Source organism: Lacerta agilis, chromosome 16, assembly GCF_009819535.1.
Source record: "Lacerta agilis isolate rLacAgi1 chromosome 16, rLacAgi1.pri, whole genome shotgun sequence".
Classification (NCBI taxonomy): Eukaryota; Metazoa; Chordata; class Lepidosauria; order Squamata; family Lacertidae; genus Lacerta; species Lacerta agilis.
The window spans coordinates 34,374,590-34,659,869 of NC_046327.1; the positions used below are offsets into that span (position 1 = coordinate 34,374,590).

The 285,280-nt window shown below is 44.9% G+C and overlaps 16 protein-coding genes across 22 annotated transcripts; 9 read left to right on the forward strand and 7 right to left on the reverse strand.

The window, feature by feature from the left end:
* The first annotated feature begins 1,329 nt into the window (after positions 1-1,329).
* On the forward strand, positions 1,330-15,247 carry CDC37 (cell division cycle 37, HSP90 cochaperone). The gene is made up of 8 exons (XM_033173026.1): positions 1,330-1,490; positions 6,003-6,284; positions 7,970-8,075; positions 10,157-10,272; positions 11,266-11,388; positions 11,889-12,071; positions 13,612-13,683; positions 14,695-15,247. The coding sequence occupies exons 1-8, from the start codon at positions 1,389-1,391 to the stop codon at positions 14,845-14,847; spliced, it is 1,137 nt and encodes a 378-aa protein (XP_033028917.1). The 5' UTR covers positions 1,330-1,388; the 3' UTR covers positions 14,848-15,247.
* Positions 15,248-20,377: 5,130 nt separating this feature from the next.
* TYK2 (tyrosine kinase 2) lies at positions 20,378-68,572 on the forward strand. Of its 4 annotated transcripts, none has more exons than XM_033172819.1 (24): positions 20,378-20,424; positions 28,756-28,963; positions 33,195-33,318; positions 38,422-38,581; positions 39,533-39,696; positions 39,876-40,260; positions 43,008-43,196; positions 49,741-49,898; positions 49,999-50,116; positions 51,775-51,967; positions 53,670-53,776; positions 54,085-54,261; positions 55,587-55,674; positions 56,092-56,219; positions 56,951-57,086; positions 59,014-59,165; positions 60,408-60,558; positions 61,584-61,681; positions 63,187-63,379; positions 64,435-64,553; positions 65,584-65,756; positions 66,425-66,542; positions 67,680-67,790; positions 67,880-68,571. In XM_033172819.1, the coding sequence occupies exons 2-24, from the start codon at positions 28,780-28,782 to the stop codon at positions 68,012-68,014; spliced, it is 3,561 nt and encodes a 1,186-aa protein (XP_033028710.1). In that variant the 5' UTR covers positions 20,378-20,424; positions 28,756-28,779; the 3' UTR covers positions 68,015-68,571. The 4 variants fall into 4 exon arrangements, with proteins under 4 accessions (XP_033028710.1, XP_033028712.1, XP_033028709.1 ...); XM_033172821.1 differs by lacking the exon at positions 20,378-20,424 and adding an exon at positions 20,631-20,728; XM_033172818.1 differs by lacking the exon at positions 20,378-20,424 and adding an exon at positions 21,243-21,266.
* Positions 68,573-75,587: 7,015 nt separating this feature from the next.
* RAVER1 (ribonucleoprotein, PTB binding 1) lies at positions 75,588-98,262 on the forward strand. Its single transcript, XM_033173867.1, has 15 exons — positions 75,588-75,803; positions 80,788-80,854; positions 82,291-82,760; positions 84,228-84,419; positions 85,098-85,227; positions 85,972-86,072; positions 86,673-86,759; positions 89,646-89,757; positions 91,506-91,741; positions 92,756-92,849; positions 93,261-93,403; positions 94,008-94,085; positions 94,826-94,951; positions 96,395-96,478; positions 96,578-98,262. Exons 1-15 carry the CDS (start codon positions 75,588-75,590, stop codon positions 96,722-96,724), a joined length of 2,283 nt encoding a protein of 760 aa, XP_033029758.1. The 3' UTR covers positions 96,725-98,262.
* Positions 98,263-101,005: 2,743 nt separating this feature from the next.
* On the forward strand, positions 101,006-105,596 carry FDX2 (ferredoxin 2). The gene is made up of 5 exons (XM_033173682.1): positions 101,006-101,135; positions 101,692-101,731; positions 102,718-102,824; positions 103,608-103,695; positions 104,827-105,596. Exons 1-5 carry the CDS (start codon positions 101,021-101,023, stop codon positions 104,981-104,983), a joined length of 507 nt encoding a protein of 168 aa, XP_033029573.1. The 5' UTR covers positions 101,006-101,020; the 3' UTR covers positions 104,984-105,596.
* Positions 105,597-108,906: 3,310 nt separating this feature from the next.
* Positions 108,907-122,593, forward strand: ZGLP1 (zinc finger GATA like protein 1). 4 transcript variants are annotated; one of them, XM_033173763.1, is made up of 6 exons: positions 108,907-109,070; positions 112,106-112,657; positions 118,684-118,778; positions 120,185-120,278; positions 121,876-122,007; positions 122,149-122,593. In XM_033173763.1, the coding sequence occupies exons 1-6, from the start codon at positions 108,910-108,912 to the stop codon at positions 122,177-122,179; spliced, it is 1,065 nt and encodes a 354-aa protein (XP_033029654.1). In that variant the 5' UTR covers positions 108,907-108,909; the 3' UTR covers positions 122,180-122,593. The 4 variants fall into 4 exon arrangements, with proteins under 4 accessions (XP_033029654.1, XP_033029655.1, XP_033029657.1 ...); XM_033173765.1 differs by lacking the exon at positions 108,907-109,070 and adding an exon at positions 109,987-110,017; XM_033173764.1 differs by lacking the exon at positions 122,149-122,593 and having other exon boundaries at positions 120,185-120,333; positions 121,876-121,932.
* A 4,027-nt stretch (positions 122,594-126,620) lies between these two features.
* LOC117060793 (olfactory receptor 1B1-like) lies at positions 126,621-127,657 on the reverse strand. The gene has a single exon (XM_033173336.1). It carries the CDS (start codon positions 127,627-127,629, stop codon positions 126,637-126,639), a length of 993 nt encoding a protein of 330 aa, XP_033029227.1. The 5' UTR covers positions 127,630-127,657; the 3' UTR covers positions 126,621-126,636.
* A 10,108-nt stretch (positions 127,658-137,765) lies between these two features.
* LOC117061184 (olfactory receptor 1361-like) lies at positions 137,766-138,755 on the reverse strand. Its single transcript, XM_033173868.1, has one exon. The coding sequence runs from the start codon at positions 138,744-138,746 to the stop codon at positions 137,766-137,768; it is 981 nt and encodes a 326-aa protein (XP_033029759.1). The 5' UTR covers positions 138,747-138,755.
* Positions 138,756-146,601: 7,846 nt separating this feature from the next.
* On the reverse strand, positions 146,602-146,934 carry LOC117061185 (protein mago nashi homolog). Its single transcript, XM_033173871.1, has one exon. The coding sequence runs from the start codon at positions 146,932-146,934 to the stop codon at positions 146,602-146,604; it is 333 nt and encodes a 110-aa protein (XP_033029762.1).
* A 1,292-nt stretch (positions 146,935-148,226) lies between these two features.
* On the reverse strand, positions 148,227-149,195 carry LOC117060934 (olfactory receptor 1361-like). The gene has a single exon (XM_033173544.1). The coding sequence runs from the start codon at positions 149,193-149,195 to the stop codon at positions 148,227-148,229; it is 969 nt and encodes a 322-aa protein (XP_033029435.1).
* Positions 149,196-152,064: 2,869 nt separating this feature from the next.
* On the forward strand, positions 152,065-152,453 carry LOC117060935 (60S ribosomal protein L36a-like). Its single transcript, XM_033173545.1, is given in 2 exon segments — positions 152,065-152,340; positions 152,342-152,453. Coding segments are annotated over 2 exon segments (321 nt in total). The 5' UTR covers positions 152,065-152,091; the 3' UTR covers positions 152,414-152,453.
* A 2,394-nt stretch (positions 152,454-154,847) lies between these two features.
* LOC117060936 (olfactory receptor 1L4-like) lies at positions 154,848-155,699 on the reverse strand. The gene has a single exon (XM_033173546.1). The coding sequence runs from the start codon at positions 155,682-155,684 to the stop codon at positions 154,848-154,850; it is 837 nt and encodes a 278-aa protein (XP_033029437.1). The 5' UTR covers positions 155,685-155,699.
* Positions 155,700-164,587: 8,888 nt separating this feature from the next.
* Positions 164,588-165,523, reverse strand: LOC117061221 (olfactory receptor 1E5-like). Its single transcript, XM_033173921.1, has one exon. It carries the CDS (start codon positions 165,521-165,523, stop codon positions 164,588-164,590), a length of 936 nt encoding a protein of 311 aa, XP_033029812.1.
* Positions 165,524-212,214: 46,691 nt separating this feature from the next.
* Positions 212,215-214,440, forward strand: LOC117061219 (olfactory receptor 1361-like). The gene is made up of 2 exons (XM_033173919.1): positions 212,215-212,391; positions 213,457-214,440. Exon 2 carries the CDS (start codon positions 213,466-213,468, stop codon positions 214,429-214,431), a length of 966 nt encoding a protein of 321 aa, XP_033029810.1. The 5' UTR covers positions 212,215-212,391; positions 213,457-213,465; the 3' UTR covers positions 214,432-214,440.
* A 24,035-nt stretch (positions 214,441-238,475) lies between these two features.
* Positions 238,476-239,000, forward strand: LOC117060788 (60S ribosomal protein L21-like). The gene has a single exon (XM_033173324.1). It carries the CDS (start codon positions 238,504-238,506, stop codon positions 238,990-238,992), a length of 489 nt encoding a protein of 162 aa, XP_033029215.1. The 5' UTR covers positions 238,476-238,503; the 3' UTR covers positions 238,993-239,000.
* A 6,375-nt stretch (positions 239,001-245,375) lies between these two features.
* On the reverse strand, positions 245,376-254,711 carry LOC117060868 (sperm acrosome membrane-associated protein 3-like). Its single transcript, XM_033173444.1, has 5 exons — positions 254,630-254,711; positions 251,533-251,742; positions 249,535-249,693; positions 248,698-248,776; positions 245,376-245,456 (listed from the first exon to the last, which is right to left on the reverse strand). The coding sequence occupies exons 2-5, from the start codon at positions 251,696-251,698 to the stop codon at positions 245,390-245,392; spliced, it is 471 nt and encodes a 156-aa protein (XP_033029335.1). The 5' UTR covers positions 251,699-251,742; positions 254,630-254,711; the 3' UTR covers positions 245,376-245,389.
* A 7,497-nt stretch (positions 254,712-262,208) lies between these two features.
* LOC117061253 (lysozyme C, milk isozyme-like) lies at positions 262,209-266,839 on the forward strand. Its single transcript, XM_033173969.1, has 4 exons — positions 262,209-262,368; positions 264,676-264,834; positions 265,701-265,782; positions 266,771-266,839. Exons 1-4 carry the CDS (start codon positions 262,227-262,229, stop codon positions 266,835-266,837), a joined length of 450 nt encoding a protein of 149 aa, XP_033029860.1. The 5' UTR covers positions 262,209-262,226; the 3' UTR covers positions 266,838-266,839.
* The last annotated feature ends 18,441 nt before the right edge of the window (positions 266,840-285,280 follow it).

Below are 285,280 nucleotides of genomic sequence, written 5' to 3' on the forward strand. Positions count from 1 at the left end.
ATGTAGTTAGAAAGACACTATATAGACTATGGGAGAAATATAAAAACCTGCTTGAAGCTCTCACCCAAGGAAGAGATTTCTTTGTAACGAATGAACATGGACCAGCTTTGGGGAACATGCAGAAATCATCTGGATTTTTCAGAGCTAGAAGTAAAACTGAAGAAATTAGAAGATGTAAGTAATATGGTGACTGACTGGCTACAATAACACCAAATAAATGAAATGTTTAGACTACATAAGCAGTATGGTTTTATGGATCAAAGTTCCCAATTTGAAAGCGAACTAATAGAAAATAGAGACACTGATCTCTAGAATGTACAAGTTATTATAAAGTGGGAAACAAAAGATGAATTGATAATATTTGCTATGATACATTGGGCGAGGGATATGGGACATAATATTGAATTTAGTTTGTGGGAGAAACTGTGGAAAATGGATTTTAAGTTTATAGCTTGTTATGCATTGAAAGAGAATTATATGAAAATGACATAGGTGGTACCTGACACTGAGTAAGTTAGCAAAGACGTATAAATTAGAATCAGGTAATGGCTGGAAATGTAAAAAATAAAATAAAAAAACACCAGAAGTTACGTTTTACCTTGGGCCGAGTTTGCCTGTGCCCAATGTATACATATATTGTATGACTTCCCTTCCACACTTTCCCTGGTTCCTTTTGCTTTTCTACTACTCCACGTAATCCATATCTTTTTAATCATCCAAATTGTTATCTATTAAATTATTTCAACTCGGCTGGATTTGCTAAGCTATGTACCGGTATTTGTCTATACTGGTTCTTGAAATAGTCAATAAACATTATCCATTCCTCCTTGTATTCCTTATGTTCGTTTTGTCTTATCCTGTTCCTCAGACCAGCCAGTTCAGCATATTTGAACATTTTGCACTGCCATTCTTCCTCAGGGGGTACTAGACTTGTTCTCCACCTATTGAAATACGGCAACCCTACAACCGGGCTACGGACATACGCAGCCGCCAGGCCGCCCGAGGAGCCCTCCGCTCACGCGGCAGCCATAAACCGCTAGCTAGGGCATAGCCCAGGCTGCCGAAGAGGCACTTCCCGGGGAAAGAGGTGTCACCTCACGGTAAACCGGTTTAAACTGAGTGCAAATGCGTCGCGCCTCCTCCGTGTACGCAGGACGGCGCCTAGGGACGCGCGAGTGCCGGTTGAGTGGAGCAGCTCTTGACTTTGCTTCGTGTCTCTCTATCTTTCCGGCGGCGCCGCCGCAAGGGTAGAGAAGCACGGCGGCGCGTGAGTTTTGCGCGCGTGCGCGGAAAACTCCGGAAGTGACGTCGAAGCGGAAGCGGATGTGCCGAAAGTTGGAGGAGGTAGCGGAGGCAGCAACGCCGGCAGTAGGGCGGTGAGGGCAGCCATGGTGGACTACAGCGTCTGGGACCACATCGAGGTGTCCGACGACGAGGACGAGACTCACCCCAACATCGACACGCCCAGCCTCTTCCGATGGCGGCACCAGGTGAGGGGGAGAGGGAGCCCGCCCCGCCCCGCCTGCAGAAGCTCCACAGGTGCAGCAGCTTCCCTTCCCGGCAGGCTCCCCTCCTGCGCCGGCGGAGTGTCTTCCCTCCGCTTTCGGAAAGGCCGGCCTGCTGCTGCTGCTGCTCCTCCGTCTCCTTCTATCTCTCCCACAGCCTTTGCAGGCGAGGCTGTCTTCCTGGGCGGCTCTCGAAACGCGCCCGCCGCCACCCCGACCCCTTTCTCCGGCGTGTCTTCTCTACGCGACCCCTCTAAGGCCTGGACCTTAATGAGCGCGCGCGGCTGAACTGGATGCACCACCTTCCCGTTATGCTCCTCCCTTCGCTTCTACCCCTGAGCAGTGCCGGATTTACGTATAAGCTAATAAACAAGCTATAGCTGAGGGCCCCACTCTTTTGGGGACCCACAAAAATATAAGATAAAAAAGAAATTAAATAAAACCTACATACAGCAACAGTGTTTTGTGTTGTGTAGGCTCCTATGATGTAAGTAATGGGCCCCACCTGCTAGTCTGCTCCCTAAAATATCACTGGTTTGCTCATTTCTATATATAGGTGCCTACATTCTGCATGTGCAAATGGCTTTAGATACCTATTACGTCCATCAGTTACCATATAGCATATATTCGACACAAAAACCAGCCACAATTTGTTGTTCACAAAAGACAGGTGGACATATAAAGGGCCACATTACCTTCAGTAGCTTAGGGCCTCATCAAACCCAAATCCAGCCCTGCCCCTGAGGTAGAATTTCGGATTGCAAGCTCCTTGCGGGCAGAGGCTGGTTGCCTCAGTAAAATACCACATGCACGTATATATTAAATATAAACATTGTATAAATATTGACGGTGGCTTTAATCGACTGACACACCACACCCACACACACCCAAGCTTTTAGTTGGTTTTGGCTTTCGACTAAGAGCACACTCCCCCCCCCCCCGATCCTGCCTTGCTTCTGCTTTTGTACTGTGACAGGAGGGAGAAAAGCAACGTGTGATACAGGTTTAAATGAGGAGCGACGTAAAATTTTAAAAGATAAAAGCTATCTCAGGAAGGCATCTTGAATGAACTTAAGTGTTAAGCGCCGTTTTTTTCAACCATTTAGTTAGCTAAAAGTTCTTTAGGTGTTCCACACCCCTCATATTTATGCCAATATAAACCAATATGTCAGAAGAAATGGGTAATCTATGGTATGTATTTTTGTGTTTTTATATTGTAAACTGCCCTGTAAAACCTTAGTTTGAAACTGCCCAAATGTTTAATAAAGATTAGTGTTTTCCATGTGGGAATGAATGCATATGATGCCCAGGAAAGCACCCATAATTGCAAAAAATTATGCTTGGTTTTCTCAGCAGCTCAAACTTTGTTCCAGTTTCTAGCCTCACCTTATGTAGGTTCAGAAGACACACAGGCCTGCCTGTAATACATTTAATATGTGTCTTGTCAGTTCCCAAGAAGTAAGCACAGCAAATTAAAATGGCAAGAGTGTAAAGGCAGCATCATGCCAAAAATGTCTAGATCCCAGCTTACACTTCACAGCGTGCAAGATCAGAGGAGATGATCATCTCTTCTGATCTCCTTCCATATAGGCTGGGGGATTAATCCTACTAGGTATATATTTTGCTGCACACAGGAGCCTCTGTCTAAAGCTTGCAAGCATAAGCTTGATGGAAGGACAAATCAAGGAGGGGTTGCCATAAAGAGTAATGGTTTTGAAATAGCGTATATGTGATGGCTTTCCCTTTTGAAGGAAGAATTAGCTTGTGCTGCTCCTATGTTTACATTTTATTTTCCCACTTTACAGTGGTACCTCTGGTTACGTACTTAATTTGTTCCGGAGGTCCGTTCTTAACCTGAAACTGTTTTCTTAACGTGTAGTTGTAATGCTTCTTACATTTGTAATGGCTTTGTCCTGCCTGAGCTCCCTGTTAGGACTATTGGTCCCAATTCCCTTGCAGAGGTTAGAGGAATTTGTCAAATAACACAGTTGCCTTTAAAACTCTGCTTGATTCTTGCTGTTTTAACTTACTGTGTTTAGAAACTAGAAAGTGTGTATAAAATGTTGGCAGAGCTTTTTGCCTTTGAAGCTTAAAGACTAGCAGATTTATTTGTGGCATATATTTCCATTAAGCCCTTTATATGTTGTGTGAAGTGTCCTTGGTTGACAGATATGGAGATAAACACACATGAGTACACTGCAAAAGGTAGCAGCAGTAAGTGTGTAATTCTGTTATACGGAGTCCAAATTTATACAAGATAAGAATGAGTGACCCATTCACAATATGAAGGAGTAGGGACATTGTAATATTTATTGTTCTGCTAGTATTAACTCCTGGAGCGAGACTGCTATTTTCTATGGTGCGAAAGAGAATGCTAGTTAAATGCTAGTTCAGCAATCTTATTTTGGATATACTCCCTTTTGAAATCTTGTAGTTGCTATTGAAGTATGATGACTTAAAGGTCAGAGTAGCTGGGTGTACTTGGAATTTGAAGTATTCTCCTACTAGTTGCTGAATATTGTGATTTGCGATACCAGATTTGTGCCAGGAAAGCTTTGCCTGGAAAGCGTTGCCAGCCTTTTTTCCTGGGCTCCACAACTCGCAGCGACCACCACAGCAGCCACTCCACCCACACGCTCTGCTGTGTATGCAGGAGCAGAAAGATGTTTGTAGGTAGGAGGTATTCGTGTGCGGAGCAGCTGCTTCCTCTTTGCCTGGCTGCTGTCTTTGTGCGGTATACATGCACTCCCTTTCTGCACATGTAAAGGTTTGTGTCAGAGAGTTGTTTATTAGTACAATAAAATCCCAACAAATCAGCAAGCAAAAAATATAAATATATAAAATAGTAGAATTCCAACATAGGAGGGCCAAAAGAAAGCCTTGTCACAAGGATGAAAATATGCTCTCATCAACCTTTTTTATATCCCTCATTCTTTGAGGCTCCTGAACTGACATTGATAAATATTAAGGGTGGGAACCTAACGGCACCCTTCAGTGGAAGCCTTGCGCAAGGTCTTCTGCTTGTGCAACACAACTTTCACACACCCCTCTCCTAAGAACTTAAATTTGCTGGGTGTATGTATCAGGCAGACTCCTTGAACAATGAGAGGGGGTTTGTTCTGTCTGGTAGGCTGAAAAGCTTGCTCTGACAGAACAATCAATTTAATGCAATGTTGAATTCTCCTCTTTAAAAAGCTTATTGCAGCCAGAAGAGTTAAGGGTACTCTCACCACCACTCTGTTCGAACTATCCAAGATTAGCAAGTTATCTGTGTAAATAACTGCTAGATAACTTTGTTTAAAACTAAAATAAATTAAAATAAAATTACAAATACTTACGATGTTAATAGTTGCCATAAAAAGAAGCGGTCCAGTACCCTACACCAGGTTTTCTAGCCAAGTGCAGTCCCCTAGAAGCTTAGAATAAGAAAGATTATATCTTTGCTTTATGCTGACTTCAGTATAACCCATGGGGGCCTTCAGTACCAATCTTCCCTGATGCCTTCTGGTGCCCTCTCACATGCTTGCTAGTTAGTCTCCATGTGGTGGAAGTGGAAAGTTGCCCCTTGGGCTGCAGGCTAGAGGCTATGAGTTAAAGGTTAAGAGCCCTTTAGCTCTTGTTCTTCAACTTGAGCCTCTGCCAGGATCTTATTGTTGCCTGGTAGGAAGGAGAAAACAGCTGGGATTTTTTATTTTTTTAAAAGATTAATACATCAGATGTCCACAGGCCCGTCTTAGAGGGATCAGCCGCCCTGGCGCAGCGATCCCTCGGCGCCCCCAGCCTGCCGCCTCTCCGCCCGCCTCCCTCCCGCGCTGGCCGCCCCTCGGGAGGGGGGGTGGGCGAGCGGGGGGTGAGGGGCGTGGCGTTGGAGCAGGCGCTCGCGCGCCGGCGGGCGGAGGATGAGGGTCGGGCGGACGCTCGCGCACCGGCGGGCAGGCGGGCGGGCTGCAAGCTGGCCGTCCTCGCCTCCCAGAGCCCCAGCTGGAGTGCTGGAAGGTCGCGCAAAGCCCCGCGCCGCTCCAGCGCTCCAGCTGGGGCTCTGGGAGGCGAGGGCGGGCGGCTTACAGCCCGCTCGCCGGCGCGCGAGTGCCCGCCTGCCCGTGGGGGCGGGGGCGGGTTGGGGAGCGGGAGCCCGGTATGCCGGCGGGCTCGCGGGGGCGCCCCTGGGGTGCCCAGCGCCCTGGCGCGCCGCGCCACCGGCCTCTATGGATGAGACGGCTCTGGATGTCCACCAGCTGGGGGCAGGGGACTTTGTCCCACATTTCTCTGTCAACTGGAGGAGTGTTTGTGTGTGAAATCCTGGTCTCAGCTGACAGCTCCACTCTAAACTAGAAGTGAACTAACCTTTTTTGCAATCGAAGGTGGCAGGTGGCTATATTTCATACAGGTAACTTGGTGTACCTCATTCTGGGTTGTAAGTGTCCCAGTATTAGCTTAAAGTAATAAAGAGGCTGTAGTCACTTGGACTATATTGACTGAATACAACCCGTTTTTCAGGCCCGAGTCGAGAGAATGGAACAGTTCCACAAGGAGAAAGAAGAGGTGGACAAAGGGTGTCGGGATTGCAAGCGGAAACTAGCTGAGTGTCAGAGGAAGATAAAAGAGCTTGAATTGGCCAATGTAGATAGCACCAAAGGTGAGCTGCAAAGGCTGCAGGCTGAGGCACAGCAACTCAAGAAAGAAGAGAAGAGCTGGGAAGAGAAGGCGGACGATCTCAGGAAGAAGGAGAAAAACATGCCTTGGAATGTGGACACACTCAGCAGAGATGGCTTCAGTAAGGTGGGTCTAGTTGCTATGCAGGTTTGATTGATATGTACTCATTTGTTACTGGGAAGACTCAGTGTCTCGCCTTAAACTAGATTACCAGTATGTGAATTGCACATAACTATGAAAGAAAATTAAAAATCTTGTTCAATACCCTGGCCTGTATAAATTGGGACTCCAGGCAGCAACTCAGTGGAGGGTCTTCTCAGTGTTAGCATTCCAGTTATGAAACTCCTGAGTTGCACCTGGCACCGACTAGTAAGAGCTTTAAGCACTAGCTCAATAATTGCTTTTTCACTTGGGTGTTTGCTATGCATTAGTGTCTGATTTCTAATTACTGAGAGTGATATGCTACATTTATTTATGGCTTTTTGTGTATGTTGTCTCCTGCTATTTACTCATGCTCATTTACTCTTATCAGTGATAAATAAACAAGTAAGTAAGTAAAACATTTTGCAGGCAAATAACTTGATAATAAGGCTTTTGGAAGGATCAGAATTTTTAGCAAAGATTGTTGTTTGTCTCTCGTCGATAAAAAGTGAACTCTACAAATTTTGAAAAATACTTGTATGCCACAATTGAATTTAAAAAATCAAAGCAGTTTACAGCAATTATATCTGTAAAATAAAAAAGCAGTTGCTAACAATTGGGTTCTAGGGTAGCATACCAAACGCTGGTTTTATTTCCTGAGTACTAAACTGAGGGAAGCAAGAATGGGAATCAGGTCTTGGAAATATTCTGGGATGAAGAAATGAAAGCATCTGAAAGGCTCCCTTAAACCCATTTGTTAAGGCTCAGAGTATTATAAGTTGAGTGACTCATCTTCAAGGGCATTCGAATCAGTTTTAGTCAAGTTTGCCAAGACCAAAATACTCTGACATTCCATTCCCACTTCAGCACAGCTTTGTTTACTAAATCTGTGGGATGATCATTTGAATAGTTTCAGCTCTCAGGAACTCTTGACATAGAGTCAGAGTTGCCCAGAACCTCAGTTGCCCAGAAATGGGAAAACCTTGCTGAACTTGTGATGTTTGTTTTGGTATAAAAATATGTGGAGTTTCGCATTAGCTGAAAAAATAATTCATAAATTACATGTTGCCAAAGACTTGGAGGACCCTGAAAAAATTATCTTATACTGTATACAAAAAATAGTCACATAGGACTCCTTCTCCACAATAAAATGTGAAATTAATCTTTCTTAATGGTCTTAAGTACTTTACCAACTTAATATTAAGTCTCACTTGAATATACTGTGCTGCTTTTTACTGTTTATTTTATTTTTATTGTATTGATGATTTGCTTCAATAAAATGTTTAAAAAAGAAAAAAAATGACTAAATTAATTCCAAGGCTGCTAAATATTTTACAGCAATGATGGGAAACCTGTCAGCTTCCAGATCATGTTAAGACTCCAACGCCCCCCTCCCCACCGACCACATGGTCAGGGATGATCTGAGTTGTAGTGCAACAACCTCTGTGGAGCTGCAGGTTGTTCATCCTGGGTTTTCTGGATTGTTTTATCTGTTCAGTTGCACTTGATCCTTTTGAAGCTGCTTCATCTCTTCATTCTTTGACTGGTATTTTCCTTTTCTTACTGCATTTAGCCTAGGACTATCCTGGCCACCCTTTGTTGGTCTGGCCAACCTTGACTGCATTGTGGTAGCAATAGTGATTCTAACCATGCTTCCTTTGCTGTTGTAGAGTGTCTTCAATGTCAAGGAGGAGCAGGAAGAGGAGTCTGAAGAACAGAAAGAGAAAAAGCACAAAACATATGTGGAGAAGTATGAGAAGCAAATTAAACACTTTGGTAAGGGAAAACTGCACTGATCTGAGAGTGCTTTGGGTTAAACAGGTTATTTTTCTGTGGCTAAGAGCACTTGAGATCAGTGTGGCAAATTGCAGATACGGCCTTTGTGGACTGATACTCATTTGCTGACTGCCTTGGTTCTACCTTCTGTCTGTCTGGTCATTTTAACTGTATCTAGTTTTGAAATTGTTTTATGGTTTATGTTTTGTGGGTCTTTGGACCGCAATAAAGTATCGATTGATATTCATTTGCAGTTAGGTAGACTTGGTGTGGCTGGCTTGTAACTCTAGCCTAAAGTTATTTCAAAGAAGATCAGAAGAGAGGGACTCTGCAGTCTTGAGTACCAGAAACCAATGAGTAGTTGTACTCAGTATGGTCTCTCTGTCTTCCCTACGTTCAGGGAAGCAGAGTGCTCTTGACCCCCTTCAACAAAGTCAGATAGCTCTCGCTGTAGTTAGGAGACTGTAGAAATCTGTCTGGCCACTCAGAGCTGAATAACAGGTTGATATTTTCTGTGCCCTACCTTGACGCATGTTTCACTGTAATCCCTTTTGGTTTACTTATATCAGGAGAACATGGGTATCTGTTTTTCCCCTTTACAAAATTGGGTTAGGTCCTATTCTGGGAGAGGGAATGGTATGGTAATCAACGTAACCATGTGCCTGATCCTGTCAGGCTGCAACTAAAGGTAACTGGAGCTTGCCTGGTCCAGCTGGCAGCATTGGTTGGATTGGGGACTGACAATTTCCAGCTCCTACTCTGTAAATAATACATTGGAGAAATGCATCTAGAAAAATGAGGATGTGCAGATGTAATACTCCATGAGCTGCTTACTTAAGGAGCTCTTCTGTATCCAACTATATCAAAGCAGCCTGTCAGCTATATACTCATCTTGGTGGTTGCCTTCCCACCTGGGTTACAGAGTTCAAAATAGAAGTGTCCTGACAGGTCTCAGTCTGCTGCTTACTTCCTTTGACTGACTATTCTGGAGTAAGTGAATTCTGGCATTGCTTTGAGTGGCGGAAGTAAGTTACTCTGTTTTGAGATTCTGTTCAGCTCTTATGGTGCTTTTTCCTGAGTGTGATCTCCTTATAACATTTCTTTCATTAGCAAAGGTAATGACGATTTAGAACAATGCCATTTTTATACTAGCTGCACTAAAGTTGCCTTGCTGAAAGAAATATATTGGTCTGGTTTGCATGTAAATCCAAACAGTTGTTTAGCATATTAACAATGCTCATGCACTCCCCTTATCTCCACCAGCCCAGCCTTAGGCGACTGGAAGATATGCTTTGTTTTTCAATGACCAAATTGCTTGTTCTGTGCAAAACAAGACAGAGTCTCTTAGGTCTTAACCATGCTTTAGGAACACACCAAAGTGAGCAGTTCCTGATCCCCATACAGTATGAAACTGTAGTTAGAAAAAACAAACCCAGAAGCAGAAGCTTCCAGTCTTCTTATGGCTATAGTTGATAAAGTGAGAGGAGAGGAGCGTTTGAGCCCAATACTTGGCAGACTTGCTACTGTAGTTCTAGACTGGCTTATTGCTGCTTCTTAACCCTGCCATTGCAACAAGGACCAGCAATCACATTTTGCATTGAGGACTGTGTTCACACAAAGGCAAGCCTTTTTAGGACTAGTGTGGAATAAGTTCCTTATACTGTGTTTAAGAAAATAAAAACAGCTCTGCTTGATCATGTAAAACTAAATAACATTAACTTACATGAACATCAATGCATCTTACGTGAACATCAGTTCAGGTTATATAAAGTGGCTTTTAGAAACCAGTATCCTTCGCCCTTGTACTAATTGACCATTTGCTATTTTTTCTTTTCTTTTTTTAATGATCTTGTTACCATAAGGACTTCTTTAATATTATGTATGTTCCCAAGTCAAACATAATCACTATTCTGGCTTCCCCAGTTGCTGCTTATGTGTTCCCTGTTATATGACTGTAAAGTGCTAGCATTTTTTTTCACAGTGCTGTCATCTGTGTGATAAAAGTCCAAAAGCCTGATTAGGAAATTACCCGCCCCCCCAAAAAATCTGATTTTTATGCTCCTATTTTCTTGTTTCAAAAGGAATGCTGCGGCGCTGGGACGACAGCCAGAAATATCTGTCTGATAACCCGTATCTTGTGTGTGAAGAGACAGCCAATTATTTAGTCATTTGGTGTATCGATCTGGAAGTAGAAGAGGTGAGTAAAGCTGATGTAGCTTCTCCAGAAGCTGAAGTGGAAAAGACTGAGGACTCAAAACAAATGAGGACAGTGTGTTTGAGAAACTTTGGTGACTGCAAGGCAAGCCCTTAAGGAGCTCCTGCCTACTGTATATTTATTTGCAATCCCCATTTACATTGGGGTTATGTTCCAAGGCACCACACGTTTAAGTGAAATCACATGTATTTGAGACACCATTGAAAAAGCCTGTAAACACTCTTGTTATGCCCCTTTTTGTGATGTTTTTGGGTCACTTCCAGGTTCGGCACGATGTGCGTTTGCGGAGTCGCGCATATTGAACGTGCACAAATGGGGGTTGCCTGCATTTCAGGTCTTATTATTAAGGTTCCAAATAAGTATTTAGATCTAGCAGTTGCTTCAGTACTAGGAGTTAATAGCAGAGTTTTCCGTGAACCTGCTCCAGTCACTTTGTGCAGTTTGATGGCTGGCTACCTCATAAGCAGCCAGTGTGGTTCTTCTGTCACATTTAACAGATTGCTTGAACCTGCTCTGCAGGATCTATTTCCTCTGACAGTGGAATTATTCCAAGTGTTGTTTTGTGTCTGGTACTGTAGCCGCCAGGTCTTGCTGAGTCAGCCACTGCTGTCTCACTGCCAGCTATATGCCCAGAAGAAAATACCAATTTTAGAGATGGCCTCATGAATTTGCAAAAAAAAAAAAACCAACCCAAAACCGCAACGTTGGATTCCAGATACCATCCTGGGAAAACGAAGGGACCAGAAGGCAGAATGCTATATGCTTGATGGACATAGTTCTGGGCCATCTGGTATCCTATGGTTGTAACCTTGGGAGCCTGAAGCTGAGATGGAGAGAGGGAGGATTGGGAGTGAGTTTTGAATGACATTCTGAATGTAATCATTTGCATGCTGGGCCGGGCTCAAATGGCATATTGACAAGGGGTGTGCGAGTGTGTCTTTAAAAGTGCAACTGTTCTTTTGTCGCCTGTCTCAGAAACATGCCCTGATGGAACAAGTGGCTCATCAGACCATAGTGATGCAGTTCATCCTAGAGCTGGCCAAGAGCCTGAAGGTTGACCCTAGAGCTTGTTTCAGGCAGTTCTTTACTAAGATCAAGGTGAGACTATTGCCCAGGTAATAGAGGAAAACCATATCTTGGCTCACCCCCACCCCCAGACCAACTTTGACAGGTGAGTGGAACCATCCACCCATCAGTCACATGATGTCATAATAACATCAGATGGTTAATATATGAAAATTGAAAGCTGATTGGTGTCAGTTAGCTGATCAGTACCTGCACACCTTGAAAGAGGTTCTCTGTGACTACCAATCAGCTTTCATTGATTATACTGGGCCCCTTTAAAGTCTCTGTAGAGGGGGTAATGCTTCTAAAAACTCAGTTCTTCTGGAAGTTCAGCGGAGTTGTAGCTTGAGTGTATTTAACAAATAGCATGATGTATTTAGGCTTTGGTTGGCATTTTATGGACAAGATAAGCATAACATCTTGTAAAGTTTGATTTGCGCCTCTGTTAAAAGGGCAAGATATCTGCTCAGTACTGTGTTCTCATGGCTCTCCCCCCCCCCTTCTTACCTGCCACCTTTTCTAATTTCATACAGACTGCAGACCAGCAGTACATGGAGGGTTTTAATGATGAACTGGAAGCCTTCAAAGAGCGGGTGCGGGGCCGGGCTAAGGCACGCATTGAGAGAGCCATGAAAGAGTATGAAGAAGAAGAGCGCCAGAAACGACTGGGGCCTGGTGGCCTGGATCCTGTAGATGTGTATGAATCGCTCCCAGCCGTGAGTAATTCAGGAAGCTTCTAACTGAACAAATTGATTGTATGAAGTTAACCCTTTTGCTTAGTGTGGTGTAGTGGTTAAGAGCGGTAGACTCGTTATCTGGGGAACTGGGTTCGCGTCTCCACTCCTCCACATGCAGCTGCTGGGTGACCTTGGGCTAGTCACACTTCTCTGAAGTCTCTCAGCCCCACTCACCTCACAGAGTGTTTGTTGTGGGGGAGGAAGGGAAAGGAGAATGTGAGCCGCTTTGAGACTCCTTCGGGTAGTGAAAAGCGGGATATCAAATCCAAACTCTTCTTCTTCTCTTCTCTCTGTGTGTGTGTGTGTGTGTGTGCGCACACACATGGTGACCAACTTGCTTTTGTTCAAAGGGTCCCATTCTCTCTTGGCCTATTCTTAGGAGTGGGGGTGAGTGTGAAAGCAGACAGTGTGGCCGCAGAACATTTCTCACACAAGCACACAGCATCTCCTCAGCCAGTCCATGCAGATCAGCTGAGGCTTCCCTCATTACCTTTTTTTTAGCTTATGAGATGTGTGATGACGGGGGGGGTGGTTATATGCCTAACAAGGTTCTTGGCTGAACAGAGGTGCTGTGACTACCTGTATATTTTTCTCTGCTGCTGCCACCTAAATCAATAGTGTCTTGTGAGCTCAGAAAAAATGTTTGCGGTGATGGGTCTGGCTCCCAGGCTGGAGGGTTAGCCACCTCTAGCTTATATTCAGTTTTTAATCTTATCTTAGCCCAGGCGTTCTAGCCATTTCTGTTCTTATCTATCTGCAACTTGGGGTGTTAGTGGAGGAGTAGTACTCCTGGCAGGGGACACATCGTGCTCCCTTTAAGGTAGTTTGTTCAACTTTGATCCCCACCCTGCACTTCGGCTCCTAGAAGCTTGTCAGCATTCCTGCACTGCAGTGGGTTGAACTATATGACCCTCAGGGTTCCTTCCAATGCTACACTGCTATATTCTAGAGAGTTTACTTTATTAATAGCCAATTTATTTGTAATTGAATACAGGCCTTTCTGCTTGCACAGCATGTGCTCTGCCTCTGAGCTTTAGATAGTGTGTACTGTTTATACACTGGGACGCGGGTGGCTTTGGTCTAAACTACTGAGCCTTGGGCTTGCTGATCAAAAGGTCGGCGGTTCGAATCCCCGCGATGGGGTGAGCTCCCGTTGCTCGGTCCCAGCTCCTGCCAACCTAGCAGTTTGAAAGCACCCCAAAAAGTGTGAGTAGATAAATATGTACCGCTCCGGCGGAAAGGTAAACGGCGTTTCTGTGCACTGCTCGGGTGTCGGGTTTTGTTGCGCCAGAAACATGCTTAGTCATGCTGGCTACATGACATGGAAAAACTGTCTGTGGAGTGGACAAACACTGGCTCCCTCATCCTGTAAAGTGAGATGAGCACTGCAACTCCAGAGTCATCCACGACTGGACTTAACTGCCAGGGGTCCCTTTACCTTTACTGTTTATATAATGCAAGATTTCTGCAGTGCTTTCATCCCTTCCCCTTTATATACATGCATATTTCTTCTTCCCAGGAGCTCCAGAAATGCTTTGATGTGAAAGATGTACAGATGCTTCAGGATGCTATCAGCAAAATGGAACCTGCTGTGAGTATTCTCCAAGTTAAGGATTAGACTCCTTCCTTTCAAGTTATGGGACTATGTGTCCAGATAGACATAGGAGATGTTAATTTATACATGTAAACATGTATGAGCACACTCTGCCACTACTCTCCCCTCTGATGCAAGGCTTGAAGACGTGCTCACATCTGCCACAGTCAATAATTAAACTTCCTCTGTGCCCTCCAGATCTGTAAATTGTGTTATTTCCCCCCGGCAGCCCATTTTGCATGCTGAAGCACCCTAATCTACACAGGTACAATAAGCATTATTGACCTTCCACTACACAGCTTATTGGACCCATTAGCTGTGTTTGGTACCCTGCTTAAAATTCTGCATTGCATACTGGCTCCAAGCCTGATTAGCTACTGAAATAAGCACTTGTATATTTTACATTAGGAATCAGACTTGCAGGGGGAAATCTCCCCTTCTAATTAAATTTCTTTCTTCTAACAAAAATTTTCCTTGAGCATAGAGCCACTTGATGGGAATTTTGTCATCATTTCTATAGAAATAGATACATCCCAACAGACGCTTCCCTTTTGTGAGTAAAGACCTATGGTTTAGTGTAAGAGACTTTATGCTTCTTGCATCCTTTGCTATAGCAGCATCTGCTGCAGATTTGTTTTAAACTACTTCTCTTAAAGACTACTCTTGAAGTTCACAGTCTTTCTTTATTTTCTAACCTTTCATTTTAGGATAAAAGTCATTCAAACTTAGTAACAGATGAGCTGCCCTTAGCTCGATTTGGAATTGGTATTTACTCACTTTCAGTGCAAAAGTTTTTAAAGAGCTCATCTATTTTCCAAGAGATCTCTCCTAGTTTGTAATGTTAGCACATCTGCTGATGGAGTTGTGCAGACAGCAAGCTTTAGGTTTTATCAGTAGTTTGCATTGCTTAGAAGCCTAATGAATAAGAATTCCTTAGAGTTGTTAGGTCGTGTAAAGTGTAACATACATATGGCCCTTAAGCAGGATGTATTTTGTGTCCCATTGTAGGAAGCGAAATACCACATGCAGCGTTGCATCAGTTCTGGCCTGTGGGTGCCAAATGCCCGAACAGCAGAGGGTGCAGAGAAGGATGACAAGCCAGATGTTGTCTATGAGGAATTTAAGAAGGAGACTTGTGAAGAAGACAAAGGAAGCCCTTGAACCTTTGGCTCAGATATCTTTAAAGCAGACTCCTCCTGTCACCCTCTCTCCTTCCTTTCTTTTACACCAAACTATTCAGCGATGATGTGCTTTTACACACTTCATGAATTATATGAGCTGCTTCCTGACTAGCTCTTGCTCTTTCACCACATCAGAAGCCCCTCCCCATAAGCCCTGCAGAATTGTAAGGAAACTGCTGGAAGGCCCTGTGTTCCATTTTAGGGGAGGGTCTGCCACACCGTGCAGGCTCACAGGGGCCCGGCAGGTCCACCTTCTCTGTCTTGTGGTAATGCCAGTTGGTGTCATAGCTACAAATGTGCTGTTATATCTTTTTTGTTCAGCAACCAGTTAAAGGCTATTGAGCAAATAAAAAGACGGAACTAGCTGAGAGTGGAACGGAGTCAGTGAGCACGGTGTGTCTTTTGTCTTAGAAATCGAACCATTGATTTCGTTGTTGTGTAGTTCCAGAACAGGATTGACTGCAGGAACAGCTGGGACTGCATAGTTCAGTGACGGAATACATGAAGGTGCACAAGGTGCAAGATTTGATCCCTGGCATTTGCAGCTAATGCATCTTGGGTAGGAGGGCTGGAACATGGAGAGAACTGCTGGGCTGTCAGATGAAGCAATACAGGGCTAGATAGAACAGTGATGTGACTCACTAATGGACACCTTGTGGTACACCTCCTGAGTTCCAGTGTGGCTGAGTAAAAGCTTTGTAGCAAATTTAGGGCTCATCCACTGACACATAATTTTTGATGCTTGGGCAAGATACCAGAACTATTGTGTCTACTTTCAGGTCTGTTAGAATTACCTGCCAGACCCTCAGAGCCTGTTTCACTTTGCACTGTGTGGTGCCTTGTTGGTGTCCCACCACAGCCTGTGTAGATAGCCTGTCTTTTTAAAGGCCAAAGCTGTAGAAGGAATGCTTCAAGCTCTGCTGGAGTGTTCAGGGGGCAGTTCCCATATTGCATATTCTTGCAGGGTAAGGGGGCTGGGTTAGATGACCATAACTATACCTCCCAGCTCTGCAGTTCTACGTGTAAGAGCAAGAAAGACTCTGAGTATTACACCATAGGGAAGGACTTTACAATACATAGAGATTGCAGTGCATTATAATGCACAGACCTTTCTCTTCAGTCTCCCACAGTAAACGGTAGCGTTAGACCAAGAGCCTCTCTCCAAAAGAGAATCTGACTGTAAGTTTCCAAAGGTGGCTGGTGATGGATCCGTAGCCTCCGCAACCTCCCAGAACAATTCAACTGTTTCCTCAGAATCAGGGCCCCAGGTGCGGTGGCCCGCTGCTGTGGGGGACATTGTTTCCTATGGCTTCCCCATCTGAGGAATCGGCAGAATAAAGAGGGCTGTTTGCCCTCTAAGAAAGCCTTGGCATCTATGCAGCTGGGTGTCAAACTTCCACTTCCAAGCCAAGTAATTAGCCTTATGCCAGCCTTTCCTCAAGTCTATAGGGTGACAGAAAACTCTTTTCACCTGACCTGCACTGGGAGCTAAGCGGGAAAGAACTGAAGCGTTCACCCTCCGATGTGAGGACAAAAAGGCTTAATTAATGTATGTCCTGCCTCGTGGGAGGGACAACTCATTCAAGGATCCCCTCCATTCTCTGCAGAAAAAGAACCTTTATGGCATGCCCAATGCCACCTTCTCTCAGATGTTGGTTTTATGTATTTTTGCATCATAATGATAGCCAAGAGGAGATCACATCAGTATTTTACCTGAGCCTTTATTCAGAACTGACGATTAGTGTTTTTGCTTTTAGTTCTCTTTCAGATATTGGTTCCAAGAGCTTGGGCTAAAAAATAAAATATTCTGTCTGGTTCTTGGTAAAGGTTGAATTCTGCTTGCCTGCCTACACCTAAGTCAACATCATTCATTGGAATAAATTATATTCTTGCTTTAAAATGTTGCAAATAACTGTTTAGCATTTCACAAAATTTGCAGGGCAAAATAATTGGTTTGCAACATTCCTATCTCACTCCCATGGAGAGTAGGACAAGTGCTGTAGCCACTATAGATGCTGCAGTTTTAGCTACGGGGCATTAAGTAGCCGTTTTGAAACAGGCATATTTTAAGTTGTCTTGGACATTTTGTGGGGAGGTGGAGTATAAATCATGGGTATGACCATACTCTTAATTGCTCCTCCCCTACCTTTGCAGGCACTTTCTTAAAGAACCAATGTGCTGTGAGTACAGTCCAAGCATGGGCAGGGAGCGAATAGCCTCATTAACACGAGGGCAGAAAACCAAGGCCAGTCATGATTCAGAATATTTAGCAAACATGTTCTCCAGATCTTGGGAGATGACCTGGAGCCAACCAGAAGCAATGTTAGGAGAGAGCAAGCAGCTTCCCTAGGCCTGGGAAAGAGAGATGGTTTGTGCAGGGAATTCCAGGGCCTATGCATCATATGTGCTCAACATCTACAAGCAGCAGACTTTTAATGCCTGTTCATGCATCCTGTGCACAGGCATGAAGCTGCTGACTGGAAGCAGAAGGAAGATAAAACAGGGAACATAGAGATCTTGTTGATGGTGGGAGCCGGTGCTGATAAGATTCAGATCCCAAAACATGGGAGCAAATGTGACGGGGAGATAATATTGGTTTCTGCATTAAATAGAACTTGACACTCTTGGTGAATGGGAGTGTAGTGTCTATAAGGTACATCATTTGTACTGTACTGTATAGTCAGAATACATGCCGTGTTATCTTGTGAACTGCCCTGAGATCTTCAGATGAAGGGTGGTATACAATTTTTTTATAATAATAATAATAATGCTGCCATGTCTAGCTGTAAATGTTTGGCAGCCAGAAATTTAGGTTGAACAAAGGGAACGGAAGTTGAAAGACTGCAGGCAAAAACTAATCCTTCCCATCTGCTGCTGCACAAAAGCCATTGTGCATGGGCTGGGCTAACTAGGACTGAATGTTCTACTCTGTGCTAAATAAATAAAAGGCAGCCCTATGCCCAGGAAGACTGAATTATGTGGCTTTGCATAACTTCATTATGCAGGTGCTAGGAGCCCAGGAAGTGACATTTTTGTTTCTGACAAAAATGTGATATTGATGCAGTATTGTGAGCTGGGAGTAAAATGATCAAGTACCCCCCCCCTAAATTACAAGGTCTATACATAGATTGCGCTACGGTATTTGTGCCTGACCATAATTTAAAAAACACAAATAATGCACTGAATATTAATGATTCAATATCTCCATTTAATAAAGTAAATTTGTAATGTCTTCTAGAGGGGACATGCAAAACACTGCCATTTTCCTTGCCCAACAAGCTAGCAGAGAGCCAGCTCCCTCGCAGACTCTTAGAATCAAAGAATTGTAGGGTTAGAATGTACCTTGCAGGTCATCTAGTTCCTGCATTGCAGGAATCTCGACTAAAACATCCAGGACAGATGGCCATCCAGCCTCTGCTTAAAAGCCTCCAATGAAGGAGAGTCCACCACCTTCCGAGGGATTCCGTTCTTGTTTCAGACTTGCTATCCTCACTAAGAGTTTTTCCTATGCTGTCCTAATGAAGGCAAAGTTAATGCTCCACTGAGAAACCCTGAATTATTGTGTATTTATGTATGAGAATGCAGGAAGTTTCATACATCATATCCTCATCTGCCCCTGTTCTTTCTTTAAGCCATTGCCCATTGCCTCTCTCCAAGTGTAATCACCAGTGAAGTTTCTGGTCATTTTTTTTTGCCACGGGTGGCAGTGGCAGGGAGAGAAGGTATTTGTTTTTTGAGAGAAACTCACTATATTAGTTTCAGAATCCCTGTTTTAGCCCAATCGCACATTTGACTTGCTATGTGTGTTCTTTTCCAAGGCAGGATAGAACAGTAGTGAGAGCCAGCCCACCTTTCTCTGTACAATGATTCTGGTTGTTTGCTTGGTCTTCAGAACACCTTGCAATTTATATGGTTGGTGGCTTCTCCATGTCCATCTTTCAGCGTGACTGTGCCTCACGGCTCAGCAAGGTAATTTAGCTGTGTAGACCGATAACCCTTTTTTGAGCTTTGTTATATTTTGCATCTTTTTGACTTGCAGTCATCTCCACCAAATGCTTGATTATGCTCCCAGTGGTTGAACAAAGATAGCCATGCAAATGCTCTCCATTGTCATTTCTGTGCTCCTTCCCCACCCACATACATTGTGTAGCACAGAAGCTGCAAGGCCATCAGACAAATGGGAGAAGAATGCAGAGAACTTATGTAATTATTACAAAAGCTCCCTGGAATTATTTGCAAACTGTTTGTGAGATGAGGGAAGAATATCAGGGCAGAGATCAGAACATTCCTCACAAGGCTTTGGGTAGGCTAGAAACTTCAGAGAAGTGGGAGCAGGAGCAGCTAACTAAACACACATTTGACAGTAAATGACCCCTGGACGGTTAAGTCCAGTCAAAGGCAACTATGGGGTGCGGTGCTCATCTCGCTTCAGGCCAAGGGAGCCAGTGTTTGCAGACAGCTTTCTGGGTCATGTGGCCAGCATGACTAAACTGCTTCTGGCGCAACAGGACACCGTGACGAGTGCCAGAGGGCACGGAAACGCCGTTTATCTTCCCGCCACAGTGGTACTTATTTATATACTTGCACTGGTGTGCTTTTAAACTGCTAGGTTGGCAGAAGCTGGGACAGAGCAACAAGAGCCTACCCTGGATTTGAACCGCCGACCTTCCGATCAGCGAGCCCAAGAGGCTCAGCAGTTTAGACCACAGCGCAGTATTTGAGCTTATGTGGCTAAGGAGTATGACCTTTAAGCCAAGAAATTCCCAAGTCTGTTCTTGCCCCTGCCATATTTCACTGCTCTCAGATCTTAACTGCAGTATAGGAAGAACACACTCATTTACACGTTTATTTCTTCATAACGACTATGGAGAAAACATACTCTGAACACTTAACTGCTAATATAAATGGTGTTGCAGATCAGTACAATGATTTTTCAGGCTGTCACAGCACAATGTTTTGTATGTACTGGGGGGAATTGTTTTGCTATTTGTTTTTATGCTGTGAACCGCCCTGAGTTCTTCAGATGAAGGGCAGATTACAAATTTAATTACAACTTTTTTAAAAAAGCTCAACAAGTTCAAGGTCTTCCTCAAAAAAGCTGCTCAACAACTTTCGGGGTGTCCTGGTTTTTACTTTCTGAAATATGGCAACCCTACGCCCTTGCTGCGTGAAAGCAGCCTGTCTCCCTCCGCTTCCGCGGCAACGACTAAGCAAGTGCGGTCAGAGCCGCTCGGGTGACAAGAAGTGCGCATGCGCCCCCGAGGCTTCCAGCCCAAGCAAATCCCTTCACTTGGAGCCGCCAATAGAGAGGCGCGCGGGAAGGTGGGTGGGGTTTCGGCGAAGCCGGGGAAGGAGGGCGGGGCGCGCCTGGAGGCGGAGGGCGAGCCAATGGAAGGCTGCGTCTCATGGAGCCTATTGCGAGCTGCGTCTCTGTCCGGCGGGCGCGAGCGGCGGGCGGGCCTTTGGCTGCGCTTGGCTCCCTGAAGCGGCGGCGGCTGCTGCTGCGGCGGGAGGAGGGGCGTCGGTGTCGAGGGGCTCCCCTCCCCCAGGTCGCCAGGTAGGCGTGAGGTGGAGGAAAGTGCTCCCGGAGTGGGGGCAGGGGGGGAGTAGAGGACTCGGTTAAGGAAGGCAAACTCGGAAGCTCAGGCGACTCTTCAGGAACGTCTTCTGAGCCCAAGCCCGCGTCGGCGAAGGCTGCTCTGTCGGTGTTTGTTCGAAGCCCGGCGGCCGGTGGAACCTCCACGCACAGGGGCAGTCTACCTTTGGGAGAGCTGGGGCAGGGGGCAGGCGGAGGCCAACCGCCAGAGGCGCTGGCGCTGACAGCCGCTTTCCGCCTAGACAGCTTGAAAAGAAAAGAAAAAGTAAGATATGCGGTGTTTGGAAGGTGGGTAGACCAGTCCCCTCAAGTCGTATGGCTGCTTCTGCGGCCCCTGACTTCCGCTGGCGCTTTTCTCTAGTGGCGTGATCTCTTCCCAGAGAGCTGACCAGTCACCAGTGCAGTGTGCGGACTAGATGTTTTTACAAAATGCAGAGCATTGGAAATGAACACGAGGATGGCACCTGCAGCGAGAGGAAGTTAGTTCCTCTAGCTTTTTGTGTTGTTGAGTGGAGCTGATTTTACTAAGCGTTGAAATTGTATTTCTTCTTCTTCTATTCATTTACACAGTTTATTTTTTGTTTGCTTAACACAGCTGTGATGTATGCACTGGGGAAGATTGCGTGTGTGGAAGATTAATGCCAAATCAATGAGTACAGAGAGATCTTTCAGTGTTCCTGTTGACCATGCTTATCTGCATGCTTACCAGAAACTAGATGTAGACTCCTGATTTGAAACAAGACCTGCTGGTGACGTTTTCATGCTTCTAGCGGGCTGCTTTGGGGAACCAAGAAATGGAGCAGGTTTGATCCAGCAAAGTTATTATGGGGGGGGGTGTTGTGGAGGTACTTGTGATGGAGGTAGCAAAAGGGTTAGATTCAGGGTGAGGGGCATCTGGAGGCTAGAGAGAGGCTATGAGAAAAAGGAAGCTTTGAAAAGGTGGTGGTGGATTCACTATTTATGAAGGCTTGTAAGAATCACTGGTGCCTCTGCATAGTACATATTACATAGTACATAGGGTGCACTGCACAGAATATCATGTGTGCCTCAGAGCACTTATACATAATCTTAGTAATACCAATAATAAAGGTAAAGGGACCCCTGACCATCAGGTCCAGTCGTGTCCGACTCTGGGGTTACGGCGCTCATCTCGCTTTATGGCCAAGGGAGCCGGCGTTTGTCCGCAGACAGCTTCCGGGTCATGTGGCCACCATGACAAAGCCGCTTCTGGCGAACCAGAGCAGCGCACGGAAACGCCGTTTACTTTCCCGCTGGAGCGGTCCCTATTTATCTACTTGCACTTTGATGTGCTTTCGAACTGCTAGGTGGGCAGGAGCTGGGACCGAGCAACGGGAGCTCACACCGTGGCAGGGATTCGAACCGCCGACCTTCTGATCAGCAGCCCTAGACTCTGTGGTTTAACCCACAGCGCCACCTGGGTCCCTAATACCAATAATACCAGTGCAAGATAGCCTTAGACAATGCAGAATATTTTTTTCCATTCTGCATACACATTTGCAGTATGAAGATAATACTGCACACTGTCTGGTGTGCTCATGGTGGAGACGAGATCTGTCCTGAGGACACCTGACACCTTCTTAGCCAGTATGCAATACCAGATCACTAAGTGTCATGGACTGGCTGGAAGCAGAGGAGTCGGGGAAGGCACCAGCTGGGGAACCACCCCTCCCCCCCCCCACTCCGGAAGAAGGCTCAGAGCCAGGGGACTAGAGGTGGGATGACAGTGAGTGGTCAGAGGGAGAAGAGGGAGCAGACTGAGAAGAGAAGCTTTCAGAAGCTGAATAGGCAACAAGGTTTATTGAGTGGGGAGAGCCTGTGGCAGAGAGCGGTCCAGAATCAGATGCCAAAGCAGAGGCTGGAAGGGAGGGGGGGCAAGAAGCAGAAATAATGCAGGCTACTGAAGAAGCCAGGGTTTTTTTCCTCTCTTGATGCAACCAGCTCCCCTCCCTGGTGGTCTCAGATTGCTTAGGAAGGACCCAGGGAAGGAGGAGGCTTAGGCAGCTGTGGGAAGGCGGGGACCTTCAGTCCTTGCAGCTGCCTCATAGGGGCAAGATCTACCAGGGCAACTTGCTGTGCTCACTAGCTTGGCCTCCCAAGCTAATTGTGTTTCCTTGAATTGACTTCACTGATGCCATGTGATTTATTGCTGACATCTGCTCCTGCTCCTGACATCTGCCCCTGACAGTGCTGCAGGCAGAGGGCGATAGATGAAATGAAGAAAGTTTTGTTTTGTTTTATAAATTGTTGATGTTCTTTACCTAAACAAGTTCACAAAGAAACTTATAACATGGCCTTAGCTAGTTTGTGCACTGTGGGATGATGCAGGATAGAGAAGCTGACATTGGCAGTTGGAGGCAAGATAAAAGTCTGCGATAGAGTGGGGTTGGGAGCTTCTGGATCCAGTGGACCATCTAATGTAATATATTGTCTGCAAACAAGAGTATCTGTAGATGGGTTGGTTGAGAGGGAAATTTAAAATCAGAGGAAGCCTGCCTTTGACTATTTAGAGTCATTTATATCCCACCCTTTGCCATGCAGTCCCTGGGTGGGTTACATGCATGTAACATCTTCCACCCCAAAGCCTTTACAGAAGTGAGGCACACCTTGGAGGTGAAGCAATTACACAATCTGAGGACCACCACAGAAAAAGCCCTCCTATGCATTGCCACTTCACAATCTTCACATGGTGGTGGAAATTCCAGCGTATATTTCAACACCTATCTGGGATGAGACATTCCTTCAGATATTTGGGGCCCAGTATGAGAGCACTGGTTACTTATAGGTGTTGTTAAACCAATGAATCAGGAAGCTTTTGATTCAAATCTATCTTCTAGCATGAACGTAGTGATCTATAGCAAGCAAATCTCTCAGACAACCTCATTTTCCCATCTGCAATACAGAGATAGTAGTGCTGACCTGCCTTACAGGGTTATTGAGATTGCAACAAGATAATGGGAAGACTTGAATGTTATAAAAGCACTAACTCAATGCTAGTTAGCATTATGGAAAGAAGGCAATTACTGGGCTGCATAAAGATTTGTGCAGGGAGTTAGTGGACTGTTTCTGGGAGGGGGGAGTTCTAGGAAGATCATAGGATTTATAAACGTGTTCAAACCAGTATAGGTTGAGTGATGCTGTGAAAGGGGTAATACAGGATGTTTCTACAAGCCATCATATTGTGGAGGGTTTCTTGTGGGTCTTACTGCATGTATATGAGAAGAAACTGAAGGGATGTGTAATGAATTGAGAAACATTACTGTGGGACAGGTATTAGCCAAGGAAAGGAGGTGGTATGGTGGGCTGGATACACTTGTCTTCTATCTCAGGCCTTTAAGATTGGGATTTTTATTGCTTACGAAGGAGCTTGGGCAGCATAGTGTGATCTGATCTATAACTTTTGGAGGTGTTTATAGCTTTTGGTATCCTGTCAAGTGTTTGTTTTTCCACCTGGCCTTCTCCCTTGCCAAATGACTTGCTCGTGGGATTATAATATTTGCTGTGGTGTAATTTTGTATTCTTTGGTTAGCATGGAAGAACACATCAGGTAAAATCTTAGCTTTGATTCTTAACTTGAATGAAGTTGTTTTCATTGCCAAAGTATGAGCTAGCCAACTGCCTGACTGCTTGGGTTTATATAATGGGTTTATCATATTACAAGTGTTGTAATATTACAAGTGTTGTAATAGGAAAACACAGAAGGTAGTTTCTTAGTGTATTGCAGGTTTGACAGTTTAGGTAAATGTAAAGGGACCCCGACCATTAGGTCCAGTCGCGGACTCTGGGGTTGCGGCGCTCATCTTGCTTTGTTGGCCAAGGGCGCCGTCGTACAGCTTCCAGGTCATGTGGCCAGCATGACTAAGCCGCTTTCTGGTGAACCAGAGCAGTGCACGGAAATGCCGTTTACCTTCCCACCAGAGCGGTACCTATTTATCTACTTACACTTTGACGTGCTTTCAAACTGCTAGGTTGGCGGGAGCAGGGACCGAGCAACAGGAGCTCACCCTGTTGCGGGGATTCGAACCGCCGACCTTCTGATCAGCAAGCCCTAGGCTCAGTGGTTTAACCCACAGCGCCACCCGCGTTTAATGGGAGCCTAATAAAAAGAATGGTCTAGAATGTAAAGTCTCTTGCTTATTATTCAAATGCCTTTCATAGATGCACAGTTCAACTAATCAGGGTTGTGAGAGAACACTGTTGCACATAGTGTTGTGTTTGTTTCTCTAAGACTAAGCAATAAGGTAGCTGTGGGTGGATTCCTGTTTGTTTTGTCGTGCTTGTTCTGTCCATTCTTTTTCAGACTGAAATAACTTCTTGTTTTATACATCTTCCCTTCCCCCAAAAGTAAACAGAACTTGATTTGCCCATGGGCCACAGATCTGAGTCAGCAAGGATGGCAGCCTGGATCTCAATCTCCTTTTTTGTTGAACTATTCTCCCAAGTGATAAGTCCTGTATTATTTAGTACAGCAGATGTGCAGATACTGAATGTGGTCTGTTAACTTTAGTGCTTTGTAGCAAAGTCTTTCCCATTCCTTCTACCGTAATTGTGGTGAAGAAGTTCAGAACTTCAGGCCTTACTTCAATTGCAGGTGTGATACTTGGTTAAATGGAAGATGCATATATTTCTCTTGGAGTAGAAATGAGCACATGGTGTATCTCTCAGTACAGTGGTACCTCTGGTTAAGTATGCTTCAGGTTAAGAACTCCGCTTAAGAACAGAAATCGTGCTCTGACAGCGCAGTGGCAGCAGGAGGTCCCATTAGCTAAAGCTTTGCTTCAGGTTAAGAACGGACCTCCGGAACAAATTAAGTACTTAACCCAAGGTACCTCTGTACTGTACTGGATAGAGTGTGTTGGTTTTAATATTGGAGGCTTAGCTACAAGTTGCTGCACAATTATAAGACTGTGCAAATGGCAGACAACATATATTAATGATTATTATTCATTAGTTTTATATCCATATCCAATAGACACAAGGCAATGTACACTAGCTCCCAAAAAAATCTGAGGGGTGGGATAGACTGAGAGACTGACCAGCCTATGCCACCCAGTGGACTTCATGACAGATCTTTGGTCCATTCCTAACACCCTATAACCACATACTTCCACACATAAGGATAAATAAGGTAAAATATGCTGAATAAGAAGTGCTGTCAAAATACATGCCGATTGCTTGCTTTTCATTCCCTTGAGGAAATGGTAGAGGAAGCACTTTTCCTCAAGCTTTGCTCAGAAATTGACACTGGGGTGCAATATTAGTACCTGAGACAACCCAGAGAGTTGGTAGATTATGTCAGATTTGAACTGAGGTTTTTCAAAGTCCAGGTTCAGGCACTTTTATCTGCTAGACAATGCTGACTCTTACTGCCCATAATACTTGGTTTGGAGCATAGGATGCTGCATGGAAAGAAACTTGTTGGCTTTAAAGGAAAACCATTTGCTTATTTTTTGCCATTAATAGAATGTTTGTACATGTGTGCCTCTGAAACCTGGCTTGCAGCTCCCTTTAAAGTGAAATTCTTGGAAGTGAAAGATAGGTTCCAAGAGATAGAAGTTAAAAAATTCAATTCTGCATTGTTCTGCACTCTCGGCTTGGCATTCCTTTCCATTTACCTCAGAAAATCTGGCCACACATGCAGTGTTAGAAACTCAGATGTATAAGGTAATTGCCAAATGGCGCCTTAAACCTAGTTTATGGTTACCATAACAGAATGCCTAGGTGCCATTTTCCCCTGGGTGAGATTTATTATTGTTGTTGTTGTTGTTCTTATTATACATTTTTTCTATACTACTTTATATTTTAAAGAAAAAAGTTTCAAAGTGGTTTACAACACATTAAAACATCAAATAAAGCAATCCAGAATAAAACAAATTCAAGCTTCAAGGAAAATATTTCACATCCTTCTCTAAGTGGCATTTTGCTTCCCCCATATTTATTTAGCTATTTGGTTTAGCTCATAGCATAGCAGAAGTACTCTAGGAAGCCAGTGTGGTGTAGTGGTTAAGAGTATCGGGCTAGGACCTGGAAGATCAGGTTTCAAATCCCCACTCAGTCATGAAACTCACTGGGTGACCTTGGGTCAGTCACAGCCTCATAACCTACCTCACAGGGTTGTTGTAGGGAGACCCATCCAGATGGGCGGGGTATAAATAATAAATAATAAATTATCATTATTATTATTATTTATTAACTGAGTAGTGGGGTGAACCATGTACTCATTGGAGAAAAAGGTGGGATATAAATGCCATAAATAAGCTCTTCTGCTTACCTACTTAAGAAAGCTGGGGAGGGGGGCAGCCAGATTGAGATGTCAGTCATCAGCCTGGCATCCACAGATCTCCATGTGGTCACAATTGGACCTGCACCAGTTGCAAAGTGCACCTGGCTAATTTCAAACACTGCACACATGTACTTCTCAAGTTAACTTTGAGTTGGGGTCATCCTCCCCAGCCCCTGTGTGTGTGCGTGTTAAAAAATGTTAGGACAAAACATTCCAAATTCAGATAAAGAAACCTAGATTGCAGAACCAGTATAATTTGTAGGAATATATTTATTTTTAATTACTATAATAGGAAAAAGCAGCATGTCCTTTGATCAAGTATGTGACATACATGAACTTGAGGTGAACTCCTTAAACAACATACACATAGATTTCAGTAACAGGGATATAAATATATATTCCATATAATTTGTGGTGCTGAAGTGAATCAAGCTCCTCTTTTTCAGAAGCCAAATAGTAGCTCTGGTTTTATTTTATTTTATTTTAAATACCAGGAGTAGAGAGGAATAGTTGGGTGGCTGGACAGAATTCTGCTCTTCCTACTTGTTCAGCATAAACAGCCAGCAAGAAACTACATTCGTAGACTGGAATTTTACTGCTGTGTAGTATAACTGCCAAGAAGACCTGGCTGGTATTGTGATCCATTGGTCTCTATTGAAAGAAACGAGACCTCTGGTTTGACCAGATGCTTGAGTTAATGCTTGCTGCACCTACTTTGGTATGAAAGAACACTTCATTGTACATGAAGCAGGAAAGTGTGTTTTCATTTGGGATTACTAGTGCATTGGAATCAACACAGTCTTAGATTTAGAAGGTTTGGAGCTGGGAAAATATTTCCTAATGTTGACCATGTCAGTTGTTTGTGAAGAAAAGAATAGTTCTTTCAGGAATGGCTTCAACCCAGTGGGTTGAACTGAATGATGCATGAGGTCTATTGTAGTTCTTGGATGAGACTCCTATATAATGCATCCCTCCCAACAAGCTAGAACATTGAGAATATGAACTGAATAACACTTGGCTCCTGTGCCCATTTCTGCCTTATGTGATGATTTATAACGTGCCTGCTTTCTCATGGGCTGGTGGGTAACTTCACTATCACCCATGAAGTGCAGTAAGGCAGTTGCCTCAGGTTGGCAGGCTCTGGGCATATGGGACAGGTGGGACCACCACTTACACCATTATGAGACATGGGTGGCACTGTGGTCTAAACCACTGAGCCTCTTGGGCTTGTCAATCAGAAGGTTGGAGGTTTGAATCCATGTGGCGATGGTGAGCTGTTGCTCTGTCCCAGCTTTTGCCACCCTAGCAGTTCAAAAGCACACCGGTGCAAGTAGATAAATAGGTACCGCTGTGGCGGGAAGGTAAAAAGTGTTTCCATGCACTCTAGCTTCTGTCACGGTGTCCCGTTGTGCCAGAAGCGATTTAGTCACGCTGGCCACATGACCCAGGAAGCTGTCTGTGGACAAACGCCAGCTCCCTTGGCTTGAAGCAAGATGAGTGCCGCACCCCATAGTCACCTTTGACTGGACTAAACCATCCAGGGGTCTTTTACTGCTGCTACAGCAATGCTGGCCCTCCCAGCTGCAGGGGCATCATTTTCAGTTTTGGCTGGAGTGGCAAAACACCCTGGGCCAGCCCTGCTGTCACCTGTGCTTTAGAGCTGCTAGGAAGGATTGTTGTTCAGGTACTAGTGTATGTGGATTCTTGAAAAATCAAACAATCTGTGGATACTCCACGTTATCCTTTTGCTTGAGCTATCTTTCCTATACAAGCTGACTGTAACCCCCTGTTCCTCTGGTTTAGACTTCATGTATTTGGAAGCTCTTCCTGTTATCAAAAGGGAAGTGGTGTAGGGGTGTGAATCATTCACTATATATATTACATTGCATTACATACGCACTCTATGTTCTGAGAGTATGCATTGCTGAAGACTACGTTTCCTGAAAGCGTTTTAGGTTTCCTTAATGAGGTCTCTGTTTCCTCCCACCTAGGGACTTGGAAGAAGAATTGGCAGAATGCCACTGTGCCATTGTGCAGTGAAGCACAGTGAATCAGACATGGAGGGGTGTCGTTTTTCACCTTCTGGAGGGCTGAGGGTATATCTTCACTGGAAGGGGGAGCAGGAGGAACAGTACCAGACTTACATGCAAGGGACTCCTTGTGCTGAAGAGATCTGCATCGATATTGCACAGAAGATTGGTAAGTGACTTGTCTAGAGATTGGGCTTGTCTAGAGATATGTGGGAAACATGTAGCCCTTCCTGGAGAAGTGCCTTATACCCCATGTTGTTTGATATCAATACAAAACCTTTGGAATATGACATCCAGAGGCTTGGACTGCGGTGGAGCCTTGCAATTGGATTTGTATGGAGTTGTACTCCCCCTGAAGGAGCAAGTTCACTGTTTGAGAGCCCTTCTGGACATAACATTTTACGTGGAGGTATATATGGTGGCAGTGGTGGCTTCTGCCAGCTTAGGGTTGTAGCTGGTGTACCAGTCCTAACTAGAGAAGGCAGACCTTGCCTTGGTGTCATCATGTGACATCCAGACAAGACTACTGTAATGATATATAGGCACTGCACTCTATGGGGGGGCTGCCTTTAAAGATGGTTTGATACGAAATGCAGCCACTCGGATGCCAGTGGGGGCAAGGCTGTGGGAACATGTGACATCATTCTTGTACTGGATGCACTGGTTGCTGGTGAACGGACCTCCAGAACGAATTACTGGTAAGTTGTGAACCTGAGGTACCACTGTACTTTCCCATCTCCATTCCACAGTAGTTGCACATCTCTCCCTCCCTCTCCCTCTCTCAAATTTCTTTGAAGTTCAGCATCATAGTAAAGCAAGTCATACTGCTGGAATCTCCCCATTTAATTCTGCCTCCACATCCAGCACTTCCTTTCTCAGTAACTCTGCTAGTAGGTTAATAACTTTGGCTCTGATGTCTTCTCCCTCCTCTGGAATTACTCACTTAAGCAGAAATCATTTTCTCTCAGCTCCATTAACACCAAATTATCCAAACATTTTTCCATCTCTCTATTTATCACTTCATTTTTTTGTTTCTAAGGTCTCAACTTTATCATTTAATTGGCCTACTATCCTAAAATAGGATGCCTCTATTTTATTGAGTGTTCCTTCTAATCTTCTCAGTTTTCTAATTCTTCTTCTAAAGCCTCTATTGATCTCTTAAGAGACTTTGCATAAGAATATCCTCAGTGAGCAGGGACCCTGAAGATCTCTTTCTTCCTCCCCCTCCCTTGCCCCCACCCCACTTCTCTTCCTTCTTTTCCTTTTCTTGTAAACAGCATTCTGAATGTTGAAGTTTTTCTTGCTTCACTTTATTAGAATTTCTGTCTCTAAACAGCTTCTATCCCTTCAGCAATTTAACCTTGTTTTGGCATCAACATGAGATATGGCAGATTCCATTCTCAGGAATACAGTGTTAGCTGGCAAAGTAGCTTTCAATTACTTAAAACACTTTAGTCAAATAGTAAGAAAAAAATAAAAAGCTTCACATATATTACCCTTGTCCATTTAAAACTTTCTCATTTCACACCATAAATCCAGCTTTCTGGCACTTTTATGATGATGTGAACAGTAGCTTGCTTGCCTTCTCCTCCTTTATTATGGACAGCAGTTCACTCTCCAGGTATTGGGTTTTGCTTTTCGCTAGCAGACTCAGAAACTCTTTTAGGTTGTAAATGATCTCATTCCAAAGGTAATTAAGAAAGGGAAATAGTCTTGGTGCCCATAATAGGACTGCAGTGTAGTTGGAGCAAGATGACAATTCTCAGCTTCCAGTCACTCAACTCACAGGCAGGAGATGAGCCCCTCAGCAGTCCCCCTGTCTGATGAGGAGCAATCCCTTCTTTCCAACATCTTTTCAGAAGTGAATAGGTGGTAATGTCCTAAAATCCAACTCTTCTGGACATCAATCATACAAGAAATATGCAAAATAACTAGGCAAGTATTAGAAGTCACCCCAGAACTTGCCCTACTAAACATCTTCCAAGACAGTAATGCCCACTCACAACTGGAGAGACCTGTCAGTAGTAAGCATAGACCAATGGTATCAAATAGTATGGGAAACAGCCTTATTAGAAAAATTAACCAACAAACTGAAACTGACATGGGGACAAATAGAAGAAGACGCCTTCACCCCGTTATGGTTACCGTTCATCACATACACAGCCCAACAAGACAATAACAAGAACCCGCCAACAGCATTTGAATCAATCTGGCTAAACTGATCCAAACACACATACACACCCCACTCACACGCGAAAACAAGTTCACCACAGCCAATCACAAACAAACAACCACACCCTAGGCCAACCCCAACATCTATCACCAGCAAAGGAATACAAGCGAATAGTAAAGAGAACCCACACACGTGACACTGACACAAAACCCCACACATACAATAAATAGAATAGCATTGCCACCCAACCCCAACCCCTCACCATTCCCCCTCCCCCCTTTCCCCCTCTTCTTCCTAATGTAACACTAATGTCTCAACAAATGAAACTGATCTGTAGAAAATGTAACTTGAAAAAAGAGACATTGCACATAAAACAAATCTTCAATAAAAAATATGTTAGAAAAGAAAAGAAGTGAAGCTGACAGCCAGACTTGTGTCTGGCTATCATCAAACATCACACTGTGATGTTTGGTAAAGAACTGACAAAATACCTTACGCCTGCCGTGATCCCTTCCCTGGAAGTCCACAGGATAAAAGGATCTCTAATAAAAGGGCTAGGAAAAAGTATTTTGCAGGGGGTGAGTGGTTTGTTTGATTTCCTGCAGCTCCTTATCACATACAGTTGTATAAATCGGCAGTTACATAAAAGAAGTGTGATAGATGACGGTGGACTGCAAATTGCTTTAGAGTCTGAAGCTGTTCAGCTAGGCTTAAAGCCTTGAGCGTTCTGCCTGGGTTTTTTTAGCTTGGCAGGGCATTATCGCTTGGATCCAAACCTAAGAGTACCTTCACATTCAATACATTTTGGGGTAGACTTGTGGCATGCTTTGACAGTGGGATTTTATGAGCTTTGTTGCCCTTTTTTATATTTGTGAATGTATTTGAGCTGAAGCCTAGTCCACACATTCAATGGAACTTCTCCTGGAAGGAAGATCCTGAGATCCTAAAACCTGGTGCATTGGTCACCAGCTGTCAGGGACTAGAAGAGACCACCCCGCGACCATGCCAGCATATACCTAATTACATTATACCATTGTGTAGATAGTAGACCACTTTGGGAGCCAACCTTAGCTGGAAAACAGGTTATAGATAAATGTTTTGAGGTAGAATAGACTGTACCACTTCAGACTGCAGGCAAAGGACCACATTTCTAATGCTGTCTGTAGAGATAGCCTGCTCCCCATAGTGCTAGTTTTCTAAACTGAAATATTTATTGCTGGTGTGCTAGTTCTTAATGCTGGGAGCTTTTTAAATCACCATCAGGATTTTTTTTTAAAAGGCACCTCTCACCTGCACATGTAGATCATGGGCCCCAGGAGCAGAGGAGTAAAATTTTATGTGCGGCTGACTTCTGTTCTGCCCAGCACAGCAACTGATGCAGCTCCATATACTTTATTTTATTTTATTTTTAAAAATATTTTTATTCATTTTATCAACAAACAATAAAACATAACATAACAAACACAAATATACATACACATTCATATACCAAAACGAACTTAATAAATTTCTTATACATTCTTTTCAAATTTCCTCTCACATCTTGGGGGTGACTTCCCTCGATCTCCTCCTTCTGAAATTCATTATTAATCTACTTTGGCAATTTCATATTTTCAGTTATACTTATTATTTCTTTCCAATCTTCTCTAATATAAAATTCATTCCCAACATCATCATAACCTATAAAAACTTTCCTTAGGTATACAGAAAACTAATTAAAACAATATTTTTTCAAATAACATTTAAATTTATTCCAATCTTTCTGCACCGATTCCTCTTCTTGGTCGCGTAGTCTCGCTGTCAGCTTGGCAAGTTCCATAAAGTCCATCATCTTCATTTGCCGTTCTTCAACCGCAGCTCCATATACTTTAAGTAAGGTTGGAGTGATGTTTGTGTGTGCCTAAAACCTCTTCAGTGGAAGTTCAGAGCAGGAGGTCCTTTCTCTAAAAAGAAAAAAAAAGCATTTGTGTATGAGTGAATGCAACCTAATCCTGGGAATAGGAACCTCAGTTCTGCCTTTAGATGACATTGGGATGCAGTAAAGATAATGTTACAACTGACAAGGGTGCTTTCTTGGTTTCATTTAATATGCTATCTTATTTGTATTGACTGTTTCCCCAACCCCAGGCTCAGGGTTATCTCAGGGAAAGGGTCAGTTAGAAATTAGTGCCTTTTAAGGAGTGACTATCGAGCTGTGCCCAATACTAGATCATTTTGTCTTCCACAGGAATCACGCCAATCTGCTTGAGCTTCTTTGCACTGTATGATCCACTGGCCAAATTATGGTTCCCTCCTAACCATGTGTTTGACATAGATAGTGGCATTAAGTTGATTCTGCATTTTCGGTTGAGGTAAGAACATCCTTTCTCCATGTATTTCACCTTCACTTCTGTAGCTTTGGGATTAAATATTTATTGGCTTTACAACTGGGTGCTTGTACAGCCCCCTGCCTAGCACCCATGAGGCCATGAAGATGCTTGAGCTTTCATTTAGATAGAAAGTTATGGATCAAAATGTGCAGATACCCTTCTAAGTGATTTCTGTGAAATGAGCCAGCCTAGCTTCTCCTGCCTGTCAGTGATTTTAGCTGGTGAAGGAAGTCAGAACTGTGATTGGTAAGCATTTAACTTGTGCGTTTAACTGCTGTATCTGCACAGTCTGGAATAGCAGGACATAGCTTCCCATGGTAAACCTGAGATGGTGCAGGGGATGGGGTGAGAAACAGGAATGACTGCACTCCCTCTAATTCTGTGTTATGCCATGACCTCATGGCAGCCATTTGTGACTGGTACCCATGGCGTCTCTGAAAATGTGCCCATTGGTCTGGTAAGGTTGGCAGCCCCTGTTGTAGCAGGTACAGTACTGGGGAACATGCTGACCCCTGAATTATTAGGTCAATTGATCATAATTGGGTAGTGCTCAAAACTAATCCAGCAGAAGCAGATTGACTTCCTTCTCCGTGATTTATGTCCAGAGCTCAGACAATATACTGTAAGCATATGCTTTATGAAAAGTTCACACATTGTATATGGTAATTAGATGTAAAAATACTTACAGTGTACATTGTAAAAAAGATCATGTATCAGAATGTTCTCCACTCATAATGGTAATAGGCACATACCATTTTGCATAAAAGATACCTAGTTTAGTCAAGCCTGTGGCCCTGACAAGCTCAAGTAGTACTTTGTGTATTTTGGTTCTGAACAACCTTTATGAAGTAAGGACTTTTAACACGTCAGACAGTGAGCATATTCTCAGTTTAGAGTTAGCAGCTTCTGCAGACGCTTGTGAAATAACTGGATAAATTTGGTCTTAACATCTGGATATTACATCACTATTCTAGCCCTGGTTGTGAGGGGTTCCATAGCACCAGTACTGTCACCCATGTTGTTCAGTATACATGTGTCAAACTGCTAGGTAGGAGAGGAGTGTTACCACTATGTTTCCAAAGTCTTCAAATCCCTTTTGCCTGGATCTGCATACCTTTGGGGTCATCTCTTTCCCCCTGCATTCTGTCATTGTGTAAAGTCAAGTCAGCCTTGGCAAGGATAATGGCTTTTTCATGGTGGTCCTGGGTCTGTGGAATGGCATCTTGGAAGAGGTTTACCGAATCACAGTCTTTGGTGCATTCAGAAGGGGCTACACATCATTCTTCAGAAAGATGTTTAGAAGACAATGGATTTGGGTACTTAACAACTGCTTTTTATGTTTTAAAAACATTGGCACAAGCAGCATATAAATAATAAAATATAATTATAATAATTATTATTATTAGTGGGCATTTTATCTATAGTTGCAAGACCTGCTTTTTAGGAAGTGGGATACACGGCATATAATAATGTTTTCTGACATATAATAAAGTAATTTGCCCAGAGAAACCTACTTGTGCATAGCCATTTGGGTTTTCTGAAAGCAGTGTAAGATTATTATATTATATTCAAGAAATGTTCAATAAGTCTCATTTATATGTTCCATTAGACCGAGCAGGTGTTTGCTTTATTACCCATAGTATATCCAAATGACTGAGTTATTGTTGTGTATTAAAATGTTTTTTCATGTAGTGTTTGGTATATTGAGATGCTGCTTTGGGCATGTTGAATGGCAAGGCATGAATGCAGTACATCCTGCATTCATAATCATCAGTTTGCCCTTGTTTTGGAAGCATTAAGTATGTCCACGTTTGCCAGTAGTAGTGTCTTCCACTTTGAATTCAGAGTAGAAGAATGGCACAGGACATAATACATTGATTTAATAATAGGAAAACACTTTACGCCATTGCTGTTGGTGTCAGAATTAAATTGTTTTCTCTTTCCTCCTCAGCATACTTCCTCCCTCAAGTTATGTGAATCTGTGTCATGGTCAGTGTGGTTTGGCTACATAATTTAAAAGAGCTGGTTGTTTCTGCCAGGGAGCACGTGCAAGTAGAAAAAGAGCATCCTGTCTGCTGCACCACAGCAAGACGGGTGTTTGAAAGCAGAGGGAAAGGTCTCAGCCTGGCCTCATTTCAGCACTTCCCCAAATCTAATTTTCATAAGTATCTGGAATGTTGATGCTCCTTGGGGCATCATATACACTTTTAGAAAAGTAACCTTTGTAGGCAATGGTGCCTGGTGCCTGTTGGAACTGGTAGGGTGACACCAGAGCAAATGACAGCAGGGGCCAATTCTAGTTTTGTCCCCATCCTCCCTGCTGAGTTCTACAAGGGTAATAACTGAGACTAAAGAGGGAGCTGGCAGTAAGAAAGGCAGATGGGGGCTGACTAAGGGAAGACTGGGCTTGGTTTAGCAGGAGGACCCTGCTTGCCCCCCAATGAACCAGCTTCCACCACTAGTGGAAGTCCTAAGCATCTTTACTCAGAAGCAGTCCTAAGCATCTTTACTCAGAAGCAGGTCTCTCTAAGTTTAGTGAGACTTGCTTTCTAGTAAGTGCATCTAGGATTGTGATCTAGGTCTATTTGCTGTGTGTATTTTGGTACAAACTGTTGTAGATTCTTCAGGCAGATTTGCGTGTGTGCAACTGTGATCTGAGAAGGAAGTGGGTGGGAAGGAAGTGGGCAGGGTGCCTAGTACATCAATGAAGACAACATCCTTCAGTTTGTGCCCTACTGCGAATGCTGAGCTGAGCTTGGGCTTTAGGTTCACTTTTGTGTGGTGTCAAATGAATAGAACCAGAGCACACTGCTTTAACATTGGAGCAGTATTACCTTTTGACAGAACCTTTTCAGGAGATACAGCCATGCTTATAAGTGTTACAAGCTTGTTTCAATATAATTTACCCTAGCAAGTTCATTTATCTTGAAACTCATCGGTTTTCCTGCCTGGTGAATAAATTCTACTACTTTACTACCTTGGAATCAATTTAATTAAGTTACAGACACACACTCATATTCAGCCTTTCTTGGCATAATATATATACATATTAGTGTGTTTACTGTATTTCCTGAACAAAATTTGTTTGCACATACATCTACAGGCAGCGTCTTTGTTTTAACTCTTAAGTTAGCCCAGTTAGGTGGCCTTAGTTAATCTCTAGGAAGAGTGTCTAAATGTCTTCATAGTTCATGTACAATTTTACTTGCATCTACTGCTAGGATTTTAACTGTTTTTAATTGGCTTTAACTGTATTTATTAATAATTTTAATTCTTACAAACCACTTGAGGTTTTACTGCAATCACAAGGTATACAAATTTTGTTAAATAAAATAAGTAAGGATAGCTTTTGTCATACTTGTTTAGAAAACAGATTTTCACTGCCAGTATCCCAGAAGAACCTTGATACTGTTTGTCTCTAAAACATAAACAATAAAGAATTGCTCTAGCAATTGTAGCTAGCATTTATCCAGCACTGTTATTAAGTGCTGAAAACACTTTACAAGCATGCTATCAGCAATCCTTGCATCAGCTATGTCAGGTGAGCCAGTATTATCTGTATACTGCTAATTAAGTCAGAGTGGTTTGCCAAAAGTTGCCCAGTGAGTTCATGGCTAGGTTGAGTCCTGCTTCTTATCACTCTGGTAAATCAGCTGCCACAAAATTATATTAAGTTCAGTAAGTTAGAATTTCTGGAGGGGCAGGGTTCGAAATTAGCAGGGTGCCAGGAGCATTTTGTGCCTAAAGTTTCTCCATTTGCGAGCGCCTTGAAAAGTCTGGGTGCCTTTTTTTTTGCACCTGACTGACACTCAAGTTTTACTGAAATTTATGTGCTTTGAAGCCTTGAAGTATATGTTAAGGATAGACAATATGTTAAGGAGTTTAACAATAAAGAGTAGAGTGTTTTGAAAACAGAAGTATGGTACCAGTATTTTTATTGTAAACACCAAATTAAACATGTATTAATTAATAATTTCTGCTAAAAATGTGATATTAACAATGTGTCACTTATGTGAATTGTGTATTAATTAATGCTTATCAAAATAATAAAAAGTGTTTCCAACCCCCCCAACCCGCAGTGGCCACTAGGTGTTCTGTTTTGGGACCCACAACCCAGGCCCCAGGAGCCATTTGGCTCCTAGCTTTTCAGCCTAGTTTCTAACACTGTGGAGGGGGTATCTGTGTTAGTCTTGTTGTTTCTTTAAGACTAGCAAATTTATTGTGGCATAAGTTTTCATTGGTTGCAGTCTACTCCCTCAGATTAATTCATACATCTGAAGTGGACTGTAACTCAAAAAAGCTTATGCCGTAATAAATGTATACTTAATCTTCCACAAACATATTTTTTGTTAAGCTTAAAATATTAACAGTTGAACTGTGTTATGTGCTGTGGCCTGTACAGATGGTTTTCTGGTTTGCACTAACTACTATTTTCTCACTGAACTACAGGACAGTTGTTACAGGTTTCTGTCTAGAACAATTGTTCTAATGGCTTTCTTGCCATGAAACGTGTAAGAAAAATGCAAAAGTGGGCTTACCACTGGTGAACAGGTTGAGTGACTCATTTCCTCCAGGTGATCAGACAGAGAAGCGCTTGGAAAGAGTTTGACTCCCTTCCACACATCTCAGGCTACTTATATGTCTCAAATAGCCTGGATGAAAAAGTGGTCTAACAAATTGTGAGCTGGTAAGCTTCTGTGAACTCATTAGCAAGGCATGGATGCCATAAATTAGAGTTGGAAGAAGTAGAAGAGCACCTGTCTGACCTAGGTCTTGTGTTCCTTGAGGAATATGCACCTTGCCTGGGCGAAGTTAATCATTCCTGCCTCTCAGTTAAGAGCGGTAGACTCGTTATCTGGGGAACCGGGTTCGCTCTCCGCTCCTCCACATGCAGCTGCTGGGTGACCTTGGGCTAGTCACACTTCTCTGAAGTCTCTCAGCCCCACTCACCTCACAGAGTGTTTGTTGTGGGGGAGGAAGGGAAAGGAGAATGTGAGCCGCTTTGAGACTCCTTCGGGTAGTGAAAAGCGGGATATCAAATCCAATCTCTCTCTCTCTCTCTCTCTCTCTCTCTCTCTCTCTCAGGTATTATTTCCGAAACTGGCATGGGACAAATGAGAAGGAGCCAGCTGTCTGTCGCAGCTTCCATCGCATAAGTGACTCTGAGGACAAGTCACAGCAAGCAAGGGGCGAGCAAGGCAGTGCCCTGCTGGATAAACCATCATTTGAGTATCTCTTTGAGCAAGTATGGAGCTTTGTTGATGTTGTTCTGTTCAGATTAAGCCTGTTATGTATCTGCCATCCCGCCCTCTTTGGACTGTCCAAAGAGGTTTCCATGCTTCTTCCTTAAAATTTAATTTCCTTGGGATTCCATGGCTTCATCTGGCAAACTTAGATACCTCTTCAGTTGCACTTTCAAAGCCATAAAGGCCAACTCCATGCTATACAGCTGTTTCATCCATCTCCCCTGACCAGCCTGTGCAATCCAGACTGCAGCATGCCTCAGGCAGAGAAGAGGTACACCACAGTGAAGCGCCCAGAGAAGAAATAACTCTATATTCAGGCACTTGGAGCCTAAGTGTCTGTCAAATAGCTTAGGGTGTAAATAGCAATTCAGGAGGATGAAATTACTTACACAGAAAATGTAAGTAAGGAAGCAGGAGTAGATAAAAGCTGTTGAGGTTACTGGTGACATCAACAGACTCTAAGCCAGCACGAGGGAAGTGATTAAATGGGGCATGCGGGGGTGGGGAGATTAGTAGACTTCTCAGCTTTCCCCCTCCCTTTGAGGAAATGTGATGCAGATAGTCAATTCTTATATTCTAGATCTGTCTTCAGAGAGGTGCAAGCCAGCCAAATGAGCCACATTCCACCAAGGAAGGAGAAACCCTTTCTCATAGTTATTAGGCAGTCTGATTCCACCTCATATATGGTGTCCAGTCAAGCCCTAAATTTTGAAAAGAACTGGGTGAGATAAGATGGAAAAGTTTATTTCCCACCTTTGATTGTATTTTTACACAACTGCTAGTAGTTGTGTGAAATAAAGGTTGGATCCCTGACATCATTTGAGTTCAGATCTCCAGTAGCTGAACAGAAGAGCCAAAAGAGAGACTGATTTGGGAGAGACCTGCAGTCTCATGTAGGACCTGTTAGCTTGGGAATGTACCTCCATAATTTTTGTTCTTTTTCTTCCCAGGGGAAATATGACTTCATTAACGACATTGCCTCTCTAAAAGACCTACACACTGAACAGGAGATTCACCAGTTTAAAAATGAGAGCCTAGGGATGGCTGTCCTCCACCTGTGTCACATTGCACTTAAGAGAGGCATCTCCCTCGAAGAAGTGACAGAGAGAACCAGGTGAATTATTGTGGGGATGGGACAGGTAGTTGTGTTTATGGTGTGCTTCCCAATCCAGTCATCCCAAAGTGCTTTGCAGAGGGTTGTTGGTATGTTCTCCCCCCCCCCATCTTCACTTGAAGTGTGGCATTGATACACATGGGGGGTGGTCCCGCTTACTGTCTTTGTTTCTCTTGCAGCTTCAAGGAGTGCATCCCCCGTTCTTTTTGTCGGCAGATTCAGCAAAACAATTATCTGACCAAATTCCGCATGAGGAATGTTTTTAAGAAGTTCTTGCAACGTTTCCAGCGACATACAATGAGCTCTGGCAAGCTGACGGAACAGGACATCATGTATAAGTACCTGGCGACCTTGGAGAACCTGGCTCCACGTTTTGGGAGTGAGTTCTTCACGGTCCTCTCACTGGAAACTGTTTCAGAGGGTGAGAAGGTGCCGCTTTACATCAATGGTGGGCACTCACATCTGGAGAACTCCCATTCCCCTCCTCCCAGTGACAGGCTTGCCACGCATGAGGTTCTGGTCACAGGCACAGATGGCATTCAGTGGCGTCCCATCTCTGCTGAGGTATGTTCACTTGTGAGTTCATCACCACCTATTGTCATCCCTGGGCCACTGGGACTCCACTTCCTGGATTGGAAAGCCATGTTGAGTACTTAACTTTATTTGGCACAATACATTAATTTTGCTCTGGCTTTTAGCTCACTTCTCAGGGGATCAGGGCAAGTAATAATCAGTTAATGAAAAGCCCAAGTTACCAATCGTTAAGCCAGGAAGTTGGGTCAACTCAAGCTGAATTGCAGTTATATCTTTCCTGTACTAGAGCAGGATTCACAAAAAGATGGGGGGTGGGAATCAGGTTACCGGTTCAAAATATAGGACTGAATAAACAGAACCTGACATGGTTAGTAAACCCTAACCATGATGAAGCAGATGTGAAACTTAAGTTTAGAAGGGCTTTGCACATTTTGAGTTTGTCTTGACTAATTTGTCCCTTTTGAGAAGCAATTTGCAGGGTACAAAGCTGCACATTGTGGCTGTTGCTATCCAACCAAAAGTTATTCCTGCCATCACTCTAGCCTTTGCTTTGACTTTGGAGGCAGGGATCGTCTCATCCTGACATGTGTTTCACTTCAGAGGCACTTCAAAAGAAACCTGAGGACCTTGGGCTGAACTTTTGATCACTGACTTAAAATAAGTGCTCACCAGTGGTGAACAAGTGCACTGTGGTTGACCAAATAGTTGAAAATAAGTAGGCTAGTTGACTGGTTGCCTCTGATTGGATAGCAGCCAGAAGCTTCAGTCTTCAAGCTGACTCAGCCTTTGAAGACACACTTTGAAGAGCAAGTTTTTCAGAACAGTGAAGGGAGTGTCTTAGTAGCAATAAAAAATTCCATTGAATGCCACCACAGTGCATGCCATTCTGTGGGCCTTTACCCTGTTGATACCAAAGTCATGCCAGGTAAATCTTAGATGTGGTAATTGAACATAAGCATAGAGGCAAGTTCCTTAAGTATGCTGGACCCGAGTCGTTTAGGGCTCTGACACCATTAATTGAGATTTAAAGTCACTACAGAATTGGTGGAGATTGTGGAGCACTGGCAAATGTGCTCCCAATGACCCAAGGTAAGCCACAGCAGTTTGTAGCCACAGAAACTGCTTCTTGGGAACTTGAACCTCCTGCCAGAAACATCTCTAAATCAGAAACTCAGGGTGGTATCCAACAAAGTATTTCCGCTAGTGCAAGGATTTCAGCTTGCGCAACTGTGTTTTCCCCTTGCACAGTTCAGTTGTGTAGCCAGAACTCCTTGTGCTAGTGGAAGTACTCTGTTAGATACCACCTCAACTATATTACAGCAAAAACAGCAGCATAAAATGGTGGGACAAATGAATTCCTTCATGGGTATTATGCCACTGTATGCTATTCTGGACATCCTCACTCTCCAAACTACCCACCTAGCTACGTGCATGCTGCTCCTCAGCAGTAGAACTTTAACAGCGGCCAAACAGATTCAGAAGCTGGGAAATATTCATCTTCTGGAAAATGCTGGTCAACGGTCACAGGAGCCAGCAGCAAGTACATTTGGCAAATAGCAGAGAGAAACAAGTTACACGGCTCACTTCAGCTAGCAGTTCTTTCATTAGCGTCAACACAGAAACACCCAAAGATTCATAAAGTATCATGAGCTGTTGCCCAAAGTGGCTAGCTCCTCCCATCCTGTCTATTTTCTATGTCTCCGACCTCTCCCTCTGCCTACGGTGAGTCCCAAGGGACCCTCTTTGTTTCTGCCAGGTTTTCTGTTCTGTTACATGGAGTAATTGTCTTGTTTTAGTGGTGAACAGTGGGTCTGGCAGGCTATCAAGGGACAAGCTGTCAGCAGGTGTTGATATTGCCTCTATTAGGCCTGATTCCTGTCCTTGCTCAGGGCTGGGGCTTCTGTGTGTTTCCTTCTGTTCCTCACCTTCCTGACTCCCAGTTTCCAGTGTTTCCCAGTCCTCTGGGGGTGTCCTGTTTCCCACCACCATAAACCTGAGTCCAAACTGTCCTCTCCTGCACTTTCCCTGGAAGCCTCTTGGGCAGGCAGTCTCCACCACTCCTCTTCTAGCCAGTCCCTGACATCAGCCCAACCTTGCATGTTCACTGGGTGTATAGCATGACCTAGTGCCCTAAAATCCTCAAAGCTCAGTAGTGGGATAATTGGTTGTCAGGGAACCACCAGGGGTCAGCAGAGAGCACAATGAGGGGGCGCGAGGGCTCTCGGATGCTTAGGTTACCAAGCACCGCCTGGAGGGTCCGAGCACGTCATGCAGCAGCAGCGAGCAGGAACAGGGCGGAGTGGTGGAGGGGCAATTCTAGAGAGCCCAAATGCCGCCTAAGCAGCCAGCTGAGCAGCTCGGGAACAGAGGGGGAGGTGGCAGCCCCGTCGCCTCAACAATGTAGGGGGCTCAAGCAGAAGGAAGAGAGGAGGAAATTTGGGGTGCAAAGCGCCACTTCCGGGATCTGAAAGTGACTGAATGGGTGTTAGAATCTTAGCTCTGACTAGTACATATCTGTATAATAAAGCAATGTAAATATACAGATCGGGAGTCGAGAGTTGTTACTCGTGGGAAGCACCACAACCCCCCTGACATTTGTTTTTCTCCCTCTTTCAACCCTGAAACTGCCTTTGGAGTGTAGACACTGCTACCTGTGTGTTGGTTGGTGGGGCAAAGGATCCAGACTTGCTCTTGCCGCAGTCAGGCTGCAGTGCTGGTTTGTATATTGATGTGACGGTCCTAGAGCTTGGGCTCTTAGCTCTGTCTTTCTTTTGCAGAGATTGGAAAGCCATCCCCATAGAGGTTATTTGGGAAAGAAGGCCAGGAATAAAGACCACAAGCAGCCTTACCAGCCAATGGAACGACGTGAATCCAAATGGGTACACTTCTGTGACTTCCAGGAGATCACACACATTGTTATCAAAGACTGCAGAGTCAGCATCCACCGTCAAGACAATAAGTGCCTGGTAGGTGGGAATGTGTCCCTCTGCTACTCACTTCGATTCCTTTACAATTACTTCTATGAACTGTTGGTGACTGACCAAGAACGAGGCCTTCGGGTCTTAGCAGATAGTTGAATTACGCCAATTCAGTGTTTAGCAGCTGTGGGAAAGGCAAATTCCATTACAGTGGACCCTCCGGATACGAACTTAATTCGTTCTGGGGGTCCGTACGTACCCCGAAAAGTCCGCAACATGAAGCGCTGCTTCTGCGCATGCACGTGACGCGAAAGAGCACTTCTGCACATGAGCACAGGGCGAAACCTGGAAGTATATATTTCCGGGTTTGCCGCATTTGCAACCCGAAAGCTACGTTACCCGAAGGTAAGGTAAGCTGAGGGTCCACTGTACTAGGGTTTGTTAGGAAAGGGGTTGAAAAATAAAACTTGCAATATCATGGTGCTTTTATACAAATCTGTGGTGCAACTTCACTTGTAATATTGTGTAAAGTTCTGGTTGCCTCACCTCGAAAGGGATTTGTCCGAGTTGGAAAAGGTTCAGAAAAGGGAATATCATTTTATTTCAAAAACAAAAGATACAGAATTGGAAATGCTCAAGAATTAGAGAAATTTACCAGACGTTACCCAAAAGAACTGGGACTGGAAGGAAAGAAGAAAAAGGGAGAAACAGAAGAAGCATCAGGAGGAGAGATAGATAGAAGAGAAGAAGGAGAAGAAGAGGACGTAGAGGAGGGAGAAGAAGAAGAAGGAGAAGAAGAGGAAGAGGCAACACAGAAAGAAATTACAGAACGATAGGGAGAAAAGGAGAAGAAAAGGATACAGTAATTTGATCGAACCTGTTTTAAAATTGACCAGAATATGACCTTGAGAATACAATCATGGAACATAAATGGCTTAAACAATAAAAGGAAGAGAAATAAAGTACAACATGTTTTGATGAAACAAAAGTTAGATGTCATTTGTTTACAAGAGACACATGTCGCAAAAAAACACAAAAATTTTTTGATAAATAAGAAATTGGGAGAAGAATTTATAGCTGCAGATGTTACAAAAAAAGAGGTGTGATAATTTATATCAAGAGTAAATTCGAACCAAAACTGATTTTTAAAGATGAAGAGGGAAGAGTAATAATCACACAGATGACATTTCAAGGCGAAAAATTGCTAATAGTGGGGATTTATGCCCCAAATGGTAAAAAGACAGAGTTTTTCAGAACATTAGAAGAAATACTATTCGAATATATGGATCAGAGGATAATCATAATGGGAGATCTGAATGGAGTGGTAAACCCAACGATAGACAGGTCGGCAAGGAAAGGGAACTCGGCACAAGGGAAATTACCTAAAACATTCTTCGCATTAAGAGATAACTTAGAACTTGTAGATACTTGGAGACATAAACACCCTATCATAAAACAATTTACACACTACTCAGAGCCAAATAGAAGCTCAGGGAGAATAGATTATATATGGACATCTCAAGAGATAGCTGATAGGGTGAACAAAGTTGAAATTCTTCCAAGAACACTATCTGACCACAACCCGATATATCTGGAAATTAAAGGAGAGAGAGTGCAAACAAGATGGAGGATGAATGAAAGTCTATTCAATGATCAGGAAATAGTGGAAAAAACAAGAAAATCATTAAAAGAATATTTTGAACTGAATTTGGATAAAGGAACAGATATAAACATAGTGTGGGATGCAAGTAAAGCAGTCCTTAGGGGCTTCTTGATCTTGCAAAATAACATAAAAAAGAAGGAAAGAGAAAAGAAAAAAGAGGAAATAGAGAAAATGTTATTAGAAAAAGAAAAACAGTTAAACAATAACCCCGAAGATAGAGAGCTAAAACAAAGCATCAAAATATTACAAACACAATATTCAATGTTAGTGACCCAAGAAATCGAATGGAAGATGAAATGGAATAAACAAAAAAACTTTGAATACGCTAACAAAACAGGCAAACTGCTAGCGTGGCAGTTAAAAAAGAGACAGAGACAAAATACAATAAATAAAATCAGGAAAGATGATAAAATAACAGAAAAAAGAAAAGATATAGAAGAAGCATTTTTAAATTACTATTCTGGCTTATATCAGAAAGGGCAAGAGGAGGAGGAAAAGATGAGTATATACATAAATAACCAGAATGTGAAGAAGATTACAAAGGAAGATCAAGAATTTCTGAATACACCAATTTCATCCTCAGAGTTACAGCAGGCAATCCAAGATTTAAAAATAGGGAAAGCCCCGGGTCCAGATGGACTGACGGCAAGGTATTATAAAGATTTGACAGCCCAGCTAAGCCCAACATTACTGGAAGTTATGAATAACATATTAAGGAAAGGACAAATTCCAAATTCTTGGAAAGAAGCGTATATTACATTGATTGCAAAACAAGATACGGACTTACTTGATGTTAAAAACTACCGCCCAATTTCTCTGTTAAATCTAGATTATAAGCTCTTTACAAACATCTTGGCCAATAGGTTAAAAACAGTGGTAAACAAAGTAATACATAAAGACCAAACAGGTTTCCTACCGGGGCGACAAATGAAAGAAAATATCAGAACCATAGTAGACATAATTGAGTATCTAGAAATGAAAATAAATAAAAAAGCTGCTTTAATCTTCATAGACGCCGAAAAGGCATTTGATAACGTGTCGTGGATATTCATGGAGAAGACCTTGGAGAAGATGGAAATCAGAGGGAACTTTCTGAGAGGAATTAGTGCAATATATAGTGAGCAAAAAGCAAAACTAATTATTAACAATGCACTATCAAAGACATTCAATATCACAAAGGGCACCAGGCAGGGGTGCCCACTCTCACCACTTCTGTTTATTATGGTTCTAGAAGTATTAGCAAACAAAATAAGAGATACCGACACAATTAAAGGTATCAAGGTGGGAAAGAAAGAGTTTAAAATCAAAGCGTTTGCTGATGACCTGGTAATCACATTGGAGGAACCTCAAGAGAGCATTATAGAAATGTTGGAAAAAATAGAGGAATTTGGAGAATTGGCAGGATTTAAATTGAACAAAAGAAAAACAAAAATGCTGGTTAAAAATATGAATAGAACTGAAAGTGAGGAGCTAGAAAAAAAATTTGGGCTGTCAGTGGTTAAACAGATAAAATATCTTGGTATTAATCTAACAGCGAAAAACATAAATTTATTTAATGATAATTACTTACCAATCTGGAAAGAAATTAAAAAAGATATAGAGGTGTGGGGAAGATTGAACTTGTCACTTTGGGGAAGAATCTCAGCTATCAAAATGAGTGTGTTACCCAGACTATTGTTTTTCTTTCAAATGATACCAGTAATTAAAGGCACAAAAATCTTCAAAGAATGGCAAAAAACACTATCCACATTTATATGGCAAGGAAAACGGCCTAGGATAAAACAAAAAATATTAGTAGACAGGAGAGAAAGAGGAGGCTTTGGATTACCAGACCTGAAAATATATTACGAAGCCTCATGCCTAATATGGGTGAGAGAATGGATCTTGCTGGAAAATACAGACATATTGGACCTGGAAGGGTTTAACAACAGGTTTGGGTGGCATGCGTATCTGTGGAGGGAAAAAGTTAAAGTTCATAAAGATTTCCTAACACATGTATTTAAAAAATCCTTGTACGAAGTCTGGGAAAGATATAAAAACTTATTAGAAAGGAAGACGCCAAAATGGTTATCCCCAACAGAGATCCTGACAGTAAAAAAAGTAAATATGGCAGGGATCTGGATTACATATGAAGATCTATTGGTAGATTCAGATAAAGGATGGAAGTTAAAACCTTATGAGGCCGTAATGGATAAAATGACTGGATGGATACAATATCATCAAGTGAATGAAATATTTAAGGAGGACAAAAGAAAAGGCGGCTTTGAAAAAAGCAAATCTAAATTTCAAATGGAGATTGTGGAAGGGAAAGGGAAATTGCTGACCAAAATGTATGACTACTTATTAGAGTGGTACACAAAGGATGAACTTGTGAAAGAGGCCATGATAAAATGGGCGGTGGATTTGGGGTATAACATTCAGTATGATAGATGGCAGAAATTATGGAATCATACCATTAAATTTACGGCATGTACAGTATTAAAAGAGAATTTGATGAAAATGTTATACCGCTGGTACATAACCCCAACCAAATTAGCCAAAATGTATAGAACAGGAAATAAGAAATGTTGGAAGTGTAAGATGAAAGATGGGGACTTCTTCCATATGTGGTGGGGGTGTGAGAAAGTAAAGCAATACTGGGAAGCAATATATAATGAGCTAAAAAAGATGTTGCAATATACCTTTCACAAAATACCCGAAGCCTTTTTATTAGGATTAATGGGAAGTGACATCATAAAGAATGACCAAAAGATATTCCTTTATGCTACTACGGCGGCGAGAATTTTGCTGGCCCAAAAATGGAAAACGCCGGACTTACCTACAATTGAAGAGTGGCGAAACAAATTATTAGAATACTTGGAATTAGCTAGACTAACAGGAAGGATAAGAAACCAGAGAGACCAAAAGGTCACAACAGATTGGAGTAAATTTATTGAGTATTTAAAAAAGTCTGGTAACAAAACGATAACACCAACAGGATTTAACAAAATACTTGCAATGTGAAAATATTCGATAACAGATGTAGATAAGAACAAATTAAGAATGTACATATGGGGAATGAACAATAATTAAAGCGAGAGAATGAGGAGAAGACTGAAAACCAGGGATGGAAGGGAGGGAAGTCACAATACTCGGCAGAGTATAGGGATACATAAAGAAAATATTTGAATACATAATTGTTTGCAATAAGTCATGGAATTATGTTTAATTTTATGTGAATTCGTTGATGTAATTAATAAAAGCAATAAAAACTTTGGAAAAAAAAATGATCAAGGTATGAAAAAAGCAGATAAGGAGAAATTTTTCTCCTTCTTTCATAGCACTAGAACTCAGGGACATCGAATGAAGCTAACTGTTGGAAGATTGAGGACAGATGAAAGTAGTTCTTCTTACAGTGCATAAAGAGGATCAGACAAATTCTTGGAGGATAAGGTTGTCAGGGACTACAAGCCACAGTGGTTATGTTATACCCCCCAGCATGTTTCTAAATACCAGTGGCTTGGAATCACGTGCTTTTGTGCTCATGTCCTGTTTGTGGGCTTCCCATAGACATCTGGTTGGCCACTATGAGATCAGACTACAAATGCTATGCATATGGAATCTCAAAGGTGAATATTCTGGGCTGCTAGGCTAGAACTAGACATTAGGGATATACACACATTTGGTTCGCTTCCCCCATGTCCTGGTGTCACAACAGTATATTTATTCATAAAATTTATACACTACTTGATTGTAAAAAAAAAAAATCAAAGTAATTTACAGTGGTACCTTGGTTGTCGAACTTAATCCATTCCAGGAGTCTGATTGGCTGCAGGAGCTTCCTGCAGTCAACGGAAGCTGTGGAAGCTGCATTGGATGTTCAACTTCCAAAAAACATTCGCAAACTGGAACACTCACTTCCAGGTTTGCGGCTTTCGGGAGCCGATTTGTTCAGGAGCCAAGCCGTTCGAGAACCAAGGTACCACTGTACAAAAAAGACAATAAAATTACCACAAATAAAAATTAGCAATAATTTAATACTTTTTGAAAAGTTAAAACAATAATAGCCTAAAACCAGATTAAAACACACAGCAACTTTCTAAACTTGCAAATGCCAAAAAAGTACAGTGAAGGCACCTGCAAATGTGAAGCGGGTATGATGTGGTACCTGAAACAGTGCCAATGCCACAGATCAGAGTAGCTGAGTAGGCACATATGGCATAAGGCCGTTCGAGAACCAAGGTACCACTGTACAAAAAAGACAATAAAATTACCACAAATAAAAATTAGCAACAATTTAATACTTTTGAAAAGTTAAAACAATAATAGCCTAAAACCGGATCATAGGATTGCCATCTTTCTCCAATGGAAAATTCCCCCAGAGCATTCAGGAACATAATAGGTTCCATCAGTTTCTGAGGGCGGGTTATCCAAATGGGCCCACCACGCTTACATGTGATGGATGGGTCTGTTCAGTGTTGCCTTGTGTGGCTGATCTGCAGCTTTTAGAGACCCTTTTAGAAACAACAAGTTCAGCTGGGTAGGTTGATTACCTCTGTTCAGTTGTAGAGCACCTTCTTTGCATGCAGAAGGTCCCAGGTTCAGTGTCCAGCAACTCCAGGAAGGATTGGTGGAGACTCTTGTCTGACAACCTAGAGAGCTGCTTGCCAGTCAGTGCATTCTACGGAATGCAATTTAGAAGAAGAAGAAAATAGAAATAAAATTTAAAAACCATACAGCATTTAGCACAGCACATTGCTATTGCTACAACAGGCAGTAAAATCATTAAGTGGTCTTTCAAGACCATCAGCAATTTTCAGGTGGTACATGGAAAAAACAGTCTGGAAAACACTGGCTTAAAGCACTGTAGCTTCCCAAGGGCCTTCAGCCCAGCATTGTGGCCCAGGACTAATGCTTAATGACTGTGCTTTCAAAAAAATTTCTATCTAGGATCTGACTCTTTCATCCTACGAAGCTGCCCTCTCCTTGATTTCACTGGTGGATGGTTATTTCAGATTGACGGCTGACTCTAACCATTACCTGTGTCATGAAGTAGCCCCGCCACGGTTGGTAATGAGCATTCAGAATGGTATCCACGGACCCATGCAGTAAGTGATCTCTGCTTAAGCCATTCAACGTTTTCTTCTCAGAACTTGGTTTGGGACAGGGGTCTCCACAGGCCATGTCTAAAATGTTTTCTTTTCCTAGTGAGGAATTTATTATGGCTAAACTGAAGCGAGAAGAACAGGAGGATGGCCTGTACGTCCTTCGCTGGAGCGTCCTTGATTATAATAGATTGATCTTGTCGGTATTGAGGAGAAGCCAGGTGAGATTTGTAGGAGTGGTTGTGGCCTGTTCTAATTCTATTGTTGTTTAATCATTTAGTCATGTCCGACTCTTCGTGACCCCATGGACCAGAGCACGCCAGGCACTCCTGTCTTCCACTGCCTCCCACATTTGGGTCAAACTCATGTTAGTAGCTTCGAGAACACTGTCCAACCATCTCGTCCTCTGTCGTCCCCTTCTCCTTGTGTCCTCAATGTTTCCCAGCATCAGGGTCTTTTCTAGGGAGTCTTCTCATGAGGTGGCCAAAGTATTGGAGCCTCAGCTTCAGGATCTGTCCTTCCAGTGAGCACTCGGGGCTGATTTCCTTAAGAATGGATAGGTTTGATCTTCTTGCAGTCCATGGGACTCTCAAGAGTCTCCTCCAGGGTTGTGTAAAGCAACTTCTTCCCCCCCCCCTTCCCCTGTGCACCCCTTAAATAGTTTCTGAGTTTCCTCTGAACCCTCCAGAGCAGATCTGGATACAGAGCAGGGAGAGGAGAGGCAGGGAAGTTGTTTCACTTGCACATTTATTTTGTTGACTACAGCCCTTGTCCTTGATGCTTTGTGAATGAGCCTTTTCCAAGTATGAGTATGTAGCTCTTGATTCTGAGCAGGGTGATCAAAGGCTTGGTGCGCCTTTATGTTCAATCTGTGCTAGGCTACTGGCAGTATATTGTCCAACCAATTTCATACAAAGAAATAAAGATAACGGAAAGCCACTGGGGAAGTAGGACTGAGGTTCTTGTGTCTGGTGTACGTCCATAAAATGGAATTGAGAAGATGAAAAATGAAAGCCGATAAGCAGCTGTAAGCCATAGTTGCTCAGATTGGTTTTGTGTGATATCTGCATTGATTCACAGAGTACGCTTTATGGTTGCATTAATAAGTCAACTAAGAATGCTGACTCTAGTTTCCCACAATATAAATATGTTAGTCACTTTGTTTCCAAAAGGGTTTGGAGGCAGTTGTTGGGAAACTCTGTAACATACCCATGGCTCACCCCTTTGGGACCATTCTTATTTACTGCGGGCAAACACCAGAGTTGTTATTTGCAAACATCAGTTAGCACTTTTAATGAACTCTTAAGATCATTAATGCAATAGAATTAGCAGTTCTTTTAACAAATTATAGTACTTTGTTATAATACAGTCTGTACATTATTATATTTGATATAAGGCAAACTGAAAAGCATTAAAAATATATTGGGTTTGATCCGGAGTTAAGCACGTGTAACAGGTGTAGCTGACTTTTGTGACTGCCTCCTCCCCAGTGCATCCTACCAAAAATGCTCCTTAGAAGGTCAAGGGACCCTGCTGAATGGGGTGGGTTCATAGCAAGGGGTTTAAGAAGGAGGTGAGAGATCCCCGGAAATCGGGTAGATGCAGCTTTTGCATCTGGAGGCTGTGCTTATAGAAAGTGATTTGGTCTGAAACAGCTGTGCTCATGCTTTTCACGAAGATTGAAGGAGTAAGAAGCATGTTCCTGTGGTCTGCTGACTTCCGATAATTGAGACAAATAGAGGAGTGTAAAGTTTGAAATGCCTGTGAGTGGGACAGGCATTTGTGTTTCATGGTCTGCATATTTCAAGCAATACTGCTGGCTGGGCATGTAGGCTAGTGTCCAGCTCTTACTCTTTCTCATGCTTCTTGTTTGCCACAGTCCTTCCAGAGCCAGGATACCACAAGCTGCAGACAGTTCCGAATCCAGAAGAAGGGGAATTCCTTTGTGCTAGAAGGCTGGGAGCAAGTGTTTCCAAGCATCCAAGAATTGATGAATGCTCTCAAAGGCTGTACTCTGAGATCTGGAAATGAGATCTTCATTTTACGGAGGGGGTCTCTCCCAAAGCCAGGAGGTATAAGCCAAGAATTGTAAATACTGTTCCTTTTACAGTGACCTAGTGATATTCTCCCAAAGATAATCTGGCTACATGAATATACTGCAGTATAGAAAGAGAAGAAGTGAATCTGCTACACAGCATAGGGCCTTTTTCTTACCACAAGACCTGTAATTGTTTAGCATTTTGCTGCATATCCAGCAGTTCAGAGGATTCAGATGTTGGTCCAAGGCATAATTACTGCTGAAGTTGCAGCTTTTTAAAACCACAGTCATGGATAATGTAGACCAGACTTTAAACAGGAGTATGTGGCCACATTAACATGGGGGCTTCTGGGTACTTAACCAGAATTAAGCACTATCTACACTGAGAGTGGGACGCAGATGGCACTGTGGTCTAAACCACAGAGCCTAGGACTTGCTGATCAGAAGGTCAGCGGTTCGAATCCCCGTGACGGGTTGAGCTCCCGTTGCTCGCTCCCTGCTCCTGCCAACCTAGCAGTTCAAAAGCGCGTCAAAGTGCAAGTAATTAAATAGGTACTGCTCGGGCGGGAAGGTAAACGGCATTTCCATGCACTGCTCTGGTTCACCAGAAGCGGCTTAGTCATGCTGTACGCCAGCTCCCTCGGCCAGTAAAGCGAGATGAGTGCTGCAACCCCAGAGTTGTTCACGACTGGACCTAACAGTCAGGGGTCCCTTTACCTTTACATTGAGAGTACTATTGGATATCAGGGGAAGCAGCAACCCTAATCTGCATTTTTTACCGTAGGTTAAGAATAAACTTGGACTTCCAATATACTTCACTTGCCTGATCTAGGTATAAAATCAACATTTGTAATTGAAAGAACTAGCAACCACAAACCTTGGACTTGTGTTCTTCTCCAACTCTTAACAGAAGAATAGCTAAAGCTTATAGTCAGGGTTTCATGTTGATATGTTTTAGTTGCATTTTCTCATTTCACACAAATACAGGAAACTCTGGTTTGTACAAACTATAGCTAGTGAAGAAACTGGGATATGAAACTAGGATTAACCTGTGGTTTAATACCATGGTTTCTTAACTATGGTTTTAATAGACCACAGTTTTCTGTATAGAGAGGAAACCGAGGCTTGTTTTTATGTCTGAATCAGGCCACTGTGTGAGAACATATCCAGGATAGCCCCTATTCTTTCTTGCCATGTTGTTTTCTAGAAGTAAAACCTCTCTGTTAGTTGTGTGAATACTTACCTCTTATTTCATGAGCAAGAATCACCTGAGCTTTTCAGGTTCTTCACTTTAGCACCATCTCTTCCAGGGCACTCTGTTTGGGCTAGCTTTAAGAAACCCTAAGAAATTCCATCAGCAGGGTTAAAGAGGGCTTCTGCTTGTGCAATCTGGCTTCCTCTCCCCCTTCCCAACTCCTGAAATTGACTCTGGGTGGTGGCAGGAGAACCCTCAGAACAGCACGCAGTGAAAGAGAGGGCATCTGGCAGGCTGCAGTGCTTCTGCAGTGGAACATTAAACTCAGGGAATTCCTTAAATTAAAACCTCTTAACTCTCATTGGGTTGCAGCACGCAGTTAGTGATTATTATACCCTCCCATATACAAGTTTCTGTTTGTGAACAAAGTTGTGAAATACTTTCTTAGAAATGGTCTGCTTTTCTGTTCTGTTCTTTTTTGTTGTTGTTTTTTAGTGTGCTTTTGTAGATCTGATCTTTGGGAATAATCTCTCTTCTACAGAGATCTCAGACCTGCTGATCACACGAAAAGTGAAGGACAACACCCGACAGATTCTAAACTTAACACAGCTGAGCTTCCATCAGATCCGAAAGAATGAGATCACCCAGGTCAGCACTGTTGTCTTGTGACTTTTGGGGGGGATGAAGGATTAGGATTATAAAGGTGTATCAACCTGGAAAGGACCTAACATTCTCTTTTCGTGCAAGGAATTTTAATCCCAAGTCTTCTGACCATGCAGTATGCTAATTTTGATGTAATGCCAAACTAAGGCTTAGGAACCTATTGGACAAGTGGCTTAGATGTTGCTTATGTCTCTAGTCTCATGGCTTCCAGTATGAGTTTTATGCCTTCCAGGAAAGGTGGCATACAAATAAAATGATGATGATAACACATCCATGTCTTAAATCTCCTTCAGAGAGCTCACCTAGGACAAGGGACGTGTACCAACATTTATGATGGAGTGCTGCATGTATGCGGTGCAGCTAATGGTGATGACGAGGCGGAGTACTACTCTACCGAGCAGAACAACAACAATCGTGACATGCATGTAGTACTCAAAGTGCTTGACCCTAGCCACAGGGACATTGTCCTGGTGAGTTGTTATTGGCAGCTGTCTTTCTCAAGAGGCAGTGGAGTGTGCCTGCGGGCGGGGGAAGAAATCAAACTGCTGCATTAGTAGCACTGAAGTTACCTCCCCGAGGCGGAAGCCTGGGCAGTGTGTATGGGGGTCCTGGGCTGCCCAGACAACAAGACCTCAACCTCACTGATCTGGTCTAAAGGAAAGCAGAGCAATGCATTTGGCACCAGCTTGGCTGCAGGAGTTGCCAGAAGGAGCCGTACAAGGCGCCATCCAACTGTCTTAGGGACTCCATTCTTGATTTGAGAAGGGTTTACTCCAGGCTTCTTCAACCTCAGCCCTCCAGATGTTTTTGGCCTACAACTCCCATGATCCCTAGCTAGCAGGACCAGTGGTCAGGGATGATGGAAATTGCAGTCTCAAAACATCTGGAGGGCCAAGGTTGAGGAAGCCTGGTTTACTCCTTAGCATTTTCTTCTTCCGAAGATGTCCTGCAAGGCAGTGGAGTTTTAGGATCAGAGTTTTCCTGCTCCTAGATGTGCTACCTTCCCAGGTTGACAAGCCCCATCTGTGCAGAAGCCATCTTTTTGACCATTGGACCCACGTTGCTCTTGTTCACTCAATCCACCGGAGCCTGTCTTTACATTCAGGAGAAGTTCCTAACTCGCCAAGGGTTAGAGACCCATCGGCTATCCTCACCTGGTTTAGCTGGCCAGTCAAAGCCGTTCCCAGAGTGTGGCTGCTGTCGCATGCTGACAGCTTCTAGGAGCCACAGGTGAGAGCTGAGTGTAGGGTGGGGACCAAAGGTGGACAAACTACTCCAGAAAGAGCACAACATGTCCCCCATCAGAGATACAACCCCTCCCCGTACACCCCATACATCCCTTTGTAATAAGCAAATTGGAAAGAGAAAGTGAGTAGGCATCTTAAAACAGTAGCAGGCGAGCCAATAAGCATCCTAGCTGTCTTCTTGTATGGAGTGTGTCTACCTGTATGGAGTGGGAAGGGGAAGCTCTAGGGGGTTAATGGCAGGAGGGTTGGCGAGTGGAGCAAATGGGTTCATCTCCCAGTTTGTCTATATTGTCATTTGGATAATGAACTCTTAGGAGAAAACATGGGAGATGGGTGAAGTTTATTTGTCTTGATGGCAAATGTAAATGACAGATAAGAAATTAACTGCACGACACTGGAAAAGGTAGCAAGAGCTGCAGAATTGTTATTGGTCTGGGAATCCAATCAGTAGTTGCTGGAATTCTGGTCCTGTGCTAGGATTGAAGTGCCCCAGTTACGTTCCTTGGATAACAACTCTCATGTGATGGCCTCCCTTCTGTCCTCTGCAGGCATTCTTTGAAACAGCCAGTCTGATGAGCCAGGTCTCCCACATCCACTTGGCTTTTGTGCACGGGGTTTGTGTAAGGGGCTTAGAGAGTGAGTATGAACTGCTTTCTGTTGCATGGCTTCTCCCTGTATAGCTCACTGAGATGTAATTGTCTTGTGTTCTCAGCTGCCCTACATGTTTCACTATTTTATTCTTATGGTCCTGCAGGTTTTTTATTATTTGAGAAATACCATGTGTTTCATTTTGTATTTGGGGAAACAGTGTCAGACTGCCACCCACTTATCCATGTTTAATCATGTCTTGACAGATTACTTTGGAAGACAGTTGCCTTCCATTTTAAGCCTGTGGTGCATCTTCCCTCTGTGGTTGTCTTAGATCTATGACAGCAACCAAAATAGCCCTCCATTCATGTTCTTCAGCCAATATGTTACCCACAGCTGAGAAGCAGGAATACTAAACCTATATTGTTTTTGGATTATCACATTCTTTCCTTTTCCTGCTTTCAGATATAATGGTGGAAGAGTACATTGAGCATGGGCCCCTGGATGTCTTCTTGCGGAAAAACAAAGGGCGGATAACAGTGGGCTGGAAATTCACTGTTGCTGCACAGTTAGCAAGTGCCTTGAGTTACTTGGTAAGTCTCCTTAGAAGGGTTTGGAGCCGACCTTCTGGAAGTGTCAGATCTTCACTATAGGTGTATACCACCTTATACCATGTCAGTTGCCAGGGCTTCCCCCTGATGCAGGGATGTGGAGTCTTGATGAGAGTGTTGCTTAGACTGTGTTCCTTCCCTTACCTCCCAGAACTTCACTTCTCTTGGGGAGAATAATCTAAACCCACCTTGTAAATTATTACATTGGAAACCACCTTGCTTGGGAGAAGCAAGAGGGGCAGAACTGTACACTAGGGTTTATCTTAGAATCCCACAACCAGATTGATAAGGATAACAGAACAGGAGATGGTTATCCATTGTCGAATCATTTGGGGCTTGTCAGCTTTTGGGATCCTGCTTTGAAGCAAGAATTCAGAGTTTCATGCTTTTTGACCCCTTCTGAGCCTGTGATTCTCAGGCTTGAAGTGCCTGAATCAGCCAGAGGCAGCAGCACTTGCAGTTCAAGGTTGCTTTCCCTAATATTTAGGCAGGGCAGGGGCGGCAGCATATAGACATGGACAGTAGGCCAGTTGTTTAGAAGAACTTTTAAGGTTTGGCAAGGAGCTGACTACTAAACCAGTAAGCTTTCTGCTTTTTGCTTAGTGATCCCCTCGGGGAAACGGAGGCACAATGGATCAACGGCCAAGTTGCAAGTAGGCATGCTAAAGAGACAGGGCTTCTCACACACCACCTTTCTGCATTTATTTGAACAGGAAGGCAAAAACCTGGTGCATGGCAGCGTATGTGCCAAGAACATCCTGTTGGCCAGGAAAGGTTTGGAAGATGGCTTGATGCCCTTCATTAAGCTCAGCGACCCTGGAGTCAGTTTTGCTGTGCTCTCCCAAGAAGGTAGGCCCTCCCCTTCAGCGGGCTTTTTCCCTTTTCACATTTGCTTTCACTGGAGGTGCATGGTTTTGGGGTTGAGCAGAGGGAATTAATTTGGACAACAGTGTCCCTGTTTGCATATTACAGGAGGTAGGTAATGGTGTATAGTTTGCTGGGAGTGAGCATTGTGCTTGACACCATTCCCTGGCAGCAGCTCTGCATCCCATCTCCGAAAGCAGCTTCTTCAGAAGCAGGTGTGGGTGGGTGTTTAAAGAAAGGGAATGACTGCCTGCCTGTGACCTGCTGCCAGTGTAGGGCAGCTGCACTTGCGAGTATTACGCCACATCTCTTGCTAACCATTTACTCATTTCATTTATAAAACTTCAAACTCACTGTATATCATTCAGCCCACAACTTGCACACATTTCACTTGTGCTGATTCAGATTTACTCATGCCATTTTCTTTAAAAAGTAAAAAGTGGGTTCCGAGAAAATTGAATTTGGGACTCCCACCTTCCATTGAACCCAATGGAATTTGACTATATACAATTTTGGCTTTAGGCGCAATCCCTGCAACACAACCCCCGTGTAAGTTGCAGGCTTACTGTGTTACTCAAATATGACGAAAAACAATATAGAGAGCATAAAAGCCAGTGGCAGCATGATTCACTCTTTTTTTTTGCAGCATTGTTTCTAATATGTGAGGAATCTGCCCACCTTTTATTGGTCTATTCAACTTCTTCAGCTCCCTTTGAAGTGTCCTAAGTACCATATTGACCTGAATGTAAGCCTCAACTTTCCCCCCAAATTCTGACTGTGAAAAGTTAAAGTGCAGCTTATATTCACGACCTTACAGTATGCAGCCAGGAGCACAGGGCAAACAGTTCTAGGAGTGTGGCAAAGCGGTGCACGGCTCGTGCATAGTCCCCCGTCCTTCCCACAAGGCCGGGAAGGGAGAGAGCGAGGAAGGGGAAAGGCCACCGGCAATGCAATGCGGCTCCCCCTCCCAAGTATGCAGCCAGGAGCAGTGAGGAATGGAGCAGCTTATATTCAGGTATTCCCCCCAAATTTTTTTTTTAAAGGTGTGGCTTATATTCAGGTGCGGCATATATTTGGGTCAATACGGTAATAGTCTGCAGAGCCCCCCTTAATAGGTGGGGAAAGCATCCAAGAGAAATTCCATAAAAAGATGTTTGCTTGGCTTTGTCAGAACTGAGAGTATGTAACTGAGTTGTGTCTTGTAGCAACCAAAACAAGCATCCAGTTAAGACTCTTAACTGGAGAAGAATACCTCTGTACTGAAGGAGCAGATTCCTCTAAGGCAGAGGCTTCCTGCACTGACCCAGACTTCCCCAACCTTTGGTCCACAAGGGTTGTTGCACTACAACCCCTCTCTTCCCAGACCAATGGCTTCAGATGATTGGGGAAGACTGTGCTTATCCCATACTTGTGAAACCTCCATATCTTTGGAAAGATAATTGCATGAGTCAAGTGGCTATATGTACAGGCCTTCATGTGGATTGTGCACACTGCACTTTACATCCTATGGCAATCCACATGAACACTGCCTAGGTGAGTGTCTGAGTGACCTTTCTATCATACCTTCAGCAAAAGTAGGACTAGCATTAAATATGTCAAATATTGCCTGCTACAGTGGTACTTCGGTTTTCGAGCGTCTCGTAAGCTGAACGTTTTGGTTTTCAAATGCCGAAAACCTGGAAGTAATTGCTACCGTTTTCGAACACGCCTTGAAAGTCGAATGGCTTCTGCTGCGTGTTTTTCAATTTTTCCAATTGAACTTGCAGCCAGCCCTTTGTGCCTCAGTTTTCAAACATTTTGGAAGTCGGGCGGTCTTCCAGAATGAATTACGTTCAAGAACCTAGGTACCACTGTATTTGTATGTATGTTATCCATTGGGTGATTTCTAACTCTTGACTTTCCTCCTTGCAAGAGCGAGTTGACAGGATCCCATGGATTGCTCCAGAGTGTGTGAAAGATGTAAACAACCTCAGTACAGCAGCTGACAAGTGGAGCTTTGGTACCACACTGCTGGAGATATGCTTTGATGCGGATGTGCCACTGAAAGAACGTACCCCCTCTGAGGTAGCATCTGCCGCTGCTCTCTTTTTTGCTCTTTTAGGACCTCCTCCATCTTTTTATTATTTTAATATTCTTTATTGAGTTTTTACATTGATTATTTGTATACATACTCCATTCATTCTTCAAAATATGTTATCTTATACACAGGTCTAAACCAAAATAAATCAATATTTCTTTGCATGTGACTTCCCTCCACTTCATTGCGGCTCCTTACTTCTTCCTTCTATTTTTAATTGTGTTGTTTTTTCCTTATTTCACTTCTCTTACATAATATATGTTATCTATCTGTAATTTACTTTGCAAAATTTAGTCGAAACAGATCAAAGATTTAGTTTGAGAACAATGTTTTTCCAGGTACTCTTTAAAACAGTAGGACCTCCTCTATCTTGCCCGCAGGACTTTGACAGGGTGCCTGCAGAGAGTAGCTAACCTATTCCAGAGCATCATCAAATTCTGGGATGTATCTACTGGGCAGGATCTGAGCTGTAACTTCCATAGGAATGTTGTGCCAGTTTGTTGTTGGGCTTGGCTTGCCCAGCTTACAGATGCATAACTTGGGGGGAGATCTTGATTTCTACACCCAAATGCAAAGCATATTCTGTGAGCAAAGTGCACACACTGAATTATTTAGCTCATAGCTGAGCTGTGAGCCAAGAAGGTTCCCAGCTGTGAATTTGCCAAGTGGCTTGAGGCAAGCTGTTGTTCTTCCATCCTAATCAGCAATAGGGCGATAGTAATACCTTACAAGATTGCTGTGAGGATTAAAGTGCTTTACATACAAATGACACTCTTTAATTGTGCAGTCCTGTGCATGTATGCTCAGAGATTAGTTCCATTTAATTTCATGGCGCTTACTTTCAAGTAAGTGGTTAAAGGATTGCATAAATGCTAAGTAATATTGGGTAGAGAAATCTAAAATTGCTGAATTGACATTTTGTTTTGCAGTTGTAAACTTAGTTGGGAGGTGTGTGGCTTTTTATTATTATTTTCCATAACCTGCTCAGGGTGGGGGTTGGTCAGGAACTAGAATAATGGAAAATGATGGAGGACTAGTATGCCTAGAGCAATTTTCATGGTCATAGAAAGCAAGTTAATGGAACACAGCTATGCTCTTGGAGACTTAGGTTCACATGTCCCATTTTGGACATATTTGTATGACCCAGAAATGCAAGCATTTTCAACTTGTAAGCCTGGTGTTGCTTTGCAACAGACACCTTTAATTCATAAATGTGGTCCTTTTTGCAGAAAGAGCGTTTTTATGAGAAGAAACATCGCCTTCCAGAACCATCTTTCAAAGAACTTGCTACCTTAATCAGCCAGTGCCTGAACTATGCTCCTGGGGAACGGCCTTCCTTTCGGACCATCTTACGAGACCTTACACAACTGCAGCCACATAGTAAGGATTCCAGAGGGCTCTAGGATGCTGAAAGAGCAGCTTTCAGACATCTGAAATAGTGTGTCCTTTGCCCCACCCCTCTCCCTGAGAGTTTCACAGTGCCATAGAAGGGGTTGTCTGCAAACTGGGCCAGTTAATGTGTGAGAAGAACAAACAATCTCTTTGTTTGTGGCCTCATCACAGTTGATTAAATTGGAGTACCAGTGAAGACTGGGACTGTACTAATTAAAGTGTTAAACTTTATTAACACAAACTACAGAATAAAATACTGAATTCGGAGCAAGACTTAAAACTCAAGTAAAGAAAATGTAAAAGTTAAATGTAGTGCAAAATCATGGTGACTGCACCATACAAGTATGGTATAAGGCAGCATGAGGAAACCTACAATGGTCTCTTGGTATGCAAAGGCACACCATGGCTCTATGGGTTCCAGGACAGCAGACTGCAGACATTTTGCTCCTCCCAAGTCATTTTGGTGCTGTTCTGAGCTAAGCTATTGCTTCACATTGTTTGTTATCCAAACCTGGGCTCATAGTTTAGTTCTTTCTAGACTAACCATGAGCTGTAAGTAACCCATGTTTGTCCTGCAGTTTATGGCTCATGGTTTGTAAACTATGAGCCTGGGTCTGGATGACACATTAAGCTACACTATGGCATGGCTCAGCACAGCAGCAGAGAGACAGGAGGAGCAAACTGGCTATAATCTCTCTGGTTGCCCAGAGACATTATATGTACAAGCCATGGTTTGGTTTGGTTTGGTTTGGTTTGGTTTGGTTTGGTTTGGTTTGGTTTGGTTTGGTTTGGTTTGGTTTGGTTTGGTTTGGTTTATTATAATGTGTGAACCAGGGCGAAGATAACCTAGGAAGTTGATGGTTTGCTTAAATGGGGAACAAAAAAATTAAGACAGAACCAAAATCTAGCTCTGCTCAAATATATCTAAGATGATCCAGTGCATTTGTTTCCTTCCACTGGTCAGTGTACAATCTTGCCTGGTGTTTTTCAGCTCCTTCCTCTTATTTTTTCAGACCTCCTTGACATCAGCTCTGTGTACACTGAATTCCCTGTACCTGACCCTACTGTCTTTCAGAAGCGCTATCTGAAGAAGATTCGAGATCTGGGTGAGGTAATTCACCTTTGTTAGTGAAGCATCATCACTAATTTCTTTACTTCAGTTCTCACCAAGTAAGACCTGAAGCAGATGAACAATGCCCTTTGTGATTTACCTGTTCCTGGCTGTACCATTTCCAACAGCAAGTGGTGGATCTTCTCCAGTCTTCAAGAAATAGATCTTTGCAAACAAAACTAATCATCAGGGAAAAGTTAACACAAAGCCTCCTCTCTGACATAGGGTTGTATGTGAGACCTCTGGTTATAGAGCGGTATATAAATTCAATAAATAAAAATAATACAATGCATGTATTTTTGTAAACTTAAGAAATCTTTAATATATATTTTAGATAAATGAATGATCCGTTTCAGTTGTAGAAAAAAATCTAAAGACAAAAAATGTTGATTCCCAACACACTTTGAGATAACCTTTTCACAAGGAAAATGTAGAATTCAGTAGACTCACAAATTGTGTGGCTGTTACTTTCTGTGGGATCATATATTAAACCAAATTGCATATAGTCAAAACAACCAGCTTCTGAAAGGTAGGATTGCTGGCACGGTGGTGATTCCAGAAGCTGTTGTTGTTATGTAGTGGGGTGCTTAGGAAATATTGCAAGGTTCAGATTGGTTTGTGAAATTCAGTACCGTATTGGCCTGAATATAAGCCTCACCCAAATATAAGCCAAACCTTTAAAATTAAAGGGGGGGAAATAAAAAAGACAATGCCTGAATATAAGCCGCTCCCTTAAAATTCCACAGGCACTCACACCCATAAATGCAAATGTAGAAGAAAATCCTACAGGTACTAGAGAGGACCCGCAAGTGGGTTAAACACCTGTTCGTAGCACTGTAAATGCAAATAAAAAATCAATACTGCACTGTAAAATACGGGGGAAACGATGATTGACGTTAGAATTAATTGCACAACAGTTTCAAGCTCGCAAAACAGCAAGAAAACATTTTTTGGTTCCATTTTACCGTATGTCTGCTTCAGCAGCGATATCATAAAAGCCAATTTTTGTAAGGTCGCAAATTTAAGCCACAGTTCAACTTTTCATGGTTGGAATTTGGAAAAAAAAGTGTGGCTTATATTCGGGCCAATACGGTATTTGTGTTATGTCAGCATAGAGATGGGAAGGCCTGGAAAAAACCAGAAAAATATTGGGGGGGGCAGTTTTTTCCTGTTTTTTTCCAAAGCTGTTAAAAAAAAAAAAAAAGAATGGAGAGAAAACTGTCCTGTCCCCCCATTTTTCCTTTTTTTCCAGGCCTTCCCATCTCTATGTCAGCAGAGCTTGATAGGGACAGTGGGCAGAAGTGGATCTTGTTCTCAGATTAATTCCTGCACTGGCGTGTGGCAAGATACTGTTCTACCTGAGAGTGTTATTAGTCCACCTTCTGGAAAAAGTGGTGTATGCCAGCCAGGTGCAGTGAAGGCTCTTAACAGGATGGCAGCTAGAATGATTTGCCTTTTGAAATATCTCATTCTTGGCTTGTTTGTTTCTTCTCTTTTTCTACTAGGGTCACTTTGGCAAAGTGAGCTTATACTGCTATGATCCCACCAATGATGGTACTGGTGAGATGGTAGCTGTGAAGTCACTGAAATCAGGCTGCAGCCAGCAGCTGCTGACAAGCTGGAAGAAAGAAATTGAGATCTTGAAGACCCTCTACCATGAGAACATTGTTAAATACAAGGGCTGCTGCAGTGAGCAGGGTATGGCATCTACTGAGTTGGCACCTCGAGGGCTGGATGGCAGTTGATAGGAGGGCCTTGTGGTAGGGGAAGAGAGACAGGAGATGACAAATGGGATTATGCTTTCATCTACCACATTCCTTTCTCACAGTTACCCTGAGAAATTCCATAGGTACATAGGAAGCTGCCTTATATTCAATCAGGTCCATCTAGCTCATTGTTACCTACACTGACTGGCAGCAGCTCTCCATGGTTTCAGGCAGGAATCTCTCCAAGCCCTACCTGGAGATGCCAGGGGTTGAACCTGGGACCTTTTGCATGCAAAGCGGATGCTCTATGGCTGAAGTATGGCCCTGGAGGCATAGAGCATAGATCTAAATTTAAACATAAATTATCTTCACTTTGAACCCCCCTCCCACAGTCTTCAGTATTTAACACTTTATATTGATCCATTGATAGCATAAGAGGGAAAATGACTATTACTCAAACTTAATTGAAGCACAACCACAAGGGCTCCTGATTAGGCATTTGTTTGTGTGATGTCAAATGTTATCCATTAACTCTGTTCTTTCCTGTTTCCTCTTCGTTATTGTCTAAACTTTGAACCAATTCATGGGCCAAGAACTTAGCACTGACCGCTAATAATGAACCATACGTTGCAGATATTACTGCAAATTTATTGTGCTATTTTTGTGCTATACAAATGACGTGAGAAGATGTTTTTGGCCTACAACTCCCATCATCCCTAGCTAACAGGACCAATGGTCAGGAATGATGGGAGTTGTAGTCCCAAAACATCTGGAGGGCTGAGTTTGCCTATGCCAGGTCTATTTAGTTGTATCATTTATTATTCTTACGATCCTTGTTTATCCAAGGAAAAACTTATTTAAAAAAAAAATCCAGTCCAACCATGGTTACACACTGCGGCCTTGAATTGGTCACCACCTGCTGTTTTCTTTCCCTATATGTGATAGCTCCCATGCCAGGGCTTCTATAGATAATGAAATGTGGGAAGGTAAAAAACACTTCCTTTTGGAGTAATATCATTGCTGGATTTTTTTCCTCCCCAACTCTAGGGGAAAAGTTTGTGCAGCTTATCATGGAGTATGTGCCTTTGGGGAGCCTGAGGGATTATCTCCCCAAGCACAATGTCAGCCTGGCCCACATTCTCCTCTTCGCCCAGCAGATTTGTGAGGTAAAGTCTATCAGCTTGGGGTGTAAAATTAATGTAGCTGCCGGTGCAGTGAATATTCCTTTGTTTTGGGATTATTGGTCGTGTTCTCGAAGAGGCATGGACTCCTGTGGTTGAAATAGGCTACGGGGTTTGATTAATGGCTGCTCCTTGGCTCTGGGAAGAGAAATGTGTACAGTTAGGATTGTCTTGCCTCAAAAAGGAAAAGTTCGGGGGGAAATGGGAACCAAAATGATCAAGGGTGTGGAACAACTCCCTTATGAGGAAAAGTTACAATATTAGGGGGTTTTCAGTTTAGAGAAAATGTGGGTAAGAGCTAATATGATATAAATGTATAAAATTATGAATGGTGTAGAGAGAAGGGACCTCTAATGAATCTGAATGCTGAGAGATTCAAGGCAGGCAAAAGAAAGTACAGTCGTACCTTGGTTCTCAAACGCTTTGCAATTTGAACATTTTGGTTCCTGAACGCTGCAAACCCGCAAGTGAGTGTTCCGGTTTGCAAACGTTCTTTGGAACCTGGACATCTGACGCGGCTTCCGATTGAGTGCAGGAAGCTCCTGCAGCCAATCAGATGCTGCGCCTTGGTTTTCGAACGTTTTCAGAAGTTGAACAGAAGTGGAAGGTATGACTCTACTACTTCACACACCACATAGGGAATTTGCTCCCATAAGACGCAGTGATGGCTTCCAAGCTGGATGGCTTTGAAAGAAGATAGACGAATTCATGGGGGATAACTAAAGATATGTTTTTCCTCCATTGACAGAGGCAGAGATGCTTCTGAACACCAGGTGCTGGAAATGGCAAAAGGAAGTGTGCTGTTGCGCTGAGGTCCTGCTTGTAGGTTTCCCATAAGCATCTGGTTGGCCACTGTGAGAACAGCATGCTGGACCAGATGGGCCACTCACCTGGTCTAGCAGGCACATAGGCTAAAATTCAAAATCCGGGCCTCTGATTCAGAGTAAAGTCCTGAGTGTTTGTCCTCTTTGCTTTCAAAGCTGGTGGGGAATAATACCATATCTGCTCTTTGCAGGGAATGGCTTATTTGCACTCATTACGCTACATCCACAGAGATCTGGCAGCCAGAAATGTGCTCTTGGAGAATGAGAATGTAGTGAAGATTGGAGACTTTGGTCTTGCCAAAGCTATTCCTGAAGGACATGACTATTACCGTGTCTGTGAAGATGGAGACAGCCCTGTTTTTTGGTAAGAAAGCATTCATAAAATGTCATGGCTTTCAGACATTACAGGGGTTGTGACTGCATTGTAACTCAAGATCAAGTACTGAGATGGGGCAAGATGTTATTCTCAATACTCCCATGAACATCCCAAGCTCTTGAATGGCAGTCTAAGAGAATTTGCCGTCCTTTTACTTTATCCTTTCTTCTGGTTAATGTTGCAGTATGTTTAGCTTTTCGTGAAATGGTTGACACTGGAGGAAATGGCAGCACTTGTGTGCTTCTTCAGCTTCTGTGGGAACACCAGAAGCCTATCTGCAAAATAAGGGAAGAATGTCAAAAGTACATGCCCTCTTTGTGAGCTTTTAGAAGTACATGTCTGGCTGCTGCTGGAGACTGAGAAATGGAATAGATGACCTGATTCAGCAAGGTGGCTCATGATACCTGCCTAGCTAGCTAGCTGGAAGCCATATCTAAATAGAACTTGCATGTTCAAGAGGTAATATTATCCACTGGGGATAAAAAGATAATCTTCATTCCCTTGTTGTGAGTTTTTCTAGAAGTATTAAACATGTTCCTATTGGAAGATGGGTTTCTGGACTAGATGAAACTTTATTTGATACAGCAATGCAGTTTTACATTTTTAAAATTTTGCTGTTCATCGGCTCTGCATTCTTGTTTTTCCTTGTGTTGTAGGTATGCTGTGGAGTGCCTGAAGGACTGTAAATTCTACTGTGCTTCTGATGTTTGGTCCTTTGGAGTTACTTTATATGAGCTGTTAACACACTGTGATTCTAGTCAAAGCCCCCCAGCGGTGAGTCCAGTTGCTGGGTATACAAGGGAGGTGAAAGCATTTGTTTAGCAGTGCTGCAATGTGCAGGGCTCTTAAGTCTACAAATAGCTAATGTGTGTTGGAACACATTTAGATCGCTGCACTTCAGGAGACTGACTATGCAGTTTCGCTTGCAGTGCAGTAATCCAGGGTGCTTTGACCCACACTGTCCCCGTGGCTGACTGCAGTTGGCACAGAGCCTGTGTGCAGCAGTGTTCTGACAATACTTGCCTTACCTTAGTTTGCTTCCCGATTGGACCTTACTGTGGGTGTCTGTTATAGACCCCTGTAGGGATGGCGGATGCAGGGTGCAGGGCACCCCCCCCCATAAGATACGCCACAGCGTGTCTAGCCGCCATGACCTATCTTTCACCTTTTGTCTCGTTTGCAATGTGCTGTGTGCTGTCCTTGCCCTTTGCCTCCTCTGCAAAAGGATTGCTCTTTTCCCCCTCTGATGGGAACATGACGTGGTGGAACGGGTTGTGCAAATAACAGGGCGACACCCAGAGAGCTCATGATTGGAGAAGTTAAAGGGCAAAGTCTTGAATGTGTCCGGTGGATTTTGCATATGCTTGCTAATAAAAAGAGCTCTGCGAAGCTTGTCAGTGTGTGGTACACAGCCCACCTGCACCAGCAACTCCTGTCCCGCCTCCATTCCTTCAGACCCCCGTTCCCTGCACCCACCTGGTGGCATTGGCAATGAGGACTGGGTTGGCACAGTGGGGTTTTTTCTTCCTTCACACCCCAGCCCCAGGCACTGATGGAGGATGCAACCATGTTGGGTGGACTCTCCTTCCTTGGAGATTTTTAAGCAGAGGTTGGATGGCCATTTGTCATGGGTGCTTTAGTTTAGATTCTTGCATTGCAGGGGGTTTGTTCTAGATGACCCTGAGGGTCCCTTCCAACTCTACAATTCTATGATTCTAGATGACCACAGTGGTCATCAAGAATCATAGATTATGGGAGAGAGTCTCATGATCTGTCAACTGAGCTATCAAGCAGCTGGCTGGTCCACCCATTGGTAGAGCTGACCATGTGTGGTATGTGTATGTATCTCAATGGCATCTCCCTGGCTCTTTCTCAAAGTGCTCAGTAACATATTTATTCCTGTTGTCTTAGAAATTCATTGAGATGATTGGAGCAACTCAGGGACAAATGACAGTGCTGAGGCTTATAGAGCTACTGGATAGAGGGAAAAGGCTGCCCAGCCCAAAGGACTGTCCTTGTGAGGTGAGTCTGGTTCTCCCTTTCTTCCTTCTCTTATTGTTCTTTCACTTTTTATTCTGTGTGCTGTTCTAAACCTTTGCCATTTTCTACAGATTTACCGTCTTATGAAAAACTGTTGGGAATCGGAAGCTTCATTCCGCCCAGCCTTCACAAACCTTGTGCCTGTCCTCAAAGCCTTCCATGAAAAGTACAGGGCCCAGGCCCCCTCCGTTTTCAGCGTGTGTTGAGCAGGATGCAGAGATTCTCGGCCAAAGACCACACTCTTCTCTGCACTCGGTGTCTCAATTCTGTCTTTTTTGTGCCTGGAAAGCCGCAGTGCCATGGAAGCTGCTTCAGACTACCGGCACACCTTGAAACTCTGACTTCTGCTGTTTTGGTATCCAGAACCAGCGCAGAACATTGTTGCCTTTTGATCTCGCCAAATGTGATGTAATGGGTGTGAAGTTTCTCTGCCCTGAACAAAGGCAGAGGCTATTTATGAAGCAGTGTAAATTGCTGTACCCAGCCTGTGCCTGAAAAGCCATGATACCTGGTCTGAGTATGTGAGGTCACAGGTGCAGGAAAGTGAGTGAATCAGTTGACTTCCTCACAGTCCTTTTAACAGACTGCTGGGCCTGTTGGTCTGGTGCAGAGAGAATGGGAAGGAGGCCTAAGCTATTCAAGCGCAGTGCCCAGCTTGCTATAGAAAATAACCATCTTGGACCAATATGTTAAGTGCTGCACTTGCTTATGGAACAGAGGCGAGGTATCTGGCCTGGCCCTTTCATGTTCCTTGCAAAATCTTTTGAAGGAAATGTGCTTTCTCTGAGACTTGCCTTTGGCCTTTTCCCCCCAAGTAAATGCTTTGGACTCCCAAAGATATATAAACTACCCCCCCCCAATTCACCTGATTTCTAGGTGTTTCAGAACTGCAGGAGCTTTTAGATACCACCGCCACCCCTCTTCCTAAAATATATTTGTATTTTCTCTTTGGAGAAGGCCCTTATCTACCCTTTAGAAGTCCAGTGTGGGGCCAGATATGGTCTCAGCCGACTGGATACTGGAGAGGTGAATGTCTTTATCATACATAAGTCATTGTATCTGCGTATAGAAAGGATTGTTCCCAAAGAGCTATCCTTGCTCCCAAATAAAGAAAAGGTTGTTGTCCAGAAATATGCCCCCCCAGTGAGAACTAATGCAGTAGGTTCCTCACTTGTTCTTTGAACTTCCTCAGAGCCTACCATCCAAGATATAAACAGGCCTGCCTTTTCTGTTGTACCAAGACGCATTCTCCTTATTATTGTTGGGTTTAGAAACAACCACAACCCTCTTCACACCCATCCACTGGTGTTGTCAGTCAGAAAATGTGAATTTGAAATGGGAGGGGGGCAGAAAGGAAGCCTCAGGCCTTAAATTGTATGGAAATTGAAGAAGAGGCCACTAACTTGGTTGCTGCTGCCCAAAAAAACATGCTTATGTAGCAAAGTCACAGTGGTCTCTGCTAGCAAGCTCACATTCTTAGTCTATCATAGAATCGTAGAATTGGAAGAGGCCATGAAGGTCATCTAGTCCAAGCCCCCCACAATGCATGAATCTTTTGCCCAATGTGGGACTTGAACTCACAACCCTGAGATTAAAGGTCTCATGCTTTACGGACAAACTGCCACCTACACATCAGAGCACAGCTTTCTGACATTTTTGTAGCTTGAGGCCCAAATTTCTTTTGTTGTTGGCATCCATCTGTCTTGAGAGACAATGGAGTGCACCTCTGGAGGTGAAGTCTAGTGTGTCAAGCACTGAAGTGACCTCCCTGGGATGCAAGCCTGGGCAGTGTGTATGGAGGTCCTGTGCTACCCAGATGACAAGGCCTCACTGATGTGATCCAAAGGAAGGCAGAGCAATATGTTTGGCCCCAGCTTGGCTCAGGAGTTGCTAGAAGGAGGCTTACAGGGTGCCATCCAACCATCTTAGGGACTCCACTCTGGATTTGTGTAGGGTTACTCCCTAGCCTTCTTTCCTTCCGAAGATATCCCACAAGGCAGCAGAGGTTTAGGATCAGTCCTCCTCCTAGATGGGCTACCTTCCCAGGTCGATGAGCCCCACCTGCCCCCTCATTTCCCTCTACAGCACGTGCAGAAACCGCTTTCTTGACAGTTGGACCCACTATTGATCTCATCCACTCAATCCGCTGTAGCCTGTCTTCACATGCAGGGGAAGTCCCTAACTCATCAAGGGTGTGAGACCCATCAGTTACCCTCACCTGGTTTAGCCAGCCAGTTGAAGCCATTTCCTGGGGTGTGGCAACTGTTGCATGCTGACAGCTCCTAGGAGTTGAGTGCAGGGTGGGGACCAAAGGTGGACAAACTACCCCAGAAGGAGCATGAGGTGTCTCCCACCAGAGGTGGTACTCCTCCCCTAACACCCCACACATGCCAGAATACTTCAGAGACTGCAAGTGAGGCACTGGGGGGTGGGGGGCTAGGTATAGGTAAGACCGGTCAAATGTTCTTATCATTGTCACCTAGAAGGAATCTAAGAAACGTTTAATTTCTGTTGTCTCCCACTCCTGGCAGACCTGAGTCAATCTCTAAAGAATTATGAAACTAATTCTTGAAGGCCAAGGGAAGTAAGGTCTGCTGAACTCAAAAGGAATTATTGAAAAACAAATGTGTATAGGATCACAGCTTTATATTTGTTTTTTATTGAATAGCACCCCTCCATATCCTTTAAAGTGTTTGTAGCATGCAGAGGTGGCGGTTATCCATTTGACTGTGACGTTACAAAGCTTGTAAAATGTAGGTTGAATGAGGTAACAGGTGGATTTGTAGCTGGTTGACTGACCAAACCCAAAGAGTACTCATTAATGGTTCCTCGACATCCTCGGGAAAAGTGACCAGTGGGGTGCTGCAGGGTGCTGTCCTGGGCCTGTTGTTGTTTAATGTCTTTACAAATGACTCTGATTAAGGAATTGAGGGAATGCTCATCAAATTTGCACATGACACCAAACTGAGAGGGGTAGCTAATGCCGCAGAAGACAGAATCAGAATTCAAAATGACCGTAACAGATTGGGCCCAAGCTAACAAAATGAATTTCAATTGGAACAAATGCCAGGTGCTACACTTAGGCAGGAAGAACCAGATGCACAAATATAAGATGGAGGAGGCCTGGCTTATTAGCAGTACATGTGAAAAGTATCTAGGGATCTTAGCGGACTACAAGCTTAACATGAGTCAACAGTGTGATGCAGCAGGGGAAAAAACAAGCCTTATGAGGAGTGGTTGAAGGAACTGGCTATGTTTAGCCCAGAAAAGAGGAGACAGAGAGGAGATATGGTAGCCATCTTCAAATATCTAATGGGCTGTCACATGGAAGAGGGAAGAAGCTTGTTTTCTCCTGCTCTGGAGTGTAGGACTTGAACCAATGGCTTCAAGTTACCAGAAAGGAAATTCCGACTAAACATATGGAAAAACTTTCTGACAGAGCTGCCTGACAGTGGAACAGTCTTCCTCAAGAGGTTATGGACTTCCCTTCCTTGAAGGCTTTTAATCAGAGGTTGGATGGCCATCTGTCATGGATGCTTTAGGTGAGATTCCTGCATTGCAGGGGGTTGGACTAGATGACCCTTGGGGCAACTTCCAACTCTATTATTCTTTATTAATCCTCAAGTGTATGGGACTGCTTGACATAAAAGGCAGATACATTTGGTGTTAAACTTTTTTTATAGCTGCATACAAAACGGTCTATAAACTTAAATGGTTGTTTTTCAAAACTTGTCTTCTGTCCCCCTGTACATGTTATTTTTGGGTTCAGAATTGCCCCAAGATTGCACTACCAGCCCTGTCTATGGAGTGTGGCAGCCCACCCACCTGTTTTGGCTGGCAAATTATCTTTGGCCTACAATGCTAAGCTGAAAAACTTTGCATCTGAAACTGCACTTGATTTGAGGCAAGGACTTCTCCCTCCACAGAAGCATGGGCAGGTTTTAACTCCCCTCTCCTCCCCACTTTTTATGCATCCAAAACGGGTGTGGGTGTTGGTGTGTGCGTAGAAGGAGAGAGATTGAGAGCTCTCTACTGGAAACCCTGCTCTAATGTGAATGTATTATGTACTACTCTAGCAGCAGCTAGAATCACCAACCATATGTAACAAGATCCTGGTGATTTCCTTTAAATTTTATTCAAATAAACACCATGTAACTTTTAATGGCTCAGTGGAGTCTTGATTACTGTAGGCTGCTTTTATGAAAATTACTGTTACTGGAAAACAGCAATCTATATTCAAAGTGTGTCGAAAGCACACATTTCAACAGGTTGTGCTTATTGTTTACAGCACAATCCATGAATAATAAACAGTCTTGTGGCACCTTAAAAACTAGCAGTTTTATTGTGCATAAATTCTCAAGGACTAGAGTCCACTTCACTAAATGAAGTAGATTCTAGTCTACAAAATCTTATGCCATGATAAATCCATTAGTTTTTACGGTGCCACAATACTCCTTTTGTTGATGTACCCTTGACAACTGTCTTAGCCTCCCTAAGAAACCCAGTACAGTGGTATCTCGGGTTACAGACGCTTCAGGTTACAGACTCCACTAACCCAGAAATAGTACCTCGGGTTCAGAACTTTGCTTCAGGATGAGAACAGAAATCGGGCGGCGGCGCAGTGGCAGCAGGAGGCCCCATTACCTAAAGTGGTGTTTCAGGTTAAGAACAGTTTCAGGTTAAGAACGGACCTCCAGAACGAATTAAGTTCTTAACCCGAGGCACCACTGTATTTACTTTTGGAACTGCTGCCCTTGATCTTTGCATACTGAAAGATACCATTAGCATGGAATGGAGATTCCACAGCTTCCTTGTGTAACTTTGGAAAAATATACAGTATATATAGAGAGAGAGTTTTCAGACAGACTGGGTAAATCTGCATGCTACAATGATGCTCAAGTTTATTATTGCAAGATTTAGGAGCTAACTTTAATGTGAAGGGAGAGGAGGAGGAAACATTGTCTCAGTGCTCTTCCAGTTTCCAGCTAAAAATGAGGTGGAAGGAAATACTGGGTGGCAGTGAAGAAAATAAAGAACAGTAAAGGGCATGGAAAAAGAAGATAAAGAGGAGGCATGTGAAAAAGAATGCTGGGAGAAATGTCAGTGAAAAACCAGGATGGGGGAGGAAAGCTGAGAAATTGTGATCAGTGTGTCGGAGGAAGGAAGGTGAAGCATTAAAGAAGTTCAGGAACATACATACATTCTTTTATTCGACCGTCAGTCAGAAAAAATACATTTGTACAGAATTAAAAAAACCTCTGAAGGAACTTTGAGGGGGGAAAGGAAAACAACCCTCAATAGAATGGAGCTAAACAGATATCCCCATATCGATACAATCAATTAAAATCTTATGGCGCTTTAAAGCTAAAAAAAGAAATTTAGCCACCTGGGAGGCTGTATTTCTAGTGACATTGTTCAGTAAGGATAAAACCTGTCTTTCTCTGGATAGAAAGCTAGATTGACGTAAAAGTGGAGCTATAAGGTTTTGGGTTCAGGAACAAAAGAAGTCAAATGAGCAAAGGCTGAATTTTTAAGCAGTTGCTTTCTTAGGTCTAGCCGCTTCTCTTGAGCAATTCCTCTTGGAGAGGACTTCAAACTTTGAATTTTCTTCTTATAAAAGTAAATGGTGCTGGATAAAGGATAAAGAAAGGAATAACAGAAAGCTTCATCCCCAAAGAAATCAGGGTGGCAGCAGGAAGGATGACACTTTAAATCAGAAGCACTGCATGACACTTTTAAAGACAAAACTGATCCTGCCAGTTACAGAGCCATCCTCCTGATAGTTTACCTTGACAGTGTGAAAAGCGTTGAGAATGGCATAAACCAAGCAACTCTCAAATGTGAATGGGGTGAGGAAGAGTAAGCGGTGGCCAGATCCTATGCATATTAGAAAACCTAAGAGGAGAAGCCTGCCTCCCACCCTATTTTTCTGCAACCCAAGTGCCAGTCACCAGGCCCACTTGCTGCGTCTGCTGCTAGCTGCTGCTGGTCATGATGAAAAAGTTATGGGGCAGTAAGCTGGTGAGGGCCAGCTACTAGCAAAAGGAAGCAAACAGGAGACGGAAGCTATTGCCTTCCTGTCCTGGGCTTCCTCCAGCAGCTGCTCAGCCACAGGGAAATGAGACAGTGGCTGCTTGGTCTGATCCAGCAACCCTCATGTTCTTAATGTCCCAACAGCAACTTGATTTTGTCACTTTGCTTTAGCACACACTTCATAATAATAATAATTTTTTATTTGTATCCCACCCTCCCCTGCTGGAGCTGGGCTCAGAGCGGCATAAAAACAAGCAATCAGTCGATTAAAATGCATCCCAAAATTAAAACACATAAAGCCAAATAAAGCCTTTCCAGGTATCCCCTTTGCTAACAGGCAGCTCCTTTAAGGTACACCTGTATTTCCAATCTAACACTAGAACTCAAAGACACCCACAATGTGTTAGAGAGGATTCAGGACAGCTTAAAGAAAGTACCGTACCTTTTCATGCAGTGCATAGTGAAAACCATGGAACTCGCTCCCACAGGAGGCAGTGATGGCCACCAACCTGGATGGCTAGAGCAGAGGGCTATGGGTGGCTACTAGCCATGATGACTATGCTCTACCTCCACAGCTGGAAGTAGCAATGCCACAGAATATCAGCTGCTGGAAACCACAGAAGAGAAGGGTTGCTCTTAAGCTTGCGTTCTGCTCCTTGATTTCCCACAAGAGGCATCTGACTAGCCGCTGTGAGACCAGGATGCCTGATCCAGGAGGCTATGATTATGTTCTTAAATGTTAGCAGTGGTATCTACATTTAGAAACCTTGCACCTTAACCATGGGTATAGGCAGTGCCGGATTTACGTACAAGCTAAACAAGCTATAGTTTAGGGCCCCACTCTCTTGGGGGGCCCCAAAAAAAATTAAAGGAAAAAAACCTGGATGTACATTTCCAAAATATAAGATAAAAAAAGAAATAAAACCTACATACAGTTAGAGCTTAATAAATATTTCACTATTAATATACTTCTTAATTGTATATAAGATTAAAAAAAACTTACATACAGCAACAGTGTTTTTCACTGTTTAATTGTATTTCAGTTCAACAATTAATTTGATAAAATATATATTTTGTTAAATGCAAATGGCTTTAGATACCCATTAGGTCCATAAATTACCATATAGCATACTGTATATTCAACACAAAAAACAGCGACAATTTGTGACAAAGGACAGCTGGATATATAAAGGGCCTCATTACCTTCAGAAGCTTAGGGCCTCATTAAAACCTAAATCCGGCTCTGGTTATTGGTGCATTCTGCAACAATAACACATGAAATAGATCATTCATATATATAGAAAAAGCAAACAACTGGCTGTAGGCTGGGGGCGACTCAGGCTCCCGCCGAGGCTGCGCGCGCGATTCTCCCTCTCCGGAGCCCTACCGGGGCACCAGCCCGCACACTCGCTTCACTTTATTTGGTGCCACCCGCCTGCCCCGGCCGGGCTTTGGCACCACGGCCTGGAGTCAACTCCGCCCTCGAGCGCGCGGCGGGACGAGGTACCGGAAGAAGAAGAGCGAGCGGCCACCTCCCGCGCAGACCGCGAAGGGTTAATCACTCTGCCCCGCACCCGGCCCGGCCCTATCTCATTGGTGCGCCCAACCAACGACTGCCCGGGAGGCGGGCTGAGTTCTTACTCAGGCCAATGGGCTGCCGGCGTGCCGCCGCTGCCGCTCTTTCCCAACCCTCGCTCTCGCTGATCTTAGCCTGAGGGCGGGAGAAGAGGACGGCTGGCTCCCAAGATGGCGGCGGCGGCGGCGGTTGTGGCGGGGCTCTCCGCGGGGGTGCCCGCGGCGGCGGCCGACTCTGCCTCGTCGGCCCCGGCCAGCGCCCGCGAAGAGGAGCTCCCTCGCCTGGAGCCGGCCGAGGTGAGGAGCCGCCTGGAGAGGAGCGCCCGGCAGTTCCGCAACCGGCGCAAGGTGCTCGTCCGGGGGCTGCCCGCCGACGTCGCTAACCAGGTGAGTCTTCTCCCCGCCCCCCGTCCGCTTTTCTCAGTCACCTTCTTCTACCTGTGGAGGAGCTCTGCTGAACCCTCAAGCCTGCGGCGAAGGGCGCTTCACTCTCGAAAAGCGGCAAACTAATCTGCCTCTGGTTGAGGGTGAACCCTCAATTCCCAGTACCTGAAGCGCTGTCTGAAAAAGATTCGAGATCTGGGTGAGGTAATTCGCCTTTGCTAGCGAAGCATCATCACCACTTTTCTCACTTCAGTTCTCGCCAAGTAAGAGCTGAAACGGACGAACAAAAAGCCCTTGGCGATTTATCTGTTCCTGGCTGTACTATTTCCAACAGCCAGTGGTGGATATTCTCCAGCCTTCAAGAAATAGATCTTTGCAAACAAAGCTAGTCTGTCAAGGAAAAGTTAGCGCAGAACCCTCTCTCTGACATAGGGTTGTATGTGTAGGGAGTATGGGGGAATATTCAAACACTTCACAAACTCACACGCCCCAGCTGCAACCTAGTACAGATGCAAATGGGAGTCTGACATGTTGTTCAGCTATTTTAAGGGGTGTTCATACACACAGTGAACATATGAGAGATGGTTGGATGACACCCTGTAGATGGGCCCCTGCCAACATGGCAACATATTTTCTGTTTACAGGTATAGTTGTATGCAAACAAGGCTCTTGTCTTTGTACATCCCTTTCACACAGACACTGAATGTGCAGCCTCCAGGGGAGGAAGAGCTGGTGTCCAGGGTGTGTGTCTAGCAGGTATAGCCACATTTGCCCCTCACACATTTGCTGAAGGAAGGGCATATTCTGAACAACCTGCTAGTGGGAAGAGATGTGTGTTCTGCAATACCGACACTCAGACACCATGGTTCACAAACAGACCATGGATTTTGAATCTGACTTCCTACCCACTCTCACATCATGACTTTGTCAGTTTGGACAGCATACCACAAACTATAGCTAAGCCATAACCATAATTCAGAATGATGTCTGAATTGAGCCAGACATGTCATCAATCTTTTCTGTTTCTATCGCTGTTGTAGAATAATGCACATAATCCTATGGGGCTAGGGGCGACCTCTCAGTTGTGCATTGTTTTTTCCTCAGCTATATATCGTCCATATATTTCACTACACTTTTAGTTTGTATGCCATCTTTCTGTATTGTTGTACTCAAGGTGGCTTACAAGCTAAAGAAACAACAGAATATACAGTCAGGATCATACGTCTTATAATGATCTGAGCCAATAAAAATAAGTCACAATAAAAAGAACAAGTTCTCTCAAATAAAGTAATATTCAATAATCTGTTAAGACAAAATATCACTCTCAAATTATCAGCAAATAATAATTAACCAAATTCACCCTCAACAGCCAGTGAATCATTACTAAGCTATCATAAAGTCAAGTCACCCACAATACATTCCCATAACCTACGTATTGTGTTTTTAAATGCATGAACCAGAAGTTAGGGTTGCATTCAAGATATTCACTGGTGATAACCAATCATGTTGGTGAAAAAATGCTTATTATTATCGTGTTTACATTTGGACTTTCTAAAGAACTCTGACACATCTACTGCTGCTCCCTTGTATTGCATAGAATTTGGCCCTAATGGTCAATCTTTTTTTTTCTATAACCCTGCCACCTGTCAAGTGAATAACGTGCTGTACCTGCTGAAGTGGCTTTTACTCTGAAACTTAAGCAGTAAGAAATACGTTGGCTTTTAAAGTGCCTGCGGGCTTCTTATGTTTTGCTGCGTACATTACTAGAGAGAGATATTTGTTTTCTTGAGTTAGTTGGCAGCCACTTAGTGGGGTTGATGAGCAGCAGTTTTAACGCAGAAGGAAGATGACAAGTTATTCACACAACACACCATTATACATTGCTGAAAACCTTTCTCTGAACTGTAAATTAAACTGGCCATAGTTGTCTGCTTTTGAGGAAACAAATGAGCATGTTTTATTACAGAATAGTAGCACTCCAAGAGGGTTGTTAAGGGAAATACAATGGCAAGGAAGCAGTACACTATCATTTTGACTTAGTGTGTGTTTACATATTTGCATCTCTTTCAAGATGTGTCACAGAACATGTGATACAGTAACTTTGCTGAAGCTAATCAAGTGGTCATTGCCCACCTTGAGTTGGATGAACAGTGGACTGGAAATGTAATGAATCTACGGCATCTATGCACATTCTCAGGTTTAGTTCATAGAGACCTGAGGGGAGAGTGCTGAAGCCGAAAGAACTCTGATTTCAACCTTGAGCAGTTGAAAGACGGTTGGTTGAAATGCCGCCAATTAATTGCATGCAAGGTGGAGAGCTTAAAAGCTCCTTTTGTGCTAGATTTCCTAGCACAGAAAGAGCTTTTAAGCTCTCCACTTTGCTTATTGGTCTCTGTGAGGTTCTTGTGGGAACTTGGGCAGCCTTGCTGGCGCCTCCCAGAGCTCTGTAAGCAAAGCAGAGAGTTTTGGCCCACTATAGGTGGGCTGAAACTCCTAAATGGATAGATACCATTTCTTAGAGATACGTGTTTTATAAACAGGTTCTAAGGCGCACTTCTGTATAAATGTCTCATTTTATTTTATTTTTCTTACGAGGATTACATTTACATCAGCATCCTGTAGTGGATGGAGTGAATTGCCTGATCAGGAAGGGCAATTGAACTTTAGAAAGGACAGTGGAACTTCATAGGAAATCCTCATTGTGTACATTTTACATTATTACATAGAAACAGTTGAACAGCCCACCAGGTAAAGGTTTGACCTTGTGACCTGTCCTCATTGTTTGGGTGAGATCACTTGATTCCCATGCCCTATTGATTGCTGCCAAAGTATCAGAGGCAGGCTTCTAGAATTGCCTTTAATTGGAATGTCTGCCTTTTCAAGGGCATCAATAACACCTTCTCCCTAGAGTTTGGCTAGGTTTATGTTGGAAGAGTACATTGGAGTGTTTCAAGCTGCCTCTGGGAAGCACATTGCAAACCAGAGTCTTGATTATCCATCTATGCACTCTTGATTTCATGGTCAGAATGGTGGAGCTAGGCTTTGCAGAGTTTGACCTTGAGTGAGGTTGACTCCTTTCTGTGAAAAGATCACACATGCCTCAAATGAGGTAACCTGTTCAGCTTGCCTGCTTGCCGGAAGTGAAAAGTGTCTTAAGTAATAAGCGAAAGTGTTGCCTTAGGCAGCATAAAGCACATGCTAAATATTGGCTTGCTGCTGATCAGGAAGACTGCAGTCTGGAAAGGAAGCTGATCTCCTGTGGTGCCAGCTGTTCTTGTTGATGATTTATGCTGATTATGCAATTCCCTCAGTAAACACAGGCCATAATGTCATCTTTAAGTGGACATTAGTGACTTTTGGTTCTCTTCTATTAAAAGATCTTCTTAGTTGAAAAACATTTAATTCCATCAACACAAAGTCATTTAGCAACTAATCCTTATATTGGTGAATGTAGGCCAGTTTTGTTTGTGAATTGTACTTTGAGACAATATTTATTACTAGATTTCTATACTGCCCTTCATCAAAAGATCTTGGGGCCATTTAGAAGATAAAAATACAAGATAAAAACACAAATAAATAGTTAAAACGGAAACAGCAAAACAGTCCCACACATGCACATTTAAAAGGCTGTAGAATATTGTTCAGCCAAAGGTCTGGTTGAAGAGGAACATTTTTGCCTGGAGCCTAAATATATATAATGAAGGCGCCAGACGAACCTCCCTATGAAGAGCATTCCACAAACGGGGAGCCACTGCAGAAAACGCCTCACTGCGAGAAGTGAAGTTACAGGGAGCCAGGCACAGGGCCTTTTCAGTAGTAGCACCCACCCTGTGATAAACAACCCTTTAAGTTTTAAAAGACACCTGAAGGCAACCCTGTATAGGGAAGTTTTTAATGTTTTATTACACTTTTATATTTGTTGGAAGCTGCCCAGAGTGGCTAGGACAACCCAGTCAGATGGGCGGATAATAATAATAATAATTAATAATCAATAATGATAATAATAAATAGCATATCCAAAACATATCCATTGAGTAGGTACGTTTGTTCTTCGTTTATCTCAGAATGGATGAGTTCAGAATATATTACAACATTTAAACATACTTTACTATTTCAGATACATCATGTGACAAGGAAAAGAGCCCATGTCAACCAAACCTTATTATAAACTGGCAACAGGGATTGTCCATGATCTTCAGTGTTAGTAAATATTCTAAAATCAGACCACACCACAGTAAAGTTATTCTTAATCTGACTTCACACAATCCTCAATTTATTCAATAATTTTGTAATAATGTATCCCATATAAAACAGAGAGGGACTTCTGTTTTCCATCACATTCAGTTTTGAAGTTACAAGCACTTTAACAAAGAATTATATGTTTAAGAAGACTTCCCAAAACCATATTTGATTATTATAGGGCTTTTATGGACTTGGATCAAAATCTGTATCTGATTACTTTATTTGAGGGGTGGCCAGTAATATTACTAAGTTTGAACCCAGAAAGGGGACTTTTAAGAGCAGAGCATATTTGCTATTTGACTTTGTCAGTTCATGCACACAATGTTGCCAAACTTTTACTCTTCTGCTCAACAAGAGGGAGCTTTTCAAACCAGATCTGTGAAAACCTGAATTGTGTGGTATGTTTAGTTGGACTTTGTCCAAGCCTGCAAGATAAATCTTCAGATAAAAAATCCAGAACCAGGAAATGCTCAAAGCATTGATTAGGTTTTGCTGGAGTTGCTGCCAGGACGTGGATACAGCTTTTACTATCAAATGAAATATTCATTTCATGCTCTACAGTTTAGCAGTGGGGCTTGACTGGCTTCAGAAATGAGGACTGGGTGTATTTTGCTGAAACAATCCTCTGGGCAGATTCTGGCCTCTGTGGACTGGAGTGGGGGAAGTGGCTGGGATTCCTTTTGATGAAAGAGGTAATGTTTCCCACTCTGGCTCAAACTGGATTTCTTCTGTTGACTTTACACAGGAAGTTCATGATCTGCTGAGTGACTACGAACTTAAGTACTGTTTTGTGGATAAATACAAGGGAACTGGTAAGTAAACTAGCATTACAGAATTCTCCTTTCTGTCATAGGGTGGGTTATAGGGTGGGTTGACTCTGTTCAACTCTTGAGAAATAGAAAATAATCTGCTGAACCTAGCTGAATGGACAGACCCTTTCAATTAATCTCCATTGAATGCAGATTCATGGGTAACTAAAAGATTGGGTTGATGCACATAGTTTATGTTGGTGGGGATCTTTTCTAATATTCTTCTTGCTTGCTCTCCTTGTTTAAACAGTATAGTATTGTTGTGCATTAGAAATTGTTCATGAAAAGGAAGAGCTTCTGGCATGCATGCCTGAAGGTTGGTGGTTCCATTCATCCCATCAATCCTAACATCAATCAAGGGATGCGGGTGGCGCTGTGGTCTAAACCACTGAGCCTCTTGGGCTTGCTGATCGGAAGGTCGGTGGTTCGAATCCCCGCGATGGGGTGAGCTCCCATTGCTCTGTACCAGCTCCTGCCAACCTAGCAGTTTGAAAGCACACCAGCGCAAGTAGATAAATAGGTACCACTGTGGTGGGAAGGTAAACGGGGTTTCCGTGTGCTCTGGCACTTGTCACAGTGTCCCGTTGTGCCAGAAGCCTGGAAAGCTGTCTGTGGACAAATGCCGGCTCCCTCAGCCTGAAAAACGAGATGAGTGCCGCACCCCATAGTTGCCTTTGACTGGACTTAACCATCTCTTAATAAAATATTAATTTAAAATGGAGTAAAGTTAGGATATACATGTATGTGTAAATACATAAATGAAAAAAGAGGGAAGAAAGCAAACTTAGCAAAGGGTGAATATCAGCAAATTTAAGTCACTTGTATATTATTTGAATAGTCACCAAGTTTATAAAAGGCACAAAATTTATTTAGGATGGGGAAACACCAAGAGTAACCACAGATGTGCTCTTAAACTGGACGTGTAACTCACTCCGTAAGCACCTAAAAGTCATGGGGTAAACAATATTAATTTATCATGTCCCTGGCAGTTAGTTTTATTACAGCATCTTCCAGCTCTGAATGTCAGATGTTGGCAATGAAAAGAAAATAGTTGTCTGAGTCATGCTGTGCTTGATATCTATTGCTTGGCCACAACTAAAGACAGATTGTCGGACTGGGTAGCTTTTCTGTCTAGTCCAGCATGACAATTCTTCTGTTGTATACAGGCAACATCCAATTAATGTGGATCCGAATGACGTACGATTGTGCATGCGTGCACAGCACCGAACCCAGGAGTGACCCAAAAAATCACTAAACACGTCAGAGGCACAACAGGGCGGGTCATACCAATGTGTAGTGGGCCGGGAACAGAACCTCTGCGCAAAATGGTGATTGACTGTGTACACCTTGAAATCTGTGCAGAGGTTTGTGGGCATTGACTTGTGTGTTTCTGTATAACGTCTTGTCAATAGCTTTTGCATAACCTCGATCTCTTGCAGCTTTCGTCACGTTACTGAATGGGGAACAGGCAGAATCGGCCATTAAGCAATTCCACCTGAGCAAGCTGCGAGACAAAGAGATCACAGTGCAGTTACAACCTACAGATGCCTTGCTGTGCATTGCCAACCTGCCCCAGCTTTACACGCAGCAACAGTTTGAGGACCTGGTCCGGCCCTTTGGGAACCTGGAACGCTGCTTCTTGGTGTATAGTGAGAAGACGGGGCACTCCAAAGGCTACGGCTTTGTGGAGTACATGAAAAAGGATTCGGCAGCCAGAGCAAAATCTGACCTGCTGGGCAAACAGTTGGGAACACGGACTCTGTATGTTCACTGGACAGATGTTAACCAGTTGACCCTGGACCTCATTCATTCAAAGTGCTTATGTATAGATAAACTGCCACATAATTACAATGATATAGAAGAACTGAGGCAGACCTTCTCTGCCATCTGCCCTCCAACATTCTGTCAGGTAAGCACCTTGGGCCACAGGGAAGAGGGCGGCCCTTCATGCACTTAGTGCAGCACCCAAAGCCATTTCGCACAACAGGCTTATTGCACTTATTTTAGAATCCATTTCCCAGGATATTTCTGAAGCAACAAAAGATCAGGCTGCCACCCCTTCCAATTTGCTTCTGTGAATAGCACAACATTGTTCATTTAATTTCACTGCACACAGGTGGTGTGGTGACAATAGAGGTTTAGTTTGTTTGTTTGTTTGTTTGTTTGTTTGTTTTATTGATATATTTCTTCAATAATGAAATTTAGGAACTTACTGCTGGTCCTAAGTGCTTGGTCACTCACTGCCAGGGGATTAACATTTGGCACAATTTCCAGCTCAAAGCAATTTGTTTGCTTGAATCACACAACCTATCCCAAAAGCAAAAAGTTTGTTTCCTATGTGTGCTCAGCATAGAATAATAGAAATGGAGAGTTGGAAGGGACCACAAGGACCATCTAGTCCATGTTGACTAGATTGCTCTTCTGGCCAGGGTCAAGGAAATGTATAGAACATGGAAGCCTATTTCTGTAGCACAGTCAGTCTCTATTCAAAGTCTATATAGTTTTGAAATATTGTCACCTGTCTCCTCCATATTTTTTGTGGTTTTCTGTAAGCGTGAGGTGGTCTGTATCCTTTTTGCCACCTGATAGCTGTAGCAACAGATGCAGCCACAGTAGTAGACTTTTTGCCACACCAATTGAAGCAGTAGTATTAATCTGTTGGGTAGAAAATGTAAAAGATTCTGGTTCAGGCAGTTGCATATTTTAAAAGCTGCACAAGCCCCATCAATGCAAATGGGATATAATTAGCCAGATTACCTGTTGTAACAGTCTGGTAATGCTAATAACAGGGCTATTGGCTGTAACTTCACCTTCCTCCGCCCCGCCCCCCAATTCCATATAACAAAATGTGAATTGCAACATAGTGGTTTCTTTGACTGCATTTTTGGACTTCCTGAGGGAGAAAGTACTTGTTGGTTACCAACCTTAAGGCAAAAGAGGGATGAGGTTAGCTGTTGTGATTGTGCTAATGAGCCTCTTGTGGGGGGGTTGCTGTAAGAATTTCCTGTCATTCGCCCTTAGCCCAGCAATTCTCTTGTAGTAGCTTGGTTCTCTTGACAAAATGAGCTGATACATGTCCCAGTAAGTCAAAGATAACCATTGTGGTGCTTTCCATATGTTGGACTACAATTCTCATCTTCCCTGACTACTTGCCATACCGGCTGGGGCTGATGGATGTTAGAATTCAACATCTGGAGGATATGCATTGACTACTCATGCCCTAAGCGCAGGAGGATTTACTGATGCAGAATCTTGCTGGGATTCCCTGAGGCTGTAGGTTCTTCAGCTTTGGTTGGCTCAAAGCATATAGAGCAGCCATGTTCTCTTTCTTTTGTGCCGAGTCACCTTCTTACTGCCTTCTTTTCCTTTTGCATAGTTGGCATGTGGTCAGGATGGTCAGCTAAAGGGCTTTGCAGTCCTCGAGTACGAGTCAGCTGAGATAGCAGAGATGGTCCAAGAGGCCACCAATGGCGTGCCACTTGCTGGAAACCACATCAGAGTGTCCTTCTGTGCTCCAGGCCCTCCTGGGCGAAGCATGCTAGCTGCTCTGATAGCAGCACAGGCAACAGTAAGGTTCAATTCACAATAATTACTGTATGGTTTTATGTTGTGAGCTGCACTGAGATTTTCTTCATAGCAAGTGGTATAAATATGTTAAATGATGCCTCTTCCTGTGTGTAGTTTGAAATCATCTCCTTGCCAATACCACCTTTTCTTCCTTTATCTACCTTTCTCCTCATGCCGGTATCTTTTTAAGAGGTTTATACTTTGGCCATATTTGGGTGTTGCATCTCCAGGGACTGACACAATGCCTCCATTGTTTTGGTTTTGGACAAACTTCTGCTCATCAACAAGGCTTCTTCCTGTAGCCATTATCTGTTCTGTATGGGCATCCGCTGTATTGTGCTGATGGTTTGATACTGATAGACTCATTAAGTAAAAAGGAGAGCAACTTAATTACATTTTCAGCTCACCTCATTACAAGGGTACATGTTTGAATCAAAACAAAATACAGCTCACAGAAGCCCAAAGGTCTCCCTCCAGTGGCGCAATGTAGCATGCTGTCTGTCTTAAGTGTTCTGTGTTGTAAACTGTTAATTACTTTGTGAGCTGAAACCTTAACTGTACACTCGGATGCTCCCTTCCTGCATGGTTAGAGTCATGAAAAGGTTCTTCTGTCAGTTAGTGAGTCCAGGTGCCTCTTGATTTTTTTGTTGTTGTTTTTTTCCTGCTGTTGCTTTTACAGGCACTTAACCGTGGAAAAGGGCTTCTTCCCGAGCCCAATCTTCTTCAGATTCTGAACAGCTTAGGGAATCCTACGTCAGTCCAGCTCCTATTCAACCCTCTCCTTCATGGAGCCATTGGAGGAAAGCAAGGCAAGTATGCGTAAGTGGCCCTCAAATAGGATGTCTCTGAAAGCACCTTTGGTATTGAGCAATGTGATCTTGGGGTTTCCTCCCACTGTGAGCCCACTGAGTATGTTAGATCTCCTCAGCCCTAGTGGCAGATGCTAATGGCCGGGTGTGTTATCACTGACTTGATTGGAGCTGCAATCAGACAGGGATCATTTGTATTCACCATACAGATATGACAGTTGTTGTTTTTATCTTGGGCTGTAGAAGAGCAGGTTCAAAAAGACCAGGAATGTAACCTTTTACCAAGCTTTAAAAAGTGTGGCGTGTATTCAGTGCTCATTATGCCATATGTTCCCTTGTGACGGAAGCTTTCCTCAGATCAGAAAGAGCTTGAATTCTTACCAAATATTTGTGTTGGATACAAAATGGATAAGATGGCACTTTTGCAGATGTCGTATGTGCTTCAGAGTTCTTCATGAGGCAACCAAAATGGTGTTCATTCTTACTCGTAGTTTAACTAATGTGAGGATTTGTACCTAACTAGTGCTGTCAAGTAAGAAAAAGAAGGGGGGGACTAGCTTGGACTCATTCATCAAAAGCAAAAGTGAATAAGGTATTCTAATATCTTTAAAAGATGAAGGGTTTCATGGTTTGTGCAGTTCTTTTTGGTTCAGTTTGAATTACCGCAGTATTTTGTGAGGTTGCTAAGGGATTCCCCACCCCATTACATTGGAGAGTTTTAAAAACGTTCCTTTTCTTTTTCAGGAATCCTAGGAGCCCCTCCATCAGTGCATCTGCTAAGCAACCCTGCCCTGTCCACAGCTCTGCTTCAGCTAGCACTTCAAAATCAAACACAAGCACAACAGGTAACTGCCATTCAGTGGTGCAGGTAAAATAACATTGATGTTAATCTTTGCCCTATCCATAGATAGGCTGGTGTTCCAGATTGTGAGAAGATAAAGAACAAGCTCCTTGTCTCTTCCCCCCCCCCCCGCTCCTAAAAAAACCCCTCTATATACAGATACATACCGTATCTCTGCAGGGGCAGCAACTGCTATTGAAAACAAGTACCTTGGGTTTATACATGAGGATCATTTTCTTCTGTCATTGGTGATCCTTCCACTACTCACCTGCAGCCTAACTCACTTTAGCCTCACACTCAAAAGAATCTAGTTGTATCCTTTAATTCTTCACTGGAGCTTCTCTGTGTACAGTTGCAATGCTATGCCTAATGGCAGGCAGATTTTAAGCAGCTGTGGTTTCATCTGGTTCCTATATAGGGCAAGAACTAGTCTGCTTGATCTCCTGGTAATAGCAATGTCATTGGAGTGGCTTGCCTTTGTACACAGCAGGAGTTTGAGGCAGGCTCTTACTTTCCAACTTCCTTCTCTGTTTTTTCTTGTCTGTTTGAATTCTCTTGGCTTTTAGTAACCCTGTCTCTGGTCTCTATTTGCTTTCTGCTCCAGAAGGCATTTCTTGGAAACTTGCTCTTAGTCCAAAACCAGGTCTGGACACAACTCCTGCAGAACAAGGAAAACCAGGCCATATTCCATGTGAGTGGTAGGCCAGACCTGTGTGTGAAAATCACGCTGCTTGTGTGTGGGTGTTTATTGTGTGTACACTGCATGAAGGAGCACTGCAGGGACCATCCTCCAGCTTTAATCATATTCTAATCTCACTGGAGAGGATGTGTTGTGCAAGACATTCCCCTAGATCTAGGACTTCACTCTGTTTAAGCCTTAAACCCCATAGTTTTAGGGGGCTGGCTTGCTGAAGCATTTAGCATGACTACTACAAGGCTTTGTGATAAAGAGAGGGTTCTTGGTTGATGAGGAGCTCTTTGGTCAGTATGCAAGTCCTCTTCACTGCCTCTTCACTTCCTTAAGGCTGAATGGGAGCACATTTATTCCAGTGAGTGATGTGTGCCTATGCACAATCAATTGAGCTGTACCGTTGTGGAGCAAAATTAATTGTGCATGATGGAGCAGTTCTGTACATGGTGGTCTGAAGTTTTCCAAATATCTAGCGTTATTTGACAAGGAGCAGTGGCGTAGAGGGCAAAGAAGTAGAGCTGCAAAAAAAATGAACAGGTCTGTTTTCCACATCTCCATCTCCTTCTGGAAGTATAACCAAATGGGTTGACATAGACCCTCTGAATTTGGATGGGGAAAACCTCCTCCTGATGCCTCCTTGTTGAAAACCATTGCTTATCAGACTTCAGACTTTAGTTCTCAACAAGTTGGATTTCAGAGAATAGCTTTCTAGGCTTCTATTCTGCTTTGCTGCCTCCAACCATTGATGGAAGAGTCTGCCACAAACATCTACTAGAACGTTTCCTGCTTGGCAGGGGGTTGGACTGGATGGCCCTTGTGGTCTCTTCCAACTCTATGATTCTATGATTCTAACTTGCCATGGTTGGGGTGGAGTTGCATCGGAATTAAATAGCCTTGAACGTTGTGGCTTTGCCTGCTGTTAACGTTGTTCCTGTTGCAGCTGAACAGCAAAATCCATCCCAACTATCACAGTACAGGATCTTTCAAATAATAGTAACTCACATACCGTATTTTTTGCTCCATAAGACGCACTTTTTTCCTCCTAAAAAGTAAGGGGAAATACCTGTGCGTCTTATGAAGCGAATGGTGGTCCCTGGAGCTGAATTGCCCAGGAGCCAAAAGCAGATTGTGCTTTTTATTTTACAAAGAGAAAAGGGAGTGTTGAAAGGACCCCGCTCAGCAGCTGATCAGAAATAGATCGGGAGAGAGATAAGAGTCCCGGCTCCCTTTCAGCCCCGCCCTCCTTTGTTGAATGTGCTGCAGAGGGAGGTTGTTTGTTTCCCCAGGACATGTGACTGGCTGATTAGATTATCTGTCTACAAACAGTAGAAATGGCTCCTTTTCCTTAAGATTTTTCAGAAATGTGAGTTAAACCCCATAAAAATGGGGCTTTCCCTCTTTGTTTTTCCCCCTTTGCAAAAGGAGCTTTGCTTTTCCCCCTTTGCAAAAAAAGCTGCAAAACCTTTAGCTGATCCTCAAAAAAAAAACAACCAAAAAACAAACAAACCAGGGCTTTTCCCTTTGCAAAAAAGCTGCAAAGCCTTTAGCTGATCCTAAAAAAAGGCCTTTTGCCTTTGCAAAAACAGCTGCAAAACTTTCAGCTGATCCTCAAAAAAGCCAGGGCTTTTCCCTTTGCAAAAAAGCTGCAAAACTTTTAGCTGATCCTCAAAAAAACAACAACAAACAAACAGGGCTTTTAGAGGAGGAAAACCAGAAAAATGTTTTTTTCCTGGGTTTCCTCCTCTAAAAATGAGGTGCGCCCTATGGTCCAGTGCGTCCTATGGAGCGAAAAATACGGTGCTCAGAACAGTGATGCAAGGAAGTTAGCAGCCAGGACTTTCTGTATTGGATTCTCTGAGGGTTGCTTTGAAATGGAAATACAGCTATAGAAGAACAGTTGGAGAATGGGAAAAGGCCATGAGTGTGCTGGAATTTAAGCTAACAGTTTGTGCTGTAGAATCCTGTTTGTGTTGCATTTGGGCCACTTGCAGCAGCTAAACTCAGTCTTTACTGCAAAGTCCTGTGAAGTCCATCTGAAAGACATTGGTGCACTTCTATCTATATAAAGGTCCATCTTTCTCAGGGTGTTCTGTATCTGAACATAGCTTGCCAGGAGTGTCTGGTGGTACTCAGTTACCTGGGCACTGGTTTAGCAAAATGATCTGCCCGGCATCTGTAAGCTGCATTCAAGTGGTCTGCAGCATGTATGCATTAAATAGTCACACTGGTTTTCAATTGTATTCTTATTGCTTCTTTAGATTCTTATACAGTGGTACCTCTGGTTGCGAACGGGATCCGTTCCGGAGCCCCATTCGCAACCTGAAAGGTCCGCAAGCTGAAGCGCCGAATCTGTGCATGCGCTCGGCGCGATTTGGCATTTTTGCGCATGTGTGATGCGCCAAACCCAGAAGTAACCCATTCCGGTACTTCTGGCGCGTTCGTAACCCGTGCCGAACGCAACCCACAGTGAACGCGACCAGAGGTATGACTGTATTGTACTTTATTGTGTTACAGTCTGAATTTAATAGAATGCAAAATGTTAGAAATAAAAGAAACAGTAAAAAATTAATTTAAAAACCATACATCGTCTAGCACAACGCAATTGCTGCAACAGGCAGAAAAATCATTAAGTGGCCCATCAGCAATTTTCAGGAGGTCCGTGGGGTGGGGGGGAAAGCTTCGGAACCGCTGCTCTAGAGACACGAGTGATGTGGCTGTATGTAGTTGATCCCTTTTTCCTTAACCATTTGGATCAGTATGCCTTTGCCATTGCCTTGCTTGAGATTAGCGGCTTGTAGTGGATTATTGGCTTGAGTGTGTTGGATTTTTATCATACACAGTCTTGTTTCCTGTCTTAATTGTGGGAATGTATTGATTTGTTTGTAGAAACCAGGAATCTTGGGAGAGTCTCCACTGGGTTCCTTGCAGCATGCTTTGGGAATGCAAAACACAACAGCTTCTCAGACAGGAAATCAGTTACTGAGTGAGATGTCCTCAGGTAAGTGCTTTGTGGTATAGAGTCATAACAACATCCTCTCCAGAATTTAATTTTTGAGTGATTGTTTCTACTAGAAGCTAGGGAAATTATGTCAATACCTAGGCAGTGAAAGTATGGAAAAACTTACAGATCAAGGAAAGTCCTGATTCTTTCAGAAGAAGAAGAAGAAGAAGAGTTTGGATTTGATATCCCGCTTTTTACTACCCGAAGGAGTCTCAAAGCGGCTAACATTCTCCTTTCCCTTCCTCCCCCACAACAAACACTCTGTGAGGTGAGTGGGGCTGAGAGACTTCAAAGAAGTGTGACTAGCCCAAGGTCACCCAGCAGCTGCATGTGGAGGAGTGCAGACACGAACCCGGTTCCCCAGATTACGAGTCTGCTGCTCTTAACCACTACACCAAACTGGCCGACCACAATATATAGCTTATCTGTTCTTCTTTTTCTCATTTAACTTACTTTGTAGATTTATACTTTTAGTAAAAGGTGAAGATTTATACGATCTGAAGAGAAACCACCTTAATAACTGTTAATATATACTATTATTATACTTTGGGTCTATGGACTGCAATAAAGCTTTGTGTGATTTTTACCTCGCTGATCCAAGTCCAGAATTCTTTCGTCATAACAGAAGGAGTATATTTACTTGGGTTGCTCTATAGCAGGCTCTCCTTTGAATAGGAGAAGGCTTTGGGATGTAGTGAGAGGGCAATATATATATATTTTTTGTTTGAAATCTTAGCATAATTGGTGCTGCACCTCACAGCAACTTCATCTCATCAAGATCTACTCCTACAGCAACTGCAGTAACTCTGTTGTTATTTTTGCGAGCCCCAGCAGTTGCTTCTTCAGCTATGTTCTGCTTGTGGTTCTGGCCCATGAGAAATCTTTCTGTGCATTTTATTTTTACTTCTCTTCACTCCAGAGTAGCTCCTGCAGCCCTGTGTGGAAATTAGGTTGGTGGCACAGGTGGTGCCACTCCTCTCAGAAGTTGTGTAGGAAGATCAGCGGAGCAAAGAACTCTGCTAACAGATCAAACAAGTATATCCTCGGGCCTGCACTTGTTGAGGAAGGGAGAGGTTTCAGGCTAGTTGCACATCAAGTCCTCATTCGGAGCAGGATAGCATGGAAGGGAGCAAATTAACTCTCCTTCCATGCAGTGAGTCCCGTAGTGTTTAATGAAGGGATGTTTTGAATCTTAGCTCCTCAGGAAGCCACCAACCTGAGCAATATAGGAGGAGAGTAGGGTTTGCTACCATTGTTGCATTGTCTGAAGGAGTTTCCCCACCCATGCCTTTGTTGAAGGTGGTAGCAAGCTTTCACCCCACCCATTGTTCTGTTGGCCCCATTGGAGCTTTTCATTGTTCCTGTGGAAAGGACTCAGACCAGCAGGTTATGTATAAATCCCTAACAGGTTGGGTAGCCCCCTTTTACTCTCAGCAAATTACCTTCTGCTCTTTAAGGTACAGTGGACGCTCGGGTTGCGAACGTGATCCATGCGGGAGGCACGTTCACAACCCACAGCGCCCGTTCCGGTAGTTCCGGGTTCAGCGCGAGCGCAACCCGAAAAAAACATGACCTGCAGCGTTCGCAACATGAGGTATGACTGTATTTTAACCATCATGAATTAAAGAAGTGGGTAGTTGACAATATTTGAACAGTAAATTGACTGTCCCAACCTGGTAATTTGGGTTCCAAAACTACTTTATTTTAGGAAGTGGCTCTCACCTGGGTGCATGTTCTCTCCTTAGGTGGCTCCTTACCTTCTGATATGGCTCCAGGACCTGTGAAGTCTCCAATCTTGCCTTCTGGAAACCTGCCTTTGCCATCCTTTCTGGGACCATTGGGAATGGAGAGGGAGAACTCTGTGATAGGACCCCACCTGACCCCACCTGGGCTGCAAGGCCTCACCACTTCCATCCTGGGGTCTGTGATCAGTGGACTTCAGAAGCCAAAGCAGACAGAAAATGGGCCTCCATCATCTGGGGTAAATGTGAGGCTATCAATGAATTTTTGTGAGGAATCTGGTACCTTGTGAAGGTTTACATTTGTGAAAATCTGAGTATATGTTATGTGCTGCTTTTCTGTCCTTCATCATTGTAGTTCAGAAACATGTGAGGGTCTTGACTGAAGTGATTTTATATTGCATGACAGCTTCAGTTGTGCTTTTCCTTCCTGCACCTTTTCCCTTACAGCTCTCCTCCTACTTTTGAAGTCTTCAGTTCTCATGCCTGCATTGAAACCCTGGGTTGAAACGGTTGCAACTGGATAGAAACGTAACCAGTTCCTAGACTTCTAGATATTATTATCATTAAATTTATTACCTGCCCTTCACCTGTACGGCCCAGGGCAGGTTACAACAGTTTAAAATTCAGAATTGAAAACAATTAAAGCAAATTACAGTCACAGGAAAAGGGTGTGCCCTGAAAACACCTACTGTATCTTGGATAGCATAAGTCAGGGTAAAGAAACCTGTATAGTGAAGAAGCCAGGTGTACATCTGTGGTGAGGAGATTCCTCATCTTCGGGGCTGCCGCAGAGAAGGCCCTGGGCCACACACACCAAACTTCTGAGGGAGGCATATCCCTCAGGAGGCGGAACTACCACGAGGAGCCCCTTATAGCATAACTGGCTCCAGGGGTTTTCAAAATTGGGCTGCAAGTGATCAGCTGGAAGATGTTCAGCATAGTGTAGGCACTGTGTTTAGCCTGTCCACCCTTCTGTAATCAGTGTGTCAAAAGTATGTATATCCGCTTGCACATTTTATTAGAAGAAAAACTGCCAAGTGTTTGTTGCTGGGAATCTCTTTAAAACCAATAGATCATTTCACCAAGCACCAACATTGGACTTAACTTTTAGGTTTTTTAATAGAGGATGCACCCACATTTTCTTCAAAAAATAAAACTGTTTAACTTTTTTGTCACACAATGTGTGATTTGCCTTTGTTAGGGGCACCAGCTGGAAATCTAGGAAATGGTGCTCACTGTTGCCTCTCTTACAGGTTTCTCTGCTAGGAGAGCCACCCAAAGACTTCAAGATTCCACTCAATCCTTACTTAAATCTGCAAAGTCTTCTCCCTACGAACAAGCCTGGAGGTAAGGTGGCCGCATCTTAATTGGTATTTGGCTAAAGTGGACCTATTGAAATTAATGGGCCAAATTCAGACATGTTAATTTCAGTGGGTCTGCACTAAATAAAAGTTAGCTGAATGCCTTATTTGGCACAAGAGAAATCAAACTGCAAAACTGTGTTCTCTAGTACTTGCTAGAAAATCTAATTTCTGGTGTGTTTTGAGCTGTCTTATGGAGGCAGGATGGGTAATACCAGGGCAGAGGCATGGCAGTTTTTAGTGCTCTTTCTGCCTGCAGCTATAGGCCTTGCATGATTAGACAATGAGGGTGTTTCCTGCAGCCCTGAGGTGAGTAGAGTGGGACAAAGCCTATCCCATCCCTGGTTCTTCTGCCGTGCTGCCTGCATGCTGATAGTCAACTTCTTTGACTTTGCAGGTGGGGCCAATAAAGCATTCAGCTTGAAGACTGGTGTACTGGGCAATGTTTCAAATCCCAGAATTCCACAGGCCTCCCTATCTGATGCTGTGTTGCCTTCTTCTGGGCTGACCGGAGACGGCTGTGCTTTTGACTACCAGCCAGTGAGTACTTGAAGATCCATTATGGCCGTGGCTTCTGAATATAAACAGCAAGGTTAAAGCGCTGGAGTTGCTTTCATTTATCTTAATGCCCTTTAGGCTCTGCTTCTTCATTCTGTATTATTATTATTCTGTGTGGCAGCATCTGCTAAAAACATTCTTGTTTAGACAAGCCTGCCCAGATGCTTAGGGTGTAATTTTAATCTCTTTTAGTACTTTACCTTTTGTATGTTTTAGGGTTGTAAATTTTTATTGAGTTTATTGCCTTTTTGTAAAGCTTTGAGGTTATTTTGCAATCAAGTGATGTATAAATTTTATGAAATAAATAAATGTTATGTTCCTGTATGCACAGATTTCTAGTTCTCATTGGTCACCATATCAATTCAAATGACATAGAATCAGAGCTGGAAGGGACCCTGAGGATCATCTGGTCCAACCCCTGCAGTGCAGGGTATGCAGCTGTCCCTTAATGGGGATCAACCTGCAACCTTGGTGTTACCAGCACCATGTGCTCTAACACAGCTGTGAGAAGTTTGGGGCATAATTATATCCACTTTACACAACTTGGGATTAAATAGTTCCTGCCTTTTCTCTTTTCTATCAAAAGGACTTGGGAACGCGAATGTATCCCCAGGCCAGAGAGACAGGGCCTCAGCTAGGTGGATTTGCACACAACAAGCAGAAGGTAAACATTCATTGTTTTAAATGCCTCTACCTAGCTTGGATGGGGTAGATCCAGAGGCAGCCAACATGGTGCCCTTGCTGAACTGCAGTTCCCATAATTGCTGGCTGTTGGCCATCCCGGCGTGAATTGATGGGAGTTGGGAGTCCAGCAGCATCTGGAGGGCGCTGTGTTGGCTACCCCTGGGCTAGTCCCAAGGGAGCTGCCTCTGTCGTATTTATATTCCTAAATACCATGTAGGATTTGATATGGTGGCACTAAAAATTGTCGGCTCCTGGCGTAATCCATTGAAAGGCAGTAGGTTTAGAAAGTTGCAGTGCCATAATTGTGAGATTTGTCGTCTTGAAATGTTGTGATTTGCGCTAATTTAACGTGCATGGTAGAATGTCTGGTATGGAACACCCACAAACTTGGTGGTTAAGAGCAAGCCGTCCTTGAAACGGCCCCTAACTGTGTAGCGGAATGCACAAGGAGGGCACAGAGCTGTGGAAGGTTGTGGGTGGGAAACAGACTCTTTCTTCTAACCATCCTGCATTGCTGAACTGGTGACAAGCCCCTGCTGCCATCCTCCTTTCTCTTCCTCTCTAGCAACAATGTCGAGTGCAGGCTGTCACTTAGAAGTGCTGCATAGGCTGGTAGGAGGGGCTTGGTTATTTTTAGTTGCTGCTGTCCTACCGTGTAGAGAGGGGTGTGAGAAGCTCTGCCTACAAGTGGCCGGTGTGAATCTTGTTCCCCTTTTCCAGGTATCATCACCTGGGTTTGAACGGAACAGCCTTGGAGCCCCTCTGCCTCCGTTCTATTCCGGATCCCCAAGCTCCTATTTCACCAGTGGCCTTCAGGCTGGGCTTAGACAAAGCCACCTAAACAAAGTAAGATTTGCCATAATGCCGGTTGTGCTTTGTGTAAGGAAGCAAATTTGGATAGTTTTGGGTGCTACACTGGCACACAAACAGCTCCAGTCACTTGCTGCTGTGGTCTCATTTTTGGGTTTGTTATTTGTTAAATTTGTATGCCTCTCTTCACCCCAAGATCACAGGGCAGTTCACAACATAAAAATACAAAATACATAAAAAATAAATAAAGACAAACTCATTCATTGGCTGTCTGGAAGCATCCCCCATGCTTTTCACTTGAGTTTGTGGCCACTAGTTTTCCCTATGACAACAGCTTTTGCACACAGCTGAAGATAGAAATGGCCAAACCTCAGTAGAATATGATCAAGGGAGACTGCAAACACTTCCAGATATAACCCACAAAGTGCATGAGTTGCAGATCTCGTAAAAGAAGAGGTGAACATGGATTTGCTTTGTTTATAGTGGGAATAGAGAATCTATTTTGCTGTTGGATTCTAGCTCCCATCAGCCCCAGCCATCACAGCTGCTGGTCAGGGATCACAAGAATTGTAGTCCCAACGACACTTGGAGGGCAAGAGTCTGGAATAAGAAGTAAAATATTAGCATAACGTTGGCTGGGATCCATATAACAAGAAAACTAGTTTATATGCCTATATTGTGCTCTGGGCTTGTTTTGCCAACAGCAGCCCCCATGATACATTGTAAACCTTTTTGAAACTGATGATGCTTTTTAAAAAGCATTCGGATCTTGCATTGATCTGTTTAAAGTGCAAGATCCTAGTGATCTGTACTTGTATTACTAGCAGTCTCAAACTCTGCAACTGCAGACCCTTCTGTCAATTGACCACAAGATATAAACTAGTCTAATTTTATGTTGTTATTTTGCACAGAGGGTTTCTGGCTTCATTTGTTAGCGTGAAATTCTTGGACGCTTTTCTTCAGGAACTTTAAAGGAAAAGAATTTGGAGGGAAATCTCACAGGACAGCCAAAGAGTCTGGGGGGTTTACACTCATGCTAAGCAGACAAGCCAACCCACTCAGGCCACTTGTGAGACCTAGCTTTGCCTCCATATCCCTGAAGGACTGACATCTTGCCTTTATCAGTGTAGTAGTTTTCATAGTATCACACTTGGTAGTGGAGGGGAGTGTCAGCCTCGCAGTCAAAAATGATCAAAACAAAATAAAAAATAAAAAAATCCTTCCAGTAGCACTTTAGAGACCAACTAAGTTTGTTCTTGGTATGAGCTTTTGTGTGCATGCACACTTCTTCAGATACACACGAAATCGTGCATGCACACGAAAGCTCATACCAAGAACAAACTTAGTTGGTCTCTAAGGTGCTACTGGAAGGATTTTTTTTATTTTTTATTTTGTTTTGACTATGGCAGACCAACATGGCTACCTATCTGTAACTGTAGTCAAAAATGATGTTAATTCTACTCTTGCCTTTTCTTCCAGGCAGTTGGGATGCCACCTGTGAGTGCAGCAGATGGCATCATGGGACTAGGACCCACAAGTCACTCACACAGCACCTACTCAAAGGTGGGTTGGTACAACTTTGAACTTTGAAAACTTTAAAAGCTCCTCCATGTCTTGTCATTTCCCTAATTCTGCCTCTCTTCCCCCTCATTGCTATTGCAGACTCCGGTTGGTGGCCAGAAACGGGCCTTTTCCCACCTGCTCCCATCCCCAGAACCCAGTCCAGAAGGGAGCTATGTGGGTCAGCATTCTCAAGGCCTGGGAGGGCACTACGCAGACTCCTACATGAAGCGAAAGAGGATATTTTAATCAGTTTCCTATAGAAACACTCACTTTTCTTCTTCCCCAAATATGTAAATTTTTGTAAAAATGTTTTTAATGTTTTCCTTAGACTTGGTTTTAAGACTCTGTGCAGAGGACTTGGCTTCTGAGCATGGGATCCAATGCAAGCACATCCTGGGCTTTGAAGATGAACTCTTGGTGTTTTTTGCAGCAAATGCCCCTTTTCCCTAAGTGAGGCTATTTTGACAATCAGGAGAAGCACCACCAAGCTGCAGACAGCTCCCTACTGCCTCTCAGACAGCTGGACCAAAATGAAACTGGATGCCTTTCCCCTACTTGGGCTCCTTCCTGTTCTGTGCTCTTAATGCAGTATATTCTACTTGCATGGTCCTTTTGAGCAAGGGCCTTGTCTTCTAGAGATACGAGTGTCTTGCCTTAACACTTTTTCCAGCGAAGGAATGTACTTGCATTCTGTAGGTGCCTCTGGATTGCTGCTGTGTGATAGAGCAAACTACTAAAGAGGAAGAAGATGGCAACAGAGAACTCTTGCATCATGTTGGAAAACACGGTCCTAGTCAGCTGCAGCCTGTCACCATCACTATGCTCCTGCGGCCCCCAGGTAGAGACATGACTCTGCCTCCCCTGCAATCTGACTTTGCTTTTATTTTTTTAAACATTAAGTCTGTGTACTTATTTTGGTTATGATTAATTTGTAAATTACCTTTTTTTAAAAAAAAAATCCATGCTTTTAGTTACTTCGTTTAAAAATACATAGTTTAGAAGTGTGTGATCTTCGTAAACTCTATGAACTTGATTTATTTGTTTTAAATTCTCTCCTTGGGTTGTTGCTGTTTTTTCATTGGTTTAGACCAATTCCTTCTTGGGTGCAAACGTTTTTTGAGTGAGTGTGGTTTTGTCTTAATGCTGATCCTGCAGTCTGATAACACTTAAGCCAGGCTCCTGTGGCTGGGTCTGCCTTTGGGTGTTGTTCCCTGGGGTGACATAGAATTTTGCAGAGCATTTTTCCATCTTGGTGGCAACAGGAGTCCTCCATTTGGCTTTTTGACAGGACCCAGCTTTGAAGCTACACCTGCACTTTTTGCAGAGCTAAGATTTTTGAGTGGGTTCCACTGAAATGGCATTTTCAAGCTCCAGTCTGAACTTAATGGGCTGTGAATGATCCTCTTCCCCTTACACTGGGCTGAGGGAGAAAGGATGGAAAGCACAACCCTATTCTGCCAGGACATTTTCTGAACAAGGTCCAAGTTTAGCTTGGTACACAGATAAATGGCCCTACAAGTTGCTTAACCAACTTAGGTTCACAATGGGAGATAGTTCCATATTACCCATTCCCAGTGTGTGGAGTTTGCTTTGAGACAGAGAAGGGGTCTGTGGCCTTTTTCCCGGATGATTTGTAGTTTAGCCTATATACATTTTCTGTTTTATAAACATGCTATGATGATTCTACTGTAGATACTGCTTGGTTAGCTGTATATGTCGTGGGATTTGAAATCCATTGGCAGCTGGATACCAACTTTCCAAAGTAAAGTTATATTTATATCAAACCTTGTCTCGCTTTTTCATTCTTTGTGCATGGAGCTTTAAGAATAATGAGCAGTGGAAGCAGATGTTTTTGAGCAAGCTGGATTGCCTAATCTCTGTACCATGACTTAGAACTGTATATACAAAGGTAAAAATACACTCTAGAGCGGGTTGGCAACCTTCAGACCCGGGGGCCTCTCTGTTTGTATCGTGGGACTGTCTTCAGTCTGCTCCTCTCCCCAGATTGCACCTGTTTGACACCCACCCTCCTCAAGTAGTTATGTAGTGAACTTTAGTAATACTACTTGCTGGCTTAAATAGAAGATGGAGAGGTGAGTGTCCGTTTGGAACCAGCACTAGCAAAGACGAGTCACATCAACTGTTCTGCTTCCTTTTGCCTCTGGCATTGCCTGCCACAAGAATGCAGCACCTGGGAAGTTGTCCAGAAGAAAATATGACCCTCTGGCTGAGAAAGGTTTACTCCCCCCACACCAACTTGTAACTACAAAAGAGATTGAATTATTATTCAAATAGTACCACATTAAAGTGCAAAGGTGCTAGACTACAGGTTAAACATCTGTTTCAACAAAGGCTCCTCTAAATGAATACCACAACTTCTAGTTTCTTTGGGAAAAGTTGGGTTAAGTTTGAATGATATCCTTCCAGTACAGTGGAACCCCGGGTTATGCACACGATCCGTTCTGGGTCGCCATGCGTAACACGGGCATGCGTAACTCGAACGCATGTAAAAACAAAAAAACGGAAGTCATGCGATTTGAGCGCTTCTGCACATGCGTGAAGTGTGCAGAAGTATTCTGTGCATCCGGCGGTCGTGCGCACTCCCGCGCGCTCTGGAAAACACTTCCAGGGGGTGGGAGTGCGTATCCCGAATGTATGCAACACGGAGCGTACGCAACATGAGGTATGACTGTATAGATTTGTGTCGTCTGTTATAATAATTTTTTTTCTGTAAGGTATACTTAATTCCATCCTCTATGACTTATTGTATAAAATATTGAAACAAAATTACACATACACTTGCTTCAGCGTACAATGCAAGCTGTGCAAAGTGCTCTCACTCCACTGGGCCAAGGAAATCTCTTCTCAGTTTATGAAAGGCTTGTCGGCCCTGAACCACTCTTGAAGGGATAGCATCTCCATTTGTGCCATAGATTTTAAACATAATACCTGTCAAAATATTCAAATATGAGATAAACATTTGTTGCAACGTTGATGAAGGGCTTATTTACACCTTTGGTGCTAACTAGTGTATAAATCCAATATGCACCAGAAGAAAGTGAGAAGGCTTATACCATAGTGATGTCCCAAAAGGAAAAACGGGTACACCCAGAAGCTGACATGAGACAAGATGAAATAGGGCTACCATTGGCTTTTGGTTAAAATATTAAGATCTGCCATTTTCCAGAGAAACGGGTGCTACCATGGCTAAGCAGTAGGCCTTCTTGCCTCATAGATCACTTTCTGTTTGTTTCCTCTATGGGCTGCCATGCTCATCTGTTTTATTTTGGTATTGAATTTAAGTGAATTCAAGCACAGGACCTTTTGGACTTAATCCTCCTATGTTTAAATATGCCCGACTGCTCTGGGTGTATCCCAGCCGACACTGTCATTCACTGAAATATCTTGTTCTTCCCTTGTACACGAGGAATTAACAAAATGGTTATTTTAGTCCTTTCAGCATCTGCAAAGTTAAGGGATATCCTGCATTTCTAAGATGCTAAAACAGAAGCACCGAAAGTTCTCAAGTAGCTTTGTGCCCAAATGAATTGCAATAAAGCAGATCTGATTGGGTCTTCTGATTTGTTAAAAGCAGCTTGGGAAGGTGGAGTGGGTGGACTAATTATTAAAAGCAGCAATGTTTGGAGGATTCTTATGGACAAACAGCTCCAGGGATATAATTTTGGGGAAATGATGGTAAGGAAGGGTTAAGTCTTCTCCGCCAGCACAACTGCTTTGATCAAAATCCAGTTCCGCTTTCTCCAAGCTACTTCTAAGAATGAAGAAGTCCTGTGGAACCACTCACAAATATTTAATAAAAATTATTAAAAATACAAACAAATCGTCTGCGTTTGATTTGCAGCTCTTTAAATTAAAAGTTTCTGATCTCTTCAGTCTCTTGCTTCTTATGTGGTTCTGCTCTTGGCAAGTAACTTATTTCAGCCTTTTAGTATCATGATAGGGCCGGGCGGAAATGTTTTCTCTTTGTCTCCAGGCGTCATACATCATGGAAAGAAAGATGTCATAATCAGAAAGGAGGCCATTGAAAGACACTTTCCTTTGAAGTACGTCATGATCATTTTATTTGTATGCCGCCTTTCCACAGTTAAAACAATGTTCAAGGCAGCTGACAATATGAAAAGATCTACATAATTACAAACAATAGCGAAGTAGTTATAAAAAATAAATAAAACACACTAAAACTACATAACCACATAGAAACTACGGTACTAATGCTCCTGCAGATTCTGCCCAAGGCCAGATAAGCCACCAGGCGACATTCCATCAATTGAGCAAGTTGATTTGTTGACATGATTTATCTTGCATTTGGTATTGCGAAACGCTTCTCAGCCAACACTTTCTAGCCTCCGCCCACAAATGTTTCCTGCCGGAATACGAAAAGGGAGACTACCTTTAAAAGGGGCGGTGGAAAAATAAGATAACGCCGCTTTCCAGGAGTGAGGGACGAGGCTCCCCCCTTCCCTTCCGTTTCCAAGGAAACAGCCGCCGCCCTCTGACCCCGGTGGTCACGTGGCGCCTATCATGGCGGCCTCCTTGGCCGCAAAGGGCGGCGCTGGCGTCTCCCGGTGCGCGGGGCGCCGTCGGGTCCTGGCGGCGGCGGCTGGCCGGCTCCTTCCCCGGGGCTTCCGCACTGCAGGTGGGCGAGGAGAGAGCGGGGCTCCTTTCTCCCCAGGGGTCAGGAAAAGACTACCGGGGTGGGGGGGGGCTGGTTGCTCTTTCTTCCCTCCCCTCCCCTCCCCCTTCCCTGTAAGCTGCCGTGAGTCCCTGTCAGGGGGAAAGGCGGTGTGTCAATAAATGTTCAAACAACAACAACTTGGTCACGAAGCGAGGGGCGCCTCGGGATTCATCGGCGGCGTTTTTGTTCCAGCAGGATCCCTCTCCCCCTGTTGTGGCTCCAACAGCTCAGATTGTTCTTCGTAAGAAGTTCGATTTGGCGACCCAAACAAACTTACTCCGAACTGGAGGAATTCAGAGGATCACTCCCTCCTGCTATGCTGCCTTTCCCCAACCTGGTGTCCTCCAGAAGTTAGGGGGGCAAATAAGAAACCTATGAAGGGCGCCAGGTTGCTCTAGCCAGTGCTTAGCGTTATGCATGACGTGCCTTGTTGCTTTAAGCTATATGTACCCTGCCTTGAGATTGAATAGTAAAAGGCATATAAATAAGTAAAATGCTGTGTGTGTTTTTCCCCCAGTGACCTTTCAAGCAGAAGATGAGAACTCTGCTGCAGAAGTGTGAGTACCACAAAATGTAAAGGTAAAGGGACCCCTGACCATTAGGTCCAGTCGCGGACGACTCTGGGGTTGTGGTGCTCATCTCGCTTTACTAGCCGAGGGAGCCGGCGTACATGGCCAGCATGACTAAGCCACTTCTGGCGAACCAGAGCAGCGCACGGAAAGGCCGTTTACCTTCCCGCCGGAGTGGTACCTATTTATCTACTTGCACTTTGACGTGCTTTCAAACTGCTAGATTGGCAGGAGCAGGGACCGAGCAACAGGAGCTCACCCCGTCACAGGGATTTGAACCACCAACCTTCTGATTGACCAGGGGTCGCCAAACTTACCTGGCCTCGGGCCGGTTCCACCAGCGCCGATCGCCTGGCGGGCTGGAGGGGGGGAGCGTGCGCCCACACGCTATTTCCAGTGCACTTTTGGGTTGACGGAACTCCGGAAATAGCTTGTGTGCATGCGCAAGCGTCATTTCCGGCGCAATTCTGGGTCGGTGGAGCACCAGAAATAGCTTATGTGCATGGGCCTCCACAGACCCAGAAGTTGTTATTGTTGTTGTTGTTGTTGTTGTTGTTGTTGTTGTTGTTGTTGTTGTTATGTTGGGCATGCATGCACCCTTGTATTTTTATTTTTATTTTATTTATACCCCACCTATCCGGCTGGATTGCCCCAGCCACTCTGGGCAGCTTCCAACACCAATAATAATAATAATAATAATAATAATACACCAAACATAATAGTAACAATCAGATCCTATATAAAAAGTCATAATAACAATGCCAGCATGATAACAGATGAGTGCAAATATAGTATAGAGAGATGAGAATATTTGGAATTCCAAACCTATGTCAGCTGTTAGATGTTGCTTGGTAATCTGTGCCTTTATGCAGAATCACAGGCAACTTTCAACCATGCTTGTAGCTTTTCAGCACCTGACAGTTATGGGAGGGTCATTGATTGAAGATGTGCCTATGCTTTTCATCCTGCCTCAGAGTGAACGTGGTGTTTATAGACCGGTCTGGGCAAAGGATCCCAGTGCAAGGCAGAATTGGGGATGATGTGCTGCGCTTGGCTCAGAAACATGGCATTGAGCTAGAAGGTAGGTCTTAAGTGCCCTGCTCTGTCCAGCTATGTAGCAGTCCAGTCTAGCATCCTCTTTCCAATAGTGGCTACCAGATTCCATTGGAAAGTCCAAATATAGCCTCTCCTGCACGCTTTCTTTTCTGATACGTACTGTCTCTGCACATGGAGGTAGCATTTAATCATTTGGGCTAATGGTATGCACAAGAATGCGCAAGTATGCTTTTTTGGTAGTGCCCCAGCCCCGTAAAATCCCTTCCTATTGACTTGCAACTCATCCCACCTGTTTAGGCAAGTTCAATTGAGATTGTAAGTAACTTGGGTGTTACAGAGCAGCTTCTTAATTATTCTGTGTGCTTGCTAATGTGACTATTGTATAATGACTTGCTCCTGTCTGTTGCTTTGTGAGGGCATAGCCCTAAAAGTACCTAGCCAATGTTACTTGTTTCACTTTGTGTGGCCATGGTTACTTTTTCAAGTAACCTGGTCACAATATCAAGTTCTAGTATTATAATGGAAGGAGTAAAACTCAACCCTTCTTCCACATCAAATGTATAAATATTACACTCTCCCTCCCATCTCTCCCCTTGTATGGGGGAGGGGACTGAGAAGTCCCAACGGCTCTGGTATTTCCTCATATCAAAGGTGCCACAACTCCTTGATCATTTTAGTTGCCCTTTTCTAGTTTTATGATACACTTTTTGAGAGGACAGGTGATTGGAATAGTGCACAGCCTGCACAGTGCCTTCTCTTGACTTAGCAGCGAAACCTCTCTCATTGTCTTTGCCTCTTACCTGCACAGGTGCCTGTGAAGCTTCCCTAGCCTGTTCCACTTGTCACGTCTATGTGAGCCGTGATGTTGTAGACAAGCTCCCCCAGCCTGATGAACGGTAAAGACCACCTTAGAACCATAGAATTGTAGAGTTGGAAGAGACCCTGAGGGTCATCTAGTCCAACCTCCTGCAATGCAGGAATCTTTTGCCCAGTGTGGATGCTCTACCAACACTCTCCTTGTAGCAGAAATGGCCTTTCTTAGCTCCCTGCTGATGGCGTTCCACAACTTCCTCAGCATGGCTGGGAGGTCCCTGCTGTCCAAGCCTGAAGAAACTGGCAGGTTTCTGGTGCCAAAAAAGGAAGCAGTGCCCCAGAGACAGAGAGAGACCTCTAGTGGGGTAGGAGAGCTGAACATAATGCCAAAAAATTTCACATCGGGCAAACAATGCACCCCTTGGGTTTCAGATAGTACATGGATAAAGGTAAAGGGTAAAGGGACCCCTGACCATTAGGTCCAGTCGCAGACGACTCTGGGGTTGCGGTGCTCATCTCGCTTTATTGGCCGAGGGAGCACAATATATATATGTAGCCAGCATGACTAAGCCGCTTCTGGCAAAACCAGAGCAGCGTACGGAAATGCTGTTTACCTTCCCGCCGGAGCGGTACCTATTTATCTACTTGCACTTTGACGTGCTTTCGAACTGCTAGGTTGGCAGGAGCTGGGACTGAACAACGGGAGCTCACCCTGTTGTGGGGATTTGAACCGCCGACCCTCTGATCAGCAAGCCTTAGGCTCTGTGGTTTAACCCACAGCGCTACCCACGTCCCAGTACATGGGTAGAAGTCTAAAATGCCTGGGACACAAATTTTCATGGCCCTCTACTGACTGTGGTGGCTCATTTACAAGAAGAATGTAGTTAGTGTTACCTCTGCAAGTGTATACTTGGTTCTGACCAAACTAAGCCCCCTAGAGCACAATATATACACCAGGATGTATATTGATCAGAGGGGGAGAATGGGGGTCGTTTCTTTGGCAAGTTGCACTGCTTGCACTTACGTGAACGTTCACCATACTGCAGTGTTGAATTTCATCTAGTGACTTTATTGTTTTTTGTTTAAAATGTGTTCAGATGAGCTATAATGTGGACTTGCTTGGTATTTTAGCACTGGTCATATCAACTCTTCTTCATCTTCTTCTCAACCTTGGGGGTTATGGGTTGGAAGTCACTCTTCTTGTCTTGTCGTAGGGAGGAGGATATGTTAGACATGGCACCACTGCTTCAGGAGAACTCTCGCCTTGGCTGCCAGATTATCCTCGACAAAGAATTGGAAGGAGCAGAGTTCACCCTCCCCAAGATCACTCGGAACTTTTATGTGGACGGGCATGTCCCCAAACCCCACTGAGTGCAATGGGGCCAAAGGCTGGACCAATCTCCAAAGCAGCCGTCAGAGAGCAAGACAGCAATGCGGTCAAAGCATGCATGATGCTTTTAAAAATAAAATTGTGTTCTATGAACAAAAGACTGATGCAAAGAAAAGAAATTTGTATCTGCCAGAGAGCTTTCTGCCTCTCTGAACCTCCCTTAAGCTATTGCTTAACTGCATTCATGGCTTGAGAAGGATGTCGGGAGATGTACCTCCCCCAACCTAGAAGAACTTTCCCAAGTCCTGTGGGCAGCACAGTGGGAAATGTTTCAAGGGGAGAAGAAAGGATCCTGCACAGTAGCACCACTATTTTATGATGGGCACAGCAAGTACTGGCTTCATGGAAGGAAAGCGAGGGAGGAGGGGAGTGGGTTACCCTCCACAAACACTTTGGTTGTGTTCTTTCTCTCTGTTTCTGTGTTTTCTCTTGCTGCACAAGCAAGTGCATTAATTTTCATCGGGGACTTCTTGCCTCTCACCTGCCATTCGACTGCTGAGAAGATCAGTCGCCAGCATCGTTTATAGCACCCAATAAGCTGAGAGGAGGATGGCACTCGCCCCACACCTCCTCTGGTTTTTATCAGTAAAAAAATAAAAGCAGCCTGTTGTTCTTGCATTTGTGTACAGATTGCATTGGGACATTCAGTTTACATTATACTTTTATTATATACAGAGTTGTGTTTGATTGGAATACCATACAGGCAAGAACAATCCATCTACTCTTCAATAATATATTCACATTAAAATTATTTGAAATAACCCCTCCCTCTTCTATTCCGACTTAACCCTAATGGCTAGGTCTCCCAGTGCTTTCAAAAAATGTAAAAGTTTGCAAATTGGCAAGTCATTTGGGGAGGAAGGAAAATAATTCCATTATAGTGCAAGTGATGATACACCATCAGAAACAGTTCCTTCTATACACTTACCTGTCTGAAGTTGATGATACCATTAGTAGTGGACATGGAATGGGAAAGGAGGCAGGATTAAGGGTATGCTGAGCTTAAGCTGTTGAAATGATCAGAAGATTAAATCCAGAGATGAACATCTGTACATGAATGTTTTCTGCTGTGTGCTTAATTAGAAGTGCAGTTTATATAAAATTACGAATAATTCGTTCTGCGAGTTTTTTCGTCTACGGCAATGTAAACTGCGGTTTTCGCTAGACAAAAAAAAAAAAATCGGAAAAATTTTCATTTTGCGAGGCAGCCCCATAGACAAATTTGTCTTGCGGGGCAGCCTTCCGCTAGACGAATGCCTTCGTCTAACGAGTTTTTCGTCTAGCGAGGCATTCGTCTAGCGGGGCACCACTGTATTGCTACTGTCAGCCAACAAGGTCTCCAGTCCTGTGCACACTTACTTGGAAGTAAGCCAAACTGAACAGTGTGGGACATACAGCTGAGTTAAGCAGTGCAGCCCTCTTGGCGAGGGTCAATACTTTTAAAAACTTGCTGCACCATTCAGACACCATTTCTTGCCTTCCTGGAGCTGCCTGAAGCTGGCTATTTCATCCTACTGCATAGCAATCCTGATTGCAAATATGTCTTTAAACCTTTGACAACTAGAAACTGTGACCGGCAGAAACACACAACTGTAGCTGCAGAATTAAGTATTTGGAAGCAGATACTTTAAATATGGTACACAATATAGTTGGAGCAGTGCAACTATGCCCAGACGTTTATCTCTTTACACAGGGTAATCAATAGATTGACTGTTGCAGTTCCCGCTTCTCTTTGCCTAAACTGCAGCGATAGGGAGGCGCTGAGCAGAAGTTGTTGAACATGGGACTTGGTAGTCCAACAATATCTGGAGGATCACCAGTAGTAGTTATATTATTAATATTTGTTAATTGCTTTGCTCAAGGAATTTCAGTTAGGACAAACATTAGGTTTTTCAATTGGGCAGGAAAAACCAGCTGCACAAATATAAGGTGGGGGCCACCTGGCTTGCTAATAGTACATGTGAAAAGGATCTAGGGGTCTTAGAAGACCACAAGCTGAACATCAACAGTGTGATGCAGAGCCAAAAAGAAAGCTAGTGCTATTCTTGGCTGCATCAACAGACATCTAGCATCCTGGTCAAGGAAAGTAATAGCACTGCTTTGTTGTGCCTTGGTTGGACCCCACCTAGAATACTGTGTCCAATTCTGGGCACCACAATTTAAGAAGGACATTGACAAACCAGAACATTTGCAGAAGAGGGCAATCAAGATGATCAAGGGTCTGGAAACCAAGTTTTATGAAGAAAAGAGGAGACACGATAGATATGATAGATCTTTAGCTATTTGAAGAAGGCTATCACATGGAAGATAAAGCCAGCTTCTTTTATCTTGCTCTGGAGGGGAGGACTCGAACCAACAGCTTCAAGTTACAAGAAAGGAGATTCCAGCTAAACATATGGAAAAACTTTCTGACGGTAAGAGCTGTTTGACAGTGGAGCTGTCTCTCTCAGAGGGTTGTGGACTCTACTTCCTTGGAGACTTAAGCGGAGGTTGGATGGCCATCCATCATAGATGCTTTAGGTGAGATTCCTGCATTGCAGGGGGTTGGACTAGATAATTGTTGGGGTTGTGCAGAGAAAGAAGGTTGCTGGCTAGAAAACAGCACCAGAAAGGCTTTGGTTCAAATTTCTAGCTTTTGAAAGAGTTTTGCTGAACCAGATCCAACATTGTTTCCAATATTATCCCTGGAAAGCCATATGCGGGTGATGCCCCCAGTAGATACACTGCAGTTGAACATGGAGGCTCTGTTTAGGTATGGCTACTAATAGCCCCATATGGAGTCACCCTTCCACTACATTACCTCATTCTTAAAGCATTTCCTGCTCAACCACAAACACTGAGGACCCTCAGTTTAATGCCTCTGCTGCCTCAGTTTGCCTCTCTGTAAAAGAAGGCATTAAGGTAATTTTAACCTTTGGGGTTTGCTATTCAGGTGGCAATGAGCTTTACACCAAAATGTGGTAAACTTGCCCCTTGGCGTTGCTGGTGGGCAGAGACCCTGCTGCTCCTTCTGCTAAGTGGGGCGCTTAGCATCTTAGCATCTCTGCCTCCAAGTCCTACCTTGACAGGCATCCCTCCTACCATGAGAGGGACAGATCATTTGGCACTCTAGACGGGACCCCGGACTTTGTGTCATGGTATAGACATATGGATTGATAATGGATAATGGTTAATGAAGAAGAATTCAATTTTAGGGAGTATAGGAGGGAAGGGGGGGAAGTGTTAAATAAAATTAATTTTAATTGGGTTGTTGTAATGAAATTTGGAATTAGGCAATGGAGGTTCAGGAATATAGTGAATGCAGAGGATAGGTTAAAATGATAAATAAGATGCGTAAGATGAATAATTATTTAGTAAAAGAATTTAAATAAGGAAAATGTGAGAAGGAGGAAAAGTAATATGGGGATTAATTGGCAATAACTGTAAATTAGGGTTAATTTACGGGGGGGGGGGATCGGGGAAGTCTGTAAAGGTAAAGATATGTGCAAAGTAAGTGGTTAAATTGGGAAAGAATTGTTGATCACCCCAGTGAGAGGGGGGTTTGTTCGGTATGCTCCCCTTGGTGAGAGAAAGGGGAGTTTGGAAAAATTTAATCATGTATTGTAATTTGGATTTAATTGGAAAAACTCTTAATAAATATAATTTTTTTAAAAAAACTAAACGGGATCCCGGAAGAAGACACACTTTCTCAGGGATGCTAATGCTACCTCCAGCCTCTCTTCACACCCCATCCGGCGACCCGGGCCCTTTTTTTTAGTCTTCCTAATGGTCCGCCTCCTCCCCTTATGGCTGCCGGCGCCCTGGGCTTTCAGCTGTATCCAATTAAACGCCCTCCCCGGCCCATCGCCAGCAATATCTGGTGGGCTCGGGAGAGCCGCGCTTCCCCGCTCCTTCTGGGCCGCTGAGCATGGAGGGCGAGCTTTTCGTGGACGGGCAGCTCCCGGATTTCTCCGTCCTGCAGGATCTGCTCAGCCCGCCCTGCCTGGAATCCGAGGCAAGCAGCAGCAGCCCCGGCGGGCCCAATCCGGCGGGCGCTGGGCCAGAAGCCGCCGCTCCCAGGGGATTCAGGTTAGCTCCTCTTGACACCTGCTCGTGAGAACGGGGCGAATCCAGATCAGTTGCCCCTAAATGAGGAAGGATCCGAAGCGTCCCCTCCTTCTAGATCAGCCCCGGGGCACCTGTCCCTGACGGCAGGCCGGAGAATCCAATTTAACTTTAGGAGCCCATTGAGACCAAGCGAGAGCTGCAGCCTGCGAGCGCTAATTTCGGAGCAAGCCCCGCTAAACTCCGTAGGGTTTACTTTCGAGTCAATGTCCATAAGATCGGGCTGTGCGGGCGGATCTATGCGAATGGCTTGCATGGGCGTAGTCATGGGGTGCAGGGGGGCAGCTGCACCCTCAAAAATCAAGTAAATAAATAAAATTTATTAATTAGCTGACCGGTTGTCGCAGATAACTCGGTTCTACCCCCACCCCCCAACATAAAGCTTGCCTCCCTAAAATAAATCCTGGCTACGCCCATGCTGTTAGTGAATAAATCCCCTTTATGGGAAGATTAATTTCTCGAAAAACTGCTTAGGATCGGCCTGCGAGACCGATTCTTCGCGCGCTTCCTCGAAAGCAAGTCCCCACCTGGGCGCGCCGATGCTTACTCCCAAAGTAGCAGCGCGCTCAGTGGGCCAGCTTCCAATTCAGCCAGCATTGGATCCGGCCTTCACGCGCCGGCGTCTGCTCCTTGATCCGCTGCGGGTCAAATCGGCTAGCGGATCCGACCCCGACTCTGCTTCCCGCCGGAAAGGGCGCCGCGTGCGTGCAGCTCCTTGGCGCGCGCGCTGCCCCCGGATCGCGAGCCCGCCAAGCGGCGCGAGCCTCCGCGCGGGCCGCCGCCATTGGCCGAGGACTCGGGCGTGGGAGGGGCGCCTGAGGGGAGAGGCGGCAGGAGGGCGCCTCCGGGGAGGTCAGTCAGGGGGGAGAGGACGGGCGAAACGGGACGGAGGCGCCGCCTCGGCAGGGCCGGTGAGACAGAGGCACCGGTCCTTGGCGCAACCTTGGGGAGGAGCGGCGGCGGATGGTCGCCCCAGGTGGGCGGGGCAGGGCGCCGTGGGCCTCCCCCTGGGTCTTCCGTCTTTCACAGGGGCCGCGCCAGCCCCCCAGGGCTTGGACTCGCCTCCCCTCAAAACCCTTTGGAAAGGAGGGCGAGCGAACAGCTTCCACTGAAAGGATGAGTCCCTTCCGCCTGAAGGGAAAACCGGGACTGTTGGTTCCCCTTCTTCCCCAGGTGGTTGTGCTCCAAACTCAGCCGCCCAAATTACTCGAGGAATCCTCCTCAGGGTCGAGTTCTTCCCTTTCCCTCTCATGCCCGCCACCTGCCTTCTGCTGAAGTGATCCTGGGAGACAGAATGAGGGACGTCAAGGGTCAATCCAGTCCTGCCACTAGTGCAGGGCCGGATTGGGGTTTGACGAGGCCCTAAACCAGTGTTTTTCAACCACTGAGATGTTGCCTGGTGTTCCGTGGGAAAAATTGAAAAATTCGAAAGATTTGTGTTTATTTGATTCCTATTCAAGAGAATTACTTTATATATAGTCAATATAGGCACAGAGTTAAATTTTTTAACATTTTCTAATGGTGGTGTGCCTCGTGATTTTTTTCATGAAACAAGTGTGCCTTTGCCCAAAAAAGGTTGAAAAACACTGCCCTAAACTACTGAAGGTAATGGGGCCCTTTATATGTCCAGCTGTCCTTTGTCAACAACAAATTGTCGCTGTTTTTTGTGTTGAATATATGCTACAGGTAATTTATGGATCTAATAGGTCCATTTGCACATAACAAATAGAAGCCTACACAACACAAAACACTGTCGCTGTAATAAGTTTTATTTTGTTTTTTATCTTATATTTTAGAAATGTACATCGGTTTTTTCCCTTTAATTTTTTTTGGGGCCCCCCAAGAGAGTGGGGCCCTAAACTATAGCTTGTTTGGCTTATACGTAAATCTAGTGCACCACCCCCTATCCATGATGAGATCCGAGTGTCTGGACGCAGAGTCGCTGGCTCTTCTCATCGGCGCGGCAGCCCTTTCCAGAGTTGCTTCTCCTCCCGCCCCTTCAGCTGTTCTTGGAAGCGGGCATTTCCGAGCCCGGCTTTTTTAAGACCTTCATTTCTGTAACTCAGGAGTAAGAAAATCTCTCCGCGGGATCGATCTCCTTATGCCACTCCCGCCCGCCTCCGAGTCGGGATAACTGGTGGAAGCTCCTTTGTTTCAGGAAGGTGCTCATTACAAGGAATTCCTGAACTTAAAAGCAACTGTTTGGTAGTTAGTTTAAAGTCCCTGCTTCTACAAGCCCAGGGCGCACAAAGGCAGGTGGTGTGTGGGGATCTGGCCAAGAGGAACTAGAAGCATCTGACAGTTCGCAGGGAACAATTCGGTCTCGCACCCGGTCCCGAATGATGCCGCGCTGACATCGGGCGCCCCCAGGCTGCTTTTGGCTTTTCTGCTTGCCGCAGCAGCCCTCGGGTTCCATCTACTAGCTATCAATGGGAACCGTTAGAGCCCCGGGTGCTAACTGTGCGAGAAGGACACTGCGAGTTAATCGAAACAAAATAGAAAATTCTTTCCAGTAGCACCTTAGAGACCAACTGAGTTTGTTCTTGGTATGAGCTTTTCGTGTGCATGCACACGAAAGCTCATACCAAGAACAAACTCAGTTGGTCTCTAAGGTGCTACTGGAAAGAATTTTCTATTTTGTTTCGACTATGGCAGGCCAACACGGCTACCCACCTGTAACTGCGAGTTAATCGGTTAATTATTGCTGAAGCTCTCGAAAAAGCTGCGCTTGGTTTTGGCCACTAGCCCTTCCGTCCGGTCCTGGGGGGTTGAGGACAGAGAGGAGGGAGGCTTTTTTCCTGGCTTCGTTCCCTCGTGGCTGCAACCCACCCTAGAACCGTCCCGTGGGAACACTACCCGCGTGGATGGCGAAACGTGCTCACGATCTTGCCTTTCAAAGAGTTCGGGGAGGTGGGGACGCGATCGCCAAGCGGCTCGCTCGGATGCCGGGCGGCTCTTCCCGGCTGACGCGCTGCCCTCTGCTTCTCCCTCCTCCGCAGGTGCGAGCCCCTCGGCGCCATGGCCTGCTGCCTCCAGCTCTCGGACCCCAGCGCGCTCAGCTTCCTGCAGGAGACCGCCCAGCTTCTCTCCCCGCCGGAGCCCATTGGCAGAAAGCCAGACAGACCGGCGGGCCGGGACGCGCGACCGAGGCGCAGCGCCAGGGCGTCTCCAGGCGCCGCTCTCGAGCCCTTGGATGCCCTGAGCCTCATCAGCCTGCACTGCGCCAGCCTCGGCGCGAAGCCCACGGATCGGGGTGAGCGCGCAGAGGCCGGCGCGGCTGCCCGGGAGACAATCCCCGGCGCCCTCGCCAAAGGGCTCCCCGCCCGGCGCCTGCGCGCACTCGGCGCGGAGGCGCAGCGCGGGACAGACGCCTTCCCTGCGAGCGAGTCGCCGCGGGCCGGGAGGCGAGTCTCCCGCAAGCAGCCCAGACCCCAGCGGAGCTGTGAGGCCAGGGACCCCGACTTCCAGGGGGTCACGTTTCGGATGCAGCTGAGCTTCTGCCGAAAGAGCTCCGGGGGTTGTCGGCTCCTCATTCGCCCGCGATACAGCAGGTACAGCCGCCAGCTTGGGAAAGAGCAGGTTGAGTTTCTCTTCTGCTTGGCTGCAAAAGCAAAGCCGGCATGAGATGTTTCATGAGATGCTTTGCTTTTCACGCCTCGTCTTTAACGGCCCCTTAGATCCCCAAGAGGGCATTGATGTACTTCCTGTAGTCTGCTTCTATCGCAGTTCCCAGGCCATTCAATGGGGCTTCCTCCGGAGCAAGTCTACAGGCCTAATGCTTCCCCTGATGGGGGAGTATTTGCAGGATAGCCAGACCTAAATACAGGCAGACCTAAATAGGGGTGGTGCTGTGGGTTAAACCACTGAGCTTAGGGCTTGAGGTTCAGAAGGTCGGTGGTTCGAATCCCCAGACAGGGTGAGCTCCTGTTGTTCGATCCCAGCTTCTGCCCACCTAGCAGTTCGAAAGCACGTGCAAGTAGATAAATAGGTACCGCTCTGGTGGGAAGGTAAACGGCGGTTCACCAGAAGCAGCTTAGTCATGCTGGCCACATGATCCGGAAGCTGTACGCCGGCTCCCTCGGCCAGTAAAGCGATGAGCGCCGCAACCCCAGAGTCGGACACGAATGGACCTAATGGTCAGGGATCCCTTTACCTAATATGTTTGAAGTTAATGAGTGACCTCCAGCCGCATTCATACTCAATAAGAGATCTAATGAAATCAAATGAGCTCCAGTCTTCTCTCAGTATGAATAACACTGGAGTTGAAAATGGATTTTTGTTAAATTAAAAAGCACCTAGTACAACAGCACTTTTGTATTTATTGGTTAGATTTCTGAAAGGCAAGGGCAGATTTGCCACTCAGTTAACAACTGAGGTGAATCTTCTTGGCACAGGATATGTTGACTTATCTTGTTATTAGTGCTTGCATGGTGTACTTTTATTTAGAAGTTGTTTTTTTAACAACAAAACAGCATGTTGGGGATTGGCCAAATTGGACTGAAAGCATAGCATGGAAGTAAGAGGTGTTTTGCCCCTTAACATCCTGAGAATAAAAGTTCAGAGGAGACAATTTCAACTAACAACTTAAGTCTTCCTGACTGAAAATATATTGCCTCTTTCTTAGAACACTGGATAAAACAAATTCTATTCAACATGCTGGATGGGAGTGATTAATGCTGCTGTATTTTCAACCACACCTGTGTTGTAATTTTGACATGTGCATTTAACACACTATTATATCACTTTAAACAGCCATGGCTTCCCCACAAGGAATCTTGGGAACTGTAATTTGTTAAGGGTGCTGAGAGTTGTTGGGAGGACCCCTCCCCCTTCTCCTCACATAACTACAATTTCCAGAGTGTTTTAATAATCAATCCCTCTGCCCAGGGAACTGTAGCTCTGAGAGTGGAATATCTGGTGATAACAGAACAATGCAAGGAGTGAGCTGCGGCCCAATATAGGAAAAGAGGTGGTAAGTGAACCCCTAGCTACTTTAAATGAATTCAGATCTCCAGGGACTGATGAGATGTACCCAAGGGTACTGAAGGAGCTTGCAGATGTAATCTCGAGCCTCTGTCTATAATCTTTGAGAATTCTTGGAGAACAGGTGAAGTCCCTGCAGACTGGAGGTGGGCAAATGTTGTCCCCACCTTCAAAAGGGGGAGAAAAGAAGACCCAGGTAACAACCGACTGGTGTGCTTGACATCAATACCAGGAAAGGTCCTAGAAAAATAATTCAGCAGTTAGTCTGTGAGCACTTAGAAAACGATGCTGTGATTACTAAAACCCAGGATGGGTTTCTCAAAAACAAATCATGCCAGACACGTCTCGTTTCTTATAGAATGTTGTGGATGTAGTGTATCTTGATTTCAATAAGGCTTTTCACAAAGTCCCCCATGATACTCTTGCAGAGAAGCTGGCAAAATGTGGGATGAATGAGGTTACTATTAGGAGGATTTGTAGCTGGTTGACTGACTGGGCCGAAAGAGTAAGCTACTCATTAATTGTGCCTCATCCTAGAAAAAGGGACAAGTGGGGTGCCACAGGGTTCTGTCCTGGACACATTGTTGTTCAACATCTTTATAAACAACTTGGATGAAGGAATTGAAGGGATGCTCATCCAATTTGCAGATGACACCAAACTGGGATGGGTAGTTAATACCACAGAAGACAGATTGGGGATTCAAAATGACATTAACAGATTGGAGAACTGGGCCAAAACTAACAATATGAATTTCAATTGGAACAAATGTAAGGTTCTACACTTAGGAAGGAAGAATCAGCTGCACAAATATAAGATGGGGGACACCTGGCTTACCAGGTGTGAAAGGGATCTAGGGGTCTTAGTGGATTGAAAGCTTAGCATGAGTCAACAGTGTGATGCAGCAGCAAAAACTGATAATGCCATTCTAGGCTGCATCAAAGGAAGTATAGTGTCTAGATCAAGGGAAGTAATAGTGCCATTCTATTCTGCCTTGGTCAGACCACACCTGGAGTACCTATGTGTCCAGTTCTGGGTACCTCAATTTAAGAAGGATATTGAAAAGCTGAAATGTGTGCAGAGGAGGGCAATAAAGATGATCAAGGCACTGAGAAGAGATCTGATAGCCATCTTCAACTACCTTAAGGACTGTCACATGGAAGATCAAGCAAGCTTGTTTTCTCCTGCTCTGTAGGGTAGGACCTTTACAAATGGATACAAGTGACAAGAAAGGAGATGCCAAATCAACATCAGGAAGAACTTTCCGACACTAAGAGCTGTTTGACAGTGGACTAGACTCCTTCATCGGAGGTTTAAACAGAGGTTGGGTGGCTATCTGTAATGGATGCTTTAGTTGAGATGTGTCCGTTATAGGGGGTAGGACTGAATTACCCTTGGGGTCCCTTCTAACACTATGGTTCTGTGATTCTATGGGAAGGGTAGCTAATGCCACAGAATGCAGAATCAGGATTCAATGTGATCTTAACAGATTGGAGAACTGGGCCCAAACTAACAAAATGAAATTCAACAGGGACAAATGTCAGGTTCTACACTTAGGCAGGAAGAACCAGCTGCACAAATGTAAGCTGAGGGACACCTGGCTTGCTAATAGTACATGTGAAAAGGCTCCAGGGGTCTTTGTAGACCACAAACTGAACATGAGTCAACAGTGTGATGCAGCAGCAAAAAAAGCTCAGGCTGTTCTGCATCAAGGGAAGTCTAGTTTCCCAATCAAAGGAAGTAATAGTACCACTCTATTCTGCCTTGCTCAGACCACACCTGGAATATTGTGTCAAGTTCTGGGCACCTAAGTTTAAGGATATTGACATGCTGGAACAGGGGTAGGCAACCTAAGGCCCGTGTGCCGGATGCGGCCCAATCGCCTTCTCAATCTGGCCCACGGGTGGTCCAGGAATCAATGTGTTTTTACATGAGTAGAATGTGTCCTTTTATTTAAAATGCATCTCTGGGTTATTTGTGGGGCATAGGAATTTGTTCATTGCCCTCTCCCCCCCCCAAAAAAAATATGGTCCGGTCCATCACATGGTCTGAGGGACTGTAGACCGGCCCATGGCTGGAAAAGGTTGCTGACTCCTGGGCTGGAACATGTGCAGATGAGGGTGACCAAGATGATCAAGGGTATGGAAACCAAGCCTTAAGAGGAGCAGTTGAGGGAGCCATCTTCAAACAGCTGAAGGGGTGTCTGTCACATGAAATATGGAGTAAGCTTGTTTTTTGCTTTGGAGGTTAGGAACTGAACTAATGGATTCAATGAACATCAGGAATAACTTTCTGATGGTAAGAGCTGTTTGACAGTGGAGTGGGATCCCTCGGAAAGTGGTGGACTCTCCTTCCTTGGAGATTTTTGAGCAGTGGTTGGATGGCCATCTGTCATGCATGCTTTAGTTGATATTACTTCATTGCAGGGCATTGGTCTAGATGACCCTTGGGGTTCCTTCCAAGTCCACAATATATGCTTCTATGAATAGGGGTACTCTAATAACTCTCAGCATGCTTTACAATTTTCTGGAATTTTTTTTGGAGAAAAGAGGCAGTGTGGTGTCATGGTTTGAGTCTTGGGCTAGGACCTGGATTACTTCATAGGGTTGTTGTGAAGATAAAATGAGAAGGGGGGGGATGCATGTACGTACACCACCTTGAGCTTCTTGGAGGAAAGGTGAGGTGCAAATGTAATATACACTATACATATGCCATGATTATTTAAAGTGGGGTAATATTGCTTTAAATGTATGGGGCAGAGGGGCCTTAACTCTGAAATATTTTCAGTCAGGGAAGGTAAATATAATTGTAGCTCCATTTCTGGGATGAGTTACATATAACTCTGGAAGCTGCCTATCTGTACAACAGGCTTTAAATACCTGGGTGTGATTTTACTACTCCACAGGCTTTCACGTTCGTTAATGTTTTCTTTTTAAGTACAAACAAAATAGAAAATACAGTATCTGAAGAAGTGTGCATGCACACGAAAGCTCATACCAAGAACAAACTCAGTTGGTCTCTAAGGTGCTACAGGAAGGAATTTTCTATTTTGTTTCGACTATGGCAGACCAACACGGCTACCCACCTGTAACTGGAACTTTTTAAGTACAGTATGTTTGGATTTGATATCCCGCTTTATCACTACCAAAAGGAGTCTCAAAGCGGCTAACACTCCCCTTTCCCTTCCTCCCCCACAACAAACACACACAAAAAAAGCATCAACTAAAGCATCCCCCACAAAAAAAAGTAAGAGGAAAGCACAAAATATGGTCTGAAGCTCAACATCAAAAAAACTAAGATCATGGCCACTGGTCCCATCACCTCCTGGCAAATAGAAGGGGAAGAAATGGAGGCAGTGAGAGATTTCACTTTCTTGGGTTCCATGATCACTGCAGATGGTGACAGCAGTCACGAAATTAGAAGACGCCTGCTTCTTGGGAGAAAAGCAATGACAAACCTAGACAGCATCTTAAAAAGCAAAGACATCACCTTGCCAACAAAGGTCCGTATAGTTAAAGCTATGGTTTTCCCAGTAGTAATGTATGGAAGTGAGAGCTGGACCATCAAGAAGGCTGATCGCCGAAGAATTGATGCTTTTGAATTATGGTGCTGGAGGAGACTCTTGAGAGTCCCATGGACTGCAAGAAGATCAAACCTATCCATTCTCAAGGAAATCGGCCCTGAGTGCTCACTAGAAGGACAGATCCTGAAGTTGAGGCTCCAGTACTTTGGCCACCTCATGAGAAGAGAAGACTCCCTGGAAAAGACCCTGATGTTGGGAAAGATGGAGGGCACAAGGAGAAGGGGACGACAAAGGATGAGATGGTTGGACAGTATTCTCGAAGCTACTAACATGAGTTTGGCCAAACTGCGGGAGGCAGTGAATGATAGGCGTGCCTGGCGTGCTCTGGTCCATGGGGTCACGAAGAGTCGGACACGACTGAACGACTGAACAACAACAACAACATGTTTTGTATGGTATAATTCTAGTAAACCTCGCTTATTTTGCTTCTGTCTGTAATGGAAGTGGATTAAGTGGCAAATGATGATTTTAGGAGATGTCACAGGTTTCAAATTCCTCACTCAGCAATAGATTATTTAGAATGATGTTTAGGTGTCCTTGAATGCACGACTCACCTCTCAGTCTCAGTTCCCCAGCATGGTGTAGTGGTTAAGAGAGTTAGCCTCGTAATCTGGTGAACCGGGTTCGCGTCTCCACTCCTCCACATGCAGCTGCTGGGTGACCTTGGGCTAGTCACACTTCTCTGAAGTCTCTCAGCCCCACTCACCTCACAGAGTGTTTGTTGTGGGGGAGGAAGGGAAAGGGGAGTGTTAGCCGCTTTGAGACTCCTTTTGGTAGTGATAAAGCGGGATATCAAATCCAAACTCTCCTCCTCCTCCTCCTTCTTCCCCAGTCATCAAAATGGGAATAGGGTGGCCTGTTTTGTAATGACTGAAGACACGTGAGATGAGAAAAAAGGTTGTTGGTTGTCTTGAGTCTCAGGAATCACTGCAGAGTGCAAAAGTAAGTCAATGAGTTTAGAAATTAGATTTCTGAAGCAGATCTAAAATACTATACATCTAATCTGTGTTCAGTGGAAAACTTGGGAAAAGAAGCCGAACCCCTTTAGCAAGAGAAGAATGCAGAGCTGGCAGTTCCAAGGAGGAAGAAGGATGTCCCTCTACCCACAGTATGTCAATAATTTAGGCAATAAGTACTTGTAGTATCAGCTGGCAATACTTGGGTTACTAAGGTCAACAACAACAACAAAAAGCTTGTTGTGATAAATTTTTCTCCAGGAGAAGCATGTGGTTTTTCTGTAGCAAACCAATGCACAGTTGTTGTTTCACCTTTTGGTAAGGCTAGTTAATTTTTTTAACACAAGAAACAAAAACAAGGGAGGGGGGGGGAGAAAGAGAGGAAGTCAGTGGCAGAGCTAGGCTCCGCGGCACCCGGGGCGGCAAAGGAAACTCCCCGGGGGTGGGGCGTCGTGACGTCACCCCGCCCCTGGGGCGTTTCCGGGAGTGCCGCCGCCGCTTCTGCAGCCCCCTTTTAAGCCGAAGAGCCCGCTTTTAAGCTCTGCGGCTCAAAAGGAGGTTGTGGAAGTGGCGGTCTGACGCTGCTGCTCCCAGGGCGACTGAGCGAGCGGCAGCGAGTGGGGGTGACAAGTGCCGGCCCCTCCTGCCACTCCCCACGCTGCCGGTCACCCTGGGAGCAGCAGCGCTGCACGGACGGGGTGCTCCCTCGGCCGTGCGCTGTTGCTCCTGGGGTGACGGAGGGAGCGGCAGCGCTTGGGAATGGCGGGAGGGGCTGCCGCTTGTCACCCCCATGCGTCGCCGCTTGCTCCATCGCCCCGGGAGCAACAGCGCATGGCCGAGGGAGCACCCCGTCCGTGCAGCGCTGCTGCTCCCAGGGTGACCGGCGTTGCGTGGGGAGTGGCGGGAGGGGCCGCCGCTTGTCACCCCCACCCGCCGCTTGTCACCCCCACCCGCCGCTTGTTGCGCCTGCCGCTCGGGGCGTACCGCCCCCACCGTACCCCCCTAGCGACACCCCTGGAGGAAGTAACGGTGCCTCCCCTATCTCAATGTTTTAATTAATTTTTTAAAGAAAACATCCATCCCAGAGTTGCTTCACGCCATTCGTGGTTGCTGTAATAAACCCACAAGCGTGAAAGGGGGGTTACTTCCCTAAATACTCATTATGCCTTAACGGTGGGTTGTGATGAACTAAGTGTACCCATGTGCAACTTTCCTAAACACTTTAAGGGCTTACTGTGGGAAAGGCAAGTGAAGCTTGGCTGCTGTATCATCTGAGCCAATTCTGACCTGTCAGTCTGATCACAACTCAGCTGATCAGCGTAACTTTTTTTCACACTTTGATATGCTGCTCTGGAATCGTTTGATGAAGTGCAGTTAAGAAATATTCCAAAGAAGGTATGCCAGGCTGTTTGAAATTAATAACGCATGAGGGAGGTGCTTTGAGCATCCAATAAACATTAAGTATTGTTTATAATGAGATATGTATTAATCCATTAAGTACCATCCAGGGTTGTGGCTTATAAACTGCTATTTGACCCAGTTGCCCTTTGTTTTTAAGGGGATAAGTGCTGTGCTTCTTGCAAGACCAAGAAAACACCACTATGGAGAGATGCTGAAGATGGGACTCCCCTCTGTAACGCTTGTGGCATTAGGTACCTTATGACTGCTGAAATAGCATGGCGTATTTCTTGTTGGTTTCCTTAAAAGGTATGCCCAGCATATCTTCTGGCAGTGCAAAAAGTTTAAAAGGATATAGAAGGGTGTATTTGAGATAATACACGACAGCACTGAGTACAACTTGCCATGCAGCCTTAAAAAGGGCTCTTCTGTTATCTGAAGCCTGTGGTGAGATCACCAGATTTAGAAGCAATTACAGCTCTCCTAGCAACAGCTAGAATATGCATTGCTAAATACTGGAATTCTGAAGCAATTCATCAGTTAAAAGATGGCGTTAACATGCATTCAAATCACATAAGCCAGAAACCAACATGAGCACAAGTTCTTAGAGTGCTGGGTGCTGTTGATAAGTTTGTGGAATGAAGGAGTTGAGGACAATATCTATCCTTACAGCTTATCCTCAGTGATCTGACTAGTAGATACTCTTTCTTATTCTTCCCCTTTAAACACCCCTCATTTGTGGCATCTGCTAATATTATTTTAATATTTCAATAGGCTAAGATACTTACCTGTGTGACAATGTCTAATGAACTCTGCCATTCTTCTCTCCATTTATTTTTGATTTTTCACTATATAGGCAACTCCCCCTCCCCCCAAAAAAAGCGATGATGAGACAAAAGCGATGATCTGAACCGCATGGCAATATGAAACCATTTATCTGAGCTTTTTTAAAACAAGAAAAAAAGTTATACCCAACTTTTCACCACAAAGCAGCTTAGAGAAATTAAAAGCTACAATGCTCAAAATTTTATGCATTGAAGAGTAACATATAAATAAGAACAGTATGTATTGTGCCAGGGCCTCCTGAAATAAAACAGTTTAACCTGTTTGTTCAAGGCTTATTCATCTAAAAGTGTCTAACAGTTATCACTGTACAGAAACAAGCTGTAACAAATTATCTACTTAATTGTGGGATACTACAGTATATAACAAGGGGCGCGGGTGGCACTGTGGGTTAAACCACAGAGCCTAGGGCTTGTCGATCAGAAGGTCAGCTGTTCGAATCCCCGCGACGGGGTGAGCTCCCATTGCTCGGTCCCTGCTTCTGCCAACCTAGCAGTTCGAAAGCACGTTAAAGTGCAAGTAGATAAACAGGTACCGCTCCAGCGGGAAGGTAAACGGCTAGAAGCGGCTTAGTCATGCTGGCCACATGACCCGGAAGCTGTACGCCGGCTCCCTCGGCCAATAAAGCGAGATGAGCGCCGCAACCCCAGAGTCGTCCGCGACTGGACCTAATGGTCAGGGGTCTCCCTTTACCTTACCGTATATAACAGGTCACAGCACTTGAGGCCATTGCAGTCTCTGGCCCACTGCTCAGTGAAGCCCCAGCACTATGCTGATTGACCCATATCATTTGCCACCATCACCTCTTTCCTGTATCGTAGCATCTGGGATCCTTAGCCTGATGTTTCACCTGACACCCCTCTGAAAGATGATGCATCTCCACTTTCATGCCATTTGGAATTAACCGGGAGATTAAGTTGGGGGCGGGAGGAAAGGTTACTACAAACAGACCTAAACGAATGGAATGACCTGCCACATGACTTAATCAACTCTGTTTTTGACCTTCAGGTACAAAAAGTACAGAATCCGGTGTTTTCAGTGCTGGAATATTCCAAAGCATGGTGGGAATCCCTTTTCTCATTGTTCCAGTTGTGGGCGCAGGCTGCATTTAGTTGCTGCCCAGGAGAAGTCTAGGAAAAGGTAAAAGGGTAGGGGGTGATTAAGGGGCAGCGGCGGGAGAAGCAGCTTCTAAAACACACCAGCCCTACGTTAGCCCTTCACCGGCAGGAAGAAAACACAGCTGCTGCCAACCTAAGGGCTCTCTTTTCTTTCCATTTCTAGATGTGGAAGCTTTCTAAGGGTTTGCAGTTAGCTGGATATCAAAACAGCTCTTGGGAAATCTGGCTGACTTGTCTGAAGGGTCTGGCTGAACAGCCTGGTAGATTGGTCATTAGGAGGTTCAGTGGATGAAGGGCGCTTCTTTGTTTGTCTTTGTTTTTTGTTTGTTTGTTTGTTTGTTTGTTTGTATGCTGCTTTTGTTTATGAAGTCAGTGCTCTGCCCTATGTTGGGTGTTTGTTTGCAGTGTGTGGGAGGAGGCAGGAAAGAAGGGGATGTTTTTTGCAAGGAAAAAACGTGTTTGTTTCCATTAACTTTCGTAAGCAATTGGGGCTACATGTTGGAACAGAATGCAATGTTCCCATTGAGGATGGACATATTGAAATTGCTTTCAGGCAGTGACTCCCACCCAACCTTTTAGCACTTTGGGTTGCTGCCTTTTTGTCAATAGTTCTTGTAATGGTGGACTGGAAAGTACAAAGAAACATTTGCACAAACTGTAAACTTTGGGAGCTGCAGCCATTGAGCAGTTGTGGTGGGGGAGGGTTTGTTTAGAAGACATGAAATGAAGCTCTTTCATGAATTCCTGATGATTTTCTATTGCATTAATAACGGCAAGTGTAAATATATAATATTTATGATACAAAATATTTATATACTTGATTCAAATATTTTTTGTGGGGTGCTGATGAATATCCTTTGTTAGTACAACATGCAGCATTTCTCAGTGTGTCTCAAAAAGTGTGTCCAACCAGGATTGTGCCACGTGACACTTTTCTTTTCAAAGTGGTATTTATTTTTGTAAATAGTATTTATGTTTGAAGTATTTGTTTTCTGTATTCTCCCTTACATAGCACAGCCAAAAGAAAATGAAAATAAAAAATGTTGTGAAATTGAAAGCAATAACTCTGATTTTCCTGTAATTTTTCACTTAATATCCCAAGTCAAGATTTTGTTCAAGAGTACTGAGCTTCTTGTGGGACGCGGGTAGCGCTGTGGGTTAAACCGCAGAGCCTAGGGCTTGCTGATCAGTCGTAAGGGCTGCCTCTTTTCTTTTTAAACATTTTACATTGGCAAGATTTTGATTTGGAACATGGGGCAGGAGGTGGGATGGGATGGATTGGGCCCAAGAAAGGAGATTCCCCATGTACCAGAGAGGAAGCAGCTAGGACCCCGGAATTGTGTTTGAAGCAGCTGCAGAAATTGTCAGCAGGGGTTCAACCTCTGCACTACTCGGTGAGTTTTGAGGGATACAATGGAGATCTCTGCCATGGCTTGCATAAAGGAAGGGGGAGTGGGAAAATGAGCCGAAAAGACTAGGGGATATATCACCCTCCCTCTTACCCAGTGGTGTGCGGTCATTGGAACAGGGGGACTGGGCTAGTTCCCTAAATGTTCCCCTGGTGCCTCCTTCCTGCATATTATTATGAGAACTGTCCCTTAGCATGATTTCTATGCCACTAGATGGGCTTTAAATTTTTCATACGTCTGCTGAAGAAGTAACATCGAAACAGTGAACTTTATCCGGAAATGCTGTCCGTTGGAAGATTATTCACTAGTTTCGTCACCACTTCGGCTTTGCTGGAATACTACATATATTGTGCCATATATAGAGACTATTTACACGCATTATATTTTGTCATACTATCAGGATGAATTTCCCTTTGAATGCTTATATTGATCATTGACATCACTAAAGCTCTTTGAGTTCATATTACATTGTTTGGTCTCGTGTTGCTCTGTTTTTTGTTTATCTTCTGAACATTGACTGAAGCCCATCTTAGTGTGAGCACCTTAATGCAGTGTAGCAAGTGACTCCAAATAACACTTCTGAAGTTAGGTCTGACAGCCATACATTCCTATGTTGCTGGAGAACTCGGCAAATTCATTGGACAGGTTTTGGTAGTTCTCGTCCTGACTGCAATGATTGGAAACGAAGGAGTATGACCGTCCCAATTTTTTTTTACAGATGCATATGTATTAAAAGCTGGATCATGTCTGAGCACCCCAATAGAACAATGAGTGCAAACCATCATGAATGTGCAATAAAAAGGATATCTGCAGGGGCCCCAAAATACCTAAGTGTGCCACCAACTGGAAACATACCAGTTTGAGTATGATTTGAGCATTCATGGTAGTTGTGTGCTTGGCTGATGTAATCCACTGGGTAGAATGCTTGTAATATATAGATCTTGACTAATATGTACATTCATGGACTTGACTGGATGTTATTAACCTCATGGTCTTTGTCCCCTTGCCCCTGTATGTTCACTTTAATCTCACCTTGCAAAGCAGTTTTCTCCCTCCCTCGCCACTTTCGTTGTGTACATTATGCACCTGCCAAGGTGCATTCTAGCAGCTGAATATTTATGCCACAGTAAATGTGTTGAATTGTAAGATGCCACAAGGGCTTCTGTTTAACAGTGGGGAATTTGGGTGTAATGCTGTGATTCTAACCTTAAGTGCCCTTTAGCCTTGTTGGAGTTCAGCATGGGCTCTTAAATTTATCTCCTTGAAAATTATGGAAGTAAGAAATGCTTAACTTTGGCAGATGTCAGTTTTTTAGTTGCAGAAGGTATGTGAGAGAGTGAGTGAGTGTCTGTGAGGTACAATAGAACCTCAGTATTCGAGTGTCTAGGAAGCTGAACGTTTCAGTTTTGGAATGCCAAAAACCCAGAAGTAAATGCTTCCGTTTTCGAACACACCTCGGAAGTTGAACAGCTTCCACTGCAACACCAACAAACTGACAGTTTCCGCTGCTTGTTTTTCAATTTTCTTAATTGAACCTGCAGCCAGCCCTTTGCATCTCAGTTTTCGAACATTTCAGAAGTCAGTCTTCCAGAATGGATTACGTTCGAGAACCGAGGTACCACTTTATTTAGTTTAGGCTGGGATGATGATGATGACGATAGTAAAAAAAAAATATTTGTACCCTGCCCATCTGACTGGGTTTCCCCAGCCACTCTGGCCAGCTTCCAACAGAGATTAAAAATACATTAAAACTTCCCTAAACTGTGCTACCTTAGTCAACATCGTGCCTTCAAAACTCCCATTAGACCCAGCCAGCAAAGCCAATGCTGGATTCCAACAACATCCGGAGGGCACCATTTTAGCTATTCCTAGTTCAGGGGGAATTAGATTATTGTTGTCTGCTACCTTCTAGGAAAGGGACATGGTTGGCGCTGTGGGTTAAACCAGATCCTAGGGCTTGCTGATCAGAAGGTCAGCGGTTTGAATCCCCGCAACGGGGTGAGCTCCTGTTGCTCGGTCCCAGCTCCTGCCAACCTAGCAGTTCGAAAGCACGTCAAAGTACAAGTAGATAAATAGGTACCGCTCCAGCGGGAAGGTAAAAGGCGTTTCCGTGCGCTGCTCTGGTTTGCCAGAAGCGGCTTAGTCATGCTGGCCACATGACCTGGAAGCTGTACACCGGCTCCGTCAGCCAGTAAAGCGTGATGAGCGCCGCAACCCCAGAGTCATCCGCAACTGGACCTAATGGTCAGGGATCCCTTTACCTTTACCTTCTAGGAAACTGCTTTATATTAAGTCGGACTATTGGCCCACAATGCTCACTAATTACATTCACTGCCTGACAGCAGCTCTCTAGGATTTCAGAGTGGAATCTTTCCTCGTTATATTTGGAGTTGTTAGGAATGGAGTCTGGAACATTTTGCATGCAAAATATATGCTTTATTGCTGCATGACAACTGTTCCTTCACTATTGTCCCAGGCTAGAAGAGAGGTGCAATACATTCTTCCACATGTGGTGGACATGTAAAAAGGTAAAAGTGTATTGGGAAATGATTTATGATTAATTGGAAAAAAAATGTTCAAAACTATTTTACCCAAAAAAACCCAGAGTACTTTTCATTGGGGATATTCCAGACTGAAATTCCCAGTTGTCGGAAAAAGGTTATTTATGTATGCAACAACTGCGGCCTATGTTTTATTAGCCCCCAAATGGAAAGTGACCGAGGTTCCAACCAAAGAAGATTGGCAACTTAAGTTGACAGAATATGCACAACTTGCAGATTTAACATATAGAATAAGAGAGCAAGAAGAACAGATGTTTAAAGAAGACTGGAAAACATTTATTGAATATATGGAAAATAACTGTGTACAGCTGAAAACGCTGGCAGCATTAAGATAAATTCAACAGAGTAAATAATTTTTGATGGATGTAGAAGTGGGAAACTGACCTGAATGGTTACAGTAAAATATGCAGGGATGTAGGATATGTAGAAGGAACCATGGAAAGAGAAGGAGGGAAATCACGGGATATTTTAAAGTTGCAAAATGTTTATATGAAATTGAAAAATTAATAAAAAAAATATTATAAAAGAAGAAGAGAGGTGGAATACAAATATTTGAATGAACAAACGTACGTTGAACAAGGTCCCATTATTCCCTTTAGCCATCCACGTCTGAATCAGATTCAGTATATCATAGCTTGATACAGTGGCAACATGAGATGCCTGTTAACCAGCTTCTCACTATTACTGTTGAAAAAAGACCCTCTTCCCCAGGAGATCCCACAGAGCTTCCTTGACGTCTTTGTTCCTGAGGCTGTAGATGTAAGGGTTGGACATTGGGGTGAAGACAGTGTACACCACAGCAAAGACAGCCCCTCGCTGGGATGAGTAGCTGGATGTTGGCAGAAAGTAGACAGCAATGATAGCTCCATAGAAGAGGGTCACCATGGTGAGGTGGGAGCCGCAGGTGGAGAAAGCTTTGCGCCTCCCTGAAGAAGATAACTTCATCACAGCTACCAAAATGCGGACGTAGGTGAGGATGATTAATACAAAAGGTCCAAGAACAACAACGACACCTTCAAAGAAGATTACGGCTTCATTGACGCTGGTGTCTGAGCAGGACAGCTGCAGGAGGGGCTGATGGTCACAAAAGTAATGGAACAAGTGGTTGTCCCCACGATAACTGAGACGCAGGAGGAGGCTGGCATGGAGCATGGAGTGGAGGGTAGAAACAATCCAGCAGCCAGCTACCAAGTGTCCACAGACCTTCTGGTTCATTACCGTAGTGTAGTGTAGTGGATTGCAAATTGCAACATAGCGATCCAGAGCCATGACGCTCACTATCAGAAGGTCAGTCACGCCAAACATGTAGAAGAAGAAGAACTGAGCCATGCAGCAGTAGAAAGGGATAGTCTTGGAAGTGGAGATGATATGAGCCAACATCTGAGGCACAGTGACTGATAGGAAGCCCACATCCACCACAGAGAGGCTCCGAAGCAAGAAATACATGGGATTCTGGAGTCGAGCATCCAGAGAGATGAGAATGATCATCATGATGTTGCCCAGAAGTCCTGCTCCATACATCAGCAGAAAGATTAGGAACAAGAGTGGCTGCTCTATAGGCTGGGTGGAAAAACCCAGAAGGACAAACTCAACGATGTCTGTGCCATTCTCACAGTCCATGGGACCTGCAGAGAGAAACACACCACATAGCTGGCATGAGCCAAAGGGCTTCATAGCATAGCTTCCTGCCTAACGGAAGACCCATCTAACACAACACTGAAAGGGATGGTTCAGTGGTTAAGATTGCAAATTTTGGAACGCAGATTCTGAAGCTGAACTCTTCAGTATTTGAATTTTGGCCTTTTTACACTTGTTGAGCAGTCTTTTTGTTTTGTGGTTTTATCAGGTGGAAAATGCAGAATGCCATTAACAAACTGTCAGCTACCAAATACTGTCAAGTCCTTTGGATACCGCGCAGCATTACATACCAACAATGAAGTAGTGTCATTGGTAGAATATGAATGGACATGGAAATGATATGTACAATTTTATAACATGCAGAAACAATATGAATAAATAAATTAGAGAACGGAGCTGAGGGAAGTCTGAAGAGGGTGGGAGAGGGAGGTGGTGGGGAAAGGGGGTAAAATGTAATCGGTTGTTGTATTGATTTAAATTTTTCTCAATAAAAATACTTGAAGAAACAACAATAAAGTACTGTCAACATTTCTAAACACAATACCATATAGAGAATCAAATATTTTTGCTTAATAAATATTATGGCATAAAGGTAAAGGGACCCCTGATCATTAGGTCCAGTTGTGGATGACTCTGGTGTTTCAGCACTCATCTCGCTTTACTGGCCGAGTGAGCCGGTGTACAGCTTCCGGGTCATGTGGCCAGCATGACTAAGCCGCTTCTGGCAAACCGGAGCAGCGCACGGAAATGCCATTTACCTTCCTGCCGGAGCGGTACCATTTTATCTACTTGTACTTTGACATGCTTTCGAACTGCTAGGTTGCCATAGCTACCAGTAAACACTACATGGTCATTTCCCCCCTCATTCAGTTGTTTGAATATTGATAAAGGTCATCTCCTCCTAAACCAGAGATGGGAGACTTGTCGCCTGCCAACTGTTGTTGGACCTCAACTTTCACCCGCCCCAGTTAGCACAGCCAACGGTCAGGGATGATGGAGGTTGAAGTTCAACATCTGAAGAAGAAGAAGAAGAAGAAGAAGAAGAAGAAGAAGAAGAAGAAGAGTTTGGATTTGATATCCCGCTTTTCACTACCCGAAGAAGTCTCAAAGCGGCTAACATTCTCCTTTCCCTTCCTCCCCCACAACAAACACTCTGTGAGGTGAGTGGGGCTGAGAGACTTCAAAAAAGTATGACTAGCCCAAGGTCACCCAGCAGCTGCATGTGGAGGAGTGGAGACGCGAACCCGGTTCCCCAGATTACGAGTCTACCACACTTAACCACTACACCACACTGGCTCTCTCACACTGAAGGACACAGGTTATCCACTCCTACTCTGAACTATCCTTTCCTGCTTACAATGATTCTCCAGTTTTGTTGCATTATATCTTGCCTAATGGCCACCAGTCACACTCATTGTTTCAACACACCTATTCGTTTGTGGTTCCACCTTGACAGTTTTCATAGGATGGAACAAGAAATGGTGACAAACAACACATGACAAGTGTGTGATGACTTGGTGCCTTTCCCAATTGTTAAAATTATTTTATAATTATTTAAAAAATGGAAAAATGGTGCAGGGCTGCCTTTAATGTGCTTTCAACACATAAAGATGCATTATATTGAGTAAAGCCATTGGTTTACTTTGCCCAGTCATCTCTACTCTGACTGACAGCAGTGTCCCAAGATCTTGGGCTGAGATTGCCCCCAGTGAGTCAGTTTAAGAGTATTTGTCGTGATCGTGAATCTTTGGAACAAAGTAACATTATATTTTGCAACCTGATGATGCCATGGAAGACCAAGGCAATAACTGATCAAAGAAGCATCTGACAGATTCAGGGACCACAGGGCACATGTGAATGAAGTATAGAGAGCATGAATGACTGAGTGGGGGAAAGTGGATGGCAGATAATCATTTACCCCTGTGCATCTTACTAGACAGTCAAGTGCAGCAGAAGATATATAGACAGAAGATAGGGAGGGAGAGAGAGACGGAACATATTTTTGGTGGTGGTGAGCTTATTCTAAAATAAGGGTTTGTTGTTGCCACATCTAGTAAGATCACATCATCGTCTGATCACAAAGTTTCATGGATATTGAACTGGATGTAGGGGTGGGTGAATCTGTCCATTTTGGTTCCTTTCAGTTTTTTGTTTTTATAATCTTAATGTCAATTCTCCACACTCCCAAATCAGTGTGCCTTTTATTTTATGTCCATGTGATAATTCATCAGGATTTTAGTTCAATTTACCCCCAATTTGCATTTTTTTATATGCACGCTTCTACAAAGCAATTTGTAATGCAATTTTGTGTGTTCTTTTTGGTAATATATGCATTTTTAATGAGCACTTTGCCTAGTAAATTCATTTTTGTACACATTACTTGACTGAAGAGCCGCAATGCAAAATTCAGAGAAGCATGAAATTTGAAGGATAGATGTGCTTCAGTTTTCAGGTGGCTTCTGAAAGTGTGAATTAAGTAGCCCACCCTCTTCCTGCAAAAACTCTCTGATCTCCCATGGACCCACTCTCTGCCTGCACAAATTCTCATTCAAATTCTTGCTCTCCTCCTCCCACCAGACCCACCCTCTGCCCATGCAATTTTGAGGAGGAGCTTGAATATGTGAAGAAAATGTAGTTCTGTTTGAAGTCCAAACAGGACAGGGGACACTTTTCTCAACAAACAAACAAACAAACAAACACCTATCACATTTTTAAGGGATGGGTGGCAACCCTAGCTAACACTTGCTTTGAAGTATCATTTGAAGTATCATGCAGTATCTCTGCACACAAATCAGAATGAATGCTAATTAAATGCCCATTATCATCTAATCTCCCTGCAAATTAATAAACAGGTTTTCTGGAAGCAGCCTGTTAGTCTACTCCAGTGCAAACAATGAAGGGGGCTTCCTGATGGCTGTTTATTGCAGTGTTTTTCAACCACTGTTCCGCGGCACACTAGTGCAGTGTTTTTCAACCACTGTTCCGCGGCACACTAGTGTGCCGCGAGATGTTGCCTGGTGTGCCGTGGGAAAATTACTTTATATATAGTCAATATAGGCACAGAGTTAAATTTTTTAACATTTTCTAATGGTGGTGTGCCTCGTGATTTTTTTCATGAAACAAGTGTGCCTTTGCCCAAAAAAGGTTGAAAAACACTGCACTAGTGTGCCGTGAGATGTTGCCTGGTGTGCCGTGGGAAAAATTGTGTTTATTTGATTCCTATTCAAGAGAATTACTTTATATATAGTCAATATAGGCACAGAGTTAATTTTTTTAACATTTTCTAATGGTGGTGTGCCTCGTGATTTTTTTCATGAAACAAGTGTGCCCTTGCCCAAAAAAGGTTGAAAAACACTGGTTTATTGTATGCAAAGCTGTTGTTTTTTTTGCAGAGGACACACCACATTGTTGTGATGTTTCAAGGACCCATTTGCATGTTAAGCCCTCATCTGAAAGCACCCAAAGAGGTGGAAGACTGTGGTAAACACTTGCACTCCCCCCCCCCAAATGGGGCAGTATAATTCACAATAAGAAGCTTAGGATGCGAAGGTGAGCAATCAAGCTGAAACTTCAGCACATATTAGAGGTCTTCTACTGTCCCACAATCACTTTACCTATTTTGTGCTTTACATTCCTCTTCAATAGATCAAATGTCCACATTTTACATCCTTGTGCACAACATACCCACAGGCTTTCCATTCACAGATCTCTGTTGCTCATGCCTATAGGAACACGCACAAGAGCATTTTCTCTCCAGACTTTTGTGCCGGGTTGATCCTGCATCAGAAGGGCTGCCTTGCCTTGCCCTTGGGCCAGACAAATTCAGTCCCTCCCACCACAGACTCTCATTCTGTCTCATCCAGCTGATGAAAGTCTAAATAAAGGGTGCCTGGCACACTGTTACAGACATTGTGTTAAAAGTTAATGGGGCATCAGAGACAGTAGGATGCCTCAAGATAGTAGCTAAATCCATCCTTACCTGCCTCTGGATGCACTTAATTCCTTGCCCACTTGATCTTCAGGCTTGAACAAAAGCACTGGGTAAAATGGAACAAAACCCAACAGAACTGCTTTTCTTAATTATCTCTAAGTTCTGATAAGAAACAGGAAAGGTCTCAGTAAAGGACTTGCATTCGGAGCCTGTAGAGATCTCTCACAAGCCGCTTGAACAGCTGCTCTTCAACTCTAAAAAGAAAACTTAGCAATCATGTTCTATATATAAAGTATAAAAACTCCACCCTTTCCCCATCTTATATTCCCCCCCCCCATAAATTGGATTTTATCGTTTCTGTTTGCATGAAATCAGACCACCAAAGATTGCAACACAATACAGACTACAACCGACCTTGCTTTTTAACCTCTATGGATTCAGCTAGAGTGGTAACGAAAAAGCAATTTATATGCGTTGTATGTGTGATATAACATTGTGCCACCAGATGGCGACATGGAGTCCTGTTTTTCTCTACCTGTTTTCCCTGTTTAAATTTACAATAAAATAAGAAATAAAAAAATTCCTTCCAGTAGCACCTTATTGGTATGAGCTTTCGTATCTGAAGAAGTGTGCATGCACATAAAAGCTCGTCCCAGTAACAAACTTAGTTGGTCTCTAAGGTGCTACTGGAAGGATTTTGTTTGTTTGTTTGTTTCGACTATGGCAGACCAACACAGCTACCTACCTGAACTTAATTTACAATGTTTTATACTGAAAAACGTCTGCCTATGTCAAGCAGGGCAGGGCTAAGACATTTTGGCACCTGAGATGAACCACAAAATGCCACCACTGCAGGGAAGAAGGGGGCATGAAGATCTGCATGAGGAACAAGGGGGAGAGGGAAGATCAACATCTGGAACAAGCAGGAAGTGAAAAGCTACATCAGCAACAATGGGAGGGGAGATTCATATTGGGGACAAGGGAGAAGTGAAGAGCTACACAGGGCCGCCTTAAGCTTATCTGGCGCTGTGGTGCAAAGATCCCTCTGGTGCCCCTCACCCCCGCGTTTCTCTCCAGGTGGCTCTTCCGGCGGGATGGAGGCTCCAGCCACGGCGTAGCATGGGGGAGGTGGGGGAGGGCAGCGCTGCCAGAGGGTCTGGAGGGCGGCTCCTACGGCAGGGAGGAGACCCAGGGCCAGCGCGGCATGGCGGAGGCAGACGAGGGTGGCGAGTTGATGCTGGGAGGCGTTGAGTCCAGCTTCCGCCTCTTCCCTGGTGCCCTCCAGGACGTGGCGCCGTGGTTCCCCGCACCACTAGCCTCTACGGCTAAGACAGCCCTGGAGCTACATTTGGAATAAGGGTGGGAATCAAATCAACCTTACCCAGTGGTTGAACTGGGAATCAAAGGACCCTGCAGTGGGAGTGGGGCCTGCTCTGAATCGCACTTGAAGGGTGCAGATCCTAGGAGACTCCAGAGGGCAGCTCCCGCCATTTCCTCTTTAGGGGTGGGAGGAGGCCAGCAGCACCTCCTATTAAAACATTAAAAGTGTATTATATTAGGGAATGGAAATGTTGCTTTGCAAATGTGTTTATTAGGCAAATTTTCATACAGTATTAAAATGTATATATGGGATACCATTGCACTAAAATGCTGCAGACATTTATTTTTCAATAAAATGCAACCAAGGTGCGGAAATATCACGTGGCATCATTTTGATGTCAGGACGAAGCATTTGCCTTTGCATACTAGCCTGCATCAAATGATTCACTTCTTGCTTCTTGCTTTCAGCAAGTATTGGCTGCCCTTGGACGCTCTGAGCAAAAGGCAACAAATGCAATTCCCACTTTCCAAGGAACCCCCAGGGGTGCCCTTAAAGTGCTCCTTTGCAACCAGGCCTTTACCTGCCCACATGTGTCAGGTGGGTGTGATTGGGGCAAGGTGGCCTCAGGGGCTGAATTGGGACCCCTGGTGAGCCCAGTCTGAGGTTCCTCATCTCTGGTCTACATGAAGCCACTAGGTGACATCATCCTGAGGTTTAGGCTGAGACTCCCATCAGTCCATGACACCCAGCTCTCCAAAAAAGAGGGTGCTGATTTGCATAACATTTGTACGTGTTAATTTATACGTATAGGTGTAAACTTGGATATAGTTACCATCGTTTAAACAGAAACACAACAAATCTCCTCAGCCATTGCAGGTGTGCTTGCCTGGTCTGCTGTCTAGGTGCTAGTCGTGGTTGGGCAGGTTCAAGGGCCATCTACCTGCTCTCCCCTTTGGGATTAAAAGGTAAAGGTAAAGGGACCCCTGACAATTAAGTCCAGTCATGAACGACTCTGGGGTTGCAGCGCTCATCTTGCTTTATAGGCCGAGGGAGCCGGCGTTTGTTTGCTTCCTCAGACAGTTTTTCCGGGTCATGTGGCCAGCATGACTAAGCCACTTCTGGCGAAACCAGAGCAGTGCACGGAAACACTGTTTATCTTCCCACCAGACCGGTACCTGTTTATCTACTTGCACTTTGACGTGCTTTCGCACTGCTAGGTTGGCAGGAGCTGGGACCGAACAATGGGAGCTCACCCCGTTGCGAGGATTTGAACTGCTGACCTTTCAATCGGCAAGCCCCATGCGGCACAGTGGTTACTTATCTTTAAAATGGACTTGGAGCCAGACAGCCTAGAATGCCTTCCAACAGAGGACTTTAAAAGAGGACACAGGACCACTTACGGACATACTAGGCAGGTGGTGGTGATTATGACATTTCTGAACTAGTGTCAGGGTACACTGAAGGAGTAGCCTGAACAAGTGGAGAATTAATCCAGCAAGACAGAGATACTATTTACTGGAGAGTCACGAGTCACGAGTCATGGAGAATGTGTATGATGCGGTTGCACTTTGCTTTGTTGCTTATGGGTACTCCTGAATCCAGCACTGCCTGAGATTGCCCAGGTGGTTGGGATGACTTCTTAAAACACCTTTGGCTGGTGTAGCTGTTCTGTCCTTTTCCTGGAGAAGTCAGACTTGGCCACAGTCATCCATGTGTTGCACGCCAACCCAATCTCCCAGTGGTGCAAGATTCTAGGGGTTCTCGGCACTTACTCAGGGTTCACTTTCCTCGGAATGAGGGACAGCTGAGACTGTGGTGTCTTTGTGATATATGGTTTATTTACACATGCTTCTCCCATAGTCACAGCCTTGGATTCCAGCAGAAATCAAGCATGTCTCTCCCTCACAGGCTTCAGCCTGCAGCCTGCTTCTAGCTTCCAGTTCACACACACACAACACAACTCTGGCTTTTGTCCTTATAACTAACAGCCAGTTGAGGGAGAGGGCCCACCCATTTGTTTTCTGACACAGAGCCACTTCCTTTGTTACCTTAATGACTCATACTTAGAGGACCATTACCTCATCAGGAAGCTGGCCTGGCTATTCCCCTCCAAACTCACAGCACATGTATTTATGATATGCAAATTAGACTACAATAATACAATGAAAGTCAAGTGCTAAACACAAATGAGTGTTTAGAGATTTCAATTGATTCAAAATGTGGCTGCCAGGATATTAACTGGAGTTAGTCGCACATAATATATAACTGCTATGTTGCTTTTTAGAATTGTAGAGTTGGAAGGGACCCTGAGGATCATCTAGTGCAGGGGTGTCCAACAGGTCGATTGTGATCTACCTGTCAATCATAGGATGTACCTGGTCGATTGTGGGACCCTGATGCCCCCCAACCCCCCCAAAAACTCAACATTGGCTGATCCTCCCCCCCAAAAAAGCTCAACAACTTCGGTCAATTTAGTGGGTAGATCACTGCCAGTTTATTTATAGTGGGAGTAGATCACAGTCTCTTGGAAGTTGGACATCCCTAGTGCAACCCCCTGCCATGCAGGAATATGCTGCTGTCCCATATTGAGCTCCGTCATAGAGAGGAAAGGTGGACTTACAGAGAAGGAAATTGCTATATCATCCGTAACTGGCAAACACCACTCTGCTGTGTGATGGTGAGTAATCTCCCCTTGGAGTAATTTCTTTTTTTTTTTTTTTTAAAGAATTTATTAGGTTTTAACAATAAAAATACATAAAAAACAAATACAGACACTACATAAACTACACAAAATAGACACAAACAAAACAATTATTTACTTCACCTCATCTTCTTTATAATCCTAATCTTGGGACTTCCTCACATCCTCTCCTCTGCGTTCATTTCTAATCCTCTTTTGTAACTTTGTAACATTGTAAAATCTACTTTCTTACTTCTAATCTTAATTTAACAATCATAATCAAACTATCTTAAATTTTACATCTTATTCTTATCTAATAAAACATCAAGTTTCACATCTTCTTTTATCCTCTCTTCACTTAACTTTGTTATACTGTAGCCTATACTTTTTCTGATTCCAATTTCAGATATATATATAAAAAAACATCATAACTTAAAAAATATCTAGATATTTCTTCCATTCTCATAAACCGTTTTCCCTCTGGTGTCGGAGTCTGTGGTCAGCCTTCCTAATATCCCCATTAATTCCTACTTTATCCCACCCCCCTCCTGGCTATCTTGACCCTTCCCATTACCTTCCCCATCTCCCACCGGTCTCCCCTCCAACCTTCCACCAGTCCAGTTTCTTCTGTTATTTCCTTCAGTTGTATCTTCCTCTCCCACAGAATGTTGCATTCTTCTTGGTAGATAATTGCAGCAACTTTGTGAGCAATTTCAAAGCTACTCCATTTTCCTACAAAAAGTCGGATTTTCAGAGTGGGGATGAAGGCTAAACAGGGAAAACAGGGAAGGCATACCTGATGTCAAGCAGGTTCCTTGTCAAATGTGGGTGAGCAAAATGTGTCTTTCTCAAGTGTGGAAGGATTTCGAAGGGGCAGAGGAACCAGAGACCAAATTGCAAACATGCGCTGGATTATGGAGAAAGCTAGAGAGTTCCAGAAAAACATCTACTTCTGCTTCATTGACTACACAAAAGCATTTGACTGTGTCGACCACAACAAACTATGGCAAGTTCTTAAAGAAATGGGAGTGCCGGATCACCTCATTTGTCTCCTGAGAAATCTCTATGTGGGACAAGAAGCTACAGTTAAAACTGGATATGGAACAACTGATTGGTTCAAAATTGGGAAAGGAGTACGACAAGGCTGTATATTGTCTCCCTGCTTATTTAACTTATATGCAGAATTCATCATGCGAAAGGCTGGACTGGATGAATCCCAAACCGGAATTAAGATTGCCGGAAAAAATATCAACAACCTCAGATATGCTGATGACACTACCTTGATGGCAGAAAGTGAGGAGGAATTAAAGAACCTTTTCATGAGGGTGAAAGAGGAGAGCGCAAAATATGGTCTGAAGCTCAACATCAAAAAAACTAAGATCATGGCCACTGGTCCCATCACCTCCTGGCAAATAGAAGGGGAAGAAATGGAGGCAGTGAGAGATTTCACTTTTTTGGGTTCCACGATCACTGCAGATGGTGACAGCAGTCACGAAATTAGAAGACGCCTGCTTCTTGGGAGAAAAGCAATGACAAACCTAGACAGCATCTTAAAGAGCAAAGACATCACCTTGCCGACAAAGGTCCGTATAGTTAAAGCTATGGTTTTCCCAGTAGTAATGTACGGAAGTGAGAGCTGGACCATAAAGAAGGCTGATCGCCGAAGAATTGATGCTTTTGAATTATGGTGCTGGAGGAGACTCTTGAGAGTCCCATGGACTGCAAGAAGATCAAACCTATCCATTCTCAAAGAAATCAGCCCTGAGTGCTCACTAGAAGGACAGATCCTGAAGTTGAGGCTCCAGTACTTTGGCCACCTCATGAGAAGAGAAGACTCCCTGGAAAAGACCCTGATGTTGGGAAAGATGGAGGGCACAAGGAGAAGGGGACGACAGAGGATGAGATGGTTGGACAGTGTTCTCGAAGCTACTAACATGAGTTTGGCCAAACTGCGAGAGGCAGTGAAGGATAGGCGTGCCTGGCGTACTCTGGTCCATGGGGTCACGAAGAGTCGGACACGACTGAACGACTGAACAACAACAACAAGTGTGGAAAAGTCAATGCCAAGTGCGGCAGCAACTCTGACTATTTCGAAGATTGCTGCTGCTTTGTTTAGCAGCTGTAGTTGGTGTGCAACATTAATCTTTAAATTGTTTGGCGTATCTTATTGATTTTTCTAGCCGCCTTGATTATTCTTTTTATGGACAGTGTCACCACCATCGGCAACACATCTAATGCATTCATGAAAAGGACACTGTGCCTTTTCCGGCTGCTTGCTTCCTCAGAAAATCTCTGATCCTTCTGAGAAGCCTCCGTGCCGCTGCCTTTATGTCCTGGTTCCTCAGGCTGTAGATGAAAGGGTTAAGCATGGGTGTGAGCACTGCATACAAGAGAGAGGTGACAGTGCCTTTCTGGGCTGTGTAGGCAGAGGCAGGCTGGAAATAGAGGGAGCTGATGGTGCCATAGAACAAGACCACTGCAGCCAAGTGGGAGCCACAGGTGGAGAAGGCTTTACGCTTCCTAGCGGTAGTTGGGACTCTCATGATAGCACAGAATATGTGGATGTAGGAGATGATGATGAGGACAAAAGGCCCTAGGATATCCACAACTCCCTCGGTCTGCACAAGAATTTTTATGAGCCCTGTGTCAGAGCAGGAGAGTCCCAAAAGAGGATAGATGTCACAGAAGAGGTAGGGGATCTCCCTAGATGCACAGAAAGACAGGCGGGACACCAGAAGCGTGTAGAGCAAGGACTGGAGAGCGGAAAAGATCCAGGACCCGGATGCCAAAACGAGGCAGAGCTTGTGGCTCATCACGGTGGTGTAATGTAAAGGGCGGCAGATGGCCACATAGCGGTCATAAGCCATGCAGGCCAAGAGGAAATTATCAGTGTTGCCAAATGTCAAGAAGAAGTATATCTGGATCAAGCAGCCATTGAAGGAGATGGTCTTGGTTTCGGACATCAAACTCATCAATATATTGGGAACAGTGGTGGAAGCAAACATGGCATCCGCCAGTGAGAGGTAGCTGAGGAAGAAGTACATTGGGGTGCGGCGGAGGTGGTCATCAAAGCGGATCAGCAGGGTTATCAAAAGGTTCCCTAGTAGGGTTAACAGGTAGATGAAGAGAAAAAGAAAGAAGAGGAGACTCTGGTGTTCTGCTAGGGCAGAGATACCCAAAAGGACCATTTCAGAGATGCTTGTTTGGTTCTTTCTGGCCATTTTACATCTGTAAAAAGGAATGAGAGACCAAGATAGAAGGATACCTTCTTGCAACTTATCCACACAATGAGAAGGGTTCGTTCGGTTGGGTCTTGCTTACCTGCAGCAGGTCACAGATTTCCCGTTGGAGAATGTGGCAGCTGAGCTCACAAAAGACCCACACACACACAAACAATTTGAATCAAGACTACAACCTACCGGTACTTCACATATCTGTCCGGCAAAATGTGTGAGTCACTTTCCTGAGATAGGGTTGTATTTATTGAGTACATTTATGTCTAATGGTGTGTGTGTGCCAGGAAGGCTGTTGCCCTGGGCGCACATTGGGGGGAGCACGAAACAGGCGCCCCCCTGGCACATGAGCACCCACCCATCAGCTGTGGGGGCTGGGGAGCACAGAAGATGCTCTTTGCCCTCTGTGCCCTGCCCCTGCTCGGCATACAAATGCCTGCCTGGCAGCAGTGAGGGCTGTGGGGCACGGAGCATGGAGAGCACCTTCTGTGCCCCATGCCTGCCCATCAGCATCCGCAGCAGGGTTGGGTGAGTGCCCCCTGGCATGGGTGCACCCACTCCAGGCACTGGCAGATGGCGCTATGCCCTTGCTTATATGCCCCTGTTTATTTTTCTTCCACCCTGGTACTTAAGGAGATCTAGGCTATATTCATGCCATACATGATGTAAAGCACATTTAAATCCCATGACTTCCCCTAAAGAATCATGGGAAATGTATTTTACCTTTCACAGAGCTACAATTCCCAGTACCCTTTGCAGTTCTCAGGCTTCCTTGGGGGAAGTCACTTTATTTTACATGGCCCAAAATGCCCCCATTCTCCCATAACATCAGGGCTGCTTCCAACAAATAATAAAATACAATAGTCCATCAAACATTAAAAGCTTCCCTAAACAGGGCTGCCTTCAGATGTCTTCTAAAAGTCTGGTAGTTGTTTTCTCCTTGACATCTGGTGGGAGGGCGTTCCATAGGATGGGTGCCACTACCGAGAAGGCCTGGTTCTCTGTAACTTGGCTTCTCACAATGAGGGAACTACCAGAAGGCCCTTGGCGCTGCACCTCAGTGTCCGGGCAGAATGATGGGGGGTAGAGATGCTCCTTCAGGTATACTGGACCGAGGCCATTTAGGGCTTTAAAGGTCAGCACCAACACTTTGAATTGTGCCCGGAAATGTACTGAGAGCTAATGTGGGTCTTTCAAGACCGGTGTTATGTGGTCTCGGTGGCTGCTCCCAGTCACCAGTCTAGCTGCCGCATTCTGGATTAGTTGTAGTTTCCAGGACACCTTCAAAGGTAGCCCAACATAGAGTGCATTGCAGTAGTCCAAGCAGGAGATAACTAGAGCATGTACCACTCTGGCAAGACAGTCTGCGGGCAGGTAGAGTCTCAGCCTGCATACCAGATGGAGCTGGTAAACAGAATTGACCTGCGCCTCCATGGACAGCTGTGAGTCCAAAATGACTCCCAGGCTGCGTACCTGGTCCTTCAGAGGCACAGTTACCCCATTCAGGACCAGGGAGTCCTCCACCCCTGCCCGCCTCCTGTCCCCCAAAAACAGTACTTCTGTCTCGTCAGGATTCAACCTCAATTTGTTAGCCTCCATCCATCCTCCAACCGCCTCCAGACACTCACACAGGACCTTCACTGCCTTCACTGGTTCTGATTTGAAAGAGAGGTACAGCTGTTTATCATCCGCATGCTGATGAACAATTGGAACAATTGGAAGATACAGTATTCAACATGTTCATCTTGATGTAGCTCAAAGACAACAACCAAGTGTGTGGCGGCCACGAAAAAGGCAAATTCCATTTTAGGGATTGTTGGAAAAGGGATTGAAAAATCAAACTGCCCTATGTCAATATCATCAGTAGCACCTTAGAGACCAACTAAGTTTGTTCTTGGTATGAGCTTTCGTGTGCATGCACACTTCTTCAGATACCTGTTTCAGATTCTTTTTAAAAGCATTATTTATTATTACTTTATGCCTCATAATAACCAGAGATGGCTTTGAAGATGACTGACATGTGGTTGGAAAGAGAGTGTCCATATGGGCGTGGGGTGGGGAGTAAATGCCTTCCTTTGCCATCACTAAATGACAACAGCTATCTGCATGGTATGATCTGAGTTGTCACACCATCCATTTTCTAAACTACATGGTACCTGCTCTTGGAGAAATTATTCCTTCCCTTCAGGGTTTTGCTAAAGTATGGAAGTGAACACATGAGGAGCTCTCAAATTAAGAGAGAGGGAGAGGGAGAGGGAGAGGGAGAGAGAGAGAGAGAGAGAGAGAGAATGAATCAGACTAAAAAAGGAAGGAGAGACGAGTAGATGGTCTTACCTCATTCACCCCTTCATCTCAGGAAATGTTTCTTTTAAACTTCTTGCCATTAAGAATCACATCCATAACAGCAGAGTCCTCAAGATACCACTCTGTCTGTCTGTAAACCTAGAAGGATCCTCCTGAGCACCTTTGAAATTTGTTGCAAGTCACCTTGTGGAAAATCTTTTAGAAATGAGACACGTAAATATGACGATAAATAAATAATCTTGGATGCTATTCCTTCCCCTTCTTTACTTACTGTAGTTGCTATTAGAACACATTCTCTAGGGAAACTCTGGTGGCTATTTGGCATTTACATTCACAGAAGGGATTTGTGTGTGTGTGTGTGTGAAAGTAAATTCATTTCTGCTCTACACTATAAGCCTTCTTGTTTGACCCATGTTGAGTTGATCTTGACAGTATCTCAAAATGGCTGAATTACATCTTCTCTCTGCAATGGAGGATTAGTTGGGAGAGAGCAGTTAGCATAAGCAAATCAACATTGTGTGGAAAGGGTTGGCTATGAAACCAAACGAAATGGATGCCCTGTATAGAAAGCAGGAGAGCTCTGAGCCCCAGCTGGAGGGGTCCAGGGCAACTACAGGGCCCAATCTCAGGTTAGCGAAGGTTCCCAGCTCCAGGCAATCCAGATTTTATACAGTGCAGGTGCTCACCAGGTAAGGAATGCCCAACTTGTTCAGCAGGTTGTCATCTCAGTGTGGAAGAAGTCATTGGATAACAGCAAGAAGTCAGCAAATGAAATGAGGTCCAGTGGTTGAAAGGGAATTGGGGCTAGCAGGGGAAAGTCGTGGCATGACAATCCATTAGCACTGTGACTCAGCCAGAAATGTCGAGTTAGCGAGGCTCTCTGCTGCAGAAAAATGAAATCATGTAGATTTTTCTGTCCATCTATCACACAGTGTCACTGCTGGTCTTGCAGTCCCTACATTACAAATTGGATTTATCTTCCTTTCTTGAGTCCTAGCTGGGATGTTGCAACGTGGAAGAGCACGCATCTGCATGGCAGTGGGATATTTTTCAGTTGAGAAGATGCTTTATGTCTCTGAGGGACATGTTTTATTTCCCTGTGTCTGTGGTGTTTGGCACTGTGTATCCCACAAGGAACTTGTTAACTTCAAAACAGCTCCCTTCACTTGGGAATCCTGCAGTGTGTCACCACGCCTTCCACTTCGAGAATGGCCATGGGGTGTTTCAAGTGGCGTTTGCAAGCAGACTTTAGGCTTGTTGGGTCTACTTTGTTTGTTGCTAGGAGTATCTCTGAGTATCTACCACCCAGAGACAAGAGCAAAAGATAATACTGTTAGAATTAAAGAGCGAGGAGCTTCTGGGCATATTCTGAGCCTAAGAGTTGGCTTTCAGAACCAGAACTAAACTGAGCTTATGGTCTTTGACACAAAATTCCACCCCTGATTAGCTTTCTAATTTAGCAGTCTAATTTAGATGGGGAAAGTGGTTGTAGCCAGGGCTTTTTTAAAACCAGAACTTACCGGAACTCAGTTCTGGCAACTTTCAGGTGGGCACCACTGCCATTTTAGGAGAACAAGGGAGGTGAGTTCCGGCACCTCTTTTTCTAGAAAAATAGCACTGTTGTCATTGTTAAACAACTGGAAATAAGAAACACTTATTGATCTGCTACAAGTCACCCAGAGAGATTTCCCAGTAGATACCAGTATATCTTCTGTCCACCTCTGCACCAAAGAAGCAGGCAGCAGTTATATAAAATAAAATCCTTTATTATTGTTGTTGCACTGTTTATGGCATCTGCCAAAAAAATTTTGATTAGGCAGGTCGACTCACATATGTATTTAACATGTATCTTAATGTGTAGTTTTATCTTATGATGTATATTTCCTCCTGAATTTCTCTAATCTTTTATTAGTATTTTTATTATTTCCATCCAACAGAAAAGATACCATACCAACAGAAGAGAAATATCACACTCATCATCTCCAGTTATTTTCCTCATCAGAACTTTAAGAATCCATCATTAACACTCAGAAATACTCTATGTAACCTACTGCAATCCAAACATTTATTCCATCTTGACATGAAAATATTTGGTTAATGATGATAATGATGACGATGATGACAACAATGATAATAATAATAATAATAATAATAATAATAATAATAATAATAATAATATGATTTATTTATACCGCAGCCATCTGGCTTATATAATATTTCTTAAACATAATATAAGGTTTATGGGACAATATCGTAATAGCAAATTTAACATATTTTATGGTATCGGGGTTATACATTATCCCCCTTTCAATACTGTTAGTATCTGCAAAAGTTTTGGGGCAGGCATGCTGCTTCATTTCCATTTCCATACCACAAACTTTCCAGGGATATTTTTGTTCTACTTTTATATTTCTATAGTGCAAGAGTGACCCCATGGATGGCAATAATGCAGTAACACTGGGGGAGCCAGGACTGGTGCTAGGGCTTCTTGTACCCTAGACGAGACCACCTTCTGGCGCCCCACGCCCCCCCCCCCATGCCAAAGCCTGCTTTAGCGGGAGGTGGGGGGTGGTGGAGAGGCAAGCAGCAGTTTCTCCGCTGTAGCGGAGAAGCTGCTGCTCGCCCGTCCCGCCGCCTGCCCCCCGCCAAAGCTCGCTTTAGCGGGAGCCGGGGGTGGTGTAGGGGGCAAGCAGCACCTCTCTGCTACAGCGGAGAAGCTGCTGCTAGCCCCCCGCCCCCCCGCCCAAGCCTGGCCAGTGCCCCCTCCATTTTGGCGCCATAGGCAATTGCCCTGTGGGGAGCATGTTGTGTGGAGCGTTCAGTATCAATCCACTACTTATAGTATGCACTATTCCTGCCTCAGTGATATTTTGCAGAATGCACATGCAGCCTCCCTCTCCACCTTTATAAAGGCTATACAGTAGAGTTGGGAGTATCCTATACCTGGGGCTGGGAGGATGTGTATCATGGAACAGGTCCCTTTGAGAGACTGTGGAAGTTCAGTTTGTGAGTTCATTTTCTTTCTGGCCTGTGTAGTTAAGAGTTCTGCTCTATGAAGAGGAAAATGTGGATTCTGTTCCCATATCAGGGCCTTCTGCTAGCTAGAGGCTACACTCACTGAGCTATCCGCATACACAGGGAGTTCCTCTGTGGTGGATGTCCTTTCTCACTGGAGAAGCACCTCCACTTCTCTCCAGTCTAGGCCTCTCCCCTCTGCCAGTAGACCTGAGGATTGCTCTGCCATTTATGTGTTTTAATATTACTGTAAGTCACCCTGTGAATGTAAATAAAGAACAAATTATATTATGAATTCATTTGTTATAACAGTTTTTAACTATCAGCCTTTAATATAATTCACAACAGTGGTTTACAATAAAATCACTATACATAAGTAACTAATACGACATACGACTTGGGACCCTCGTACCTACAAGACCACCTCTCCTGGTATGTCCCGGGTAGGACCTTAAGGTCCTCAAATAATAACTTTTTGGAGGTCCCGGGCCTCAGGGAGGTTAGACTGGCCTCGACTGCCCTGGCTCCAGCCTGGTGGAATGCAAGAGACCAGGGCCCTGCAGGGGTTGACATCTTTCCGCAGGGCCTGCAAGACGGAGCTGTTCTGCCAGGCCTTTGGTTGGGGCTCAGTCTGACCCGTCTCCTTTTACAAGACCCTGCATATAAGTGGCTTCTCTAACTCTTCTCACCGGTTCATCCAAATAGCTGTGCCTGGTGAGTACTTAAGGTTGCCAACCCCTATAGTTATAGTTATAATTTGCGAGTAGCCATCTGATCTTATTTTGATTTTAATCCGATTTTAAGCTGTATTTCAGTTGCTTGCTGTATTTTATGTCTTAATGTATTATATATTTTGATGTTAGCCGCCCTGTGCCTGGTTCTGGCCGGGGAGGGCGGGATATACTGTATTTTCCGGCGTATAAGACGACTGGGCGTATAAGATGACCCCCAACTTTTCCAGTTAAAATATAGAGTTTGAGATATACTGAACCGCAGATTCTCCACCCAGCGTAAAAGACGACCCCCGACTTTTGAGAAAAATTTCCTGGATTAAAAAGTAGTCTTATACGCCAGAATATACAGTAAATAAAATGTTGTTGTTGTTGTTGTTGTTGTTGTTGTTGTTGTTGTTTTGTTGTTGTTGTTGTGCAGAAGTTCAACTCAAGCAGCATAAAAAGGTAATAAATGCCATCAAACAGGGATGGGGAACCCCTGGCCCTCCAGATGTTGCTGGACTGCAACTTCCACCAGCCCCAGACACCATGGACAATGGTCAGGGGTGAGCAGAGTTTTTGGTTGTTGTTGTTGATGTCCATCTGTCTCGAGCGACAATGGAGACAGCGCCTCTGGGGCTGAAGTCAAACCTCTGCATTAGCAACACCGAATTGACTTCCTCAGGTCGCAAGCCTGGGTGGGGAGTGTGTCTGGAGGCCCTGGGCTGCCTAGACGACAAGACACACACACCCCGGCTTCGCTGATGTGGTCCAAAAGAAAGCAGAGCAATACATTTGGCACCAGCTTGGCTGCATGAGTTGCTGGAAGGAGGAAAACAAGGCGTCTTAGGAACTTCTCTTCGGGTTTTCTTCTCCCAAAGATGTCCTGCAAGGCAGTGGAGGTTAAGGATCAGAATTTTCCTTCTCCTAAGTGGGTTACTTTCCCAGGTTGATGATCCTCAACTGCCCTCAATTCCTGCATTGCAGGGGGTTGGACTAGAGCAGTGTTTTTCAACCTTTTTTGGGCAAAGGCACACTTGTTTCATGAAAAAAATCACGAGGCACACCACCATTAGAAAATGTTTAAAAATGTTTAAAAATTTAACTCTGTGCCTATATTGACTATATATAAAGTAATTTTTCAATTTTTCCCACGGCACACCAGGCAACATCTCGCGGCACACTAGTGTGCCGCGGAACAGTGGTTGAAAAACACTGGACTAGAGGACCCTTGGTGTTCCTTTGAACTCTGTGATTCTATTATTCTCACTTCCCTCTACAGCAGGGGTCCCCAAACTAAGGCCCAGGGGCTGGATGCGGCCCACTCATCTTCTAAATCCGGCCCGCGGACAGTCTGGGAATCAGCGTGTTTTTACATGAGTAGAATGTGTGTTTTTATTTAAAATGCATCTCTGGGTTATTTGTGGGGCATAGGAATTTGTTCATATATTTTTTTCAAAATATAGTCTGGCCCCCCACAAGGTCTGAGGGACAGTGGACTGGCCTCCTGCTGAAAAAGTTTGCTGACCCCTGCTCTACAGCATGTACAGAAAACACCTTGACTGTAGGACCCACTATTGGTCTCATCTGCTCAATCTCACTGTAGTCCCCTCCCCCATACAAATGTAGACCAGGACTTCATAGAGTTGCACCACAGAAAAATGGGTGCCCCTCAGCTGCAGTTGTGAAGGCCCATGAAAGTGAGTACAAAGGGCAGCTGCTATGTGGCAAGTACCACTCTGAACTACTTCAGTGCCTTCTTCTCAATGCAATATATGCAATATATTCTTTGAAGGACCATTTCGTGCCATTCATAGGTCCCCCAGAGAACCAATTTTTGATGTGGTAAAAGAGATGTGATCATCACCAATTACAATTTCGAGCTCCTGCCGGCCAACTCTGTCAGGAGGCGGCCATAATGCATCCTCTTCTTTCGTGATTTCGCTGTCATCGATTATCCTCTTTAGCTCTTCCATCAGACTTTTGTGTATGTAGGCTTCTTTTCTGACCATGACATCATTTTTATAATTGTTGTTGTTTGCATATCTCAGTTTCCCATCAGGGCGGAACTCGAACTCGAGAAAATCGTGGCCGAACTTCCCCTTGTGCCCAACGTAATAACGCAAATAGAAATCGCTCGCCATGGCCGCATATGCCCCACCCTGAATTCATTCTTATTCATATCTCAGTCCTGCATTCCATCTAGATGCATAGAACCGTTTGGGGGTGGAGGAGAAGAAATACATTTCTTTACTTAAAGCATTTGATATGCAGTCTTCTCTTGCAATAAATCTTTCGGGGCCCCTTATGCTCAGCTAACTAACAATTAAAAATAACCAGCAAACAGCACTAGAATGCCTGTATCTTTAAGAATATTTAAAAGGTATATTAAAAGACCTGGGGAAATTTTTAAAAGTTCTTTATCTGGCAGTGAAATGACAGAAGAACAGAGGCACACTGAAAGCTGCCTGATACCATCTCAGCCCAATCGTCCAGAGAACTCAGTCCTGCTGACATGGATTGACAGCAGCCCTACCTGGAGGTGCCTGGGATTGAATTTGGGACTGTTTGCAAGCAAAGCAGTTGCTCTACCTCCAAGCTAAGGCGCCTCCCCTGAATATTTGTCAACAGGCATGTCTCTCTTTGAAGGGAAGTGTGTGGCCACCACGGAAAAGGCTTGTTCCTGAGTTGTTACATGTCTAACGTCTGAAAGTGAGGGCGCAGAAAATGACCTCAGTGTTCAGGAAAGTTCCCATGGAGCAAGTAGCCTTCCTTTTAGACACCTCCATCTTAAGCCAAATAGCGCTTTGAAGGCTACACTTTGAATTGTACTCAGAAGCAGTCCAGCAACTACAGTATCAATTTAGCTGGGGCAAAGAGTGTGGTTTTATATACATGTATGTGGCAGTAGTAGTGTAGTAGTAATGTATGGAAGTGAGAGCTGGACCATAAAGAAGACTGATCGCCAAAGAATTGATGCTTTTGAATTATGGTGCTGGAGGAGACCCTTGATTGTCCCATGGACTGCAAAAAGATCAAACTTATCCATCCTTAAAGAAATCAGCCCTGAGTGCTCACTGGAAGGACAGATCCTGAAGTTGAGGCTGCAGTACTTTGGCCACCTCGTGAGAAGAGAAGACTCCCTAGAAAAGACCCTGATGTTGGGAAAGATGGAGGGCACAAGGAGAAGGGGATGACAGAGGATGAGATGGTTGGACAGTGTTCTAGAAGCGACTAGCATGAGTTTGGCCAAACTGTGGGAGGCAGTGGAGGATAGGGGTGCCTGGCGTGCTCTGGTCCATGGGGTCACAAAGAGTCGGACACGACTGAACAACAACATGTGGCAAATGGCTGAAAAGCTAGATAAAATTTGGCATCTTCCCACTGATCGCTCTCTTTGTTGGTTTTCCAAACTGGCGCACAGCTGACTCTTTAATCATCTCATATCGTCTATGCCTCTTGTCTTCTGAAACCAAAGCCTCAGTAGCCTTCTCATTGCCTCGTGCATCTCAGTGTTCCTCAGGCTATATATGAAAGGATTGAGCATGGGCGTCACGACCGTATAGAATATCGATGCCACTTTCAATCTGGAGCCAGAGTAGGTGGACGAGGGGCGGATGTAGGTGCCCATCAGACTGCCATAGAATATGGCCACAGTGGTGAGGTGGGCGCTGCAAGTGGAGAAGGCCTTATACTTCCCAGAAGCTGATGGAACCTTCAAAACCATCGATAAAATGAAGAGGTAGGAGAGGAGAATGAGGATGAGAGGTCCAAGCATTGTTGCGGTACCTTCAATCATGAGCAGTGTTTCAGCTGATGAGGTGTCTGAGCAGGAGAGCTTGAGCAAAGGGTGCATGTCACAGAAGAAATGGGGGATCTCTCGGGAGCCACAGAAGGAAAGTTTAGAGATCGTAGATACATACAGTATTCCCTGGGAAAAAGACAGGAGCCAAGACCCAGAAGCCAACAGCAGGCAGCGCTTGTAGCTCATGATTGTCGTGTAATGTAGCGGGTGGCAGACGGCCACGTAGCGGTCATATGCCATGGAGGCCAAGAGGAAGTTATCTGTGGTGCAAAAGACCACAAAGAAATACAGCTGGACCAGGCAGCCGTTGTAGGAGATGGTGCTTGATTGAGAAACCAAGATGTGCAGCATCTTGGGCACAGTGTTGGAGCTGAATCCTAGGTCAGCCAAGGACAGGTGGCTGAGGAAGAAGTACATGGGGGCATAGAAGAGGGAGCTGTTGGAGAAGATCACGAAGATGATCAAGAGGTTCCCCAGAAGGCTAATTAGGTACATAGAGAGGAAGATGGGGAAGAGGAGCCCCCCAAACTCTGGCGAGGAGGAGAGGCCCAGGAGAATGAATCCAGCAAAGCTAGTTTGGTTGTCTTGTCCCTTTTCCATGGCTCTGCTGAGAATGGGAATAAAAGAAATGGAATCATGTTCTTATTTACACCCAGGTTCTGTACTCCATCTTATGCAATAATAAAATAAATAAATCTAGTTTCAAATATGATAGATGCGGGGGCAGGCAAGGGGAAACAGTGACCATCATAATATAATCTAGCAGACAAATTGGACTTCCTCACTACCTTGGTGCCCTTTGGATAATTATGGCCTTTTAAACAGGGAGGGTATTGCTTTTGTTTATTACTGTGTTTCTATACTGTAAACTGCCCTGTGATCCTTGGATGAAGGGAGGTACAGAAATTTAACAAATGAATAAAATAATAGGCTGGCTTTATTCAAGATCTGCTGGTTTTGCACTGACTCCCTAACTATGAACCTTCTGCTCCTTCCTCACAAGAATGCCAAAGCTGCAATCCTGTACCCCCTTACCTGGGAGTAAACCTCATTAAATACAAAAGCCTTACTTCTGAATAGGCATGCAGACCATTGTACTATAGGGACTCAGCTTGTACAGCTGCAAATAAACGTTTTAAGTGTGTTTTAAGTGCAACATACAATATGACACTAGATGGCGATGGTGAGCCTTATGGAAAATTCAATGTATTTTTAAAAACGCTTAAAGAAACATTTTCAAAGTGGTTTTTATATTTGTTCTAGATTCCACCTAGGTTAATTATAGACTGAATTCTTAATATTTCAGTTTCTTATTATGTGGTAGCATTTGCAGAAAATAGGGAGTGCCTTCTCTCAGATAAAACTACCAGAGGAAAGATATGTCTTGGTTGTTAGGAAGAAGTGGGGAAGTTAGTAGGTCTTCAGAATTACAGAGACTCCAAGTACTAGAAAGAAAGAAAAACACAGAAGCAGAAAAGTTCACTAAACACCAGCTCTTTAGGATACCAGAGATTTCTCTAGCCTGGTGTCCAAATACTGTAACTGAATCATCAATTGCAGTTCTGATTTCACTCATGGCTAGAAATACTGAAAGTTGGCCTCCCCCCACCCACCACCCACCCCTTATATGCAGCCCTTTACATTTGCTTATGATGAACTGCATTTGCCACTTGGTCGCTCATCTGCCAGTCAGCCTCCATGAGTTTAAAAATTGGATTCATTATTTCCCTCTACGCTCACCCAAAATAATTTTTGTTTCCTGCAAACAATGCTGCTGGGGTCAAATAGCACCAGGGAGATTAATTTTGGGGAAATAGCGTGGAACTGAATCCAGATCAGAAACACTTTCTGGATTAGGCTCCATGCTGCTGTTCCACCCCCACCCCCACCGCCTTTGTTCAAAATAAAAATGGCCAGATTATGAACACATATTTAAAAGAACAAATAATATCTAATTTGCCCCAGAGACAACGGCAAAATGACATTCAGAGGGATACCCGGGCATCTTGAAAAAGGCATTTATGAAAAATCTCAGCAGTTTCTAAAATAAGGTTCCTACTTCTATCCTGTTCCTTTTGGAGCTGTATAGCAGCGATGGGAAGTCCAGATGTTGTTGGACTTCATCTCCCATTAGCCCCAGACAGTATGCCCAAGCATGAGAGATGGTGGTCGTCCAGAAACACCTGGAGGACCACAGGGCACCAACCCTGCTGTATCGTGCAGCATCAATCATCACCCTGGAAACATAACAGAATATTACCTACAAGGTCCAGACTCACCTTGTTGAATCTTGGTAATTTGACAAAGGGATAGATCCCAGATAGTGGTGATGATGATGATGATGATAAAATGTTTTCTGCTTTCCTATATGGAGGGAAAGCAATTGGAGATTGTGGAACTAACTTAAAACAGCATAAAACAGGACCTTTAGATTTCAATGTGAAATTAATGAACCAATGGGAAGCAGGAATTCCAGGGAGAAAATATCGTCAGAGAACAGAGGAGAAATGCAATCAACTGTCTGGTGTAGGGAGGATCTGAAGGTCATGCGAAATGGTAATGAAAATCCCAGCTATGCTTGCAAAGTTGAAAGGGCAAGAACGACTTGCATACCTGGACATTGGTTTCACTGAAGTAAATAAACTGAAGCAGCAGCAAAGAGCATATAAATGTTGTATCAAACTGGAGAGAATTTCAATGGTGTGTGCTTTGGTTACCAAGGACAAAAGCAGCTGGAGAGCGTAACTCCACAGGGAAGTTGTTAATCAAAATTAGAGCACAGATTCTGTGGTATGAAATTTCCAAGTCCCTCCATACAGCCAAGTTCTACACTTAGGGGGGAATAACCAGCTGCACAGTTATAAGATTTGGACATATAAGGACACCTGGCATGTGTCTAACTCTGGCAAATGTGCCAACTTTCCTTTTATGTATTGGCTCATGTGCAAATTCAATAAGCTCCACCCCTCCCCTGGTACAGACACAACAGCTATCCAGAATCACATCTGATCAGCCTGGACACTGAGGTCCAGCTCCGAGGGCCTTCTGGCGGTTCCCTCATTGTGAGGTTACAGGGAATCTGGCAGAGGGCCTTCTGGGTAGTGGCGCCCATCCTGTGGAACTCCCGTCGGATGTCAAAAAGATAAATAATTATACAACCTTCCATAGACATCTGAAGGCAGCCTTGTATCGGGAAGTGTTTAATGTGTGATGTTCTGATATTCAAAACTTGCTACACACACTCCAGGTGGCAAGACGTTCACACTGGGGCTGGCCCACCCATGAAGCAAGGTGAGGTGATTGCCTCAGGCAGCAGGATCCATGGGGCAGCATATCTGGCCTCCAGTGAATGAATTGGCCACTGCTGCTGCCGTTGCCACAGTGGCAGTTGTGGCACACAACTTAAGAGACGAGATCTGTGCGCGTGTACCTTTGACTTCCGCTTCCAGGAAGAGGTTCTTTCTTCCTCTGTTCAGGCGACGTTGACGCTGGCAAGATGGTGAACGTCCCCCAAACCCTCAGGACTTACTTCAAGAAGTGTGGGAAGCACCAGCCCCACAAAGTGACCCAGTACAAGAAGGGCAAGGAATCTTTGTATGCTCAGGGAAAGCGGCGATATGATCACAAGCAGAGTGGCTATGGTGGCCAAACAAAGCCCATCTTCCGCAAAAAGGCAAAGACCACAAAGAAGATTGTGCTGAGACTTGGATGTGTGGAGCCCAATTGCAGCTCAAAGAGGATGCTGTGCCATTAAGAGGTGCAAGCAGTTCGAGTTGGGAGGAGACAATAAGAGAAAGGGCCAGGTAATCCAGTTCTAGGCTGCTGTGGAACCCATTGTTGGTTGGTGTATGAAATGTTGGTGTATGAAATGTTAAGTCTTATTGGATCACCCCCCTCCAAAAGAGACCAGATCTGCTGCCCCCACCCCCTGCTGCTTCTACAGGGGCCTCTTGGTGAATACGAGGCCCTGCGGGTCTCTTCCCACCCTTATTTCCGATACACATCTTTATTCCCCCTCCTCCCTGATCTAGATCTTCACTCATTCCTTCTTCCCTAGAGGGGGACACCATTCTGTGGTTCACTTCACGTACCCAAAGGTCTTGCAGTGGCCCTGGCTCACGCATTACAAATATTTTAATTGTACAACTCTGACAGGACTGGAAATTTTTCTATGGCGTCGCTGCATGCATCCATTTAACCTTTACCCTTATGCCCAACAAAGAATTTGCACACCAGGAAGTAGAGGAAGATTGGTTTATTACACATAAATGAAAGCAGTGCCCAGCAATGCAAGGAGGGAGCTGAAGAACAAAATAGGAAAAGGTAAGGGAACACCTAGCTACTTTAAATGAATTCAAATCTCCAGGGAATGATGAGCTGCACCAAGGGTCCTAGAAGGAGCTCAAGGATGTAATCTCAGAACCTCTGTCTATAATCTTTGAGAATTCTTGGAGAACGAGTGGGGTCCCTGCGGTGTGGAGGCGAGCAATTTTTGTCCCCATCTTCAAAGGGAGGTGGGAGGAAGACCAGTCAGCTTGACATTGATACCAGAAAAGTTCCTAGAACAAATAATTACTTGATCAGTGTGAGCATTTAGAAAAGGATGTGGTGACTACTAAGACCCAGCATGGCTTTCTCAAAAACAAGTCATGCCAGACAAATCTTATTTTTTATTTTATTTTATATTTACAAGTGGATCAGGAGAATGCTGTGGATGTAGAGAGTCTTGATTTCAATATGGCTTTTGACAAAGTCCTCCATGAGAGGAGATATGACAGTCATCTTCAAAAACCTAAAGGGCTATCACATGGAAGACGGAGCAAGATTGTACTCCAGAGGATACAATCTGAACCAATGGCTTCAAGTTACAAGAGATTCCAGCTAACATATGGAAAAACTTTCTGAAGACAGTGGAACGAGCCTCCTCGGATGTGGGTGGCCTCTCCTTCATTGGAGGTTCTTAAGCAGAGGTTAGATAGCCACCTGCCATGAACGCTTTAGTTGAGATTCCTGCATTGCAAGGGGTTGAACTAGATGACCCTCTGGGTCCCTTCCAACTCTGCATTTCAGCAATTCTATGATTCTAAATGGGTGCTGTCTTGGGCAGCAAGATTACATATACTGTATATGGGCAGCAATGCAATCATTAAGTCAGTGTTTCTCAAACTTGGGTCTCCAGCTGTTGTTGAAATAGAATACCCATCACCACTGACCACTGGTCCTGCAAACTAGGGATGATGGAAGATGTAGTTCAACAAGAGCTGGAAGCCCAAGTTTGAGAAACACTGCATTAAGCACATATACACAACTTATATCTAAAGAGTAAAATAAGTCCCCAGTGAACAAAACAACAACAACAACCCTAAAGTGTGGGTGTAACCATGTGCCACAGGCACATGCTAAAAAGAGAGAGAATAAGGGAGACAGTTAGTTTGAATACAACTATACCTTAGGTGGGAGACGGGTGGCGCTGTGGTGTAAACCAATGAGCCAAGGGCTTGCTGATCAAAAGGTTGGCGGTTCGAGTCCCCATGACAGGGTGAGCTCCCGTTGCTCGGTCCCAGCTCCGGCCAACCTAGCAGTTCGAAAGCATGTCAAAGTGGAAGTAGATAAATAGGTACCACTCCGGCGGGAAGGTAAATGCTGTTTCCGTGCGCTGCTCCGGTTTTGCCAGAAGCAGCTTAGTCATGCTGGCCACATGACCAAGAAGCTGTCTGCAGACAAACGCCGGGTCCCTTGGCCAATAAAGCGAGATGAGCGCCGCAACCCCAGAGTTGTTCGTGACTGCACTTAACTGTCAAGGGTCCTTTACCTTTACCTTTTATACTCTATAGAGAAGGGGGAGGCTTCCTGTGTGAGTGAATAATGCAAAGACCATTTGGTTGCCTATAATATTCCCGAATCACAAATCTACTCTTGGAAGAAGATTTAATTATCTATTTGAAGTCTGGTTACTACTTAGAGGGGAGTGATAGCTAAACGTTCCAGGCAAATACAAGATTATGATGCTGATCTTTACTATATGTATTAGGGTTAAGATATTTTCTTATTGTACTTCAGCTAATCCTAGCACATGCAGACCCCAAATACCTGAAAGACAGATTGCTGTCCATTCCCCAGTTACAGATACCCAACATTTGGCCAAAGTTTAAAGTAGACCCGAAAGCACACACACCATCTGTGTGCTCTGCTATCCAAGCGATGTTGGCTCCCACCCACTCCTGCTACTATAAGATGTGATAGCTAAAGACACTAATGAAAATGGTGCCTAATGATCCTCTTCATGGCTGCTTTCATTTCACTATTCCTGAGACTGTAGATGAAAGGATTTAGCATAGGGGTCACCATGGTATACATGACAGCGGCCACAGTGTCCTTGCGATCTGAGTTGTTGGAACGTGGCTTGAAATAGACCCAGCTCACGGTGCCATAAAACAAGACCACCACAGCAATGTGGGACCCGCAGGTGGAGAAAGCCTTTTTCTTTCCAGAGTTGGATGGAATCTTCAGGATGGTGTAGAAAATGCGCATATAGGAGATGACGATCAGCAGAAAAGGCCCCAGGACCTCCACCAAACCTTCAGTCCAAAGCAGCCTTTCTATGAAACTGCTGTCTGAGCAAGAGATTTCCAACACAGGGTAAAGATCACAGAAGAAATGTGGGATCTCCCTAGAGTCACAGAAAGAAATGTGGGACATCAAAATGGTATAAAGCAGAGAGTGGGCTATAGGGATAACCCAGGACACGGCTGCGAGGAGGAGACAACGCTTACGGCTCATCAGGGCAGAATAACGCAGCGGGGAACAGATGGCCACGTAACGGTCGTAGGCCATGGAAGCCAACAGGAAGCTGTCTGAGTTGCCAAAAGACATGTAAAAGTACATCTGTACCAGGCAGGCATGATAGGAGATGGTCTTTTTATGAGACAACAAGTTTTCTAGCACTTTGGGTACGGTGGTGGAGGTGAAGCCCAAGTCAGCTAAGGCAAGGTGGCTGAGGAAGAAATACATAGGAGTGTGGAGGAGCCGTAAATCAGAACGGACCAAGAAGATGATTGTTGCATTCCCCAGAATGGCCAGCAGGTACATGGAGAGGAATAGCAGGAAGAGGAGTCCTTGAAACTCTGGCTGGGTTGGGAAGCCACGGAGGAATAATTCAGAGAAGTCTGTTGCATTCCCAGGACCCATTAGGCTAAAGCTGCCATAGGGGCAAAATGAAGAAATCTTTAGGCTAGTAAATTCTCCAACCTCTGCTTGCTAGCTACCCAAACTGCAGGAAAAGAAGCGGAAAGGACACCAAGGACTCAGGACAAAATAGCGATTTGAGAGATGTAAGTTATTCAAGTCTCTTGTAGGTTTTATTCCGTGAGGTTTACAATACAAATGAGATAGAAACACCAGGACAAGGCCTTGTTTTGGTATTCTTCCTCAGCTATTAGTGTCTTAGAGTTTTCAGGTCAAAGTGTACCAATTATTTCAAGTAGACTTGTCCTGGTGTTTCCATCTCATTCCATCTTTTCCTGCATTATTCTACCAAGAACTCCAATTTCCTTCTTTGCTACCCAAACTAAACTATGCATAAATCCCTCTTTCCTCTCCCCATATCAAATTCTCCATGGTGTTTTTGAGATACTGCCTGACACAGACATAGCAAGGGACTTCAAGACTCTGGATTAGAAGCTGAAGGGTGGGTTTTTCCATCACTGCTTCCTGTTGAAGGTTGTGGCCCAGGAATACAGGGGAAGATACTGGAGGTAAACCAGTGGCTGCTCAGGTGTTGTCAGGAATGGTTTGGCTTCTTGGACCATGGTTTCTGCTTCCTTGGGGATGGACTTCTGGCAAGAGATTGGTTATACCTCACAGTGGTTGGCAAGAATGTGTTTGCTAAGGGTCTCACGAACCTCATCAGGAGAGCTTTAAACTGTCGTGGCCATTACCTTTTGATGGTTCTTCTGTCAGGTGGTTTCCTGGACATGGAAACCCCACTTTAAACTCAAGCCCCCATTAGGCACAGAAATTTTGGGGTTTCCTTAAATTCTAACTCTTCACTGAATCCAGATATTTTAGGGGAGTCTTGCTCCCACCCCAAAAACATAACTATACTCACACTTACTTAACTAAAGGCACTTCCTGTTTGCTCTCTTGCTCCTGTCAATGTGAAGAACAAAGGGAGTGGACTTGTTCTGCATAGGACGAAACTGGCCTCCTTCATCTGCTGAGGAGATTAGTTCTGTGTTTTCTGATGCAAGGGAAGCTTTTGTTCATCTCTGCATAAGGGTGGTGATCTCCAGGGTCCAAGGAAGACTCAACCAGGTTCCCTCTCCAGAAATAATATAATGCAATAGCATAAACTCTGGAGAATCCTCATTCAGAGACCCAACCCATCATTCAGCTTAACAAATTAGCTTGTCCTCATTAGTAAGTGTTAGAAAAGTTTTTTCCTTTTAGTATGAATGTCAAGAGGATTCTAGTTTGCTCCACAACTGGGGACAAGCATAATCGCTGGGGGCGGTCTATGCACAGATCAGAACAGATGTGAGAGATAAGCTACAAATTGATACCCAAAGGAGCATGACAGCACAAATTGGGTCCTCCCTCAAAGAGGGCATGAGTTGCAGTGCGACCTGGCAACCAAACCCTGTGTTGAGGGTGGGATCGTTTGGATAGCCACAACACCCTATTGGTAGGTACCTCGATGCTGGGAGCAATCTGACCAATGGGGCGCAAGCAGAGGACACCGAGGGACCTATTTAAGCCCATGCACGTGTACCTGAGCTTCCTCTTGGGGCTAGTGCATCAGAACACCAGCATCGTGGTGTGTGGTCATTGGAATAGGGGGACTAGGCTAGTTCCCTAAATGTTCCCCTGGCGCCTCCTTCCTAAAGCCTGGGAAGCTTCTGCCCGGCTTAGGAAGAGAGGTGTGATGCTCTAACAGGTCCAAGAGCCCTTCTGCTACCTTCCCAAAGCCCGCGTAGCTGTAGGAAGGAGGCAGCAGAGCTCCAGCACCCTGTTAGAAGCCTGGTGCCTCATTCCCAAAGCCCGGGAAGCTTCTGTCCACCTTAGGGAAGGAGGCGCAATGCTCACGGGCACAACATCAAATCAAATCAAATCAAACTTTATTCACGTAGCCAACAGGCCATTGCGACTAAAAATACAGATAAAACAGATAAAAATACTGGGGAAAGACCAGTCAGGTTCACAAATATATAAAAATACTGATAAATCATATGAAACCCCCAGGCTAAAAGGCCGTTCAAAGGTGGCCTCGTTCGAGTTGTCTGTCAAATTGTGGCCCTTAGTCTCATTGCCCTCTCAATAGATCTGGCGACCTTCTCTGTTGTCTGGATGTTCTGGTCCGCTAACAAATAAAACATTGCGGCCGCTGATGAGCGACCTGGGATGGAAAGTAGGAGGGGAGTAATGATCTCGCTCCTCAGGTCTTTGTACAGGGGGCAGGTCAGAAGAACATGTGACACTGTCTCCAAGTTTCCGTCTCCACATGGGCAGAGTCGTTTGTCCCTGGGGAGTTTCTGATATCGGCCTTCGAGCACGGCAGAGGGTAGTACGTCCAATCTTGCCAACGTAAAAGCACGTCTATACTTTGGGATATTTAAATTATGCAGATAAGATGCCGGGGCATCGAAGTGCGAGGGGGGCAGGTGGGCAAACCATGCACAAAATTTCTTTGTTTTGGCCAAGTTGTTTTGTTGCTCGATATCCATCAGGCGCTGATCAATTAAGTTTTTTGCTTTAGAGGGGCCCAACATTAACAAATGCTGAGCATGTAGACCGCATGATAGAAGTTTGAGTCTCACCATTTTGAACCATGCGCTTTCGTGGGCATCCCGTATCACCTGGGGCAAGAGTCCTGTTGGATTTTGGTTTAAGCGGAGCCAATAATTAAGAGTTCTTTTCCAGATCTGTGTTTCCACAGATGGGAGACCAGCTTCAAGGCATAATGCTGCAGTTGGTACACATGGTGGAACGGCAAAGATTTGTCTTAAAAAGTTAGATTGAACCGTTTCAAGAAGATTGCATTGGGTCCCTGTCCAGATTTGGGCCCCATATGTTAGCTGCGCTAGAGGTTTTGCCTTGAAAACTTCTATGGCTGCTGGAATGTACTTGCCTCCCTTGGTATAGAAAAAGCGGGACAATGTCTTGGCGCTTTGGGTTGCTTTCTCTCTGGCATATTTATGCTGTGCGACCCACGACCCCGTAGACTGGAAGACGATGCCCAGGTATTTAAAGGCTTTGACTTGTTCAATTGGTTGATTGTCCATTCTCCAGCTGTGTGCAGAGCCGTCTCATCCATAGAAGCCGGTGGCGCGGTGCGCCAGGGCGCTGGGCGCCCCAGGGGCGCCCCCGCGAGCCCGCCGGCATACCGGGCTCCTCCTCCCCAACCCGCCCCCGCCCCCACGGGCAGGCGGGCACTCGCGCGCCGGCGGGCGGGCTGTAAGCCGCCCGCCCTCGCCTCCCAGAGCCCCAGCTGGAGCGGCGCGGGGCTTTGCGCGACCTTCCAGCACTCCAGCTGGGGCTCTGGGAGGCGAGGGCGGCCGGCTCGCGCTCCCGCGCGCAGCCGGCCGCCCGCCCGATGCAGCGCGAGCTGCCCAGCAGCGCCGCGCTGTCCAGCTGCGCGCGGAGCGCGAGCTGCGCGGGAGCGCGAGCCGGCCGCCCTCGCCTCCCATCCCGGAAGCGCTGGAAGGGCGCGCAGAGCCCCGCGCCGCTCCAGCGCCACACCCCTCACCCCCCGCTCGCCCACCCCCCTCCCAAGGGGCGGCAAGCGCGGGAGGGAGGCGGCGGAGAGGCGGCATGGCGGGGGCGCCGGAGGGATAGCCGCGCCAGGGCGGCAGATCCCCTTAAGACGGCTCTGGCTGTGTGTTTTATGTTTTCTCGCGAAAACCACAACCTTGGTTTTCTGGTGGTTCACCACCAACTGCTCTCTTTTGCAGTATGCTGAAAAATCTCTTATCAACCTTTTAAGGCCTATTTTTGTTCGTGATAGTAAAACCGCATCATCTGCGTATAGTAGCGTTGTGATTGGTTTTGCGGCTAAATTGGGGGCATGATATTCCGGGGCTGCTAGGCATTTGATCACATCGTTAATGTATAGGTTAAATTAGGCTGGGGCCAAAATGCATCCTTGTCTAACCCCTCTGGAAACTGGGATTGGGCCTGTGAGTTGTCCATTCGGAGCAGTTCTAACGTACAGCTTGGAGTCTTCATATAGGCCACTAATTAGAAATAATAGCCTTTTATCCATGCTAGTTTTATTTAGTTTTGCCCAAAGTTTGACTCGTGAGATTGAGTCGAACGCGGCCTTCAGATCGATGAAGGCTGCATATAACACCCCCCGCGTTTTCTTAGCATATTTATCTATTAGATGTGCTAAGATAAAACAATGGTCTATAGTCGATTTGTGTTGTCTGAATCCCGCTTGTTCCTCCGCCAGGATCGCCTCAGACTCCATCCAACTAGTAAGTTTGATCTCAAGATGTTTGGCATATAATTTGCTAGGTATGGGAAGCAGGCTGATGGGTCTATAGTTCATCGGGTTGGACGTAGGACCCTTCTTATAGATTGGAATAATTATTGCCTCGGCCCAGCAATCTGGATATGAGCCTGTTAAGTCAATATATGAGAATATCGCCGCCAGTAGGGGAGCCCACCAGCCGATGTTATTCTTCAGAAGTTCTGGCGGAATATAATCCATGCCAGGGGCTTTATTATTTTTGAGTTGTGCTATTAAATCTGCGACCTCCTCTACAGAAACTGGGGGCCATTGTGGTAAATTCTCTAAGCTCAGGCTTATCGTACTGTGCTGGGCTTCCTCGTCATAGAACAAGGATTGAAAATGACTTTTCCATTCTTGGGGTTCAACCATGCAGATGAATCCACTGCGCTCCTGGTCCAGAAGACCCGAGATGGTACGCCAAAAGCAAGATATGTCTTTCTCCTTTGAGGCCTTAACCAAGCTCTGCCAGGCATTTCTCTCGGCACAACATCAACACACACCCCCATCGCCCTTGCAAGGTGGTGCCCCTACGAAAAAATTCACCGCATGCCACTGTTCTTGCCCCAAGTATAATTGAATGGGTGGGCTTCTGCTCACTCCATATTTTTGAGGGGTTTTTGAGCACTGAGTATTTCCCCGGTCAGCTTGGTTTCATTTCACAGGGGCAATAATGTCCTTGCCATTTTTTGGACATCCAAAACTACAGATTCCGGATCTACCCTGAGATGTCTTTTTAACAGTGCAGTCTGACTTGGAAATATGAAAACCACCCCCAAAACATCTTGATTCTGGCCAATGCATACACCTTTAGGTGGGCTCATTAAACCCTCCAGCCACCCCTCCCATTCTTTCAACCACATCATGACCTCCTGGTAGCAACCTTCTTAAAAAAAAACCTAAGGGGCTAGTCCCTCTGCCCAGGTAGGGTCCCAAGCCACTTATGGCTTTATGTTCTAACACCTTGAATTTGGCCCAGTGGCTCACTGGCAACCAGTGCAGTGCTTTCAGGCCTGGTGCCCCATGGCCCCATTGGATTGCCCCACTTACCAGCCTAGAAGCCAGATTTTTCACCAGCTGCAGCCTTTGGACCATCTTCAAGGGCAGCCCCACACAGAGCGCATTAGAGTAGTCCAAACAGAATTGTCCATTAGATAAATTTTGTGCCCAGCTCCGTTGTTTTTTTTTTTTTTTGCAATACTTTAAATAAATATGTCAATTCTACTCTATCAAACACTTTTTCTGCATCTATAAATAACAGTCCATATCTCACTACCAAAGGAACACAAGTGAACAAAAGCAAACCTGTAAAAGCAACGCTGACATCAAACCCTACATATATTAAGTAAAATGGAAACATCATCACCTGATCCCACCCCCACCCATCCTCCCACCCCATCCCACCTCTTTCCCCCTTTTTTCTTCCCAATGTCTCAACAAATGAAACTGATTTGTAAAAATGATACATGTAAAAAATATGAGAGAGAGACATTGCACATACTTTTGTAAGTCAAGAAATCTTTAATAAAAAATACTTCAAAAAGAGAGAGAAAACAACAGTCCATATGGATTGTATTGTTTTCTAATTATAAAATTAATATTAGGCTAATATTCAGTTAGATGCCATTTTGCTATTCATAAGAAATGCTGTTTGATCATTCTTTATAGAGTTGTCAAAAAATGTAAATCTTGCCACCAAATACCTGCCCATTGTTTAAAATGTTGGTTAAGTACAGCAATGTGATAGGCTGTAAGGCTAAGCTTAAACTGCATATATCCCTGGTGTGGCAATCTTTGCTTTGCTTCCCCCTCCCCCATGACCGTACTGAGAGATTTTAATAAGATGATTAATAAAATTATCTGGAAAATTCTCTTAATACTCAGCTTTAAAGTCATCTGGGCCTCAACCAGGAGTTTTGTTGTCCCTTTGTCTTTTAATCAAATGAGTTAATTCTGCTACTGTAATCCATACAATAGGAGATCTTCAATGAGAGTGTGGGAAAGATATAGAGATTTAACAGAGAAAAAAACACCTTGGTGGTTATCACCAATTGAGGCTTCACTGCTCAAACCGCTTAGCGAGAAAGAAAAATGGCCTGCACACACAGACTTACTGAGAGATCAAGACGGCAAATGGAAATTGAAAGAGTATGAGGAGATAAAAGGATGTGTTTGGAGTTGGTTACGTTACAGACAATTAAATGAAATGAATAAGGAAGATAACAAAAAAGGGTTCAGTTACACAATTTCAATGTTCCAAAAATAAGTGGTAGAAGAGGAGGTGAAGTTGTTGAAGATTTTCCAACCCAGCTCTTACTCCCTTTTCCACTTTAGTGAAAGATCACTTATGACACAGGTCCTCAACCTTTGGGGGCCTGGGAGCACACCTGGAAATCTAAGAAACTGTTATGGGCACCAGAAAATACCCTTTTCACAGAAGAGAAACTGGCAAGTCTCAGAACAGCCCCCTCCAAACAGGCAAAACACCCTCCAAAACAAACACCAACAAATAAATAACAGAAAACATCCACGAGAAAAAAAACCCAGACAAGGCTCCCATACCAAATAACTCCCAACCAAAAAAAAAACCCTCCTCAATTTATTTATTTTTTTAAAAATGGGAGGGGCATGAGGCCTTGTTGTGAGGGTACTATAATGGCCACAGCAACATTGGGGACCCCAGACATACGTCATAACTAAGGATGAGCTTTTGGAGGAAATTTCAGAAAATAATTCAAACACACTATTTCAATCATCTTTACAACAAACCTATAAGTAGCTCAGTTTTATTATTATTCCTGTGTTGCAGCAAGATTACCGGTACACATATATGGGCTGCAATCCCAATCATAGTCAGTGTTTCTCAAACTTGGGTCTCCAGCTGTTGCTGAACTAGAATTCCCATCACGACTGACCACTGGTCCTGCTAGCTAGGGATGATGGAAGTTGTAGTTCAACAATAGCTGGAAGCCCAAGTTTGAGAAACACTGCATTAAGCACATATACACAACTTATATCTAAAGAGTAAAATAAGTCCCCAGTGAACCAAAAAAAACCCCCTAAAGTGTGGGTGTGACCATGTGCCACAGACACATGCTAAAAAGGGAGAGAATAAGGGAGACAGTTTGAATCCAACTATACCCTATAGGTGGGACGCGGGTGGCGCTGTGGTGTAAACCACAGAGCTTAGGGCTTGCTGATCAGAAGGTCGGCAGTTCGAATCCCGCAACAGGGTGAGCTCCCTTTGCTCTGTCCCTAGCACTTTGACATGCTTCTGAAGTGCTGGTGGGCAGGAGCAGGGAGGTGTGAAGGGGAAGGTACTTTTTACCATATGTGGTGGGAATGTAAAAATGTAAAAGTTTATTGGGAAATGATATATAATGAATTGAAGAAAATGTTGAAAATAACATTTGCCAACCAACCAGAAACTTTTCCGTTAGGCATTTTAGCTGAAGACCTGCCAAAAGAGAAGAGGACATTATTTATGTTTGCTACTACGGCGGCGAGAATTCTGATAGCACAAAAGTGGAAGACTGGAGAAATGCCAACTAAAGAGCAATGGCAAGAAAAATTGATGACCTATGTAGAGCTGGCTAAAATGATGGACAGACTTCGAGAAAAGGACAACAGCAACTTTGATAAAGAGTGGGAACCATTTATAATAAACTTGCAGAAACAAAGGAAGACTATCGACTTGATGGCAGGATTTAAATAAACACTTACATCTTTATTATTAACAAAGGAACAGATGAAATGATAAAGGAATGATATAGTGGATTTTTAAGAAACAGCAGTATGTAATAAAAGGGAAACAAACCAGAAGTGGGAGTTGGGGGAAGCCCAGGAGGGGATGGATGAGGTGATATGATATAAATGTTATGGGTATGAAATGTATTTAAATAAATAAATAAATAAATAAATATCTATTTGAAGCCTGGTTACTACTTACAGGGGAGTGATAGTTAAACATTCCAGGCAAATATAACATTATGATGCTGATCTTTATTGTATGTATTACGGTTAAGATACAGTGGTACCTCAGGTTACAGACGCTTCAGGTTACAGACGCTTCAGGTTACAGACTCCGCTAACCCAGAAATATTACCTTGGGTTAAGAACTTTGCTTCAGGATGAGAACAGAAATTGCGCCGTGGCGGTGCGGCAGCAGCAGGAGCCCCCATTAGCTAAAGTGGTACCTCAGGTTAAGAACAGTTTCAGGTTAAGAACGGACCTCCAGAACAAATTAAGTTCTTAACCCGAGGTACCACTGTATGTACTTATGGTAGTTCAGCTAATCCTAGCACATGCAGACCCCAAATACCTGAAAGACAGATTGCTGTCCATTCCCAATAACAGATACCCAACATTTTGGCCAAAGTTTAAAGTAGACCCGAAAGCGCACACAGCATCTGTGTGCTCTGCTATCCAAGCGGTGTTGGCTCCCACCCACTCCTGCTACTATAAGATGTGATAGCTAAAGACACTAATGAAAATGGCGCCTAATGATCCTCTTCATGGCTGCTTTCATTTCACTATTCCTGAGACTGTAGATGAAAGGATTTAGCATAGGGGTCACCATGGTATACATGACAGCGGCCACAGTGTCCTTGCGATCCGAGTTGTTGGAACGTGGCTTGAAATAAACCCAGCTCACGGTGCCATAAAACAAGACCACCACAGCAATGTGGGACCCGCAGGTGGAGAAAGCCTTTTTCTTTCCAGAGTTGGATGGAATCTTCAGGATGGTGTAGAAAATGCGCATATAGGAGATGACGATCAGCAGAAACGGACCCAGGACCTCCACCAACCCTTCAGTCAGAAGCAGCCTTTCTATGACACTGCTGTCTGAGCAAGAGATTTCCAACACAGGGTAAAGATCGCAGAAGAAATGTGGGATCTCCCTAGAGTCACAGAAAGAAATGTGGGACATCAAAATGGTATAAAGCAGAGAGTGGGCTATAGGGATAACCCAGGACACGGCTGCGAGGAGGAGACAACGCTTACGGCTCATCAGGGCAGAATAACGCAGCGGGGAACAGATGGCCACGTAACGGTCGTAGGCCATGGAAGCCAACAGGAAGCTGTCTGAGTTGCCAAAAGATATATAAAAGTACATCTGTACCAGGCAGGCATGATAGGAGATGGTCTTTTTACGAGACAAGAAGTTTTCTAGCACTTTGGGTACGGTGGTGGAGGTGAAGCCCAAGTCAGCTAAGGCGAGGTTGCTGAGGAAGAAATACATAGGAGCATGGAGGAGCTGTAAATCAGAACGGATCAAGAAGATGATTGTTGCGTTCCCCAGAATGGCCAGCAGGTACATGGAGAGGAATAGCAGGAAGAGGAGCCCTTGAAACTCTGGCTGGGTAGGGAAGCCATGGAGGAATAATTCAGAGAAGTCTGTTGCATTCCCAGGACTCATTAGGCTAAAACTGCTGTAGGGGCAAGAAGAAGAAATATTTAGGCTAGTAAATTCTCCAACCTCTGCTTGCTAGCTACCCAAACTGAACTATGCAGAAATCCCTCTTTCCTCTCCCCATATCATATACTCCATATCTGTTTTTGAGATACTGCCTGACACAGACATAGCAAGGGACTTCAAGACTCTGGATTAGAAGCTGAAGGGCCTTAGGGTACAGGTGGGTTTTTCCATCACTGCTTCCTGTTGAAGGTTGTGGCCCAGAAAGAGAGGGGAAGATACTGGAGGTAAACCAGTGGCTGCCCGGTGTTGTCAGGAATGGTTTGGCTTCTTGGACCATGGTTTCTGCTTCCTTGGGGATGGACTTCTGGGAAGAGATTGTTTATACCTCACAGAGGTTGGCAAGAATGTGTTTGCTAATGGTCTCACGAACCTCATCAGGAGAGCTTTAAACTGAGGAGGAGGGAGATAATATTGCAGACAAAAGGAAGAACTTGGTACCAGGGTTTATAGCTTCATTGATGCACAGGAAACTGAGGTGGTGCTGCAGAAACCTGCTAAAGAGCAGGAAACTAGAGGAAGGAAGCAGCTAGAGGGAACATCTTGTGGTTTCAGTTGTCTCTATACAAATGCACAGAGTATAGGAAACAATGAAGATGAATTTGAACTCTTAATACAGGGTGGCAGATATTACCTAAGACTCATTACTGGAATGTAGAAATTGAGGGGTACCACCTAATCAAATGGAATAGACCAAACAGAAAGAGCGGAGGGGAGGAGTATTATATGTAAAGGATGTGTACAGTTGTGAATAGATCCATGACCTGGAGCACGCAAGGCAGGTTGAGAATATTTTTTTTTGGGGGGGGGAATTGTAGGAGAGAGGAACAACAGTGACCTTATGGTAGGTGTCTGCTATAGACCTCCAAGCCAAAGACTTGGGTGATGCCTTCCTACAGCAGATTACCAAACATTCAAAAAGGAAACATCCCCTAAAGGAAAGCAATACCCAACCTGGCGATAGCTTAATAAATGATGTAAGGAAGGAGCTGCAGCCCAAGACAGAGAAAGATGTGGTAAAGCAGGCATGGCCAAACTTGGCCCTCCAGATGTTTTGGGACTACAATTCCCATCATCCCTGACCACTGGTCCTGTTAGCTAGGGATGATGGGAGTTGTAGTCCCAAAACAGTTGGATGGCCAAATTTGGCCATGCCTGTGGTAAAAGAACACTTAACTACTGTAAATGAATTCCAAACTCCAGACCTGGTGAGCTGAACCAAGGATCTCTTTCCCCACATGATCCCTCCTTGATCGCAAACTCTTTTTCCAAACCAGTTCTTGGAATGGTTTAACAAAGTTCACTCAATTAATTAATTCAAAAATCTCTGAACTACATCTGGGGCAGTGGGGTAGAATGATTTCTAGTTCATCTTCTGCTTCATTATCTTACATGTATTTTTTTTTTACTCTTTTGATTACTTGGGACTCTTTAAGTTTAAAGATCATACTTGTTTTAATATATCCTGTTCTTCTTCACCCCTCCAGGTGTCTGTGGAGGGGATATATTGATCAAAAATGTACTGTATTGTATCTGTATTGTAACTTTTGAATAAATGTTAGAATATTTTTTTTCTTAATGCGAAAAAATGTTTGGGGAAATGTCTGCTTAGTACTGGTCACTCCCCTGGACCCCTAAAAAAAACCACGTGGTTCACTGATCCAGGACTGAAGTGCAGGAAGGGGGCTCAGCTATTGTTTCCAGTGCTTTCCACCAAAAACTCGCCCCTTTACAGCAGCTATCTTACCTTTACCTGACAGTGCTACTTGCAGTCAGCAGCACGCTTGAGGAGAGATATCTGCACAAAACACCCAGCCCCTGGCATTTATTTATTTTTGCTATGAAAGTTTTTGCAAGCTATCTCCATCATCAGAAGATTCCAAGAGGTCACATCCACACCAAGCATTTAAAGCACATCTGAAAAACATAGTTTTCCGTAGTAATGTATGAAAGTGAGAGCTGGACCATAAAGAAGGCTGATCGCCAAAGAATTGATGCTTTTGAATTATGGTGCTGGAGGAGACTCTTGAGAGTCCCATGGACTGCAAGAAGATCAAACCTATCCATTCCTAAAGAAATCAGCCCTGAGTGCTCACTGGAAGGGCAGATCCTGAAGTTGAGGCTCCAGTACTTTGGCCACCTCATGAGAAGAGAAGACTCCCTAGAAAAGACCCTGATGTTGGGAAAGATGGAGGGCACAAGGAGAAGGGGACGACAGAGGATGAGATGGTTGGACAGTATTCTCGAAGCTACTAACATGAGTTTGGCCAAACTGCGAGAGGCAGTGAAGGATAGGCGTGCCTGGCGTGCTCTGGTCCATGGGGTCACGAAGAGTCGGACACGACTGAACGACTGAACAACAACAACGAAAAACATAGTAGGTCTCCCCCAGCCCAAGAATTCTTAGAACCGTAGTTTGTTAAGGGTGCTGTGAATTGATTCTCTGTGAGTGGTAAAATACAGTTCCCAGAATTCTTTGGGGATAATCATGTAGTTTAATTGTATTGGGTGAATTCAGCAGATACTGCTTAGTAACCATTAAATAATCCTCAATAGGTTTCTTGGATGTTAGAAGCTTTTAAGTGGGTAACACATTGTTTCACAAATCTATGAGCAGTGAGAGATTCCAGCGGTACCAGGCATGCTTACCAGGGTCTGTGTTTACTTTTGGAACAATGAGGCCAAGTGGAGTCCATGATATATTTATGATACATGCTTTAGTTACATACGTTTGCAACCTGTGTCTAGATGGAGAGAGATCAGAGCATTCACATCCCAAGTGGGTCCTGTTTCTTCCATTGCTGCAGCCTCAGAGACTCCAAATATCATGTCTGACCTCTTCTGCAGCTTAAAACAGACTGCCCGCTTCATGCTTTGCCCCCCCCCACTCTCCAGCTTCAAAAAGTGATAATTCTTCCCTGTTTGCTTACCTCATTGCCCGCCGCAGTTCTGCTCCACCCTCCTGAAACTCTGTCCTTTTGTCTCTGCTAATTATCTCTTACCTCAAGGAAGGCTTTCCCCATTTTCTGTCCAGCCCAGACAGAAAATGGGCTTCTTAATGGGTTTGTCTTGGCCATTCCAGTGATTACTTTTTGATGGTTCTTCTGCCAAGTGGTTTCCTGGACATGGAAAAACCCCCTTTAAACTCAAGCCCCCATTAGGCCCAGGAATTTAGGGGTTTCCTTAAATTCTAACCCTTCACTGAATCCAGATATTTTAGGGGAGTCTTGCTTCCACCCCAAAAACATAACAATATTCACACTTACTTAACAAAAGGCACTTCCTGTTTGCTCTCTTGCTCCTGTCAATGTGAAGAACAAAGGAAGTGGACTTGTTCTGCATAGGACGAAACTGGCCTCCTTCATCTGCTGAGGAGATTAGTTCTGTGTTTTCTGATGCAAGCAAAGCTTTTGTTCATCTCTGCATAAGGGTGGTGATCTCCAGGGTCCAAGGAAGACTCAACCAGGTTCCCCCTCCAGAAATAATATAATGCAATAGCATAAACTCTGGAGAATCCTCATTCAGAGACCCAACCCATCATTCATCTTAACAAATTAGCTTGTCCTCATTAGTAAGTGTTAGAAAAGTTTTTTTCCTTTGAGTATGGATGTCAAGAGGATTCTGGTTTGCTCCACAACTGGGGACAAGCATAATCTCTGGGGGCTGAGGGCGCTCTATGCACAGATCAGAACAGATGTGAGGGATAGTCCACATAATCTACAAATTGATACCCAAAGAAGCATGACAGCACAACAGTATACATTGATCTAAGGCAGCCTTTCTCAACCTTGGGTCCCCATAGGTTTTGCCCTACAACTCCCATCATCCCGAGGTAGCAGGACCAGTGGTCAAGGATGATGGGAGTTGTAGGCCAAAAACATCTGGGGACCCAAGGTTGAGAAAGGCTGGTCTAAGGGCTGCCTCTTTTCTTTTTAAACATTTCACATTGGCAAGATTTTGATTTGGAACATGGGGCAGGAGGTGGGATGGGATGGACTGGGCCCAGAAAGGAGATTCCCCATGTACCAGAGAGGAAGCAGCTGGGATCCCGGAATTGTGTTTGAAGCAGCTACAGAAATTGTCAGCAGGGGTTCAGCTTCTGCACTACTCAGTGAGTTTTGAGGGATACAATGGAGATCTCTGCCATGGCTTGCATAAAGGAAGGGGGAGTGGGAAAATGAGCCAAAAAGACTCTTACCCAGTGGTGTGGAACAGAGGGACTAGGCTAGTTCCCTAAATGTTTCCCTGGCACCTCCTTCCTAAAGTCTGGGAAGCTTCTGCCCATCTTAGGAAGAGAGGTGCGATGTTCACGGGCACAACATCAACACCCCCCCCCCATCGCCCTTGCAAGCTGGTACCCCTACAAAAAAATTCACCGCATGCCACTGTTCTTGCCCCAAGTATAATTGGATGGGTGGGCTTCTGCCCACTCCATATTTTTGAGGGTTTTTTGAGTACTGAGTCAGCTTGGTTTCATTTCACAGGGGCAATAATGTCCTTGCAAATTTTTGGACATCCAAAACCACAGATTCTGGATCTACCCTGAGATGTCTTTATAACAGTGCAATCTGACTTGAAAATGTGAAAACCATCCCCAAAACATCTTGATTCCAGCCAATGCACACACCTTTAGATGAGCTCAATAAACCCTCCAACCACCCCTCCCATTTTTATAACCACATCATGACCTCCTGGTAGCAACCTTCTTAAAAAAACCTAAGGGGCTAGTCCCTCTGCCCAGGTAGGGTCCCAAGCCACTTAGGGGTTTATGTTCTAACACTTTGAATTTGGCCCAGTGGCTCACTGGCAACCAGTGCAGTGCTTTCAGGGCTGGTGTCCCATGGCTCCATTGGATTGCCCCACTTACCAGCCTAGAAGCCACAATTTTCACCAGCTTCAGCCTTTGGACCATCTTCAAGGGCAGCCCCACACAGAGCACATTATAGTAGTCCAAACAGAATTGTCCATTAGATAAATTTTGTGCCCAGCTCCGGTTTTTTTTTGCAATACTTTAAATAAATATGTCAATTCTACTCTATCAAACACTTTTTCTGCATCTATAAATAACAGTCCATATGGATTGCATTGTTTCCTAATAATAAAATTAATATTCAGCTAATATTCAGTTAGCTGCCACTTTGCTATTCATAAGAAATGCTGTTTGATCATTCTTTATAGAGTTTTAAATGTAAATCTTGCCACCAAATACCTGCCCATTGTTTAAAATATTGGTTAAGTACAGTAATGTGATAGGCTGTAAGGCTAAGCTTAAACTGCATATATCCCTGGTGTGGCAATCTTTGCTTTGCTTCTCATGACTATATTGAGAGATTTTAATAGATGATTAATAAAATTATCTGGAAAATTCTCATAATACTCAGCTTTAAAGTTATCTGGGCCTCAACCAGAAGTTTGTTGCCCCTTTGTCTTTTAATCAACTGAGTTAATTCTGCTATTGTAATTAGGTTTTTAAGAATTTTTCTTTCATCAAAAAAGATTTTAGGTAAAACATATTCTTTACACATAATATTCATTATTTCATAATTAATAAAGAAAAGTACTGCTTCATCAAATCTGCATTAATTCCAGCACAAAATAAATGAAGTCCGGTTTTGCTATTAAAAAACCATTTTCTTGGGTTCTTTTCTCCCATAATTGTTATATCTAGTAATTTTATTCAGTGGGATGGTGTTCCAGTTCCTTCTCAACCACTGATTGGTTAATGACTCATAACATTTTGTTGTGTCATTACATGTACAATACAAATTTTCAAAAGCACACACCTGAAAACCAACCAATGCAACATTGGTCCATGATTGTCAAAGATTTACTTCTACAGTTTTTTCTTCTAATTTCTGAAATCACATGTCATGGTCTAAATCTGAATGCACTTTTAACTTCGGATGGACTCAGAAAAAGTCACATTCCTGCAGGTGTTCTAAAGGAAGAGATACCGGTAGATGTCTCGTGGGCTTTTGAAATTAAATTTGCTGGGACTGCTGTGCTAAAACTATTGATAATTAACATTTTTTGGGTTGAGTTTTAAAGAAATCTGGGGATTTCAAAGCTCATCTTCTACATTTAATCCCTAGATACTTCCTCAGAGACTGCTGAATCTCAGAATTCCTCAGGCTGTAAATGAAGGGGTTCAGTATGGGAGTCACAACTGTGTAGGCTACAGACATCACTCGGACCTTGGAGCCAGAATAGGCCCCTGCTTTAGACAGAGCACTTTTTAAAACCATGTCTGAAGCACAGTGTGTTTGAAGAGCATGCTCTCATTTCTTTTTGAAACGCAATCGTAATAGCCGATGAATTTATTTATTTTTAGGGTTAAAAGGATTTGTGCCTTTGGCATGCATGTCTACTGCAGGTGACCATCTAATTGTTTATAGCGCTAGTGAGTCATATGAATGAACCAGCAAGTTGGTCAAAAAATATGGTAATAAACTGAAGTGGTCTGAAATATAACACCCACCCACAAATTTTGCCCCTGCCCCCTGGTGGCTTTTGTAGGGCTCTGTATGTAAACCTTTTATGATTTCTGTTTATTTAAACATTGCCGTCCACACAGACACCACAGGGGAGATTCCACTTGCATGGGCTGTGATTTGAATGAAGAGATAGATCCTGGGGAGATCCTTTAAAAGACTCACATAGAAACAGTCACTGTGCTCCAAAGCCCAAATTCAGTATTTATGAAGTGTACCAAGTGCTACTCTGATTTCTCTCTCTCTCTTGCTTTTAACACTGGAAAGCTCCCTGGGACATTGACTTCAAAGGGTGGGAACTTTGCTAATCAGGATGAATGCTTTTTAAAAAATGAGAACAGCCATAATTTAGTATGTAAAGCAGACTAACATTGATGAACATCCCAATACCTTCATATTCATCCCAATTTCTTCCCTTTCCCAATTTGATAGCTATGAGCTCTAAGATAGCTATGTAAGGTAAAGGTAAAGGGACCCCTGACCATTAGGTCCAGTCGTGTCTGACTCTGGGGTTGCAGCACTCACCTCGCGTTACTGGCCAAGGGAGCCGGCGTACAGCTTCCGGGTCATGAGGCCAGCATGACAGAGCCGCTTCTGGTGAACCAGAGCAGCGCACGGAAATGCCGTTTACCTTCCCGCTGGAGCAGTACCTATTTATCTACTTGCACTTTGACGTGCTTTCGAATTGCTAGGTGGGCAGAAGCAGGGACCGAGCAATGGGAGCTCACCCCGCCATGGGGATTCGAACTGCCAACCTTCTGATCAGCAAGCCCTAGGCTCTGTGGTTTAACCAACAGCGCCACCCGCATTCTTTATATATGTCTATTCATTATGTATGACCCCGTTGCTGGATGAGCACCTTTTATACTTGATTTACAATATTGTCTGGTTCTTTATATATTTCTATTTTTATTTTCATATATAAATTAATTGCTAGATAAACAAAATATAATTACATTTTTCACATTAAAGCGACTGGCAAGTTCCACTGTAAACATTGTTATGTTTAAATAGAGTAACTTAATTTAATCTAATTAAATTAGAGTAATTCAAACTATAGTAAACTCACACTGTGGAAGCAATGAGGTTGCTCTAGAATAACCTTACTCTTATTCCTAAAAAAAATATGTTGGGGCAAAAAGTAAACACTACTTTCATCAATTGTCTCTGACTCGCCTTATTCAATGGAGGGAACCTCTAGACCCCCTCAGTAACGCCATGGATACCCATAGCGATTTGAAATGTTCATTTCCTTCTCACGCTCCACAAAATATTTCACCCTCCCTACGGAAGTCCAGTGTGATGCCTCCTCCCTCTCTCTCTGAGCTTGCCTTTTCATTGCCTCTCGGATGGGCCGTTGTTCTTCAGTTATGGGCAAGGATTCCTCGAGGTCGTCTGGAGGTGTCCTCCAGGGAATAAAAGTATCCCCTCGGTATGGCGGAGAGGCTGGTGGTTGTAATTGCAAGGGCTGAGCTCTTGCTGCAGACGATCGGATGTTGCTTAGGAACCTGGAGGTCTGACCTGGCACGGCTGGCTGGTGAGGTTGGGTGGGCAGCCTCCCAGCATTGGGGGGATGTGGTCTCCACCAGCTGGTGTGGGAAAGCTGCGAGGTGGATGGCCATTCTTCATGTGAAGCTGATGGCTTTGGCAAAGGTTTTGGCAATGGATGTTCACAATGGCTTTGGGAAGAAGAAGAAGAAGAAGATTGCTGCCGAGGCACGGAGAGGGGTGCCAGCCTCTGTGCCAAGTGGGGTACTGGCCTTGGCAGGGAGGAGGGCTGGGAAGTGGGCACTGGCTTATGCAGGGACTTCAGGAAAGGTGTTTCCTTTGGAGCCCGTGAGCTCCCAGAATTACTGTGGGTGGCAGTTACTGGAGGGAGAATTCTGGCAGCTATGGATGTACTGTTCTTCTTCCCAAGGGGATGGAAGACTTGTACAGACTCCATCATGTGCCAAGCCAGATTCGTCCTAGGGATTGGCACCAAGAGGCGGTCTTCTAATTTGATCTTTTTCCCTTTAATACCTGGTGTGCTCCCTTTCACTGTGGCCTTCTCTTTGGTTTCAGGTCCCATCTCATTTTTCTCCAACCCTGTCTGGCAATGTTTGGAGTTTCCTCCATCCAGATTGTCCTCTTCATTTTTTAAACTTCCCTCCTCTTGAAATGGAAGCTTTCTCTTCTCCTTACATTTTTTCTCCTGACTAGGATGACTTTCCTTAGAGTCCATTATGCTTGTTCCCTCTATGCTCAGAATGCACTTGGGAAACTTTGGTGAAGCTTCTGCCTTTGTCAAAATCCCTTTCCTTTTCCCCTTAATGTCTGGTAATGCCTTTGGCTTCATGGACTTTTCATGGGTGGGCTGGCATTTTCCAGAGCCCTCTGGGATAGGTTCCAGAGTGATTCTGGGGAGCTTGGTTAATGTCTGGGACTCAGCAACACCCCACTTTCTTCTCCCTGTCATGCTGATGGCTTTGCCTTCAGTTTTCCCGTTCCCCTCGCATTTGCCTTTGCTTTGGGCGGAATCACATTTTGACTTCTGGGTTTTCTTCAAGGATTTGGGTCTCAGAGGATCTGGTGGAAACGGAAACCCAATATCCTTTAAGATGTAAACTGGGCGCTGGATTAATGGGTTACCACAGGGCTTATTCAGTTTTGTATCCTGCGCATCTATTGGAGGAAGTGGTTCCTGCCCCTGTGTTGCTGAGCCCTTTCTGAGTATGGGCACCTCTGTGCTCTTGATGCTTAGATCATTCACAAAGGAATGTGGGTGCTGGGCTTTTGGCACCTCTTTGCATGACTCAGGGGCATCCGGGATTGACTTTGCCTCTACTCTGAAAGACCTTGTGGACACTGGTGCTAATGGCTGGTGGCTCCCCAGGGCTTCCTCTGGAAGGCAGGCCTCCTTCAGCATCCCTTCACTGCCTTTGGTTGTCTCACCGGAAGCAAGAGGTGGAAATAGGGCTTCTGGAATAAGTGGCTCCAGAGAAGCAATCAGGGTCTCTATCTCGGGATACTTGGAGAGGAGGTCCTCTGGCAGCTGGAACTCGTCTCGGAGGAGACTTTCTTCATCAGCTGGTTGGGGAGGTGGCGGCGGATGCTCCACCACTGAAAGAAAACAAATGAAAAGCATAGCACTGACTGTTTGAAGACAAAGAATCTACTCTGGTTGCTGAGACAAACTTGAGGAAGTCCAAGACTCCCATGACTAGCTCTTAGAGCATCTCCATATTAAATAAAGCTCTTAGAGCATCTCCATATTAAATAAAGTTAAAAAATGGCATATGGATCTGGATCCGTGTTTATCATGTGGAGATTCTTAGCTGAACTATCAGAAGTGCTAGATTAGGCCATGACACCTAGCCCGGAAAGTACACTTGGAAAGAACATGGTCTCAGTCACTGTATGTTCCCTCACTTACCATTCAGCCCAGCATTGTTGAGCTGGGTCCCTTCCAATTTTTCTTGTGCTATAGATGCACCTAGGACCTCTGTCACTTGGGCACTGACTGCTCCTGTCCCCTGAAGTCCGTGTGGGACTTGTACCACTGAAAGAAATTAATCAGGAGGGATCAGTGATTCTACAGCCAAGGAAGACCATTAATTAATTAATTAATTCAGTTTCTCTTTCTTCTGTCCAGAGGAAGATAAGTGAAGGCCTTGTTCTCTGTCCTAGGGAGGCTCAGCAGCCATAGACTTTGCTAATGGTTCTAAAATTAATTCATTTAACAGGGGTGACAGAGAACGTCCTTCCTTCTAAACTAAAAGGCCCCAACCTTTCTACAAAAGGGAGTTACTCCAACCCCTTAATAATTTTGGTTCCTCTTTTCTCAGCCTTTTCCAGGTCTCAACCACCTGTTTTCATAGAATCATAGAGTTGGAAGAGACCACAAGGGCCATCCAGTCCAACCCCCTGCCAAGCAGGAAACACGACCAAAGCATTCCTGACAGATGGCTGTCAAGCCTCTGCTTAAAGACCTCCAAAGAAGGAGACTCCACCACACTCCTTGGCAGCAAATTCCACTGTCCAACAGCTCTTACTGTCAGGAAGTTCTTTCTAATGTTTAGGTGGAATCTTCTTTCTTGTAGTTTGAATCCATTGCCCCGTGTCCGCTTCTCTGGAGCAGCAGAAAACAACCTTTCTCCCTCCTCTATATGACATCCTTTTATATATTTGAACATGGCTATCATATCACCCCTTAACCTTCTCTTCTCCAGGCTAAACAAACCCAGCGCCCTAAGCCATTCCTCATAAGGCATCATTTCCAGGCCTTTGACCATTTTGGTTGCCCTCCTCTGGACACGTTCCAGCTTGTCAGTATCCTTCTTGGTTTTGATGGTGGGGATGCCAGAATTGTGCATTGTACAGTATTACAAATGTGGTTGCACCGTAGATTAGGATAACAGCTTTTGGATATTGGAACTTACTCTGTTCCATAAGAATATACCCAATGCTCACCCACATTGCAGGGCCATGAGGAAATGGTACCTTCTGAGGCCAAGTTAATTGCCTGATGGGTTAGAGGGTTCCAGACACCCATTAGAAAGCAAATGATTCCTTTACAAAGATGAGCACAAACCTTGTGAGGCTGGAAAGTACCCAGTGGCTGGGGTAGGTTCCAGGGTTGGTTGGGGTTCCACCTGCTGGAGGACCAGAAGCATTTCATTGTTAGCAGCTGATGGCATTGGGACAGTGCTACCAATCCGGACAATGGGGTTCCTGTGCTCCATTGGAATGGGGGCTAAAGTTCCATGATGGTAGAGGCCCATCCCGTCCTGGAAGGAGGTTGGGCGAATGGGTCCAAGACCAGGAGGCTGCACCTGAACCAGCTGGATGTGAGGTTGTCTGTATAATTGATTCATAGGTCTGGCCGTTGCAAAGTCCCTGTGCTGTGTTTGCAGTGGTGCAAACAAAGGCACTGAGAGATGTCCAGTTGTGCCCCACCCATGGAGAGAAGGACGGAGAGCCACTGGGGTGAACATCTGCTGCTGATCATTCTGTACACCATGCAAGAGAGGTATTTCACCATGAAGGTATCCCTGGGTGGTGGTGCCGCCTTGGTTTGGTTGGAAGGGCAGAGCTGATCCTTGAGCCCGCAGCCAACCACAGTTCTCACATGGTGCTGATGAGTGGGAGATGCTGTGTTGACATTCTCCCACCGTGGAGCTGGCAGTCACTGGGGTGTTCTGAGGCTGGATGTTGCCCCCTTCGGTCCGCCTGCTGTTCGGGGCCTGATCTGCAACGCAAACAAAAGGAGCAGGAGTGTAAAGATCCCTGCAGTTCCTGATAAGCCTCTGCGAGAATCAGCCCTTCCTTAGCAAAGTGGTTTTCTTGTTGTCGGGTCAGCCTCTTTACCACTTCTAATTGTTAGGTATTTTAGAGACCCTTTTCCTCAGTTCCCTCTCTACTCTTCAGTGCTGCTCTCCATCCCTCCTTCCTTCAGGCCTTAACCCCTCATGAATACATGCTGTGCTCAACAGTGCCCACCTTGTTTGACTTTACTCCAACTCCTGTTGCTGGAGGTTCTAAACTACTGGATCTTTGAAAGGGGTTGTGGAAAATGCAGGTGGGTGGCCTTCTTTTGCTGCCTTGAGGTCTTCCTGCTATTCTACCATCCCCTAGAATCTACTTGCTTATGATCCCATTGGGGAGGAATCTTCGCCCCATCCTATCTCCCTCTGCCTTTCTTCCATGGAGGAATAGTCCCACCCTGCTGATGTTGCCATAACAGATTCTGTCTTTCATGATGCTCTGCTATGTTTCCCCACCTCCCAGGGCAAACATAAGGGTGAATTTCCCCCAGTGTTCCTCAAACGCACCCATGCTCAGTGTCAATTCTAGTCAGCATCCCATAATGGGAACCCATGGAACTAGGATCATATGAACCTGTTTACTGCTGTCACCACAGTAACCAGCAAGATTCTAACTGGCCAGAGAATGTTATGATGCAAAAGGCAGTGCAGAGTCATGGGCAGTTGGCCTGAACTGAAGGTGCCAAGAAAACAAAGATGTCTGTTGGGGGAACTGAAGAGTAACTGAAGTTATGGCAAGTTTGAGTCATAACACAAGCCCTACCACACTCTCCTCCCATTGTAGGCATCCCACCAGTGTGACTGGATTGATCTGGATACCTAGTGAAGTGACAGGCACCAGCTAAATCTTACACCTTTTAAAGTCACCTGTTTATATAATTTGGTGAGACAGGGGTCACAACAGCAACAAATTCATCTAAGGACACCACTCCTCTCAAAGAACAATGGCTGTTTCCGGCTCTCAGATGAGAGCAGAATCAAACCAAACTTCTTTTGGTTCTGGATCGATGTGCATAATTTATGGATATGTACTTATTGATCTACTGCTTTTCCTCCCAAAGTGAATGTTCTGTGTTGTTGCTCCCTGGAAACTCTTGGCTTGTGAGCTGCTTTGGACAAAGTGCAATGTACCTTATTCTACAAAGTGCAATGTAGATCGACTGTAGTACCGAAAAAATTCTGTGATTTCGAAGGCGTCTCAGTCTTGATTGGCACATCTTGTGAAAGTTATATTCAAGACTAAGTCCCATTGAAGAACACTGAATAGGCCTTAGTTGTGGCTTATCTAAACCCCATGGGTGGTACTAGGACTCTGACTACCTGGAGTGGACTGTGCCTGGTGACTTTTGAAAGGAATCCCCCTTTCTCCCTTTTCTCTTGTTTCCACTTCCATGTATGTTGCCTTCTCTATGTTGTCGAAAGATCTACTCCATTCCCCTGCTATAATCCCTTAACTTATCAGAGGGCTTCTCTGTCTGCTTCATGGGACTATGAAGTAGAACATCTGAACATTAAATGGCACAATTTCCTACCTGCCATGCCAATAGGAACGCTGAAATACCACAGATATAAAACGAACCAATGGAGAGCAGTCCTTGCACTTCTCATGGATCCAGCGTCCGGTAAGAAGTGGGCAACGGAATGGTGATGGTACAAAGTTGTTTATTGGTGTCTCTATGGAAACCCTGCCGAATGTGAGGAAGGGACTAGGAGAATATTGGAATCAGATGATGTTGTCATGGAAGGTGGAAGAGCAGCCCATGGGTGAGAAAAGGGTGATCAGCTCACTCTACCTGGTTGACAATTTACAGGCTCCCTTCAAATTTTTAAAGATGGTCATCTAAATTTTCCTTGGGGGTGGTGATTTTTGAATGGAAGACGACAGTATTATTATTTTTCCTTATTAAATGCTAGCTCCACATCCTGTTAGAATCAAAGCACCTGTAGTTGTGTCCCATCATGTTAAGTATAATGGTTTAATAGACATTGAAATGGAAAATGCTTGTATTTATGTTGCAGAAGGTTTAACTGGAAAATTCCATTGGGCTATAATATGGCAGCTAAGAAGAGCTATCTGAGAACCAAGATGGGTTGATAATTAACTGTTGATGTTCTCTGCTAGTTCTCACATGGTGAGAGAGGGATTCAGTTGCAAATGCAGGCATCTCAGCTCAAGCATGCATGACAGATGGACATCCAACCTCTGCTTAAAAACCTCCAAGGAAGGAGAGTCCACCACCTTCTGAGATAGATTGTTTCACTGTCAAACAGCTCTTATCATCAGAAAGTTCTTCCTGAAGTTTAGTCGGAATCTGCTTTCCTGTAACTTGAAGCCATTGGTTTGGTCCTAGCCTCCAGAGCAGGAGAAAAAAATATTAAAAAATATTTAAAAAATTCCTTCCAGTAGCACCTTCGAGACCAACTAGGTTTGTTCTTGGTATGAGCTTTCGTGTGCATGCACACTTCTTCAGATGCACACAAAAGCTCATACCAAGAACAAACTTAGTTGGTCTCGAAGGTGCTGCTAGAAGGATTTTTGATTTTTTTTTTTTTGTTTTGACTATGGCAGACCAACATGGCTACCTACCTGTAAAAGCTTCATCTTCCATGTGACAGACTTTTAGATTATTTGAAGAGGGCTAGCATATGCTTTTTTCCAGGCGAAACATACACATTTCCCTCAACCGTTCCTCATAAGTTTGGGCAAGGAACAAGACACCTGTAATTCACGGGACATTTTGATGGACAAGTGACATGACAGGTACTACAATTTATCTTCAACGCCTCCACTTCCTGTGACATGCCATGACGTGTTATAGTTGTCACTCTTTTTCATGAGGTTGGATTGCTGTAACGGTTTGGCAAAAACAATGCCATTATGCTCTTTATTTGGGCCTGCTTCTTCCTCTAGCCTTTGGAAGTGAAAACCTTGTTGCAATAAAATAAAGATCAGGCTTAATAGTCACTTTGCTTCTTGCCTGGCTGGTTTCAACTTCTGATTATTTTCTCTGACTGACAAGCAGATCTTGTGTGATCGTGGTGAGTCCATCGAGCAAGGGGTGGCCAGTACAGAGTGACCCCCTATTTCTTAAAACACAGGTTATATTGAAATCCCCCCTAAACCTTAAAAGACCCCTGAACCCTGGAACAGACCACACACCTCTCCAAATCAGGACAATCAAAATTCCTCTTCCTAATTCAGCTTTCCCTATCAGTACTTGCCACGGTGGTCAGCATACCAGTGTACTGGAAGAAGCAAAAATCACCAGCATTGAAGCAATGATTCTTCAACATCAACTTAATTGGACTGGTCATGTTGTTCGGATGCCTGATTATCGTCTTCCAAAGCAACTACTCTATTCCGAACTTAAAAATGGAAAGCGTAATGCTGGTGGTCAACAAAAGAGGTTTAAAGACTCTCTCAAGGCAAATCTAAAAAAATGCCACCTCATGAGAAGAGAAGACTCCCTAGAAAAGACCCTGATGTTGGGAAAGATGGAGGGCACAAGGAGAAGGGGACGACAGAGGATGAGATGGTTGGACAGTGTTCTTGAAGCGACTAGCATGAGTTTGGCCAAACCGCGGGAGGCAGTGAAGGATAGGCGTGCCTGGCGTGCTCTGGTCCATGGGGTCATGAAGAGTCGGACACGACTGAACAACTGAACAACAATAAACACCAACAATTGGAAAACACTTGCCTGCGAGCGCTCCAATTGGAGAACAGCCTTTACCAAAGGTGTCATGGGCTTTGAAGATGCTTGAACTCAGGACGAAAAGGAGAAATGTGCTAAGAGGAAGGCACACTTGGCAAATCCACACCATGATCAACTCCCACCCGGAAACCAATGTCCCCACTGTAGAAGGACGTGTGGATCCAGAATTGGCCTCCACAGTCACTTATGGACCAATTGTTAAAACCGTGTTTATGGAAGACTATCTTATTCGGCTAACAGTGATAGAAGAAGAAGAAGAAGAAGAAGAAGAAGAAGAAGAAGAAGAAGAAGAAGAAGAAGAAGAAGAAGAAGAAGAAGAAGAAGATGGCAGGGGATGAGGGGAGTTGCAGTTCAGAGCCCCCAGGGGCCACCAGGTTGAGGGAAACTGCACCAATTCATTATCAAAGCATTTATCCTTGCCCTCCCCCACACTGAAAGCTGATGAAGACTGCAATTTGCAGAGGACCACTCACTACATTGCCCTCATATTAAGGTTCCTCTTTCTTTTGTATTTTCATTTCCCTGTGTATTATTTAATTATTTATTCCATAAAAGTTATATACCAGAGATCAGTGGTGTACTGTGGAGGGGCCAGGGCGACCATGGCCCCGGATTCAAAATCCCGAGGGGGCAATAATTTACAGATGGTATTTAACTCTGAGTAGGCTGTGGGTTAAACCACAGAGCCTAGGGTTTGCTGATCAGAAGGTCGGCGGTTCGAATCCCTGCCATGGGGTGAGCTCCCGTTGCTCGGTCCCAGCTCCTGCCCACCCAGCAGTTTGAAAGCACGTCAAAGTGCAAGTAGATAAATAGGGACCGCTCCAGCGGGAAGGTAAACGGCGTTTCCGTGCACTGCTCTGGTTCGCCAGAAGTGGCTTTGTCATGCTGGCCTCATGACCCGGAAGCTGTCTGCGGACAAATGCCGGCTCCCTCAGTCTATAGAGCGAGATGAGCGCCGCAACCCCAGAGTCGGACACGACTGGACCTGATAGTCAGGGGTCCCTTTACCTTTATCTAGGCTTGCTAAGATGTATAAGACTGTACGAGGTAAGTGCCGGAGATGCAAAGAGGTGGAGGGAACGTTCTTCCATATGTGTAAAAGAGGGTAAAAGAGTATTGGGAAATGATCCATAATGAATTGGAAAAGATGTTTAAAAGTACTTTTCCAAAAAACCCAGAGTCCTTTCTGTCGGGGATAATTCAGACTGAAATTCCCAGGTGTCAAAAAAGGTTAGCAGTATTTATGTATGCTACTATTGCGGACCGTGTTTTGTTAGCCCCAAAATGGAAAATGAGTCCCAACCGAAGAAGAATATCCACTTAAGTTGACAGAATATGCACAGCTTGCAGACTTAACATATAGAATAAGAGAACAAGAAGAACATACGTTTAGAGAAGATTGGAAAACGTTTATTGAATATATGGGAAATAACTGTATACAGCTGAAAACGCTGGCAGCATTAAGATAAATTCAACAGTGTAAATAGGTTTTGATGGATGTAATAATGGAATACTGAATGGTATATTTTTTGTAAAATATGCAGGGATTTATGATATGTAAAATGAACCATGGAAAGAGAAGAAGGGAAGTCATTGATTTCTTAAGGATATAAAAATGAGTACTTTTGTAAATTGTAAAACAGAAAATTTAATTAAAAATTAAACACACACACACACACATAAATTCTGAGAGGGCACAACCAGGCACCCACGGGCAGGCACCAGTTTCTGCAGGGACCCCTGCCACAGCGATGCATGTTCTGGTGTGTCCCATCCCTGGCTCCCCATCCTTCCCTTTCTGCCTATCGCCTGGGGTCTCTGTGCCGCGGAACTCTGCCTGGCCTCACTGCTGCATCCCTGGCAGAGGCTTGCAACTGTGGAGGCTCTGTGCAGGCCAAGCGGAGGACTCTATCCACCTTTCTCACACTCATGAGTTCTTTAGCCATTCAGCTATGTTAAATGTCCCGACATACTGTAAACTCACAATGCTTGGTGAGCAGGATGAGTATGAACAGGCCTGCAGATCATCGTATGCAATATCCCACAGTCTTTGCTCTAGTGCAGGGGTCAGCAAATGTTTTCAGCAGGGGGCTGGTCCACTATCCCTCAGACCTGTGGGGGGCCAGACTATATTTGAAAGAAAGAAAAAATGAACAAATCCCTATGCCCCACAAATAACCCAGAGATGCTTTTTAAATAAAAGCACACATTCTACTCATGTAAAAACATGCTGATTCCCGGACTGTCCGTGGGCCAGATTTAGAAGGTGATTGGGCTGGATCCGGCCTTAGTTTGCCTACCCATGCTCTAGTGATCTAAAGGCTATATTGTAGCCCACGTGTTCAAGAAGACATGGGGACAGCCCAATTGAGCAGGTTTTGGGGCATTGTGCTTGGACCAGCAACTGATGATCTTGTTCTGAGCTAGATCTTGAAAACATTTACCTTATGCCAGTATTTTAAGGCTGCTCACGAGGCCCTGGTCAGTAGAGGGCATTCCCCGGTTTCCAAGAAAATGATTGTGTTAGGCATACATCTGGGGATCTGGAGGAGAGTCCTCAATTATTTAGCCTGGAGATTATCCAACTCAGATGCTAATATTCCACTCCAGGTACCTGTATTAGAGGCATATAGTAGTTGGTCAGCTATCTCCCCCCCTTTTTTGGGGGGGGAGGAATGATTTTTATTGGTTTTACAAAACAAATCTCACATTTAACACATTTAGATTTTGAAATCAAACAAGATTCTTCTGAATCTTTGGACTTCTCCCCTCCCCTTCGTGGGCCCTTTATATACAGGTATGTACGGCAATTGCATAGTATAATTCATCCGTATCATAGTCCTCCAAAGTAACCAAAGTCTTTGTAACATTGCAAGAGTTACTGAAGACCTGCCAAAGAGCTCAAGTGATTGCAGTGTTCTTTGAAGTACAATCTCTATTTGTCCCATTCCCTACTGAAGTTTTGATCCTCCTGATTTCTGATCTTCCCTGGCAGCCCCTCATCTCTGCATAATCTAGTAGTTTCATCTGCCAGCCAGCTTTTGTTGGCATCTTCTGCTTGTTCTCTCCCCACCCCTTTATTTATTTATTAAATTCATATTAAACATTAGTTACTGTATAATTTCAGCACCGTACATAACATATATTATATTAAATATATGGATTCCCCACATCTAACCCTATACCCTATTCACCATTTACCCAAATACCCATTTGACTTCCCTCACCCACCTGCACGATGTCCTTCTCACTACATTAAAACTCTATCAATGTGTACGTATTACAGGTAGGTAGCCATATTGGTCTGCCATAGTCAAAACAAACAAAAAAAATCCTTCCAGTAGCACCTTAGAGACCAACTAAGTTTGTTCTTTCATACCAAGAACAAACTTAGTTGGTCTCTAAGGTGCTACTGGAAGGAATTGTTTTTATTTTTTATTTTGTTTTGATTGTGTTCGTATTTATTCATCACATTAATCAATCCTCTATTCTAGAATTATTGTATCTTAGCTTAATGAACTCAATCAGTACTTTTTCAAAGATTTCCACTGAAGTAATATTGTACAATATATTATTCAACACACTTCCTTTCCTTTCTTAATTCTTGTTTTGATTGTAGACTTGGGTAGTTCAATATATTCGCAGAATTTAATTTGCCACTCTGGCATTGAGGAAGTCTCCTCGCTCTTCCAGTTTTTGGCCACGGGTATTCTTGTGGCCGCTCTTGCGTATAAAAAAACTCTGACCTTGTCTTTAAGGATATCATCTGAGACTAGACCAAGAAGAAACGCTTCAGGTCTTTTTTGGAAGGTTAATTTAAAAATCTTTTTCAATTCCTCATAAATATTATTCCAAAAAGTCTTCATCTTTGCTCATCTTCTGCTCTTTCTAACACTGGGCAAGCAACATCCTTGCAGCTGTTGTCACGAACATGCCATTTTCGCTAACTTAGGTAAAGGTACCATTAGGTCCAGTTGTGTCCGCCTCTGGGGTTGCGGCGCTCATTTCGCTTTTTTGGCCGAGGGAGCCAGCGTACAGCTTCTGAGTCCTGTAGCCAGCATGACTAAGCCGCTTCTGGCAAACCAGAGCAGCGCACGGAAACGCCGTTTACCTTCCTGCCAGGTGCGGCACGTATTTATCTACTTGCACTTTGACGTGCTTTCGAACTGCTAGGTTGGCAGGAGCTGGGACCGAGCAAGAGGAGCTCACCCCGTCGTGGGGATCCGAACCGCCGACCTTCTGATCGGCAAGCCCTAGGCTCTGTGGTTTAACCCACAGCGCCACCCGCTAACTTACTGGGTGTTAAATACCAACATTACATCATCTTCATATGATTTTCTTTCAGCATGTAACACGCTGTAAATTTTAATTCCTCTTTCCATAATTTTTCCCATGCTGTCAAGTATATACAGTATTATATCCAAAATCTCTTGCCCATTGAATCATTACGGATTTGACTTCTTCATCTTTAACAAACCACTCCAACAACAATTTATACATTTTCGAAAGAAGTTTCACCTTATTTTGTAACAATTTCCTCTCAAAACTCGATAATTCAGTAGTGAAACCCTTTCTTTTATCAATTTTAAAAACATTGTTCAGCTGGTGATATTGTAACCAATCTGTTAACAGGTCTCTTGTGTTATCATTTGTTTTCAATTTTAGCTGATTTTCCTCCTCTCTAAGCAATTCTTTATATGTTGCCCAGTCTTTTCTCATATTCCATTTTTTTCACAGAAATCGCTTCTAGTGACGATAACCACCATGGCATTTTTTGTTCTAATAGATTTTTATATTTATCCCATACCTTGTATAGGGACTTCCTTATTACATGTTTCAGGACTCCTGTGTACCTTAACTTTTTCATACCATAAAATACGCATTGGGCAGCTGTTTTTGTTATGAAAACTTCCTGCGGGGGCAAGTTGAGAGACTGACCCCCAAGGCGGATGAAGCCTCCATGCCCTCTGGCTACTCGAGTCCAGGGGCACAAAGATCATATGCGATTGTTCCCCAGCTTGAAGAACAACACGCACAAGCCAGTAAGGCTAAAACCTACTTTATTGTAGATAAAGTGGAGAGTTTTTCTCTGCGTAGCCAGCTCATTATTGCAGAGCTGTCTGTAAAAGCGTCCAGCATCTCCTGATGCAGAACTGAAAGTAAAGTACATCAGTAAATTACAATGACATCACATGTGTGGGAAGACTGGTGGATTTCCCACAGGGTGAAACATGACTCTTAGTCAGGTCAAGTGACCTCGCTTCTTGCAGCTCGGTTTGTGCTAATATCACAACAGTTTTGTCATTGAATACTTTGATGGCAGGTGGAATATACCGGCCCCCTTTAGTAAAGAAGTAGCACAGTGGCCAACTTACAACCTGTGCTTTCTGGAGGACCGCAGATCTATGGGTGGGTCCATGTCGTTGTGTGATGGAATGTGATATTGGAAGCTTCTAATCTAATCGAGGGCATGCCCATCTTGTGACTATTTGCACTGGCAAAATGTCTTCTTAAAAACCAAGATTTTTAGATACCCCAAAGTTACTTTTTAGATCATTCTGTACGCCATAAGACATGAACCTCCTTAAGTTGGAACATGAGAGAATGACTGTGTCATTAGCATACAATGGAGTCCTCCTGGCCCCAAGTTTGGGCAAGTGGCCAAGTGGGTTCATTAGGGCATCCTCAAGGTCCTTTAAAAATATGTTAAAGAAGGAGGGTGCAAGGATACAGCCCTGTCTGACTCCTCAAGACATTGATATTTCACTCAAAAGCTGTCTCTGGGTACCACATCTGACTAACAGACTAACAAGGGCCTTGATGAGGCAGAAAAGTATTTTGTCACCCAGAACCTGGTCCAACTTTTCCCATAACTTGGCTCTGGAGATGAATAGTACCACTATATTCTGCTCTGGTCAGACCTCACCTGGAATACTGTGTCCAGTTCTGGGCACCACAGTTCAAGAAGGATACTGACAAGCTGGAACGTGTCCAGAAGAGGGCAACCAAAATGGTCAAAGGCCTGGAAACGATGCCTTATGAGGAACGGCTTAGGGAACTGGGTATGTTTAGCCTGGAGAAGAGAAGGTTAAGGAGTGATATGATAGCCATGTTCAAATATATAAAAGGATGTCATATAGAGGAGGGTGAAAGGTTGTTTTCTGCTGCTCCAGAGAAGCGGACACGGGGCAATGGATTCAAGAAAGAAGATTCCACCTAAACATTAGGAAGAACTTCCTGAAAGTAAGAGCTGATCGATAGTGGAGTTTGCTGCCAAGAAGTGTGGTGGAGTCTCCTTCTTTGGAGGTCTTTAAGCAGAGGCTTGACAGCCATCTGTCAGGAATGCTTTGATGGTGTTTCCTGCTTGGCAGGGGGTTGGACTGGATGGCCCTTGTGGTCTCTTCCAACTCTATGATTCTATGAAATCAAAGACTGATTTTAGTTCCATAAAAGCTACATGCAGTTTGCCTTCTAGAGGTTTTGAATATATCTTGGCAAGGTGGAATAGAATATAAACAGTGATCAGAAGTTGAGTAGTTCTCTCTAAATGCAGCTTGTGCCTCAATAAGGATGCTATTCACATTCAGAAAGGCAGTCAGTCTATTGCAGAGGTAGCGGGCATACTTTTCTCCCATTATTGGTAACAAGCTAATGGGTCTATAGCAGGGGTCGGCAAGGTTTACCTCGCCTGGGCCGGTTCACACGGAGATCGCTCCGTGGGCCGGATTGCGTCCGCGCAGACGCGATTTCTGGCACCACAGAAGTGAGTCCCCGCTCCGCACTGTACCAGTTTAGCACAGTGCACGGGGACTCACCGAGCGGGCGGCTTGGTTCGGGGGCAGCTTGTGGGCCATTTAAACGACCCCCGTGGGCCGCTTGTGGCCCATGGGCCACAGGTTGCCGACCCCTGATCTATAGTTCTCAGGGTCCCTGGGTTGGCATTTCTTGGAGATTGGCACCATTTGTGTGGGATGGAAAGGAGAACTCAAGGAAGAGGATCTTTAGTCACATGATAATGATTTTATTGGGGTAACAATAGGGTTGGAGATGGGATGAGAGTTCTTTCTTTGCAGGACATGGAGGAAGTGGATCAGATCAGCCATGTCTGGCACCCTCGAAGAAGGAAGAAACTGAGTGGGGTGATTAAGGCCAAAATGTCTTTAAACAGCGAGTTGCAGCTATACTGGTGACTGGGAGTGACTGCTGGGACCATATAACACCAGTACTAAAGGATCTTCACTGGCTCCCAGTATCCTTCCGAGCACAATTCAAAGTGTTGGTGCTGACCTTCAAAGCCCTAAATGGCCTTGGCCCAGTATACCTGAAGGAGCGTCTCCACCCCCATCGTTCTGCCCGGACACTGAGGTCCAGCTCCAAGGGCCTTCTGGCAGTTTGCTCACCGCGAGAAGCGAAGTTGCAGGGAACCAGGCAGAGGGCCTTCTTGGTAGTGGCACCCGCCATGTGGAACGCACTTCCATCAGATTTCAAGGAAATAAACAACTATCGGACTTTTAGAAGACATCTGAAGGCAGCCCTGTTTAGGGAAGCTTTTAATGTTTGATGTTTCAATATATTTTTATGCTGTAAGCCACCCAGAGTGGCTGGGGAAACCCCACCAGATGGGCTGGAAATAAATAATAAAATTAATTACTCCTCCTACTACTAAATAAAAGAATTTAAGCTTTACCACACCACCACCCCCTCGCCCCTCTTTTTCTTCCCAATCCTATGCTGCATATAACACTAATATCTTACACAACAAATGTAATTGATCTGTAGAAATCACAACCTGAAAAAAAGAAACAATGCACTTCCTTTTGTAAACTAAGAAAATCTTTAATAAAAACAAACTGTTCAACTATAAAACTGTTAAAAGGCTACGAGACTATTAAAAGATAATAAACATAATCAAACAATATAAACAAGACTTGCAAGCAGCCTTACAACAACCTCAGCTATAAAATTGGAGCCTTCAACAAAGTTACTGCTGCCAACACCATTTTCAACTCCTCGCTTGGCATGCTATGTGACCCAGACAGCAGGAGCCCATGCCAATGGTGAGCGGGCAAGGACTCACCTTAGTCAATGGAGGGAACCTCTAGACCCCCTCAGTAACGCCATGGATACCCATAGCGACTTGATATGTTCATTTCCTTCTCACGTTCCACAAAATATTTCACCCTCCCTACGGAAGTCTCTCTGAGCTTGCCTTTTCATTGCCTCTCGGATGGGCCGTTGTTCTTCAGTTATCGGCAAGGATTCTTCGAGGTCGTCCGGAGGTGTCCTCCAGGGAATAAAAGTATCCCCTCGGTATGGTGGAGAGGCTGGTGGTTGTACTTGCAAGCTCTGAGCTCTCATTGCAGATGATTGGATGTTGCTTAGGAACCTGGAGGTTTGACCTGGCACAGCTGGCTGGTCAGGTCGGTTGGGCACCATCCTAGCAATGGTGGGCAGTGGTCTCCAACGCCTGGTCAGGAAAGCGGAGAGCTGGATGGCCGTCCTTCACGTGGATGTGAGCCTGATGGCTTCGGCAATGATTTTGTCAATGGATTGTTTCCTAGGCAGCGAGAGAGGTGTCAGCCTTCGCACAAAGTGGGGTGCTGGCCTCAGCAGGGAGGGGCGATCGGAAACAGGATCTTCATTCATTCCTTGGACTCTGGAACACGCCAGTTTCTTCTCCATTTCCCTTCCCATTTGCTTTGGGTGAAGTCTAGAACAAAAAGAAAAAGCAGGTACAATCATTATTTTAGATGCATCTAATTTGTCCATAATGGAAAGTCTTAATTTATTCCATTGTATTATATCCATATTTATACCTTTCCAAGCTAACTATAATTAAACTGACCCAACTTGTTCAAATTTTGGGTTATTTGTACCCCCAGATATCTAAAACTTTCTCTAGCTATTGAACTCTTCAACATTGCTGTAAAAATCTGCTATATGTGTGGTGATGTATGCAAAAACGTTACTTCTGCTTTCTTAAAAGTAACTTGCAGTCCTGAGACCCTGGAGAACTGTTCCAATTCTGTGCATAATGTTTTGCCTGCTCTGATAAGGTCAGAGGTGCATAAAATTATATCGTCTGCAAAGAGGCCTGATTTTTGTTCATTTCTGTTTATAACCACTTCTGTACCTTTGTGTGTGGGGGGGGGGAGTTTTCTTTTAAGTATAATTGGTAGAGTGGACAGAAAAAAATGTTGATGTATGCTACCATTGCTGCTTCAATGATTTATGCCCAAAGATGGAAGAAGGAAACAGTTCTGACAGAAGCATAGCTGTCAAGTTTTCCCTTTTCTTGTGAGGAATCCTATTCAGCATAATGGAATTTCCCTTTTAAAAAAGGGAGAACTTGACAGCTATGGACAGAAGAAGATTGGCAATCAAAATTAATGGAATATGTAGAAATAGCAAAACTAACAAGAGGAATAAGAAATCAAAAAGAGAGACCATTTAAAACAGAATGGGGAAAATTGACTATTTGAAGATACATTGTAAACAAATCAAAACACTACTGGGACAGATATAAACACATGCAGTAAGATATTATGAAGGGGAAAATAGGAGGAAAATAAAGGGGAGATAGTTATAGTAAATATATTTGAATTGGACATCCAGTAATAAAAAGATATAAAATAAATAACCGCAGAAAGGAGGGGAGGGAATTTGAGTGGAAGGTACATTAGATCTGTAAAGATTTCGGGTTTTTTGTTAAAATATTTATAAAAAGTGGAAATGGAAAATAAATATTTATAAAACAAAAATGTTTGTAACCGTTCCTGGACAAGAGAGGGCATTGCATACTTTGATTGCAAATGGTTCTAAAATTAATACAACCAACAGGGGTGACAGAACATCCTTCCTTCTGAAATAAAAGGCCCCAATCTTTCCACATAAGGGACTTACTCCAACCCCTGGATAATTTTAGTTGCTTATGATCCCATTGGGGAGGAATCTTCGCCCCATCCTATCTCCCTCCGTCTTTCTTCCATGGAGGAATAGTCCCACCCTGCTGCTGTTGCCATAACAGAGTCTGTCTTTCATGATGCTCTGCTATGTTTCCCCACCTCCCAGGGTAAACATGAGGGTGAATTCCCCCCCCCCCCCAGTGTTCCTCAAACGCACCCATGCTCAGTGTCAATTCTAGTCCGCATCCCATAGCGGGAGCCCATGGAACTGGGATCATATGAACCTGTTTACTGCTGTCACCACAGTAACCAGCAAGATTCTAACTGGCCAGAGAATGTTATGATGCAAAAGGCAGTGCAGAGTCATGGGCAGTTGGCCTGAACTGAAGGTGCCAGGAGGACAAAGATGTCTGTTAGGGGAACTGAAGAGTAACTGAAGTTATGGCAAGTTTGAGTCATAACAAGCCCTACCACACTCTCCTCCCATTGTAGGCACCCCCCCAGTGTGACTGGATTAATCTGGATACCTAGTGAAGTGACAGGCATCATACACCTTTTCAAGTCACCTGTTTATATAATTTGGTGAGACAAGGGGTCACAACAGCAACAAAGAGCATCATTCATGTAAGGACACCACTCCTCTCAAAGAACAATGGCTGTTTCCGGCTCTCAGATGAGAGCAGAATCAAACCAAACTTCTTTTGGTTCTGGATCGATGTGGATAATTTATGGATATGTACTTATTGATCTACTGCTTTTCCTCCCAAAGTGAATGTTCTGTGTTGTTGCTCCCTGGAAACTCTTGGCTTGTGAGCTGCTTTGGACAAAGTGCAATGTACCTTATTCTACAAAGTGCAATGTAGATTGACAGTAGTACCAAAATAATTCTGTGATTTCGAAGGCGTCTCAGTGTTGATCGGCACATCTCGTGAAAGTTATATTCAAGACTAAGTCCCATTGAAGAACACTGAATAGGCCTTAGTTGTGGCTTATCTAAACTCCATGGGTGGTACTAGGACTCTGACTACCTGGAGTGGACTGTGCCTGGTGGTTTTTGAAAGGAATCCCCCTTTCTCCCTTTTCTCTTGTTTCCACTTCCATGTATGTTGCCTTCTCTAAGTTGTCGAAAGAGTTTCTCTATTCCCCTGCTGTAATTCCTTAACTTCTCAGATGGCTTCTCTGTCTGCTTCATGGGACAATAAAGCAGAACACCTGAACATTAAATGGCACAATTTCCTACCTGCCATGCTGATAGGAATGCTGAAATAGCACAGATATTGAAGCTGAGAGCAGTCCTAGCACTTCTTACAGATCCAGCGTCCAGAAAGAAGTGGACAACCGAACGGCGATGACATAAAATTGTTTATTGCTGTCTCTATTGAAGCTGAGCAGATTGGTCCTGGGGATTGGCTTCAAAGGGCGTTCTTCCAGTTTGATCTTTTTCCATCCTTCATGTTGATGTGAGCCTGATGGCTTTGGCAATGAATGTCCCACATGGGCTGGAAGTCTCTGAGACAAAGAAGAAGATTGTTGCCTAGGCAGCGAGAGAGGTGCCAGCACGAAATGGGGTGCTGGCCTCAGCACGGAGGAGGGATCGGAAGGGGGCACCAGCTTAGGTGGTGTCGGAGAGAACCTGGGATGGGCTTCAGAGGCCATTCTTCAAATTTGTTCTTGTTCCCTCAAGTACCTCGTATTCTCTCTTTGCTTTCAGCTCCATTTGCTCTTTCACCACACCTTACTGCTGTCACCACAGTAACCAGCAAGATTCTAACTGGCCAGAGACTGTTATGATGCAACAGGCAGTGCAGAGTCATGGGCAGTTGGCCTGAATTGAAGGTGCCAGGAAAACAAAGATGTCTGTTAGGGGAACTGAAGAGTAACTGAAGTTTTGGCAAGTTCATTGAACAATTCCCAACCTGCCATGCTGATAGGAATGTTGAAATAACACAAATATCGAAGCTGACCAGTGGAGAGCAGTCCTTGCACTGTTTACTGAACGAGCGTCCGGTAAGAAGTGGACAACGGAATGGCGATGGTACAAAGTTGTTTATTGGTGTCTCTATGGTAACCCTGCAGAATGTGAGGAAGGGGCTGGAGAATATTCGAATCAGAAACAGATGATGTCATCATGGAAGGTGGAAGAGCAGCCCAGGGTTGAGAAAAGGGCCATCAGTTCACCATACCTGGTTGACAATTCATCTTCACAGGCTCCTCACAATTTTTTAAACATGGTCACTTGAATTTTCCTTTGGGGGTTTGTTTGAATGGAAGACCAATGTATTATTATTTTTTCCTTATTAAGTGCTTGCTCCACATCCTGTTAGGGTCAAGGCACTTGTGGCTGAGTCCCATCATGTTAAGTCTTTCTCCCTTCCAATCCACTCTTGTACACAGCTGTACTTGCGCCCACAAAGATCTCATACATTCACTCAGTTGACACTCTGTTTGTTGTTAAGGCGGTCTAAGTAAGTAAATTGAGGTAGTTTGAACAAAATAAAAAATAAAAAAAATCCTTCCAGTAGCACCTTAGAGACCAAGTAAGTTTGTTCTTGGTATGAGCTTTCGTGTGCATGCACACTTCTTCAGATACACTGAAATAGAAGTCATGAGACCCTTACCACCCTTCTGAGTAATACCCATCCTCACTCTCTCACTATATATAAGAGTCTGGTGACTTCTATTTCAGTGTATCTGAAGAAGTGTGCATGCACACGAAAGCTCATACCAAGAACAAACTTACTTGGTCTCTAAGGTGCTACTGGAAGGATTTTTATATTTTTATATTTTTGTTTTGTTTTGACTATGGCAGACCAACACAGCTAACTACCTGTAACTGAGGTAGTTTGAGTCAAACAGTCTGAGAAGAACAGGAGGAAGAGGAAGAGGAGCCTTTCTCCTCATTTCCTGTATTGTTTTGTTTTTTGCTTTCCTGCTTCCTGCTTCCACCAGGGTAATACCACCTGTCAAACACTAGGAATTTCAGCCTTTTAGCCCTTGTGATTCTGGAGGTACTGTATTAAGATGCAGCACTGCTCTTTTTGTAACCTGGGAAATAAGATACTGCAAGGAAGAGGCAGTATCCCTGAAGTCACGGGAAGTGATGCCTCCTCAACAGAGAAGTTCCTGGTTTAAAGAGGCACATATGAGCTCCAAAGAATCAATGGAACAGCTAGAGGCTTGGAACACAACAGTTTGTTGTTGCTGCTGCTGCTTTTTTATAGAGTACATCACACCAGCTAGTACACCGCTGGTCCACACTCTCTTCGTATTGTTAGGCTCCAGCGTAACCAGTGGTCATGGGCGATGGGTGCTGTAGCACAATGAAATCTGGGTGGCACCATGTTGACAACCCATGCTCTACCTTCTGCGCTTTCTTCAAAACATTAAATGGTAAAGTAAAGCAAGCTAGTTGTCAATTCTTCCAGCAGCAACTGAACGCTAAATTCTGCTGGTATTCTGGGGCTGCAACTAGCAGCAACTCCAGCTTCTAATAGTAAAGCGGTGGTAAAATCACCAGGGCAAATTCCCGCTCTCCCCCCACCCCAGCCTCCTAGTCCATTTTAAACAACTTCTTTGACGTTTAGTTTTTCCTTGTAGAGTTGGAAGAGGGAGCTTCATTGTCCAAATGTGAATGCCTGGTTGGAAGAGGTCATATCCAGCAATGGGGGTGTCTGTTAAGGAAGAATCACTCTATTGTACCCTTTTCCCATTCCCTATGCAGAGGTCACTTAAGGGATTTAAGAGCCCATTGTCATTTGGGAAATAGACAATCTGAGTTAATCATCAATGCTTAGAACTCCAAGGAGGCCATTTCCTATATTTGGTTTTAGATTTAAATATCAGAAGGAATGATAAATCACAAATCTTGGGGTTCCTGGAGAGATTTTATCTCTTATTCCTTGCTGGACCTGCTTTTGTAAGGGAGGCATGATAATTTATTGAATAGAAGATGTTGTTTCTATTCCAGATGATTCCAATTGGGGGGGGGGGCAGGACGGGACAGAATGCTTCAGGGAATGGCAGAGGGATCTATAGAAATTCATTTGGAAAGGGAGAAAACAGGATTAAACATAAATTACTAATTGATATTAAGGATAGAGGGGGTTTTGCGTTACCAGATCTGAAGGTTTACAATGAAGCGTCCTGCCTTTGCTGGACAAAAGAGTGGATGATCTTGCAGAATACTGATTTATTGGATTTGGAGGGATGAGACAAGAGATGTGGGTGGCACATCTATTTAGGCTATGAAAATTCCCGCCCTCCCTTCCCAGGTGGGCGGTGTTTGCGGCACCGGGTGGGATCACCTGGTCAGGTTCCACTCCCCCCCCCCCGGCTCAGGTCAGCCCTTGGCCTGCCTCTGGCCAGGACAAAGGACACATGGCAAAAGCACACAGGGGTTTTCTAAATCATAAAGCACACAGGGGTTTTCTAAATCATATAATACAGAAATCACTATACATGATATGGGACAGGTACAAAAATCTATTGGAAACAAAAACACCCTGGTGGTTATCCCCTCTAGAGGCCATCTCAGTAAAGAGGCAACCTATAAAGAAATTATAGAGGAGGAACAAAACCAACTCAAATTGAGAACATTTGAAGAATTTCAATTTCAAACAATATTACAGATTGGTTGCAGTACCATCAACTAAATGATATTTTCAAGTTAGATCGAAAAAATGGGTTTGTGACAGAGTTACCAAGGTTGGAAAAAGATATATTACAGAATAAAAAGAAAATACTATCTAAAATGCATAGACTCCTGCTAGATTGGGAAGTAAAAGAAGAAAGAGTGAAGGATGTGGTGATTAAATGGTCGAAATACTTTGGTTACTCCATTCAGATGGCTGCTTAGAAAAAAATATGGAATAAAGAGCTAAACTTTACTGCTTGTTATACACTAAAGGAAAATGTTATGAAAATGTTTTATAGATGGTACATGACCCCCAGCAAATTGGCCAAAATGTACAAAACAAATTAAAACATATACTGGAGGTGCAATAAAATGGAGGGAAGAATGTACCATATGTGGTGAGGCTATGGAAAAATTAAGAACTTTTGGGATATTGTCTATGAGGAACTAAAAAAATAAATGTTTAAGCAAACATTTGTGAAAAAAACGGAAACCTTCCTTCTAGGCATTCTGACAGATGGTATTCCAAATGTGTTTTCCTGTACACAACAACAGCAGCAAGAATGTTGATTGCCAAAAACTGGGAGAGAAAATTCCAACAAAGGAAATTGGCAAGTTAAATTATGTGAATCCTTAGAACTAGCAAAGATGACAGAGGCAATCAGAAACAAAACAAAAATTTTAAACTGAGTGGGAGTGTTACAGAGTATATTTAGAAAAACATTGTTCCCAAACAGAATTTCTAATATGCTTTGATTAATTTTCGCAAATTTGTTAACAGACAGATAATGTACGCCATGAGAGATGAATGAATTAGAAGGTGAAATAAAGGTAAAGGGACCCCTGACCGTTAGGTCCAGTTGCAAATGACTCTGGGGTTGCGGCGCTCATCTCGCTTTACTGGCTGAGGGAGCCAGTGTACAGCTCAGGTGGTCAGGTGGCCAGCATGACTAAGCTGCTTCTGGCGAAACCAGAGCAGCGCACAGAAACACTGTTTACCTTCCCGCAAGAGCGGTACCTATTTATCTACTTGCACTTGTCGTGCTTTCAAACTGCTAGGTTGCCAGGAGCTGGGACCGAGCAACGGGAACTAACCCCATCATGGGGATTTGAAACGCTGACCTTCTGATCGGCAAGCCCTAGGCTCAATGGTTTAGACCACAGCGCTACCCATGTCCCTCAAAAAGTGAAATAGGACACGGTTAAAAAGAAAAAGAAGAAGTAAGGACCCTCAATGAGGTGGAGGGAAGTCATTTTCAAAGATGTTGAATTATTCTGGTTTTTCTTTATGTATCTCATTAGGTTTTGAAGAATGAAATGAATTACTGTGTTATTAAACTATTTATTTATTCATAAAATTTATTTATAAAACAATTATTAAACAATACTGTATTATTAAACAATTGGAGCTGAGGCTCCAATACTTTGGCCATCTCATGAGAAGAGAAGACTCCCTGGAAGAGAGCCAGTGTGGTGTAGTGGTTAAGAGTGGTAGACTCGTAATCTGGGGAACCGGGTTCGCGTCTCTGCTCCTCCACATGCAGCTGCTGGGTGACCTTGGGCTAGTCACACTTCTCTGAAGTCTCTTAGCCCCACTCACCTCACAGAGTGTTTGTTGTGGGGGAGGAAGGGAAAGGAGAATGTTAGCCGCTTTGAGACTCCTTTGGGTAGTGAAAAGCGGGATATCAAATCCAAACTCTTCTTCTTCTTCTGGAAAAGACCCTGATGTTGGGAAAGATGGAGGGCACAAGGAGAAGGGGACGACAGAGGACAAGATGGTTGGACAGTGTTCTCGAAGCTACCAACATGAGTCTGACCAAACTGCAGGAGGCAATGGAAGACAGGAGTGCCTGGCATGCTCTGGTCCATGGGGTCACGAAGAGTCGGACACGACTAAACGACTAAACAACAACAAATTATTAAACTAACTCAATAAAGAATATTGGAAAACACACACACATGCACAAGATAGTTTATGGATAGAAAATGAGACACAGATTTTTGAAGCCTGGTTTTTACTCCATCTTGAATCAGCATGTACAGGTCACAGGTAACATAGTACAAGCTTCTGGTTTCATGGGAAATATATTAGGCTATTCCATATCTTACATTCCAGGAATGGGGAACTTGTGACCCTACAAATGATACTGGACTCAAGCTCCTGTTGGTGCAGAAAAAAACATAGAAAAGAGAATTCCTGGATGCCAAGATCCAAGTTTGGGGGAAGTAATTTTGGTGAAAGAACCCCAGCAGAGATTTAAAGTTACAAAATATACAGCAAAGTAAGCCTATAAAACATGCCCTTCCAAGTTGTTCCCAATTTTCCTCTTCCTCCAGCCTAGGAAAAGACCACACATTTGGCAAGCTAAAAAATGGTGTATTTATAAACTCTTCCAAGGTCTGGTTCACATCATTTTCCACACATCAGTCAGAAAAGTTGCACAAGCAGTGAAACGTAGCTTAGTTACAAGGTGGTGAAAGTTCCTAAATTATTGGTATAGGAACTCAAGAGAGGCTGGTGAGAGCCACGTGGCAACCCACTCATAACTCTTCACACACTGAGCTTCTCAGGTAGTTCAACCTGGGTGATGAACAAAGGCTTGATTACCTATTTCTTCCCATAGTAAGAGGAAGGGACATAGCTATGCCTGGCAAGACAGCTTACTCTATGGTTTTAACCCCTACCTGCATTAATTAGACTTAAGAATGTTGGTTATATGAAGTTGGTTGTCCCACAGCTCCCATCAGCCCCAGCCAATAGTAGGGGATGATGGGAGCTGTAGGCTGCAGGCACACTATACCTTTAAATCATATTCAAAGCACATTTCCCAACCTCAAATGATTCTGGGCATTGTTGTTTACCCCTCACAGCGTTACATTTCCCTCTCACTTTCCCAGGTACTGGCAGCAACCTCAGTATTGAGAAGCCAGATAAGCAACAGCATCCCACCACACTCCATCCTGCTGGCTGCTACTGTCTAAATAACCCTCCAAGTTCACTTCCAATTCCCGCCCTCCCTTCCCAGGTGGGCGGTGTTTGCGGCACCGGGCGGGATCACCTGGTCAGGTTCCACTCCCCTTGGCTCAGGTCTGCCCTTGGCCTGCCTCCGGCCAGGATGGGACAAAGGACAGAGGCCGGGGTCGGGGTCAAGGGCCAGGTAAAAGCGGCAGAGCTGCCCAGATTTCCCCCTTTTCGGTTTCTCTCCCGCAGGTTCACCCACCCCCTCCCTCTAATTAACTCAACTTTCTCTTTATAGTTGCTGCGGTAGGTTGCGGTCATCAAGCCAATAATTCTTTTGTTTGCAGGTTAACTTCTTGCGTTACAGGTCAGCGGGCGCTGCTGTGGTCGTAGATGTTGCCGTATTTGGGACCGGGAAGGAATTTCCCTGCATTGGCAGGTTTTGCCTCCCCCGCAGCATTTCGTCACAACTTTGGCGGAGTTAGGCCTTGGCAAGGCTGCCTTTAGTCTATCATCTGGGGGAAGGGAGCGGCCATGCGGCGGCGCGTGCGGGGCCCGTTAGAGGGCAAAAATTCGGGAGTCCCTGACCTCTGGGAGGCAGCACACAGGTCAAACTCGTGAACCGCGGCTAGTGGGTGGGCATGCTGTGTAAGTGTGTGCTTTGCAGTCCCCACCCGCTGTGCCTCTACATCCTGCATATCCTCAGCTCTCAGGCTAAGAGGGTTGCCTGCCAAGGCCTATGCCAAGTTCTCCCACTTCTGAAATTAATAAAGTTGTGGCCAATTTGAACCCATACCTTGGTCTCGTCTCATGTTTTCGGTGAAGGGGTGGGCACCATGGACAGGGATTTGCGTGTGTGACCGCAATTCTAAATTCTATGACCATATTGTGCCAGGCCTACCCAAACTGCTGGGCTCCTCCTATTGCTCACCCCCAACCCAAAATATAGTGCTTCTCTCTGAAACCATCCCAAAGAGTGTGCCCACACTTCAAATTTTGGGACTCCTCTCTGGGCCCAACTGAACTGGCTGGGCCCAACCTTTAGTCACCGGCCCACCCAGCACAAGACAATGGGCTCCAACTCTATATTCATGACCTTGGCTTCCTGTGGGCTCTGTTTCCCTACCAAGGGGCTCTATAGACAGGCCCTGCCCAGACACGTGATTTATTTCCTCCCAAAATGCATTCTTTGTCAAACACTTTATGTATTGGAACATATCCAGAAGACCACTGTTACCAGATTTTTTTTATATAAAGGGGGGGGGGTTGCTTCCAGTTAAATGGGACACTGCACCCCCAGACCATCCCCCAAACCGACACCATTCAATTTTGCAAATATCCCCATAAACTCACCACAGTTTTGCTACATTGTATCTTGTTCAAGGTCACATAGTATTCACCTTGTGCAGCAAAACCTTCAAATATTCATATAAAATCAAGCCTTTGTCAGGTCGAACCATTCCAACTGACAGCCATAATCTTTGAAACCTGGGATCACATACACAGCAACCTCATGCACAAGAGATAATCACTGGCATCCTGGCAAATGGGTGCCAGACAGGTAGTCATCCCAAGGACAATAGCAGACCATCCAAGAATGGATTGTGCTCTAGGCCAGGACAAAGAAGTGTGATTACCTGACTGGAAAACCAGGAACTTGTAAATATTTCCATTGTATCACTTGATGGCTGTATGGTAGAGGGCAAGGGAGAGTTGGGGGCAAACCTGATGAACTGGTTTCTGCCACAAAACCCCTTCCTGTTTGTGACATATGTATGATGTATGCATGATGTATGCATGATGCTTCACAAAAGGTGTTTGTGGGTAAAAGGGAAAACTTATTTTTTTAAAAAGGGAGCCATCCTATGTTCTGGGCTTTTTCCTGCTTCTTCCATGTGGTGGGTGGAAGTCCTGTTGCAACAGTCTTTTGAATAAAGATAAAGCCTACAGGCTGCTATTTTGCTCCTATATACCTGGCTGGTATATTTGTTTGGCAATCCAAGCAGGTCCAAGGATTTTCCTATAACACCACTATATTATGAGGAGTTAGGGGTGATGCTTTGCCAGCTGGGCAAAAACACGCAAGATGCAAAGCAGGGCCAGTGCAGGGTGCGACCTGGGGAGTGTTTCAACATCAGACAGAGAGGGGCTGATAGACCGTGTTTGTCTAACTGTCCTGTCCTAAACTGTCTTGGGAACTATGATTCTCAGGTGCTTGAAACTGCCTGGTTGAATACACAATATCTCCCACGACTTTTTAAGATTTCTCTCTAAAGTATATAATCAAATTACATCAAATGTGGCAAAATTGATTTCCAGTCCTGCCACACTGCATGAAATTCAGAAAATCCTTTATATCAGAGGGAGCCTTCTCTGGTTCACTGATAATCAGCAGTATCATGTCCACACACTGATTAATAACCTGAGTTTTACCTCTTTCATCCTTGGATTTGCTCACACAGTTGAGGCCAGCATTCTTATCACCACCACTGATTCTGAGTTTTTCCTGTTTTACTAAGTTAAAAAGACTCTCCAAATCCAGAATCTAAAGAACGAGCTCATAAAGGGCCATTCTATGCTATCAAATACCTTAATATGGTGATTGGATGCTTGCAAAGCAAGCAAACATTCAAGACCCTGAAGATGGACTCTGCCAGCTGATGTCTCAGGATAAAGCCTGTTTTGGTTCTCTCTCTGACCATCTGTAGATCTCTGGCAGCTGTCATGAGCCACTGTGGTTCTGGTTGCTGCTTAGAGGCCCAATTCTATAGCCATATTCGTTGCTTTAGCCATTTCCCCTTCTTTGTCCAATACTCTGTTTGGCTTCTAATGGGGACAGCCCATTTATAAGCACTGTCTTCAGTCAATTCAATTCAGACACATTGATTTAAAAGAGGTAGGTGGTCAGTTTCCAAACTTTCAATACATCTGTACACACACCTTTCAGCATGACAGCTTCTTCATCCTCATTCAACTGCTCCCAGTGGTCCAACTAGTTTTTTGTCATTAAGCTTAATTAAGGGGAAATCACTCTCAACCTATCCCTGCTGCATCACCTCTTCGGTGTTTCATGAAGAATCAATTTAAGTGCCCATGTAAAAGCTATCAATGCTATTTATTACTCAGAAAGAGGGGAGCTCTTGAATTACATGTTTGTCACAACTGCTGGCAAGCCACATACACCTCCCAAACCCCAGGGTTTTTTAAATTTTCAGATACAGTTTGATGACCCTACTTATCAGTCAGACTTAAGTATCCAACCACGCTGTCTGCTAACATCAGCTATCAGCTCCTGTGTGTGTGTCAGGCAGGGGTGGAGGTAGAGATCTATCAGCAAGCTTAGCCAGCCATATAGTTTAGTTTCCTAGTTTTATTTTAAAAGTTTTAGTGATTTTACATATACCTGTTACAGGTGGGTAGCCGTGTTGGTCTGCCATAGTCGAAACAAAATAGGAAATTCTTTCCAGTAGCACCTTAGAGACCAACTGAGTTTGTTCTTGGTATGAGCTTTCGTGTGCATGCACACTTCTTCAGAAGGTATCAGTTGGTCTCTAAGGTGCTACTGGAAAGAATTTCCTATTTTGTTTTTACATATACCTGTTTTTAATAGTTTTTGTGGATTTCTGATATGATTTATCTACAATGTTATTATATACAGTGGTACCTCTAGATATGAATGGGATCCATTCCAGAGCCCTGTTTGCATCCTGAGAAGTCCGCAACCCGCAGCGCCGCTTCTGCGCACGCGCGGGTTGCGATTCGGCGTGTCTGCGCATGAGTGTGACGTCAATGCGCGCATCTGCGCATGCGCGACCTGTCAAACCCGGAAGTAATTCGTTCTGTTACTTCCGGGTTCAGCACATTCGGAACCCGTGCCGTTCGCAACCCACAGCGAACGCAACACGAGGTACGACTGTACACGGCTTGGAGAGCTCTTTGATTAAGTGCTTTATAAATCTTTCTAAATCATATACCCACTGTTTCTCAATACCTGCTGATGATGTGAGCTTTTGCTATGGAGTCGCATGCCACAAAAAAGCTAGCTTTTAATGTTCTTTGTTTTAGACTTACGAGAGGATATTTGCCAATAGATGTTAACTTACTGGGGAACCATCAGACTCTAACCATCAGACTTAGTCCCCTGCAGATTTGCTACAACATACACACATCTCATCACGGGATGCTGGAGCCAAAAAATAAAATAAAATAATCTCTATTAATTAACCCTTATGGAATTGCTCACTAATAAAACTAATTTTCCACCATATTCCCCAAAGGAGACACCCTCCGCTGTCAGCCAATTATGACAAAAAAACAAATGGAAAAGTTAATGAGCAAACTTTTTAAAAGTAAGATTACAATTGTTCTACAGTGAACTTAAGTAGCCTTTGGGGAGGCAGGCCCTAAGTGGGTGATGAGAGCAACTGGGATATACAGTTACTTTATAGCAAAGGGAGTTTCATATGAGTTGCCAGAAAAAAGAAAATCTCTTAAACTAAATGGCAAATTTAGAAAAGGATACCTTTGGCCACTTTTATATATTCAGTGGAGAAGAATGTGGGAGCTGCATCAACAAGTTGAGATCTCACACTGTGGAAGAGTAAAGTGAATGATGTGACCAGAATCTGTACTTGCTGAAAGAAATGATACTAGCTGGGAAGGAAACTAATATTACTTGACCTCTAATCATACATTCACTTTTTTATTGTTTCCATGAAAGACCCTGATCAAACACAACACATGGTCCAGTCTAAAGTCCAATGAGTGTGGGAAGTGGGATTCCATCGAGGCCACTCCATTTTGCTAACATGTCCCTAGCTGGTGTGATGTATTCTGTAAAACAGGGAAAATACGGCCCTGCAAAATCTACATGGAGCCGGCTCCACGGGTTCTTAGCCCGCTCCCACCAATGCACTGGTGCCCTGGGCATTTCTGGGTGCACCTCCTGGCACGCTCGACAGGTGCGCACCCATTGTTCAATGTCCTTGTCCATACCTGGCCACCACACATAGCACCTGGCTAAAGATTTCATCCGAACCATGCCCGGATGACCCATGTGTAATGTGTCTAACACCTCATTCTGTAGAGACCTTGGAATAACCACCCTATCGCCCCACAATATGCAACCCTTATGGAGGGACAGCTCATTTTGTCTTGCCATGAAAGGTCTAAATTTCTCTTCCTGAGACCCACTTGGCCATCCCCTCCCCACCCACACAAGGACACGGGCGAGGACGGGGTCCCTTTTAGTTCTCGTGGCGATGTCGACGGCAGTCACGGGTGGTCCGGGAAGTGTCTCCATCATCATGACGTGCTCGGCCGGAGCTGGGTCGTCGTCGGCTGCTCCCGGTAGTGGTAGACGACTCAGCGCGTCCGCATGGCACAACAGCTTACCCTTCACATGACACAGTTCGTATTGAAATCCATTCAAAAAGATGGACCATCGGAGCATGCGTGGGGACAAGATTTGAGGCGTTTGTTTATGCGGGCTGAACAAACCCAGCAAAGGCTTGTGGTCCGTTTGAATTGTGAAAGGGCGGCCGTACACGTAGTCATGGAACTTCTTGATTCCTGTGACTATAGCCAGTGCCTCCTTATCAATCTGGGCATAGTTCCACTCTGTGGGGCTCAAGGTTCTGGAATAGAATGAGATTGGACGCTCCGACCCATCCGCCTCCCTGTGACTCAAGACAGCCCCCACGCCATATTGTGAAGCATCACACGCCAGCACCAATGGTTTAGCAGCATCATAGTGGGCAAGTGTACTTTCCTTTGACAGCACGCCCCGCAGCGTTTCAAAAGCTCTCTGTTGCGGTTGCCCCCAACGCCATGCACACTTCTTTTGGAGTAGCCGATGCAGTGGTTCGGCTATCGATGCCTTGTGTGGCACAAAGGCGTGATAGAAATTGACGAGGCCCAAGAAGGACTGCAGCTCAGCCTTGTTACTAGGTGTCGGTGCTGCGGCGATAGCCTTAACCTTGTCTTCCATGGGGTGGATGCCAGCAGCATCAATTCTGTACCCTAAGAAGTTCACAGCTGCTACCCCAAAACTACATTTCTCTTTTTTTAGTTTCAACCCCGCATCCCGGAATTTGCATAGGACTGTCTGGATGCGTCCCAGTAGTTCTTGAGCATCCTTGCCCGCGATTAACACATCATCAAAATACGGCAGGACACCCGGCAGGCCCCGTAACAGGCGCTCCATAAGACTTTGAAATATGCCAGGTGCCACGCAGACTCCAAACTGCAGCCTATTCACCTTAAAGGCGCCCTTGTGCGTCACAATTGTCTGGATTTCTGCGGACGCTGGAGTCACTGGGAGCTGCTGGTATGCCTGTGCCAAGTCAATCTTTGCAAACACCTTGCCCCCAGCCAGCTTCGCTAATAGTTGGGACACTACTGGAATTGGATAAGAGTTGCCCCTGATGGCCTTATTAATCGTACATTTGTAATCCGCACAAATTCGTATTTCCCCATTAGCCTTCAGGGGTGTGACAATGGGTGTTTCCCATTTAGCAGAGTCCACTGGTGAAAGCACCCCTTGCTGTATTAGCTTCTCCAATTCAGTCTCTATTTTAGGCTGTAGCGCAAATGGAACCCGCCTGGGTTTGAGGCGGATTGGCGCAACCCCCGGGTCCAGTTCTAAGTCAATTGGAGGCCCTTTATAACATCCTAACTCTCCATTAAATAGCTCCCCAAATTCCGTGTACAGGGTGTTAAATGTCTCGGAAGCTATCTGGACCGTGTTGAGCCCTGAGATTCCCAAACCTAAGGCCGGGAACCAGTCCGTGCCCAGCAGGCTAGTGCGCTTCCCTTTTGCGATCACAAGCTTTAATACGGCCTCCCTCTCGCGGAACTGTACGTTCACTGCGCACATCCCCAAAATGTCTATGCGGCCGGCGGAATAGGATTGCAGAGTAGCCCGGAAGGGCTCCAATCTCGGAAGCTTACCTCTAGGAAATAACGATCTGGCCGTGTCCTCTGAGACGATGGAGAATCCGGATCCGGAGTCCACCTCCATGTTACACGGCTTCCCTTCGATTAGGACCCGCACAGCTGGTTTCCCTTGGGCTGGAAATGGCACAGTTCTGCCCTCGATTTGCGTGAGGTAGTTGCAATCGTCGAGTTGGTGCGTCGCTGTGGATGTCCTCTGACCTCTTGATTTCGTGGACCCCGACGTGCCACTCGACTTGCAGACCCTGGCTATGTGTCCCGTTTTCCCACAAGCATGACACGTAGCTTCTCGGAACCGGCACTTTCTTCTCTCATGTGATCCGCCGCAGCCAGGGCAGACCCCCTGCCGACCTTTATTTGCTGTGCTCTCCTGTCGCACCATCTCTATTCCCCGCACAGGGCTTTGGTTGGGGCTGACATCCTGGTTGTCCACGGTGTGGGTTGACTCTCCAGCTCTCTTTTCGGCTCTCTGGCCCGGGTTTTGCTCCTCTCTCTCAGCGCTTTCTGTCGCAATGGCCTCACGGAGCGCTGTCGAGAGATCCATGTCTTGTTTTGCTGCAATCCGTCTGCGGCCCTTGCTGCTGCGAAGGCCGCACACAAACCGATCCAGCAGGGCCTCCTCCAAGTTGGCGAATTTGCAGTGTCTCGCCAGCTTTCTTAATTCGGTGAGAAAAACTGCTACCGTCTCTCCAGGTCGTTGTTGCCTCTTATGGAATTCGATGCGCCATGTCATCTTCGACGCTGTAGGATTAAGGTGGTTCGAGAGGTGTTCCGTAATGCTCGCGAACGACGCCTCCCGCAGTGTTGTGGGGGCCAGAATTGCCCGAGCCAACTCAAAGGTCTCTGCCCCGCAGCAACTCAGGAACAACGCCTTTTTCCTTTCCTCGTCAGTGACCCCTTTTGCAGCCACGCTGAATTCAAAGCGCTCGAGGTAAGCATCCCAGGCCTCAGTTGCTCCGGGATGAAATGGTTCCATGAACCGTGACGCAGCCATCTTAGTGGACTGATCTGTCCTGTCAGTCACAGGGAGTCTTGTCGCCAGAATCAGGTCGCTAGGGTCAACAGCCCTCAGCCGGCCTAATTCAATCCCACCTTCGTCGCCAGTATGTTGTGTCGTGGGTTCTGGTCGCAAGAAGTCCAGCAACACGTCTTAGTGAAAACAGCTCTTTATTATAGGGATTAGACAAGACTGGGGATAGGGGGTAGGGAAAGCTCTATTTATAGACACATTGGGACTGAGGGAAAAGATACATTTTAGCGGGAACCAATAATATTCAAACTTTCCGGCGGGACCCAATCAGGCTGTGGATTGTGATTGTACACTTCAATTTGACCAATAACAATACTTTACCCTGCTGCCAGAAGATCTTATTTAATACACAACACATACCATTCTCACAACTATGCTATGGAGATATTCTGAGACTTGGTGTCTCATACAAAAACAGCCATCCATCTGCCCTGGTCTTTCTTTCATGACTACCATGAAGTTCAGAGGAAGCATGTTCAGTGCATTTTCTAGAGGGGTAGGCAAAAAGGTACAAAGAGTCTGGCAGCACCTTCAAGACCCAACACACTTGCTACTGAGTATGATTTTGTGTTTAGCCAGTTACTTGCATGTACATCAGTACTGGGAACTGGGAAAGCGTGTTCTCCTTCATGGAGAGCACGTGTTGCGGTGGGGGCTAGCAAGTCAACCCTCTGCTGCTGGGCGGGTTTGTATGGATGGCCACTACTGTGATTGGGCTCTGGCTGTCGTTGGGGAGATTTCTATGTTGCAACTTGTTGATGGACAGCCCAGAGCCTATAAATGACCCTGCACTCAGCGTCGGAGCCCTCCTGGCTTTGTGCATCGGATCGCCCGCCCTCCCGCCCTGTTATTAGGCCTCTGCGTTGACCTTGCTATGCCTGTTATGGGGTCGTCTGCGTTGTAGCAGGGGCCTGGTAGGAATTTTTCCACTTGGCTGATTGGCTGGTGCCATTTGGTTTTCGCCTACTGCGTAGCAATTAGTCACAACTTGTAAGGTTGGCAGTTAGGCATTGGTTATAAATTGGTTTAGGAGGGGCAGAGTTGGCTGTGGTTGCCCCTCCTATGCTGCGAAGGGGCAGGCTGGCTGTGGTTGCCCCTTCAAGACTGCGGTGGCGAGGGGAATTCCGTTAAAGGAATCCAGGGGCTCACCATGCTTGTCCGTTTCCCCTGGTCGGGGGACAGGGCCCACGCAAGAGCCCCTGGGAGCATTTGGGGAGAACAGGCGCACATTCTCTCCCCAAAGCGTTTTCCCCTATACTGACTCCACAGGCGGGTGGATGTCAGTTCTGTCCCCAGTGGGACAGATAGTCTTAACCAATGCCTAAGCAACCACTCACTTACTTTGTATTCAATAAAGTTGTGCCCAAATTAATGCCAAAAACCTTAAACTTATATCTGGTGTGAAGTGTGTTTTACTTGAGGGGTGGATTGGGGACCTCGACACGCAACAGTGAAGTCAGAAGAATGTATAATACAGAAAAGTAGGAACAAGGTAGGGCAACTGCAAGCATTCTTGGAGAACATAGATTGTTTGGAGCCATTCCCATCTGGGTTCAGGCCTGGCCATGGAACTGGGCCACCCTTGATTGCCCTGATGGATGACTTTTGCAAAGAGCAGGACAGGGAGCGTGTGACTTTGCTCCTGCTTCTTCATCTCTTGTCGGCATTTGATATCATTGACCATAGAATCCTCCAAGACCAGTTCCAAGGAAAGGGAATCGGGAGAACTGTGTCACATTGGTTCCAATCCTACCTTCAGGACTGAGTCCAGAGAGTAGCATTGGGAGAGTACCCTTTGAACCCTTGGCGACTCTATTATCTCAAGTACTATTTAATATCTACATCAGGGCTTGGTGACCTAAGACCCGTGGGCCGGATGCGGCCCAATCACTTTCTCAGTCCAGCCCACGGACAGCCCGGGAATCAGCATGTTTTTACATGAGTAGAATGTGTCCTTTTATTTAAAATGCATCTCTGGGTTATTTGTGGGGCATAGGAATTCGTTATAAAAAATTTCCCCAAAATACAGTCCGCCCCCCCCCCAAGGTCTGAGTGACAGTGGACTGGCCCCCTGCTGAAAAAGTTTACTGACCCCTGCTTTAGCCCATGCTAAATATTTCCCCAAAATATAATCTGGCCCACCACATGGTCTGAAGGAGGGTGGACCGGCCCACGGCTGAAAAAGGTTGCTGACCCCTGATCTACAGGAAACCTTTGGGAGTGGCCATTAGGAGTTTCGGGGCAAGGTGCCATCAAGTACACTCAGTTCTATTGGTCCATAACATCTGAACTGGGAGAGGCCGTGCAGTTCGTTGCCTGGGCACTGTGGTGAAATAGTTGAGGAAAAACAAGCTGAGCTTGAATCCTGGCAAGATGGAGGCACTGTGGGTGAGTAGTTCCTGTGTCCAAGAAATTGGTCAGTTGCCTACCCTAGATGGAGTTGCCCTCCCCTTGATGGAGCAAGTTCACAGTCTGGGACTGTTTCTGGATCCAGCTCTGTCCCTGGAGGCTCAAGCAGTCTCAGGGGCATAGCTGTCAACTTTTCCCTTTTTTAAAGGGAAATTCCCTTATTCCGAATAGGATTCCATGCAAGAAAAGGGAAAAGTTGACAGCTATGCTCAGGGGTTAGATGTGCCTTTTGCCAACTGCGACTGGTTTGACAGCTGCAGCCATTCCTGGACCAGGAAAACTTTGCCACAGTAGTTCAGGTGTTGGTTACTTCAAGACTGGACTACTGCAATGTGCTCTATGTGGGGCTTCCCTCACACTTGATCTGAAAGCTGTAGTTGGTGCAGAATGCTGCAGAGTACCGTAATTGCTGAGAGGAGTGAGGCCTTGTCAGCGTATAACACCTGCACTCAGAGATCTGCACTGACTGCCGATTTGGGACAAGTTCAAGCTGTTACTATTGGCATATAAAGCCCTTGAGAACTTGGGGCCAGTTTATTTATGAGATCACCTTAGACTACATGTGCCCACTCGACTGCTGCTATTGGCAGAATTACAAAAAAGATACCCCTGTGTTGCCAACTACAAGCAGGATATGAAAAAAGGCAACACATGGACCAAATAATGTAGGGCAAAATGTTTCTTTATAATGTCAAATAATATGCAGTGAAATTTCTTTATAATGTCAAATAATATGCAGCGAAGACAGCATTCCGGATAAGTACACTGTTTCAGTGTAATCTTCTTCAGTTCATAACTATAAAGAATAACAAAACAGAATATATACATCTAATCAATCATATAAAGGATAATGCTCAGTATCAACAAGAGTCCAAAATAATATTCAGAAAAATAAAAATATAGTCAGAAAAATATTATATTGTTAAGAGAAATAAAAATCAAATATTATTTGACATTATAAAGAAACATTTTGCCCTACATTATTTGGTCCACGTGTTGCCTTTTTTCATATCCTGCTATTGGCAGAATTGGCACGACATTAGCGAGAACTCAACCATATAGGGTGGCAACGCTTACACTTTCGAATTCCCTGCCTATTGAGATTAAGAAGGTGCCTTCACTGTGTGCCCTTTTGCACCTACTTAAAACATTCCTGTTCAGAAAAGCCTACCCAATTGCTTAGAAAGGAGGTAATTTTAATCTGTTTTACTGTTAGAACTTTTGTATGTTTTAAAGTAAGGTTGTGCATTTTTCTTAATTTTTACTGTTTTATCTTTTGAAGGGGGCTTTACAGTCAAGCAGTGTATAAATTTTATGAAATAAATAGAGAATAAAGAATAATTAATTGACTGTGGCCATTCACACAAAACCTTTCTTTGAAAACAAAGACATCCCAACACAGATAAATATTTCCCCTTTTACAAGTGTCCCTGTTTTCCAGAGACGTCCCTGATTTAGAGAAGCTGTCCCAGTTTCTGATTTCATCCTGAAATCTCCCACTTTTCCTTAGGGTGTCCCTATTTTCATTGGAGAAATGTTGGAGGGTATGGAGTTATCATGAGAAGAGAAGACTCCATAGAAAAGACCCTGATGTTGGGAAAGATGGAGGGCACAAGGAGAAGGGGACGACAGAGGACGAGATGGTTGGACAGCGTTCTCGAAGCTACTAACATGAGTTTGGCCAAACTGCGGGAGGCAGTGGAGGATAGGTGTGCCTGGTGTGCTCTGGTCCATGGGGTCACGAAGAGTCGGACACGACTGAACGACTGAACAACAACAACATGGAGTTATCTGACCCCCGAGCCATCTAAAGGCAATCCTGTATAGGAAAGGGTTTTAAAAAAATATTGAATGTTTGTTTACGTTTTTTTATACCGGTATGTTGGAATCTGCCCAGAGTGGTTGGTGCAACTCAGAAAGGTGTGTTGGGTATAAATAGTAAAATTATCCTTATGAAATGGGACGTCCCTATTTTTAATCGGAGAAATGTTGGAGGGCATGGTGTGAGTGAATTACAACCAATCACTCAACAGAGGAGAAAGGAAGATAAATATTCCCCTTGCCTGTGGTGACCCTAGACTGCCCCGCCAAACTGTCCTGAATTGAAACTCTATGGCAGGGGTCAGCAAACTTTTTCAGCAGGGAGCCAGTCCACTGTCCCTCAGACCTTGTGGGGGGCCAGACTATATTTTTTGGGGGGGAAATGAACGAATTCCTATGCCCCACAAATAACCCAGAGATGCATTTTAAATAAAAGGACACATTCTACTCATGTAAAAACACACTGATTCCTGGACCATTCGCGGGCTGGATTGAGAAGGCGACTGGGCTGCATCCGGCCCCCAGGCCTTAGTTTGGGGACCCCTGCTCTATGGACCCTCTAAGGGTATTAACAGCATGGCGTGAATGAGCTGTGGGTTCTGATCTCTGGTTCTGTGTTGCAAAGAATTGCTGAATTCCTTCCCTGATCCAATGGGCTCCTTGCCCTCCTCCCGCTCCCCAATCCCACTGCCGCTGAAATCACCTGCCTCCTTCTAACATCTGGTTCTCTCTCCTTCAGCTACTCCTGAGAGGTGGGAATCCCATGCATCAAGATGGAACCAGGGCGAGAAACCTCACAAAGAAAAAGTACCCAATTAGACAAGATGATGGCTATAGAGTGGGCTTGGATAGGCAAGGGACCAGGCATCAAATTGCAGTTCGTTTGAGTGGCCTTAGAGCAAAATTCACCTTCTCCAAAAGAGAATAAGTGTGAGCTGCCCCAAGGCCAGGAGTGGGGAACCTGCAGCTCTCCAGACGTGGCTGAACAACAGCTCCCGTCAGGCCTAGGAGGCACAGTGAATGGCCATGAATGATGGGAATTGTAGTGCAGAAGTATCTGAAGGGCCAGAGGCTCCAACCTCCCCCCCCACACACATACAACTGTGCCATAGGGTTATTGTAAAGGGAAACGTGAAAATGAGTGTATAGCATTTTTCAAACTTAGGAAAATGACAGAGTCCTGCAGGATTTCTCCACTATTTTGAACATACACGGTCCGATCTGAAGTCCAAAAAATTGCAGAACTTGGGAAGTGGGATTCCACTGAGGCCACCCTATTTTGCTAACAGGTCCCTAGCTGATGTGATGCAACAACAACACAAAACCAAAACCCTGTTGTGCTATGCATGCCACTAGCTGTTGCATTGACTATTAACAGCTCATATACCCCTCCTTATTCCAATTACTGTATTCTCTGCTGAAGATGCATCATGCCCTATGACTTTAGTAGAAGGCTGAGTCTCCACTACAGTATCTGCTCTCCCAGTTACAGACAGAGAAGCAGTGCTGCATCCACCACCTTCTTAATACCATCAGGATCCCAAGGGCTAAACAGCTGAAACTCCTACAGTATTTGACAGGTGGAAGCAGGTAAGGAAAAAAAGCCATAGGAAATAAGGAGGGAGGCTGGATTAGGATTCTTCCTTCTGTCTTTCTCAAACTCCCCAATCCTTCTATTTACTTTCTTAGCCCCCTTTAAAAATGGGGTGAACATATGAGACCTTTGTGGGTACATGTACAGTTGTGCACAAGAAGGGATTGGAATGAAAGGCTATTCAGATCTTCTTTCCCTGCTCCTGCCAACCTAGCAGTTCGAAAGCATGCCAAAGGGCAAGTAGATAAATAGGTACCGCTCCGGCGGGAAGGTAAACGGCGTTTCCGTGCGCTGCTCTGGTTTGCCAGAAGCGGCTTAGTCATGCTGGCCACGTGACCCGGAAGCTGTACGCAGGCTCCCTCGGCCAGTAAAGCGAGATGAGCGCCGCAACCCCAGAGTCGGACACAACTGGATCTAATGGTCAGTGGTCCCTTTACCTTTATCAACATAATAGAGAGCTATTGTGCTTTATGTAGGCACCTCGGTGTTAAATAACATCCATGCACAGTTTTTAGTGAATGTTCCCTAGTAGCTGCTGACAGAGATTTATATGGCGCTTTTATGCATAAATTGTTCCATTTATCCTCTTCAATGTTTATATCCCAATTTAATTCCCACCAGCTTTTTAGACTTTCTCCCAGATAAGTGTATAACAAAGCAGCTGATGCAGAGAAGGTATTTTGGGCAAACCTTCATCATGGGCCAAATTTAGCCTGCAAGCCAGAGGTTCCCCACTCCTGATATAACAATTGAAAATGGGGTCTGTGGTGCAGACTGATCTTGAAGGTCTGAAAAGATCGAAGATGACTAGCCTATCCTGTCTGACAGTGCCTTTCCAGGGAGTGGGGCAGTTCTGCCATCCAAAATTCTTTAACTAGAGGAGATGCCAGAGGTCAGCTTGGGGACAGCTGTCAGGCCATGTGTTGCTCTTTCTTTGCTTGGGTGGGAGTCAGCGTGGATCACGTGATGGTGGCTGGGTGGACTGAAGTGAGCTACAGAGTTACCTATCCTTGCACCTCTCCCAGCTTTCAGCTTATTTTTCTGTGGTTCTCTCTCCCCAGCTCAAACCCATGGAAAGTGAGAACCACACCAGCCAGCCTGATTTTATCCTGCTGGGTTTGTCCAGTGGGCAAGAGAAGGACCACCTCCTCTTGGCTCTCTTCCTCATCCTGTACCTGCTGAATTTGCTGGGGAACCTGCTGATTATCCTCCTGATCCGCTCCGATGCCCAGCTCCTCCATGCCCCCATGTACTTCTTCCTCAGTCACCTCTCCTTGGTGGATGTTTGCTTCACCTCCACCACCATCCCCAAGATGTTGCGCAACCTTCACACGGGCCACAAGAACATTGCCTATGCTGGCTGCCTGGCCCAGATGTACTTCTTTGTGGCCTTCGCCATCACTGAGAACTTCCTCCTGGGCTCCATGGCCTTTGACCGCTTTGTGGCCATCTGCCAGCCCCTGCACTATTCCTTGGTGATGAGCCCCATGCGGTGTCATGTGATGGTGTTCGTTGCCTGGCTGCTGGCCCACCTCCACTCCTTGCTCCACACCGTGCTGATGTCCAGGCTCTCTTTCTGTTCCCCTCGCCACATCCACCATTTCTTCTGTGACTCCCAGCCTTTGCTGGTGATGGCTTGCTCTGAGAAGAACCTCAATGAGATACTGAATTTCTACGAAGGTGGCAGCATTATAATAGGGAACTTCATCCTCATCCTAATCTCCTATGCTTATATCCTCCGAGCTGTGCTCCGGGTGTCTTCTTCCCAAGGCCGGAGCAAGGCCTTCCAAACCTGCGTATCTCACCTGACTGTGGTCACCCTCTTCTATGGCTCGGCGATCGGAGTCTACTTCCGACCCCTCTCCAGCTACTCTGGGGACAAGGACAAGATTGCCACCGTCATGTACACCGTGGTGACCCCTATGCTCAACCCTTTCATTTACACCCTGAGGAATGCAGACATGAAATCTGCCCTTCACAGAGCATTGGAGAAAGTAAGAAGTGCTTTGGGGAAGCCACACAATGTCAAGCCGTGATGGGAAGGAGGGGAACCTGCGGTGAGAGATGCATCGTGAGAGATGCGAGAGATCAGGCATGAGTCGGAGGAGCATGGATCTCTGAAGGACACCATTGGTTGGTAGACAGTCATCCATCAAGGCTATCTTATAAGGGGAGCTAGAAGAGCTTTCCCACCTAGATATTCTGTGCAGAACCAGTCAATGTCAGAGGGATGGGAAGGAACTTCCATAGAAATTCCATTGTTCTCCACAGGAAGGAATTCTGTCTGGGAGCTGGATGCGAGGGTTTTTTTTCACTTGGTGCTGGGTAGCAGAGGCAGAGCAGGGATCTTGTTGGTTTATTGATCATTCAGCTGCCCAACAACCTCCCTGACAAAGCTGGCAGAGGCGCTTTCTAGTATAGCGTTGGAGAACTTCACTATCAATGTCAAATCTGCCTTGCTTGGGCCGACTCATGACCTCATGGGTGCCATGACAACCACGGGGCTGTCTCAGCACACAAGACACATGGCAAGTCATTCCCTGAATCTGGTTTCATGAATGCCCTCCCTGAAGAGAAGAAGAAGAAGAGTTTGGATTTGATATCCCGCTTTGTCACTAGCCAAAGGAGTCTCAAAGTGGCTAACATTCTGCTTTCCCTTCCTCCCCCACAACAAACACTGTGAGGTGAGTGGGGCTGAGAGACTTCAAAGAAGTGTGACTAGCCCAGCAGCTGCATGTGGCAAAGTGCACCTGTCTCCTTCATTATTGAAATTTATAAGAAATTTAAAAACATTTCGGTTCACCTAGGCATTTGATGGCTGAAATATACTGGCCGTGACAACCGTAAAATTAATAACTGGGAGGGTCTGTGGTTGCTTTTTTATTTAAAAAAATTAGATATTCTAAACATTTTTAGATTGTTTTTTATTGTGCTGATTTAATCTTTTAATGTTTGCTACCCTGGGAGGAAGGACAGGATATTGTAATAATAATAATAATAATAATAATAATAATAATAATAATAATAATAATAATAATAATAATACTCACAGAGCCCTTCAAAATCTGCTATGGACATAATTGGGTGGGGCTTATATTTCAAATCACCTGAGATTATTGTTTTCCTGTCCAGAGGCAAAAATACCTTTAACTTTAAAAACGAATTACTTGACCTGCATTGATAACACACTGCTATAACTATTAAAGATAGATAGATAGATAGATGATAGATAGATATTATTATGGCCATTGGCCCATCGCGCAACAATTTCCCAATAACTATTAAAGGTAAAGGGACCCCTGACCGTTAAGTCCAGTCGCGGACGACTCTGGGGTTGCAGCGCTCATCTCGCTTTACTGGCTGAGGGAACAGGCGTACAGCTTCTGGGTTATGTGGCCAATATGACTAAGCCGCTTCTGTGAACCAGAGCAGTGCACAGAAACGCCGTTTACCTTCCCGCCGGAGCGGTACCTATTTATCTACTTGCACTTTGATGTGCTTTCGAACTGCTAGGTGGGCAGGAGCTGGGACCGAACAATGGGAGCTTACCCCGTTGTGGGGATTCGAACCACCAACCTTCTGAACAGTAAGCCCTAGGCTCTGAATGCATTTTAAAAGAAACAACAGAGATACACCAGATATTCTTCAGATACACCTCAGGTGCAACCAAAGCGAAGCCTCAAGAGTGGCTTTCTTTCTTTCTTTCTTTCTTTCTTTCTTTCTTTCTTTCTTTCTTTCTTTCTCTCTCTCTCTCTCTCTCTCTTTCTTATAATCTTTATTTGGTTTTACAAATTCATTCACATTCATTTTCATCCGCAATAAAATTTTTTGCACGAGATTCTTTGGAATCTCAAGACTTCCCTCCTTCCCTCCATGGGTTCTTTGTGTACCGGTAACTTTTTAACTGCATATTGTTAAGTCCATCCAGTTTACAGTATTCAAGTTTTTGGGAGTGACTATCGAGCAGGGTATGACTTGGAGCACAAATACTACTGCTCTGGTAAAGAAGGCCCAGCAGAGAATTTATTTCCTCTTTTAAAGAAGACTTTTAAAGAAGAACAATCTTCTTTAAGACTGCTGTTGTCCTTCTACCGAGGCTCCATAGAGAGCATTCTTACATATTGTATTTGTGCTTGGTTTTCCAGTTGCACAGTCATGGAGAGGGAGGTACTCCAGAAGGTCATAACCACAGCCCGAAAGATTATTGGTCATCCTCTCCCATCTTTGGAAGAACTATACAGTTCCCATTGCCTTAAAAAAGCAAACAATATTTTACAGGATCCATCTCATCTGGGATATAGTCTTTTTGCACCACTGCCTTCGGGCAAGAGATATAGAACAATTAAATCAAGAACAAATAAACTAAAAAATAGTTTCTACCCAAGAGCTATAACCATCTCAAATGCTGTAACCAGATAACCTTTGAGAGTTGTGATGGGTGTGTATGTATGTGCATGTGTGGCTGGAAATGTGTTTTTTTGTTTTGTTTTAATGGGATGGCATTCAATTTCGTTGCACTTGGACAACGTTGTCCTTGTACAATGACAATAAAGAAATCTTTTTTTTTTTTACTTTCCACATATCTTTTTTAAAAAATGATTTTTATTGCATAATTTTGATTTACAAAAGACGAAAAAACAAATTGACAAATATCCAATAAAGATAGATATCTTATCCGGCCATTTACCCAAACCTTTACAAAAAATTAATAAAATTACATACAATACTATTTTGGTTGTTTGTGTCTTATCTTATCTTATTGTGTCCAAAATCCATGTATCATTGCAAGAGTTATTTAAAACCTGCTAAAGAGTTCAAGTGTTTACAATGGTCTTTCAAATATAATATAAATTTGTCCCATTCTTTGTTGAAGTTTTGATCCTCCTGGTTTCTGATTTCCCCGGTTAGTCTTGCCATCTCTGCGTAGTCCAGTAGTTTGGTCTGCCAATCCACCCTGGTAGGCATCTTGTCTTCTTTCATCACCCAGAATCTCCGCTCCACGGTCGGCCTCAGTCAGGAGTGCAACATCTCTCTCTAGTGGCTCATTCTGAAACAACCTGCAACTCGTGATAAGCCCAGTAAGCTTCAAACAAGGAGTTATGCTACCGTAGTACCAGACCATGTCATTACCAAGGAGACAGGTTTAGTCGTTGTTTGAAGACTATCCCTGTCTCCGGGTCTGGTCTTGACCGGAAGGATACTGAAATCAACATGGAGACCCAGGTGACCTTAAGGTGCTGCTGTGCAATGCCAGGTCAATGATTCACAAGAATGTTGTCATCCACGACTTGACCCTGGATGGAGGACTTGACCTGGCATGTGTAACAGAGACTTGGTTGGATGAAGCAGGTGGGCCTGTTCTTGCCAAAGCAACCCAGGTCATACGGGTGGGGAGGGGTTGCAGTGATTTTTAGGAAGTCATTAGCTTGCACCAGGAGTCCTATCAGGAAGACCCAGTTTTCTGAGTGCATGTTCTCAAATTTGGGCAATAGGGGCAGTATAGGATTCCTTTTGGTGTACCAACCTCCCTGCTGCACCAATATTCCCTGGCCCAACTGCTTCTGGTCTTGGCGGATGTGCTTCTGGAGACACCCAGTTTGGTTGTCCTAGAGCAGGCATGTCCAACAGGTAGATCGTGATCTACCAGTAGATCACTGGACGTCTGTGGTAGATCACCGGTAGATCAGTGGCTGCCCCCAAAGAAACTAAAAAAACTTCGGCTCCCCTAAAAAAGCTCAACATCTTTGCCCTGCACCCCTAAAATGACCTGAATCACCAAAAATAGGGCTTTTCTTTCTAAAAAGAAAAGCTCAATGTCGCTTTCCTCTTCCCCAAAGAGGCTCAACAACTTTTACATGAACCCCCCAAAAAGGGGGTAGATCACTGCCAGTTTTTAACTCTGTGAGTAGATCACAGTCTCTTGGAAGTTGGCCACCCCTGTCCTAGAGGATTTTAACATCCATGCTGACACAGCCTTACAAGGGGCCGCTTGGGACTTTGTGGAAAGCATGGCCTCCATGGGGCTGTCCTTGAATAAGTTTGGCCCAACTCAGTCGTGGACATGCCTTAGACCTGGTGTTTACCTCTATGGATGTGGGTAATCTGACACTAAGTAAAAGTGAAACAAAAGAAGTGCCATGGTCAGATCACTTCCTGGTGCAATTGGACTTCTCTGCGACCCTTTCCCTCTGCAGAGACGTGGGACCGATTCGGATGGTCTGCCCCCGCCACTAAATGGATCCACTGGCAGAGGAAGAGGAGTTCGAGGGGAGTGCACCGCCCCCACCAGTGCGATCCTGGTGGGGTGTCATCGTGGCTGCCCCCCGCCCACGCTGGGCACCACACCCCCAGGATGCGCATCATGCTCCTGTGGGCGGCGCACTACGCCCCCAGGACACACGCCAGCCCCGCCCCCGCCTGCTCTCTGCCCCGCGGTGCCGGAGCATGAAGCTCCGACACTGAATGGATCCAAATGGTTTCCAGAGTGTGGTAGGGGACGTTTTATCCCATGTTGATGGCCTTTCAGCTGATTCCTTGGTGGCCTGCTGGAATGCAGAGTTAACCAGGGCTATCGACTGTCTGGCTCCACCCCCATCGTTCAGCGCCGAGGGCCTTCTGGCAGTTCCCTCACTGTGAGAAGTGAGGTAACAGGGAACCAGGCAGAGGGCCTTCTCGGTGGTGGCACCCGCTCTGTGGAACGCCCTGCCATCAGATGTCAAGGGAATAAACCACTATCTGACTTTTAGAACATATCTGAAAGCAGCCCTGTATGGGGAAGTTTTTAATGTTTGATGTTTTATTGTATTTTTTAATATTTTGTTGGAAGCTGTCCAGAGTGGCGGGGGAAACCAAGCCACATGGGCGAGGTAAAAAAATAATAATAATAATAATAATAATAATAATAATAATAATAATAATAATAATATACTGTATCCTCACAATTTCAAAGAAATTAGGTCTTTCCTGAAATACATTTCCCCATTACCTCCTTCCTGAACAGAAAATGTGCTTTTGGAGCACATGGGCTGATGGAAGAAAGCAGATATCTTGAGTCACTGTTCCTTGTTCTCAAGAGAATTTTATCTCCTCAGAAAGAGGACAGGGAGGAACTTTGTAAAGTGGCAGTGAGGAAGGTGAAAACATGTACAGGAATGGATTTCACCACTCCTCCACAAACAGTGGTGGGCAATAGAACATGTTTGTTTGTTTGTTTGTTTGTTTGTTTGTTGCAATTATATATCACTTTTTTTCCTCCACGGAGCTCAAGGTGGCATACATGGTTCTCCCCCTCCTCTTTAAATCCCCACAACAATTCTGTGGAGTAGTTTAGGCTGAGAGGCAGTCACTGGCCCAACATAAGTCAGTGAGCTTCATGACCAAGCAGGGACTTGAACTCAGATCTCACTCTGCTGTACTACACTGGCTGCTCCTTAACTGGCAGGGAGTTAAGGATAGCTGGATGGGAAAACTGAACAAGCACCCTAGAGTCGTCTGATTCATGCAGGAAAGCCCTTCCCCACCACACAACCTCACCTTCCAACCCTGCAAGGCCCCAAACTGATGGTCAGAATTTGAACTCCGGAAGCTGCCTTAGCAGAACACTACCACATCTAGCTCAGTATTACTAACAGCAGCGCTCCAGGGTTTCAGAGCAACACCATACATTTAAAGCACATGACTTCCCCCTCCCCAAAGAAATTACCACTCACAAAACTATAGTTCCCAGTACCCTTAATAAACCACAGCATCCAGAGTCTTTGGGGCAAGGTGTGTGCTCTGACTGCATGGTATAGATGTTTCTCCAAGCCCTACCTAGAGATGGTGGGAATTGAACCTGGGACCTTTTGCATGCAAAGCAAGTGCTCTACCACTGAGCTACAGTGACCTGTATAAATTAAGCCGGCTCCCTCGGACTATAGAGCGAGATGAGCGCCGCAACCCCAGAGTCGGACACGACTGGACCTGATGGTCAGGGGTCCCTTTACCTTTACCTTTTATGGAGGTTGAGTGTGAATGGAAACAATGGAATCCCAAGACTGAGGTCTGAGTTTATGTCTGAGTTCAGGGTGAACCAAAAGTGGAAGTTGACTAGACAACATTAGCATTGTCAGGGTGCAGAGATCCAGAGATGATCCCTGCTGCTGTTTCCTTATCAGGAGCATTCTTCAGAGTTTTGGTCCTGCTAATGTCTACAGCCATTAGAAGTACAGTGGCACCTTGGTTTGCATATGTCTTGGTTTGCATACGTTTTGGATTACAAACACGTCAAGACCAGAAGTGCGTGCCCTGGTTTGCAACCTTTTTTTGGATTACAACCCATTATTTTTTTTGGATTACGAACAAATGTTTTTGGAGCCCCCATTGGCGAAAGCGCGCCTTGGGTTACAACCAGTTTTGGTTTACAAACGGACCTCCGGAATGGGTTATGGTTCTAAACCAAGGTAAAAAGGTAAAGGGAACCCTGACCAGTCGCGGACAACTCTGGGGTTGCGGCGCTCATCTCGCTTTATTGGCTGAGGGAGCCGGCATCCAGCTTCCGGGTCATATGGCCAGCATGACTAAGCTGCTTCTGGCGAAACCAGAGCAGTGCACAGAAATGCCATTTACCTTCCTGCCGGAGCGGTACCTATTTATCTACTTGCACTTTGAGGTGCTTTCAAACTGCTAGGTTGGCAGGAGCAGGGACTGAGCAACGGGAGCTCACCCCATTGTGGGGATTCGAACCGCTGACCTTCCGATTAGCAAGCCTAAGAGGCTCAGTGGTTTTTTTCTTTTTTCCCTTTTTAAAGGTAAAGGGACCCCTGACCATTAGGTCCAGTCGCAGATGACTCTGGGGTTGCGGCACTAATCTCGCTTTATTGGCCGAGGGAGCCGGCGTACAGCTTCCGGGTCATGTGGCCAGCGTGACTAAGCTGCTTCTGGCAAATCAGAGCAGCACACGGAAACGCCGTTTACCTTCCTGCTGGAGCAGTACCTATTTTATCTACTTGCACTTTGACGTGTTTTCGAACTGCTAGGTTGGCAGGAGCAGGGACTAAGCAACGGGAGCTCACCCCGTCGCGGGGATTCGAACCGCTGACCTTCTGATCGGCAAGCCCTAGGCTCTGCGGTTTAACCCACAGCGCCACCCGCCTTCCAAGGCTCAGTGGTTTAGACCACAGTGCCACCAAGGTACCACTGAACTAGTACTAGTATTCAACAATGACAGAAAGTAGAATTAACAATGCAAACCATTGCCTTTGTGAACAAGCAGTTAGCGTTCAAGTTACAAGATATCCAGGATCCCAGTTTGCAATCTTAGAATACAGTATTGCCATTGACTCTCGTGTGGTCCTATACAAAAAAATTTTCCATTCCACCACCTAAAGAAATCCCATTTCCCGCCACAAATGATTGTATTGCATTCTCCCCTCTGCTGTGGAATTTGCTCTGGTGGACCACACAACACTGCAGAGCTTTCCGGAAACATCTGAAGACTTTATCTCTCTGCCCCCTGCAGGGTTCCCCCCCACCACCCCTTGAAGGAGGTCTTAATTGGTGGGTTTGTTTTCTATTGCTGGTTTGGCTCTATCTTTTCAATCTTTGCCTGGCAGCTTGTCTTTGCAGTTGTAGGTTTTTACTATAGTTTTCGTACTGATTTTCTGTGTTTTATTGGAAAGTTTAAATCCTGATTGTCAAAGGTTAACTTGATATTATTGTTCGCTTCCTTGCGAGAAATTTTATAAAAGGTGGTGTAGAAATTTATATTAAAAATGAATAAATAATTACATTTCCAAGGCAGCTACACAAATTTACTGTTGCCTTATTTGTAAGCATAATGTTCCTAGTTTTCTGGTGCCATTGCGTCAGAAGCTGGACTTTTGTAGAGAAATCTAACTCTGTCTGGTAGCTATTAATATATCACTTACTGTGTCAGAAGATTCCAGTATCAGTTAAAAAGGCTAATTGGAGTTCTATTTTCCACTATGGACCAAGATTATTCCCAAAGTTGTTGGTCAAAGTTCATCACTGAAATTGGCCTTTTTCAATGTTATCAGACATTTCATACGACTGTAACAGCCTCTAAACAAGTTGGAACAAGAGTTTAGATCATATCTGTGAATCTGGAGTTAATCAGCAAAGGATAAAGAAGTGTTGAAAAGGATTCAGATTTGGTCTGTTTTAAAGAAAACAATATATTTGATTGAATTGTTAAGTGCTCAAAAAAGTTTCATTTCAGGTGGGTGGTTAAGGTTGAAAAGCATAAGTAATCATGTTGAGCCATCAGGTAGGTTAAAAAAACAAACAACTTTAATGGGGCCAACTCAAAACCACAATAGAATTGTGCAAGCTTTCAAGATCAGCAGAACTATGAATCCAGACTCAGAATCTAGCCTAGACCTAGAAAAGAAGCTTAGGGAATTGAAAAGCTTACACATTAGTTTGCAATAGATTATTTTTATTGGTCTTAATAAATGTATTGGTGTACCTACAACAACAGCAAAACTTGGGGTCTCTTGAAGACTAATGCAATCTTATATATGTCTATTCAGAAGTGAGCCCCGTTGAGTTCAATAGGTTTGCTCCCAGGAAGGTGTGTGTGCACATACCTATTTACCTGTGGGTAAGCCTCACGCGGGTGGAGCTGTGGTCTAAACCACTAAGCCTAGGGCTTGCAGATCAGAAGGTTAGCGGTTCAAACCCCCGCGATGGGGTGAACTCCCGTTGCTCGGTCCCAGCTCCAGCCCACCTAGCAGTTCGAAAGCACGTCAAGTGCAAGTAGATAAATAGGTACTGCTCTGGCAGGAAGGTAAACGGCGTTTCCATGCGCTGCTCTGGTTTGCCAGAAGCGGCTTAGTCATGCTGGCCACATGATCCAGAAGCTGACTGCGGACAAAAATTGGCGGCTCCCTCAGCCTATAGAGCGAGATGAGCGCCGCAACCCCAGAGTCGTCCGCAACTGGAGCTAATGGTCAGGGGTACCTTTAGCTTTAAGCCTCAGTGAACTTAGTAGAACTTACTTTTAAGTAAGCAAAAATAGGCATAGTTGCTCTGTAATAGGTCTAAAGGTTGTGCCCTAACCTTTCCTGAACTAGAACTTAATTTTCAGACCCCAGAAGACAATATGCCTCAGTATGGCTGTGGTGGTCCTGCCTTCAAGTTTGTACATCTTGGAATCTAATTTTAAATGACCTACAAAAGGTTATAAAGCAGCCGATGGAAAGAACCCCACAACTGGCATTTCTGAAATTTTCCTTAAACCAAAATAAAGATGTTCTAGGTGATAATGAGACTTGCTGGATTGCCTCTTAATCACTGGAAAGACATGGGAGGTACAACGTCGATATATTAGTAAAATACATGGCATATATGGAAAAATGGAGACAGAAACTCAAAAGTTATGCATGTTCTTTCAAAATAGGATAAAATGGAGTTTGATTCTATCATAAAAAATAAAAAAATCCTTCCAGTAGCACCTTAGAGACCAACTATGTTTGTTTTTGGTATGAGCTTTTGTGTGCATGCACACTTCTTCAGAAAACTCTCTAAGGTGCTACTGGAAGGAATTTTTTTATTTTTTATTTTGTTTCGACTACAGCAGACCAACACGGCTACCTACCTGTAACTGTTTTTATCATGCAAGTCTAAAATCTAGGTCCACCGCCACAATAAGCCATAATAGGGAATGCACAGTGACCCTACCTCTTCTTTGACTTTTCCATGCCTTATTTTGATACTTTTTCTGATACCTCTCCAAGTTCTCAGTGTTTTTTCTTTGAATCCTGCTTACAGTCTGGATTATAGGTATTTGCAGGGGAGACCATTATTTGGATGTTTTTATCGATTGTATGTTCAAAATGATGTCACCACCTTTATAATTAAAAAATAAAGATTTTTTTAAAAAAATAGTAAAAAGCCTGTGCTTTTGTATTTCCACAAGACTTATTTGATGTGTTGCTGCCACCCAGCTACCCTTCTGGGGTTCCTCAAGGTTAGTGGCTCAGGAGTAAGGCTCGATTTTTTAAAAGCTCCATTGAATTCAACCTTGGAGCCACACGTCTGGGCTGAAGGGGAGATGGCAGGATGGAAGGCAAGATATGGTTGGAATCTTGCTCTTCTTGCATCCTCTTTTCTCTCCCCCCCCCTTCAAAACTAATTGGCTCTTCTGATCTAATCTAGTCTGAATGTTAATGAGAAGCAAGCAGGGCTCACAGTTCCCCCTTCCTTACACAATGGTCCATCTCCTTCCCCTCCCATCGCCCTTTGATATTCATGGCTGTAGGAGCCCAACTCCCGCTGTGGGGTGAGACAATGAAGGCTGATTTGCCCGGGGGTGGGGGCGGGGGTGGCCCTCCAAGAAGACTTTCACAACCTCCATCCATCCATCGAACCAAAAATGGAACCGACTTCAACAACAGTAGCTATCCCAAATAAGCAGTCCTTCTTGGATGTTGTGGGATGGGTTCTCCCTTAAGTAGCATAGAGTTCTTAGGGTTGGTATTTGACATGTTTTTTACAAATTTCTAGAGAGAGGACCTTGAAGGGACTGTAGTTCCCCCCCCCCTCCCCAGTCAAGGATCCCGGTGAGTTGAATGTCTCCTTGGGAGAGGATTCTCATTGGTTCAAATTTAGAAGGATAATTAACTATGAACCCCCAAATTTCGTGGTTAATGGGGCCAAATTAAGAGTCTTGTAACAGTCTAGAGCAGGGATCAGCAACATTTTTCAGCCGTGGGCCTGTCCACTGTCCCTCTGACCATCTGGTGGGCTGGACTATATTTTTTTTGGGGGGGGGGAATTGAACGAATTCCTATGCCCCACAAATAACCCAGAGATGCTTTTTAAATAAAAGGACACATTCTACTCATGTAAAAACACGCTGATTCCCAGACCATCTGCAGGCCAGATTGAGAAGGCGATTGGGCTGCATCCGGCCCACAGGCCTTAGGTTGCTTACCCCTGGTCTAGAGACTGAACAGATCTATGATGGTATCTGGGTTTTGTGGAGTAATAACATTTTCTCAGGAGTATTAAGATGTATAGTTGATAGATAGCGCGCACACACACAGAGAGAGAGAGAAATGCAGAGGGGGGAAACAGTAAACATGATGTTCATGAACAGCAGCCTGTGACAATTGTAAAACCTACATTTATACAAGGAAAGCACATTGACCATTCACACTGCGAGATTATCTTGTGTATGGACTGAAACATTACACCATCCTTGAAAACTACATTTTGCATGATGTGGACATTTGATTCAATATATTTCCATCTGTGGAACACTTTGGGATTCACCCATATTTGAATTCTCCCAGTACATGAGACCTAACAGGGAATGAGCTGTAAGTTTTCACTGAATTTGGACCAAGAGATCAACATATTTGACTGAACTCTCATTACACTTCCAGGATTGCAGTCGCCCAAAATATGGCAATGAATAGGTAAAGGGGCCCCTGACTATTAGGTCCAGTCGTGTCCGACTCTGGGGTTGTGGTGCTCATCTCGCTCTATAGGCCGAGGGAGCCGGCGTTTGTCTGCAGACAGCTTCTGGGTCATGTGGCCAGCATGACAAAACCGCTTCTGGCAAACCAGAGCAGTGCATGGAAATGCCATTTACCTTCCCGCCAGAGCGGTACCTATTTATCTACAGTACTTGCCCTTTGATGTGCTTTCGAACTGCTAGGTGGGCAGGAGCTGGGACCGAGCAACGGGAGCTCACCCCGTCACAGGGATTCGAACCGCCGACCTTCTGATCGGCAAGCCCTAGACTCTGTGGTTTAACCCACAGCGCCACCTGGGTCCCTATGGCAATGAATAGCTCAATCTTATTTACTTACAGTGTTTCCACACTCTGATCTTCCTCTAAAACAGGGATGGGTGATCTTTGGTCTTCCAGACCATGTTGGACTCCAACCTCCATCAGCCCCTGCCAGCATGGCCAGCATGCCCAAAGATGAGGGAGATGGAATCCAATAACACCTCAAGGACTCCTGCTCTAAATGCCATCTGCCAAAAAGCAAACATAAGGGCCAGGCCTGCTTCGCTTCAATAACTCAACTGGCTTGTGTGCCTTTGTCCCAATCTTATCCTGTTAATGCAAGGCATAGTCCAATGTCCACGTTTCTTCTACGGTGCTGAGGGTAGCATACTCAAGAGTTTCCCCACTTATTCCATCACAACAACCCTGCCAGGTAGGTTAGGCTGAAAGATAGTGATTACACAAAACCGTGAAAGACACTACAATATGAACTACGAGAATATTATGAAAATATTTAAACTAGAAATTATTTATATTTTCTTTCACGGGTAACTCACTGAAATGAGTTCGCGAAATGAACCATTGATGTGTTGGAGTTGTTTAGTCAGGGTTAATCTTGTATACCTCTTGATGAAGTCCGTTACTGGATGAAACTGTACCCATGAAATGGGACAACAAGCTAGCCACCCGTCGGAGGATAGACGAGGACGCCTGAGAGACTTTGCACTATCACTTTACAGTATATAAATATTGCACATCGAACTCTGCACCTTCAGAGCTGATCATCTGGATAATAAGCCATAGATCATGCCTTCGAGTAGATACTTGCACACGTTTTATGTGATTTCAGTCTATTTGTTGATATTGTAACGGAAAATCCCAGGTGTGGAACTGCCCAGCCACCTGGCCCTTAGGGATAAGCCCACAATATAAATAATTTCTAGTTTAAATATTTTCATAATATTCTTATAGTTCATATTGTAGTGTCTTTCACGGTTTTGTGTATTTTATATTGGGCTTTCATTACCGTGTTTGTCTGTTGACTTTTGAGAAAGATAGTGATTGGCTCTGGTACACCTGGCCTAAGCAGGAATCTGAACCCATCTCTTCCCTGTCCAACAGGTGGTAAGGCTCTCCATATTTGATGTGTTTCACTGTTCATCTGAACATGTGGAGTCAGTTTCCATGGACAGGGGGCAGGAGTTCTCAAGTAAGTCAACATCCCCAGATGTATTGCTCCACACCTTCAGTCACTGGTCTTCCCTGCACTGAGCAGAGCAAGCTTATAGGTGGCCTCTACTCATGTTTCCTGGGCTGGTGGGCAGGGCTGGTTGCCAGTGTCAGTGACAAAGTGCTCGGCTGTGTGGTTCCCTGGGCTGATTCGTGATCATTGTAATATCCGATCAGAGGGAATCAAGTGTGGTGCAGTGTTAGGAATGTTAGACTAGGGTTCAAATCCAACATAGCCATGGAGCTATGAATCAGCTGACCTTGGACCACTCAGCCTCCTTCATAGGGTTCTTGTCAGTATAAAGTGGGAAGATGGAAAACTGTGTATGCCACCTTGAGTTTCCAGGATAAAAGAAGGGATCTACATTTGTAGATTTGTGAAAAGTTAACTGGAGGACTCGGGGCTTAGCTGGAAGGCATATTATCTTTGAGGGAGAGCACAAAGAGCTCAAAAAGCAGGGGAGCAGGTGTCCCTCAGCACAAGTAGTATATCACAGCCCAAAAGTGTTTGTAGAATTTATTCATTTATTCAGTTTCTATCCCTTCTGCATATGGGGTTCCCCCTCTCCTCATTTTATCCTCACAACGGCCCTGTGAGGTAGGATGAACTGAGAGACAGTGTCAGAACTGCATGCAGGTGGGACATAAATGTTTAAACAAACCCACACAAGTGTCACTATCATTTCCCTCTGGGAAATATCCGAGGTTATGCATCTAGTGAGTTTGTGGCTGAAGAATGATTCGATCCCGGGGAATCTCCATACCCACCACCCTAGCTAACATGCTTAGCCACTGCCTTAAACCAGCTCCATTGCCACCAAAAGCGTCTGTTTCAGTGTATCTGAAGAAGTGTGCATGCACACAAAAGCTCATACCAAGATCAAACTTAGTTGGTCTCTCAGGTGCTACTGGAAGGATTTTTTGATTTTATATTTTCTTTTGACTATGGCAGACCAACACAGCTACCTACCTGTAACTGGATCCCCCAGAACTGAGTAATGGCTCTGCATCCAAGGTGGAGAGCTTAAGAAGTGAAGAGCCAGATGAATCAGGCCAATGGCCCATCTAGTCTAGCATCCTGTTCTCACAGAAGCTAACCAGATGCCTATTGGAGGCCTGCAAGCAAGACCTGAGTATAACAGAACTCTCCCCATTTGACCCCATGTTCTAGTACATCTTAACCTGAAACTGTTCTTAACCTGAAGCACCACTTTAGCTAATGGGGCCTCCCGCTGCCGCTGCGCCGCCAGAGCACGATTTCTGTTCTTATCCTGAAGCAAAGTTCTTAACCTGAAGCGTTATTTCTGGGTGAGCAGAGTCTGTAACCTGAAGCGTATGTAACCCGAGGTACCACTGTATTTATGACAGAGAGAGAACTGCCTATCCACTTTCCCTGTGCAATGCATCATTTTTATACCTCTCTATAATGCTCATCCTTACCTAAAGTAAAAGGCACAAAATGTTGTAACTTAAAATATATGGTTTGTACCCAGAGATCCCTGCCAAATCCCTACTGAAACTTCTGGAGAAATGTGGTTAAGAGAAGACTGTGGGCAAAGAAGGCACATGTTGGCCATATTTATTCAAGGACATTTATTTGAATTAACGTCTGCTGGTGCTAACTTGCTCTCAGTAACCTTGCCAAAATAAGCCAGCTCACGATGAATGAATGCCGGCTGGCAATACACTCGCCAAGTCCAGCGCTGGTCGCTCACTTGTTCACACAAACTTCCTCAAGCATTATCCCCAATGAACTCACTGGGGAGGACTTCCTTCAGAGTCAACCTGCAGAGACTCCAGCTGTAAATCATTCCCTACCAAGTCTTTGGCTTGCAGCAACCCCCAGAAGCCACTGCTGTTGCTGTGACTTTGCTTTCCCTTACAGCACTCCCTTGGAGAAGTGTGTGTGTGGGGGGTTTGCCCTCCCTCCAGAGAGAACTGGAATGGGCAGCCAGCAGCAGGTCTGGTGGGGGGGGGGCTCATCTTTGGGGTGCAGACAGCTCTGGATCCAAGCCCCCTTTATTGCTCCTTCCCCCCCTCCCTCCACAACTCAGTCCTTCGTCTCTGTTTGCTTCCCTTCTTCCTGCCCTTCCTCAATTTGCAAATGAATTTCAGCCTTGAAGGCTACATTCCTGCATATCAGATTAAGGGATGTGAGAAAGAAAATACCTCCTTGCATACAGACAACACACACACAAACACACACACACACACACACACTTGTCACTGGTTGCTGAAATCCCTCTCCAAAGAAGGAATAAGGATTGGGTTTTTGGACAGGCCCCAGCAAGATCAACCTATACCAACCTGTGCCAACCTGGCATCCTCCATCCATCCTTCGGGCTGAGGCTAATAGGAGTTGCAGCCCAAAACATCTGAGGGTGCCAGGCTAGCAAAGGCTGGTCTATGCAACCTCAGTCCTCACATATTTGTGAGCGAGCCTCATGGATCACAGAGGGTTTTACTTTTGGGTAAGTGTGCCTAGAGTTAGGCTGCACAATGTCTAAACTTCATTCTAACTCCTGCAGAAGCAGAGAAAGTGGTTGCTGCAGGGTGCCCTCCAGATGTCCCCCATTCATTTTCATTGCATTCATTTTATTTTCAAAATATTATTTTTCTTCGGTGTTTCATAATGCATCTGAATGATGGATGAAACAAATGAAAAGTGGAATGTGCTTCTGTCACTTAAACATCTCACTACCATACAAACAGCAAATGTGGATAAATTATGTTTTTTTTTAAAAAAATCAATAAAACTTAAAACTTTCATATCTTTATCAACTGTCTGATTTCTTATCACATTGCCTTTTTGGCATTCTTTTTTTACAGCTGATATAAATCTGAGTATTTATTTCATTTATACCCCACCATTCCTCCAAGCAGTTCCAGATAGCACACATAATTTCCCCCTCCAACTTATTCTCACAGCAACCCTATGAGGGAGACTAGGGTTACAAACAGTGGCTGGCCCAAGGTCACCCAATGAGCTTCGTAGCTGAGTGGGGATTTGAACCCTGGTCTCCCAAGTCCTAGTCTAAGATTCCATCTACTACACTACACTAGCTCTCAACAGGGAAAAGGCCACAGCTCAGTGGTAGAAGATCTGCCTTGCATGCAGAAGATCCCAGGTTCAGTCCCCAGCATCTCCAGGTAGATAACAGGTTTGGCATTCAGGTCTCTCAAATCCAGACTCACAGTTCTCATTTCAGTAGCTTACATTTGCTCTCATCAACAACTGTAATCTGAAGACAAAATAAAATAAAAAATTCCTTCCAGTAGCACCTTAGAGACCAACTAAGTTTGTTCTTGGTATGATAGTGTATCTGATTAAGTGTATCTGATGAAGTGTGCATGCACACGAAAGCTCATACCAAGAACAAACTTAGTTGGTCTCTAAGGTGCTTTTGTTGTTGTTCAGTCGTTCAGTCGTGTCCGACTCTTCGTGACCCCATGGACCAGAGCACGCCAGGCACCCCTATCGTCCACTGCCTCCCGTAGTTTGGCCAAACTCATGTCAGTTGCTTCGAGAACAACCATCTCATCTAAGGTGCTACTGGAAGGAATTTTTTATTTTATTTTGTTTTGACTATGGCAGACCAACACGGCTACCTACCTGTAACTGATCCTCAAAAGAGTTAAGGGGGAGACCTAAGAACCTTTAAACTTCCCAGTATGGTATAAGAAACAGCACGTGTGTTTTTTTACTATTGAGGACTGCATTCCCTTGGGGGTTATCTAGTGGGTTCGACTCCCCACTCAGCCATGAAGCTCAGTGAGTTACCTTGGACCACAGGGACACATCAGCAATGAGGCTCAATAATGAGAAACACACACACACACACACACCAAAAAATAAAAATAAAAAATGCTTTCCCCAGCAAATATTGAAAGGCTAGTTGGATAGAAAGCAAGACTGAATTGGGGGTCATGTGTTTCTTTTGGCTTTGGCTGAAGTCATTTCACATGCTGAGGAAGAAAACAAAGCCCAGAGATGATTGGATTTGGGCTGGGTGTGAGTCATCTTTGCATAGATGTTGATAGCATTTACACAAAGGGTCAGTGATAAGGACTGAGTCACTCCATGGAGCATTTGAGGTGCCCCCCTTGGCCAATAGCTTAAGTAATGATCTATCAACACAAAGCTCAGGAAATCCCCAGGGAATCTGCCCATCCCATCCAGGCTTCCAAAATAATGGATCTCTGGAGTTTTGGAGAGAGGGGGTCTAGACTAGGCTAACTGCATCTAAGCAATGTGAAAATAAATGGAGGTTTGAATATAAAGTGGCTCTATCAGTGCAAGGCCAATGTCTCTCAGCATCTTGGTAAGAATACCCACATACAACCCAATACATTTCCTGGCTATTGGAGACAGAGAAACCTACAAGAGACACAGGTGGGCCAGACTTCTGACCCAAACTTTGTATCTTGCACTACAGAGGAGCAGACAGGTGAAAGGGGATCAGGGATCTGATACTTTCCGCACCCCGCACCCCCCAACAGTTGTGACTACCAAGATGTATATGTGGAGCAAATGTGGTGGAAATAACTCCAGACACCGTGGATTTTGCAGGACTGAGTGTTTTGGCAAGAACTGCATTTCTCAACATTAAAAAACGACCTGTTTGTTTCATGCCCACCTTCTGTGAGAAGCAATCTGCATGGAGCCCCCAGATGGTTTCCCTCTGAGTACTGCCCAGGCTCAGATCTGCTTAGGACCTGCTTCCGTGGAGGATAACACACTAAATAGTAGTAATGGCTATTTTGTCTTCTGCCTCCACTATCAGAAGCTACATAACTCAGTATGCAAGGATTCGCAGTCAGGAGGCCACTGTTGCACCCAGGTCCTGCTTGGGATCTGGTTGGCCACTGTGAGAACAGAATAATTGGACAAGGTGGAGCATTGGCCCAATTTAGAATGACTATTTTTTTCTGTTCGTAAGTTCTTGTTATGTGCCTTTAGCCCAGGCATGCCCAACCTGCGGCTCTCCAGATGTTTTGGCCTACAACTCCCATGATCCCTAGCTAACATGACCAGTGGTAAGGGATGATGGGATAGGCCAAAACATCTGGAGGGCCTGCAGGTTGGGCATGCCTGCAAGTTTAGCCCATGCGTAGGCAAACTAAGGGCCGGGGGCGGGATGCAGCCCAATCGCCTTCTCAATCCAGCCCGCGGACGGTCTGGGAATCAGCGTGTTTTTACATGAGTAGAATGTGTGCTTTTATTTAAAATGCATCTCTGGGTTATTTGTGGGGCATAGGAATTCGTTTTAAAATATATATTTTTTTCAAAATACAGTCTGCCCCCCCCAGGTCTGAGGGACAGTGGACTGTCCCCCTGCTGAAAAAGTTTACTGACCCCTGCTTTAGCCCATGCCTAGGCTGTATTTTCTAAATTCTACCTCCTGGGACAGCATCATCACCCCACTCTTATGCCACATGTCTGTTGAAGTTCTCCCAGACAACAATATGCCTTCCCCTCCTGCAAGAGGAAAACAGTAGAGCATGATGTTTTTTTGAGAGTTTTCAGAGCTAGTGTGGTATAGTATGTAAGAGTGCTAGGCTATGATCTAGGAAACCTGGATTCAAATCCCCGCTCAGGCATGGTTCTCACTGGGTGGCCTTGGCCCAGTCACTGTCTCTCAGCTAAACCTACCTCACCTTGAGCAGTTCGAATCCCAGCGACCGGGTGAGCTCCCATTGCTCTGTCCCAGCTCCTGCCAACCTAGCAGTTCAAAAGCGCGCCAGTGCAACTAGATAAATAGGTACAGCTGTGGTGGGAAGGTAAACGGCATTTCCATGTGCTGCTCTGGCTTCCATCACGGTGTTCCGTTGTGCCAGAAGTGGTTTAGTCATGCTGGCCACATGACCTGGAAAGCTGTCTGCAGACAAACGCTGGCTCCCTAAGCCTGAAAGCAAGATGAGCGGCGCAAGCCCATAGTCGCCTTTGACTGGACTTAACTGTCCAGGGGTCCTTTTCCTTTTACGTTTTACCTTTGCCTTGGAGCAAATGTCGGGTATAAATGTAATGCAATGAATGAATTAAATAAAATAGAGAAGGCCATGTAGATGGCAGGGCACTTCACCTCCAACTGATACCCCCAAAAGCAAGTTGTGTTGCTCCAGCCACCACTCCCACACATCTCAGGGGTCACCCAATACTTTCCAACCCCTAGAGAACCCTGTTTATGATTACATTCCCCACCCATCTTTCCTCCATGAAGCTCAAGGCAACATGTAAGATTCTCCCCCACCCCATTGTTAAACCTCACAACAACCCTGTGAGGTAGGTTAAACTGAGGCATTGACTGGCCCGAGGCCATCTAGTGAACCCAGGTTTCTCGAGTCCTTGCCTGACACTCTAATCAGAACACAACACTGCTTCTCTTGAAGCATATCTGAAGAGACGAGCCAATGACCCCAGAAGGAATTGCTTCCATCTCAGTAATGGGCGACATTAAGTCGTAATGGTAGATTTTCATCCATCCAACTGAAATGGGGTAGATGGAGGGCTCATCCGGGAATCTCCAGTTTGAGGGCATAACGAATTCAATTCACAAACCCAAGCACCGCACAGCAACTTGCAGAAACACTGGTGGCAACGTGAAAAGGTCCCGCCACTGAACTTGTGTGTGGTATATGCTGGATCAGGCCAGTGGCCCACCAATTCCAGCATCCTCTTTTCACAGCAGCCAACCAGATCCCATGGGAAACCCACAAGCAGGACCCGAGTACAATAGCCCTATGTGCTCCAGAGGTTTCCAGCACTTGGTATTCCGAAGCATTGCTGCCTCTGACTGTGGATGCAGAGTATAGCTATCGTGTCTTGCAGCCATTGACAACCTTCTCCACCATGAATTTGTCCAATTCTCTCTCTCACTCTCTATTTGATTTTATTAATATTCCAGAAAAGGGATATAAGAATAACATAACATTATGAAAATAATTGGTTTCCCCCCTCCAACATCTACCCTAGAAGGCTAATACAGCAAATTCCTCCATAAATCTATATTTGTAGTTGTTGGGTGCCAGTCATTAAAAATTGTCAATAAACCTAGGCATGGATTGCATTGTGCACTCCAATTCATAATTTTGCATATTTCTGTAAATACCCTTTTCTAAAATAGCTGCACTAATTGCAATATCCAATACTCTTTTGAAGGCCCCCCCCCCCCGTGTGTGTGTATGATAGTTTTGGAAGGTTTTGCAATTAAATATATGCTTTCCACTCCAGGGCCAGAAACACTGTGAAGCATTAAAAATACGCTTTTGGTTTCAGCCACCCATGCAATCTCATGTCGTGTCCAAACTTTTTTCAAAGAGGGCCAGATTTGATGAAGTGAAGGGCCGTGAGGGCTGACCAAAGGGCCAGCCATAGTTGTTGACCTTTTTTAAGGACTGAAGTTGTTGAGGTTTTTTTTAGGACATAAACTTTCACAGGGTCCAGATTAAACTGACCAGAGGCCCGGATTAGACCCCCGAAATGGACTTTGGCCATGCCTGTCAGAGATCAACCATGGTTGCCCATGAAAACATGATGAGAACCATCTTGACAGTAGGCTTGGCAAAGCCTCAATTATATGAGATTAACCTCCTGCCTGTATTGCAGGAGGTGAGTTTCAACTTGCTGAAACAGCTATTCTAGGGAATTAAAAATGATAGAATACACAGTTAGCAGGTTTAACTGGTAAAATAAGAGAACAAGAGGTTCAAGTATATAAAGAGGAATGGGAAAACTCTGTGGAGTATCTGGAAAATAACTGTAAACTATTCTAATATGCTGGGACGTGGGTGGCGCTGTGGGTTAAACCACAGAGCCTGGGGCTTGCTGATCAGAAGGTTGGCGGTTCGAATCCCCGCGATGGAGTGAGCTCCTGTTGCTTGGTCCCTGCTCCTGCCCACCTAGCAGTTCGAAAGCACGTCAAAAGTGCAAGTAGATAAACAGGTACCGCTCTGGCAGGAAGGTAAACGCCGTTTCTGTGCACTCCACTGGTTCGCCAGAAGCAGCTTAGTCATGCTGGCCACATGACCCGGAAGCTGTACGCTGGCTCCCTCGGCCAGTAACGTGAGATGAGCGCCGCAACCCCAGAGTCGGATACGACTGGACCTAATGGTCAGAGGTCCCTTTACCTTTATTCTAATATGCACCATGTTGGGGAAGGGAACTTGTGGCCCTTCAGATGTTTGGCTCCAATTCCGAACATGCATGGATGGCCATCAAGGATGATGGAAGTTGTAATCCAACAACACCAGCAGGGCCACATGTTCCCCATCACAACACTATCTGGACTGTGTCTGCAATGGCACACTTACCAAGCTATAGTTACAGGTAGGTAGCTGTGTTGGTCTGCCGTAGTTGAAACAAATTAAAAAATTCCTTCCAGTAGCACCTTAGAGACCAACTAAGTTTGTTCTTGGTATGAGCTTTCGTGTGCATGTACACTTTTTCTATTTTGTTATCAAGCTATAGACCAGGGATTGGAGAACCTGTGGCTCTCCAGGTGTTGTTGGGCTTCAGCTTCCATCATCCCTGACCATTGGCCATTCTGGCTGGGGCTGATGGGAGTTGGAGTCCAGCAGTACCCAGAGGTCCATGGGGTCCACCTCTGCCATGTTGAAGGAAGACATAAGAAAAAGAGAAACCTACAATCTATATAACAAAGGCTCCAGGAAGCCACTAGGCATGACCTGGCAGATCACAAGTTTGGCCTAAGGAAGCTGGAAAGGAGGATTTTTGCCTTCTAGAGAAGGTAGCTACAGAAACCCTTGGAAAACTTGGAGAGCTTCTCTGCCCACCCCCCCACTTTGGCCTTAGGTTCATTTCCCTATCAATTGTAAGTTGATTATGGAGTGTCTTTGCAAGTCAACCTTGGCTCCAGGCTTCTGAAACAGTTCCAGGAAGATGCTTATGATGGGTGGGGGGATGTTGAGATAGTTGGTGGCAGGGCACTTAATCTTCCCATCACAAAGCCTCTCTGTCTATTGAACTTTCATTCAAATGCAGAGATATCCTCCCCCACCCCAACCCCCTATGGGCCAAAGATTTCCTGCCTCTGCCCTCCTCTCAAGACTCACAAACTATTGATATGCAGGAATCTTCAACACCCCCCCCCCCAAGCCCTTGCTGTAAGTCATCATCAGCCAGTAGAATGGGAAGCTTGATCCTGGTGACCAGGATTCCATCCTCACCCACCCCACCTTCACTGTTAACCACTTCATTTCTGGAGCAAGGTTGCTGATGACTATAATAAAATAAAATAAAATAAAACTCCTGTTTTCAGCCAGATTTCTTCCCAATTAGCACATCTTCTTTCATTGCTATGGATTTAATGGAAAGGGTGTGTATATTTGTGTGTGTGTGTGTGTGTGTTTATGAAGGATGATTTTATAAATAATTCTTTATAAAGTCCCATAGAGTTCAATCAACAGAGATTTCTGTGGCAAATACTGTGGCCCAAAGTTATGCTTAAACACCATTAACTTAAAATGCATTATAAGATTTCTCAAACCCCACCATCCTCGATTTCTTTTTCCTTTTCCCTGTTTTGCTTTATTTAACGTGTCTGTATTGGTGTGTGAGAGAGGTTTCAGTTACAGGTAGGTAGCCGTGTTGGTCTGCCATAGTCAAAACATGAAAACACGAAAGCTCATACCAAGAACAAACTTAGTTGGTCTCTAAGGTGCTACTGGAAGGAATTTTTAATTTTATTTTGTTTTGAGAGAGGTTTGTTAGCCTCACCAATTTTGCTGTTTTCCCCAATTTGCTTAAGCAGTTTTATATATTTCCATTTATATTCTGCAAATAACAAACATATTCTCTACTATGAAAGAGCAAGAATAAAATGCCTATATAAGCCTGTATTTACTATAGAAATTAATTTTTTAAAATGTGTTTATTACTACCTCTGTTTTCGGCCATCTGATCAATTCAATATTTTAGATGCCACTGTGAAATACACTCGATGTACATCAAAACACTTAAATGCCTTGGGGGTATTTTTTAAATCTGTTGTGGGGCACTCTGAATATTTATTTTTAACAATGGAAGCATAGGATATACCGTAAATCCTCTTAAATAAATAATAAATACTTTCTCGCCCCCCCCATCCCTTAGAATTAAAAGACATGCTTTTAATGTGTAAGGGAGTATGAAGAAGACAATCTACCCAAATATTCCTGATTTAGGGAATTAATTCTGAATCCTTCATCTTCCATTATCACTCTAATGCTGATTTCAGAGATTACTGGGTTACTAAATCTGCCAAATCAATAAATAATAGTGGAGGGGTCACTCATTTCCAGGGATAATTTCTTCCTCTCTTATTTCCCTTTTTCTTTTTTTGCTGCAATCCTATACTCAGGTTCCTGGGAGTAAGTCTCATTTAACTCAATGTGACTTATTTCTGAACAGAGTAGACATTTATACAAGATCGTGCCAATAGAAATTGACTAGGGACATCATCAATAATAAGACTGAGCATTTTAGACTGCTGGAAGTTATTCAAAATCATTGTATTGTGGCCCTTATACCCCTGCAAATTAGGTCAGCATTAATTACCTGCATATTTTGGATTTTAAGCCATTCTCGTTTTCTTCTGAGTGCAAAATATACCTGTTTATGCTTTTATGACAAAATAAAAAATAATAAAAAATCCTTCCAGTAGCACCTTAGAGACCAACTAAGTTTGTTCTTGGTATGAGCTTTCGTGTGCATGCACACTTCTTCAGATACACTGAAATAGACTGTATCTGAAGAAGTGTGCATGCACACGAAAGCTCATACCTAGAACAAACTTAGTTGGTATCTAAGGTGCTACTGGAAGGATTTTTTATTTATTTGGTTTTTACTTAAAACAGATTGGAATGGAAAGGGAAGGAAATGTTTCACAAATATTTAGTATGCATGTGAAAATTCTCAGAATCTTACATTTAAAATTGGTATGCACAGTGCTTTTTTCAGTATGCAGCCCCAGCTCCTCTTTTTGTTTTTGTTGTTAAAAAGTGTACCACAACTTCATGGTGAATACCTGCACCTATTTTTCTAAGGGGGGGGGGAAGCACTGGGTATGCTTGTATTTAAAAATACAAAACATTTGCTTTCTTTTTGGCCTCGGATGCCATCTTACAGCAATCCGCCAAGATGACCAACACCAAGGGGAAGAGGAGGGGGACACGTGACATGTTCTCAAGACCCTTTCGCAAACATGGTGTGGTCCCTCTCACTACCTACATGTGCATCTCTAAGAAGGGTGATATTGTTGACATGAAGGGCATGGGCACAATTCAGAAAGGCATGCCCCACAAATGTAACCATGGCAAGACAAGGAAGGGTATATACAACATTACCCAGCATGCTATGGGCATTATTGTGAACAAGAAAGTGAAGGGCAAGATTCTGGCCAAGAGAATTAATGTGCGAATTGAGCATATCAAACACTCAAAGAGCAGAGACAGCTTCTTGCAGCGTGTGAAAGAAAGTGAAAGAAAGAAAGAAAAAGAAGGAAAGGAAAAGGGAATTTGGTCTGAACTAAAATGCCAGCCTGCTCCTCTAAGAGAAGCCCACTTTGTGAGAAACAATGGCAAGGAGCCAGAGCTGCTGGAACCAATTCCATATGAGTTTATGGCATAGTGTATGTATGTGAACAAAATAAAACACCATGTTCAGGACCTAAAAACAAAACAAACAAAAAAACACCAACACCAAACTAAAACATTTTTAAAAATAAAATAATAATTGTGGGGTGGGGTGTAGTGGTGAGAATGGTAGATTAATATTGGGGAGAGTTGGGTTCAAATCCCCTCTCTGACATGAAGTTACCAGGGTGACCCAGGGATACCCACTATCTCTCAGCCTTACCTACCTCACAGGGATGTTGTGAAAGTAAAACGGGGAGGGGGAAGTAATGGGTGCTGCACAGAACACATCTAGTCTTCCTGAGACAACAGGAATAACTGTGGCCAGCTTCAGTGATGAATTGCTCTGGGGCTAGTTAATAATAATTCTGGGTTGTTATTATTAAATTGCTCCCTACCTTAAGTCTTATTAACTGTAATTTGATTGTCCTTGAAGAGAAGATGTGGGATTGAGGCTAAGAAATTGGGGGGTGGGGTGGGGGGGCTGGCTAAGACCACCTGTTGAGTCCATGTCAGAGGGAAATTTTCAGCTGGAGATTTTGAGATTTCCTTGCTCAGACCATGCTGGCTTTTAGTGGTGGTGCCAACATGTTGGGCTAGAACTTGGCTTAAATCCTGACGCTATACAGCTCCCAGGGTGACCTCATAAAATGGGCTCCTGTGCCAAACCCTAAATTGTAGGAAAGCTTCCTTGTTAGTATACACTGACACCTTACAAATTAAAACAAATCTGGCATCAGCTTTCGTAGCTAAGGGCCTATATCATCAGTTGCATGAAGCAGATAGATTGATGATGATATACAAGCACAAATATTATATACATCGCTAGTCATTGTGTGAAGGTTGGCCTTATAGATACATACATATATATACATTGTTATTTATCCTGCGAAATCTGTTGATCACGTGAAGCCTCCATATTATTTGACTTTCAAAGACTGATTCCCATTTTTTGGTTTCACATGTTTGTTAACCAACTCTGAGAAGAAAAACGTGTGTGTGTGTATATGTGTGTGTGTAGAGTGGGACAAAAATCTCTTAACAAGATTAAATAAAGTGTGCACATAAGAATCTAAAGTAGGGAGGGAGGGAGGAAAATGATTTTGGAGGGTTAAAATGGAAGGAATAAAATGGATGAGCCCTGCAGCCTGAATAAGTCATGCAAGCCTGTAGGTTTTCTTTCCGACTTCCCTCCTTCCTCCCAATACTTTGGCATTTTCGATTGATTCAAAATAATTGGCTTTAGCAATGATGATCACCTCAACTTCTTTAAAACAAAGGAGCTCTCCTCATTCCCCAGGGCCTAAGGGAAGGAAGGCTGGCCCATTGGAATGGGATGGGCGGGAATCTGCATGCCTGAGGCTCTCCTCTCTTACCCACCTTCCTGGGTGTGGGGGGTGATGGCTTGGCCCATTGTCTCCAGCAAAGGATTGAGCTATCTGCCCTCCATCACCCCCTTGATTGTTTCACCTCTCTACCCCACCCATTCCTTGATCCATTCACCAGACAAGGGCTTGGTCAGGGAAAGGTGGGAGGGGAAAGGTGGGAGGGGAAGGGGACCCCAGCTCTTGAACTTGATTGGAGGAAGAAAGTCAATGGAGGGAAGTGGCGAGCCAATGGCACCATCGAAGCTTCAGGCTTTATAAAGGGCGCCCCTCGGCTGGGACAGCACATCTCTGGACCCCAGGAGAGACCACCACGGAAGATGGCAAGGCTGGTGAGTATTGGAGGGAAAGGGCTCGGGGCTTTGGTGCGCTTGGAAAAGACTTCTCCCAGACCATGCTTTGGATCTTGGGACTGCCAAAGGGAGATCTCTTGATCTGCCCGGGAGGTTTAAATTCTTGGGATTCTTTTGGCTCCGTGGAAATTTGCAGGAAGGGCCGGACTCTCCCCCCTTTTTACCTTCCAAAATATTTTTTTGCGGCTGCCGAGAAGCGGGATGCAGAAATTTGTACCTTCTATATATAGAGAGAGACCTAGGGGGTTGTGGTCTTTAAACCGGGCAATGACACTTGGGGAAATGGTCGTTTCTTTACACAGCAAAAACCTCTACCCAACCCTGAATGTTTTCTGTTTGGCAAATATGAGGGAGGGGATAACTGGGTGCGGGTTTTTGATATGAGGAATGTGGAGGCGTATTAATTTGGTTTAGGGAAGCTATGGAAGAGACTCGACTTAAAAGACTGGCAACTTAATAAATACGATTTTTCCACAATCGAGGCCACGTGTTTGAAGATGGTCAAAAAGTGGAAGGTTGAGTGGGGGGGGGGGGAGATCCAGTAGACTGGAGGAAGCTAGATCTCCTTTTCTTTGATGAATGACATCCTTTCTGCAGCTGGGGTAAAGGAACTCTTGTGGCATTTCGCGGGGTTTCTTTGGGGGGGAGGTCCGGGGTCGGGACGTTATCCTCTGGCCACGAGGGTTGGATCCAAGCACGCTTTTCTCCGCTGCCTAGACGCCGCCAATACGATAGCACTCCCTTGTGATTTTAAAACTGAGAAAGTGCTTTATTATATTGGCAACGTCTTGGTCAGGTTTCCGCTTCAATTTCTTGAAAACTTTGTCAAATGCCCAACCAGGTACACCGCTCTGGCTGCCGTCCATGAAAAACACCAGGGTGGTGGTTGAACTGTTGGGGTGGCGCCTCTAGCGATAGCAATCTGATTTAGTCAGTTTCGCTCCGCTTTGTCAACCCAGTGCAAATCTAGTGTATTTCCAATGCTTTTAGCATTTCACGTGTTTTGACCAGCGTAGTGTTCTTCATAGGTCAAGTTTTGAGCACCCGAGTTTAAACTCGAATCTGCTGTTTTGCGCGGACTCTTCCGCGGACACGAGCGCAAAGATTAGATCCAGGGTTCATCCCGAGAAATTCTATAAAGATGCAAACTTCCCCATTCCACAGATCTAAAACTTAGGGCCTTCTGAACTCTACGCAGACAGTGGCACTTTCTTGTTATATTTCTGAGTCAATTAAGTGCTATATTGTTTGTGTGGAGTTCAGGCCTGACTGAGCTACAAACCCCCAGGATAATTATATGAGGGAGCAGCGGCTTTTAACAATTTCTTTTTGTTCTGTAACTTTTGTAACTTCTATCAATCCTTCCCTAATCTTAATTATTTTTGAGATGTGAGGAGTCTCCTCCTGCCTTCCAGATCTTGAACACTTTTTCTTGGTATTTTACAGGGAATAGGAGCAAAGCCTGCAGTTTCTCATCACCTGGAACCAAGTCAAGCCCCAAACCTTTGACCAGAGCAGGATTATCTATGGAACCCAGCAGGATATTTGAGCCAACCCTTACTGAATCTTGCCCAGGCACTGGCACTTTCTGTTGCATTGGACCAGGAAAGTGCTTCATTGTTTGGGTGAGGTTCTGGCTCTGGTTCACTCTTCAGAGAAGTTATCCATCAGTATATTCAGCTTTTTGTGTCTGTTGATCCTCTTTGTTTTTGCAAGTCTTCCCTGCAAAAGGTGTGACTCCTCTATCCTCCTCAAAGGCAACTTCACCTCTGAGTGCTTCTGTAGCCTGTACTCATAAGTGCTCCTTGATGAAGTTGCTTCTAGGGGGTCCTGCACTAAAAAGGATTTGTAATCTCTGGCCAGATGCTGCTCAAACATTAGCACTCTACTGTTTTGGCAATATGGGGTAAGTGCTACATTGTTTGGGTAGTTTCCAGTCAGAATTCTCAAGTGTTTTCCAGAGTGTTTCCCCCTATTTTCCCTAACATAATGTCACAATGTATGGTTGCATAAAACAAAAGCGCTGGAGAACTGTGATTTTAAACAACTTTACATTGCCTAGTTCATCTTGCTTTATTACTCTTGCAAAACACACAACCCTCCACTGCAATCTTTCCTTTTTACTGACTAAACTTTGTTCTTTTATGAAGAGAGAGTTTGGATTTGATATCCCGCTTTTCACTACCCGAAGGAGTCTCAAAGCGGCTAACATTCTCCTTTCCCTTCCTCCCCCACAACAAACACTCTGTGAGGTGAGTGGGGCTGAGAGACTTCAGAGAAGTGTGACTAGCCCAAGGTCACCCAGCAGCTGCATGTGGAGGAGTGGAGACACGAACCCGGTTCCCCAGATTACGAGTCTACCGCTCTTAACCACTACACCACACTGACTGTTGCTGTACACCTGTATTGAAGCTACTGCATGGAACTACTAAAAGCTGGTAGTCTTTTAATAAAAATGTGCTTTAATGAATTGTAATGTGACTTTTGTGGTTATGTCAAATAGTCAAAAGGTTTGCCATGCCTGAATAGCTCAATAGACCCAATTTATTGGTCTCTCAGCACTTGGGAGAGGAGCCTACTCTGGTTCAAACCACATTACCTGTAAAACCTCAGTTGCATTCTGCACATAAACTAGATCATTATTTGGTCTAATTCTCTTTTCCACACCCCCATACTTCTACAGCTTTTCATCCCTTAGGTGTTCCATACACACACTGCACCATAACTAATGCTAGCCTTTTAAAACATCCAAATACCGGTATTGTACGCTGCATTAGTGCAATTCAATTATTCAGTACTTTCAATACATATATTGCTGGGCCTTTTTTATCACTTTCAATTCAAGGGAACTGCCCTTATACATACCTTTTTTGGGAAAACACATGGCAAGTATTGTGTTGTTGAGTCAAGTGTTGAGTTCAAATCTCCCTCCCACCATGAAATTAAATAGGTGACTGTCATCCATTCACTCTTAACCTGCCCAACTTATTAAGTGTAAAGTTGCCCATGTGGGTCACATTTAGTTCCTTTGAGTAAAGGTTTAGGTACCTTGAGGTATCTTATATAAAATATCAGTTAACTTTAAAATACATGAACTACCACCAGCCAAAACTAAATAAAAATAAAAAAATCCTTCCAGTAGCACCTTGGAGACCAACTAAGTTTGTTTTTTGGTATGAGCTTTCGTGTGCATGCACAGATTCTTCAATATCCGAAGTGTGCATGCACAAGAAAGCTTATACCATAAACAAAACTTAAAGTCTCTAAGGTGCTACTGGAAGTATTTTTTAGACTGGCAGACCAACACAGCTACCACCAGCCAGTGACTTTTGTCAAAATCACACAAATGAAAAAGCTGTGAAGCTATATAAAGTGTTGCTCACATTGGGGCTAGTCTTTTGCACATTTATTTTACACTTTTCAGGTCTAATGGATTTTCACTTATTTGCTTATTGGGTTGGTGGGGCAATTGGGTATTTAATACTGTAGTACCTTAAATCCTCTATAATGTATCTAATTGAGCCACAATGTCTGCATCCCTGCAGAAACAACATTTGTATTGGTAGTTACATAGAGGACAAAAGACCAAAATAAATGGGAGGGGTGTGTGGAGTTGGCCACCATGGGTGATACTGTTTGTGTAATGGGCTCAGAACCCCAAAATCCATGTAGTGGGCAGAGTCTCTTGTCTGGGACACAAGGCCAGGATTCAAATTCCCACTCTGACATTAAGCCCACTGATCTTGTTCCAGTCACACTGGCAGCATAAACTCACAAGAATCCTGGGAGCTGTAGTTAAGGGTTCTGAGAATTAAAGCTGTGTGAAAAGGAAATTGCAGTTCTCAGAATTTTTGTTGGGGGGGAGGGATGTGCTTAAAATGTATGGTGTTTACACTGCCCGTCTCTTAGCTGAACCTACCTCACTTGTTGCAAGGGAAAAATTGAGAGTGAGAGGCATGTATGTAATAAAATAAATGTAAATAAATAAAAATGTAAGAATGAAATGTAATCATTTTCCTGTGTTCCTTTTTTAAACTTGGTATACTAGGGCCTTTTCTGCAGTGGCTCCACGTTTGTGGAATGCTCTCCCCAGGGAGGTTCGGCTGGCGCCTTCATAATATATGGTACCTTTAGGCACCAGGCAAAAAAGTTCCTCTTCAACCAGGTATTTGGCTTATTGACAGCTGATGCCCTTTCTAATGTGCTGCGGAAGGGGGTTTATTTGTTCCTGTTCTCACCTGTGAGTTCTATGGGTATAGAGTGGCATACAAATTTAATTAATCAAATAAACAGTATGTCCTTGCAGGAATCTTGTTTGGCATTACTGACCTTTAAACTGAGGAAGCCCTGATAAGGGACCTCCTCGAATACACTTTGAAAACTGAGGCATCATAGATCCCAATGCGTCCCCTCACATGAGCTGCAATACACGGTAGCTCAAATCAGAGTCTGAAGAAATATTTTTATAGCACAAGATTTGGTTCTCATTGTCCAAGTTACAATCTCTCTCCCCACTGCAGGGCCCAGCTGAGAGCTTTACAAGAGTTTATTCATGCAGCACTATTTAGCTCCAGGAAGGTAGTAGTCCCAAGGCACAAGCCACACATCCGGCGCCCAGGCCTTCCACAGCCTTCTTTCTGTCGTCGTTGTTCTCTCACAGAACACATCCTTTCAGCCAGGCAGACAAATCAAGGCCTTCACAATTTTCCCTCCAACCCATCCTGAGTGAGAGAAAGAAAGGGAATCTCATTAAAGGGAAATTCATTAATAAACTCAATAAGTATATAATGTGAATTTATAGGACAGCTTCTGCTGTACAAGCCCCAAAGAAACACAGGAAGAGCAAAACCCGTGCTTGGAAATGCACTGAATAAATTCAAAAAATCTCTGATTCACAGCTGAGAGAAGTTCCTATAATTTCCAGGTGAGCTAAATGGTGGAAATTAGGACAATTTTTAATTCAATTCAATCTTTGTTTGATTGTGGCCATTGCATTTAACATTTTTAGCTATCTGAAAATGATGCTGCAGCAGACCCTACAAGTGTCCCTATTTTCCAGGGATATCCCTGATTAACAGAAGCCGTCCCGTTTCTGATTTGGTCCCGAAATATCCTACTTTTCTTTTTAAAAGGTAAAGGACCCCTGACAGTTAAGTCTAGTCACAAACAACGCTGATGAGGCGGCACTCATCTTGCTTTACTGGCCGAGGGAGCCGATGTTTGTCCGCAGACAGTTTTTCTGGGTCATGTGGCCAGCATGACTAAGCTGCTTCTGGCAAAACCAGAGCAGCGCATGGAAATGCCATTTACCTTCCTGCTGGAGTGGTACCTATTTATCTACTTGCACTTTGATGTGCTTTCAAACTGCTAGGTTGGCAGGAGCTGGGATTGAACAATGGGGGCTCACCCCCATCACGGGGATTCGAACCGCCGACCTTCCAGTCGGCAAACCCTAGGCTCAGTTGTTTACACCACAGCGCCACCCGTGTCCCCACTACTTTTCCTTAGGATGTCCCTATTTTCATTGGAGAAATGTTGGAGGGTATGCAGTTATCCAACCCCCAAGCCATCTTAAAGGCAATTCTGTATAGGGATTTTTTTATGTTTAATGTTTTATTATGTTTTTATATATGTTGGAAGCTACCCAGAATGGCTGGGGCAACCCGAGTAAGATGTGCGGGGTATAAATAGTAAAATTATCCTTATGGAATGGGACGTCCCTATTTTCATCAGAGAAATGTTGGAGGGTATGCTGCAGTTTAAGATTAACGATCATGATTGTTGAAAAGAAGAAATGAAGCAAGTGTTCACATCACACTGGGGATGGTGGGGGTTTAAAAAAATGTTTCTTAGTCTTCTTAAGCAGATTTCATACTTTAGCAATTTAAAATTCTGAAGACTGGGTGGAAATGCTGAGAACCACGTGAATGAATTGTGAACTGAGCTGTGAACTGAACTGGAACAGAATTAGTTGCTTTCTGGAGGGGTGAACTGGAACAAAGTCCTTTTTAAAATGAACTTTCCAAGCCCTGAGCATAACTCAGTCTTCCCCAATCTGATGATTTGGACTACAACTGCCATCAGCCTCTGCGTCGTATGTCTGTCCCAGATGGGGCTCATGGGAACCGTAATCCAAAACATCTGGATAGCACCAGACTGGCAAGGGCCAGAATAACCAGACAACTAGCTTCTGCAGAGCCTCAGAGACATAATGGTCCACTGGTTACACAGAAAATGGAATCTGAATGGTCAAGGGATCTATAATGTCAGGCTTACAATATGATTCTTCTATGTGCTCAAGCTCCATGGTAGAGCATCTGGTTTGCTTTGCAGAAGGTCCTGGGTTCAATCCCCAGGAGCATCTCCAGGTAGGGCTGGGAGAGACCACCTGAAACCTTGGACAGCCACTGCCAGTCAGTCTAGGCCAGGGGTCAGCAACCTTTTGCTGAGCCAGTGTGGTGTAGTGGTTAAGAGCGGTAGACTCGTTATCTGGGGAACCGGGTTCGCGTCTACACTCCTCCACATGCAGCTGCTGGGTGACCTTGGGCTAGTCACACTTCTCTGAAGTCTCTCAGCCCCACTCACCTCACAGAGTGTTTGTTGTGGGGGAGGAAGGGAAAGGAGAATGTTAGCCGCTTTGAGACTCCTTCGGGTAGTGAAAAGCGGGATATCAAATCCAAACTCTCTTCTTCTTCTTTTTCAGCCATGGGCTGGTGCACCATCCCTAAACCATGTGGGGGGCCAGACTATATTTTTTCTATATCCTATGCTCCACAAATAACCCAGAGATGCACTTTAAATGAAAGCACACATTCTACTCATGTAAAAACACCAGGAAAGCCCCACAAATAACCCAGAGATGCACTTTAAATAAAAGGACACATTCTACTCATTCTACTCTATGCTGATTCCCAGAATGTCCACGGGCTGGATTGAGAAGGTGATTGGGCCGCATGGGCCTTAGGTTGCCTACCCCTGGTCTAGGCACAATTGAGAGAGACATGCCAATGATCTGACTCAGTATGGCAGCTTCTATCTCCTATGAGCCGGTGATAAACTCCTTAGACTGGGGTAGCTGGCGGGGGTCTGATAGGGGTCAGAGTCCACCACCATGGGCAGCCAGTATGCTGTAATAGTCAGGGTGCCTGACTAGGATGTGAGAGACCAGGGTTCAAATCTTTACTCAGCCATGAAGGTGATGAGAGTCAGCCCTACAACATCTATAGGGCCACAGCTTCTTTACCCCTGAATTGTGGGGCTGTTATTGCATTTGTTCAATCAATGAACAAATCTGGTCTGCTGACGTTACCATAAATAAGATTTTGTAAGAACAGGCCCAATGACTCCCGATCAGCTAACATTGAGATCTGAATTTGTTGGACTTTGAAATCTCCCTTTTATTTAAAAGTTTACCAGACTTAACGAGGGATTTTTATTTGGGCATTTTGTGGCTTTGCAAGGCAATTGTTCACTACTATTTTTAAAATTATCCTGTGCATCAAATCCTTGTATGTGTTTGTGGTTTCTAAGTGCTATGTATTATATTTAAAAAAAAGATTGTTCCAATTCTGCACTATACTTTAATAATAATTTCTGTTGCTTGATTTCTTTGCATTTTTTCAACATTGGTTTACCATCCATCTTAAGAGACAAGATCAAGGAGTGTGGTGGAGTCTCCTTCTTTGGAGGTCTTTAAGCAGAGGCTTGACAGCCATCTGTCAGGAATGCTTTCATGGTGTTTCCTGCTTGGCAGGGGGTTGGACTGGATGGCCCTTGTGGTCTCTTCCAACTCTATGATTCTATGATTCTGACAGCTGGTGAGGATGAGACTAACAGTGAGGCTGGATATCACCACGTTGTCTTGCTAACAAATTTCCCTGTTTTGCTTAGCATGCAGCAGAAGTGCAGGAACTAGTGATGGCCACCAGATTCTACCCCACTATCCCCTAGAGATCCCCTTACCATGCTCCTAGGCCTCTCGGTCCTTGTGCTATCCTCATAGCACAGACGATGTCATCCTTGATGTCACTGGTCAGCAGATCTGTGGGGACAGAGGAAAAGAAGGCATGAGAGGTTGAGGTGACCCATGAGTTACAACATCCCTCCTGAGCCTCTCTCCAGCCAGCTCCTAAGCCTGCATCTTGTGCCTTCCTGTCGGAAAGAGAATATCTCTGCAGACCAGCACATCCTAGTACAGAAACCCCCAAAATGTCTGCCAGGGGACATAAACGTGCCATGAGATGGCTAGCCCTCTACAATTTGCTGGGTTACAACTCCCAACATCCCTGGCCATTGGTCAGGCTGGCTGCGGCTGATGGGAGTTGTACTCCAACAACAGGTCCATGGGTTGCCCATTCCTTCTATAAGAGGACGGCAGGGAATCAAAGTCTCCCACCTGCATGGATGTTTGCCTGTTGCTTCTCTGCATGATACCCGGGTCTGGCTTGGCCAGCTTCTGATGAAGCAGGCTTGGGGCACAGGTAATTCTGCCTTGTTGCCACATTGTCTGGGCTTGGATGTTTCAATTGCAGCACCTTGGAGGAGGCTGCCAGTGTCTCTCTCCCTAGGTCCCTGTGTTTGCCCTCTTCCAATCAGAAGGCGTGTGTCCAAGATCAATGGCTCACGCAGAAATGCAGGGTGCAGGCTCCACAGAGTGGACCATTAAAAGCAAAGGTGGCAGCAGATGCTGTAGTGTAGTCACTGCAGGAGACTCTGCTGCAACCTGGCCCCATATGGCTGCTGAGCAGCGCCCTCTAATGCCAGGACGTAGAATTGAAGCCAACCCACTTCAGAGCTCACCGCTGCAATGCATTTTGCAGAAGTTCGGCTCAAAGTGTTTGTAATCTTCGCACCAAAGGTGGCTGTTGATCTGGAAGATGCCATTGCTGGTGCTGCCGTCAGCTTCGTGGTCCACAATTGCCGTGTCAAAGTGGCTCTCATAGAAGGCCAAGCAGACCCCTATAAGGTGGAGAGGGAGAAGGATCCAGGAATGCTGCGCCAAGATTAACACAAATTCTGCTCCAGGAAATGCTGGGGTTTGGGCCACCTGTATAAATTATGCAAATTAAGCATATTTACGTATAGGTCCTTGTTTTGCATAATTTATTTGATTCTGTCAGTCATGCGGGAGGGACAAGGAGCTAGGCGGGGCACACATGCTTCATTGCGATTCACTTAGCAAGGCGGCTCAATTATTGCAATGCGCTCCATGCAAGGCTACGCTTGGGCCTGGCCTGCAGGCTGCCGCTGGTGCAAAACGCTGCAGCTAGACTGTTGATGGGAACAGAGCAACACCAGCACATAACTCGAGTGCTCGAAAGCTTCCACTGGCTGACCACACCTGGGCCAGGCTCAAGGTGTTTTTCTTAATTTACAAGGCTCTTAACTAAGGTTACCAGATTTTTCCCCAATGAATCCGGGGACACTTTTCAACTTCAATGGATTTTGTATGGGGACTGATTTGTAAATCCGGGGACTGTCCCCGGGAAACGGGGGTGTCTGGTAACCTTACTCTTAACAACATGCGCCCAGGATACCTCAGAAACCGCTTGAATCTTTATATCCTGCCCAAGCCTTGGAAGTTTCCAGGGGAGACACTGGTAGCGGTCTCCCAACCCCAACCCCTGGCTAAGATGTGCAGCTTAAATTTCCCAGGCTGAGTCCATTCAGTATTTCGGGCCCAATTTTATGCAACCGCTTTCCAGGTGAGGTCACACAGGCCCCCTCCCTTTTGAACTTCCAGAGCCTGTTGAAAATTGCTATGCCAGCAGTCATTTTAACTGAATTCTGATTTTATAATTTGAACCAATGTTCATTTTCACTGTCTTCAGTTTCCCGTACACCGCTTAGGGACGGATGACTGCAATTAAGCAGAAGATAAATTGTAATAATAATAATAATAATAATAATAATAATAAATAAATAAATAAATAAATAAATAAATAAATAATAATAATATATTTATACCCCACCCTCCCCAGCCAAGACTGCGCTCAGGGTGGCTAACACCGAATATAAATATAGTAAAAACATTTTTAAAAACCCAAACAAACAGTTGACTAAAATATAAATTAGAATACAGTTAAATGCAGCTAAAAATGCAGCCTCGTTTTAGTGGTAGCCCATAGATCAAAGCCATAAGGGGAGAAAACGTTACATATTCACTGGCCCTACATGGGCAGCAAAAAGAGCCGAGGGAAAATTTAGATACAAAATCCCATATAAGGGGTTCCATCTATCTATCTATCTATCTATCTATCTATCTATCTATCTATCTATCTATCTGATAAATAACTAAATGTACATTTCCAAGTCTTTCTCTTCACAGTCATGAGGGCTGGAAGTACACCATTTTCTTTTTGGGATTACAGCTCACACAGAGCATAGCTGTCAACCCTCCCTGCTGTTCCTTAATGCTATAATAAGGGAATTTCCCACAAAAAAGGAAAAGGTTGACAGCTATGCACACTAGTGTGTCGGCTGCAGTGTGTACATCTGTTGCATGAACGCTCCCCGCGTTGCTCCCGGGGCTGGAAAGAGGTTAATTTAACTTCCCATTTGCTAGTAAAACCGAATTACTGTGTCGCAAAATAATGCATGTGTAAAAAGTGCGCCACCAACAGGAAAAGTTTGGAAAGCTCTGCTGTAGACTATGCAGCCCTGATTATTACAACCACCCCACCTCAATACCCAGGACCTGACCAGGAGGGCCAGGGGCTCCTCCTGCTACCCATACATGAGGGCTGACCTCAGTTCAGGTGAGAGGGACCGAGGGAAGAGATGGAGAGAAGCACTCACAGTCAGCTAAACTGTATCCACGGTAACCTTCCAAGCCAGACACCTTCAATATGTGGGCCAGCTCACAGCGTCCGAAGATCTTCCCCCCAACTCTGGATGTAAAGCACATGAGGAGAGGCAGCAGTAAAAGAAGCTTCTTCCCTAAAAAAAGTGTTGGGAAGGACATGATCCCCGGGGAACGACAGGTGGGGCATGGGACTCCAAGGCAGCCTAAGGAGAAAGAGAAAACCACCATGAGGCCCCTTGTGGCGAAAGGGTTCAGTGTGCAAGCAACTAGGCCACTGTGATTTGTCCTTACATTTGAGGAATGGAGAGGAAGCTCACAACTTATTCCTGGTGTGTGAACATCACCAGGCCTCATTCAGACCGTGCAGTACTCGAGTCCTCAGGCAAAATAATTCATCAGCTCACACTTCTGGAAATGAATATTTGAAACTTTTTGGATGCTGAAGACTACATGTATGATTATGTTTATATCTGATACTTCCTCTTTACATGGGGAACTGTGGTCCTCCAGATAATAATAATAATAATAATAATAATAATAATAATAATAATAATAATAATAATAATAATAATTTATTTGTACCCGGCCCATCTGGCTGGGTTTCCCCAGCCGCTCTGGGCGGCTTCCAACAAAGATTAAAAATACAAAAAAATGTCACATATTAAAAACTTCCCTAAACAGGAGCTGCCTTCAGGTGTCTTCTAAATGTCTGGTAGTTGTCTATCTCTTTGACATCTGAAGGGAGGGAGCTCCACAGGGCAGGTGCCACTACCAAGAAGGCCCTCTGCCTGGTTACCACAAGCCCCTCGGCGCTGGACCTCAGTGTCCGGGCAGAATGATGAGGGTGGAGACGCTCCTTCAGGTATACTAGGCCAAGGTCGTTTAGGGCTTTAAAAGTCAACACCAACACTTTCTTTGAATTGTGCTCGGAAACGTACTGGGAGACAATGTAGGTCTTTCAGGACCGGTGTTATATGGTCTCGGTGGCCGCCCCCAGTCACCAGTCTAGCTGCTGCATTCTGGATTTGTTGTAGTTTTGAAGTCACCTTCAAAGGTAGCCCCACGTAGAGCGCATTGCAGTAGTCCAAGTAGGAGATAACCAGAGCATGCACCACTCTGGCAAGACAGTCTGCTGGCAGGTAGGGTCTCAGCCTGCGTACCAGAAGGAGCTGATAAACAGCTGCCCTGGATACAGAATTGACCCGCGCTTCCATGGACAGCTGTGAGTCCAAAATGACTCCCAGGCAGCACACCTGGTCCTTCAGGGGCACAGTTACCCCATTCAGGACCAGGGAGTCCTCCACACCAGTCTGCCCCTTGTCCCCCAAGAACAGTACTTCTGTCTTGTCAGGATTCAACCTCAATCCATTAGCTGCCATCCATCCTCCAACTGCCTCCAGGCACTCACACAGGATCTTCATTGCCTTCACTGGTTCGGATTTAAAAGAGAGGTAGAGCTGGGTATCATCCACATATTGATGGGACACCCAGCCCAAACCCCCTGATGATCTCTCCCAGCGGCTTCGTGTAGATGTTAAAAAGCATGGGGGAGAGGACAGAACCCTGAGGCACCCCACAAGTGAGGGCCCAGGGGTCTGAACACTCATCCCCCACCACCACCTTCTGAACATGGCCCAGGAGGAAGGAGCGGAACCACTGTATAAAAGTGCCCCTAGCTCCCAGCTCCTCTAGACAGTCCAGAAGGATGTTATGGTTGATTGTATCAAAGGCTGCTGAGAGATCCTGCAGAACTAGGAAACAGCTCTCATCTTTGTCCCTAGCCCGCCAGAGATCATCAACCAGTGCAACCACGGCAGTTTCAGTCCCATGATGAGGCCTGAATCCCGATTAGAAGGGATTCAAATGGTCCACATCCTCCAGGCGTGCCTGGAGTTGTTCAGCAACCACCCGCTCAATCACTTTGCCCAATAATGGAAGATTTGAGACTGGGCAATACAGTGGTACCTCTGGTTACGTACTTAATTCATTCTGGAGGTCCATTCTTAACCTGAAACTGTTCTTAACCTGAAGCACCATTTTAGCTAATGGGGCCTCCCACTGCCACTGCGCCGCCAGAGCACGATTTCTGTTCTTATCCTGAAGCAAAGTTCTTAACCTGAAGCGTTATTTCTGGGTTAGCAGAATCTGTAACCTGAAGCGTCTGTAACCTGAGGTACCACTGTAGTTGGCCATACTGGCCGGGTCTAAATATGTTTTTTTAAAGAAGCGGCTTAATGACCGCCTCTTTCAGCGGGTCTGGGAATGCTCCCTCACAGAGGGAAGCATTCACCACCCTGCAGAGCCCATTGCCCATCCCTTCTCAGCTTGCTTTTATTAGCCAGGATGGGCAAGGATACAACTGGACTCCAACTCCCATCAGCTCCAGCCAGCATCGAGAACAATGGGAGCTGTAGTCCAGCAACATCTATAGGACCATCCCAGAAGAGTGAGCTTGTAGGCTTTGTCTTAGCCACACTCCCTGTCTTGGTCATAGTGTTGACTAACTTTGTGGAAGGCAACAAAACGTTGGTCCCAGGGTAAATGGTCTTAATGCACACGATAAGACTCAGCACCCGGCTAAGCTACCAGTAAGTAGGTCTGTGTTTGGTTACTGTCTGGATGGGGAACCATCGGGGAACCTTGGTGAAAGAAAAGCTGGATACAAATGTAAGATCGATGAATAAAATTCTCTGGCACAGCAGTCCAAAATTCTCCAGTCCTTCGACTATGCCCAGATGGTTATCTTTCAAGAGTATTCCTTAAATGAAGATTGTCTGCTCCCCCTCTACACACAGTAAGTGTGCCTCAGCTGACTAAGAGTTTGTACCAGAATCAACTTTCCTTGTAGGATTTGAAAGAGAACTCCTCCACAAATACACATTCCAGCCCATCAGAGACATGCAAATGAAAACATGAGTCCCCACTTCCCTTGTAGACCAGCTAGAACTCAGGAATCGAGCCTCATGCACCTGTTCCACTCTGTTTATCCCATGAGAGCACATGTCCATCCCAAAGCTGTGGCTGAGGTCTACATATCATGACTCCACACCCAGCCTGGCTCTTCTCCCACCCTTCCAGAAAGCCACTTACTGAACAAGCCCTGAGTGAGTGAGAGAAGCACTTGGGTCCCTCTGCAATTGGAGGTAGACGTTCCCAAGAGGCAGGTGCTTCTGGAATCCGACGGGTTTCCTGTGACATCACAGCAACTGGGCTTCTAGAACATGACCTGCTTCTGCTTCCCCCTGCCAGCAGAGCTACGCTGCTGAGAAATGGGTGCACCCAGCTCTGCCATTCTTCAATATTGCACCCGTTGTGAGCGGTGGGAGTAGGAGTCATGGGATCTTCTGGGTGATTGTCCAATAGGCTTCACAGCTGAGTCAGGATAAGCTAAGCTATATGTAGATAAGAGAGTCCATTCTGTACTTTAGCTCTGAAGGGTAGTCTTTCTTGGCTTGGGTTTTGTGTGAAGGACTGACAAAGAATCCACCATTTCCCATTATTTGGTTGATCTCTTGCGTCTATTGGATGGATTAAAGAGTCCCTCTCCCCTCCTCCCTTTGGCAAATCCTTAAATACGGAGCTGATCTTATCATAATCCAAAAAAGGATTATGTGCACAGGTCTCAGAGCCATTTGGGGAGGGGGCACAGGATGGAACAGAGAGCGGCAACATCAGAGCAACTGGATTGGCAGACAACATAAAGCCTCTGGATTGGTCAGACTTGGTCTATAAATAGACCAGGGTCTTCTTTCCCTTGCTTGTTCAAAAGAACAGCTCCTTCTGTCTGCTATATTTCAGCATGAGGACCCTTGGGTCCAGCTCCCTGCTTTGGTTAGGAATGTGAGAAGAGCGCAGCTGGATCAAACAAAAGCTCTCTCTCAGGGTTGGGGGATCTTTTTCAGTCCAAGGGTGACATTTCCTTTATGGGCAACATGCCAGTGGTGGGTGGGGCCAGAGGCAAAAGTGGACGGAACACAACAAATGTACATTTTGCTTTTGCGCAATACGCTGTTTCCTACCTGTGCTCCACACCCCATTTCCAGCTTCCATCCAGGCAAGCAAAAGGGATTGTCAGAGAGTGCCAGGGCATCAACGAGGCTGTGAAGCAGGGCTGGTGAGAGGGTGGCCATGGGAGAAGAGGTGTGGCTTGGGGGAGAATCCTGGCGGCTGGATAGAGAAGCTTGGAGGGCTGAATTTCCCCACCCTTGGCCTCCCTTGCCTACCATCCTGCTTCCCTGCAGTGGCCAACCAGATACCCCTGCAAACTCCCCAAGAGGATAGGAGCACAACAACATTCTCCTGCTGCTCATTATACAGGGAAACAGTTCCAGCAGCATTGTGGGAGGTGGGGGGGGGGAATCCACCAGCGGTTAGGATTTGAATACCGTCCACCTTGTCCCATGAAAAGAAAAAGCATATTGCGTCCAAGGCACTTGAAATTTTGCCACTCTGATGCTTGCCTTGATTGCTTTAAAGTCCATAACTCAGGCAACACGACAATTTTGAGCTTCTCTCTCAATGCTTTTTAGCAGCACAGTGTCGCCATTTCCATTTAGTGGTATGCATGCAGGGAATGAGCTCTGCTCACACAATGGGTCTTTCCTCTTATAGTGCACCCTCTAAACCTGTTCTTGTCAGGATGCTGTCAACAGCTCCCGGCTGTTTGCCCAGGAAAGTATAAAGATAAGGGAAAGTTCCTTACGGTCCTTTTTTTTATTTCAATCTTTACAGAGAGAGGCTACAGAACCCAGTCTCTTGGATAATGGTGTTGTCCCCAGTGAATCTCCACCCCTGTCTCTCCCAATTCCTCATTCATTATCCATGTCATCTCCTCTGTGGGTACTGCTACATGCCCTCTGTCTTTGAGCTCTTTGCTCTCCTACTTTTAAGGCTCGCTGGGTTCTGGGAGATGGAAAGTCTAGAATGCTTTTTAATGACAACGTGTCAGCTGGGTGTTGTTCCGACTCTCCCATGATTTCCCAGCTTTCCCCCTCATCTGCCTTTGAGCTGCGACCTCCCTCAAACCCCTGTTGTAAATCTATACCTGATATCTCCAAACTAAGGCCCGCAGACCGGATGCGGCCCATGCGAGCCAATTGTGCGTCCCCTGATGACTCGCGCTGCCCGCCACCCACTCTTACTGGCACGGTGCAGTTGTGCATCTCTAGGTTGGTGCGTCGACAGAAATAGCTTTTGTCCATGTGCAAAACGTCATTTCTGGCACACTTTCAAGTCTGTGGAGGCCCGTGCGCACGTGCATAAGCTATTTCTGGTGGCGCACTGCCCCAGAAGTGTACCGGAAACAGCAAGTGCGCGCGCGTATGGGCACACGTTCCCCCGCCTTCCGGCCCACCACACGATCGGCGCCGGAGGAACCAGCCCAAGGCCCAGTAAGTTTGGGGACCCCTGATATATACTGTCCTCCTCTCAGTGGTGGAGCTTCATGCTCCAGCGCCAGGGGCGGGAAGCAGACAGGGGAGGGGCTGGCGTGCGTTCTGGGGGCGGGGTGCGCCGAGATGGAACCCTATCGGGACCCCGCTGCCTGGGGTGCCCCGCCCTCTATGCCCCGCCCTTCCTACGCCAGTGCCTCCTCTTCCTCCTCCTGGGGAGGCAGTCTCCACCATTCCTCCTCTGCCCAGTCCCTGTCAGTTCTAGGAGTTCCCCATACCCTCTAGATTTAGGGAGGTGCAAGAAGGGGAGAGAGTGGAGGGAAGTCCGGTTGTGTGAGTTGGCCTCATTCTGCACACACAGCAACTTAGCTGAATCCCACCCAGTGTCTCGACCGTATATGCATGAAATGCGCAGATCAACAAAGCAAAATACACAGAAAAGAAGTTGAACTTGGAAGCAAATCCGAACAAAGCAGCCAAGGCACACGTCATGAAAGCAGTGTTGTTGATACTTCTAAAACAGAGGTGGGGAACCGTCTAGAGGGGTCACCTGCCAGTATTGAGCATGACCAGAATGAAAGTCAATGGAGCAACAGGGGTGACCTTTGCACACATCCATCTCCATCTCCCGTCCAAGCAAACAAGAAGCATTATTCAAGGCATGTTCCTGCCAGGAAAAAGCAGCAAAGTAGGGTGCAGAGCAGGCCAGGGAGGGGTGTGGCCTGGGAAAGTCCAAGGGGCCACACAGAGTGGCCTGGAGGGCCGCATTTGATCCCAAGGTCTCAGGTTCCTCACTCTCCGATCTAAAACAATCTGCCATAAAAGCATCATGTCAATTTTCTGGGATGAATATTGCCCTTTTCACGTGAAAAGAACTGTTACTGGTTCAGTCTGGGAACAAAGTATATTTTCCAGGCTTGGCTGTTCTCAGACTGGTCATGCTGGCTGCTAAAGAACCCTATGGGCCCCTCCAGACATCCTTTTTATTGCACATGGATGAACATTTGTGCTTGGAGTTCCCAGGTCAGGAGCATCCCAGACCAAGAGATTCCAGTGCCCCAACCTGAGAGCCACGGGCAGGCCCTGCTGATGTCATGGGGCAGGCCCCAGTGATGTCACTAAGCAAGACACAATAAGCATTAAACACAATTGCTGACAGCATATCGTTTAGATAAAAAACTGCAGAGTCTAACAAATGAGCAAATAAGTCACTGGTTGGAAATTCAGATAGAAACTGTAGCTAAAGGATGCTTTTGTAGCTCCAGAGGAAGGGGGAATCATAGAATCCTAGAGTTGGAAGAGACCACAAGGGCCATCCAGTCCAACCCCCTGCCAAGCAGGAAACACCATGAAAGCATTCCTGACAGATGGCTGTCAAGCCTCTGCTTAAAGACCTCCAAAGAAGGAGACTCCACCACACTCCTAGGCAGCAAATTCCACTGTCAAACAGCTCTTACTGTCAGGAAGTTCTTCCTAATGTTTAGGTGGAATCGTCTTTCTTGTAGTTTGAATCCATTGCCCCGTGTCCGCTTCTCTGGAGCAGCAGAAAACAACCTTTCTCCCTCCTCTATATGACATCCTTTTATATATTTGAACATGGCTATCATATCACCCCTTAACCTTCTCTTCTCCAGGCTAAACATACCCAGCTCCCTAAGCCGTTCCTCGTAAGGCATCGTTTCCAGGCCTTTGACCATTTTGGTTGCCCTCCTCTGGACACGTTCCAGCTTGTCAGTATCCTTCTTGAACTGTGGTGCCCAGAACTGGACACATACTCCAGGTGAGGTCTGACCAGAGCGGAATACAGTGATACCAGGGGGGTAGCAAGGTGGGTGGGGGGCGGGCCGCCCCATGTAGCGCCCTGGGGGGGTGACACTCGGAAGGGCCCCCCGCGATCGTTGCCTCCAGCCAGTGGGGGGGAAAGCCGCTGAAAGGGGGCTTTCCTCCTTTCAGCGGCTTTTTTCGCCGCTGGTTGGGCTCCCTGAGCGGAGCCAGGGAATGGAGAGGGGGGAGCCAGCGAGGAGGGGTGAAACAAGCGTGACGCTCCTCCTTGCTGGCCTTCGCAGAGGCCACGGTCCATGCGCATGCGTCATGACATCATGCGCACGGAGCGTCGCCCCGCCCCCCAGGGGTGTCGCTTGGGTTGCCGCCCCCGGCAGCCAAGCGGCTCACTATGCCCCTGAGTAGTACTATTACTTCCCTTGATCTATACGCTATAGTCCTATTGATGCAGTCCAGAATTGCATTGGCTTTTTTAGCTGCTGCATCACACTGTTGACTCATGTCAAGTTTATGGTCTACCAAGACTCCTAGATCCTTTTCACATGTACTGCTCTCAAGCCAGGTGTCACCCATCCTGTATTTGTGCCTTTCATTTTTTTTGCCCAAGTGTAGTACTTTACATTTCTCCCTGTTAAAATTCATCTTGTTTGCTTTGGCCCTGTTCTCTAATCTGTTAAGGTCATTTTGAAGTGTGATCCTGTCTTCTGGGGTATTAGCCACCCCTCCCAATTTGGTGTCATCTACAAACTTGATCAGGATACCCTCAAGCCCATCATCTAAGTCATTGATAAAGATGTTGAATAAGACTGGGCCCAAGACAGAACCCTGTGGCACCCCACTAGTCACTTCTCTCCAGGATGAAGAGGAGCTGTTAATGAGCACCCTTTGGGTTCGGTCAGTCAGCCAGTTACAAATCCACTGAATGGTAGCATTGTCTAGCCCACATTTTACCGGCTTCTTTACAAGAATATCAGGGGACACCTTGTCAAAGGCCTTGCTGAAATCAAGATAGGCTACATCCACAGTGTTGCCTTCATCTACCAGGCTTTTAATTCTGTCAAAAAAATGGAGGGATCCCTTTCTTCTCACATGCTGAGGGAGCCTGGGTAGGGAACATTTAATCTAGCTTCCTTGTTTCTGGCCAGAAGGATTCAAGTGTCCTCAAGCACTTAAATCACTTGACTCACCCAGTGGATAAGTATCATTGGCACAAGAGGTTCAAGAGGATGGCTGTTCATCCCCTAAGCAATGGGTCCCTTTGGAGGAACAGCTGCCCTCTTCCTCAGAGTCATACGCTGCTTCCCTAAGATCGTCATTCTCCCTGACAGCAGCGGAGCTGCCATTCTGGGAGTGGGACACAGCTATAACATCCCTGAAAGCCTCATCCATCAACCGCTCTGCCTCTCTTCGCTTTTTCAAATCTGCCACCTTGGCCTCAAGAGAAAAGATTTGTCCCTAGAGACCCAGGAGCTCATTGTACCTCAGACACAGCCAAGACTCCTGTCCAACAGAGAGATAGGTATACTCGTGATGGACAGTTCAAAACACTGGAAAGCCCTCCTGGTTTTCTTCCCACATACTTGTTGTTGTGCTTCAAGTTACTTTATTGAAAGCTTGGGTCAAGGAAAGGAGAGGCAGGGTGGGTTGTCCTGGCCTCCTGGCCCTACTGCCCAACTCTCACATCTGCTCAACTCACCTGGACGCTTTGTCAGCTGGGGCTCCCTTTACCTCATGGGCTGGGAACCCTTAGCAGGGTTGTGCCACAAAATATTGGGCCACCAAGACCTGTTTTTGAAGAACTAATATGCAAGAATACACAGACATGAAAATACTCGTTACCCTTCCCAGCGGTGAAGGAACAGGCTGTGCCACCAGAGCCAGCTGACTGCCTTTGCAAACAACTAGGTGCCAGATTTTCCACTGGGGAAAAAAAAACAATAAGCAGGGAACAAATCAGAGGGCATCATACCCCACTGTTTGCTCTGGGTTCATGAGGTGGGAAGATAGGATTAGATAAGATAAGATAAGGTGGTGAAAGTCAGGCGACAGCCATAGGAAAGTCCTTTCGACTAGAGTCCAGGGGTGGCCAACTCCCAAGAGACTGTGATCTACTCACAGAGTTAAAAACTGGCAGTGATCTTTTTTTGGGGTTCAGGTCAAAGTTGTTGAGGTTTTTTTTTAGAAAGTTTCGGATCAAAGTTGTTGAGTTTTTTCAGGGAGGAGGTTAAATGTTGAGCTTTTTTAAGGGGAGCCACTGTTGTTCAGCTTCTTTGGGGGGAGCCAATGATCTACCAGTGATCTACCGCAGACATCCAGTGATCTACTGGTAGATCATGATCTACCTGTTGGACATGCCTGGACTAGACCATGGAAATTGTCAAGAGCAGAGGCAAAGCCAATTGCTATAGTGAAAGAAGGTGTCATGTGGTTGAAAGGGGGCCCCATCATCATCATCATCATCATCATCATCATTTTATTTGTAAGCCGCCTTTCCACAGTTAAAACAATACTCAAGGCAGCTTACAATATGAAAAGATTTACATAATTACAAACATAGCAAAGTAGTCATAAAAATAAACAAAACACATCAAAAACTACATCCTGGATAGCTCAGTTGGTTGGAGTGTGGTGCTGATAATGCCAAGGTTGCAGGTTTTGATCCCTGTATTGGACAGCCGCAGGGGGTTGGACTAGATGACCCCCAGGGTCCCTTCCAACTCTATGATTCTATGAAATACATAACCAAACTGAACAATTTCCACATAAAAATAAAGACACAAAAAATTAATATCCATAACAACAAAAACTCCCGACAAAACTTTCCCCCAAATACCCCAGCCCTTGCTGGGCAGCAGCAGCAGCAGCAGCAGCAGCAGCAGCAGCAGCAGCAGCAGCAGCAGCAGTTCTTATGAAACCTGTCAGGCCCTGCCCTAGGCCAGGTGGAGAGAGGCTCCCAGCAGGTTAGACTTCCCCATCCACCTGCCTTTTGCCTGCGAAGCTGATCCTGATCAGGATCTGGCCCATGGAGCCAAAAAGTTTCTACACTTCTGCACTAGTGCAAAAATTTCATTGAATATGGCCCATTGAAAGTAATGAACATGGCAAAGTTAGGTCCATTAATTTCAGTGGGTCTACGCTGAGTAACTTAGCTGAATACCAACCATAGAAAGTTCTCATAAATTACCCTATTTGTACATCAAAGCAAAAATTCTAAATTGATTAGATTGTGAATTTATAAAATATAGTATGGCAATACTTTTTTTTAAAAAAAATGAATTAATTAAAATTGAGTAATACAGCTTGGAACCTGGAGCTACAGAGTGGGACCCAGAGAGTCATGTCCCCTTCTTCTTGTTGACACACACGTGCTGATTAGCTAAGCAAGGTCAGGGTGAACGTCCTCCAGGGTCTGGCAACATCATGCAGACCTTGGCTGCTTTCCAGAGGAGTGCCCAAGAGCCTATATAAAAGCAGGCGTGACACCCTCACCATCCACCTAGACCTCCTGCACTACAATGATGAAGGCTCTTTGGCTGCTGCCCTTCCTCGCCAGTCTCCTCACCACAGGAGAAGGCATGGTCTATGGCCGCTGTGAGCTGGCTCAGAGGCTCCAGCAGTTGGGCTTAGATGGTTACGCTGGCTATAGCCTGGCCAACTGTAAGTCCATTGGGGGGGCATCTGGGTACTGACTAGGCAAGCATTATGAAAAGAAAGAATTTATCTGAGAGTGGGGCGCAGCGGGGGGCAGCAGCGGCAGGAAGCTGTGCACTACATCTGGGGAGAGTACTTGATCTTTTGGGTCTGACTGACTAGGTGTGTAGCTGTAATTATGAGAGGAAGCTGGTGGCCTCCCTCCACATTTCTATAGCTAACTTGGAACATGCTATGCTGCATCCTGCTACAGGGCTGCTATAGGACACGGGTGGCTCTCTGGTCTAAACCACTGAGCCCTTTGGGCTTGCCAATCGGAAGGTCGGCGGTTCGAATCCCCATGACGGGGTGAGCTCCCATTGCTCTGTCTGTCCCAGCTTCTGCAAATCTAGCACTTTGAAAGCACACCAGTGCAAGTAGATAAATAGGCGGGAAGGTAAACGGTGTTTCTGTGCACTCTGGTTTCTGTCACAGTGTCCCGTTGGGCAGAAGTGGTTTAGTCGTGCTGGCCACATGACCCAGGAAACTGTCTAGGGACAAACGCCGGCTCCCTCAGCCTGAAAGCGAGATGAGCGCCGCACCCTATAGTCACCTTTGACTGGGCTCCTTTACCTTTTTACCTTATAGGGCTGCAGGAATAGGGTGTAAATGATGTGTGTGAATGCAGGGGCGGAGGAAGGGGGGCGATGGGAGCGCACCACCCCGGGCAGCGCAATCCTGGTGGGGTCCATCGCAGTTGCCCCCCGCTTGCGCTGGCCACCCCGCCCCCGCAGGCTGGGCGCCACACCCCCAGAACACGTGCCACACCCCTTTGGGCGGTGTGCCCCACCCCTGGGAAGCAGGCCAGCCCCGCCCCCACCTGCTCCCCACCCCCGGTGCCAGAGCATGAAGCTCCGCCACTGTGTGAAGGAGTGAAGAATGTGGTTTGTGCATCCACATACAGAGAAGTGGAAGGATGCAGCGTAGGGGTGGATGTGATGGAGCCAGGAACATTTCTTGGAGATGGAATTGTTCAGAGGTGTTGGGTGGAACAGAACTGAAATAATTACTCCTACTCCTACTACAGTACTATTTTGTCTTAAATCTAGCAGGGTTTTAAATTTGCCCTGCAAGCCTGTCTTCCCAAAACCACACCCGCCTGCCTCACACCTGATGCTAAATGTGGTAGCCAATGCACAGTCAGAAACCGTTAAATACACTCCTGGTTGTGCAGAGGAAGCCAGCTTCGACTCTTTCATCTGTCAGCTGAAGTCTGCTGAATGTGCTGCACAAGAGAGTTTCCCACAGGGAGCTCACCCATGCAGCCAGTGCCTTAAAAACCAGCCAGCCGATGGGTGGGAGAGCTGAAGCCTGCTGGATCAGCCACCCAGGGCTTGCACGCACCTGCCAGCTGGCTGGCTCAAAGCACTTTGCAAGCCCTTTGGTCAGCACTTCCCAAAGTTGGACAACACACCTGCCAGTCATCTGATGTCGTGTTAACACCATGTGATTGATGAGTGAATTGTCCCACTCATGTGTCAAAGTTGGTCTGTGGGGTGGAGTCGGAGAAGGAGCCAAAAAGGTTCCCTGCCACTGGAGAGCCAGTGTGGTGTAGTGGTTAAGAGCGGTAGACTCGTTATCTGGGGAACTGGGTTCGCGTCTCCGCTCCTCCACATGCAGCTGCCGGGTGACCTTGGGCTAGTCACACTTCTCTGAAGTCTCTCAGCCCCACTCACCTCACAGAGTGTTTTCATGGGACGAGTCCAGAAATAGACAAGACCCCGGAGAAAGAGGAGGAATGTGATGTTGAACCTACAGGATTCAGAACAGAGTGGCCAGATGCAGAAGAGGAGAAGACTCCTGCACCTTGAATGGTGGCGCAGAAGAGGGCATTTCAGCAGATGTTAACAGAGTTTCTGAAATCTCCTCCTTTTTAGTGAACTATGGAAAAGTGCAGGAGTTCTTTTGCATCTGGCTGCTGTACTTAAAGGGAAATCAGTAAATACTCTCTGGAGATCACCACCCTGAAAGATCTCTCAACGATCCCTGGTCCTGCTTGTGGGGAGGAAGCCAAGCTCCTCAAGTGTCCCGGAACAGGGCAGAAAAGGGTGGGGGCACCAGCTATGAACCTGCTCAGTTTGGGCTTAGCCGGTGCTTGAAGAAACACCTGAGCTTCCTGTGACTTCTTGTTGGACAGTAGCCAACGCCTGGCACACTGACTCACTGGACAGCTGGATAAGGCGGGATTTCGAAACACATGTGGGTGTGAAGAATGGGGCATCCTCCTCAGAATCTGCACACTTAGTTCTGATCTTATCATGCCTTCTGTCTCAGGGGTCTGCACAGCATGTCATGAGAGCAGCTACAATACCGAGGCCATACACTACGACTCTGACGGCAGTGCTGACTATGGCATCTTCCAGATCAACAGCCGTTACTGGTGCCAGAGTCCCAGCGAGCCAAGTTCCAACATATGCGGAATTCAATGCTCTGGTGAGAATCGGCTTCCCCTGGAGGGAGATTTGCCTCATTCAGAGATGGAGAACCTTCGGCCCACCAGATGTTGCTAGTCTACAATTCCCACCATCCTTGACCATTGGTCTTGCTGGCCAGGGCTGGTGGAAGTTAGAACCAAACGACACCTGGAGGGCCACAGGTTCCCCACCCCAATCTAAATTGTGATGCACAGCACATCAATTGCTTCTGGGAGACAGAAAGGATCAGTTGTCCTTCCTCACCCTGGAGCATTCTGCTTCAGCTCTTTGCAGGTGTGGCATTTGCACCCCCAAAGATAAAAAGTCAGATAGCTGTGGGTTAGCAGTCTAGCTTGACCAGCTTATTCATATGTTGATGTATCTGCTGGCTGGGAAATGCAGCCCTCCTACCCAGGAGATTTCAAGTTCCACATGTAGTGGACATTAAATTGTGAAGTCAGATCATAGAAGATATATTTATTTGACTTGGAATTAGTAAGTGTATAGGGACTGTTCCCCATTTTTTACTCTCTGGATACAAAAGGCCATTTCAAGCTGCATGCTAATGGACAGAGGGTCAGTCTAGGATGGCTACTTGTTTTTTCTTCCTGGCAGCTCCTGTTTCTTTAGCATTTGCAAAATAGACAGAAATTTCATCCCACCATCACGGCTTTCCCATGCTGGAGGAAGCTACACCTGTTGCATTTCTGACCGCCTCATAGGAGCCATGCCAGGCGGGAGGGGTGAAAAGGTTGCAACTATGGGAGCATCAGGCAATATTGTTTGGCCCTTTTTACATCTCTTTTGTCCCTTCAAAACTGCACCAGGCCTATAACATCCCAACAGGGCCCCTTCATGCTCCTATCACATCTGCTTTCCTTGCAGAACTGCTGACGGACAACATCGCCGTAGACGTGGCTTGTGCTAAGATTGTAGTTGACAATTCACCTAATGGACTGGGTGCCTGGTAAGAAGTCCGTGAACTGTTGAGAGAAGGGTCTTCCCTTGTGAGAGGTGGAGGGGCACCCTAAACACACAATCACTGCAGAAGCACAAGTTCTCTCTGAGCTGGGGAATATGAGGGTGCCTCAATTATGTTAGAAATACTCCTGTTTGATTTGAAAATGGAAGCCACGGTTGAGCTGAGGTGTGTCCACTTGTTGAGACAGTCATTGCAAATGTACAGATGAACAGAATAGAAGCTGAATAGAAGTCTTTTGGGGGGTTGTATGTACAGGGAAACAAATCAGGTAACAAGCCTTGGATGAAGACATCCCCAACCCGCCACCCGCCCCTCCCCAGGTCTGTAATGTAAAAATGTGAGTTGGAAGACAGCAGGGGAACGACATCCCTGTGTTTCAAGCACACAGTCTAGGTTGTGTTTCAGTTTTTCAAGGGGGGCCCATGGCAATCTGTTAGATCAGGGGCAGTCAACCTTTTTATACCTACCGCCCACTAATGCATCTTTCTTGATGGTAAAATTTCCTTTCCGCCCACCAGTGCTCGATGGAAGGAGGATTCAGCTTGTGCCGTAGAACCCCCTACCGCCCACGTAGAATCCTGAAACGCCCACTAGTGGGCAGTAGGGACCAGGTTGATAACCCCTGTGTTAGATGATATTAATTAATATATGTTCTTTAACACATCTATTTTAGTTAAGAAAGTTTTGCATAGGTAGAGGGTAAACAAGTCAAGTGATGAAACAAAAGCATTGTGCACACTCATGTTTTCTCTGTATCCAGAGTATTCCCACCACTGGTTTGTGAAGCAGTGTGCACACAACCAAAGCCACAAACTATATCGATCCAGTTGTGATATAACTGTGTTTTGATGCATTCTCCCCTCACCCTCAGCCAGCTTCAATCCAAATGGAGAAAACGGACAACCTAGCTGTGTTTGAAGCTGATAACATGCATGCACAATGAATGTTGTTATCTGTTCATTTTCCCCTCCAGGGTGGCGTGGAGATTACATTGCCAAGGTCAGGACCTGTCTCAATACGTTGCAGGGTGCGACTTGTAGAAGAAACACAATATCCTGGTGTCGGCAGGGATGCTAGAAAACTGACTCGAGCCTCAGTTATTATTACCTGTCAAGAAATTGTTCTAACTCAGTCACAGAAATAAATGCATTACAAATACAGTGGAGACCTGTTTTAAAATGTCAGTTCAGCAAGTATCCTTACATTGTAGGTGGGAGCACCTTGAGAGGAGGTGAAGTCTTGGGCTATCCACACACGTCGCAGAAAGATTGATAAAAAAGAAAGAAAGATAAAAAAAGAAAGAAAGAAAGATAAATCCTAACATTTCTAGATTAAATATTATATAAAATAATTTTAATCATTCTTAAAATGTAATTCACAAACAATTCTGGCAATAATACAGTCATACTGTTCTAGTTACAGGTAGGTAGCCATGTTGGTCTGCCGTAGTTGAAACAAAATTTAAAAAATACTTCCAGTAATACCTTAGAGACCAACTAAGTTTACTTGCTCTCTAAGGTGCTAATGGAAGAATTTTTGTTTTTGTTTTTGTTACAATCATACTGGATATGGCTGAAATGATCTTAAGTTTTTTCTTACTGTCTCTTTTTACGAATAAGCCTTGGCTTCTAATAGATGTTTGTTTGAGAAAAACAGGTTGCAAATGCTCGTTCACACATAACCCCTAAGCTGCTGCTCCATGGTTTGTGCCCTGCCCTACAAAGGAAGCAAAATAGGGATTGCTGAAGCTGCAGCTCATGCACAAATTAATTTCCACAACATTGTATTATGCCAGCATTATGTGCAACCAAGGGCACTGGTGGATCAGTTTTTTTAAATAAAAAAAAGTTTGTGAAAGATTTTAGGAATTACCTGGAAGGTGACTTCTTTATTGAGCGGTTATTATTGTAGCTGTTATTGTTTGCATTTATTGCCTGGCTTCCACCAGCAGGTCCCATGGCAGGTTACAACAATTTAAAACTCAGAATTAGAAGCACACACACATTACAGTCACAGAAATAGGGTGGGCCAAATGCCAGGATAAAGAAGTCGGTGTCTTCAGCCCTTGCTGAAACCTATAATGCCACAACTTAGGAGCTGCCACAGAGAAGGCCTTCCTTCTCCAGGGCCAACAGCTGAGTTTGGGAACAATCTCAAGAGGCCAAATCTATGCCAAAACATGGGTGAAGTCATGCCACATAGATGTTTCAGTCCTCCAACTTGATTCAAAATAGTGCCCAGCATCTAAACAGTGGCTGCCCTGGCCTTGGTAAGCCTCATGGTGAGTTTTGCAATGATATATTTAGTGGTAGCTAAACCTATGCAAAAAAAAAAAACCAAAGGGGGGGGAACGCTAAGTCATGCCAAAATCATATTTCAGTCTACCATCTTGAATCACAATGGTGCCCAGCATCCAAATATCAACAAAGACAATTGCCCTCGTGGTGGGAACCTCATGCCAAGTTTGTCGGCAATATCTCAAGAGGTTGCCAAACCTATGCCAAAAAGTTACCCTCAGGGTCCCTTCCAACTCTACAATTGTATGATTCTATGGATGCAATAATACAAAAGTCACATTTTTGTCCACCATCCAGATTCAAAATTGCACCGGTACCTACACGTTGATGTAGACCCCTGACCTCAGGAACCTTCATGGCAAGGATGTCTCAACAGGTGGGTTTACCTGTGTAAAAAAAATATATGGGCAAAGTCACACAAAAGTGATGTTTTGGCCTGCCATATTGATCCAGAATGACACCTGGCATCCAAATGGCAATGAAGTCAGCTACCCCCACATCAGGAACCTAGTGTGGCAATGATATATCAAGAGGTGACAGAGCCTATACCAAAAATTGGACAAAGTCATGTCAAAGTGGAGAGAAGTGACTAGTGGGGTGCCACAGGGTTCTGTCTTGGGCCCAGTCTTATTCAACATCTTCATCAATGACTTGGATGATGGGCTTGAGGGCATCCTGATCAAGTATGCAGATGACACCAAATTGGGAGCAGTGGCTAATACCCCAGAGGACAGGATCACACTTCAAAATGACCTTAACAGATTAGACAACTGGGCCAAAGCAAATAAGATGAATTTTAACAAGCAGAAATGTAAAGTACTACACTTGGGCAAAAAAAATGAAAGGCACAAATACAGGATGGGTGACACCTGGCTTGAGAGCAGTACATGTGAAAAGGATCTAGGAGTCTTGGTAGACCACAAACTTGACATGAGTCGACAGTGTGATGCAGCAGCTAAAAAAGCCAATGCAATTCTGGGCTGCATCAATAGGAGTATAGCGTCTAGATCAAGGGAAGTAATAGTACCACTATATTCTGCTCTGGTCAGACCTCACCTGGAATACTGTGTCCAGTTCTGGGCACCACAGTTCAAGAAGGATACTGACAAGCTGGAACGTGTCCAGAAGAGGGCAACCAAAATGGTCAAAGGCCTGGAAACAATGCCTTATGAGGAACGGCTTAGGGAACTGGGTATGTTTAGCCTGGAGAAGAGAAGGTTAAGGGGTGATATGATAGCCATGTTCAAATATATAAAAGGATGTCATATAGAGGAGGGAGAAAGGTTGTTTTCTGCTGCTCCAGAGAAGCGGACACGGAGCAATGGATTCAAACTACAAGAAAGAAGATTCCACCTAAACATTAGGAAGAACTTTCTGACAGTGAGAGCTGTTGGACAGTGGAATTTGCTACCAAGGAGTGTGGTGGAGTCTCCTTTTTTGGAGGTCCTTAAGCAGAGGCTTGACAGCCATCTGTCAGGAATGCTTTGATGGTGTTTCCTGCTTGGCAAAGGGTTGGACTGGATGGCCCTTGTAGTCTCTTCCAACTCTATGATTCTATGATTCTAAGTGACTTTTTAGTCATCCAGCTTGATTCAAAATGGTGGCTAGCATCCAAATGTTGACAAAGATTGCTGCCCCCATCTCAAGAATCCACCTGCCAAGTTGGGTGGCAAGAACTTGAGCAACAGCCAATGTATAGAACCTCCCTATAGAACCACCCTAGAACTCTATAGAACCACCCTAAGAGACAACAGTCTCAAGACCTCCTCTTCTTGGTATGTTGCTCACTTTCCTTTGTAAGGACACAAGAAGAACTTGGCTGGATCAGGCCAAAGACCCATCTAGTCCAGCATCCTGTTCTCATAGTGACCCAACAGGTGTCCCATTTCAATTCAGTTCAGTCTCAGAATTAACCCTTGAATGAGTCGAGGCTGAAGTGAGTTCAGAAGCTGATAGCCCATCACAACAAGCAATTAGATGGGGTGGTTTTGTGTAGCTCCACAGGAACAGGGGGCATCATATTAAAGGATGTGTCGTACAACTAATTTTGGGTAGCTGTTGTCAAAAAGACTACAGCAGCCGCATAGGAAAATATAAGAGGTGAAACCAAGAGGTACAGCAAGGGCTCATCCATGTTTTGTCTTGACCTGTGTTTTGCTCATATTAATTCCCTTGAGTCCAAGAGCTTTTCTTGCTGTTCTGTCACTGTGCCTTGCAAAAATCTGATCTGACCCACAGAACTGAAGCTCAGTTAAGCAAAATCTCCCTTTGGATTTTCCGTACATCTGATAAGTTCTGATTCAGTGAGTAAGATTGGATTTTTGCAAGGCACAGCCACAGAACATGGAGGGCAGCTCTCCGGCCCTTGAGAATTAATCAGAACATAATATGCTCGAAATACTGGCCACACAACAGTGTGGAAGAACCCCAAATTCCATTAACCAGCTGACGCCACCCTTGTACTCTGATTACTTATAGAACAACCCTTATACACATCAACTCAGAAGGAACTCCCAGTGAGTTCTATGGGACTCACTCCCAGCTAAGCATCTGAAATAACTTAATCTGAAATAACTACTATCACTGGTGGCATGTTCATGGCAAAAGATGGATTGGGTTCCGCACATCACTCATAAGCCTGCTGTAAATGGCCATGGCGGAAAACACCATTTTGCCTTTCTGATGGTCATTAGGAATGAACAGTGAAATGGGACTGAATGATTTATGTGGGGCCAAAAATGAGCAGCAAGAGCACCTAGAAAGGAACGCTGTGATCACTAAAAGTCAGCATGGGTTTCTGAAAAATAAGTCATGTCAGACCAATCTGATCTCATTTTTTGACAGAATTACAATTTAGCCTGGAGAAGAGAAGGTTAAGGGGTGATCTGATAGCCATGTTCAAATATATAAAAGGATGTCATATAGAGGAGGGAGAAAGGTTGTTTTCTGCTGCTCCAGAGAAGCGGACACGGGGCAATGGATTCAAACTACAAGAAAGAAGATTCCACCTAAACATTAGGAAGAATTTCCTGACAGTAAGAGCTGTTTGACAGTGGAATTTTCTGCCAAGGAGGGTGGTGGAGTCTCCTTCTTTGGAGGTCTTTAAGCAGAGGCTTGACAGCCATCTGCCAGGAATGCTTTGATGGTGTTTCCTGCTTGGCAGGGGGTTGGACTGGATGGCCCTTGTGGTCTCTTCCAACTCTATGATTCTATGATTCTAGAAGTGGTGTGGGGAACTATTGGCCCTCATGCTACAGCTCCCATCGTCTCTGGCCATTGGCCATGCTTGCTGGGGCTGATGGGAGTTGTAGTTCAGCAACATCTGTAGGCTCAAAGGTTCCCCATACCTGTTTGAGAAGCTTTTGTCAGTGGAGGCTGATAACTCAGTTGGACTCTGCATAAAAGATCCTGAGATACGTAAGTACCTCTGAACCTTGACTGTGTTAGCTAACTCTAGCAGAGCACCCAAGGGCTGCAGGAAGGACTAGGGAAGTGGCAGGACTAATGAAGCACAGTGCTTTCAGTTGGCATTTGTGAGGGAGCCTTCCCACACCCGCTGAAAGAGGCGGTTATTAAACTGCTTCTTAAAAAAAACATCTTTGGACCCGGCCAATATGACCAACTATCACCCAGTCTCAAATCTTCCATTCTTGGGCAAGGTGACTGAGCGGGTGGTTGCTGAACAACTCCAAGCATGCCTGGAGGATGCAGATCATTTGGATCCTTCCAATCAGGATTCAGGCCTCATCATGGGACTGAAACTGCCTTGGTTGTACTGGCTTGATCTTCAGCAGGCTAGGGACAAAGGTGAAAGCGGTTTCCTAGTTCTGCTGGATCTCACAGCGGCCTTTGATACCATCCACCATGACATCTTTCTGGACTGTCTAGAGGAGCTGGGAGCACTGTTATACAGTTGTTCCACTCCTTCTTCCTGGGCCGTGTCTAGAAAGTGGTGTTGGGGGATGTGTGTTCAGACCCCTGGGCTCTCACTTGTGGGCACTGGTGTAGGAAGGGTGGGGCATAGGGGGCAGGGCACCCCGGGCAGTGCGATCCTGGTAGGGTTCCATCTCGGCTGCCCCCCACACGCGCTGCGCACCATGCCCCTAGAATGCACACCCCACCCCTGCGGGCAGCGCACCCCATCCCCAGAACACGTACCAGCCCTGCCCCCGCCTGCTTCCCGCTCCCGGTGCCAGAGCATGAAGCTCCACCACTGCTTGTGGGGTGCCTCAAGGCTCCATCCTCTTTCCCATGCTTTTTAACATCTATATGAAGTCACTGGGAGAGATCATCATGGGGTTTGGGCTGGGTGTTCATCAGTATGCGGATGATACCCAGCTCTACCTCTCTTTCAAATCAGAACCAGTGACGGCGGTGAAGGTCCTGTGTGAGTGCCTGGAGGCGGTTGGAGGATGGATAGCGGCTAACAGATTGAGGTTGAATCCTGACAAGACAGAAGTACTGTTTTGGGGAGACAGGGGGCGAGCAGGTGTGGAGGACTCCCTGGTCCTGAATGGGGTAACTGTGCCCCTGAAGGACCAGGTGCCCAGCCTGGGAGTCATGTTGGACTCACAGCTGTCCATGGAGGTGCAGGTCAATTCTGTGTCCAGGGCAGCTGTCTACCAGCTCCATCTGGTACACAGGCTGACACCCTACCTGCCTGCGGACTGTCTCGCCAGAGTGGTGCATTCTCTAGTTATCTCCCACTTGGACTACTGCAATGTGCTCTACGTGGGGCTACATTTGAAGTTAACCCAGAAACTACAACTAATCCAGAATGCAGCAGCTAGACTGGGGCCTGGGAGTGGCCGCCGAGACAACATAACACTGTTCTTGAAAGACCTACATTGTCTCCCAGTACGTTTCCGAGCACAATGCAAAGTGTTGGTGCTGACCTTTAAAGCCCCAAACGGCCTCAGACTTGTATACCTGAAGGAGTGTCTCCACCCCCATTGTTCAGCCCAGTCACTGAAGTCCAGCTCCGAGGGCCTTCTGGCAGTCCCCCCCCCCCCTGTGAGAAGTGAGGTTACAGCGAACGGGGCCTTCTCAGTAGTGGCGCCCACCCTGTGGAACGCCCTCACACCAGATGTAAAGGAAATAAACAACTACCTGACTTTTAGAAGACATCTGAAGGAAGCTTTGTTTCGGGAATTTTTTTTAATGTGTAATGTTTTACATTTTTTAATGTGCTATAAGCTGCCAAGAGTGGCTGGGGAAACCCAGTCAGATGGTCAGGGTATAAATAATAAAATTGCTGCTGCTGCTGCTGTTTCCCTTTTCTTTTCCTTTTCTGGTCAACTGTTGCACATATGCTTATCCTACTTGCGAAAAGTGACACACACGAGAAACTGCGTGTTTATATTGGACTACAAAACCTGCTGACGTGAAGGGGGGAAGTCAAAGCTCGGCAGAGCGAGATTTATTGTTATATGTTTATAATCTGTTTAATTGGGAAAATATAATAAAAAATTATTTTTAAAAAAGAAAGAAAACTGACACATACAATTGGACAAAACCTGCTCTCCCCTCCAATACCCTATGTGTGCTTCATTTGGGGAGGGGGCAATGTTTAAAATATTGAGATTTAAGTTGGAGGGGCAAGAACTGCAGAGATTGACCAGTAAATGGCTATCCATTCATTCATTCATTCATTCATTCATTTAAGTTCTATACTGTCCTTCATCCGAGGATGACAGGATGGTTTACCACATAAGAACACAAGAAGTGACTGACTTTCTTGGTCATGCTACATTCACTTATGTTTCCCTCAACTTGGCCGGGGAAACAAGTAGGTATATGAGTGAGTGTCAGTAAATGGAACTTGCTCTTTGGGAAATTCAAGGTAGTTTACAGAATGCTAACATGGACACCCTTGGGTGGGCCAAGGAGGCCGTGCCAGAATCTTGTTTATCTCCACTCTCCACTGGTTGAGTGAAATCGTGCTTCAGGGAAGTGATGGCCCCCCTGACTAGTGAACCATGATGCCTTCAGTTGACATTTAAATTTTAAGGTGAGGCAGTCCACTTGTTGTAGGGGAATAATATGACTTAATATGTGAACTTTTGGTTTTTTTGCTTTGAAAAGCTTTGTCAACAACTGGTGTAATTTATCTTTTCTCTGCCAGCTGTAGCATATGCTCCTCCTCCTCTTTCTGTTGACCAGTCAGTACCTCCATTCTGATACCTGTCCTGTTTTGTCACTGCTTAGCAAGAAGATGCCTTTAGAATCATAGAGTTGGAAGAGACCACAAGGGCCATCCAGTCCAACCCCCTGCAAAGCAGGAAACACCATCAAAGCATTCCTGACAGATGGCTGTCAAGCCTCTGCTTAAAGACCTCCAAAGAAGGAGACTCCACCACACTCCTTGGCAGAAAATTCCACTGTCGGACAGCTCTTACTGTCAGGAAGTTCTTCCTAATGTTTAGGTGGAATCTTCTTTCTTGTAGTTTGAATCCATTGCTCCGTGTCCGCTTCTCTGGAGCAGCAGAAAACAACCTTTCACCCTCCTCTATATGACATCCTTTTATATATTTGAACATGGCTATCATATCACCACTTAACCTTCTCTTCTCCAGGCTAAACATACCCAGCTCCCTAAGCCGTTCCTCATAAGGCATCGTTTCCAGGCTTTTGACCATTTTGGTTGCCCTCCTCTGGACATGTTCCTTCATGTCAGTATCCTTCTTGAACTGTGGTGCCCAGAACTGAATATAGTATTCCAGGTGAGGTCTGACCAGAGTGGAATACAGTGGTACTATCACTTCCCTTGATCTAGATGCTATACTCCTATTGATGCAGCCCAGAATGGCATTGGCTTTTTTAGCTGCTGCATCACACTGTTGACTCATGTCAAGTTTATGGTCTACCAAGACTCCTAGATCCTTTTCACATGTACTGCTCTTTAGGGCTGTGCTGTTCCCTTGTTTAACATCTGAGTGATCCTGAAGGGAACGAATGGTACACATAGTTCCATTGCTTCCTACAAGAGTAGCAGATGAGGAGCAAGATGGGACTTCCTCTCTAAGTTCACCCAGATAGAATTAGGGCTATAACTGAAGAGTGCCCTAGCCTATTGAAGTGCGAGAGAAGGAAATATAGGCCCTATTGGCATTATACTTTTAAAGCAGTACCATGGCACTTTAAACAGTCATGGCTTCCGCTGAAGAGTCCACAGAACTGTAGTTTGTTATAGGCAGTGCTTTTGGGGGGGGGTTATGCAGGGGTACGCATACCCCTAAACATTTTGTGAATCTTTGTACTTTTGTCCATTTGCTGTATTTATTTTCCCCGATTTGAACTATGAAATGGTGATTTTTCTCGAGTCAAAATGAGAGCACCCCTAAACATTTTTTAAAGAAAAAAAAAGCACTGGTTAAAGGTGCTGAGAATTGTTAGGAGACCCTTTCCCTCACACTGAGCTACAATTCCTTGACTTCCCTGGGAAGAGGGATTGGGAGTTAAACTACTCTGCAGGGAGCCTTTGGATCTCCAGGTGGTGTTGAACTATGACTCTCATCAGCAAGCATGGCCGGGGAGGGCCACATCTGAATTAAAAATACAGGAGGGTATTGTTACACGCAACCCTAACAGAGAAACCAGCTTCATCAGCTCCATTGGAATAAAGGCCATTCATACCGGGTGAAGATCGCCCAACATCATGTTTAAGGAACAGAAACTATTTATTTAGGTGCAGTACCTTTCATCATATGTGGTGGGAGTGTAAGAAGGTGAAGGCATATTGGGATATGATATATCATGAACTGAGAAAAATGTTGAAATATAATTTTGTTAAAAAACCTGAAGCCTTTTTACTAGGTATTATAGGTACAGACATTAAAATACAGGATGTTAAACTTTTCCAATACGCAGTGACTGCAGCTAGGATTTTGCTAGCACAAAGGTGGAAACAAGAAGAAATACCGACAAAAGAAGACTGGACAGTGAAATTAATGGAATATGCAGAACTGGATAAAATGACGGGAAGAATCCGGGAACAGCGGGACCAGAAATTCATCAAAGACTGGTTAAAGTTTACGAACTATTTGACTAACAATTCGCAGTTGAATACGCTAATAGGACTTCAAGAAGCTTTGTAGTTAATGTGTAGAAATATTATTGTAATTATGTTAAGATAGAGTGAGTAAGGGATATATGATAATATAAGCAATGGTAGATTAAAGAAGTATAACACTAAGATGTAATTCTGAATGCCATGTGGAAGGTCTGAGGGAAGTCATGGCTATGATAGCCAAAATTGAAAAATGAATGTGAATGTATATTTTATTTTATTTTTGTAGTAATTTAGTATAAAACAATAAAAATTATATTTAAAAAAGAAAGAAAGAAACCATTTATTTAGGTCCTTTGGTAGCTCCACTCCGCTGTTCCCGGAAGACAGAGACATGGTCACAAGCAGTTTGCGGTTAGGTATTTTTAAGCCCTTTAACAAAACAAGTTAAGAAAAACACTGGACCAGGTGCGTAAGAATCACCCACCCCAGCCTATAATTAGCTCAGATGTGTTCCAGACTAATCTCGATTCATTCGGTTTAGAGGAACCGAAAAGCAGCTGAGGACCCAAAAGAAGGCCTCTTGTCCATCTGTTTGGCCCCTCGGGTTGTCTGCAGCCTCACCACTTGGGGGGTTTCAAGACAGAAGGTGACGTGTCAATTGATCCTTAGGTCTTCAGAGGCCCCACCTGAGCTCCACTGTGCTATGAGCTCAACAAGGTCCTCATTTCCAGGAAACATCGCTCAATCTTCAAGCCATGGTCACCAGACTTGGGGTTGGCTCACCTATCTAGTTAATTGGGTAAAGCCCTGAGCCTGAAATCTCAAGTGGTCACTTGACTTGCCTGCCCCTAAATCCTGATTTACACAGAAACTTCAGATAATGAACTTGGTTACTTCGTTCAGAAGGCTTTTCCTCAAAGAAGTGATGACGACAACAGCCAGCCATTTCTTACTGAGATATAAGGTCCCACGATATTGCAAAATCGCGTCTTTCAGGTTATATATTAAAATTACCAAAGTGAGCCTGCAGCAAACAATTGACTCAAGAGAGCAGTGATTAGTGGAGAGTCTTGAGCAATAAATGTAGACACGATGTGTCGACCAAGCAACCTTTGACCAATCTGTGTTGACTAAGTACATTAGAACAGAAGCTGAGAAGCATTATTCCTAACAGTCTGAATTAATCCTGTCAGGAGCAGCTTTGAAACTCCTTAGTTTCCAAGAAACAACTAATGCTATCAACACCTCTCAGCAGGACAACAGTGTTCCTGGAAGCCTTTAACCTGAGACCTTCGGGTATAGGGCGGTATAGAAATCAAATCAAATAATAAAATAAAATAAATTATGTCTCCAATTTAAAACAAACTTACATTATAACAGATAATGGACTTCACATGCTCAACAGAAACTCTCAGTATCCCGGATGCCTTCCAATAAGTAAGACTTGAAAAGGCTGGCATAGGGTCAACAACCTTTTTTCAGCCTTGGGCCGGTCCACCATCCCTCAGACCATGTGGTGGGCCGGACTATATTTTGAAGGGAAATGAACAAATTCCTATGCCCCACAAATAACTCAGAGATGCATTTTAAATAAAAGCACACTTTCTACTTGTGTAAAAACACCAAGCAGGACCCACAAATAACCCAGAGATGCATTTTAAATAAAAGGACGCACTCTTCTCATGTAAAAACACGCTGATTCCCAGACCATCCATGGGCCAGATTGAGAAGGCGATTGGGCCGCATCCGGCCTCCTGGCCTTAGGTTGCCTACCCCTAGCATAGGGCATATACTGAAGACACACAGGCCTTTCAATAAAAAATGTAATATGGCTAAATGGGAAGTGGATATGAATTGAAATCTACAGTCCACACATAGGACAGGCTGAGCAAGAGGACTCTGAGAGGCCAGTGTAGCACACTCCTTGAGAATGGGGATGTGACAGAAAAAGTGGAGGGGAAACTTGCTCTGTCTCTTCTGTGTTTCCAACAGCCTGGTTCACGTATAACGCTAAGCCGTGGCTTGTTTAACAAACCACGAGTTAAGGCTTCAAACCATGGTTTGTTGGCAGTAAAAGCAAACAGCAGTTAAGCTACTGGGCAGGGTTCATACATAAAACTAAGCCATGATATAGCATGAATAGCGCATTAAACCCGTTAAATTAACGGTCGCTAGAACATATGTGGTGAAACATTTTTAAAAACAGACTGCTCGCCCGCCGCCACTTGTAACGGCCGCTGCCGCTTAGAAGTACGTCCACGCGAGCGCGCACCCGCCACATGCCCGCGCACACCCGCCGCTTCAACAGTTTCGCCCGGCCGCCCAAAGTCTCTGCGCTCCAAGTCCCAATGGCTGTCCGTGGGGCACATGCGCAGTAGCGCAATCCCACGGACACAGGGACTGGACGCAGAGACACTTGCACTTTATTAGTATAGATGTGTGAAGCAGGCCATTGTTGTTGCCTTTGTAAAATCTGCATTAATCCCTTGAATATGCATGTATGTTTTGTTTTATTCTTTTAATTGTAAATTTGTAAATGAGCTTGAAAACTATTGTTGCAGGGTGGGATGTGTAATCATTGTGTATCCTAATTCCCATTCTATTCTCTGAGTGCCATAGCCTAAGATATCCAGAACAGCCACACACTAGAAGGCAGTATTGGCAAACTTGTTTGTAAACCCAAAACTTCATTATTATTGTTGTTGCTTTTTTAAAAAAAAGACCTAAAGAAAGGGAGGGGATCTCCCCAAAAGCCCAATAAGGACTCGTGGAATGTGGACTGGTAGTTGAGAGGAAAAACTGTAATACACTTGCTCTGTCAGATGTGACTTTATTTTGCCATGATTCTACTACTACTGAGAACTTTGTTGTTCTTATTTATTGTTTGACTGGATTTGTTCATGTTGTAGTTTTTTAAATGGCTCAATAAAATATATAATTGAACCAGAGAGAGAGGAAAGCAGGAGGGGTAACAGAAATCCAGGTTGGAGGGGAAATGGTATAAAGTGACTGTGAAACGACTATCGAGAAGGAGACACACACCCATTCCTTCTCTCTTTTGCCAGCCCGTGCCTGTTTACTTGCTCTCTTGCCAGATGGCACCTGCCTGTCATTTATTCTAGGCCGCCTCCTGACTGAAAAAGGAGATCTCTGAAGGCTCTCTCTTTCTCTTTTTTTCTTTTACATTGGACAGAAAATAAATCGGGTTCTCCTCAGGGAGAGCACGTGTTGCGGTGGGGGCAGCTGGGCGGGATAGTTGGCTGGCCACAGCTTTGACAGGATGCTGGGGTGTTGCTGGGGAGAGTTATATGTTGCGATTTGTGACGGAGAGCCCAGCATCCTTTATATTATCTTGCACGCAGATTGATCCTTCTCTTGGCTGCGTGCTTCGGATCACCCATCCTCCCTCCCTCTTTCTTAGGCCTCTGCATTGACCTTGCAACTGCCTGTCATGGGGTCATCTGCTTTTGGGGCAGGGGCCTGGTAGGAATTTTTCCATTTGGCTGATTGGCTGTTGCCATTTGGTTCTCGCCTACTGCAGTAGCAACTAGTCACAACTTGTAAGGTTGGCGGTTAGGCATTGGTTATTGTGTTGGTTACTGGAGGGGTGGTCGCCCCTCCAAATGATGATGGTGTGTAGGGAATTCCGTTAAAGGAATCCAGGGGCTCGACATGCTTTTGTCCGAACCCCCGGTAGGGAGACAGGGCCACGCAAGAGCTCCGGGGAGAGGGAGGGCTCCACCCCCAGCCTCCATATCTCTCCCCAGATGGGATCTTCTGTTGCTGACCAGTGGTCAGCTCTGTCCCGTCGGACAGCTAGTCAGAACCAATGCCTGCGCAACCACTCACATAATTTGTATTTAATAAAGTTGTGGCCTAAATTATTGCCAAAAACCCAAACAAAATTTATGTCTGAAGTGTGAATTTATTGGGGGGTGGCTTGGGGACCTTGACACGCAATTGGTTATTACTATAACCATTCATTTTACATTCCTTCTCACCCCTCCACCTCCCTTAACCACCACCCCCCCACACACCTCACCCAGTGCTAGGCATCCAATCTTCTCAGCTGCAAAGTCTTCTATCTTCCATCACTTCTCTTGTATACTATTAATTATACTATTATTTCCAATACTAATATTTTGAATTCCTTCTCTTCTCCTTATAACTCGTACTTGTCACGGAACTTGTTTCATTCTGATAGGAGTTCAGGTTTTTCAATATAATTTTGTATATATCCCCTAAAGGCATTCCATTCCTTTTCCAACCTGTCTTTTGAGATCCCTCCAATTGAGGCACCAAGATACGAGCCCCTGAACCCCATTTCGGAGATGCCCCCACTCCATTTTAGAGATTCAACTTTGCTTCAACTTTGCTTCAACTTTGCCAGCTAAAATCCTTACATTGCAGCTTCTTAGACAAACTTAGCAAATCAGCAGAATGCCAGTAAACGGCCGACCACAGACTTCCTCTTTTCAACACTATGTCTGGTTTCAGGGGAAGAGCTAACCACAACTCACCCTGTGACCAAGCCATTTCCTGTGAACATCAGCAGAAGCCAAAATAAGGTCCCAGGTGCAGTTGGGGGTCAACGGCTAGGCATTTAGGCACTGAAATAATAGCATATAGCACCTCCTGGCGGCTAAAGCAGCTTGAAACAGACAAAGGCAGCCGGACATAGGAAATGTTCTGATTTGCTAACGCAGTATTATAATATTAGTTCTGATAGGCCAGGAGGAGGGATTTAGGAGGAGCTTTACTATGTCATAGAGAGTACTTAAGCTTGCCCCACAGGAGGTGGGGTGTGCATTTTGCCTTTTGCTTACTGAATGCACCTTATTGCAATAAAGAGACTTTTTTTCTGAAAACTTTGCTGCCTGAAATATTTTCATCTGGTCTTATTGGGTCAAGGCATACAGGCGTAACATTTCTGGTGCCGTCAAGGACTCGGATCGGGCCTTAAGCCCTTGACCAGAGGCAGCCCCCTTGCCTCCAGGCAGGGCGGCAGGTGTTGGTCAACAGCCCTGTGACCTTGCGCGCACCACCTCAGTCTTAAGAGTTGGAAGGGATCAGAAGGCATCTTGACCCCCCCCCCTCCGCCCTGCAAGGAGTGGCAACGGACAAAGAACCGGGGAGACAGGGAAGACAGCCGGCTTTTGGTGAGTACTGACCCTCTATATTAATTAGAGGAAGGGGGATTTGATCGCTCCCCAGTGTATGGTATTAGCCAGCAGGTAAGGGGTCCTCTGGCGAACCCATATACGCAGAGGTAGGACAGGTAGGACAGGTAGGACAGGTAGATACATAGATATGTGTAGGTAGGCAAGAAAGGACAAAAGGGGGAAAACTTTGGGAGGTATATGTGTGTGGTGTGTGAATAAGGTACTCCAGTGATTGTGTGTATGCATGAGAGGCCGGGGCGTTAGTGCCACTAGCCAAGCGACGTGTGGTCCCGAGGTGCGGTTTCAGGTAGCGCGAGCTCACCTGGCCACTGACAGGACGCGGAGAAAGGTGTGTGATTGTACCCTGGTAGGAGCGGAGTACCTCAGCAGCTCAGGATGGGAGGAGGGTCCAGCAAAGGGACTCCCCTCCAGTGTTTTCTGGACCATTGGAAGGAAGCCACAGAGGGCGACGATTGGGGATTCCCGTTGAGGAAAGAACGCCTACGATCCCTGTGTGAAGTAGACTGGCCAACACAGGGTACAGGCTGGCCCTCCGAGGGAAGCTTTGATGAGAATCTCATTAATCCCTTATGGCGGACTATAATTGACAATCATCCAGACCAGATCCCATATATCTCAACGTGGAAGGATGCTGTAGACCATAATCCCCCTTGGCTGCGAGGGTGCAGAAAATTGCCACCAAGGGCTAAGATCTGCAGTGTACAGAAGTTAGCAAAACACCCGCCAGTACTGGACAGTCAAGAAGAGGAGCTTATGGTTCCGCGGCCACCCCCTTATGCGCCCCTAGTACAACAGCCTCAGAACGCAGACCCACCGGCTGGGGCAGAAGGGGGACAGGGGAATAGGGTGAAGGTCCCTAACACCCAAACCCTGGAAGAAATATACCCAAACCTCAGAGAATTAAGGGAAAAGATAAGCCGGTATAGGTCCTCCAATCCTAAGCATAAAAGTGCAGCGGCGGCCTACAGCAGGGCCCGTAATCAGGCACTGAAAGACTATGCAAAAAGGTGCAAGGAAGCACCACCAGAAGACCTAATTGCCCCCCTTCGGGTGGTATGGGACAATCCGCCCCCACCTGGTGACAATGCCCCACCCCGGACGTACACCATGCAGTATGTTCCCTTTACCACCACAGATCTGATGAATTGGAAGGTACACACACCACCCTTTAGTGAAAAACCTAAAGCTATGGTGGATTTAATGGCATCTATCTTCGCTGCCCACGAACCAACCTGGCCAGATTGCCAGCAGTTGCTGAATACCCTTTTTACCACAGAGGAAAGAAGGAGGATAGATCAACAAGCATTAGAACACTTGAAGGAACAGAGAGTGTTAGAAACAGATTGGCCCACTCGATATCCATTGTCTGATCCCAAATGGAACGCAAACAATGATGGAGACCGAAACGCCCTAAAAGCATATAGGGAAACTCTCCTACAAGGTATTCGAAGGGCAGCTAGGAAGCCAACAGACCTGTCCAAGGTCTCGGCTGTGACCCAGAAGGCAGATGAGAGCCCTGGGGATTTTCTGGAACGGTTAATGGAAGCCTATAGAATCTGGACTCCATTTGACCCCGACCTCCCCGAGTATGCGGCGATGGTCAATAGCTCATTTATCGCACAATCCACTAAAGATATAAGGACAAAGATACAAAAGCAGGATGGGTTTCAAGGAAAGTCCCGGAGTGAATTGATGGCAATTGCCCAGCGAGTGTATGACTATAGAGGGGAGGAGGAGAAGAAGGAAAAGAGGAAGTGGATGAAGGAGAAGGCGGCAGTTATGGCGGCAGCTTTGGCCCAAGGGGAACCGGCGACTCGGGAGGGCCAGAGGGGCCCAGAGACAAGAGGTAGAGGCCGGGGAAGAGGCCAGCCGCTTGGAAGGAACCAGTGTGCGATATGTAAGAAGGATGGACATTGGAGACGGCAATGCCCCCAGAATCAGGCGGGCAGGATGGAAGGAGGACAGAGGGAACAAAGAGGACAAAGAGGAGGAGTGTTTGGAGGAAGATATGCCAGAGGACCAGACAGGAGAGATTTCGTGGGCCTTGCAAGCATGGAGGAGTATCATGATTAGGCAGGACCGGGTTCTTCTCTCAATTTAGGCCTCCGAGAACCTATGGTCAGGGTGAAATTGGGAGGCCGCATTATGGACTTTATGATCAATACCGGGGCCCAATACTCTGTTATAACCAAACCTGTACAGCCTGAAAGCCAAGAGTCAGTAAATATTGTAGGGGCCACAGGGGATTGGTCCCGAAAACCGTTCTTACAACCATTAGAGTGCCAAGTTGGAGGTCATCACCTCACCCACCAATTCTTGTACATACCAGAGTGCCCAGTGCAATTGCTGGGAAGGGACGTTCTCACCAAGTTGCAAGCCCAAATCGCTTTCACCCCCAAAGGACCAGAATTGAGATTGCCCCCACAGGCAGCAGGCATAATGACGATCACAGTGCCCAGAGAACAGGCCTGGAAATATCTGGCATACATAGGCCGCCCAACTACCCTTGCTGAAGTAATAGAACAAATACCTGAAACCACACTCCAAGCCCCTCCAGGGGTGTGGGCTGAAGACAATCCCCCAGGAATGGCTAAGAATATTCCACCCATAATTGTTAGAGTGAAGCCATCAGCGACGCCAGTCGCTGTAAGACAATACCCTATACCGAGACGAGCAGCGGAGGGAATCCAAAAACATCTAGACCGATTGTTACAATTTGGCTTACTCAAACCCTGCCAATCTGAATGGAACAGCCCATTGTTGCCCATCAAAAAGCCAGGCCCAGGAAACGAGTTTCGTCCGGTACAGGACCTTAGAAGTGTGAACCAGGCCATAGAGACCCTACACCCTAATGTACCCAACCCGTACACCCTGTTGAGTTTGATTCCACCTGAAGCTCGATTCTTCACGGTGTTAGACCTGAAAGACGCATTCTTTTGTTGCCGGCTGGCACCACAAAGTCAACCCATATTCGCTTTCCAGTGGGAGGATCCACTGACGGGAGCCAAAGGACAGTTAACTTGGACCAGGCTACCACAGGGTTTCAAGAACTCCCCAACCCTATTTGGAACGGCACTAGCCAAGGACTTGTCTAAATACCCCTCAGTGCCTGGGGAAAAGGTTCTGCTACAGTACGTTGATGATTTGATTCTGGCAGCAAGAGACTTTAGAACATGTAAAGAGGGCACTGAGGAGTTATTACATTTGTTGTGGGAGGCAGGATACAAAGTCTCCCGGAAGAAAGCGCAACTGTGCTTGGAGGAAGTTCAGTATCTAGGCTATAATGTGTCACACCAGCAAAGGGCTTTGAGACCAGAGAGGAAAGAAGCCATATGTCTTATAAGAAGGCCCATGACTAGAAAACAGTTGCGTGGTTTTCTAGGAGCAGCAGGATGGTGTAGAATTTGGATACCAGGATTCAGCATAATAGCAAAACCTCTAAACGAGAGTACCAGGGGAAAGGAGAAAGACCCTTTTGTGTGGGGACCAGAGCAGCAAGAGGCTTTTGAGACTATTAAGAAATGCCTAATGGAGGCTCCGGCCTTGGGGCTGCCAAACCCAGAGAAGCCCTTCCAACTGTATGTGCATGAGCAGAATGGCGTGGCAGCTGGAGTTTTGACTCAAAAGCTAGGAAGCTGGAATCGGCCTGTAGCTTATCTTTCAAAGCAACTGGACCCAACGGCTAAAGGATGGCCACCCTGTTTGAGATCAGTGGCAGCCACTGCAGTCTTGGTGACAGAAGCAGATAAATTCACCTTTGGCCAAGAAATGTATGTAAATGTACCCCATGCTGTTCTCACCCTCATGGAGTACAAAGGGAGTTACTGGCTGACAAACCCCCGAATGGCCCAATACCAGGGCCTGCTGTGTGAAAACCCAAGAATGCACCTAAGAGTGGTGAATACCCTTAACCCCGCCACCCTGATGCCCCTACCAGACGACGAGGAAATAGAACACCATGATTGTCTCCAGGTGATGGACGAAGTCTACTC

Excerpts from the sequence above, each read along its gene's own strand:
- CDC37 (XM_033173026.1), top strand. The coding sequence starts at position 1,389 with ATGGTGGACTACAGCGTCTGGGACCACATCGAGGTGTCCGACGACGAG. Across the intron at positions 10,273-11,265 it reads TCGATCTGGAAGTAGAAGAG|AAACATGCCCTGATGGAACA; the intron begins GTGAGTAAAGCT and ends CGCCTGTCTCAG. Across the intron at positions 13,684-14,694 it reads TCAGCAAAATGGAACCTGCT|GAAGCGAAATACCACATGCA; the intron begins GTGAGTATTCTC and ends GTCCCATTGTAG.
- TYK2 (XM_033172818.1), top strand. Across the intron at positions 53,777-54,084 it reads GAAAGAATGAGATCACCCAG|AGAGCTCACCTAGGACAAGG; the intron begins GTCAGCACTGTT and ends AATCTCCTTCAG. Across the intron at positions 57,087-59,013 it reads TGCTGTGCTCTCCCAAGAAG|AGCGAGTTGACAGGATCCCA; the intron begins GTAGGCCCTCCC and ends CCTCCTTGCAAG.
- RAVER1 (XM_033173867.1), top strand. The coding sequence starts at position 75,588 with ATGGCGGCGGCGGCGGCGGTTGTGGCGGGGCTCTCCGCGGGGGTGCCC. Across the intron at positions 92,850-93,260 it reads CCCTACGAACAAGCCTGGAG|GTGGGGCCAATAAAGCATTC; the intron begins GTAAGGTGGCCG and ends TTGACTTTGCAG. Across the intron at positions 93,404-94,007 it reads GTGCTTTTGACTACCAGCCA|GACTTGGGAACGCGAATGTA; the intron begins GTGAGTACTTGA and ends TTCTATCAAAAG.
- FDX2 (XM_033173682.1), top strand. The coding sequence starts at position 101,021 with ATGGCGGCCTCCTTGGCCGCAAAGGGCGGCGCTGGCGTCTCCCGGTGC. Across the intron at positions 101,136-101,691 it reads CCGGGGCTTCCGCACTGCAG|TGACCTTTCAAGCAGAAGAT; the intron begins GTGGGCGAGGAG and ends TTTTTCCCCCAG. Across the intron at positions 103,696-104,826 it reads CTCCCCCAGCCTGATGAACG|GGAGGAGGATATGTTAGACA; the intron begins GTAAAGACCACC and ends GTCTTGTCGTAG.
- ZGLP1 (XM_033173763.1), top strand. The coding sequence starts at position 108,910 with ATGGAGGGCGAGCTTTTCGTGGACGGGCAGCTCCCGGATTTCTCCGTC. Across the intron at positions 112,658-118,683 it reads ATTCGCCCGCGATACAGCAG|TGGAAAACTTGGGAAAAGAA; the intron begins GTACAGCCGCCA and ends ATCTGTGTTCAG. Across the intron at positions 120,279-121,875 it reads TGTAACGCTTGTGGCATTAG|GTACAAAAAGTACAGAATCC; the intron begins GTACCTTATGAC and ends TTTGACCTTCAG.
- LOC117060793 (XM_033173336.1), bottom strand. The coding sequence starts at position 127,629 with ATGAAGCCCTTTGGCTCATGCCAGCTATGTGGTGTGTTTCTCTCTGCA.
- LOC117061184 (XM_033173868.1), bottom strand. The coding sequence starts at position 138,746 with ATGGCCAGAAAGAACCAAACAAGCATCTCTGAAATGGTCCTTTTGGGT.
- LOC117061185 (XM_033173871.1), bottom strand. The coding sequence starts at position 146,934 with ATGGCGAGCGATTTCTATTTGCGTTATTACGTTGGGCACAAGGGGAAG.
- LOC117060934 (XM_033173544.1), bottom strand. The coding sequence starts at position 149,195 with ATGGAAAAGGGACAAGACAACCAAACTAGCTTTGCTGGATTCATTCTC.
- LOC117060936 (XM_033173546.1), bottom strand. The coding sequence starts at position 155,684 with ATGTACCTGCTGGCCATTCTGGGGAATGCAACAATCATCTTCTTGGTC.
- LOC117061221 (XM_033173921.1), bottom strand. The coding sequence starts at position 165,523 with ATGAGTCCTGGGAATGCAACAGACTTCTCTGAATTATTCCTCCATGGC.
- LOC117061219 (XM_033173919.1), top strand. The coding sequence starts at position 213,466 with ATGGAAAGTGAGAACCACACCAGCCAGCCTGATTTTATCCTGCTGGGT.
- LOC117060788 (XM_033173324.1), top strand. The coding sequence starts at position 238,504 with ATGACCAACACCAAGGGGAAGAGGAGGGGGACACGTGACATGTTCTCA.
- LOC117060868 (XM_033173444.1), bottom strand. The coding sequence starts at position 251,698 with ATGTCCTTCCCAACACTTTTTTTAGGGAAGAAGCTTCTTTTACTGCTG. Across the intron at positions 249,694-251,532 it reads TGGATACAGTTTAGCTGACT|GGGTCTGCTTGGCCTTCTAT; the intron begins GTGAGTGCTTCT and ends TCCACCTTATAG. Across the intron at positions 248,777-249,534 it reads CTGCAAAATGCATTGCAGCG|ATCTGCTGACCAGTGACATC; the intron begins GTGAGCTCTGAA and ends CTGTCCCCACAG.
- LOC117061253 (XM_033173969.1), top strand. The coding sequence starts at position 262,227 with ATGATGAAGGCTCTTTGGCTGCTGCCCTTCCTCGCCAGTCTCCTCACC. Across the intron at positions 262,369-264,675 it reads TGGCTATAGCCTGGCCAACT|GGGTCTGCACAGCATGTCAT; the intron begins GTAAGTCCATTG and ends CTTCTGTCTCAG. Across the intron at positions 265,783-266,770 it reads CCTAATGGACTGGGTGCCTG|GGTGGCGTGGAGATTACATT; the intron begins GTAAGAAGTCCG and ends TTTCCCCTCCAG.